General features: G+C 54.8%; 82 protein-coding genes across 82 annotated transcripts in view, besides 2 other annotated features; 43 read left to right on the top strand and 39 right to left on the bottom strand.

Annotated features, from left to right (window-relative positions):
- Positions 1-453, bottom strand: part of Pkd1l3 (Polycystic kidney disease protein 1-like 3) — a gene marked incomplete at both ends in the record, with an annotated part of 1,308 nt that extends 855 nt beyond the window's left edge. Inside the window, one exon of the mRNA XM_037328874.1 lies at positions 1-453. This exon is cut by the window's left edge and continues 855 nt beyond it. Within this exon, the coding sequence (XP_037173256.1) occupies positions 1-453 (453 nt within the window).
- Positions 454-814: 361 nt separating this feature from the next.
- Positions 815-1,297, bottom strand: CGCA056_v013630 (uncharacterized protein; the record flags this gene model as incomplete). Its single annotated transcript, XM_037328873.1, has 1 exon — positions 815-1,297. The coding sequence occupies one exon, from the start codon at positions 1,295-1,297 to the stop codon at positions 815-817; it is 483 nt and encodes a 160-aa protein (XP_037173255.1).
- Positions 1,298-2,487: 1,190 nt separating this feature from the next.
- On the top strand, positions 2,488-5,927 carry DUG2 (putative di- and tripeptidase DUG2; the record flags this gene model as incomplete). Its single annotated transcript, XM_037328872.1, has 3 exons — positions 2,488-2,614; positions 3,210-4,240; positions 4,287-5,927. The coding sequence occupies 3 exons, from the start codon at positions 2,488-2,490 to the stop codon at positions 5,925-5,927; spliced, it is 2,799 nt and encodes a 932-aa protein (XP_037172684.1).
- A 400-nt stretch (positions 5,928-6,327) lies between these two features.
- iaaA (Isoaspartyl peptidase) lies at positions 6,328-7,727 on the top strand (the record flags this gene model as incomplete). Its single annotated transcript, XM_037328871.1, has 2 exons — positions 6,328-6,465; positions 6,522-7,727. The coding sequence occupies 2 exons, from the start codon at positions 6,328-6,330 to the stop codon at positions 7,725-7,727; spliced, it is 1,344 nt and encodes a 447-aa protein (XP_037172685.1).
- A 527-nt stretch (positions 7,728-8,254) lies between these two features.
- CGCA056_v013627 (Mitochondrial import inner membrane translocase subunit tim17) lies at positions 8,255-9,870 on the bottom strand (the record flags this gene model as incomplete). Its single annotated transcript, XM_037328870.1, has 8 exons — positions 8,255-8,302; positions 8,359-8,438; positions 8,495-8,516; positions 8,804-8,864; positions 9,382-9,499; positions 9,555-9,578; positions 9,745-9,771; positions 9,828-9,870. The coding sequence occupies 8 exons, from the start codon at positions 9,868-9,870 to the stop codon at positions 8,255-8,257; spliced, it is 423 nt and encodes a 140-aa protein (XP_037172690.1).
- A 3,505-nt stretch (positions 9,871-13,375) lies between these two features.
- CGCA056_v013626 (uncharacterized protein) lies at positions 13,376-14,778 on the bottom strand (the record flags this gene model as incomplete). Its single annotated transcript, XM_037328869.1, has 3 exons — positions 13,376-13,906; positions 13,987-14,081; positions 14,148-14,778. 3 exons carry the CDS (start codon positions 14,776-14,778, stop codon positions 13,376-13,378), a joined length of 1,257 nt encoding a protein of 418 aa, XP_037172561.1.
- Positions 14,779-17,423: 2,645 nt separating this feature from the next.
- On the top strand, positions 17,424-17,906 carry CGCA056_v013625 (uncharacterized protein; the record flags this gene model as incomplete). The annotated part of the gene is made up of 1 exon (XM_037328868.1): positions 17,424-17,906. The coding sequence occupies one exon, from the start codon at positions 17,424-17,426 to the stop codon at positions 17,904-17,906; it is 483 nt and encodes a 160-aa protein (XP_037172691.1).
- A 122-nt stretch (positions 17,907-18,028) lies between these two features.
- On the bottom strand, positions 18,029-18,682 carry CGCA056_v013624 (uncharacterized protein; the record flags this gene model as incomplete). Its single annotated transcript, XM_037328867.1, has 1 exon — positions 18,029-18,682. One exon carries the CDS (start codon positions 18,680-18,682, stop codon positions 18,029-18,031), a length of 654 nt encoding a protein of 217 aa, XP_037172692.1.
- A 1,533-nt stretch (positions 18,683-20,215) lies between these two features.
- CGCA056_v013623 (uncharacterized protein) lies at positions 20,216-22,086 on the top strand (the record flags this gene model as incomplete). Its single annotated transcript, XM_037328866.1, has 2 exons — positions 20,216-21,141; positions 21,192-22,086. The coding sequence occupies 2 exons, from the start codon at positions 20,216-20,218 to the stop codon at positions 22,084-22,086; spliced, it is 1,821 nt and encodes a 606-aa protein (XP_037172686.1).
- Positions 22,087-22,430: 344 nt separating this feature from the next.
- CGCA056_v013622 (putative transcriptional regulatory protein) lies at positions 22,431-25,045 on the top strand (the record flags this gene model as incomplete). The annotated part of the gene is made up of 4 exons (XM_037328865.1): positions 22,431-22,599; positions 22,652-22,732; positions 22,791-23,404; positions 23,456-25,045. The coding sequence occupies 4 exons, from the start codon at positions 22,431-22,433 to the stop codon at positions 25,043-25,045; spliced, it is 2,454 nt and encodes an 817-aa protein (XP_037172687.1).
- A 48-nt stretch (positions 25,046-25,093) lies between these two features.
- Positions 25,094-26,761, bottom strand: ugl-0 (Unsaturated chondroitin disaccharide hydrolase; the record flags this gene model as incomplete). The annotated part of the gene is made up of 1 exon (XM_037328864.1): positions 25,094-26,761. One exon carries the CDS (start codon positions 26,759-26,761, stop codon positions 25,094-25,096), a length of 1,668 nt encoding a protein of 555 aa, XP_037172688.1.
- A 699-nt stretch (positions 26,762-27,460) lies between these two features.
- Positions 27,461-29,425, top strand: liz1-3 (Pantothenate transporter liz1; the record flags this gene model as incomplete). Its single annotated transcript, XM_037328863.1, has 8 exons — positions 27,461-27,661; positions 27,712-27,748; positions 27,801-27,885; positions 27,935-28,549; positions 28,603-28,859; positions 28,926-29,041; positions 29,094-29,154; positions 29,220-29,425. The coding sequence occupies 8 exons, from the start codon at positions 27,461-27,463 to the stop codon at positions 29,423-29,425; spliced, it is 1,578 nt and encodes a 525-aa protein (XP_037172689.1).
- Positions 29,426-33,453: 4,028 nt separating this feature from the next.
- Positions 33,454-33,471: a sequence feature (Short protein (CGCA056_v013619, KAF5507604.1) was converted to a misc_feature.).
- Positions 33,472-33,535: 64 nt separating this feature from the next.
- Positions 33,536-33,604: a sequence feature (Short protein (CGCA056_v013619, KAF5507604.1) was converted to a misc_feature.).
- Positions 33,605-34,093: 489 nt separating this feature from the next.
- Positions 34,094-34,576, top strand: CGCA056_v013618 (uncharacterized protein; the record flags this gene model as incomplete). Its single annotated transcript, XM_037328862.1, has 1 exon — positions 34,094-34,576. The coding sequence occupies one exon, from the start codon at positions 34,094-34,096 to the stop codon at positions 34,574-34,576; it is 483 nt and encodes a 160-aa protein (XP_037173287.1).
- Positions 34,577-35,827: 1,251 nt separating this feature from the next.
- On the top strand, positions 35,828-37,183 carry yxeQ-1 (Uncharacterized protein; the record flags this gene model as incomplete). Its single annotated transcript, XM_037328861.1, has 1 exon — positions 35,828-37,183. One exon carries the CDS (start codon positions 35,828-35,830, stop codon positions 37,181-37,183), a length of 1,356 nt encoding a protein of 451 aa, XP_037172886.1.
- Positions 37,184-37,698: 515 nt separating this feature from the next.
- CGCA056_v013616 (uncharacterized protein) lies at positions 37,699-38,170 on the top strand (the record flags this gene model as incomplete). The annotated part of the gene is made up of 3 exons (XM_037328860.1): positions 37,699-37,717; positions 37,770-37,998; positions 38,047-38,170. 3 exons carry the CDS (start codon positions 37,699-37,701, stop codon positions 38,168-38,170), a joined length of 372 nt encoding a protein of 123 aa, XP_037173436.1.
- Positions 38,171-39,853: 1,683 nt separating this feature from the next.
- On the top strand, positions 39,854-40,119 carry CGCA056_v013615 (uncharacterized protein; the record flags this gene model as incomplete). Its single annotated transcript, XM_037328859.1, has 2 exons — positions 39,854-39,973; positions 40,054-40,119. 2 exons carry the CDS (start codon positions 39,854-39,856, stop codon positions 40,117-40,119), a joined length of 186 nt encoding a protein of 61 aa, XP_037173442.1.
- A 770-nt stretch (positions 40,120-40,889) lies between these two features.
- fabG-8 (3-oxoacyl-[acyl-carrier-protein] reductase FabG) lies at positions 40,890-41,699 on the bottom strand (the record flags this gene model as incomplete). The annotated part of the gene is made up of 1 exon (XM_037328858.1): positions 40,890-41,699. The coding sequence occupies one exon, from the start codon at positions 41,697-41,699 to the stop codon at positions 40,890-40,892; it is 810 nt and encodes a 269-aa protein (XP_037172887.1).
- A 464-nt stretch (positions 41,700-42,163) lies between these two features.
- On the top strand, positions 42,164-44,120 carry ilvD1 (putative dehydratase IlvD1; the record flags this gene model as incomplete). Its single annotated transcript, XM_037328857.1, has 3 exons — positions 42,164-42,581; positions 42,645-42,856; positions 42,909-44,120. 3 exons carry the CDS (start codon positions 42,164-42,166, stop codon positions 44,118-44,120), a joined length of 1,842 nt encoding a protein of 613 aa, XP_037173435.1.
- Positions 44,121-44,202: 82 nt separating this feature from the next.
- On the bottom strand, positions 44,203-46,609 carry uaY-3 (Positive regulator of purine utilization; the record flags this gene model as incomplete). The annotated part of the gene is made up of 4 exons (XM_037328856.1): positions 44,203-45,198; positions 45,249-46,296; positions 46,347-46,441; positions 46,508-46,609. The coding sequence occupies 4 exons, from the start codon at positions 46,607-46,609 to the stop codon at positions 44,203-44,205; spliced, it is 2,241 nt and encodes a 746-aa protein (XP_037173434.1).
- Positions 46,610-47,055: 446 nt separating this feature from the next.
- Positions 47,056-48,135, top strand: yjmC (putative oxidoreductase YjmC; the record flags this gene model as incomplete). Its single annotated transcript, XM_037328855.1, has 1 exon — positions 47,056-48,135. One exon carries the CDS (start codon positions 47,056-47,058, stop codon positions 48,133-48,135), a length of 1,080 nt encoding a protein of 359 aa, XP_037173283.1.
- Positions 48,136-48,389: 254 nt separating this feature from the next.
- On the bottom strand, positions 48,390-48,980 carry CGCA056_v013610 (uncharacterized protein; the record flags this gene model as incomplete). The annotated part of the gene is made up of 1 exon (XM_037328854.1): positions 48,390-48,980. One exon carries the CDS (start codon positions 48,978-48,980, stop codon positions 48,390-48,392), a length of 591 nt encoding a protein of 196 aa, XP_037172882.1.
- Positions 48,981-49,673: 693 nt separating this feature from the next.
- On the bottom strand, positions 49,674-50,618 carry Mettl7b-0 (Methyltransferase-like protein 7B; the record flags this gene model as incomplete). Its single annotated transcript, XM_037328853.1, has 2 exons — positions 49,674-49,843; positions 49,901-50,618. 2 exons carry the CDS (start codon positions 50,616-50,618, stop codon positions 49,674-49,676), a joined length of 888 nt encoding a protein of 295 aa, XP_037172722.1.
- A 1,551-nt stretch (positions 50,619-52,169) lies between these two features.
- CGCA056_v013608 (uncharacterized protein) lies at positions 52,170-54,536 on the top strand (the record flags this gene model as incomplete). The annotated part of the gene is made up of 1 exon (XM_037328852.1): positions 52,170-54,536. The coding sequence occupies one exon, from the start codon at positions 52,170-52,172 to the stop codon at positions 54,534-54,536; it is 2,367 nt and encodes a 788-aa protein (XP_037172723.1).
- A 2,095-nt stretch (positions 54,537-56,631) lies between these two features.
- SWI2 (Switch 2) lies at positions 56,632-59,712 on the bottom strand (the record flags this gene model as incomplete). The annotated part of the gene is made up of 1 exon (XM_037328851.1): positions 56,632-59,712. The coding sequence occupies one exon, from the start codon at positions 59,710-59,712 to the stop codon at positions 56,632-56,634; it is 3,081 nt and encodes a 1,026-aa protein (XP_037172736.1).
- Positions 59,713-60,217: 505 nt separating this feature from the next.
- CGCA056_v013606 (uncharacterized protein) lies at positions 60,218-61,568 on the bottom strand (the record flags this gene model as incomplete). Its single annotated transcript, XM_037328850.1, has 2 exons — positions 60,218-60,626; positions 60,691-61,568. The coding sequence occupies 2 exons, from the start codon at positions 61,566-61,568 to the stop codon at positions 60,218-60,220; spliced, it is 1,287 nt and encodes a 428-aa protein (XP_037172739.1).
- Positions 61,569-62,385: 817 nt separating this feature from the next.
- On the bottom strand, positions 62,386-63,737 carry CGCA056_v013605 (uncharacterized protein; the record flags this gene model as incomplete). The annotated part of the gene is made up of 5 exons (XM_037328849.1): positions 62,386-63,031; positions 63,084-63,225; positions 63,279-63,453; positions 63,508-63,612; positions 63,675-63,737. 5 exons carry the CDS (start codon positions 63,735-63,737, stop codon positions 62,386-62,388), a joined length of 1,131 nt encoding a protein of 376 aa, XP_037172778.1.
- An 880-nt stretch (positions 63,738-64,617) lies between these two features.
- Positions 64,618-66,609, bottom strand: acdh-11 (Acyl-CoA dehydrogenase family member 11; the record flags this gene model as incomplete). Its single annotated transcript, XM_037328848.1, has 2 exons — positions 64,618-66,464; positions 66,513-66,609. The coding sequence occupies 2 exons, from the start codon at positions 66,607-66,609 to the stop codon at positions 64,618-64,620; spliced, it is 1,944 nt and encodes a 647-aa protein (XP_037172779.1).
- Positions 66,610-68,989: 2,380 nt separating this feature from the next.
- On the top strand, positions 68,990-69,541 carry CGCA056_v013603 (uncharacterized protein; the record flags this gene model as incomplete). The annotated part of the gene is made up of 2 exons (XM_037328847.1): positions 68,990-69,262; positions 69,320-69,541. 2 exons carry the CDS (start codon positions 68,990-68,992, stop codon positions 69,539-69,541), a joined length of 495 nt encoding a protein of 164 aa, XP_037172783.1.
- A 4,371-nt stretch (positions 69,542-73,912) lies between these two features.
- Positions 73,913-75,151, top strand: col27a1b (Collagen alpha-1(XXVII) chain B; the record flags this gene model as incomplete). The annotated part of the gene is made up of 2 exons (XM_037328846.1): positions 73,913-74,907; positions 74,986-75,151. The coding sequence occupies 2 exons, from the start codon at positions 73,913-73,915 to the stop codon at positions 75,149-75,151; spliced, it is 1,161 nt and encodes a 386-aa protein (XP_037172784.1).
- A 6,791-nt stretch (positions 75,152-81,942) lies between these two features.
- Positions 81,943-83,031, top strand: ATG5 (Autophagy-related protein 5; the record flags this gene model as incomplete). Its single annotated transcript, XM_037328845.1, has 2 exons — positions 81,943-82,248; positions 82,510-83,031. The coding sequence occupies 2 exons, from the start codon at positions 81,943-81,945 to the stop codon at positions 83,029-83,031; spliced, it is 828 nt and encodes a 275-aa protein (XP_037172918.1).
- A 1,645-nt stretch (positions 83,032-84,676) lies between these two features.
- On the bottom strand, positions 84,677-88,483 carry CGCA056_v013600 (putative transcriptional regulatory protein; the record flags this gene model as incomplete). The annotated part of the gene is made up of 6 exons (XM_037328844.1): positions 84,677-85,100; positions 85,151-85,789; positions 85,855-85,965; positions 86,019-87,509; positions 87,561-87,670; positions 87,731-88,483. The coding sequence occupies 6 exons, from the start codon at positions 88,481-88,483 to the stop codon at positions 84,677-84,679; spliced, it is 3,528 nt and encodes a 1,175-aa protein (XP_037172920.1).
- A 13,017-nt stretch (positions 88,484-101,500) lies between these two features.
- On the bottom strand, positions 101,501-102,300 carry CGCA056_v013599 (uncharacterized protein; the record flags this gene model as incomplete). The annotated part of the gene is made up of 2 exons (XM_037328843.1): positions 101,501-102,120; positions 102,180-102,300. 2 exons carry the CDS (start codon positions 102,298-102,300, stop codon positions 101,501-101,503), a joined length of 741 nt encoding a protein of 246 aa, XP_037172843.1.
- A 687-nt stretch (positions 102,301-102,987) lies between these two features.
- ckn1 (DNA excision repair protein ckn1) lies at positions 102,988-104,483 on the top strand (the record flags this gene model as incomplete). Its single annotated transcript, XM_037328842.1, has 2 exons — positions 102,988-103,205; positions 103,262-104,483. 2 exons carry the CDS (start codon positions 102,988-102,990, stop codon positions 104,481-104,483), a joined length of 1,440 nt encoding a protein of 479 aa, XP_037172844.1.
- Positions 104,484-108,319: 3,836 nt separating this feature from the next.
- Positions 108,320-111,770, top strand: CGCA056_v013597 (Vegetative incompatibility protein HET-E-1; the record flags this gene model as incomplete). The annotated part of the gene is made up of 7 exons (XM_037328841.1): positions 108,320-108,652; positions 108,705-108,897; positions 108,953-109,222; positions 109,499-109,523; positions 109,584-110,156; positions 110,203-110,910; positions 111,755-111,770. 7 exons carry the CDS (start codon positions 108,320-108,322, stop codon positions 111,768-111,770), a joined length of 2,118 nt encoding a protein of 705 aa, XP_037172855.1.
- A 1,893-nt stretch (positions 111,771-113,663) lies between these two features.
- GOLS1 (Galactinol synthase 1) lies at positions 113,664-114,867 on the bottom strand (the record flags this gene model as incomplete). The annotated part of the gene is made up of 2 exons (XM_037328840.1): positions 113,664-114,688; positions 114,831-114,867. 2 exons carry the CDS (start codon positions 114,865-114,867, stop codon positions 113,664-113,666), a joined length of 1,062 nt encoding a protein of 353 aa, XP_037172856.1.
- A 2,547-nt stretch (positions 114,868-117,414) lies between these two features.
- ATG2 (Autophagy-related protein 2) lies at positions 117,415-123,735 on the bottom strand (the record flags this gene model as incomplete). The annotated part of the gene is made up of 3 exons (XM_037328839.1): positions 117,415-117,432; positions 117,482-123,490; positions 123,562-123,735. 3 exons carry the CDS (start codon positions 123,733-123,735, stop codon positions 117,415-117,417), a joined length of 6,201 nt encoding a protein of 2,066 aa, XP_037172854.1.
- Positions 123,736-125,687: 1,952 nt separating this feature from the next.
- On the bottom strand, positions 125,688-127,456 carry FLD (Protein FLOWERING LOCUS D; the record flags this gene model as incomplete). Its single annotated transcript, XM_037328838.1, has 3 exons — positions 125,688-126,583; positions 126,658-127,243; positions 127,439-127,456. 3 exons carry the CDS (start codon positions 127,454-127,456, stop codon positions 125,688-125,690), a joined length of 1,500 nt encoding a protein of 499 aa, XP_037173485.1.
- Positions 127,457-129,900: 2,444 nt separating this feature from the next.
- On the top strand, positions 129,901-131,148 carry CGCA056_v013593 (uncharacterized protein; the record flags this gene model as incomplete). The annotated part of the gene is made up of 1 exon (XM_037328837.1): positions 129,901-131,148. One exon carries the CDS (start codon positions 129,901-129,903, stop codon positions 131,146-131,148), a length of 1,248 nt encoding a protein of 415 aa, XP_037172852.1.
- Positions 131,149-132,136: 988 nt separating this feature from the next.
- On the top strand, positions 132,137-133,939 carry apdG-1 (Acyl-CoA dehydrogenase apdG; the record flags this gene model as incomplete). The annotated part of the gene is made up of 4 exons (XM_037328836.1): positions 132,137-132,955; positions 133,101-133,356; positions 133,420-133,528; positions 133,603-133,939. 4 exons carry the CDS (start codon positions 132,137-132,139, stop codon positions 133,937-133,939), a joined length of 1,521 nt encoding a protein of 506 aa, XP_037172853.1.
- A 1,347-nt stretch (positions 133,940-135,286) lies between these two features.
- Positions 135,287-136,770, bottom strand: HEXBP-0 (DNA-binding protein HEXBP; the record flags this gene model as incomplete). Its single annotated transcript, XM_037328835.1, has 8 exons — positions 135,287-135,432; positions 135,484-135,631; positions 135,689-135,822; positions 135,879-135,893; positions 135,949-135,962; positions 136,017-136,051; positions 136,109-136,128; positions 136,722-136,770. 8 exons carry the CDS (start codon positions 136,768-136,770, stop codon positions 135,287-135,289), a joined length of 561 nt encoding a protein of 186 aa, XP_037172850.1.
- Positions 136,771-142,142: 5,372 nt separating this feature from the next.
- Positions 142,143-144,307, top strand: CGCA056_v013590 (uncharacterized protein; the record flags this gene model as incomplete). The annotated part of the gene is made up of 2 exons (XM_037328834.1): positions 142,143-142,230; positions 142,287-144,307. The coding sequence occupies 2 exons, from the start codon at positions 142,143-142,145 to the stop codon at positions 144,305-144,307; spliced, it is 2,109 nt and encodes a 702-aa protein (XP_037172851.1).
- A 900-nt stretch (positions 144,308-145,207) lies between these two features.
- ubp3 (putative ubiquitin carboxyl-terminal hydrolase 3) lies at positions 145,208-148,229 on the top strand (the record flags this gene model as incomplete). The annotated part of the gene is made up of 5 exons (XM_037328833.1): positions 145,208-145,861; positions 145,913-146,779; positions 146,826-146,932; positions 146,986-147,148; positions 147,201-148,229. The coding sequence occupies 5 exons, from the start codon at positions 145,208-145,210 to the stop codon at positions 148,227-148,229; spliced, it is 2,820 nt and encodes a 939-aa protein (XP_037173413.1).
- Positions 148,230-148,970: 741 nt separating this feature from the next.
- On the top strand, positions 148,971-149,446 carry CGCA056_v013588 (uncharacterized protein; the record flags this gene model as incomplete). The annotated part of the gene is made up of 2 exons (XM_037328832.1): positions 148,971-149,108; positions 149,207-149,446. The coding sequence occupies 2 exons, from the start codon at positions 148,971-148,973 to the stop codon at positions 149,444-149,446; spliced, it is 378 nt and encodes a 125-aa protein (XP_037173412.1).
- Positions 149,447-153,843: 4,397 nt separating this feature from the next.
- Positions 153,844-155,337, bottom strand: ANP1-0 (Mannan polymerase II complex ANP1 subunit; the record flags this gene model as incomplete). Its single annotated transcript, XM_037328831.1, has 5 exons — positions 153,844-153,992; positions 154,040-154,174; positions 154,224-154,352; positions 154,405-155,033; positions 155,165-155,337. The coding sequence occupies 5 exons, from the start codon at positions 155,335-155,337 to the stop codon at positions 153,844-153,846; spliced, it is 1,215 nt and encodes a 404-aa protein (XP_037173408.1).
- A 4,008-nt stretch (positions 155,338-159,345) lies between these two features.
- MAG1 (DNA-3-methyladenine glycosylase) lies at positions 159,346-160,482 on the top strand (the record flags this gene model as incomplete). Its single annotated transcript, XM_037328830.1, has 1 exon — positions 159,346-160,482. The coding sequence occupies one exon, from the start codon at positions 159,346-159,348 to the stop codon at positions 160,480-160,482; it is 1,137 nt and encodes a 378-aa protein (XP_037173407.1).
- Positions 160,483-163,119: 2,637 nt separating this feature from the next.
- On the top strand, positions 163,120-163,515 carry CGCA056_v013585 (uncharacterized protein; the record flags this gene model as incomplete). The annotated part of the gene is made up of 2 exons (XM_037328829.1): positions 163,120-163,297; positions 163,388-163,515. The coding sequence occupies 2 exons, from the start codon at positions 163,120-163,122 to the stop codon at positions 163,513-163,515; spliced, it is 306 nt and encodes a 101-aa protein (XP_037173533.1).
- A 3,567-nt stretch (positions 163,516-167,082) lies between these two features.
- ecm33 lies at positions 167,083-168,389 on the top strand (the record flags this gene model as incomplete). Its single annotated transcript, XM_037328828.1, has 3 exons — positions 167,083-167,137; positions 167,197-168,052; positions 168,104-168,389. 3 exons carry the CDS (start codon positions 167,083-167,085, stop codon positions 168,387-168,389), a joined length of 1,197 nt encoding a protein of 398 aa, XP_037173409.1.
- Positions 168,390-169,087: 698 nt separating this feature from the next.
- On the bottom strand, positions 169,088-170,858 carry CGCA056_v013583 (DNA-damage-repair/toleration protein DRT111; the record flags this gene model as incomplete). The annotated part of the gene is made up of 5 exons (XM_037328827.1): positions 169,088-169,183; positions 169,250-169,333; positions 169,414-170,087; positions 170,158-170,616; positions 170,675-170,858. 5 exons carry the CDS (start codon positions 170,856-170,858, stop codon positions 169,088-169,090), a joined length of 1,497 nt encoding a protein of 498 aa, XP_037173059.1.
- A 938-nt stretch (positions 170,859-171,796) lies between these two features.
- CGCA056_v013582 (putative peroxisomal-coenzyme A synthetase) lies at positions 171,797-173,521 on the top strand (the record flags this gene model as incomplete). Its single annotated transcript, XM_037328826.1, has 4 exons — positions 171,797-172,339; positions 172,390-172,426; positions 172,480-173,348; positions 173,417-173,521. 4 exons carry the CDS (start codon positions 171,797-171,799, stop codon positions 173,519-173,521), a joined length of 1,554 nt encoding a protein of 517 aa, XP_037173410.1.
- A 395-nt stretch (positions 173,522-173,916) lies between these two features.
- On the bottom strand, positions 173,917-174,405 carry CGCA056_v013581 (uncharacterized protein; the record flags this gene model as incomplete). The annotated part of the gene is made up of 1 exon (XM_037328825.1): positions 173,917-174,405. The coding sequence occupies one exon, from the start codon at positions 174,403-174,405 to the stop codon at positions 173,917-173,919; it is 489 nt and encodes a 162-aa protein (XP_037172568.1).
- A 1,593-nt stretch (positions 174,406-175,998) lies between these two features.
- On the bottom strand, positions 175,999-177,517 carry CGCA056_v013580 (UPF0662 protein; the record flags this gene model as incomplete). Its single annotated transcript, XM_037328824.1, has 5 exons — positions 175,999-176,151; positions 176,198-176,383; positions 176,434-176,814; positions 176,865-177,250; positions 177,304-177,517. The coding sequence occupies 5 exons, from the start codon at positions 177,515-177,517 to the stop codon at positions 175,999-176,001; spliced, it is 1,320 nt and encodes a 439-aa protein (XP_037173411.1).
- An 859-nt stretch (positions 177,518-178,376) lies between these two features.
- On the top strand, positions 178,377-178,943 carry ALTA12 (60S acidic ribosomal protein P1; the record flags this gene model as incomplete). The annotated part of the gene is made up of 4 exons (XM_037328823.1): positions 178,377-178,445; positions 178,548-178,625; positions 178,703-178,838; positions 178,897-178,943. The coding sequence occupies 4 exons, from the start codon at positions 178,377-178,379 to the stop codon at positions 178,941-178,943; spliced, it is 330 nt and encodes a 109-aa protein (XP_037173066.1).
- Positions 178,944-179,356: 413 nt separating this feature from the next.
- On the bottom strand, positions 179,357-180,409 carry ubxn-1 (UBX domain-containing protein 1; the record flags this gene model as incomplete). Its single annotated transcript, XM_037328822.1, has 3 exons — positions 179,357-179,996; positions 180,054-180,270; positions 180,325-180,409. The coding sequence occupies 3 exons, from the start codon at positions 180,407-180,409 to the stop codon at positions 179,357-179,359; spliced, it is 942 nt and encodes a 313-aa protein (XP_037173585.1).
- Positions 180,410-181,505: 1,096 nt separating this feature from the next.
- On the top strand, positions 181,506-182,691 carry CGCA056_v013577 (Uncharacterized protein; the record flags this gene model as incomplete). Its single annotated transcript, XM_037328821.1, has 7 exons — positions 181,506-181,545; positions 181,596-181,666; positions 181,734-181,756; positions 181,813-181,871; positions 181,924-182,039; positions 182,105-182,239; positions 182,296-182,691. The coding sequence occupies 7 exons, from the start codon at positions 181,506-181,508 to the stop codon at positions 182,689-182,691; spliced, it is 840 nt and encodes a 279-aa protein (XP_037173071.1).
- Positions 182,692-183,286: 595 nt separating this feature from the next.
- dsd1 (Sphingolipid delta(4)-desaturase) lies at positions 183,287-184,574 on the bottom strand (the record flags this gene model as incomplete). The annotated part of the gene is made up of 3 exons (XM_037328820.1): positions 183,287-183,955; positions 184,024-184,302; positions 184,389-184,574. 3 exons carry the CDS (start codon positions 184,572-184,574, stop codon positions 183,287-183,289), a joined length of 1,134 nt encoding a protein of 377 aa, XP_037173072.1.
- Positions 184,575-186,386: 1,812 nt separating this feature from the next.
- CGCA056_v013575 (uncharacterized protein) lies at positions 186,387-186,731 on the top strand (the record flags this gene model as incomplete). Its single annotated transcript, XM_037328819.1, has 1 exon — positions 186,387-186,731. One exon carries the CDS (start codon positions 186,387-186,389, stop codon positions 186,729-186,731), a length of 345 nt encoding a protein of 114 aa, XP_037173073.1.
- Positions 186,732-189,368: 2,637 nt separating this feature from the next.
- CGCA056_v013574 (Uncharacterized protein) lies at positions 189,369-190,789 on the top strand (the record flags this gene model as incomplete). The annotated part of the gene is made up of 2 exons (XM_037328818.1): positions 189,369-189,890; positions 190,001-190,789. The coding sequence occupies 2 exons, from the start codon at positions 189,369-189,371 to the stop codon at positions 190,787-190,789; spliced, it is 1,311 nt and encodes a 436-aa protein (XP_037173587.1).
- Positions 190,790-192,497: 1,708 nt separating this feature from the next.
- On the top strand, positions 192,498-193,632 carry CGCA056_v013573 (uncharacterized protein; the record flags this gene model as incomplete). The annotated part of the gene is made up of 2 exons (XM_037328817.1): positions 192,498-193,086; positions 193,151-193,632. 2 exons carry the CDS (start codon positions 192,498-192,500, stop codon positions 193,630-193,632), a joined length of 1,071 nt encoding a protein of 356 aa, XP_037173068.1.
- A 39-nt stretch (positions 193,633-193,671) lies between these two features.
- CGCA056_v013572 (Uncharacterized protein) lies at positions 193,672-194,626 on the bottom strand (the record flags this gene model as incomplete). Its single annotated transcript, XM_037328816.1, has 2 exons — positions 193,672-194,272; positions 194,433-194,626. The coding sequence occupies 2 exons, from the start codon at positions 194,624-194,626 to the stop codon at positions 193,672-193,674; spliced, it is 795 nt and encodes a 264-aa protein (XP_037173503.1).
- A 252-nt stretch (positions 194,627-194,878) lies between these two features.
- On the bottom strand, positions 194,879-196,135 carry fol3 (putative dihydrofolate synthetase; the record flags this gene model as incomplete). Its single annotated transcript, XM_037328815.1, has 1 exon — positions 194,879-196,135. One exon carries the CDS (start codon positions 196,133-196,135, stop codon positions 194,879-194,881), a length of 1,257 nt encoding a protein of 418 aa, XP_037173069.1.
- A 1,043-nt stretch (positions 196,136-197,178) lies between these two features.
- CGCA056_v013570 (uncharacterized protein) lies at positions 197,179-199,024 on the top strand (the record flags this gene model as incomplete). The annotated part of the gene is made up of 3 exons (XM_037328814.1): positions 197,179-197,189; positions 197,517-198,102; positions 198,155-199,024. The coding sequence occupies 3 exons, from the start codon at positions 197,179-197,181 to the stop codon at positions 199,022-199,024; spliced, it is 1,467 nt and encodes a 488-aa protein (XP_037173070.1).
- Positions 199,025-202,103: 3,079 nt separating this feature from the next.
- On the top strand, positions 202,104-206,756 carry sepH (Cytokinesis protein sepH; the record flags this gene model as incomplete). Its single annotated transcript, XM_037328813.1, has 9 exons — positions 202,104-202,328; positions 202,387-202,416; positions 202,471-202,535; positions 202,585-203,026; positions 203,082-203,454; positions 203,515-204,017; positions 204,067-204,561; positions 204,616-204,759; positions 204,813-206,756. 9 exons carry the CDS (start codon positions 202,104-202,106, stop codon positions 206,754-206,756), a joined length of 4,221 nt encoding a protein of 1,406 aa, XP_037172923.1.
- Positions 206,757-211,054: 4,298 nt separating this feature from the next.
- qcr-7 (Cytochrome b-c1 complex subunit 7) lies at positions 211,055-211,596 on the bottom strand (the record flags this gene model as incomplete). The annotated part of the gene is made up of 3 exons (XM_037328812.1): positions 211,055-211,153; positions 211,227-211,389; positions 211,472-211,596. 3 exons carry the CDS (start codon positions 211,594-211,596, stop codon positions 211,055-211,057), a joined length of 387 nt encoding a protein of 128 aa, XP_037172537.1.
- Positions 211,597-213,417: 1,821 nt separating this feature from the next.
- On the top strand, positions 213,418-214,799 carry YIA6 (Mitochondrial nicotinamide adenine dinucleotide transporter 1; the record flags this gene model as incomplete). Its single annotated transcript, XM_037328811.1, has 2 exons — positions 213,418-213,946; positions 214,006-214,799. The coding sequence occupies 2 exons, from the start codon at positions 213,418-213,420 to the stop codon at positions 214,797-214,799; spliced, it is 1,323 nt and encodes a 440-aa protein (XP_037172543.1).
- Positions 214,800-215,543: 744 nt separating this feature from the next.
- CGCA056_v013566 (uncharacterized protein) lies at positions 215,544-215,877 on the bottom strand (the record flags this gene model as incomplete). The annotated part of the gene is made up of 3 exons (XM_037328810.1): positions 215,544-215,630; positions 215,705-215,744; positions 215,858-215,877. 3 exons carry the CDS (start codon positions 215,875-215,877, stop codon positions 215,544-215,546), a joined length of 147 nt encoding a protein of 48 aa, XP_037172542.1.
- A 1,237-nt stretch (positions 215,878-217,114) lies between these two features.
- On the bottom strand, positions 217,115-218,968 carry CGCA056_v013565 (Vegetative incompatibility protein HET-E-1; the record flags this gene model as incomplete). Its single annotated transcript, XM_037328809.1, has 1 exon — positions 217,115-218,968. The coding sequence occupies one exon, from the start codon at positions 218,966-218,968 to the stop codon at positions 217,115-217,117; it is 1,854 nt and encodes a 617-aa protein (XP_037172597.1).
- A 1,383-nt stretch (positions 218,969-220,351) lies between these two features.
- Positions 220,352-221,229, top strand: DOT5 (Peroxiredoxin DOT5; the record flags this gene model as incomplete). Its single annotated transcript, XM_037328808.1, has 2 exons — positions 220,352-220,709; positions 220,796-221,229. 2 exons carry the CDS (start codon positions 220,352-220,354, stop codon positions 221,227-221,229), a joined length of 792 nt encoding a protein of 263 aa, XP_037172541.1.
- Positions 221,230-221,700: 471 nt separating this feature from the next.
- On the top strand, positions 221,701-222,436 carry CGCA056_v013563 (NADH-ubiquinone oxidoreductase 21.3 kDa subunit; the record flags this gene model as incomplete). Its single annotated transcript, XM_037328807.1, has 2 exons — positions 221,701-221,757; positions 221,918-222,436. The coding sequence occupies 2 exons, from the start codon at positions 221,701-221,703 to the stop codon at positions 222,434-222,436; spliced, it is 576 nt and encodes a 191-aa protein (XP_037172540.1).
- Positions 222,437-222,774: 338 nt separating this feature from the next.
- Positions 222,775-223,287, bottom strand: CGCA056_v013562 (putative ORAOV1 family protein; the record flags this gene model as incomplete). The annotated part of the gene is made up of 1 exon (XM_037328806.1): positions 222,775-223,287. One exon carries the CDS (start codon positions 223,285-223,287, stop codon positions 222,775-222,777), a length of 513 nt encoding a protein of 170 aa, XP_037172539.1.
- A 386-nt stretch (positions 223,288-223,673) lies between these two features.
- On the bottom strand, positions 223,674-224,583 carry lxrA-1 (L-xylulose reductase; the record flags this gene model as incomplete). Its single annotated transcript, XM_037328805.1, has 2 exons — positions 223,674-224,473; positions 224,532-224,583. 2 exons carry the CDS (start codon positions 224,581-224,583, stop codon positions 223,674-223,676), a joined length of 852 nt encoding a protein of 283 aa, XP_037172538.1.
- A 1,455-nt stretch (positions 224,584-226,038) lies between these two features.
- On the top strand, positions 226,039-226,787 carry ard1 (N-terminal acetyltransferase A complex catalytic subunit ard1; the record flags this gene model as incomplete). The annotated part of the gene is made up of 2 exons (XM_037328804.1): positions 226,039-226,351; positions 226,420-226,787. 2 exons carry the CDS (start codon positions 226,039-226,041, stop codon positions 226,785-226,787), a joined length of 681 nt encoding a protein of 226 aa, XP_037172925.1.
- Positions 226,788-227,227: 440 nt separating this feature from the next.
- On the bottom strand, positions 227,228-229,738 carry CGCA056_v013559 (uncharacterized protein; the record flags this gene model as incomplete). The annotated part of the gene is made up of 1 exon (XM_037328803.1): positions 227,228-229,738. The coding sequence occupies one exon, from the start codon at positions 229,736-229,738 to the stop codon at positions 227,228-227,230; it is 2,511 nt and encodes an 836-aa protein (XP_037173110.1).
- Positions 229,739-230,972: 1,234 nt separating this feature from the next.
- Positions 230,973-232,443, bottom strand: tif222 (putative translation initiation factor eIF-2B subunit beta; the record flags this gene model as incomplete). Its single annotated transcript, XM_037328802.1, has 3 exons — positions 230,973-231,072; positions 231,127-232,290; positions 232,349-232,443. The coding sequence occupies 3 exons, from the start codon at positions 232,441-232,443 to the stop codon at positions 230,973-230,975; spliced, it is 1,359 nt and encodes a 452-aa protein (XP_037173111.1).
- Positions 232,444-235,397: 2,954 nt separating this feature from the next.
- On the top strand, positions 235,398-237,014 carry nem1 (Nuclear envelope morphology protein 1; the record flags this gene model as incomplete). The annotated part of the gene is made up of 3 exons (XM_037328801.1): positions 235,398-236,525; positions 236,579-236,807; positions 236,863-237,014. 3 exons carry the CDS (start codon positions 235,398-235,400, stop codon positions 237,012-237,014), a joined length of 1,509 nt encoding a protein of 502 aa, XP_037172704.1.
- A 1,612-nt stretch (positions 237,015-238,626) lies between these two features.
- CGCA056_v013556 (UPF0591 membrane protein) lies at positions 238,627-239,362 on the top strand (the record flags this gene model as incomplete). The annotated part of the gene is made up of 4 exons (XM_037328800.1): positions 238,627-238,639; positions 238,785-238,853; positions 238,930-239,165; positions 239,228-239,362. 4 exons carry the CDS (start codon positions 238,627-238,629, stop codon positions 239,360-239,362), a joined length of 453 nt encoding a protein of 150 aa, XP_037173105.1.
- Positions 239,363-240,224: 862 nt separating this feature from the next.
- Positions 240,225-241,012, bottom strand: NHP2 (H/ACA ribonucleoprotein complex subunit NHP2; the record flags this gene model as incomplete). The annotated part of the gene is made up of 2 exons (XM_037328799.1): positions 240,225-240,634; positions 240,718-241,012. The coding sequence occupies 2 exons, from the start codon at positions 241,010-241,012 to the stop codon at positions 240,225-240,227; spliced, it is 705 nt and encodes a 234-aa protein (XP_037172702.1).
- A 677-nt stretch (positions 241,013-241,689) lies between these two features.
- Positions 241,690-242,421, bottom strand: qcr-8 (Cytochrome b-c1 complex subunit 8; the record flags this gene model as incomplete). Its single annotated transcript, XM_037328798.1, has 4 exons — positions 241,690-241,747; positions 241,824-242,001; positions 242,189-242,214; positions 242,363-242,421. 4 exons carry the CDS (start codon positions 242,419-242,421, stop codon positions 241,690-241,692), a joined length of 321 nt encoding a protein of 106 aa, XP_037172703.1.
- A 440-nt stretch (positions 242,422-242,861) lies between these two features.
- On the top strand, positions 242,862-243,746 carry phb1 (Prohibitin-1; the record flags this gene model as incomplete). The annotated part of the gene is made up of 2 exons (XM_037328797.1): positions 242,862-243,182; positions 243,240-243,746. 2 exons carry the CDS (start codon positions 242,862-242,864, stop codon positions 243,744-243,746), a joined length of 828 nt encoding a protein of 275 aa, XP_037172708.1.
- A 4,251-nt stretch (positions 243,747-247,997) lies between these two features.
- rex3-0 (RNA exonuclease 3) lies at positions 247,998-250,229 on the bottom strand (the record flags this gene model as incomplete). Its single annotated transcript, XM_037328796.1, has 1 exon — positions 247,998-250,229. One exon carries the CDS (start codon positions 250,227-250,229, stop codon positions 247,998-248,000), a length of 2,232 nt encoding a protein of 743 aa, XP_037172709.1.
- A 2,925-nt stretch (positions 250,230-253,154) lies between these two features.
- On the top strand, positions 253,155-254,785 carry CGCA056_v013551 (putative lipase; the record flags this gene model as incomplete). Its single annotated transcript, XM_037328795.1, has 3 exons — positions 253,155-253,211; positions 253,413-253,712; positions 253,814-254,785. The coding sequence occupies 3 exons, from the start codon at positions 253,155-253,157 to the stop codon at positions 254,783-254,785; spliced, it is 1,329 nt and encodes a 442-aa protein (XP_037173106.1).
- A 2,231-nt stretch (positions 254,786-257,016) lies between these two features.
- CGCA056_v013550 (Endonuclease III-like protein) lies at positions 257,017-258,333 on the top strand (the record flags this gene model as incomplete). Its single annotated transcript, XM_037328794.1, has 1 exon — positions 257,017-258,333. The coding sequence occupies one exon, from the start codon at positions 257,017-257,019 to the stop codon at positions 258,331-258,333; it is 1,317 nt and encodes a 438-aa protein (XP_037172707.1).
- A 1,496-nt stretch (positions 258,334-259,829) lies between these two features.
- On the bottom strand, positions 259,830-260,146 carry TMC1 (AN1-type zinc finger protein TMC1; the record flags this gene model as incomplete). The annotated part of the gene is made up of 2 exons (XM_037328793.1): positions 259,830-259,904; positions 260,003-260,146. The coding sequence occupies 2 exons, from the start codon at positions 260,144-260,146 to the stop codon at positions 259,830-259,832; spliced, it is 219 nt and encodes a 72-aa protein (XP_037173299.1).
- Between the last annotated feature and the right edge of the window lie 5,455 nt (positions 260,147-265,601).

Here is a 265,601-nt window from a genome sequence, read left to right as displayed (position 1 = left end):
CGCGGGCGCGGTTGGAGGAGCTGATTGCTGTTGTTGTTGCTGGGTCTGGGCGGCTGGGCCGGTGGGTGCCTGGGGAGGAGGCGCGGCGGCGGCCGGGGTGATGGTTGTCGTGGTGGTGGGTGCTGCTGCGGCGGGAGCTGAGGCAGGAGCGGGCGCGGGGGCCTGTTGGCGGGGGGGACGCGGGGCAGGTGCGGGCTTGTTTGTGTTGAATCGCGAGTTTGCCAGGCCGCGGGGCGCGGTCGGCGCTTTGGCGGGAGGCGGAGGAGGCTTCTCGGCTGCGGCGGGTTTCGGGGGAGCAGGTTCGGGTTTGGGTGGCTCGACGGGCGGTGTCGCGACGGCGGCGGGAGGGGGAGGAGCAGCGGCGACTGTCTCTACGGGTTGCGAGTCTGCCACGGGCTCGAAGTCGTCGAAGAAGAGGTCATCGTCGGTGCGGCCGCCAAACTGATCGTCCATGGTGAAAGAATTGGTATGGGTATCGATGCTTTTGTTTTGTTTCGAACGAAAGAAAGTAGGGGGAACAAAATTAAGAATTTGAGCAAACACAAGATTGGCGATGTTGACTCGAAGCTCTTGGGTTGGATTGGAGGATTGCGAACCATGTCGGATTGGGTAAGTGGGGGGGTTCCATGTGCGGCACGGATAGGTTGGCAGTGGCAGCCGGGATCATGTCGGGCCGGCGCTGTTTTGGAGGACCGTGTCGACACAGTATCTCACACCTCGATGTTCAGAATCATTTGTCAAGGTAGGTATCTTAGGTCTGCTGGAGCAAGCTCACCGGTGCTGCATTTGCTAGGAGCTTCTTGCTTGTTTCGTCTTAGTTCTCTAGCCTCCGAACCAACTCATCACGCAGGTCTTCATAGCTCTCCAATAACGGAACACCGAACCTAGCGCACACCACCTGGACATTGCCCCTCTTCTTGTAGCCCTCAGGACAAGCGACGATGGCCTTCCCAGACCGCGCGCACAACCCCAACTCGAGTAAGCTGATGTGGGCTTCTGTCCCAGGCTCAAAGTAGACAATGACGATGCTTGCGCGCTCCTGCATCTCCAGTTCCCACTCGACCTGCTCCTTGAACCTCGTGTCCGACATGTCTTCCCTCCATGTGCTGTCCCAGTCGGGCCGAAAGGGGTTGAAAATGGTGATAGGCAGATGGGCGATAGATTCAATCAGATCTTTGCGCCAATCTCTCTTGCTGGTCGTTCCGGCGAGGAATACAGATTTATCCGCGGGTTCTGGTGCGGAGGGCTTGCTTAGAGGCAAGATGACCCTGCTCTGGCTTGACGAGACGTCTTGCATGATGTCTCTCTGGCCCGTTGCCATTGTAGGTGGAAAGTCTTGAGCGATATGCGAAACGATACAAACAACCTTGCAGACGAAGTCTTGATGCTGTAGATGTCATTTGAATCCTGAAAGCATCTCAAATCCGGAAGGAAGCCCGTTTGACGCCAGTCAGCCTTAATTTAGCTGGCAGTCATCAACGAGCTCTTCCATTGGCCATGGTTTCCTGTGGGTGCGGGAGCCATCGTAGGTGGTCGAAGGTAACGCACTCGTGCAACCAACAGATGATCCACCATGGCTGGATTTTTAGAGACCGGCATCTATCGCTTGCTTCATCTCGAAGTCAGCTGAGCCAATACTGCCAGCAATATCTGGCAACATCTTGCCGGCAATACCAACACTAACATGGAGCAATCCTATCGGCAAGAAAACGGAAGGCCGCTTCAGCTACCGCAACCCACTGCGCGGCTCGGATCCCCTAGTTGAACAGCCTGTCCAGTATTCTGTTTGCATCCCCGGGAGCACGCGTGTTTTCCTCCAATAGGGCAGACGCCGGGGGGATCGCTCGGAAGATCACCATACGCACCCTGGATTGGGGCGCACCGCAGCCTGACCGACCACTGGTCATCTTGCGGTGAGCCGGCCCAGACACGCGGGTCTCTGAGGCCCTTGGTCCTCCAGCCGGAATTCCTTCTTCTCTTGTCGGCGAGCGTCCCGGATCTGTCTCAGCCGGCGTGTGTCACTTGGCCCAGAGCCAGAGGCTAGGACTTCCACTGGCTAAGATGGGCCATGGGGGAGAGGACAGCTTCAGGTCGGCCCCTTGGCGCCCAACGATCCAATGCGGGCGTCCAGATATTTAATACGGGCTGTGAAATCACGCAACCGATCTCGGCCCTCCGGATGTCCATTAAGTGCTCCCCGGCCGTCGTCTTCCTAATCTCGTTTCTAGACAGAATCATACCTTAACGCTGGCCTTTTGTTTCTATTCGAGTCTTATCGTTTGATTGACCTGACTCCCCGAGCGTATGATACCATCCCCTCCAATGTTGCGTCATGAAGCGGTGAGAGAGACAAAGCGTCCAGAGCTGCCGTACAAATAGAGAGCTCCCCACCAAGTTGGACGAGAATAGCCAGAGGAGCCACACATCGATCCAGCTGGCCCGTTGTCGATTAAGCAGAGGACAGAAAGGAGCCGTCACACAGCGCAGATGGCTGTGGTTTTTGAGTCAGGAGGAGGGCACACTCCGGGGGACGACTGCGAGGGGTGCCGCAAGATCCAGGACGAGCTGGTTGAGCTGTCTCCCGAGTCAGAAGAGTCTTCGGAATATGAAGATGGTGAGTTTTGTTCGCGTATGCTCCAATCTCCATGACTACCACCGACGAAGCCCCGTTTGCGACAGAAGACGAGTGTCTTGAGGAGAGAGAAGTAGACTGTCACGAGACGCCTTTCGCATCTCGGCGACCAGTGTCACGCTGGTTCCTAGGAATCCCCTGAAAATACAGCAGTGGACCCCGCGGCAGCGGGAGCTAGAGCCCGAGAACTGCAGCACCGATCCACCCAACCCAGAAGTCTGGAGTCTTTCGCTCCGGGGGATCCACGCTAGGGGTGCACCTGGAAAGGCGAGACCTCGAGAGCGCAGCGCGTCCCAGGGCCCCCCTCTAGCGCATTTCGTCATTCGCCATTTTCGTTGCGATACCGCAGCGGTGGCATTTTAGGGGACCCTCCCAAAAGATATGCGTCACACCATCAGCCGACGCCAGCCCAATTTCACCTCATTGTCTCAATTTCCTCAACGGGCTGCCACACTGGCAAAGAAAAGGCGAAAAACGCACATTCGTCTCGTTCCATTCTTGTCCCAAGTCTGCTTTTGGGTACCTGCCTTCAAGAGACACGCACATTGCTGACGCACGCTTTCCTTCCGCGCCCCAGAAGACACGATGCCCTCCGCAATCGCGGCCTCCGACCTTTCGACGAACCTGAGCGACACGGACGACTGCGGCACGGTCGCCCCCGAACTCTTCCACAACCTCAAGCACGACAGCTCTGTCCTCTGTCTCGCTGTCAGCGCCGAGCAGGAGCGGATATACGCCGGCACACAGGATGGCGAGATTGTCGTGTGGTCGCTGGCCACCTTCCACCAGGAGCGCATCGTGCAGGCGCACAAGCGCAGCGTCCTGAGCCTGTACCTGACACCCGACGGCTCGATGCTGTTCTCGAGCGCCGGCGACCCCCTTATCAACGTGTGGTGCCCGAAGACGATGAAGCGCCTGTACGAGATCTACAGCACCTACGACGTCGGCGACATCTTCTCCGTCGCCTACAGCGCGCAGCACGAGACGGTCTACGTCGGCGCGCAGAACACCTCCATACAATGGGTCAGCTTGTCCGACCCGAACAACGGGGTGCCTCACGACTCGTCACAGCACCCCGACCGAAGGAATCACAGGTTTTTCGACTCGAGGGCTGCAGGAGGATCAACGACGCCGCGTCGTACCGACGAGCGGTGGACCCAGATTCCTAGGTCGGAGAAGGTCGTCGAGATTCACCCGGGAGCGCTGCAGATGTTTGCGCACTACGGCTATGTATACTCGATGTTGATGGCGAAAGGCCCGACGGTCCTGGTGGAGCCTGACGAGGAGGTTCTCATCACCGGAGGTGGCGACGGAACGATCAAGCTGTGGAAGCTCGGCGCCGAGGGAGACAAGCAGGCTGAGGAGAGCGACCGGGAGCCGGGTCTCCAGGAGCTGATGTCGCTTGGGTCTGATGATGCTGAGTCGGTCATGTCTTTGGCCATTGACGGCTCGTTTCTCTATGCAGGAAAACTGCAGGGCATCATTGAGCTGTGGGACCTCGATACCAAGTCCAAGCTGAGGGTGATCAAGAGCCACAAGGGCGACATCATGACCCTACAGATGAACTGGGGATATCTCTTCAGTGCTTCCAGATCAGGATCCGCAAGCGTACGTTCGCACGTTTCTCCCCATGGTTCGCAACTAACTTCTGCAGAAACACTCCACAGTTCACTACGGCAAATACAAAGACACCCAGACCGCGAACATCAGCCAGAAGTACCAGTGCATAGCCCGCTGGAAAGCCCACGAGGGCAAGGTCCTCGCATCCGCAGTAACGACATACAACAACAGGCAATACTACATCACAGGCGCCAATGACAACGACGTAGCCATCTGGAACATCGACTGTTCATCATACGAGCAACAGCAAGATGTGGATGAGGCAGACGATGTCATGGTCAAATCATTGGGAGAATTCGTCTCGTATCGCACCGTCTCTTCGCGACCGGAATTCGCAGAAGACTGCCGAAAAGGAGCGACTTTCCTTGGCTCCCTGTTCAAGCGCCTGGGTGGTCAGGTCGAGATGCTGAGCACGGAAAGCAGTCCCCACAACCCAGTCGTCCTCGCCAAATTCAACGGCAAGCTCGAGCCAGCTGAGAAGCGGAAGAGAATCTTATTCTACGGTCATTACGATGTCGTGCCAGCAGACAACAAGAAGGGCAAGTGGGAAACCGACCCGTTCCAGATGAAAGGCATCAACGGCTATCTCCACGGCAGAGGTGTCAGTGACAACAAGGGACCTATCATGGCCGCCCTGTATGCCGTCACAGACCTTCTCCAAGCAAAGAAGCTCGCCAACGACATTATTTTCCTCATCGAGGGCGAAGAAGAGTCCGCCTCTCGCGGCTTCAGAGAGATTGTCCGCAAGAACAAGGACCTCATCGGCGACGTCGACTATATCCTACTAGCCAACAGCTATTGGCTCGATGACGAGGTTCCCTGCCTCACATACGGCCTACGTGGTGTTCTTCACGCCACAGTCTGCGCCGATTCCCACCTACCTGATCTCCACTCCGGTGTTGACGGCTCATACATGAACAACGAACCCCTCTCCGACCTTACGTCCACACTGTCCAAACTCAAGGGTCCTGGGAACAAGGTTCTCATCCCCGGCTTCTACGAAAGCATCTTACCAGTTACTGCCGAAGAAGAAACCCGCTACGATGAGATCGCGTCGACTCTAATGCGCCAGAACCCTGAAAAGGGTCCTGAGGATAAGCTCAAGACGGCACTGATGGCACGCTGGAGAGAGCCCAACTTGACTATCCACCGATACAAGGTCTCTGGCCCGGACGGCAGTCTAGTCAGTAGCCACGCAAGCGCAAATATCAGCTTGCGCCTGGTGCCTGGTCAAGAAGTCAACGATGTCATTGCCTCCCTGAACACCTATCTAGAGTCTGAATTTGGACTACTCGAGTCCAAGAACTCGCTGTCCATCAAGATCGATAACAAGGCCGAACCCTGGCTCGGCGATCCCAGCAACGAGATCTTTCAGGCACTCGAAGAAGCCATCGTAAAGGCCTGGGGTGATGTTTTCGACACCGGCGATGCCAACAACGGAGAAGAAACATCGCAAGAGAAGAAGAAGGCACAGAGGCCAAAGAAGCCGCTGTACATCCGCGAGGGTGGCTCCATCCCCGCCATCCGCTTCCTCGAGAAGGAGTTCGGCGCCCCGGCTGCTCATCTGCCCTGCGGCCAGTCCAGCGACGGCGGTCACTTGGACAATGAGCGACTAAGGGTGATCAACCTTCTGAAAAGCAGGGAAATCATTGGTTCTGTCTTTGCGCGCTTGTAGCACATACTTATCAAAAAGAGGGCGTTCGAGGGGTGATTAAACATAGGATTCTGGATTGTAAAACATAGAAAGGATACCCAAAAAATCATAGAGCATTCCTAGAAGCACACACGCCGCGCTTTTGAATTGCGAAATGCCTGACTCGCAGCGTTGCTCCAAATGTCGCCTCCAACCTCCCCATTGACGTGATCCGAACTTCGGCCTCCCGGTGCCGATTCCCACCGGAGAGCTTCCTGGATTGGGCTGTCCAGCTTATCTTATCTTATCAACCACACCCGGTCAACTCCCCCGACGTCGTCTCAAACCGGCACCTCTCACACAACCTTTCCCAGTCTCATAAAGCGCTCATCCTGATGTATTGAATGTTTTCTGGATCTCATCGCATCTCACAGACCTGAAAATGGAGTACAAGCGCCAATCCCCGACGGCCGTCAAGGTTAAGCCGCGGCTCATCATCCACGGCGGCGCGGGCAACATCAAACCCGCCAACCTCGCGCCGCCGCAGTACGCCGAGTACCGCGCCGCCCTCTTGACAATCGTACACGCATCCCTCCTCTCTCACCGTCGAAGTCAGAACTAACAGAGTAATCACAGATCAGCAAGACAAACGCCTACATGACAACCCCCACCCCCACCACCGCAACCGCAGCCCTGCCCAGCGCCCTGGAAACAGCCGTCCACGCCGTCACCCTCCTCGAAAACAGCCCGCTCTTCAACTCGGGCCACGGCGCCGTCTTCACGCGCGACGGGATCAACGAGCTCGAGGCCAGCGTGATGGTGACCCGCGGCTTCGCCAAGCGCGGCGTCGGCGTCACGGGCCTGCGGCACGTCAGGAACCCGATCCTGCTCGCCAAGGCGATGCTCGAGCACGGCGAGGCGGACCTCGGCGGCGGCAGCGACTCGCACCCTTCCTCCTCCGACATCGACGCGCCGTCGGCGCAGGGACACACGCTGTTGCACGGCCCGACGGCGGAGCTGCTTGCGGAGAAGTACGGGCTGGAGCTCGTGGAGCCGGGGTACTTCTTCACGCAGCGGCGGTGGGACGAGCATATCCGCGCGCTGGAGCGGGAGCGCACCGGCGAGGAGGGGAATGCGACGTGGAGCAGGAGCGAGTTCCTGCCGCAGGGGACGGTGGGCGCGGTGGCGCTGGACGAGGAGGGGGTGGTGTGCGCGGCGACCTCGACGGGCGGGCTGACGAATAAGTTGATGGGCAGGATTGGGGATACGCCGAGTGTGGGCGCTGGGTTTTGGGCGGAAGAGTGGGTTGAGGAGGGGGATCCGACGGGGGCGTTTGGGAAGGCCGGTCCTGGGGTTGTGTTGTCGGAGAGCTTGAGGGGGTTGATGGCGGATTGTCTCCCTTCTTTGAGCGTTTACACGCCTGTGTTTGGGAAGGCGGTGAAGACTACGAGGGCGATCGCGGCGTCGGGCACGGGGAACGGGGACTCGTTTTGGAGAGTGGCCGCGGGCAGGACGGTCGGGGCTGTGGCGAGGTTTAAGCCTTTGTCGGGCAAGGAGGCCGTGTCGTTTGTTGCTGGGGCCGGAGGGGAGTTGCAGAGGAGTGCTGGAGACCGGTGGCGGGTTACGGGTGAGGGCGAGGGCGGGATCATCGGGATCGAGATTGCGGTCACGAGGGACGAGGAGGGCGGTGTCGTCGGCGTGAGGTCGGAGATTCTGCAGGATTTCAACTGTAATGGGATGTACCGGGCGTGGATCGATGACGAGGGCCTGGCGCATGCGAAGATTTACCATGACGAAGTCGAGGAGGGCATGGATGCTCGGCTGTACGCCGAGAAGTGGTGATCTGACGCGGTGCAGATAGACAGGCCTAGCAGAGCATGAGCAGTGCGAGACGTAGAACGCAAAAGCAGACAGATGGCGAGTTGAATATCAGTGCAATTCCTATTCACACAGATTCCATACTCGTGTCAAAGGGGAGAAGTCCGCCGTATCCCTTCTATCTCGGATCATGACCCAGGCCGTTTCCAAACATCAGATAGCCCGTGTCGATCTGTCCCAAGATTGCCACCCCCCAATTTTCGTCCGGTTCAGGAAATCCACAATGAGATTCTCCCCAGAGTCTCCAGTCCCGGTTGACTGGAGCCGTTTGTCTATACTACATGGAACGCCTTCCCCTGCCGCATAGCGTGATTTTGGTCGATTAAAAAACAGAAGTCGTCGGTCGTGGTAAAGACAGATTTCAACATCCCCCACGGAAAAGGAGGTTGAACTGCAAGAGTAGAGAGTGGTCGATTGCGTCGTCGTTTCGTTGGCGGCGTGGAAGCACCGCTTCGGTTCGTTGACAGATTCAGAGGCATCATGGGGCAGATTTAGACCATGGCGCCGTCTGACGGAGGAGGCTGGGGCATCTTTGAGGCCTGAGGTCAGTACATTCTGGGCGTAACGATGCTGCTTGGCTTGCGCAGAAACTCACCTCCAACTTGGTCGAGCCCGCGAACATCTTCTGGAATCCGATACCGACACCCTCGATGACAGCCAAGAGAACTGCGCATCCTGTGCACCACTTTGTCAGCAAGAAAAGTTTTGGCAGCATTTCTGCTTGTACTGACCGATGGCACCATTCCTGGCAGCCTGTTCTCGTTGTGTTAGATATGTCGTTTCGCGCGGAAGGTTGTCTTAAACGAAACCCATCACCCGCATCCCCGAGCGACCTTGATATTAAGATCTGCCAGTAAGTGGCTACACATCTCCTAGGGCTCAAGGGCTGCGACATACGCAGGGAAGACCAGCAGCCCACCAGAGACAGCACTAGAGAGAGCCATTGTGGCGGAGAATGCCAACAAGCGGTAGGCCTTTACAATGTGGCCTAGGGGTGCGGGCGATGGTCGGTTGATGATGTTCCTTGCGGGGGGACTGACCTTGTATCCGCCTCGAATGGCTAAACTTCCTCCTGTGCAGAATCCGGCGAGGATGGCATTCCTAACATAATATTAGCAATCATGAGGGATGAATTAAACCACACCCATCAAGCCACATCTCACAGGCTGCCACCTGCCAGCTCTCTGGCTCTCTCTGGCACTCTCTGTGGCAATCTGGCACCATCTCAAGCGCTCCAGCAGGATTGTCCTCTGCCTATCCCGGGCCTTTTGGCCGACCCGGGCCCTCTGGCTGAGGTACGCTCTTGCCCTGAACTAGGCCCTCTGCCTACCTTAAGTCCTCTAAAGGGACCAGGCTAGTGAAGTTGCCGGAGAGCGCGCCGGAGAGACGTGAGCCAGAAGCTGGCAGAACTGTTCCCCAGCCTGCGAAATGTGGTTTGTTGAGTGTGGCCTAAAGGCCACACTTGCCAGGGGTCCTCTTTTTGCCTAATTCCTTTGACCGCGCAGTCGAAAGTCCTGGGTCTCAAAATCAGCATCAAAATCGGCATCAAAATTTCGAAATTTTTCGAAATTTAAAAGTTTCGAAAAGTTTCGAAGCATTGGAGAGATTTTTCACGGACGAGAAGAGACCACCCCAGACCCCAAAATTTCCGCCCAAAACAGGAGCGCGCATCTTAATCGCCGAGATGGCACCAATACGACGTTCTCCGTACGGTGAGTTGCGGAAGCCCTTGATACCTGCAGAGACGGGATTAGAACCGCTGCAGAGGTGGAATCAAGCCGGTAGACCTACCATGCCAGAGTGTTCCACCAATCGCTTTCAAATATGTCAGTATGTTTCATCAAATCGTCCCGAGCCCTGATAGAAGTATGCAAGCGAGAGAGCTGAGCGGGCAGCTTTCGGACCCGGCTCGTAAAAGCTGTCGCAGCTGTCGCAAAGCTTCGGAGGGAAAGGCTCGGGCGAGAAGAGGCGGAAAACTAACCTCCCATGGCGAAAGCACCACCAAAATCTGCGTTGGTCGTTAGCATCACGACATTTAGGTCATGGTGTTGAGGAGGGGCGAACCGTTCAGGATAACCCAAGGGCAGGGGTCGCGCGTGTGATCCATGGCGAATATGTTTTAACGTTACGTCGTCGGTCGGGAAGGGTTCGTTCGAAGCTGTTGAATCGTCGGTCGAGGCGAGGGGAGCGGTTCGTTCGGTGATCGTGGAGAATTTGGCGATGCAAAGAGCTTGACGCGGTGCCGAATGCGATGGAATGACGAACACGGACCAAGCTCGGAGTGACAATTTTTTGGGCGCGCGGCAAATCCGCGGTTCAACCTCTTTCCTTATCTTATCGCGGAAATGGACCCGCCTTTTCCAGGGGTCCACCTACTTTTGGGGCCATCTCGTCATCAGACGAAAAAGGCAACCTCACTGGACTGCTTCAGTGACAACCTTTGGAAGCTGTAAGTGAGGCGCTCGAGGTTTTGGGTTTTGCAACAGCTGGGTATCCTGGCAATGCGCCTAGACCTCCACTTGGGGACGAAGGTTATGGTCCTAGCGGGGATTTCACATGCGTAGGGCCTGATAACCGTCTACTGCGTAGTATACATACTTTCGACGACCCTGGTGGAATAAAGTTGTTGGTTTCGAACATCCTTCATACTCCATCCGTGCCTAGAATCCCAAAATCGATTTACACCATCAAACTCACATTGCTGGTCCACGATGGCTCGCATCACAGACTTGCCAACAGAGATCATAGAGTCCATCCTGTGGAATCTTGACAGCGTTCACTCACTGGTCTCAGCTCTGCACAGCTGGAGACGCTTCTATGCATTCGTCCAGCAGAGAGAAGAGATGGCCGTTGCAATCTTTGATCGCAACATCGGACCAGTCATATTGCCCTACGTTGCTGCTTTGGAGCTGTGCGGAGTATGTCGCGACGATGAAAGGATATTTCTGGAACTTTGGGGATACGACAACGAGCCCGACGACTGATCTCTTGGCGACTCTGAAAATTCCCATGGCGAATCCGACTTACCTTCTCTTGATAGTCCCGGGGAATCTCTTGACAACGCCGAAGAATCTTCCGATGCCAACGATTCACTTCCCGACTATGATGCAGTCTCCGACGATGGGATGGAGCCTTTCAGCGACCCTGATAGGCTTGGCAATGCTTCCAACGATATCCGCATGCTGCTCAATGCGCTCTTTGAGCGACCAAGCTTCTTAGTGAAAACCTTTTATCGGTTCATCCACTTGAGTTCAGGCTCCTATGGTCTTCTGTTCTTGGAGTGCAAATATAATGTGATCAATGGGTTCGCCACCGAATTTGCCGAACTTGCTTGGGGCCGTTTGCGTGAGAACGACGGGAGTCTACCCGGGGCGATAACTTTGTCACCGACTGAGTGCGACCGTTTTTCGCCGGGCCTTCTACCGCCTTGAAATTTTCTACGCCCTTTTTAAAGGTCTTGTAGATCCCAACGACATGTGGCATGATTGGTTCTTCTCACGGCATTCGCCTTGGGAGAATGAGCAGATCGTCTGCGCATACCACTTTCTCGAGATGATATTCGCAAAAGGTACGCATTACTCTGATGGTTCTACTGCCAGGCACAGATTCTCACGAAATCAACCCTTTCCCCAGCTTCCTGTGATGTACTCGCACACGACGTCGAGTTCGGTTTTCGTAAGGTAGATTACCTCACACCTTGGGCGGGCAATGATACTAGACAGACTTGGGTAAGTATTTACTCACAAGATATATTCTACTGCGTCAAACCCTAATCAAAATGGCTTTCTGCAGGGGTTGAGTTTATTCATGATTTGGTGACGGAAGATGATTACGATTCTATGAAAAAATTGCTTGAGCGGTACCCAGGTTGTGCAGTCAACTTTCCTAAGGCACTGGAAGACGCGGGTGCTCAGTTCTCGGTAAATGAACATTCGGCACTTGGCTTGATCGAAGTCAGGTGGCCCGGTCATGACGGAGAAATCAACACTACCAAGAAGGGACTCGTTTCACGTGTTCTTCGCAAGGAAGACAGAGATCGTGATCTAGGCCCTCGCGAGTCTTGGTTCGCTGCCAGTTTGACCACGAGTTATACCAGAGGTCTATTGATCGATGGCAATGACTGGTACCGAGATTGTGCTTATTTATTTTGGGACTGGGCCCGAGTCAAGAAGCATCACTTCCTCGGCTTATGGAGAAACCCTCCCGTGGTTTTGCATTCAAATTATCGCCCTAAAGGACTCAAAGAGATGCGTAAGTCATTTGTCCAGCGCTCAAAGATTTGGCGAAAGGGAGGCAGGGGCTATTGGAGCAAAGGCGACACGAGCCGTATCGTGTGGACAGAGAGTGGTGAGGAGAAGGAACAAGTCTGGGATTCAGATATTTGACGCAAAGGTGCCTAAGACACGAATGATACCACACATCTCTGCCCAGAAACAAAAACATTGGCTCTCGTCGTTGTGCGCGGGAGGCCGACAATCGCGAGAGACACGGTAATGGAAAGGTTTACGTACGCCTCTTTACACGGATCAAACTCATGTACAGGACAATGACGGGGTTTCTTCATTAGGTCGGCCAGTTACCGGCCATCATTGGTAATGAACTCCCAACACATGCGACCTGGAAACCTTGCGTCTGAAGTTGAAACCCATTGTCATTGGGTGAACTATCTGCAGGAGGCCGACAACTTGCATTCTTATAGTTTGTCCAAACCTTGCCTGGTACACAACCATATCAAGCTCAATTCCCACATGTCCTCTCACATGATTTCTCCAAGATCCCGGTCTCCAGAATCATCTCAAATACCTAAGCATAACCTTTCAGCTGGAATATCTGAAGTTCTCGTCATTCTTTGATCATGGTCTTTGCCAATTGATTAAAAAAATGCGTTCCTCTGATGACTTCTCTACAACATCCACGATTCTCACACCTCCAACCGAGTGCAATACTACGGCCAGTCTCTGGAGCGACCGAGGTGCGATTCCCTGGCCGTGGAACTACCTATAACATCATTGAGAAGCACACGAATCGAGCGATCACTCTCGACAACGGCCTGATTGTCATAAAAGATATCGAAGACACCGCAAAAATGACCGTTACCCAGTGGCTTTGCGTCGAGAAGAACGGCTACTTTGGTTTCCAACATCCGTCATCGGGGAGGTATATGGGACATGACGGTAACATAAGTCTGCGTGCCAGGGCCACAGAACTCAACAATTGGGAGCTCTTCACGCCCAGAGAGCATCCGAAAGGAGGCTACCAGCTGCTGTCGCCATACTGCATGTGGTCCCAAGCTTTAATGGTGCTTTGCGTGGACGAGGATAGGAAGACGGTGGTGAGGAGGAATCACGGGACAAATCTTTGGGAATTCATCAAAGTCTAGCTAATAACTTAGTCAAAAGGCCATTGGGAGGGTCACAGGCTGCTTATATTATTCCTCTTGGCTGTTCAAGAATGCGCCTTACCTGCCTGAAGTGGATTCAAACAAATGCTTCCTGAACACATAAGAGCACCATTTTCGATCGGCTCAAGTGTCATTAAGTGACGAAGTCTTTGCAATTGACTTTGACGGGCTCTTTTATACCTTTTCTGTCTAGTTATATGACCATTGGCTACTATGATTGCCTCGCTGTAGACTTCTCTGACCACGATGTGCCGCTGGTGTCGCCTTTGCTCCAATATCCAGAGCCCCCCTTTTGCCAAATCTGTGATCTCTCGTGGAAAGACTCGTTCATTTCATCATACTCTTTCTCGTCAGGTGACGGTCTCGCATCCGAAAGCTTCTCAAAAGCCTTGAGCAGGTGATATTTCTCTACCCGATCCCAGTCCCACAGTACGTAAGCACAATCCCGAAGCAACTCATGTTCGTGAAGCATCAGGACAGCATACAATGGTGCACCTTCATGAGCAGCGTACCATGAATTGAAGGGCCCCTGGTCAGGGTCCTCATCGGTCACTCGGCTCACATTTTCGTAGAGTAGCTCTTCTTCGCGCCCTACGAAGGCGTTGGCGCCTTGGTATGCCACCAGCACGTTGGCTAAAGCTCCAGGAAAGTTTGCCACGCCGATGTCTGGGTGCTCCGTGAGCATATCTCTCTTGCCATCGTAGGATTCTTCATTGATCAGTTGATGGATGAATCCAACCCCCTGAGAGAGCTTCATGTTGAGTTGGTTGTTAGCAAAGTACTCCAATAGCCAAGCCGGTCGCGTGTAAGATGTGTACTAACCCACATCTGCCTGTAAATGTTCTCTTCGCCTCCAATTAGATAGTCAACTGAGAACTCGCCGAAATTGACGTCATGGGCATGTACATCAATCGATGCTGTGTTTAATTGTTAGTCATTGTTGATACACATGTGAGAACTCTACCCATCTCCCTGAGTCTCACCTTTCGCAAGTCTTGCTTCGAGGAAATCGTGGATGCAGCCAAGCTGCTCATTTTCCCATAATGGATGTTTCGAAAAGAACCAACTGTTGACGCTTTCTTCAAATATCGTGTTTGGGTTAGACGATCTGCCCGTGAACAGCCCGTAGAATATTTGGATGCGATAGAAAGACCTGCAGAAGCGAAATTGCTCTGTAGTTGATAATGAGACGGTCAGAGGCAAGCTATCATCGGCCTGTCGAAGACGGTTCCATGCATCATTCGCAAAGTCTGTCGTCAAAGCGAGGATCATGTCATGCGTACGGCTCATTCCCATCAACGTAGTCATAGGTAACGATGTCACCCGATTAGCTAGGCTCAATGGTTCTTGATACAGGGCGTCGAGCAAGCCCTGGATTGTGTCGCCATCGCGTGGCCGAGGCAGACTGTGGGCTTCCGAAGCAGCTACTGCGTACGGGAGGAGAGCTGGCGTAACTTTCTGACGTAGGATTGCCGCTGCTATGTTCGGGCTCTGCTTGTATGAGGAGTATATATGGCGACAGCTGAGCAGAACTGGTGTGAGCGACCGCAAATCGTCCAGGTTCCGCTGTATGGAAGCGATCAATTCGCATGGAATGTCGGTAATGAGAGTCATTGTGAGAATGCAGAAGTCTATGGCTTGTTGGAAGAGAGTTACAAGAAGCAATGGAGTAGATAAGGGAGAAACAATTGCGTCGATGACCTGCGGCGAACCAGAAAGGACCCCGCATAATTCTGTCTCCACTTTTGCCGCTGCGCCCATCCCCTAGATGACTGTCACGGCGCTTACAGAAATAGCATGATCATAGTCTATGCTGTTGGTGATGCAGTCTTACCAATACATGCCATTCTGATTGGTTAGAAATCGATATATACCACGAGAAAGGGAACATCGAACCAACAAAACTTGAAGATTGCTGCGACCATCTTGGCCAACGTTGCCGCCGAAGAACAGCGTTTACGACCAACAACATAGACTAAACTTTCCAACAGCTGACAACACCAAACAACCTCGTTCATGAAGAGACCAGCATGAAAAACCTCACCAACATAACCGCTCTCTCCTGGCAATGTTCCTTGGTTACATGCTTCTCGAAGCGCTCGATAATTTTGACACTGCTATGCTGCCCTCAACGCCTCAGTCGAAGCAGTCGCAGCGCTAAACGGCCGAAGCCAGCTTTGAGGCCCAAAGACAGGAATATAGTAATATAGGTTCTTGAAAACTCCGCTAGTATATAATGGTGCATCACATTGTGAAAGGCATCCTCTCATTGAACTCCTCATTCAGTCACTGAACTATCACTTTGTATCCTTATCCGCGCACTCTTTTCATTTGTCCGTACTCGCGCTGCGACGTTGAGCATCCGTCTTTCGGAAGCTTTTATATCTCGTTTTCATCACACAGTGCTGGTCACTTGTTCAAATTATTATTCAGCCATGTTCAAAAGTCGCAAGGCCAATCCCAACAAGGACTTCAAGCCCGATCCCAAACAAGTAGCTGAGCTGCAGAAAAAGTACACTGGCCTTGAAGACGACCTCTCCTATCGCCAAGGCCATACCATCCATCGGCAACAAATACGAAGCATACAAGAAGGCTGGAGGCAAGGCCGCAACATCAACAACGACTTATAAAGCGACAGCCAAACCATTGGAGAAAAAGACAACGCCTTACGACCCGATTGATCCAGCCTTTGGTCCCGTCATGAACAAGTTCTATACCAGGAACAGTCATCAGATTCTGGAACCTTTGGCAGGTGCTGCAGCTACAGACACAGCATTGTAAGCGATTTCGAGCTTTCTCCTGAAGAAATTCATCTAATACCTATGTGTTAGCCATGCAGATCGACGCGAGTCGTTCAACAATCGGTACCAAGACGTCTTGGTAGCCAAAAGTCAGTGGGAGGGCCATGTTACACAAGCCGCGAATGCTCGTGCGAGCGCACAGAAATGGGTGCCAGTTCATGGTCTTCATCACATGTATTCAAATGCCCTATAGGATTCTCAAACTCGTACCATGGGAACGAAGTATTCATGTGAATGGAAATATTGCCGTCAAGTGGCTTGTTCAACCCTTGTTTGACAGACATTGAACTCGTAGTTTTCGATTTGGGATTTTTGCCGTGGATAGTCGTGGTCCCCCAGAAATATTTGATAATGCGGATGCTTTTGACATAATTTGCCAATGGCTGCGCGGCGTCTTGGCCATTCCAGCTACTCAAAGACAGAATTCCATTTGCGTTTGAAAACAATGTCTCTCGATTGTTGTGCCGAAGTGTTTGACATGAAAAGTCCTGAAGTAAGAAAGGGCTGTGACAAAATTCATCTAAATCGTAAGAGGATTCTCAATTCAGGCCAGGATGACTGTCATATCGGAATCCTTCGGGGTTGTGGGTCAAGTCCCCGTCAGCACCGCCGTCATTGTGGCCCCGATTGTGCGGGTCTTCCGGTGCCAACCGGGTAAGAGACCGATCGGATATAGCCGTGCTGACTCGGGACCGGCATCCATGAACCACCTATCTTCCGCGGCTTCACAAGCTGGTGGCGCCAATCGATGTCTCACATCCGGTCTTTCATCCTGGGTCGGAAAGCAGCGCGGGGTTAGGGGTAACCTCAACACAAGTTACCTCTCTGCTCACCTCATGCTTTAGTCATGGTCAAGCTGAACGGGATAGCCCACGACAGGCGCAAAACTCTAGCAAACCGAAGGAAACTCTCCCTCTTGGAACGGTTGAGTTCATCTCACATGCATTCCCCGCGAGCCAACGGCGATGAACACACAGCGCCAGCAGCCTGGTTATTCTCGAACCACCCACCCCGCGGAGAAGAAAAAGCTTAGCCGCGCAGGGCGCTCCTTGGCAAAAGCTTGCCCAATTAGCTTGTAATAAGCAACCTGAACAGACTACCGAAGACCGTTTGACGTCCGTCAGAGACTCGTGGCCGGACTTTTCGTGCGGACGGTCGGCGTGCGAGGACTGCCGAACGGTATATAGCGACCGCTTCGCATTCTCGTATTCCATATCATGAGTTGCGGGGTGGACTTGAGTAAATCGCTCAATTTCTGTGGTGATTGTACGACGTCGTTTCTTACTTTTGAGACTGCATACCGGAAGTGTGCGACCTCGCCTGTTGACGCTGCTCGGGGGCCTTAGAGGTCCGCATGTGTGTTGTTCCTGTGTCATTCATCGCTTTTTTCTCATGACATGTCTATCCTCTTTGTGTACATTGATCTCTACTCTTTCAAGACCATTTCCAACCTCTGCAATGGTAAACATCAGAGAAGCAGCTCGCGCCGCAATCACAGCTTATGGTCTTGCCACGGAAAAGGGCGGAAATACCTCTGTTCCTCTCCAAGAAGTCGCTGCCTCCTTAGCATCTTTCTACCTCACGAACTTTACGAGCTTCAACCTCGGAGAGGTCACCGTCTTGCCGAACGACCCCGTTCCCGGCGTCTTCAAGCAACTTCGACTACTAAACCAGAGCGGGATCGGCACCGATATCAGACCTCGCGGCGGAAGAGTCGAGGCCGTCTCCGCAGAGAGCGCAATCTGCTTCGTCTCATTCGAGATTTATCCCAAGACGCAAAAGATTGACAAGTGGTCATGGACGAACGTATACGGCTTCCGCTTGGAACCGGGGCGGAGCAACGGGCTCGAAGGTGGCTGGGAATTCACGAACGCCGACCAAGAGTACGAATCACTGCTGCAACGGGTCCCGAACTTCTATGCAGGCGAGCAGGTGGGATAGAATGGTAACTGGGTCTTTTTTGTATTATACGATTACAATGTCTATGAACAAGGAACGAGACCTGTACGTCGCGAGAAATCGCAGAGGGCTCATAATACAACCACTTCTTTTAAGCTAGCCATCTACAGCAACGCAGCCGCACCGAGGGCAACGCCGGCCATGAGACCGAACATGTTGGACACGCCGGCGGCAGCGCCGTTGGGGACGCTGGTGGGCGAGCCGGAGGCGCCAGCGCCGGTGCCAGTCGTCCTGCTTCCGGACCTGCCAGTCGTAGCAACGGTGCCATTGCCGGGTGCCGCTGTGGTGGCCGCCATGGAGCTGGTGACCGTCAAGAGGGTGTCGGTCTGGACCTGGACGTCGTCTGACTTGCTGCCGCTCATGGAGCTGCTGTCGGCGGCCGCGGTGACGGAGGCGGAGCCGGAGGCAGAGGCAGTCGAGTCACCCTTGGGGGTCATGGTTGTGACAGTGGCCTGGGTAGACTGGGCGACAACGGCGGACGTGGTCTTGAGGGGCAGGAAAGACGGGGAGTAGGTCTCGGTGCCCTCGTACGAAGGGCAGCCCGGGACGGTCGTCTTGGGAGGGGCGCGGCCGCCGCCGCAGTCGAGGGCGGCGCAGATCTCGCCGGTGCCGGGGACGTAGTAGACGCGGGTTGCGTAGGGGGTACCGCCGCCGGAAGGCGTGACGACCGAGTCGGAGGATGTGCAGCCGGTGAGGTCGGTCTTGGCCAGAGCGGTGGTGGCCAGGATGGCCATGGTGGCGAGGTATCTGAAAGACATCTTGAAGGTTGGTTGGCTTGGGTGTACAGTATTAATGGTATTAACGAAAATAATTATGCTTGATTTGGATGTAAAAGAGTGTAGTGATCCGGTGATGGAGTCTTCAGGTATTAGATGCCAGGCTGTCAAGGATGGATAGAGAGAAGGGGAAAGATGTTCTGCTCGTCGTTCTCGAGTTCCATTTATCAAGAATTTCAACCCAAGACCGACACCTGCCTTACGGCTTAGCTCCAGGCCCAGCGGCGCCCCTAGACGATACTAAGCGGGTCGCGCGACGGGATTCGCGCGCCACCTCATCTCGGAAATCGTCCTAGCGGTGATTTAGAGCATCCTTTCACGGGCACTTCAACGGTTTTCGTGACGATGTGGCTGTGATGATCTGTCTCAGAAGTTTGCCGACGGATCCCATGTATTTTTAGCGCCGATTCATCCGTTTGATGAATAAAGCAATTCTTGTGTGACGGCCCCAGCAAACGGGGCTAGTTTGTAGTCCCGTATTTTGAAGGTATGCTCGAATAACACGGATTTCGTGGATGTCCAAAAGGGGACTGTGCCTCCCCCTGACGGGATTCCGCCGCGAGACTGGTCCAGAACGGGCGAATGAGGCGGGGGACATGTACCCGTACTGGGATCTCGATCCTTGCATGATGGTATTTGCTAGCTTGAGCACTTTGGAATTGCGCTGGTTTTTGTTTGTGTCGGCAAGGCCAATGAATCGAAAGTCACATTGAAAAAGCAAGGAGAAAACCAGGCATTCGGGCTGTGCTGCCTGGTTTTGCCCCTGAATGAAGCGCTCGCTCTTCTCGGTCCCGAGATTCGAGAACGCGATCTGCCGTGTAGCCCAATCAGCTCGAATCTCATGTTTTTGTCAAAGCCAAAGACAACAGGACACGGGTGATGAGGATGAAATATTCCGCGTTCAGGAGTATGGAAACAAAATGAAAGCTTCACGTCCTGTGTGTATCGTTGCTCAGGGCGTCATCATCAATTTCAACGCGCCACCACTCAGTAAGGGGCTGGAACGGCATGAGGGTCAAAGATGCCTGTGGGGACCTTCAGGAAACCGGAGAATTAGAATCGTTGAGTCTCACTTGACTCGAGATGGTCGCGAAGTCATGTGAGATGGATGAAGACGTCGCGACGCAGGTGGGCTATCTCGGCCGGATCAGCCGACCGAACATCGGCGGTGAGTTCGGAGGTTCACGATGAAGATTTCCCCAGATGGTCCGTGATAAGCACCACGAGGAGAATTACAGGGGGTCCGCTGCTGCCAAAAATGCTTCGCTTCAGCGCACCTTCCCACTACGGTCGCTATCGGCCCCACCTATTTCCTCTCCCGCCCCTGTCCCAGACACCGGCATCCCTCCCGGCACCGATAAGCCACCCCGCGACGCCCACAGTTTCTTGTCCCGCCTCCGTGTCTTGTCTTTAACCTCTCCTCCCCCGCATCTGTCATCGTCATTGCCGGATCCAACGTCTTGGTACTCAACCTCATCTCTTGGCTTCCGATCTGTCACGCAATCTCCATCAACCATGGCGACTCATACTTTGCCCGTGCGCCTGAACCCGTCCAGCCATTCTGACGGCGACTGGGTTGATCTCAATGATGGACAACATGCCCCGAGTGTGGCGGCTACGGCCGAGTCGGAGTCAATGACGGAGCGCATCCAGCGGGTCAGCTTTGATGAGAAAAACCTTTTCAAATTTTACAACATCAAGTTCTCACCAACGCGGTACCATCGATTGAAGAAGTACTACTCAGAAGAACTCGACGATTTGTTCAAGGCGCCCTTTGATACTTATAATCAAGAGGATAAGGTGGACTTTTTGCTCCTTCGAAACTATCTCAGGCGCAACCTACGTGTACTGGAATTAGACCGCCAGCGAGATGAGCAGGTTCGCCTGGTCTTGCCCTTCACCCAGACCATCATCGACATGGTCGAGGACCGTCAGCGTCTGGTCCCCGTCGACAGCAAGCAGACCGCCATGATCCTCAACAATACCACCAAAAAAGTCCAGGAAACAACCAAGGCTATCTTATCAAACGACATCAAGGCAAATGAGTCAACCTTTGCCAGGGCGATGAGTACTGTTGACCAGCTTCGCGGCCACGTCGACGAGCTTTATGGCTTTTACTCTCCGTACGACCCACTCTTTCCCTGGTGGAATGAGGCACCAAAGAAGAGCTTCGATGAAGCTCTCACGGGAATAAAGGCGGCATTGGAGGCCAAGTTGAACGAGAAAACTGGGCCCGGGTCTATCCGTGCTGCAGTCGAACCGATTGGGCGCGATGGCCTGCTCAACGAGCTCGAAGCGGAAATGATTCCCTACACGCCCGAGGAGCTTCTCAAACTAGCCAAAGAACAGTACGATTGGTGCGAGAGGGAAATGAAGAAAGCTTCAAGGAGCATCAAACGCGACCAAGTGGGCTCCACTGGGCCGGATGCCACCGTTTCGGCGTAGGTACCACCGATATGATTTCCAGAATAGGAACTGACCTCTTTCACAGTGATCAAGCTGGCAACGCCTCAGCGGGGTTTGGCGACAACTGGAAGGCGGCGCTCGAGTATGTCAAGAACAGTTATGTTGAACCCGGCCAACAACCAGAGCTTGTTCGACAGCTGGCTCGCGAGGGCGAGGATTTCGTTACCAAACATGACCTCGTGACCGTCCCCAGCGTCGCTGCCGAAACATGGCGCATGTTTATGATCTCAGCGGAACGCCAGAAGGAATCTCCATTCTTCCTCGGTGGACCTTCGATTCTCGTCTCTTATCCCACCGCAGAGATGGACCACGACTTGAAGATGATGGTGATGCGCGGGAACAACCCTCACTTCTCTCGAGCGACGGCGTTCCACGAGCTCATCCCGGGCCACCGACTTCAGCTGTTCATGGCGAAGCGCCACCACCCGTACAGGAAACTGTTCGAGACACCGTTCTTTGTGGAGGGCTGGGCCATGTATTGGGAGTTCGTCTTCTGGAACAGAGGCGACTTCTTCGTCTCCCCCGAGGACAAGATCGGTACCCTCTTCTGGCGGATGCATCGATGCGCGCGAATCATCTTCTCACTCAAGTACCACTTGGGCGAGATGACTCCTCAAGATTGTGTCGATTTGCTCGTGGACTGGGTCGGGCATGAGCGCTCCAACGCCGAAGGCGAGGTCACGAGATCATTTGGAGGCGAATACTCGCCACTTTACCAGGCAGGATACATGCTAGGAGCGTTCCAGATGTACGGTCTAAGGGAGGAGGCGTTGATGAAGGGGTTGATGGGCGAGAAGGAGCTCCACGACAAGATCTTGAGAGCAAATACGATGCCGATCGAGCTGCTGCGAGCGCTCGTGCTGAACAAGCCGCTGACCCCAGATTACACGGCTAAATGGAGGTTCTACGACTCAGTGTAAGACTAACTTGAACATATAAACCATGTGGCACCCGCCTCAATCTTGCACGTTACCCGCATCGATATATCTCTTTCAAGAATACATTTCAAGCAGCAATTTCTGGACATTTTGATCCCCCCCCTCCGCTTCCCCGGACTGTCACCCCACAGACCCGGAGACCCATGCCGCTGGAAATGCGGGGAGCGTTGCGGGGCGCCTCGGCCTTTCGGGCCATCTCGAGCGGGAGACGGGCAATCTGACATGGAACCATAACTACACCAGCCTCCGCCCTACATCACGCGGGCCCAGCTACCAGAAACCCGCAATCAGTGGTTCCAGTCAGCAGTGTCGTCCAATGTCTGATCATGGATAACGGCGCAGAGCTCGGCCACCAAGGCGAAGCCACCGACGCGGCCCATGACGACTCCGGCGGGGCCTTGGAGGCCGCGGCGGCTCTGGCTTGCAACTGCTGCCGGCGCCGTAAGCTGCGATGCTCCCGGGAGGTGCCGAATTGTCAGCAGTGCCGCAAAACTGGTGGGTCTCATAGGATGTTGGGCTTCCTATTTGGGGAACTGACTGGTAGTAGGAAGTGAATGCGTGTATGAGTCTAAGAGATCTAAGCCCGGGATGAAGGCTGGTGCTATTGAGAATCTCCATCGCAGACTAGGTTAGTCATGGATTCTCAGCTTTGGTTGCAAGACGCAATGGTTAATGAGGTGTTTCAGATGCCTTGGAGAGAACCGTTCACCAGCAGAGGGCGAATCCCCCGGACCGAGACCGAAGACAGTCTGGGTCGGATAACTCTCCCAACCGAGACAACCCCGGTAGTACTACCGAGCTTGAGAAGAACGCTTACAGCATCATGTCATTCTTTGCTAAAGAGCTGCAGAAGTTCAACGCCCAAGCCTCTGGTCCAATTAGCGGAGCACATCTCCAAAGGGCGGACGACCAACCGCCACGGACAAAGCGCCGTCGCCTGGAGAACCATGATGAAGCATATCCCTCACATGGAAGCAATGTGCCAGCTCTCCCGGAAGAAGAAGTCTTGCAGGTCGTCTTTCAAGCCTACTTCTCACACGTTCATCCATGGATCCCCATCTTACATGAAGCTACATTCCGTCGACGACTTGCTGAGCCTCATGATTTCGAAGCATTGAGGGTGTTGTTACACGCGATGGTCTTAGCCGGTTCCCGGTATATTGCTGATGAGGATACCGCCACGACCGCCTTTGGAAACCCGCAACAGCGAGTGATGGCAAGAGACTGGGTCGTGTCCCAGGCTATGAAACATCTCACTGTCGAAAGTCTACAGGCTCTAATCATCGTCGCCTTCAATGACGTAAGATTTCTCTGCTCACCACTCGCGACTATAGCTGACTAGCCCTTGCAGATCGGAAGCGGCGAGGCGGCTCAAGCCTGGTCTCTCGTAGGCTCACTTACACGGACCGTCGAGTACCTTCAACTCACAATCGAGCATGACGACGCAGAGAGACTTTCCCTATCTCAACCTTTCGTCTCGTTGCCGCCACCAGATAACTGGACCGAAGCCGAGGAGCGAAGACGGGTCTTTTGGAACGTATTCAAGCTCGACCGTCTCATTTCAGTCACCATGGGTTGGAACACCAGCCTCACCTCCGACGACGTCCACTGCCGCCTCCCATGCGACGGCGTCCTCTGGAGAAAAGAAGACCGAGTCGTCACCCCGTACTTCGGCATATGGGACAAAGCCGCCGGGCGCATCGGAAACCCAATCGCCTTCATCCCCTCACACTACGCCCAAACATCCCAAATCACCACCGAAGAAGAGACCCAGACCCCGTCCGAGGCCGGCACCTCTCCCGGGGCCCAGATCCCCAGCGTTGACATGTCCACCGTCGGCGCCTTCGCTTACTGCATCGAAGCGACCGAGTCTCTCAGCAGAGTCACGAGCTACTTCCTCCAGCAGAAGGTCAACATGCGAGACCAGCGGGACATCAGCAGCTGGCTCACCCGCTTCAAGGAGCTCGACCTGCGCCTGGTGCACTGGAAGATGCTGCTCCCGCAGAAGTGGAAGGCGAACATGGCCCGCCAGTCGACGCGCATGGACCCGAACCTAACGCTGGCACACGTCACGCACAACACGTCCATGATCCTGCTCCACCAGCTAATCGCGTTCCCGCCAAGAGATTGGGCTTTCCGGGCTCGGTTGCCGAGTATTTTGAGCATCGACACGTGCCAAGCTGCAGCTGTCGAGATCGCCATCATTGCGGAGAATTACCTAAAGCATGCCCCGCCGACGATGCCGGTGTCTAGTCAGTTCGCGTTCTGCATCTACGTGGCTGCCAGGGTGTTGCTCCTTCGATGGAGGTACGACCTTGGCGGGGAGCTGGTGCCCGAGTTCTGGTCTCTGGTCCAGATCCTCGACGAGATGGCTGGCCGGTGGGCTGGTCCTCATAGTCTAGAGCCGGCTAGAGACAACCTGGCCGGCAAATATTCCCGGAAGCTTACCGAGATGCATTCCCGATGTCGCGAGGATGCGTCGTACAACATCAACGTTTTAGGGTACACAACCGAGATTGACCACACCAGCTCCAAGGATCCGCCAGTATTCCCGCAACCAGCTCGGAATGGTGCCGCAACCCAAACCGTATCCAATCAAAGATCGAACACCGCAAGAGTTGATCCTAACTTGTTACCAGCGGCAGAGCAACGACAGGGCATGGCCCCCAACACCGACAGTATAGTGGTCGCTCAGCAGTTCGCGCCCACAGTCGTAAACCCCAACCCCAACTCTGGCGGGATCGTCGTCCACCCAGCGATGGAGATGACCGGCGTGGAGACAATGACCCAGTCCAATGTCTTTCACAGAAGCAGCGTAGGAAGCGGCGAACTCAGCAGCATATCTCAAATGCTCCTCGACCAGCAATTCGTCGACATGGACCGGATCATCAGCTTCGATGACGGCATCTTCGGCACCGAATACGAAGGCGGCGGGTGGTAAACTTGTAATGATCTCTATTTCTGCCTACTTGTATATCAACAGCAGCGTCTATACCATGCTCATGTTCAAAAGCCTGTTTCCAAACTCCACGAGGTAGTAGTCCCCGTACACAAGACCGTGGTTGGCGTACCTGCGCCTCGCGTTCTCGTTGTTGTTTGCGGTGCCGTGTTTGAGGATGCCATCAAAGTACTGTCCGGCAGCAGAATCCTCTACGATGATGCGGCCATGAACGTCGTCTCTGGCGAACTGGGCTTTCTCGGTGGCGAGTGAGTGGTCGATCGTGTCCATGACAATTTCAATAGCAGCGTCGAAGAATCTGCGGCTAAGGGAGTGCTGTTGAACGCTCCTCAATGCCTGAGAGAGTAGTAGCATGCCATTTGCGGCGATCACGCCAGCCGAAGAGTCTCGAAGGGGTTTCGATGGATCTTGGATAGGAGCGTCGAAATCCCAAAGAGGGACTCTGCGGCCCTTGGTCCGTCTCTCGGTGCCATTAGCTACGATGCCATCATGACTGAAGACGGGAATATCCACGCAAGCTGGTGCTGTGTCGAGTCTGTACAAGAAGTACTCCGCCACTCCACATGCAGCCTCTAGGAATACCCTGTCCTTTGTCCATAGGTATGTTTGAGCATACCCTAGGATTGCCCATGCCTGCCCACGACTCCAGGTCGAATCGGTGGAGTACCCTTGTGCCGTCCATCTCCATTTCAGATCTCCGGTAGCTGGATCGATGTTGGCCACATGGCATGTCGAGTAAAGCTGGCCTTTGTACCCATCCTTGGCCAAGGTCCTGGCAGATTCTGGCCGGAAATGGGTGCGGAGAAGCGTGCGGGCGTGCGTGGTTGCGATGTCTGCTAGAGACGTATCTCCTGTATGTGCAGATACGTAGTAGAGAAGATCCAGGTTGCAGAGACTATCGATGATGGCAAGGAGATTGGTGTTCATGTCGGTGACTGTGATGTCCTTCTTGAGGAGACAGTCCCAACTGCGAATCGCGCCCGCGGAAGGGATGTATCGTGTTGCGAGACTACGAGCAGCCCGAACAATTGACTCAAGACTCCTCTGATTACCTGTGAGCTCCCAGTCCCGCTGCAGAGCAGGCATGATAATGAATCCAATGTCGTGGGTATCCGTCCTGCTAGCCATGCCGTGCAGGGGATCAGCCCAGATGTTGCATAAGTTCTGCAGATGCGCGCGCAGGCTTGCAACGTCAAGCTGCGATCCTGCGTCCCGAAGATGCATCGTCTGTGAGTACTTGATGGTGCGCTCCAATAGGGCGTACAGTGTCCCCGGGAAGAAGCCGCATGTCCAGAAGTCCGGGTCGCGGAACTCGTACAGGCCGGCGTGGGGACCCTCTTGTAGAACGGTCTCGGGGAAGGCTATCGGAGTCGTGCGCACTTCGTTCGAGGTGTATATGAGCTTGTCTTCGAGGGATTTAGTTGCCGTGCGGCAGATCTTGGCCGTGATGTTTTCTTCAAAGAGCTCATGAAGGCGGGCTGCGAGGGTGGAGTGTGTTTGTAGGGCGCCCAGCTGCTCAGGCTCGGCAGCTTCAGACCATGAAGTCTCGCTGGTTTGGTCCATAGAGAGATCCTCTTGCGTGGGTGATGTTGGTGGTTCAGAAGATAGGCTTTTGTGTCGACGAGCCTCCAAGTCTACTGGTATTGTTTGTGGGTTCTCGTGGACGCATGCGTCCCTGACTTCAGTAGGTTCTAACATGATGTCAAGATTCAATTATGTGGCAAAAATGGTGAAGATTCGTCTCGTAGGTCATCTGTACGTGAAGTTGAGGTGTGCAATCACAGAGCCACCGTTGTACTTTAGTACTCTGCCCTTCAACATTGCGCCATTGGTAATCATCGCAGCTTGAGACCAATACGATGTACGGCCCGTCGGAAGCGAGGATTCGAATTCCCTCTCGTCGGATGACGGCCGATCTCTCGGTTCAATACGTTCGCGATGTACGTTTTGTCGGTCGTCCTACTTACTCGGGGTGAACATGTCCCATACCCCCGAGGACATTCCTCCGAAGGATGCATTGCAGACCCTGGTAGTTGCTCGCGACTTGCTTCCCCGGTTCTCCACACCCCGCATCTAGGCCTATCTCTCTTTGAGGGAGGATTTGCGGGGGAATTAGGGGACAGACAACATCTGCATGCAGCACGAGGTGACTTGTCTGTTGGTTCACTAGCCTGAACAAGCCCACGGACTACTCCATTGCGACCCTGTCGATGCAAGGCTGGTGTGATGGCTGGGGATGCTTCAATTGATATAAAGGACGGCGTTGCATCGTCAGAATGTCACTCAACACTAGTTCAACAAGACTCACAAGACTCCTCCCAACCCCGACCTTCCTGGGTCCTGAAGCTGAAGATAACTTGACCGAAACACAACCACGGCCGTCTGACAGATCCCAACATGGGGGATAGAGTCAGTCTCGATAGAACCGCGGGGACTGCCGATCCGGTCCCCATCACGAAACCGCTAGACGACAATGAGCCCGTAGTGAGCTCTTCCACGGCCAAACCGCAGACACGATCTCTCTGGGTGGCTTGGTTGTACATCTTCGATTGGTATCCCAGCCACTACTCCAAAGAAGAGAAGCGGCTGCTCCGCAAGGTACGCTGTCGAAGCCTTTGACAGCTTCGATGTCTCTAACGGTTTAACAGTTGGACAGTGTACTGCTCAGTCTCTGTTGCTTGATGTGTGAGTATCCATGCGCTCATGATATTTATATAGGCAGACTGACGAAGCGAAGTCTTCTTGAAGTGGCTCGACTCCGCCAACATCAATCATGCATATGTTTCCGGCATGAAGGAAGAACTTGGCTTGAAGGGAAACCAGTAGGCTAAAAGGCCAATCTCTTGTGAAGGAAACTGACATGCGCTCCAGATATTCCCTTTTCGGCACCTTCTATAACATCGGCTATCTAGTTTTCGAGATCCCCTCGATGATGATCATCTCCCGCCCGCACATCACACGCTACTATCTCCCAACCATGGAGTGCCTGTGGTCAATCGTCACTTTCGTCCAGTGTCGCCTGCGCAACGAATACGACATTTATGGCATCCGCTTCCTCCTCGGCGTTCTCGAGACACCCGCCGCCACCGGCGCAATATACCTCCTCACCTCCTGGTATCGAGGTGACGAGCTTTTCAAGCGTGCCGGAGTTTGGTACGTGAGCTCGAATGTCGGCGCCATGTTCGGAGGATACCTCCAGGCCGCCGCGTACAACAACCTGAGCGGCGTCCACGGGATGCCTGGCTGGAGATGGCTGTTCATCATCGACGGTGTCATCAGTCTGCCAATCTCCATCGCGGGATACTTCCTCTTCCCCGGTCTGCCTACGAGCCCCAAGGTCTGGTGGCTTACGGAGGCCGAGCAGAAGCTTGCGCAAGCGCGGATGAGGGATGATGGTGTGAAGGAGAGCAAGAAAATCGGAAAGAGGATGCTCAAGCGGGTTTTCACGCACTGGCACTTTTATGTTGCCGTCCTCACTTACATCTTGTGAGTCTCCAGTGCCTCGCGTTGTTGAAGCTGAATTTGCTAACACGCCATAGCTTCCAATGCACCTCCTATGTCTCCGGTCAGATGGCTCTTTGGCTGAAGCACGAAGCGGATCTGAACGGTACTTGGACCGTGGCTCAGATCAACACAATTCCCACTGGTGTACAGGCCATTGCAATCGTTGCGGGAGTTCTTGCAACTTCGCTGTGCATGATCTACCCAATTTGGTGTGTCATGTGCGTCGTGGCTGCAGCCCTCTTCTTTGCCAATCTTTGCTTGTTGATCTGGGACATTCCTCTCGGATTGCACTGTGAGTCTTAATCTCTCATCCATCAGATCATCAAGTTGCGTACTGACTTCAAACCCTCCCTCGAAGTTGCCGTATACTATATGCTTGGACTCACGAGCTGTGTTACACCGATTCTATTCCCATGGGTGAACATGGTTATGAAAGATGATAACGAGGCAAGAGCGTTTACCACAGGTGCTATGGTGAGTATTTCTTCACACGTGCCACAATGAACATACTGACGATTGGGCCTAGATGACCTGCGGATGGATCTTCTTCAGCTTTTACCCCATTACCGTATTCCCTGTCGTCGAAGGTAGGTTTTCAATGAGCACGGCACCGGAAAGCTCACGAAGGCGCTATTGCTAACAGTCCTCGCAGCTCCAAAGTGGCGCAAGGGCTTCATCGTCAATACGACGTTCGTGGCAACGTGGTGGGCGCTGTTCATGCTCGGCCAATACCTCTGGCGCCGTGATATCAAGTTGGGCAAGTACAAGATGACGACCGAGACGAGCAGTGTTCAAGATGTCAAGGGGGATGATATGATGCATGTTGAGGTGTCCAGCGAGAAGGAAACGAAGGTCTAGCGGGATGAGGCTGTTGCCTCCGTGAGCTAATTGGCATAACAATGATGGACTGTCAGTAGGGATTTGATATTTAGCAACACATAAGCGTCACTGGAAATGGAACTCTGACTCAATTACTATTATTTTGAAGTTTGAATCGTCTTCTTGTACTCTACTCAGCATATGTACTAGGTATGTACCAGGTTCTAAGTTTGTAAGTCAATGATTAGTACTTGGTCCGACCTTTAGTATTAGGTAGGTTGAGCTTTTCCATCCGGGCGAGTAGTCATATTCCATAGGATAAGAACAATCGGAATATCGAGGACGACGATAGCAATAACCACAATGAAGATAATACTAATAGTAAGAGCAATAGTATCAGATGAATAACGGAGGAAACTACAACTTAAATAAGTAGGAGTCAGCCCAAGTATCCGCCCAGATAGCAAACTCTTTAGTACCAGTATTGTCTATCAAAGCAGTGGGCAACCACGGTACATAAATGAAGTTCAAATTCGCTCCAGTTGACAAGTCAAGCTTGACACGGAGGCCTCCTCACTAGTCGTTCAGCTGCATATGATCTTTGTCGTTGATACTGCAAAGAACCTCTTTCGACCACGCATGGTAGAAATGCGAGCTGCTGGCCTGTTGCATGTTCGTACCAGCTACTTGATTCCTTCTTGTCGTAGTCATCGTGAATAAATAAGAGTTGTCCTTCATTTGGGTTTCGATTTTGCTCAAGGTTATGATGGCTATTGCAATGGTAAAGATTATATCGCCAGCACTGGCTCATGGGCCTGCCCAGCGCGGCGTCCATACACCAGTACCTGCGTGGTCGGTCAACCGCTCATGCACCGAAATTCGAAAAGTGAACAATGGCAATAATCTTTTTAAGACTACCTATGGAAGATTTCCACACTATAATATTTAAAAGAAGTAGGGCGGGGCATAGTCTGGGTGGGCCATGGCGGAACTCAGACCTTCCGATCAGTACTGCGTTGGCCTGCAGCTTGCTGTACGCGCATCAACATATAAGATACTCAAATCTGTGTCAGTTTGTGTCTTGGCAACCTTTGAGGAACCCTCGCTAAGTCCAAGGTCGCGATTAGGCGGCCATGAAGGGCAACCTTTAGGGATGTCACCAGCTCATAAATGATAACTTCACGAGAACCTTGATAACACCAGGCCAGCCGTATAGAATTATCGTAAAGGTGGAAGCCGCATAGGAGTCATCTCCGATAGAATCTTTTCATAGTAAAAGATGCAGAAAATCCGCTCGAGACTGCCCAAACCTAGTTGCACACATAACTACTTCAACCATCCTTCCTTTTCTTGCACAAGTCAGCTTATACGGCAAACACGATGAAATTACGATCCGAAACTAGGAGCTGGAGGCGGGAAGCCTCTCGGTTAAATCCTATGTCTCCAACGCTTCCACCGGATATCCTACTCATGATCATGGAAGAGCTGGAGAAGCAAGCTTCGCCTACTAGAAAGCGTTTAGTAGGCAACTGGGCTGCCGTATCAAAACATTGGCACAAATTCTTCGAACCCATCCTCTGGCATACTTTGAGTATACGGCCATTTGTTTCCAGGTCAAATTTTGATGGGTTCAGTGAGAACGTCAGCGGTCACCGAAGAAAACTGGTGCACAAGATCTTGCTTCATGTGGACTTGAATATATACCCCCATGGTGACCGCAGTGTGGCGGAAAGCGGATATACCAAGTTCGAAAACAATTCAAAATTTTCCGCAGCTGTCCATGCGCTCTTTCATCATCTTTCTACATGGGTCGTCGAGCCTCCAAGACCTGCAATCACGCTTGAACTGAGTGCCAGCTCACCTCGCGATGAACTATACCACTCACCTCCGAGATATCACGGGCGTCTTCGCAATCTGCAACCGCATGGATACTCGCCTTATGGCGCCAAAATACGCCTCCTTGGTAACCTCCTTAACACAGACTGGTTATCTTTCTGCGATGATCCATATTTCGAACTGCCCAAAGTCAACGTGATCGCCGAGCTTTTCGTCACCCAGAGGCTCTATCGAAGCCTCTCCGAAAAGGCTTTATCAGATGTTCTGAAGGGGCTGCCGCGTCTCAGCCATATCAACTATGAGCCGTGGCTTGCCATTCCTTTAAGGTTCCAGAGCGAGCGAGAGGAGGCAAATACAAGCCTATTCCGGAATCTTGGTGCCAACGTACGCAGGGTGACCTTATGGGAAGCTCAATCCTGGGAGCTACATGGAGTCATATGTTATTCCAAGATGATGTGGCTGTGGCCCCCAACAAACGACAAGCTCGCCAAGCAGGCAGCGCGAGCCAGCTTCACACTGCGGCATTTGGCAATTTCTCACGCAATAGACGCCACAGACTTTTTCAAAGGATTTGTGGAAAAGGCTTTGCAGACTCAGTCGAAACCTCTTCTTCAACATGTGGCTCTGACTTATCGCATACAGTACGGAAATGTCAATTTAACGCAGATATATAATATGCTCAAAGTCGCGGCTCACGCAGCTTCTTACATGGGTATGCTGCAGATTTTGGAGATTTGGAGCCCAGGTAGAGGCCAAGGCTTCTTTTTCAGATGCGAAGTTGCGAAGTTCGCAATTAAGATTACAGTCGCGGCCACGTTTCGAATCTCTGAGATTGAGGAAGTCTTGGAAGCATGGCAACTTGCCTGGCGCTGGTATACACGTCGCAAGATTCAATATGTTCGTAAGACTATTGATCCACGCGTTTTGACTGAGCCAGAAAGTATCTGCAAGTATTTGAAATTGTATAAATCGCTCCGGGAGTGGTGATAGAAAAGCAGTCTCAATAAACGTCACAGACAACGGGCTGGCAACACGACTTAAATTGAAGGACTGATAGGAATGATTAACCCTGGAGTGTTGGTCTAATATACAATCAAAATCAATAAAACCCTTTCTTGGACTCACAGAAGTGCACTTTGCGTCTCTTAAGTACTCGTGCGAAAATTCAGTGCCGCAACCCTCAACATGAAGGAAGACGCATGAGACAACATTGAGGATAGCAGCACTTGGGGCGGCAACAGGAACACCGGAAAGCTTGATGTAAGTAAAAGCTGCTCCAATGATCGCAGGCCCTGGCACGGAAAATCAGACCTTCGCCGTTGTTCCAGGACTGATGTAGCTTAATTGGAGTCCTCCGATTCACCACGCCTTTCTTTAGTCTTCTGACAGTGCTACACAAGGAGGCAAATTGTCAGGTATTTCGAAAGTTTCATTTGGGTCATTATTTCCCTGGGGTTTATGTCCAATATTGGCACCTGCGGCAAGTGAACGGCACGGCCGGCACGACACGACCGAGTCACTGTGATGAACTTAGACGCCTCGACGCCCCACTTCATTGTGAACAGTTCTACGCGTAGTCCATCATCTTGGCAACTCATATGGTCTAATTGGTTTGCTCGAACATGGTCACTCGTCAAAATGAATCCGCGCACAAGGACATGTAAATCGGCCGAGTTGATCTTGATTTCCCCGGCTGGGCTTTCGTTTCATCTACAAGTCAGGCGCTAACATCGCCCTGTTCCAGCATTGGGTTTGTGCTGTTGTGATTGTCGTAGGGCTAAGCGAAAAACTGCATGCTTTGCCTTTCGAGTGTCATCTGAACTTTAATTCTAGCCGATGTTAGGCGTCGCAACATCTAAGTGCAAGAAATTGATTGCTCCCGCCGGCAAACTCAGTCTATTGATAGATTGCCCCCATCGGCAACCCACTCTCCTGATTCATGCGGTAGACTTGATGATGAGGCTGTGCTAAGTTTGTTCCGATATAAAATCAACAAAATCCTCTCTGCTCACTTCATTCAATGTGCTAAATCTCGTCGCATCTAGGATCAGACTTACATTGAACGATAATCAGCCACAAAGCAGCCTAAAATGCGCTTCTTATTCGTCGTCGCTCTTTCTGCCATTTCCATTGGCCAAGCCTCAGCGCAGGCCCCTGCCCAGGAGACGGTTTCCACCTCATGTAAGACCGTGCCTGAATGCGGCCAAAATAACATTGGCGCTGCTTGCACCATGACCTGCCAAGACAACGTATGTGCCATCGATACTTATAGATAACGAGGCGTTCATCTGCTGACTATGACCTCAAATATAGCCTGGAGATGAGCGTGAAGTTACGGGCACATGCAAGGCTGGCACATTTGGAATCAACTGCTTGTCCTGAAGATTGTTGTGTGCGAAGTTTCGGAAACTTCCACAGGCCAGTCGTCTTGGAATGGAGGGACAGTGGGTTTAAGAGTCACACCGACCAACGTTTAGTTCACACGCGTGGCCGTTGATTACTTGGCAATATAAAAGAAATGTTTGCCTCGACCACTATAGCCATAAGCATACGTGATTTTCTTCGAAGCAATTCTCGCTAGTAAGAAAATCTTCTTAACTTTCAGTTGCTTCTGAGTTGCTGCACGCATCCCTTCTCGATCTGTTGCCCTACATGGCCCAAATGGAAGCCAATGAACGTCCCCGTTACCCGGCTGGTGTGCCCGGCAAGTTCAGCTCCGATGGCACCCTTCAACATTGGGCGGGAAACACAATCATTTGTCACATCCCGCCATCCAGTCCTGCATATCACTCGATAGAGTCCGTCATCGAAGAATTGGCGTCATGCAAATCCTTGTCCATCATTGCGCCCCTTCCGGCTACCAGCTTGCATATGACAATATTCGAGGGCGTCAGTGATCAGGTCCGTAGACCGGGTTATTGGCCTTCCAACCTCGCCCTTGATGCCACTCAGGAAACATGCAATGAGCACTTTGAGAAGAAACTTCGAAATTTCAGCCTAGGGCCCGAGGCTGCAGCGCCATACAGAATGGTGTTGAAAGGAATCGATATACTTGATGTTGGGGTTGCGGTGCGACTCGACGGCATTACACCAGCAGAGGTTAAACGCTTGAGGGCTCTGAGAGATCGGCTTGCCGACGAGCTTCAGGTTCGGCATCCAATACACGACGAATATGGTTTCCACATAAGCATGGTGTACTTCCTTCGATATCCAAACGACGAGCAGAAACGAGATATTGAATCCATTCTCAAGCGTCACTTCGAAAAGATGGTAAAAGATATTGAGCTTGGGCCGCCGGAGTTCTGTCTGTCTTTCAACATGCATGAGTTCAATCCGGTCTTCTATCTTGGATAAAGTAGATCTGGCATACTTCAATGCCTTTGAGGGCGATGACTGGAATCTTTCTTATGTATTGAAGGTTTGACACCTAGACAATGAGGATGAGCGCGTATTCCCTCTTTTGTAACCTGAATGATCACATTGGGCTTAACTGGCGATAGCTATGGATACAAGCAAGACGTGATGCCTGCAGTCACACGAATGCGTAAATTGTCTCCGGCGTTTTTCCGACATTGATTCGCAGCCTAGCTGCTGTCTAGAGTGATCTAGCTGGCGATGATATGTTTACTCAACTCCAGCTCCGCCCTTGACGCTTCTTGCCTGATTCCATTATCTACTTGGTCCTCTCGGAAACAGGTGTGAACTCAACCTTGAACGACAGAGGTCGGGGTGCTGGGCTATTATTGCAGGCGAAGATGTCTGATCTTTTGTCGTTTCACTGCATGAATCATAACCGTCAGACGCAAATTCTTGTTCAAACGGGAGAAGAATCGTAGCGACAACCTATGGCGGGGAAAAGCTACCTAATCTGTTACGTAACTGCTCGTCAAAGGATCGCATCCAGAACGACCAAAGCAGCTCCGCCATAGTGAACCATACGCCTTTCTCAGCAAGCGGTTGTCCACTACACACGCGCCTCCCCCCAGCCAGCCGTGCTACAAGAACGTATTGAGGCTACCAAAGATGCCGCATTCGCTTAAAAGGCCGCGGCCGTGTGCTTCATGGTCTACTGGGCGGCCTTTTCATCGCCGAAGGCAGCGGGGGGAACAGCTGCGGTTATAAGGAACATGCGCGACATCACAGCTAGCAGTAGAGGTCAAGATCTTTTATACGATCTTTGGCGAGGTGGATGTGATCGCGGCATCGTCTCTGCCATAATAGAGAAGCACTCTGATTTGGCAAGCAATCTGTACCTTCAATTAAGCATAACATCAAGTTTCACTTGGAATGGGCGACGATCACTGCCTCTAAAGTTTTAGTTAAATCTACCCCGCCATTTCCAGCATTGCCGGAGGAGTTCGTCCTTCGCCACCAATTACCAATCGCTATATTGCTAGGGTCGGGCAGAATCCGAGAGCTATCTGCCGCTTACATGGTCTAAATGCCGTCAAATCCGACCAACCGCTGAACCTCGCATTACCCCCGCTACCACTCGGCGCCGACGTCGGTTAAACGTCAGTGAAGATGGAAGGATCAAGTGATGATAAAAACAAGCGCTCTCACGTCAAGGACAAAGATGGCGCATCGTCTCAAGAGCATCCCAAAATGCCCACTCTCCAGCTCGCAACGTGGGCGACGAACCTGACCTACGCCAACCTCACAACCGGCGTGGTTGATGCCGCTGTTAAGAGTCTTTACAACTGGGCCGGATGCGCAATCGGGGGTTACATCCAAAATGCACCCCAGATTGCGCAGAACACCACCCTCGCTGCCTTCAGCGGCCCTCCGACATCGAGTATCCTTGGTGCCAATGACTCCATCAGCGCAGGGTACGCGGATGCGCAAACAGCAGCCTTGATCAACGGCATCGCTTCACACGTCGACGACTATGACGATACTCATCTTGAGACAATCATCCATCCCGCTGGACCTGTCGCCAGTGCGCTCTTTGCTGTTGCTGAATGGAAAGCTCCAGTCTCCGGCCAGGACTTCATCACTGCATTCGTAGCCGGCGTTGAAGCGGAGTGCAAGCTGGGTCTGTCGGTCTACCCTGAGCACTACAACGTGGGATGGCATATCACGAGTACAACTGGCTCCATAGGTGCCGCAGTGGCAGTCAGCAGACTTCTTGGATCTGACACCACTACTATGCAAAACGCCATTGGAATAGCAGCAACCCAAGTTGTTGGCATGCAAGAGTACTTTGGCTCAGACACGAAGTCATTCCATGTCGGCCGGGCCGCGCAAAGCGGTATGCTTGCTGCCCTACTTGCCAAAAACAACTACACAAGTTCATTGCAAGGCCTCGAAGCCAAGTTTGGCTGGCTTCACGTCGTCAGCACGCGTGAGAACGCAACGGCCTACTTCGATCAACTTGGCAAGATATGGGAGGTTGAAAAGAACACATTCAAGCCTTTCCCTTGTGGCATCGTCATGCACCCATCCATCGACGGCGCAATCCAGCTTCACAACCAGACCTTGCAAGAAGGCAAAGCTATTGCAGACATTGGATCTGTCCAGCTCCGCGTCAACCCGCAAGTTTTGATCCTCACAGGCAAGACGAATCCGCAAACCGGCCTAGAGGGAAAGTTCAGCATCTACCACGCCACAGCTGTGGGTTTGCTCTATGGAGAGGCCACACCTAAGGAATTCATCGATGCAGTGGTCAAGAATCAGACGGTGGCCGATCTGCGGAAGAAGGTCAACGTGACGACGGATTCAAGCGTGGATAACGCGCAAGGATACATCACAGTGAACTTCAACGATGGAACCAAGTTGGACAAGCACATTGTTAACGCGGTTGGTAGCCAGGAGAACCCACTCACAGTTGAGGACTTGAAGAAGAAGTTCATGGACCAAGTCACTATCGCTATTGGCGGGGACAGGGCGGTTAGGGCCTATGAAGCATTCACTAACATCGGGAACTTGACTGATGTCGGCAAGCTGAGGGGAATGTTTTGATTTTTTAATTTTATTCTATTTCATGTCTGACTTATTCACCTAAGGTATTCTTGTATGATCATGAGTGAACGCGAACCGGGAGTTGTGAGCGGGCAAACGCACATACTAACTCGAAAGCCAACTTTCGATGGAAAAACGCATCTACCGGTCTGCAAGTCTTCTCGCTTCCGGTCGATGCATAGTTGTTGGATCTAGTGATCTTCTCGGTCATCTCCCTAAGTTGCCGACATTGAATCGGGAAAATGCCTTGTGTCGCCGAAAGTGACTAGGTGGGGCTTCGGGGGTAAATGGCGGAGACGGACAATTCCCGCTGACGATGCGGATCGTGTCAGTTGGCCGCGGGGTTTGTCCGTCCTCCTTGAGGCTAGGGTGCAATTTTGATCAACGAGAGCTGCTGAAGGCGGCTTTTCTGAAATTTCAATTGTCTTCCATAGAAGTCAATTCGCTCAATCCCTCTGCAGTCGCTTTTCATCCGGAGGACCAAGATTGCTGTTTCCGCACTCAGACCTTTCAACATGACTGTCGTTCATATTGGTGAGGCTTTGATTCAAAGGTACCCTATAGCTGTAATGCTTATCTTCATCAGTTTTATTCAAGTTTCGTCCCGATGTGACAGACGAACACAAAACAACGTTTTCGAAAGAGCTCAAGACTCTCAAGACACTTCCCTGTGTGAAAGCACAACGTCTTGTTGTCGGTGGTCCCTCCATTACGGACCCGATAGAGCGAAGCAAGGGCTACCATTTCGCCCTTCTGAGCTTTCACGAGGACCGCAAGGCACTTGAAGAGTACCAGGCTAGTGCTGAACATCATAGGTAATTGTCCACAGCTGTTCCCCGAATAATTGCTGACCAGCTCCGCAGAGTGACCAGTACCTACCTTTGGCCCTTCAAAGAGGATGTCACAAGATTTGACTTCGAAGTTGAGGAGGAAGATGAACATATGTGGGACTTTGTGGCGAAGGGAATCGTGAATGGCGCTGTGTAGTATCAAAACTAAGATACCCGGACTTGACACTGGCGAATTGCGCTTTGTCAGGTGATGCGAAGAATACAGGGATGCTCGAATTGAAGAATGGCGAGTTCTAGAGAATAAAAAGTGTTGATTGGCTGATCTTCTCGAAGTCGCTTGTGCCACATACATGCAGGATCGATTGATAAGAGCTGTGCGATGGCGGATCAGGCGAGAGCGGGGTCAAGAACTCAAGATCCGAGCCTCTCCCCACGATCATAATTGTCGCCTTGCTCTTTAACTACCTCGGTGCTTAAGTATCCCGACAAATCTACTAAGCTAGACGACGTCGCACCAAGAAAGCTTTGAGATCGATATCGCGATGTCTCGGCCAGATAGTTGGCTATGTTCCATCTGCATGCAGGTCATTCAGACCAGCAGTGGTCGGACCGGTCGTGACGCCACAGGCATGCCGCCAGGCCAGAGTTTGGAACGTTTTCGAAAGGCTGCCGCTGATGATTGCTTTATATGTTCTAAAGTATGGAATCTTTCCGAGCAGCATCGGCGAGCGTGGGATTGTCTGCCCCCGGAAAGTTGGAGTCCATTCTACTATATCATCGATAAAGAAGAGTATCCTAAGAATATGCTGCATCAAATCAGAGTCTGGATCCTCTACAATGACCCGACGCGAGAACAAATAGAGCAGGCCACCGACGTTCGTTTCAGGTTGATACCGTCAATAGGTACGCAAATTACGACTGCGTGCCCACACAGCTCGCTTTCAACGAGCTCATGATTATGCGGTTACTGACAATAACCATAGGAAGTGAATACGAGAACCTATTTGCGTTCTCGGACATCGAAGAAAGCACCGGATCTTCACAAACCCTTGACCTGGCTTATTCCTGGTTTCGCGAGTGCACATCTTGCCATACAAGGAAGTGCAAGGCTCATCCTGGACAGACAGAGGGCTGGCTTCCGTCACGTCTTATAGACATTGGATCTCATGGAGATACGCAATGGAAGCTTTTGATCACAAGCACAGATGCGATATTGTCTGAATCTCTTCTGTATCTGACTCTCAGCTACCACTGGGGGGACGATGTCCAGCACGAGCTCTTGACATCGTCCACAATGAGCCAATTTCGACAAGGAGTAGAGATCTCTAGTCTGCCTAAAACATTCCAAGATACAGTGATTGTAGCACGGCGATTGGGAATTCGATACATATGGATTGACTGCCTATGCATCATTCAAGACTCCCGAGACGATTGGGAGGCGGAAGCTCCTGAGATGCGGCATGTATACGCAAACGCGGCTTGTAATATCGCCGCTTCTGCGTCAGATGACGCCGATGGAGGACTTTTCCGGTCTCGAGATGGGCGAGACATTCGGCCTGGTTTGGTCACCTCGACTCTGGCGTCAGGTCACCCTGAAACATTCTATATCTTTGATAAAAGCTATTGGGATCGCCACCTTCTCGGGGGTTCACTTCATCGCAGGGGATGGGTCTTCCAGGAACGTTTTCTGGGGCCGCGCCAGCTCTACTTTACACAACATCAGGTTCTGTGGGAGTGTCTTGAGGAACATAAGTGTGAGGGCTTTCCTCGAGGGATTCCCCTCCATACATCTTTCAAGGATACCGAACGACTACTTAAGCCATTTGAGGAGAGGAAACAACTGGATAAAACACAGAAACAAGGGGTTGACGACCACGTCATGGCTTTCGACGCGCTGGAACTATGGCGCGATCTTGTAACGGCCTATTCTCAATGCCGCTTCACGAGGCCAGAGGACAAGCTCTACGCCTTTTCGGGCATCGCCAAGCTCTTCCAGGAGGTGACCGGTGACAGATATCTCGCGGGTCTATGGCGGTCACGAGTCTTACATTTGCTGAATTGGACCGTCTTCACTCCAAGGCCAAGGCTGCCATCCCAATATCGGGCGCCTTCCTGGTCTTGGGCATCGGTAGATGGGCCTTTTAAGATGCATATGACCGCGGCTGATTACCACTTTCAGGTTTCAGTCCTAGATGTGGATGTTACAAGAAGCGGGAAACAAGATGTTGTCGACGTTACCGGAGGGTACATTAAGTTGAGGGGTCCCTTGATTGCTGGAATCTATAGCCAAGAGTCGATTGACGGACAGATATTGATTCAGTTGGAAGACAAAAACGCCCATCTGATCTCTGTGTTGCCCTTTCCAGACACTGCAGAAATCCAATTTAAGGGGCGTGGTACAATCAATTTCCTAGTTCTCAACGCCCATGAGCAAAAGTGCTCGAGGAGTGGGGATTCAACGTATACCGAGGAAACCGACCTCATTTGCATTATCTTAGCTCCTGTAAGTGAGTTGGACCGCATTTACAAGAGAATAGGATGGTTTTCGGACAGACATCGCAAAAGGTTCTCTGAAATAGAACTCCTTGCAGCCTACCAGCAACACGTGGAGGACATAATTATTATTTAGGCACGTAGAGAAACTGCAGTGAAGACATGAGTGGCAAGGCTTTTATCAGAGGTGTATAAAATTCGCGCCGACACCCTTACTGTCCCTTTCAGCTACATATACATCACGTTTTGCACCAGGGCTTATACGATACGGTTAGCGACAGAAACATTCCCCGGTGCGCTAAGCATAATGTTTGTAGTCCCACTCGTCTCTTATGAAATACGCATCTGAAATCTGGCAAAAGGTGACATGTGCAGGGTTCGAGCAGGACAAAAAGCACCGCCACCTGGTAACAATCTTCAATTCATGCCCGTCCTGTAGAAGAAGTAATCCCTCCATCAACCACAATCTTCTGCCCTGTGATATACCTCGCCTCATCAGAGACCAAGAACGCCGCCGCATTCGCAACATCCCACGCATCCCCCATCCGCCCCATCGGCACCTGCTCATCCCTCATCTTCTTGAACGCCTCATACCCGCCCTCCATCGGAAACCTCGATGCCAAACTCTTAGTATACGGCGTCTCCATCAACCCCGGAACAACGGTATTCAGCCGCACCTTTTTGGGGGCATAGATGACGGCTGTCGCCTTGACGAACTGCATGATCGCCGCCTTGGTCGTGTTGTAGGCGACCTGCGGCTTCCCGATGTATCTCAACCCCGCAATACTCGATATGCACACAACGCTCCCGCCCGTCTCCTGCTTCTCCATCACAGGCAAGACGTGGTGACATGCGAGGTAGACGGTCTTGAGATTGATCTCGATCTGAGAGTCCCACGTCTCCTCGGACATGGTTGCAGGACATCCGGGCTGGGATTGCCCGACGTTTGCCAGGAGGATATCGATGCGGCCATGCTTTGCCAGACACGTGTCCGCGAGCGCTTTTACAGACTCGGAAGAGGTGGCATCGGTAGCGACAACATCGCAGACGCCTCCGATTTCTTCAATGGCCTTCTTTGTCTTGGCTGTTGACTCTATAGTTCGGTTCCCGCCAAAGATCACGGCGCCCTGCTTTGCAAAAGTGACGGCGCAGGCGGCTCCGATTGCCCAGCCCTCTGAGCCGGTTTGGCCAAGGCCGATGACGAGGGCGACTTTTCCTCTGAGGTCGAGCATGGGGGTGGTATAAGTGGTGTCGGAAAAGGGTCGGAAAAGATGGGGCTTCAGCGTTGACAATTGGAATGTTGAAGTTGGGTCAAGACGATCAAAATTGCTTCACTCGATTCAGCAGCTTTACTTATACTCGAAATTAACCACACACAAAATACGCATAGTAATGCTCCCCGAGTGCCACGGCCATCAAGCAAACTTCTAGGTGAGAGTTTGCTGTAAGTCGCATACGAACGGAGAAAGTCCGCCAACCACGGACAAAACTCCGAGTCCCTCGGCCGTCCTATTACCGTTGGGATCACGACATGCGGAGTCCCCGCACCTCAACCGGGCCCGCGGATAAGGTCATCTAGCCAACCATAAAAGCAGGAATACTAATACTCCTCATGACGTGACCGTCCCTTATAATCGGAAGCCAACTAACACCCAAAGCCATCATCAAACCCCAAAGTTGAGAAAAAAAGACAAAAATGGCAGAACAAAAGAAGCCTGTAACAGGCGACTACGACCTCTCAACCCCAATCAACCCCAACTCGACCGGCCTCCGCCAGGGCCTGACCTCCTACGGCGACGCGCACTTCTCCCTTTTCCTGCGCAAGGTCTTCATCAAGGCCCTCGGCTACAGCGAGGATGCGCTCTCGCGCCCCATCATCGGCATCGTCAACACGTACTCGAGCTTCAACCCGTGCCACGCCAATGTGCCGCAGCTGATCGAGGCCGTGAAGCGCGGGGTGCAGCTCAACGGCGGGCTGGCGATCGACTTTCCCACGATCAGCATCGCGGAGAGCTTCGCGTCGCCGACGAGCATGTATCTGAGGAATCTGATGAGTATGGACACCGAGGAGATGATCAAGGCGCAGCCATGTGATGCCGTTGTGTTAATTGGAGGTGAGAATTGTCTCTTGTTTGAACTATGGGCGGATGGTGCTTGTGCTGACGGGTGATAATTAGGATGTGATAAGACGACACCAGCACAGTTAATGGGTGGTATCTCTGCGAATAAACCCATTTTGCATCTGGTAACAGGGCCAATGATGCCGGGCAGCCACAAGGGTGTAAGAATCGGCGCATGCACGGATTGCCGCAACAACTGGGCAGCATACAGAGCTGGGAAGATTGACATCGAAGATATCTCCGCCATCAATGATGAGCTTGCACCAACGGTGAGGTCAAACCACGCCCCTCAACTCATATCGCTTTACTAACTCAACACAGGGAGGAACATGCGGCGTCATGGGCACCGCCTCAACCATGGCCTGCATCCTCGTCGGCCTCGGCATGATGCCCTTCGCCGGCGCCACCGCGCCCGCCGTCTCCTCCGCCCGCCTCCGCATCGCCGAGCAAACAGGCGGCCTCGCCGTCGCCCTGCACACCAAGCGCCTCAAACCCCAGGACCTCCTCACGCGCGAGTCCTTCCTCAACGCCATCACCGTCCTCCAGGCCATCGGCGGCTCCACCAACGCCGTCGTCCACCTCATGGCCATCATCGGCCGCCACCCGACCGTCGCCGGCACCATCACCCTCGACACCTTCGACGAGATCGGCCGCAAGACGCCCCTGATCGTCGACCTCAAGCCCAGCGGCGACAACTACATGACCGACTTCCACAACAGCGGCGGCATGCTCGCGCTGCTGCACGAGATCAAGGACCTGCTGTATCTGGACGCGATGACGGTCACGGGCAGGACGCTCGGCGAGGAGCTCGCGAACACGCCATTCATCCCCGTTCCACGGGACAGCTTGGTCAACTGCTTGCAGCCGTTCAACGAGCCGCTGTACCCCGCGTCTGCGCTCGCTGTGCTCCGAGGGAACATCGCGCCAGGCGGCGCGGTGATCAAGCAGAGCGCGTCAAAGTACCGGCATCTGTTGAAGCACTCCGGCCCTGCGGTCGTGTTTGCAGGTTCCGCGGACATGGCGCTTCGGATTGACGATCCAGACTTGGACGTCACGTCGGATAGTGTGCTTGTGTTGCAGAATATCGGTCCGGTTGGAAACCCGGGCATGCCGGAAGCAGGCCTGATACCGATTCCTAGGAAACTCGCCGCGCAGGGCGTGCAGGATATGTTGCGTTTGTCGGACGGAAGGATGAGCGGTACCGCTGGCGGGACCATCGTACTGCACATCTCTCCGGAGGCAGCTGATCCCGAGTCGGTGTTGGGGATTGTCAGGGACGGCGACATCATCACTTTTGACGCGGAGCAGCGTGTAATCAGGGTCGAAATCTCAGATGAAGAGATCAAGAAGAGAATAGCCGAGAAACTCCAAGTCCTTGAACAAGAGGAGGCAAATGGTGGGAGTAACGCGCCTTGGATCGCGAAAAAGCGGATCAGGGGTTACCGCGGCTTGTACTTGCGTGAGGTTAATCAGGCTGAGGGCGGCGGAGACTTTGACTTCCTAACGGCTCGCGGTCCATCACGAGGGTTATGACTTGGGAATCATTAGACGTTTATAATGTGCCATATGAAAAACACTATTCTGTACAAGATTATTGTAAATTGCCGCAATCAGCTCAAGAGAAGCTAGGGTATGTCGGTATGAAGTCGTCAAAAAGACCACGCATGATGCTATCCAAGTTCGATCCCTCTCCCATCTGCAGTTGGTCTCCGAAAGCTGTGTTAGACAAGAACGACTCGAACGGGTCTTGGGGCAGAAATGCCTCTGGGCCGTTTGAGGTCATTGATGCCATCGTAATCGGGTGAGACAGGCTCTCAGAGAAGCCGATTCTGCCTGCTGAAGCACCATTGAGATTGGGATCGTACGGGTTGAGCGGTGGTGCCTGTGTAGATTCCAGACGCGAGGACCTGCGATGTTGCGGCACATCCAACGTGGCAGGTTGGCTCAACATGTCCTTGATCCAACGAACAGTGGCGCGAATCATGTCGTCGAGGATGTCACGGCACCGCTTCGCTCCAGACCAATGCTCTCCGGTGGCAGCCAGGACCCCCAGTCCGGCACTGAAGTCGGACATGAGTGAGTCCAACGCTGTTTGACGAGCAATCTCGGGCACCATTTTGATGCAATACAGCATGGTGATGATACTCAAAACGATTGAATGAGGCGTGTTCCAAGCGTGCATCAGCATGTTTTGCTTGTATAGCTGATCCAGGAGACGGACGCCCTGGCACGCGGCGTCGAAGCACTTGCGTAAGGAGTCCGATGAAGGGTTGGGTATCGCAGGACTGGGACGTAGGAGTAGCATCCGGAGCCCGTGGTACCTAATCTGGCAGACAATCTGGACGTACTCCATTCCAGGGTGTTGAGGGATGGTGCTGTGCCATTCATCCAACTGCTGAAGCATGCCATTTTGCCATTCGTTGATGTCGATGACTGCAGGGTAGGCGTATCGAGGGGTATCGCGGACAATGCTATTGGCGACGTATTTGAACTCTGAGTTGAGCTTGGCTAGTCTGAACAGGTGGATGGAGAAAGCCATGCGGCCTATTGGTGCAGATCCAGCTGGTTGGGCGAAAGTGTGCAGTGCGAAGTCATCGATGTTTTGGGGCAGCTATCCGAAAGTGAGCAATGTCTTTGTCATAGATCAAATGGACTACCCACTCGAAGATCGCAGGCTTCATCTCGTAGCCCAATAGGTCGGCCCATCATCGTGGCGATCATTCTGTCGAGGGTGAGAACGACCCAGAATATTCTCGTCCTCATCTCTTGCTCAAGCAGAGAAATTCCGGCATTGGTGTTGATATCTCGCTGAAGACCCAAGTCAAGAACGGCAGCTATGCACTGATAGTTGAGATACCAAACATCCAGACGCATACACGCGCTGTGCATCGTGAATATCGTGAGCAACAGCAGACACTGCAGCCCACGAATGGAGTTCTCAACGTTGATGCGATCGAAATACTGCAGGGCTGACAAGCAGTATGACTCCCCAGACAGCCTGGCCCTCGTCCGACGAGAGAGAACCGTGGCTCCGAGCGCCAGCACCATGAAGACTTGGAAGGCACCCGTCGGGCCATGCTCCGCCTCCAAGCCATTCTCATAAACCTGATCCAGCAGCATCATGAAGGTCGGCTGGTGGAGGATGGGGTACTGCACGTTGATGACGTCGAAGTACATCTCGGCGAGCTGGCGGGCTTGTTCCTTGCCCGGCAACGGAAGCGGGCCTTGCATCGCCTCGACGAGTGCCGTCGGGAACGGGCTGTTTTGCGCCGGCGTCCTAGAGGGCCACGCTGCCTGATCTTCTTGGCGCGTGGAATTCAGCATCAGACGGGCCAGGAAGTACCCACTGGAAGGTCCGATGTACTTGGGGTCCTGATTGCTGCCCAGAGATACCATGCCGATCTCGTGTGATAGGGCATTACTTGCTGATGGATCAATCACGCGAGCGTCTGGACGAGTTTGCGGGATGGGCGCAGTTTCGGGAGCCACAGGTGGGTGAAGCCCAGCCCCATTGGAATCAGGTGCGCTCATGTGGTCTTCTGGTTGCACACTGCCATCGTCAACCGTTGTCTCGGCGACAAAGGTGTCGTCACCATCAGCATCCATGTCTAGATCACTGGATGGGCCTTGAGCCAAGTCCACATCAGGACATCGGTCTCGGACTATGCTTTCAAGCCATCTGATACGGTCTTTGAGATTGGATATTTGCCTTTGCTTTCGTCAGATTCAGATTCCCGAGAGTGTAGCAAACGCACTCACGCCCTCGGCTGGTCCTTCAGACGCACACTCTCTCCGTCGATGCAGGCAACCGAAGCCTTCTTGCAATTGTTACAAGCCGGAAGCTGGCCGTCGCACTGCGCCCAAATCAGCAAACTCCACTCCGCAACGCCGGCCGAGAACCGCGATCCACCCTCACTTACACGGATCTTCCGCCTCTGGCAGCGGGCGCATGCCAGACGCAGCCGGGCCGTCCTCCGCGGTTGGCGGCTTGACGGCGGCCGGGAGGTGTTCGAATCGGGCATGTTCCGGAGACTGCAGGTGATGATGTTCACAGTCCGAAAATGCGGATTTCGGGAACGGTCGAGATGGATTGTCAAGCAAGAGGTTGAAGATGTTCGGGAAATGTCCGATGTGGGCACGCAGAGGTGAGGTTGAAAAAAGACGGAGGTGAGACTGGCGCGGGGAAACCCCGCAGCAAGACTTTGTTGGGTCGGGCTAATCCCGCACAGTTGGCGGCCACTCAACCCAACTGTACGTTCAGACGTCTTAGATCACGAGACTCATGACAAGTTCTTGTGAGGTAAATCACGATCTGGGGTTCTCATAATACTCATTACTTCTCATTAAATTTCACCGTAAAAATACCCATTTACTAGCATTCTCCTTTACACACCCTGGTTTTTCAAAGGCCAGCATCGGCTCGACCTCATCACACAGTATCTACCAAAACAAAGAAAACACCACCAAAATGGCAGACGCAACAGAACCCAAAATCCACATCTCAGCACCCGAAGCACGCCGCCTCGTCGAGGACATCCTCAAAGGCAACGGCGTCCCGGCTCCCAACGCCGCCACCGTCGCCCGCTGCCTCGTCGCCGCCGACCTCCGCGGCGTCGACACCCACGGCATGAACCGCATCCCCTCCTACATGGAGCGCGTGCGCCAGGGCGTCCTCAACGCCGCCGCCGAGCCCGAGCTCACCCAGATCACCCCCGCCGTCGCCCAGGTCGACGGCCGCAACGGATTCGGCTTCGTCGCCGCGAGCATGGGCATGGCCGCCGCCATCGAGTCCGCAAAGGTCTTCGGCATCGGCATGGCCAGCGTCAAGCACTCGAACCACTTCGGCATGAGCGCCTGGGTCGTGCAGCAGGCCATCGACGCCGACATGATGAGCCTCGTCTTCACGAATTCCAGCCCCGCGCTGCCGGTGTGGGGCGGCAAGAGCAAGCTGATGGGCGTCTCGCCCATCGCGTGCGGCGCGCCGGGCAAGGACAAGCCATTTATTCTCGACATGGCGCCGTCGGTGGCGGCGAGGGGCAAGATTTACAAGGCCAAGAGGCGGGGCGAGAAAATTCCTCTAGACTGGGCCTTGGATGCGGAAGGGCGCCCGACGGATGATCCGGAGGCTGCGTTGGGGGGTGTCATGCTTCCCATGGGCGGGCCGAAGGGCTCGGCGCTGTCCATCATGATGGACGTGTTTTCGGGGGTGCTTTCAGGGTCTGCTTTCGCAGGACATGTAACAAATCCGTATGACCCCTCGAAGCCGGCAGACGTGGGCCACTTCTTGGTCGCCATCAAGCCGGACCTGTTCATGAGCTTGGATGACTTTAGGGAGAGGATGGATTACCTGTACCAGCGTGTCGTTGGCTCAGACAAGGCAGCTGGTGTGGAACGCATCTATTTCCCAGGTGAGATTGAGCAACTCAATCAGCAGGAGAGAGAGAAGACTGGCATCCCGCTGGTACAGGCTGAGGTGGATGCTCTTAACGAGGAATCGAAGAGAGTTGGTGCTCAACCCTTGACCCCCATGACGATGGCACAGTCATGATGGAGATTGATAGGTAGCAACGTGTGACTTAATAATGAACTTAATTCTTGAAATCGAACGCAAAGTTACAGTCCTCGGACGTCAAGTAGGGAATCAGGTTCAATAAAGAATGTTTTGTATTCATGCGTGTATGGATACTCTCTGATCATGTCTTCATCCGCCCCCACGAGCACCACCGTCTCCCTAACCCCCTCGCGTCTTGCATTCCCTTCATGTTGTTTTTTGTATACCAGGATTTCGGAATCATGTTAGAATTACTTGGGGCAAGTATCAGGCGTTTTCGGTTTCAGTGCGAGGCGAATTCCATGACAGCCATCAGTGGGGAACATGTTAATGTTGACGAGGCTAAAGAGTGACTTCTTCGCATCAATTGGGCAGATACCGAAAGAATCAACTCCATCAAGAGTGAGGATGACGACTTCGCTCCCATCAGACAGCTTTGTCTTGGTGGTGCCGAATCTCGGTGATCCCATGCCAAAGCAGCTGAAAATCCCCTCGTGTCTAGGGTTGAAGTCGCAGAACTTGTCTATGGCGTCCTGTATCCCATCGGTTCCCTCAAAGGTTGGGTCGCCATGAAAACAAAAGTGTCCCTGTGGATATGAGTTGATATCGAATCCGACAAAAATTTGGCCGGTTTTGGATTCCTTGACGTAGCCCCAATCCTGTACTTTTCCGTTGCCCAAATCTTGCTTGACCGTGAGAGCGAAGCAGCATTTTTTGTCTGAAATCGCGGCATCGCAGCTATTGGAGATATCTGTAGTCGCATGGGCTGCATTGGGTGGAGCTGCACTGGCGAGTGTGGCCGCGAAGCCGACGACCAGCAAGGTGGCACCCGTGAAGAGCATGGTGCTGTGGATGAGAAGTAGAAGGTGGAAACGCGACGCTAAGCTAAACAACAATAAGTCTGAGCGATACCAACAAGGCTGAGTATGCTGAGCAAGTAATGATGCGCCGTCAGTGGTAGCGGAGAATGGGGAGACCTGGGAGCGGATGTTATTATGATGGGAGGAGAAAATTGGCAAAGAGCAGACGTTGAGAAGCAAAGATTATATAGTGCATCTGTCGACAATCAACATGCAGGTACCCTCAGGGAGTTCCTTCTTTAGTTGTGCGACGGTAGTTTGCAAATGGAAGGCTCGGCCTGACTTCGGTGCGGAAGGGCCAGGGAGCAGTTTCCTTCTCGTGAGGAACGTGACGATCCAAGCACGAGCTTTCTTGTCCTCAAGGGAACGGCCACGAGGAAAGAGGGCCGTCTTCGGGCCTACTGTATGATTCTCGCCAGGCTGGGTGCTGCAGGGGACACTGGATTGTGGCAACGGCAAGAGCAAACACTCGGACAACAGAGACTCTGTTTCTATCATACTTTGTACATGGATGACACTGTGCTTGCAGATTCCTCCCGTCCTCGACCACTCGGCGGCAGTGGACCTGGAGGCTCGCCGCCCCTCTAGTCTAGTCAGTGATTTTTCGGGCAACCAGCAGTTGAAGAAGGACCCATCCCGTCTTCCGCTTTCAAAATTGTCACTGGGGAACGTCTTTTACTTGGTAAAAGTTCCAAAGATGTGTGGCACAAGTTGGTACCATGGCTCGATCGGCGGTCGCGCAACATCAATCTTCTCCCAGGGTCCTACAGACTCCAGCGTCTTGCGGGTGTTTCGGCACAGCTCGCAGCCATTCAAGGCGCGAGGCCACACGAGGTTGATAAATCCTGCATGCAAACGCGATTAGTGTCCCGTTTTCATGCGGATGTTTGGGTCCGACTTACGTTGGTAAAGCCGAAGCGGCTCGTTGACCGACACCTCGACGTGTTCATACAAGTACCACCTCCCGCCCTTCTTGAGGTACGAGTACAGCTCGGAAATGTTCTTCTCCGGCTCGGGGATACCACACAAGCAGAGGATAGACACGATGCAATCGACGCTGCCCTTCTCGATCTTGCCTCCCCACACGGTCGGGTCGTTCAACGACTCAATACCCGTGGGGACAATCTCGTATGTACCCTCTAGACCGGCTTCCTTCACACTTCTCCTCAGGGCTGGATGCAGCTCGGTATTGGGCTCAACGCCGTACACCTTCTTCACGCCATCGGCGACTCTGCGTCTCACACCACCGGCAGCCATGGTGGCAGGCTTGTCCTTGGCGAAGAGGCTCACCCACAGCCCGGAGCCAGGGCCGATTTCCAAGACGACGCCATTCACAGGAGGGTGAACCGGGTCTTTGACTACATCGGCGCCGGTCACACGGCCTTCGAGGAGAGCAACCATGCGGTCACTATTGCCGGCACGGATGTTTGGCCCAGCCCAGCCCCAGAAGGCATAAAACCAGGCATCTCGAAGACGAGACAACGACAGCAGTCGGCCAAAATCACCGGCGCGAATCAGACGGATGATGGTGCCAGGGAGGTAGTAGAAAGAGTAAGAAAGGAAAATCCAGGGACCTATGAGGCCCCTGGCGAGCTGGGCAAGTTCAACCAGAGAAGGCATGGCGGGCGCTCAAGGGGCTAATGAGGGGTGAGAATGGGTGGACAATGATGGCAATCGTGTGGTCGAAGCGAAGAGAATCGGGGAATTTCTGGTCGCCGCGAGTATTCTCCCAAAGTCCCAAAGCGAGTTCAGGCGTAAATATAAGAGGAAGACGACGCGGCATCAGGGGGCGGTCGTTTATAAGTCGGAAAAGACGGATGACCTTCCGCAGTGAGAAGGGAAGCATTTCGCGGGGCATCTATGCCTGTAGCGGGTGTCTCAGCAGCCCTAATGCCATTATCGTACACAAGCTATCGCGGTAGGCCCCACTCCCCGGCCTCTAATCTATTCCCCACCAAACCAACTGCCAATCGTACAACACGGGCTTCCTTCCACATCCATGGATACCCGTTTTCTCCCTCCTGCATGCCGTCATTGCTGGTGATAATTCACAGTCCTTTTCCCATTCGCCTATCACATCCGCCAATTCATCAACGCCCCGGGTCGTTTTGCATGACCAACAACTAACAAATCGCACACGCTTCGTGTCTGATGGAAAACCCCACCACACACCACCCACTGGTTCGCCATGGCAGGGTCGCATTTGATCCTACACGCGATCAGGCGCCAGGCGCCCCTCGCGCTGGCCGACCACTTCAAGTCGACCGGCCTGCTTGGCTCCACTGTGCGTTCCAGGCAGCGAGGCTTTGCCGAGTTTGGCTGTGCCGGGAGGTCGAGATGTGGTGGTTTGAGGGCGCGGTGGCCGCGATACGGAGCAGCTCTTCTGATAGCTGCGGGGGAGCTGTGAGATAAGACCCCAGCATCGGCGCTGAGGGCCTGCTCCAGGCTCTGTGGATCTCCGTCAGCACGCGTGCGTACCAGCCATACCCGCGAAGCACTATTACTCACTGGCCACTTGATGTGGTGCTCGGAGAGGAAGCGGATCTTTGAGACATGTTCAAGATGGTGGGTTAGGGCTTTAATGATCCCAATGGCTGACTGCTTCCAGGGCAAGCTTTTTCACTGGTTTTCCCTGGATAAACCCGGAATGACGAAGTTGACGATGCTATTCAGCGCTCCTGTACAAGTTTGTCCTGAGGACTCAGCTGCTGATATATGTGCGAACCAGATGATATGCCCCATCCTTGGCTCCTCGCGTTGTCTGCCGTCTTCTGTTGAGGTTTGCTCAATTGAGAAGTCAAAGGGCACGCGCGCGCCCTTAGAAGCCATCGTCATCCTCTCTCGCAGCCTCTTCGAAGCGTCAGGGCTGGCGACGCAACCTTTTGCGCGATGTCGCATAAATCTGCGGAAGGCGTTCTCCATGTCGCGGAGAGAGATGCTGATGGTGGGCTCTGCTGCCACCAGTGGCTAGATCGTCATTCCGCCCTGTCAGGCAGATGACCTTAGCAAGAGCAGCCCCCCTGCGCAAGCGGCGCAGCCTGCAGGAAGAGAAGAGCGCAGCTGCGCCCTTGAGCATAACAGAAGCAAGGCGCGCCTTCTTTTCATCGTATTTCTGCCATTTCTCGCGCTGCGCAAGTGCGAGATTCTCAGTCACCTAGGCTTTCTTCCATCATGGGCTTGCAAGACATCGAAGCGCGGACTACCAGGGCTGTCGGCGTGGTTGATGATGACGCTCAAGGAGATCGAAAGCCATCACACGACGCTTTTGCACGTACAGGCGAAGAGGCATCCTTCGACCTGGCAGCGAAGTTCCTCCGGATGGACCGCGCAACCCGCCGTGCAATCGCTTTGCAATACCAGCCGGACGAGTCTTTCATGGATACGTCCCCAGACGACCTTTCGCCCGTCACGATCGATGAAGGCAGGCGTACATGTTCGACCAAGCTTGAGGTTCATCCAACCCTACCATTCCGCGGCAAGGAGTCGGACTCCAGTCTAAGATCAAGGAAATACTGCCGGAGTATTCCCTCCATCGACAGCCTCGAAAGCCGTCCCGAATCGACCAAGGAGACTGCTCGCGAACGCATCTCGGGCGACTCTGGCTACGGCTCAGATTACCGTCGAAGGCGTATCCAGTCTGAGTACCTCCGTAGTGCCGATGGAAGCATCCAGAGACGAGAGGCGGCGGCCGGGGCTGACTCTACGGGGACCACGGCCAATCCACAGTCACGGCAAGGTCGACAGCATCGTATCCCTACCCGTGTTGAGTACGATGATTCCGATATCGAGGAATCGTTTCCTGAGTCTCGCCATTCCACTGCCTCGTTCCGTAGAAATGCCTTGTCTGCCAACCCTGTCGGCGGGAAGAGTGCTGATGCCTACGGGCAAGCTACTCGGAGACGCCCAAAGCCAGACGAGCAATCACGTCAAGCAAAGGGCCTTCGAAGAGTCAGGGGCAGCACAGCCCTGAGGCCAGAAAACCCAACCAATTCACCAACCAATTCGTCACCAACCAATTCGTCACCAACCAATTCGTCACCAACTCAAAGGTCCAACAATCAGATTCCTGACCGCCCTTCTCTCGAAACACTGGACGATGCCAGTTTATCAGAAAAGGGTGATCAGCCCAAGCTTGAGACAGACACCACAGGCATCCAGAATACCCTCCTGTCGATGTCAAGGATGAAGCCTCGACCAAGATCCGAAGTTACATCTCTGTCTATCCCTTGGTCGGTAGCTTCATCGCGCCCACGCTCCGAAATGTTCCTTTGCATCGCAGAATGCTCGGAATCGACTGGTGATAGCGACGGAAACTCCCCTATCGAGTCCAGCATCTTCTCTATTCCGGAGTCGCCCATCGAGGAGCATCACATCCACCCGGACGACCCCTTTCAGCACCGTCTGGATGACGCGATCACTGCCGTCACTCGGCATTACCGTGCGTGGCAAGTTCAGCAAAGGGGTGGCTCAACCGGCGAGAAGGGCACCAAGCGAGCAAATGTTTCAACCCCGGACTCTTCTCATCACGCAAGAAAACGTCCCCACACTGGGAAGCAAGATCGACCACGTTTGGAAGAGGATGATGATGCTGGACCAGGGTATAAACGTGCTAGGTTCCCAACTTCATCCTCTGCTTCAGGGAGACAGCTTGCCTGCCCTTTTTGGAAGAAAGATCCCGAGAATCATCGCCAATGCCACAAGAAGGTTCTCAGCAAAATCAAATATGTCAAGCAACACCTCTATCAATTCCATGAGGCGCCCATAACGTCAGCCTGCTGCGGTGCCGTATTCGAGACCGAAGGCGCGCACGACCAACATGTCCGCGCGCGGCAATGCCAGATTATTCCGGGAGGTGTACAAAGGCAGGGGCTGACCCGCGCTCAAATTCAGGAGATTCATCGTCGTGCGGATCCAAGAAAGACCGAGGGGGAAAAGTGGTTTGCCATATGGGACATTTGCTTCCCTGGCCACCCTCATCCGACATCAGCATACATCGACAACGATCTCTCTGAAGACCTTCGCAGCTTCCGTGAGTACTTCACGAGCCAAAGCGCCAGTATCACATCGGACTTTCTTCACGGCAGTCCATCCGACAGACGCATCGAAAACGAACATGTTGTGCTTTCTTCGGCGTTGGAAAGGATATATGACGACTGGGCTGCGGCAAGGGGGCTGCGAGCCATTCCGAGTTTACCGACTCCGCCAAGGACGGAGCCTTCCAATCCCACAGACTCGGACGGTGGAAGTCATGACTCTTTACCAGTAAGAGCGGCGATGCATGAAGTCTTGCACCGTGAAAGTCTTGCAGATGAACGTCCACAAGGGTATGGGCAGACTGCATACATGGTTGATCCAGTTCTATCCGTTCCGGCGAGCAGCTTACAGCTTCAGGATCTTGGGTTTGATGGCCCGGGATTTCTACAGCAAGACCCCCTTTATAACGACCTTGCAGGTCTCGAAGGGGTTGACAACATGTACGCAGATGCTCGAGACTGGGACCAACGGTTACATGGGCATGGACCGCCATATACGAGGTAAGTGGTGTGTGGATTGAGCTATGGGTGAGAACATGGAGTAAACAGACCAAATCTCAAAACACATTCTTCAATAACATCGTCCCAGCTTGTATTCTTTTCCTCCCCCGTCTCCCACAGCTAAGACCAAGGTTCCTTTCACTTCCCTTTCCCAGCGCCGAGCACCGCAGTCATGCTTAGTGAACTTAGCAAGGGGTGAGGGCGCAAGTGCCGTCTTGAGGGCACTGCTTCGGGCACGACCATCTGCTGCTGGAGTCGACGCAGTCCGTACCGTCGCAGTAGCCAGCCTGAGCGGTAATGTCAGTATTATTTTGAGCGAATAGTATGGTGATCGGCTTACGATGGCAACGGCGGGGAGGAGCATGGCAGCAGCCGCGACGAAGAGGTTGGCGAAACGCATGGTGACTTGTATGTGGATAGACGAGAGTCTTGGTTGCTTTTGAAAGATGGTGAGATGAAGTGAGCTGTGAGTGATTCAATCAGTCTAGGTCTTAACGACGACGAATCTCACCGTCTTTAAGTAATGAAGACACCGCCCACATCTGTAGACTGTGGAGTTCGAGTCCCGGAGAGATGCTCAAAGTCCGATTGTACTCCGCTAGAATCACAACCGAGTCAGGGGGAGAACTCAAAATATATTAAATCCCCTAGGCTGTAGCGATTAGTATACGAACTCCATAGGGACCTTCTACACCACAACTCTATTGTACGGAGACTTATTGGCCTTATTGTGGCAGTACAGCTATGCAATTCCCGCCTGGCATACACTTCTTAGTGGTTCCTGATCGCCAGCCAACGCGTGTGGCACTACGAGCCTTGTTGCCACGACAACCATTGGGTTTCTTTCAAGTTCGTTTGAGAGTCCATTTCCTTTGGTTCAATTTCAACTTGATATCTCCCCCTCTGGTCGTTATTTTTGAACGTCGTGAAGTGAGCCAGTATCCGGAGCGCCTTCCGTCGCCGATTCCGCCACCGCTCCTCCCGAACCCGAAAGCCAAAGACCGGGCCCTCCGGCACCCAGCCCCCGTGGGGCGGGCCCTGGCTCTCTTCGGAATTGGCCTGCACTGCCGGACCGCATGATATCTCCCCGTTTTCTCCGGGGGATTGCTCGTCCGCGCGCCCTGGTAGATCTGGGAACTTGTGTACAGACCTCTTCCTGTCCCCTCTCTCAAGGGGTATCATCCCCACTTCGAGATTGACTCGCGTTATGTAGGCAACGGTACGTCTTGCCGGTCCGTCTTCTAGTAATTGCTCAGATTGAAAGACGTCGCACAACTCACAAGTCAAGCTACGCTTGGGTGTGTCTGGACTTCAAGCATAGTATTAGTGGTGATGTTGTAATCGACTCGTGGATGTTGTAATCGGTAGCCCACACCCCTGTCAACTCAGCTCATCCCCTCGTCAACATCTCTACCTGATGAGGTGACGACTTACGCACCAGGCATGGACAATTGTGCAAATGCCCCAAACTATGTGAGCGAGAACCGTATGGTTGAGATATACAGAACCTCAGATGGCATGGGCTTTGGTCAAAGCTCGGTCAAGTGAACCAGGGGAGATACCTGCGTGCGCAAATCTCCGCCGGCGCAAGCGAACCGGCGGTGAATCTCAATTGCATGATACACAGGGACGGCTGGCGGTACGGACTCGTGTTACTTCTCCGCATCAGATATCTTACCCCGGGGATTTAGGCTGAGCAACTAAGAGTTTCCCGCGCAGTGTTCATACTATGATGTCCCTTACTCGGGATGTCCTTTGTTTATTTCTCTAGTGCATGCATGAGGCACTGCAGAGATGCGGAGCCATCCATACTTTGTCCCTCGCTAGATTGATTGATGATGTGAGTGGTTTCGTCGGAAACTCCGCCCTACTCGCCCGCGCCCGTCGACGACACGGACTTCGGACAGCACAGTGTTGGCCGAGGTTGTCCGTGCCGGCTTCCAGAGAGCAGAAAACTACGGAAGTCGGCCGAGGTTCGGGCTCAAGTTGCCATTCTCACACAATCAAGGCCCGAAGAGAAGGAACAGCAATCCAAATTTCAACGTCGTACCGTCTATTCATCTAAAAAAAAAGGGGGTATCTTATCCGTCCCAAAACGCCTAAAGTTCATCATCATCCGAGTCGTATATCCAAATGGGTGTTTTCGAAGGAACAATGCCGACGTCCCCCTTGACAGGCTCGGTCTTGGCCCCTTCCTTCTTCACCGCCTCCTCCGCGTGGTCACTCTCATAATCGGTCTCGGCATCCAAATCGGCGTCATATCTGTCTGTCTCAGCCTTAACCTCGACCTTGACCTCCTCCTCCGCCTTGACAGTCTCCTCGGCCAACAACTTCCCCTCGCGGATGCGGTAAAACGCCTCCAGGCAGTTGCGCCTCTGCGTCTGCGTCCAGCTACCCACGACGAGCGCAAACTCCGTCGCGCTGCCGAACCCGAACCCCTTGGCCATCGAGCAGAACTGCCGCCGCATCACGTCCTCGGGCGGGTTGTACACATACGAGAAGCCCTTGAGCTTCTGCGCGTGCGCGTCAAACACCTGGCTGTCGGCGAAGAGAGCGCCGTCGCCCTCCGGGTCCACGTCGGAGCTCGCGGCCATCTCGGCCTTGCGCGAGAGCTGCTCCTCGACCTTGGAGGTGCCGATGACCTCCGAGTTCTCGTGGGTGTACTCGACGCCGGCGGCGGACAGGATGGCTTGCACGGCGTCGGACTTGGGCTGTTGGGATTTGACGGTGTCGAGGTAGTCTTTCTGGTTTTTGGCGGCGAGGACGGCGGCGAGCTGGGACATGCCGGCGTCTTCTGCGTCTGCGGGTTCCTGTTTGACGGCGCCGCCGAGGTCTTCCTCCTTGACGAGATTCTCCATGTCGACGGTGGTCATTGCGATGTCGTTTCCGACTCTGGCTTCTGCGATGTTGGTCTTGTTGACGATATCACGGATGACGAGCTGGTTTTCGCGGTAGGTGAAGAGATTTTCGAGGCCAAAGATTTCGCCCTTACGGTCGGTATCTTGCTGCACGCCCTTGAAGTAACGGCGCTCGGAGGAGGCCGTGTAGCCAATGTTTGCCTGCTGCTGTTTGTAGATTTGTCTGGCATAGACGATCTCCTCAATGGTGCCAGAGGAGACAAGACGGAAGACGTCAACATCACGGACTTGGCCAATACGGTATGCTCTGTCTTGAGCCTGGAGGTCGTAGGATGGGTTCCAGTGCGGGTCGACGATGACAACCTTGTTTGCCGAGGTGATGTTGAGGCCAACGCCGCCAGCTTTGGTCGAGATGAGGAAGACGAACTGAGTCGTATCGGAGTTGAAATTGTCCACGGCCTTCTGTCGGTCTTCATAGCTTATGCCGCCATCGAGGTAAGTGACGCTGTAGCTGGTGTTGTGGAAGAGATGTTGGAGGATTCTCAGCAGGCGTACGCTGTGAGAGAACACGAGGACTTTGTCGCCGGCCTCATGCCAGAACCTGAGAAGTTTCTTGAGGACCTTCCACTTGCCACAGAACTCAGGGTTCGCTAGGTACATGATCGCGTCTCGGTTTTCGTAAAGAGATTTCCAAGTGTCTGGGCAGCAGTGTCGTAGAGTGCGCATCTCACGCTTGTGCTTATCGTCGGTTTCTGTGCCTTGAGGTACCAGCAGAGTGAGATGGTTCACCAGCTTCTGAGAAGTGACGACACACGGAAAGATGATAGACTGCCACGGCGTCCCATCCTCGGTCGTCTTTTTGCAACACCAACCCTGGCCCTTGCCTGATCCGCACGCGCACGGATTTGAAAGCGTACGAAGAAGCTCAACATCAGGCCTACTGAGGAAGTTCTTGTACGCTTCCTGCTGGGATTCAGTGAGCGGGCAAAAGACAACTCGGTCCGTCTTCTTGGGAAGTTGGTGGGCGATGAGTGTCTTCATCCTTCGGAGGAAGAAGCCCGGCAACAGATTATTGACCAGCTTGCGCGCGGTAAGGCGGGCATTCTTCAACTGGATGAGCGTCGCATCGTGCGACTGGCCTGTCTTCAAAGGTTTGGTGATGGTGTTGTTCCACTCTGATAGGGTACCAAAGTGACCAGGATTCGTCCAGTTCAAGAGTGTCCACAGCTCCTCGTACTTGTTTTGAATTGCTGTACCCGTCAAGCCAATACGGCAAAGGGCGTTGACATCGTTCATGGCCTTGGTGATCTCCGAGCTCCTTTCTTTGATTTGATGGCACTCGTCAGCTACCACGGCATCCCACTTGACAGTGTTGACATAGCTCTCGTGGTTCTTGTAGGTTGTGTACGTGGTGATCATGATCTCGATCCGGCCAGACCGGGCTGAAGCCAAGACATCGTCCTTTCCGGGGCCATGAAAGACGCCAACCTTCCACCAGCCCCAACGGTTCAGCTCGATCTTCCAGTTCTCGACGATGGAGCCCGGGCAGATGATCAACACTCTGGGATACCACCGCCCCATTTCATCACGCATCTTGCGCAGTCGTTTCCAATCACGCTCGTCGGCCGTCTTGCCGAACGCTGCCGTGAGGAAACTGGCAACCTGAACCGTCTTGCCGAGGCCCATGTCATCTCCAAGGATGCCACCTCTTTGGTACACAAACAGGCGATGCAGGAACTTGACGCCGACAATCTGGTAGTCACGGAGGTATTGCGCGATGGATGCTGGGATGACGCCCGCCGAGTACTCCAGCTCGATATCTTTATGTGGTCGACATGGCTTGATCTTGGAGCTCTCGTCAAACTTCGGTCGCCGCTCCAAAGGCAGTCCTCGTTCGTCCTCGGAGAATTTGAAGTCGTGGTATTCTGGCGGCAGAAGAAGCCCGGCGTCTCGTAACTTCTCGCGCTTGTCGTCGAACTTCTTCCTCCGTTCTTTGATGTAAGCGGGTACCTGTGCGATGTCGAGTTCGTCTTCGTCCGTGCCGTCGGGCTGCTTGCCACTCGCGGTGGCTTTCTTCCCTCCCTTCGCCTTGGTTTTGGCCTTGCCCTTCCCCTTCCGGCCTGATGCGAGCTGCGCCTTGCGCTTCTTGAGTTTCGGCAGCTCCTCGTCGGAATCGTCATCCCACACCTCCTTCACCTCGAAGTCCACGAGGTCACTTTTGCGCTTGCCAAGGGCTTTCTCGTTCGGTCGCCTCGGCTCGCTGACGTCGCTTGCGGTTTCTTCATCGGATATGACTATCGCATTTTCCTTCTGGGCGGCCATCGTGGAGGAAGTCGCATGGTTCGCTGCTTGGTCTGGTAGATGACGCAGTGAAGTGGATGATGGCGGGGTGGGAAGACGCGACGACGCGACTTTAGCGCAGCGGGAGCACTAAATTGTGCTGAAGAACCCTGGCGGGCTGCCGAGGCGGGTGCCTAATCCGGGGCAATTCTGAACCTGCCTGGGCTTACCTTAGGTAACGTCTGTGAACACCCCGACTTGATTGTTACAACTCAATCAATTCACCTCTCTGAGCCAGCAAAAACAGGCTATGGGCATTTGATTGAAATGACGGTATTCCGATGGTGCCATAGAATGAATCGAATGCAATGGGGCTTTCGAACAGGAGAAAGAGGCACGGCCGACGAAAGACGGTACATCCGTCTCTGCTTCTTCATTTCCATCTCCACGGTGGGATTTTTCTGCGCCATCTCAACCAAGAAGCTACCTTACATCCCGATTAACTCCAGATTTTTCTCTAACCCTCCTACCTAATCGACCAGGGCGTTCAGTTAGGTGCCTGCACGCCTTGGTCCATCGTGTTGACGGCGAGCGTGTAGAGGGGCAACATGGTACCCCATTCCGCTCCGAACGACTTGAGAATCGCCTGCATGTCAGATCCGCTGGGCTGCTTACCGGCGCCGACCCTCTGTCGAACCTTCTCCTGAATCTCCTTGATTTGCTGGATCTTCGTCTTCTCGTCTTCCGTCGCCGGACGGGGAGATTTCGCAGGCGCGCCTTCATCCAGCCACTTGTTCATCGCATAGCTCGGAGAGCCGCGAGGCGGGTTCAGGAGGATTTCCATTCTGCTGTCCTGGTGCTCCTTTCCCATGCCCGCTCGCCAGTGTGGCCCGTAGAACAGCTCCATGTTCTCAGGCGTGTCCTTTCCTGCGAGGATGAGGCGGCGCACTGGTTTGCTGCATGGCGTTAGCTACTGGTTTTCCTCATGACTTTCCTGTTGCGTGTATGACGGGAGCTTACGCTATGCCCTCGGGAGGAGCCCCGGAGCCTGGAACTGCAAGACCAAGCTCCCTCATCAGACCCTGCGCTTCAGGCTTGGCGCGCGCAGTCTTGTTGTAATACTTGTACGCCTCCTCGCCGGCATCATCATCACTCATGTTCATGGAGGGGCTCGTGAACGACCCGCCCATGGCCTCCATAGGCGAGCTGGTCGTGCCGTTTCTTGGGGCCTTGCTCGGGCGGTTGGCAAGACAGGTAGGCTTGTGCTGTTTCCAGTGCGTCTTCTGGCAGTCTTGTGAGTGGTACCAAGCCTGGCTGCACGCCGAGCACTTCTTCAGCGGCTGCGAGAAGCTGGCGCTGTCCGCTCCGCAGCCGTGGCACTTTGAGCGGTCGCCCGGGCTGACTGCCGACTGCGCAGGCACGTTTCCGCCCAGGAACTGCATCATTCTATCCACGACACGAAGCCACGAGTCTTTCAAAATCTCCTGTTCTTCGGCGGTGCTGGCGCCAAGCTTGCAAAGCTCCTCCGTGACTCCGTGCTTCTTGAGGCCGGCCTCGATGGCAGCGGACAGTTGGGGTTCATCGATGGACCAGGTCCAGGGGGCGAAGGGCATGGGGTCGTCTGGTTGTCTGCCACCGGGAGATTCGCTGCCCTTGATGAACGTGCTGAGAAGGAGTGGGATAGCGGCTTCGGCTTTCTCGGCGACGGTGGACAGAGACTTTATTTGACCCGGTCCAGATTGCAGAACAAATCTGCTTTGTGGATGAACGGCGAAGACGACATCGCCAGGTGGTTGGAGCGGCACGTGGTTCACGGTGAAGACCCAGTGGTTGGGAAGGCCGGTGGGAGTGGTGCGCGGCCGATGAAGGGCGTTGAACGAGCGCACGAGATCCTCCATTGTGACGGTGACTGTTGTGTTATTCTCACTCGGGAGTCAAGTCGTGAGCTAGGTGAGAGTGAGAGTGAAGTTGAACAGCTTCTCATTGAAGCTAGCCATGAGCTTGGGTCGGCGGGGTTATCGCTCGTGGGGTCGCGGGGTCCAATCCAGGTCGAATTGGCCAATCACGAGCTTCGTTGAGACACAGTGCCCCTCTGAAGCTTTCTTTTTCCTCGTGGAAATGACTAACCTCAAACTCAACATCGTCACAGTACAGCAGCAAGAAGAGGTGTACCGCAGGCTCGGGTGCCGACAGGATGAACAAACGCTGTGGACGAATCCATGCAGTGTATTTGGCGCTCTGATCAGCAACAAGCCAATCGCTCAGCTTGCTCCTCCTTGGTTGAGTCATGTACAGCACCCTTCTCGCTTTAGTTTGGATGAAATTCGAGAGCGAATAGACTCATCCCAACAATGTCCAATACGTGCTTTCGGTTTGCGTGCTTGCCGACTGCACGGGGTGCCAGACCAATGCCGGTCTTGCGAAAAGTCCGTTGACAGTCCAGACATGTGGCAGTAAGAGGTACGCCTATCACTGTCATGGTTCACGCCTCGCCCATTGGAATGGCGAAGCAGGCTGGTCATTAGAAGCTAAACACGATTGATATACCGTCGACTGTTTCCAATTTCTTCGATTCTTCTTCTTAAGGCCGTTTATGCGTAGGATATCATAAATTACATTACCGTGTATCAAAGACGTGAGGGTATGCTGTCCTGTTGTTCCGCTGCCAAAATGCTCATAGTACCCCTCCCCATATTTTGTGTATCAGTCAGTATATCATGCCGGTTCGATGCCCGTGATGCTTTTCGCGCTCGTCCCGCCGCTCGTCGTCTCCAATTCGTAAATCTCGTTGCTGCTTTTCCTAGCCGACCCCGCCCTCTGCGCATATTCTTGGTACCCGGCATCTTCCAACGCCTTCGCCGAATCAGGCTCCCGAAAGACTGCCCCTTCCTCCTCGTCAATGTACCGCAGTACCATCGTGCCCAGCCAGTTGCCGAACCTTGCGTTGTTGATTGGCGATCTCGGGTTTCGCAGTCGGTCGTAGTAGTCGCGGATGTACGGCCCCCGTCGCCAGAAGGGCCGCGTGAAGATGGGGCTCAGCACGGGCAGCGTCACGGTGACGAGCCCGACGCCGAGTTCGCGGAAGCCCCATCGGTTGATGTTGATCACGGACGGCGCCCCGGTGAGTGTGGACACCGCCCGGATGATGGCTGTCGATATGACGAAGACGCCTGATGATAGGAGGATGGCGACTCCAACCTTGCGGCGCAGGGTAACTCGTAGGTGCCACAGGATCGGTATTGGGATCGAAAGGAGGGCGGCATCGGTTAGAATGTTCAGCCACAGGAGCATCCAGAAATTCTGCGGTCGGAATGTGCACTCGGGGCCTGGTAGTGGTCGGATTCGCCAGTTGTCGGAATATCTAGCACCTTATGTCAACATCACTCTCATTTGATGTCTTTTGCAAAACGTACGGTTGACAACTTAGCGTTACGGTCAGGCACAGAGCGATATATGATAGCCCGCACAACCAAAACAGCGTGATGAGTGTCTTTCGTCGAAGGATTCCCAGCGTCAGGCGCTTATAGAAGAACAGTACGGTAAACTTCAATACCCCTATTCGATGTGATTAGAGCGCACCCCGCGCCTATACTATGCGCCAAACTTACAGATACAGCCTGGGTATGAATACCAAGAGACGAACTCCAACTTCGACCCAAGCTCAAGAATACGAACGTCGTCTTCCGAAAGTGATTTGACTGCGTCCGCGGTGACGTCGATGTTCCCGCCCGTGTGATACGTAATCTGGACGATGTAAACGTTCAACGAGTATAAGGCGAGGTACTAGGGCCTGTTAGACATGAATATTCCCAGTGCGAGAGCCATTGGATAACACACAGGCAGAGCTAGCCAGTCATCGCCCCGAAACCCGCGAAAACCGACAGTTCGAAATCGCACCGCGTATCGCAACAGTATCACGAACACTCCAATAGCATACCACGTCTGAACCGATTGTCAATATCAATCACCCAAGTCGAAGCGGCAAGCAGGGACGCGCGACTCACCCAGACCTCAGGCAGATAAGTGTCGTCCTGTTCCAAGTGCACATTCGAACTTGGCCCCCGCATGATTCCTTCTCGACGAGGTCGGGCATCCGCGCATCGTCGATGGCACAGATATCATCAGCGAAGTAAGCTGAAGTCGGCGAGATATCATTCGGTGGGGGGTGGGGGCAGATTGACGGCCCATTCCCATGGGGCGAGTGATTCGTGCCGACGGGAGAAGCTTGTATTTTCACACAAGATACTGGACGGCGACGGGACAGGAAACCCCCGGTGGGAGCTTCCTTGAATCGCGTCCTGAGGTTTTCTGCATTCTTCTGCTCTTTTTTGCAGTCGAGAGGAGAGACAACGGGCGGTGCGGGGGGAACAATCAGCTGCAAACAAAGAAACGCATCCTGGCGAGCATCATCCCGGTCAAAGGAGCAAGCGACACGTCTAACACGCCGCCCGGACTGAAACTTTATTTAGTCCCAAAGTAACCCAATTGCTACTGATCAAACAGATTTTCCTTTCGCAATTGGAGCTAGGGCCGCCCTCGGACCTCCTTGAGGTGTCACTCGCGAATCGGGGGCTCGAAATCGACCAAGGGTACGGGTGGTGGGGGATCGTCGCGACAGGAATCCCAGATTGGCCACTGCACCCGCGCACGTACATAGCTGCGCTGTCTTAATCGGCAGGGCTTTCTGTGCTTTGGGTACCGTCGTCTGGAATTGCAAAACCACCGATCTTGAGCATGCGCCCTTTGTTAATTGGTCCCGTGTCGATCGTGGAGGGAGCTCTGCTATGCGTACGCATGTTGTCAGACTTCACGGGAGCATCGGGACGCCACGTGGGAGATCAGAGAAACTGGAATTTCCATGAGAGAACACCGTTCCTGCCTCGCATGCCTCGAAGCATACACACCCTGAAATTACACACGCGCTCGGGAACCTGTCACCATCATCAATCACAACTTTGACAGCGCCGGCGACGCATCTGGCCCTCCAGCCCGTCCGTACACAATGGCATGATTCCTCGCGAGTCTCTCCTTGCTGCTCTGCGGCTCGTCCGAAGCCTTAGCCGCTCTGCCGACAGAGGTCTCACCTCTGGTGCGGATTCTGTAGCGCGAGAGTATATCGAACGCCGGCTCGCTGCCATCCCTGCTCGCGTCCGCGTGCAGCAGCACCCCCGTGAGAGCCTCAGCTACCGTCCACAGGACAGACCGCGCATCTCCAACGAGGTCCTCTTGCGAGCCCCGTGTTATCTCCGTCTTGACTGATTGCCATGAGTCGGACGGCGTCCATGCGGAGGAACTCGCCTCGGCAACCTGGGGCCAGTTGTTCGAGTTGCCGAGGAGGGTGTCCAGGGCATCGATGGATTCCTGGCCGCCTTTTGGATGTTTCAGCGCCCGCAGGAAATCTGTTGCCAGAACATCTGTCGTTCCTTCCCAGATTGAGAGGACGCAGCAATCGCGGTAGATGCGGGAGATATTGAGGTACTCTGTTTCCTCGTTCGCTAAGTAGCCGACACCACCTAGAGCTTCCATGCAGCTGTACAGCAGCGGGATCGACTTCCTGCAGACGTACGCCTTGCAGAGCGGCGTGAGAACTCGCAGCAGGGGTGCGATGTGCTTTTGGTCTGGGGTTATAGAGGTAAGGGCCGGGGGCAGCCCTGACTTGTTCGTCTGAGGGTGCTCGTCTAAGCCCAAGAGATAGGATGTGAAGAATGTGAGCAACATGAGACCGTGATACTCTGCGGTCATATCTGCCAGTGTCTGCATGTGTAAGGGGCTTTCTGCGAGCAGCATCCTCTTGCCTCGTCCCGCGCCAACTTGCCTGACCTTGGCATATGCCCTCGCAATGGCTAACCCGCGGCCAACGTAGCTCACAGCACCAACGGCAGAGTGTATCCGCGTGAGCGTGAGAATCGTGCTGATCTCGTTAATGCCGCGGCCCTCCTTTCCAAGTAACCAGCCTCTCATGCCCTCCAGCTCTAGTTCAGCCGTGGGCAGAGACTGGGTACCGAATTTATTCTTGAGTCGTTGGATCCGAACCCCGTTCAACTCCATTCCGCCAGTTCCTTTGGACTTTCCAATCATGGTCTTTGCTGAAGGATCGTGCCGCCTCATTGGCGCGTAAAAAGCGCTGATGCCGTTTTGGGTTCTTGCCAGAAGGACGCTCATCGCCGAGTCCGTAGCACTCGAGAACCACTTGAAGCCGGATATAGACCACGGGCCGAGAGGGACGTTCTCCTCGGCGTTCGCCAGGCCTGGTTGCGTTGACGGTTCGTACGTCGCGACCGTCTCCGTAAGCGACACATCGCTCCCGCCGATGCGTTCAGTCATCCACTGTCCACTGGTCCACGCCTTTGCGGGGTGTCTGGACAGGAGGTGCTGCAAGGCGTTGTCGAGAACTTTGCGTTGAGTGGGATCCAGGTCACCGTTAGCCAGGTGCAACTGCAGCAGTCGCGCAGCGCCATCTTGCATGGCCGACGGACAGGTCACGTTCGATGCGGAGGGGCTCCACAGATGTATCCTCAGGAACTGGATAACGCGAGCAGACGACCCGAGAGAAGTGTCGTATCCGGTGGCGACGATGCCCTTTGCGATGCCAAAGTTCTGCAAGCCGCGCCATCCCTCGCCGACAACGAGTTCGGTTTTTGGCCTCCCAAAAGAATCGCGGCCGTTGCCCTTCAGATACGGCTTGTTGTGTTCAGATTCTGTGACCCATTCGAAGACCTGGTCAGACAGGACGTCCTCGCCGAGTTGGGCGATTTCGACCTCAACACGGCTGACGACATCTTTTGGGACGAATACTATCTACAGTCAGCAGTAGAACACATCATCGGGACACTATTTCTCACGTCTCAATGCTCTCTGAAAGCTGGCATCATCAAAAAATTGGTTCGGCAGGACCGGGAGTTCTTGGAAGAAGCCCGTATTGGAGCTAGAAGGCTTCATGTCGAAGGTCTCAGATTATTCGAGATACTGCACGTGACACTTCAATCCAATGTCTCAAACCGAAATTCAAGCTCTAAAGCCCTCGAAAACTTTCTTATATCTGTCAGATTCATGCTGGAAGGATGAATCCAGACTCCCGGGACGATGTGAGACACGCGGGGTCGGCAATTTGTGGGGCTCTACCGAGAAGTCTGGGGTAAAAGCCGAAGAACAGACCCACAAAGTGCCGGTAACCTTCCAGACCGAGATCAAGGATTCCGCGATGTCTCCACAAATGCGGGCTTGTTCCGCGCAGCGCATCTTGTCGCATCCTTCCTCCAACCTTGAATCGACGCCAAGTTCCTCATTGTCGGATGAACAGTATTTCCCTCTGCGAACCAGACCAACGATAAGCAAGACGGCACGGCGGCTTCCATTTGAAGTCTTGGACAACATCATCCTCCCAAATCGAACGCGTGGCCGTGGCCCACTCACCGACAGGATCGAAACCCCATCTCGAAATCGACCGCCCAGAGCCTAGGAGACCAGTCCGGTGCGAAAACGAAATGAAGCGGACACGGCGCTTGGCCCTACGTAACGATTTGAGGGCATCAGCCCGGCGGCGCACCAGCGCTCAAGTACCGACATGAAGGGGGGCTCTCTAGTCTCGCGATGCACTGCGCTGCAGCCTTGTAGAGAAGGCGCTACGACAACACGATGCAACCAAAGCGGACGCCGTTTGATGAGCCCGGGAGGTCCAGCCACTTCATTCTTCGGTCATCAAACGTGCATGAGAAATTGGTCTCATTTGCTGCCACAACAAGCCCCCGGGGGGCTTGGGAATCGTGTGGCTGAAGCTGGTTGGACTGATGGCCCTGCCGCAACAACACCACACCCCCCAAGGGAAATGAAGAAATGACGTCACTTTCACCTTTTTCTTCCCGCCTCCGACGCGCGCGCAGCCCTGATTTCTGCGCGTCTTGGGCGACGACATGCCCGAAAAGGAACTTTTCCTGAGTCACCAGGCAGGGCACTAGCCACACAGATCACCCCATCCGGGTCCTGTGATGCGCCATCGCTGCCCGTTTCGCCGATCGGGAGCATTCTGGGCTCGTCGAAAGCCACAGCGATCGCCACAGGTTTCGCAACGTCGGGGCCTCGTTCTTGGTGATGAGTCGCGGCGTGAAATGTTCCTGCCGGGCTTCCGTGTTTGTATTACTCAGTTCAGGGTCTGGTTTTCAGGCTCGTAGAGGCAGGATTACGACGCTGTACGTCTCAGACGACAAATATCGTGATGAGGTCATACCACAGCAAGCCCGTCTTGCCCAAACTCCAAAGTCATGATGGCCTAGATGCTTTTTTTCTTCTTGGCTTCAGTGTCTCGGCTCTTTGGCGCTGAACTTACTTCTGCCGCCCAGACGACCGCGCGCATTGGCTGACAACATGCAAACGCCAACTTTTATAATGACTTCAATCTAAGCAGGCTAGCAATCTACAAACAGAGCCAGGAAAAAGAGATAGGCCGTCAGCCTGCAGGGTCGCAACATCCCATCGCGACCCCCGCGAAGGCTTGTTTCAAACCTCACGACCCGGGCTGCCTCCACGCGCCGCCCTATCAGAGCCCAATCCCAGCCCTAGGCCACCCGTCCTTCCCGTCTGCCCATTTCCTCCCCTAGCCATATGACCTCATTTGAATGGCACATATGCAGGGTACCAAGCGCCGCCGTCCATTTCTCGCTGGTTCTGGGCCTGGCCTAGCAGCGCTCACAGACTCTCGAGAGCGTGCCACGAAGCCGCTGCGCGATGCCAGTCCCAGTGACGTTAGCCAACATCCCCTTGTTCCCTCCCTTTTTCTGAGATGCCGGCAATACGCGACCGATCTTGGCAGGGTCTAGCATGTTTTCACCCCCCGTCCTGCAGGAGGAAAGAAGGTCTCGGGACTTGGTTGTTACACTACTCCTACTCACTCGTTTGCTCTGGCGCCGCGTTCTATCCATGTAGTGGCACACACATACAAGCTAGCAAGCCGAGCCGTGAAGAAAAGGCCCTGTTGGCTCATCTCGGCGCGGTGACGAGATGACGGTGTAAGTTTGTCAAGGGAGGTGGCCGCCCATTTCCCATTCCTCCTCCAAACCTGCTTCTGGCCGTGGGCGTCATCCTGATGTGACTCCTGTAGGTCCGATTCAGGCCTTTCTCACACCTCGTGAGTCTTGTCTTGTCTTGGCTCATCCCGGACGTTCATAAATAGACTATCCATCTCAGTCCCCTCCCATCCCTTCCTGTTCTTCAGACCAGACAAACCACCAGCAGATCAACAAACACTTCCCTGTGCAACGGCCACAACATCCCGACCAACCAACTTTACCTCTTTTCTTAAGCAAGAAAGAAACGAACCACCAAAATGGCGATCGACCGCATTGTGCAAATGATCTTTCGCGCCGCGGAGCTGGCCTTCGCCGCCATCGTGACCGGTATCACCGGCGCGTACCTCCACGCCCACGACAACGCCTCCTCGTGGGACAACGGCCGCTTCATCTACACCATCGTGGTGTCCAGCATCTCGATGGTGCTCGCGCTCGTCTGGCTGCTGCCCTTCTCGGGCAGCTTTGTCCACTGGCCCATGGACATCTTCATCAGCATCCTCTGGTTTGTCTCCTTTGGTCTGCTCGTCAACGTAAGTCATCCCCCATACACGAACTACCACATGCAAATACTGACAGAAGCCTTTCAGCTCATTGGTGATGGCTGCGGCCCCGTCTTCGACTGGAGCAACGTCAGCCCCCGCGGCGACGACTGCGGACGCCACAAGGCCAACATCGCCTTCACCTTCCTCTCCGCCATCGTCTGGCTCGCGTCCGCCCTCATCGGCCTCTTCTGGGTCCGCCGTCGCACTGCTGTTGCTGACAACCGCCCTGCTGTCCACCGCCGCCGCTGGTACAACTCCCGCGTCTAAGCAGCAGCTGGGCAAATTTGTATGGGTATGCCGCGAGGTTGCAATCCCTCAAGGCATTGGATATCGTCTCATCATTCTCGTATAATACGCACTGTCCTTGATGGGCTGTGATGCGGGAGAGATATATTTGGATGCTATTTTCCCATGTTAATGAAGTGTATGAGAAGGAAGATTGAAGGCTTCGATTTGGAACACTTGATACCCCCATAATACCCCACGACCTTGTACTTTTACCTACTCTAGTGTAATACCATACTACAATACCACAACGTACTTGAATCAATGTTCACAGTGACTTTTAATCACGTCGGACTAGCTTACACCCGTATGTACGTGTGGTGTCTATCCACATCCGTCAGTTAGAGTGTGGTTCGTGCCCATTTCCTCGCCGTTCATGTCACCAACCCCCAGCTGCTATTCCAAGTTCTAAAGCAGCTTTGCGCCTATGGGCTTGATAAGATAAGCCTGGGAATGTCACTGCCAGACGCGTCGGCTTAGTGCGGGTGAGCCGATGCCGGCAAACAGGCGACCCACCCGCGGGAACGGGTAGGGCGTTGCGGCGGCTGACGTCTTGGCGATCCGGGGAAACGGTCCCACTTCCGGGGGCTTGGCTTCAACGGCCCCGCCATAGCGGCGCTCTCTGGGGCCGCTTCATCGAGACATCCACGACCATTATCTATACCTGTCTACTTCAGCGGACTAAGATATGCTACTTTGAGCATTAAGAGGCACACGGTGACTTGGCAGAGTCGGCTGCGTCTTGACGGGATCGCCACTACTGCAAAACATATCCATCTAAGAGGTTGCGTCAAGTAGCTGCCCATCGTCTCCCATCATCTCCCGTTGGTGATGAGATGAAAAGAAGAGTCGTAGGTAGTATGTTTCTCTTATCAAGGCTAGAAACTCCTTCAGCCGGTCTTAGTGATCCTCCAATTCAAACCAATTTGTATGTCTTGGCGCCTTTTTCGGGCGGCTGAACCAACGCATTAACTGGCATCACCTCATTCACCAGCATATAATGGTGTTACATTTTAGACCCGTCATGAAGAAACTGACGCAAAACATCAGGTCATTCGGAAGTGTCGATCTTGCGTTGTCTAGATCTTGAGCAGTTCGGATCGAGACCGTCTTCACGCCAATGGGTAATTCGGCACCCGACGTGCTCAGTATTGCGCCGCAACAGTGAAACATCGAACCCGCAATACCGTACCTGAGCAGTCGCCACTACTCGCCAGAATAGAAATGACGTATGCGTTAACATTCACCAATCTCCCGCCCCGTCGAAGCTTCTTTTTGAAGGCGAAAACAGAAATCCCGACATCTCTCGGAGCGGCAGCAAGCGACATGAAGAGGATCGATCTCCCGTACAACCGCGCAAATTAGCCAGCTCGACCGCCTACTCAAACACACTGCCTGCCAAGAACTGTACCTGCACGAGCAATCGCCTCAAGCGGAGAGTGAGCAACAACAATGCCTCGGTTGCATGGTTTCCCTCGCTGACCGCCTCATATCGGCAGCCGCCACGCCGTTCCGAAAACAGCCCCCGTCTCCGCGACCGAAACGAAAATTAAAAAAAAAAAAAAAAAAAAACCCTCCAAGCTCAGATCTCCGATCAGCATCGCTCTCGTGACTGGCTTTCGGCCACGGCTGCAATATTTCGACCGATCCAGAACGTAGGCCCCGAGAAATGCCTCGGACGCTTGTCTCGCTGTCAAACAGGTTTCCCCATATTGTTACCTGTGGCCCCCTCCGAGACGACTAGCCCGCTTCGAGGAGATTAAGCGGTCAAGCGGGGGGCTGCGCTCACTGGCCTTAGCCGTTCTCAGCGTTGTGCCATTTGCAGTCGAAATTACGTATCCCATCCCGCGAAAACCCACAAGCAGGCCTCAGAAACCGAGAAGGCCCCTCTTGTGTGTACACGGCCTCTCTGTGGAGTTGAGATCTGTACAGAATTCTACGATCCGCGGTCCATGGGTCTGTAGAAGCGCCGGTCCTGCGGCTGCTAGAGGGCCCCAAGGTACCAGACCGCTTCGAGCTTACCGTCCTTCCCTAGCTCTTCCCTGAGCTCGGACTAGGTGCCAGGAGCAAGAAAAGCCAGGTTTTGTGGTGAGACCGCTTCCTGTGAAAACGTGCGACGACATGCGGAAAACGGCGGCTGGCTTGCATTATTTTAGCTTGGCGGCAAAGAGGGCCCGGCTCTACAAACAGGTCACGCAGCAACGCCTTTTTTTGGGAGGGAGAAAGAAGGCGGGGTAGGAATTTGCAGGAGGGAAACGAGAGGGGTACTGAGACATGAGTTGATGTAAGGCACGGCGGGCTGTGTGAAGCAAAGTAACAGCGAGCTAGGGATGGGAATTGCGCAAAATTCTGTTCACAATGACCCAATTCTGGGCGATCGTGTGTGGCTATTTCCGGGAATCAGAGGAGGGATGAACATAAGGGTTCGCCTTCAGCGTTCCGGGATGTTCAGGCAAACTGGAGTTCAGTCCGGAGCCACAGAACGTGAAAGATGAACAGAGTGACAGAGAGGGAGGTATCTTGGCTGACGAGATGGGTGGGAGGATACCTTGGCGGCGGAAACAGGATGGGATGGGAAGGGACGGACTGTGTTGTCTGATGAGAGCCGCATGGCGTAATGCCCCGCAATACCGCGTTGCTGAGGGGAGCTGGCGCCACGATATGCACAGCTGAGAGGTCGATGACCGCATCGTGTGGGGTAGGTGACGCCACAGTCGAGCCCTGAGAGGTTGAAGGAGACACGCACTAGCCACATCACAATCTCCCGTCATTGGCGCTGATGCGTCACCAGCCACTCAAGCCCCGCCTCACTGGCAGACTAGCGCGACAAGGGGGGAGCTTACGCCACAGGAGGGGCGGATCAGCCATGCGTCCGCGCTGCGTCATTGGCGGGGATGACCTTGGGAGCTCTGTCCAGTGTCTTTCAAGTTTCCGCTGCCTTGGTTCTCACCTTCTCGGGAACGTCAAACCTCAGCCCCAGCACCAGAGCACTTCTTTTCTGTGCCTGCTCGTACAACCGCGCCCCGTGAATTGCGTTTGATCCGCATTTACCCAGCGACCCCGATGTCTTGCAGCTCGTACCCTTTTAGCCCGTGCTAGACCGGTGAGACACGACGCGCGGCGACGGTACGCTATTTGTTCGGTTTTCTGGAGGGCAGCTCTGGAGCTTGGTTTTTGAGACTTTGTACCGTTCGAACATGCCATCAGCGGGTAGTCTGTCAACCAACTCAAGCACTTGAACGAGGAAACGTACCGAAGCTGAAGGACCTAAGGTAGTGTGGCTCAGAGCTTCCCTTTCCCCTCCCCTCCACGTGTGGGTAGCGTACCTGATCGGAGGCAAGGTGTCCAGGTCTAGCAACGCTGCATGGATATGGAGTATGGACTTTGCCATCCGCATTCAGTTTTCACTCCTTCCACAGCCCCAAACGTCACTAGCCACAGATCTTCGCTCCTCTTCAACCACCGTGACCCCGCCGTTGCTCCCGCTCATGACGAAAATCCCTTGGTTTCTTACGTGTTTGTAGGGTCTCTGAGCCAGATCGAGAACTCTGAATGCCACGCCTGTTCGCCCCCAAGCCCTTGCAAGCCCCGACAAGGCAATGGGCCGCCCCATCACATCGACGAGGCTTGACGGAAACAAGCGCCAGTGTCACGCAAGCAAGCCAACTCCCCAAGGTGCTTCCCCCCCGGTCGTCATCCAGCCGTGGCAGGCTGGGCCTGGGCCATCGCCGCCCCCCAATTGGCCAGGGGCCCCGGTCTCTGCCGGAGGAGACGCACCGGCGTATCAGCTCCCTGTCCCGAGTGGTTGACAGATGAAGCTTGTATCCCGATGAGACAGCTGCGCCCAAGACCTATGACGATGTATGAAGTAAGAGCGCAGGCGTGTCTTCTGTCTCCAACAAGCATTCGGGCGCCTGTCGGTATTGGTTGGCGCTGGTGCTGGCAATGGCGTTGGCGTTTGGTACAGCAAGCACGCAGGCACGGTAGTGCAGCTTCCTTGGTTGTTGCAAGTCACAGCGTGAGGTAAGGTGGGCAGCAACTCCCTCCTGCCCTCCGTTGACTGCGGCAGCCACCTCATACGGCAAGCCTGGATCGCGATCGACCCTTCCTGTCCTGATCTCCCACGGGAGAGGCAGGAGGCAGGAGGCAGATGGCGCCTTCTCTCGACATAGCCTCCAGTTCTATATAACCTCCTCAACCTCCCACCCTCACCCGGTTTTCTCTTCTCTCATCATCACAAACCAAGATACCCAAACCACAACCACCTTCACAACAAACAACCACAAGAACCCTTTTCCTATTCAAACAACTTAGAAGTCTTTTCTTGATACCCCAATCGCGAAACCATCCACCATGTCTTCCATCGTCAACAAGGTCAAGGAGGCTCTCCACTCCGAGAAGTCCCACGAGCAGCCTGAGGGCACCTCCGGACCCCACAGCTCCAAGGCTGCCAACGCCACCGACCCCAGAGTCGACTCCGACCGTGACCACCGCGCCAACCCTGCCGGCTACACCGGCGGCGCCAACAACGCCCACACTGCCGGTACCACCGGCGGCCTGACTGGCACCCACGGCACCACTGGCACTCACACCGGCACCACCGGCACCTCTGGCCTGACTGGCTCCCACAACACCACCGGCACCCACACCGGCACCTCCGGTTTGACCGGCACTCACAACACCACTACCGGCTACGATGACCCTTCCGGCACCCACGGCCCTCATGGCAGCCGTATTGGCAACCAGGTCGACCCCCGCGTTGACTCCGACCGTGACCACCGCGGCACCACTGGCTCCGGTCTGACTGGCACTCACGGCACCACTGGTACCCACGGCACTTCGGGTCTGACCGGTACTCACGGCACCACTGGTACCCACGGCACCACTGGTACCCACGGCACCTCGGGTCTGACCGGTACCCACGGTACCACCGGTACCTCTGGCCTCACTGGCACTCACAACACCACCACCGGCTACGACGACCCTTCCGGCACTCACGGCCCTCATGGCAGCCGTGTTGGCAACCAGGCCGACCCCCGCGTTGACTCTGACCGCGATCACCGTGGTGCTCCCGGCTCCGGCTTGACCGGTACCCACGGTACTACTGGCACCACCGGCACTCACGGCTCCTCCGGTCTTACCGGCAGCCATAACACCCACGGCACCTCCACCACCCACTCCGCTGTCGGCCACACCGGCGCCGCTGTTGGTGGAGTTCATGGCACCGGCCCCGCACCCAACACCGCCGGACCCCACAAGTCTGATGCTTTGAACAAGGCCGACCCCCGCGTCGACTCTGACCTCGACGGCAGCAAGACCGTCGGCGGCAACAAGACCTACGCCCAGTCGTAAGCGATACCCGTCCGAAAGCGATCAAACGCCAGCATGCGCGACGACCGAAACAGAAGACTAACTTGCTACACCAGAAACACTACTGGTGCTGCAAAGGACCCTACGGATGCCGCTCAGGTCCCTCCCTCTGTTTTGGCGAAGCACATTGGCGAGCCTCAGATCGCACACGACGATCACGGCCACAACCGCGCAAGACGCAACAGCAAGGTGTCCGCTCAGGACCTGCACCGTGGCCTGTGAATTCGGAATTCTTCTTAATGCGCATGGATGATGGATTTGATACCAGCAAGACTTGTACTCTAGCCTAAATGACCTAATGACTATTAGCATTACCACACTTTGATCTTTCATTATGACTTACATGAATGTGACATGTGAAGACAGACAGAACTGAATGTCAACACCAATGGACAATGCCCACCACCCATACAATGGAAAGATGACAATACCTTAATCGAAGGGTGAGGTGTGGTATCACTAACATGCGTGAATGGTCATTGAAAGTGTCATCTTGTCTGTTAGTCGAGTTGAATTAAGTTGCCCATGGCTTTTTTACAATTGTGTGTGCACACCGTCCAGTTCTGGGGGTTATCCTCCGTTCAACATGACCAGCAACAACTCACGAAGTGGAACACAGTAGGCACACCACAACGAACACAACCCCCCCCTATAGATCGTGCCTCCGAGCTGGATATACAACTTAATCCCCAGCCAGATCCCGCTCATAAATCGAGTGGCAAAAATCACTTTCATATTAACCACATACCACACTCGCAGCCCGTTCCAATGCAAGTCATCAGGGGCGGTGGCGGCCGGAAAGCAGGAATCAACGGTTTACAGGGCTCAACTCACCTGCAACACGGTAAACTACCACCACCACACCTACAAACGACAAAATACCCCCGCCTTGCCAAGTTTGACAAAACCCCAGGGCCATGAGTCGAACGATGTTTCCAGCTTGCGTACTTGTCAAAAACGTCAAAAGACACAAACAGGCTAAGTTCAATGGAAAGGTAACGGGAACAGGGGTGGTGCACTCATTTGCGTTTGCCGTTGCCGAAACCTCTGCAAGTAGGCCCTCACACGCCCTTTTTCTCATATAGCTTTTAGGGGGTAAAACGCGTTTTTGCTTACTTCTAATACGAATAACGTAGTACGTGAGGTATACGCCTAGATAAAAAAGATACTATAAAAACTAATAGAATTAGGGTTATTAATTAGTATACTTTTTATTTAAGTATATTAATTTTTTATTTTTTATTCTTTTTATTAAAATAATTAAGTTAAAATATCTTACTTTTATAAAGTTTATAAAATTAGACGATTTTTAGCTATATTTAGCTAAATAATTACTTTAAAAAAGACTAAACATGAAAAGTTAATAAACGTAAATAGAAAAAAATGCTATTTAATTACTTTAAATCTATTAATATTAGTAGTATCTTTTTTTATTTAAGCGTATACTTTATATACTACGAAAATTGCGAAAAAAGGCACTAATTAAGGTTAAAAAAGGCGAGTGAGAAGACCTGAAAATACTGTATTTTGCAGGGGTTTCGGCAAGGGCAAACGCAAATAAGTGTGGTGGTGGTGTCAGGCCGTTTTTATTTATTTTTGACGTTGCCGAGTCCGCACGGCACCAACCTCTAGAAAATGTGATCGATGGTGGGAGAGGACTTGGCGGGATGGGAATCGCGCCGTCCGCGATCCCGCAATCCCGCTCGGCGGGCCGGGGTGGCATGGCATAGCACGCTTGCCATCCCTCCTCCTCCTCCTCCTTTACCGCTCCTCGCCTGCGGGAAGCCTTGCCTTGCCTTGGTCGACTGACTTTGTGCTCGGCCAGTGCTCAACAGTTCCCTACTTGTTGGATGTTAAGCTCTCCAGTGGCATGAAGCACTTGTCTACCTTGGGCTGCAAACGCCCTCCACACCCACAGGGCAAGAGGCTCGCCATCACTGAGCTTGTCCGCGACCCTGTATATGCCGCTTGGGAGCCGCGTGGTATGCCGTGGGTGACGGCCAGGGGCGGGTAGCACTTGGCTGTTTGTTAAGTGAACATGCCGACGTCGCCGGCGCTGCTATGATTTCAGCGAGTAATTAGCTATCTACCTAGCTTACTTCCGTATCCCGTGTGGCCAGAAGAAGCGTGATGGCGACGTTGGTAGTTGTAGCCAGGCAGCAAAGCTGGCGGGACTGGAATATTCTGGGTTGGATTGGCTGAGACATGCCGAACTAACTGACTAACTAATATGGTAACTCACCTTGGCCTGACTCTGCTCGCAAGCAACGCAACGGCAGGCAAGGAAAGCATCCAGACACGTGCGGGCGGGTAGGCAGAGCTGGGTTACTAGAAGCGCTCAGCGGCAGCTTCATACTGTGCGGTAAGCAAGGCACAGATAGCCAAGCTAGCCCAGCATGCGGCGCTAGTATACGGATGTGCGGCCCCCTATGCGTCGGCCCTTTTTAGGTCCCGCGTGGGCGATGCGAGTGTTTCTTCCAGCTGGGAAAGGAAACCTTCGTCTGGGCAACAACAAGATTGTTAAAGCAGTAGCGGAAGGCAGGGCGTTGTGGCGTTCTGAAATTAAAATCCACCAGCCAGGACGGAAGAGGAAGATCCTTTTTGTTCTGGGCCCTGGGCGCGCAAGAGCTGGCGGCGACCCGGTGCCATGGGATCGTCTTGAGCCCGTCTCGCTCTCCCTTAGGTCCCCTCTCCCGCGACCCCTACGGCCGGGATTTGTGTGGACGGGTAGGCGGTAGCGGATAGCGATGGCGTTTGCGTCGGGAAGGGTTTTAGTGGGTGGCTTGCCTGTCTGCCAGGCCTGGTGACCTGCTTACGGCTAGGTAGGTAGATAGGCAGGCAGGTTGGCACACACATAGACACACACACATAGAAACCCCGGGAGGAGGCCCTGGCGTCTTGATGATATAGGGGACCCTTCCTCTGTAAAGTGTGATTCTGACCGGGATCGGTGACGGGGACAGGGACGGTATGGGGGTTGAAGTGCTGGGGGAGAAGCTTCAGGGACGCAGGGCGCGGGAAGGACGGTGTCATGGCTGTTGGTGTGCTGTGCTGGAAAAGCCTAGACCAGATTGAGGACCGAAGGGGGGGGGGAGGGGGGGATCAGCCCCTGGAGACGAAGGTGTGCGTGTGCCTGGCGGTCAATGGTTTGGATTCAGGGCCCAGATGGGGGAATTTGACAGGTTTTCGCGATTTTCAGGTTTCCGGCCTTTTGCGGCCATCGTGGGACGGCATACTGGGAGTGACGGATTGTGATGGGAAAGTGATCAAAAGCGTGTGAAATGGCAAGGGGGGGTTTTCGCCATCACCATCACGAGGGCGTGTGTGCAGGACGGGAGCTTCATTGGCAGGGGCATGTTCTTCTTCTTAAGAGACCGATAAAAAAAAATTTAACAGCAGCATTTTATTATTTGTTTTTCTCATCCAGTGAATCGGCCCTGGGCACCATGCATGCATGCAATGGCCGCCGCCCCCAGACGGACGGGGACGGGGGGCTTGCGAACCAGAACAAGAGTTGGGGGGGGGCTCGTTGCGCAGCAAAGTCGCACAAAGTTGCGGACAAGTCACTCGACTTGAGAGGTACTTTGGGGGATGGCACGGCAAAGCAAGGAGAGGACGGAACGCAGGCAGGGCAGGGAAACACGGCACCAAAGAAAGGGTGAGTTGAGTGAGAGCGTTGCAGCGCGTGCTGCGGTGCTGCTGTAGGTGCTTGCGCAGGCCATCTCGTTTGAGTGATTCTGTCGAGTGTGAGAAGTGATCAGAGGATGGATGGGGAGGGGTGTGAGGATGAGCACGACAGGACAGGACAGACAGACGGCACGCAGGCGCTGCAGAGACTGGGGGAGGCGTGATGATGATGACTGATGATGATGAGGAGGCGGAGGACCTGACATGCCAGATATATCCACCATCAGCAGCAGCAGCGCCCAGACGATACCATTCGCTGTACAGGAAAAAGCAAACAAGTTCTTACACGTCGCGACGAGTCCCCATCTTTCGGGCCTCGAGCGAAGCGTCGTGCCCGTCGTGCGTTACATGGTACACTAGGTAGGTACTCCGTGAGGGCGGGCGGCAGGGGTTCAATCTGAGGAAAATCTGATAGCGCGTCCCCGATTGCCGATTACTCAACCGCGCTAAGACGGTCGAGAGGCATCGATATGGCATTCTCATCGCGGGACGCAAATGTGAGATGAGAGATGTCTGTTTTTTCTGTTATTTTTCATCGCATTTTTGAGCCTCCCCCCCATCCCCCATCCCCCATCCCCCTTTCGGTTGCTGCGTGGGCTTGTTGCAGGTTCAGGCGACCGCAGAAAAAAAAGGGAATTTGATGCCCACTCCTCAGACCACAGCCAGGCGAGGCCGGGCGCGGCATGGCCAGACGTCGCTTGACCGCCGAGATGGTAAGATGGGATGTGAGATACTGCAGTCGAGTCTCTTTTTGCTCTTCCTGGCTGTCCGGCCGCCGCCTGTCTCTCTTGCGCCTGCGCAGAGGGCTTGCATCCTTGGCCGAATCTGTACAGTACATCAACACCCATACGGCACACACCCCAAAGGCGGCCTCGTGCGTGAGCTCTTTGCGTGGTTGGATCGGTTCGGCAGAGAGTGGAGAGACGGAGAAGCAGACAGCTCGTCCAAGGCGTCCATCCCGCCCCCGTACTGATGGACAGTAATGTATCGACGGGAACGGCGCATATGGGGGACGAGGGCGGGATGGGGACGACCTTGAGAACCTCCGAGTCCAAGACTGGGGAAAGCAAAAAGGCGGGATTGAAAAAAGAAAGCAAGTAAAAACGCATGCGCGCAAAGGAAAAAGCAAACATAGCACAGCTGTTCGTGTCTCAGCAACCTCCGACAAAAAGACGAAGCGGAGCTTTTTTGCCTACCTACCTCACAATCTCACCAAAGCAATGGCGGAGATTGTTCGTGCTTGAGAGGTGTTGGTTGGCTGAGTCGGAGAGGGTGTGTATCTGGCGTTTCTCGTGTAACCAACTACAGAGGGTTGTCTCGGAGGAGCCCACGGCGTGGGTGCGCACGCGGTCTGTCTTCTTGCTTTTTCCTTCTCCATATCCCTCCTGCTTTTGCTTCCATGTCTCTCGCGCAAAAAAGCTGCGGTGTACCCTCTTGGCCCTCCTCTCTCGCGTTGCATCGGCAGAGGGGATTATTGAGTGTGTGTGTGTGTGTGTGTGTGTGTGTGTGTGTGTGTGTTTGTGCTGTATGCGCTGTGCGACGTGAGAGGCGGGTGTGCGTGCGTGCGGCGTGGGTGTGTGCAATAAGTCAGCGTGTGTTAGTGTATGATGTTTGCCCGGGATATTTGTGGGCAAGCACGATGGCCACCGGTGCTCACTCCCGCAGAGCAATGATTACGGACAAATAAGAAATGCCAGAAGTCTCTCTCCCACCGTGACGACGAACGGGGGCCGCATGTCAGCCTGGTTGGATGATTTGAACGGTTCTTTTCTACGTATGGTGGTTGGCAGGCGAAGCGAGGGGGGGGGAAGTAAGTGATCGGCCGGGTCATGTGCGTCTCCATGGCCACGACATCTATCTTCGCTCGCACTTTGGCATGCGTGATGCGGGAAGCGTTTTCCCAGCACCCCTTGATACGGGGAACAAGGAAGGGGGAAAAAACGATGGCACACCGCGAGAAGCGATTTGCGGTCCTCGCCCGCCTCATCTTCATCCTGCCTGATCTCCTTTCTCCCCGAGAGGGGGCCGATCCGCGGGCCGCCGATTAGGGGAGGGGAGGGGGTGGTGGTCGTTGAAGGGGCCGCCGGCGGCATTGTTGAAGATGGAACCATTATCTGCCTTCGTTTTCCTTTCTTACCCATATTCGATGCGATGCGGAATGCAATGTGCGGGTGTGTACGATGAGAGGGACGGAGATACCGTTTCGGAGAGTGTATCTAATAAATCTCGGGCGGCTGGCGAGGCAGAGACGTCTGTGATGCAGCTGACCGGGGCGGGGGGGCGTGGCCTCGAACATGGCGCCGTGATTACGCCGTGATGATTATGTTGATGATGATGATGATGGTGATGCTTATATGTGGCCGTGGAAGTTCAGATACCGACGACCTAGGTAATGAGATAGCGAGACAGAGAATCATGGATGAAGGTGTCTCATTCCGTGTCTGACCAGTCCAGCCAAGCAGAGCAGTTAGCAGGCGAAGTGAAAGCCAACGTCGCAAAGCTAGACTTCAGCTCTGTTCAATAAACCCATGGATCAGATATGATTCCAGGGCCAGAGGTGTGATGGAAGAATCCTCCCACTCCTCAAATCACCAAAGAGCGCTCAGGCCCTTTTATCAGGTTCTCTTAGCGTGTGCAAACCGCTGCCAGGAAGACAACCTCAGAGCGCCGGCCGCCGCTTGGAGTTGGAGTGAGAGCTGAGGGCCGACGGGAAGCGAAAGCTGAAGCTGAAGCTCAGGCAAGCTCCAGGGAGCTCTAGGCAGCTGGAGCTCCAAGCTGGGGGGTGAGATGGTGTGTGCCGTGCCCATGGTATCCGTACCTACAGACTGCCTGGATGCACACCCCTTAGGCGGCAATGTAGGGGAGGGGGAGGGATAGCCCGGGTAACTGCAAAAGGAAAGACGGCCAGCTGGGGCTTACATAAGGTGTCATCCATCGCTGTCCACTGCAGTGTGAGCGGTGCACTGTGACCTGTTCGGATGGCGGGGCTTGTTTCGGCCGCAAAAGAGACCGCCCCACCTCCGCGTCCGCACCGAGACCTCAGCCTTACCCCGGCGCAACCGTACTCCGCAACCACACGTCCGACGTCGACGTCGTAGAGCCTCACCTCTCCTCCGGTCTTGCTCGCCGTCTCCGCCGACTCCCAGACCGGTCCGTGGCGCGAGAACCCTGTCTCGCCTCTCGTCAACCCTCGACGACGACGCCGACAACCACGATGACTTCATGACCGCTCGCTCTCTCACATCAAGTCCATCTCTCATCTCAACCTCACCTCATCCACATCATCAAACCAACACATCCGAACGATCAACCTCACGCAACCCACCATGGACTCGATCCCCCAGACCCTCTGGAACGCCAAAGTCCCCCTCCACATCACCCACCCCTCGCACCCAAACACCCCGCTGATAACCTCCCTCCCGCGGTTCTCCTACCTCGCCCTCCTCGTCCCCCGCTGCTCCGCCTTCTTCCGTGCCCAGGTCTCCGCCTTCCACCACGAAGAGCTCCTCCTCCGCAACCTGCCCCTCGGCCTGCTCGTCGACCTCTACCAGCCATCCCTCCCATGGCGCCTCACCGTCAGCGACGGCGATAGCTGGGACATTGGCGACACCTTCCTGAATTGCGTCAAAGAAGTGAGTTAGCCACCCGGCACATCACGTCACACGTGCCCCCCCTCCACCTCTTCCACCGTCTGTCTCTCTTCCCCAACCTCGCTTACTTTCCTCGCCACCTCTTGTCTCTCTCTCTCTCTCTCCTCCTCCCTTCCCAAACACCCAAATCCAGAAACTCATGTCTCAAACCAAAATGTCTTAACCCCCCCCCCGCACGCCCCCAAGCCCAGACCAGACCACCAAGCCTCGGCCCAACCAACTAACACACACAACCCCCGCAAGGCCGACTTCGTCCGCTACGGCAACGCAAAACGCATAATGTCCCTCTCAAAAGCAGACACCTCAACCCTCTGGAACGCAGTCCAAGACAACGACTACGCCTCCTTCCAAAAGATCAACGCAATCCTCCTCAACGCCCCAACGCCCCTCCGCCACATCCCCCTGCGCGTCTACATCCCCTCCTCCCCACCCGGGGGGCCGACCTCCTCCTCCTCCTCCGGCGGCGCCTCACCTCAACCAGCAGTAGCACAGCAAGCAGAACCAGCAGCAGCGGGCGTCTTCAAGGTCCTCCAGACCCTCGTCTCCCCCACAGTCCCCGGCGGCGTCCGCGGCAACACCCGCCAGACCCTCGGCCAGGCCCTCCGCGCCCACCTTCCGACGCTGTTCCCATCCAGCCGCGACCCCGTGCTCGCTAACGTCGTGCTGCACGGCAGCCCTGTGCCCTTCTCCGCGCCGCTTGAGGACCTTATGAGGGAGGCGGCGTACCCGGATGGATGGCTCTGTGTCACGGTCGTGTTGTGGTAAGGGCAGGGGAGAGACAGGAGGACCATCATTATCACGGCGTTAGGTATTCTGACTTTTCCGTTTGCATGGCGTATGGAAGGGGGATGGAAAGGGGCTATTCATCAGCTTGATCGCGTGTATTCACAAGCGTAGGCACAAAGTTCATTCTAGAATTCTAGACACGGAAGAAACAACTCACAGTAGACGTAAATCATCCTACACAACACAAGGCTTTTCAAAGAACTTCTTTTATATGTGTGTATATGTATATATATACCGCACTCAAAACATCTCACATACAACAGGCAGCAGCCCAGAGCCGCAAACTAAATCCAACTATTCCCGCCCGCGCGCAACGCTGACGACATATTCCACCCGAACCCACGTTAAACCGCCGTCGTCTGTCTGGTCTCAGACCTCAACACACAGCTCATTCCCTCTGCCTTCTCTGCCCCCCATACACACTCTCGTCTTGGCCCCGCCACATTTACATCCACCACCGGCCCCTTTCAACTGCAAGATAAACAACAGCAACAAACAGCAACTGGCAACGACTACTAAAAAGAAAGATGACGAAAATAAAAAGAGGAAAAAAGGAGGCTCTGCCGCCTCATTGGTATCTCCTCCGCTACACCCCAGAATATGAGATATGAGTTTGATGGTATGATGATGATAAATGATATGATGAGTTTCCCCCGCCCGGATGAAGCCAAACAATAAACCTAGCAACAGGTGTCATCAAAGTCGATCCAACGCGGATCGACATGTGATTTGAGAGAGCGCGAGAGAAACAGAGAAACATGAAGACAGATAAACACGCGCGTAGCCCAGTTTCTCCCGAGATGCAGTGCATGATGCGGCTAGTTACCAGAAAAAAAGTGCAAAATTTTCGAAACAGATGGTTGCCCGTTGTTTCCTGTGTCGAAAAGAGGAGACTCGAGGATTTGCTGGTCTTGACGACAAACGGGGGAAGGGCAAAAACGGCAAAACAGTTTGCGAAAATGAAAGATAAATCCAGAATAGAAAAAGGAGGGGCGCGAACCCGACTCGTGAGCCGTCTTTATGCATCCTTCGTCCTCCGGTCCCGTCCGTCCCCCTTTTCCTTTTCCAAACCGGGAGCCCGCAGATCTCCAAGCGTGTGGTGCCGTCTAGTAACGACGATGCAGAGCTTTTGCCGTCCCTCAAAACCCCCCAGTTCCCCTCCCCAATGCTATCCAGTCCCCCTGTTTGTCCGTTGGCCCCTCCCCTTTTTCTTTTTTGTTACTGGTGTGATATCCTGAGATGTGGTCACTGTTGTATGTATCCCATGGTGGGCTGGGCGACGATTTTCGCATGACCGTGTACGGGCGAAGGTCGGACCCTCGAGTTCGCCGCCTTCGAGGCAGGAGGCTCCAGCAGGGCTCTGCTTCGTCGTCTCGTAACGATCCCGGGCGGTAAAGTAGGTTCGAGAAATGAATCGAATTCGCAAAACGCCGGTTCCATGGATGATGATGATGATGGGTATAAGTAGTGGGTTGATCGGAAGCGACTTCAGCCCGTTTCATCAGTTTTTATCTGGCACCTCCCAGTTCAAGTCCCCTATTCATTTTCCACAGTCTCGCAAGGCCACGCGCTGGGGAACGAGATCCATATGGACCCCACTCATGTCGTCTTCGTGTCTATCGGATTACATTGGCGCCGATTGTGGCTGGTAGCCGTGGTTCGATGCGCGACTGTCCAGAACACGGTATGCCTGATTGGGGGAGTTATGCACGCTGCGGCTGGGTCCCACGGCATATGCCATGGACATTGGGCCCTGGTGGTTCGTCTCCGGGTGGCTTGTTGGTGGCGGGACGGACGGGCCCGTCATGCTGGCCGCGCTTGAGAAGCTGGTGGTCATTCTCGGGTCCTCCACGTCGTGGCGGAAGAGGTCCCTCTCAATGCTCTCAAGGATGTTCTTGTCCGTCAACAACGTGCTGTTCACGTGAGCATGCATACCCAACATCTTCGTCGTTCGCTTGAACAAAGCTTGCAGGTGCCCGCGGTTGATGTATTTGCCAAGAATAGGATCCCGGTAGGCCGCAGCCAGGACCAAGAGGTTTCCCCATTGTCTGTGAGATTGGTTAGTTCCGTTCAACTAGCAGCTAGTAGCTCAACTTACGCATGGGCGGTGCCAAAGATATTGGTTACGTGAAGCCGGTCATGATCCACGTTGTGGAAAGCTTCGGTACTCTTGATGAGAGCATTGATGCCTTGCTCGGCAAAGTTGATGACATCGTCGTTGACGTCCTTGTAGTTGTCGATGCCGCCTTGTCCGATGTACGCAGCGGCGTCGCCCTGAGTGAAAACGCCCAAGCCGCTGGTAGTATCAGAGTTTGGTGTTGCTCCGTCAGTTCGCTGCTGCATCTTCCACGAGAGATCAAGCACCAGCTTGATGAATGGCTGGAAGATGACGACCTGAGCTCCCCAGTACTTGGCGTGTAGTCTGGCCTCCATCAGTGTACCTGCCGGGGGTTGGTCTTCGGTAAACCTGAGGCCCTCCTGGATCCATCCCATGGCTCGCAGCTCGCTCAATATTTCCAATGCAGAGTGCATCTTGTCCATGGCCGTGTCGATTCCCTCAAAGAGTAGTTTGTGCAGCGCGTTGAGTCGCTTTCGTAGGTACAATTGTGCCATGTAGTTCGACAAAACCGCTTCCGGGAACTCGATGTCACTGAACTGATGCATCAAGGGCCAGGGCACAGCGTATTCGAAGCGAGTTAGATTTGACGGGTAGACCGGCATTTCGGCAATGATATCACTGGCAAACACAGTCAGTCCCATGAGATGCAAACTGGCAGACTGCGCCGTCTTTTCTTGACATACCTTTGCAGCTGGAGACAAGTCCAAAAGTTAATGACAATCATGTTTTCACGCCTGGTCAATGGCGGGTGTCCAAGGGGGTTTTCCGCGGCCAGCCTCAAGCGCTCCTGATCACTAAACCATTCGTTAGTTGAGGAATCCTCGTTTACAGTCTGTCTACTACATACCGACGCATGATGGTGTGCAGAGCAACGTCGGCATCAATATAGAACCGGTAACTCTCCAATGTCCTTCCGAGTTGTCCGTAGTAGAGACCAGCCAATAGGAAAGTCTGGCAGTGCTTCAGTGTGTAGCCGGAGCGGTGCTGACCCAGAATATCGCTTGCAACAGCAAAATACTCGAGACCCGGAATAACATCGTAATTTCGCTTGAAAGACTGGTTCATAGGCTTTGCGCCATTGCCTTGCACGGACGGCCGCCGGCTCGGGAGCCCGTTGTTTTGCTCCTTTGGCGACGGCAAGCCCGAAGACTGGGAGTGAATAGAATGCGCCGGAGGCGAGCCATGACCGCCAGGTCCAGGGGAAGACGGATGACCATTCCTGTTCATCGGGGAGTTGTGTGAATTACTAGCCGGATCTGGGATGGGATCCGGGATCTTGTCAGTCCACTGAGCGACCTTTCCGAGTGCCAGGACGACCAAGACCATAGCAGCGTCGATAGTCCTGTGAGGCCTGCCCAGCTTCCGAGGTTGCTGAACTGGTTCAGGCTCTTCGCCACTGGGGGAGCGTTTTCGCTTGTTGGTCGGTTCATGTGTCACCGCGAACTTTGCGGTTCCCGGGTGTGGTGGCTTCCCTCTCTTTTCGCCCTGGGCCACATTCTCCAAGAATCGTCTGACGATGGGCCTAAGGTCGCTTGGCATGATGACCGGGTGCATGGATAGGATCTTCTCCTCAAAGGATTTTACATAACCCCAAACCTTGGCCTCAGTGTAGTCAGGGTGACCCTCTGGTGTGAGCGTGCTGCTAGTGTACGTCAAGTTTGGCGGGCTGAGACTGCCGACCTGACCCCAAGCCTCGCCTGGAGAAGGCGCGGCAACTGCTTCTCCCAAGTAATCGTCGGCAGTGTCGGTGTACGCATCGTGCTCGGATCTGGGGTTTGCGCTGCTCGATCCAAAAATGTTACCGTTGCCCTCGCCGCGCCCGAAAAGGCGGAGTAAACCGCGCTTCTCTTCCCGAACCCAAGGATATTCCTCAATGAACTTGACGCCATTTTCTTTCAGAGCCTTGCGGGTCATTTCCTTAATCATGGGCCACTGTAGCAAATGTCCTTTCGTTGTGGTATGGTTCATGGGAATCGACGGTGCTTCAGGTGCCACAGCCGGGCCCGGAGGCAACTCGTCCTCAGGCTCGTCGGCTTCCATGCGGTCTTCTTGCTCGTGGTACGCGATGTCCGTATCTCCCACAGCCATGGGCATGGCTTCGTCATGGTTAAGCTCCTGTCCCGATTGCTGGTGGCTTCGGGGCGATAGGTGTTTTCTCGGGGGAGACGGTGTTGTCGCCGAGGCATCGGCTTCAAGCTTGACCTGCTTGTACTGGGGCGCATGCTCCAGGCGTGCAATTCTTTGCTCGAACGAATCAAACAGCGTTTCGATCTTTTTCTCGAGAGAGCCCTTCATATCTACGATTGCCTCCAGAATGTCGGTCTGCGACTTGTCGATCCTGCGGTGATGATTAGCAACGAACAGTAACATGCGCACACCAGATACTAACGCTTTTGGCACGGGATCACGGTATTTGCATTCAACTCCCTTTTCTCTACAACTCTTGCAGGGCTTGGTTTCGTCGCATTTCGCCTTCAACTGCCTACAGCTGTCGCAAGCCTGGGTTGGTTGTTAGCGCAAACTGACCTGACAGAAAAGAGGCCTGTGGCATCGTCGTACCTGAGACGCGCGTGTGGCCTTCCGCTTCTGTGTGGAGGCATATGATGAAATATAGAGGCTCTCGGGAGCGGGCTGTTGAGGAGGATACTGAGGCTGCTCGTAATGCTGAGGAGGCTGTGGAGGAATCGGAGGAGGGTAGCTGCTCCTGTAGCTCCCCGGCGTGGGGGGCTGCATCTGCGGCGGCGCGTTATCGTAGCTCATGTGCGGTGGTCGTCGTGGATCGTCGTTGTATGGAGGAACCGGGGGCGGGGCAGAGTGAGGCGGCGGATGAGGGCCCGGCGGCGGCAGGCCTTCGGACGGTGCGCCTCCTGTCGAATGTGGCCGTCGAGGGTGGGAGAGGTTCTCGTCGTGGGGTTCTCTCTTCACGCCACCTGGGTCTCGCGGAGGGAAAGGATTGTAGGACGGATGCGCAGGTGAGGGCGAGGCCGGGTGTCGATAGTGTTCCTGCATCGGCGTGTACGGAGGCTCTTGCTCATGGTGTCGTCGCTCGTCGGGATGTTGCTGGGCCGGGTGAGGAGGGTGATGAGGCTCGGCTGAGCGAGGAGGATATGGCGGTGGCTGCTGCTGTTGATGGTATGGCGGGACAGGAGGCGGCGGTGCCGAGTGATGAGGCGGGTGAGTCTGGTGAGGCGTCGGAGGTAGCGAAGGCGGATGCAGAGGAGGTAGATGATTGTGCGGTGCGCCAGTCGGTGACCACGGGTGGTTGGCGGTCGAGAGACGGGGGCGCTTGTTGTCAGGCTGCCCCGGATCCATGCTTGATATATATGTACATACGTACAATGCTTTATGAAAAAACAAGAGACGAAGCGAAAAAAGGGTCAAGCCAGGTCCAAGGAGGAGAAGGTGGCGGCCATGGAAAAGCTTTGGGCAACGAAGGGTAAGGTGCGAGGCCGGACACGACTGGTAAGGACTATGGAATCCGTACAGTCAACAGTCCACAGTTCGAATGCTATGCTATGCTTGGTTGTGGGTGACGGCGCTACGCAACGCGACGGGAGCAGCGGCCGGGGATGGAGAGGAGAAGGAGGAGGAGTGAAGGGACAAGCAAGCGAAGAGAGACCAAGCAAGCAAGCAAGCAATCAATCAAGCAGGCAGCCTGTGAGAAGCCGGAGGACGGGGAGCGGAGGTCTGGGAACAGCAATTGGACCTTCAGTGTTTAGATGAAAGCATGGGGCGGTGGTCCCTATGGCGTGGCTGCAACGTATGTATCGGTAGGTAGGTACGGGATACGTCGAAGAAGGGCAAGTCGGTGTGAATGTCGGACAGGACGGTGTGTCGGGATGTGTGTCGTTGGGTTGGGCAGAGGTAGAGAGGTAGAGGAGGTATCCGTGTCTGTATCCAGTATCCGGTATCCGTACAGACAAGTATGCGTATGTGCGCGTGTGCGTGTGCGTGTGCGTACCGCAGTATGCTATGCGTAGGTATATTGGCGTAGAGGTGACGGGACTCGAAGGAGGCAAAGACGGAACGGCCAGGCGGAGTCGAGGCGACAGACGGCGACGGCGGCGCGCGCGATGGGCGAGCTTGCTTTCGAGGCTGGTGCTGCTGGTTTGAGAGGTGTTCCCGGCTATGTGGTTCTTGAAACTTGCGAGATGGGATTTTCCACTCTGCGAATGCGCCCGGATGCCCAAAGGGTTTGGCACGGCGGAAGGGGGTAGGATCAGCGCGTTGGGCAGAGATGGAGCTTCCCTATTTTTTGCTCTCTGGTGTCTCTCTTGGTCTTTTGGTGTTGACCTTGACTTTTTTGACGTGACGGGGGTGAGGTGGGAGCAAGGTGGGGAGGCCTTGGAATTGGAGGAAAAGGTCGAGAAACGTCAAGACCAAACGGCAGAGGGTGGTGATGTCCAGGTCGCCATATACCTTGCCGCACAGAGCAAGAGCGAGCGGTACAACGTCCCTGATGGAGGTGTCGGGATAAGGTACTAAGGCAAGAACTAAGGCAAGGTGGGATAGGTATGGGTACAGGTCTGGGAGAACTGGGTATGATGTGGGAAGCGCATGGGTGTGGTGGTCAGGGTATGGATATGGTACGCAGCATGTACAGTACGCCGCAGAGTACGTGCAGATGGTGGTGGCAGAACGGGCACTTGAAGGCGGTCTGACTCTTGGTTTGAACCTCTCTCGAAGGAGCCTCGAATGTCTACCAGGGATCCCAAAGTAGAGTACTCTTGAACGGTACCTGGGACCTACGCAGTATGTCTGTCCACGGGCGAGACAGCAGACAGCCAGGTTCAAGAGACAGAGCTGCTGGGGAGACTCAGAGGAATCGACGACCCAAGCGAACGGAGAGAGGCGGCGCCGCAGAATCAGACGCAGACACACTGACAGAGCAGAAGCGCGCCCCAGAGACTCGACAGAAAGAAGAGACAGAGGTGTTTCTACCCTAGGAATCCAATCGACCCTGCCAAGTCAAAAAGTCTCAGAAAGCTAGCAGGGCCAGGGGTCTCATGGAAACAGACAAGGATACGGCTGCTCTGCTCTGCGCGGCGCGGCGTGGTGGTAATGGTGGTGGGAATAGACGAGGAAGAAGAAAAAAAAAAAATGCACAGGCGATAATTGGGATTGTGACTAGGACGAGGATCTTCGTGGCCGAACGAGGGGGGGGGAGGGAGTGGTCGTCGAGTTTTGCGCTGAAAAAAAGGGGGGGCGTGTTGCTAAAACAAGTAGTACGTAGCGTCGCCTCCCCGTTTCTCTCACCACGCGCCGTCCTGGCTGGACACGCACAAAAATGGCCAGCAGCAAGTGAAGTGGCTTGCGAGGTTGGACCGTGTGTCTGTCTTGTCTTGCGTGTGTTGCTGCCGCCGCCGCCTCTCTGTCTGCTTGCCGTACCGTGGCCCGGCAAGCAGAGACTCCACCCCATGTACAAGCGCATGTAGAGAGCAAGGCACGGTACCTTGAGAGTCTGTGTACGTACAAGGGACGAGACCGCCAGTACGGTACGGCTCGGCTTCTCTGATATCGAGTGCCGTATTCCAGATAGAAGATGATGAGAGATGAGCATCTCCAGCATCCATGTGTTGAGCGACGGATGCCCACTCAACTCACGACCGCCGCAGGCAACACCGCGCAGCGCCGACGTATCCAACAGATTGACGCAAGTCAAGGATGGGCGGTGACGGGCAAACATACCGACTCAGGCATCCCCCCTCTCGCAACACCGCTCTCGCGGCTGATGGCTGATCTCTGATTAATGCGCTTCTGCCACCACTGCCGGTGCCAGCACCAGCTCTCGTCGGCTTCTCGAGGCGGTGCCTGCTGCTGCTTCTGCTGCCAGCAGGACGGGACGCGCCGCCCGGAGCAGCAGTCGGAGAGGGGGAGAACCATGGATGGGCGAACCTGATGGGCGGGAGTCTGGGTCATGCTCCGTGCCAGACAACTGGGGATGGCGGTCACGGGATTCGAGAAGGAAATTTGCTTTCAAGCAAGCCCGAGCAAAGGAATGGACGAGGTTCCGCTTTTCTGGGGCTCTTTTCCCCTCTCTTGTCTTGCCTTCAGTAATTACGTCGTGTCTGTGGCCTTTGCTCTTCCTTAGCACGAGTGCTGTACGGTACTCGTACTGCCAAGCCCAGTGGGAAAGAACATTGCTTGCCCGTTGCGGTGAGGAGCGCGATACGTAGGAACCCGGCTAGGTTGGGAAACAGTCTGAAGTAGGTTTCTCTCGTTTGGACACCCGCGCGGTGCGATGCGATGCGATGCAGTGGGCGGAAAGCAAACGAGCGGAGCATACTTGAACAAGTATGCACCCTTGTACGGTTTGCGTCCTCGACTCAGTGCCCGGCTGACCGCCGCTGCGGCCAGAGAATCTCCGTCCGCCGAACACTTAACATACGGGTTGCGGCGCTTCGGTGGTGCCTGGCCTGCAACCGCGCCGTGAGGAGCGGACGGCACGAGAGACAAGCCCAGGCGTTATCTCTCCTCAACCTTTCGGTCGTGGTTGGCTATACACGCCGCGTAGAGGGACTCCATCCTCATGAGCCCAATGGCGCGAGGAGCAGGAAACTGCACAGTGACTAATGCTAGGGTTGAGCTAGTTTGATGATTAAAGCTCGACAGCCATGATAAACATGGAAAACACCTAGAATGCTTGGACGAAAAGGCCCGTTCGGAATGATTGCGTGACGGAACGCGCCGGGATAAGTGTCATGGACCGGAGCTGTACTCCGTTGCTTTGGGGTTGCGTGCATTATGGCTATCGACTCAGGCGGGCGCAGACTCGGTCACTGTGCTGTCGGATGGAGGTCTGCGACTCGGCAAGGCAGAGGCAAAGCCAAGACAAGCTCTGCATGGAAAACGGAAACTCGGTAAAGGGCTGGAATGCTGTTGTTGGCCTTCCGTATCCATACTTGAGCAGCAGCGATTCAGCAGGTGATGGGCAAACTGAAGGAAGCAGATGCGCGCCGCTCCAATGGACCGGTACCTGGGAAGTATTGCTGGAAGGACTCGGCGCTTCGAGGACTTCGCTGAATGACTGGGGTCCCTCAGACGGTCTGAGGGATTGACTGCGGTCTGGGAGACGGCGATGTGGGATGAGATGGGATGGGAGGGGTAGGGGAGGGGTGCGAGCTGCACGAGGGGCAAAAGGGGCGTGCGACCAGAAAGATGACAGCAGCCTCGTTTGAAGAGATGGTGCTGGATGGTGGCTTGAGTTGGAGGGTAGCCACGGGTTTGCTGAAGTTGATGGAGGTGAGCGAACGAGAGCTGCCTGCTAACGCCGCGTGCAAGAAGCAAGGGAGCAAGGAGGTTTTGCTGTCCGTCAATCGTGGTTAGTTGCCGAAGTGGTGGTGAGGGGCACCGCATCCGAGACGGAAGATAGAGAGCAAAGTTGGGGCAAGAGGAAGGTGGTGGTGACAGCAAAGTGCCCACCCGTATCTCGAGTCTCAATTGTCGAGTTAACGGGAAGTGAGTGCCAAACGGAGGCTGGCCCAACCCAAGAGACGTCAAGGTTGGGGAAGAAATGTCCAAGCGGGCGGCTTATTCTGGTCTTTGGTGTATCAAAATGAGGCTTTTACTTTCCCAAGCTTCTCTGTCACTCCAACATGGGTGATCTCCTTCTAGGGCGGCTTGTTTACCCATGGTCTGCTGACCCGGCTGTTTGAGTCTGAGTCTGAGTCTTGCTCGTTATGGTCTCGTCGGCAGCTCCAAGCCTCTTCTAGTAACGACTTGTGAGGCGGGGGAGCTTTTGGAGCTCTGCCATTCCGGGTCGCAGCGGAGAGACCGCCTCTGTTGGTCGGTCGGTCAGTCACCTGGACTGCTGCCGTCCCTCAATCTGACTGGACGTGTGGGTGCGCGTCAGAAGTACTCAATGTAGCGTGGCCGGCGGCAGCGCAGCAGATGAGGCGGGAGAAATACGCGAGGTACTCGGCGAGTACCGCCAACGCCAGCCCCTCTCATTTTGATGTGCGCAAAGATAGTCGACGTTGATCCCGCGTATCCAGTACTTGCCGACAGACGTTAGCGCTGCGCTACTCGTACGCCTTTGGCAAGCTTCTGTGTCGTACATGATACCTTGACCGCCAACTGAACATCTCTTCTGGCCGGAAAACATGCTCTCTCGAGTCTGGCACCGGACGTCTTCCTGCCTCTCTCCAACCGACCCAGGCCAGGAAATCTTGGGATGGCCGCCGTCAGTCACTCGGCGCAAAGGATTTCATCACGGTGGGCCCTCGCGAGTGGATTTTGCCCAGGACGGTTTGAAAATTTCCTTTCTTTCCCCCGTCACCCTCCTCACACCTTTGCGATTGGTCGCCATCAGCTTTCAGAAAGTAGGAGGGTTGTCTCGGAGTCTCGAGCGGTGGCCGCAAGTCAATACTGTCCTAGACCAAAGCATGCCACTGCTGTGCTCCCCGTGGCATCGAGTCCTTCACCGTCGATCCGAAAGATGCAAGATCCAGGGAATTGGTGCGCCGCAACGCGCAGCCGTCATTCAGCCCTCAGCCCGGATAGCAGATCCAACTGCATACCTAGAAGCCAGCCATACCCGTCCCCGATTCGGAGTTGGGAGCGCCGGCGTCCTCACGGCACGTGGGATTGAAATTGATACGGCCGTTTGCTGCAGCAGTACCTTGCTGTAGCACCGCCTGTACTGCACATATGAACGAATAGTCGTGCTACTGAAAGTCTGTTCGTCTCTGAAAATCGCGTCTGATTTGGTGTCATTGAAAACAAGGTTTCGTGGGGCGACGTTGGCTGAGCGTTGTGGTGCTGCCATGTCGCCCATCTCAGGTACCACGCCTCATCTCCGGTCACTGCGTAACACGTGCGACAGCGAATTGAACCCTCGTCAGTGCTTGAATAGTGCGTCACTTCGACATATCCTGCCCCAAGCTCAAACGCGCCGTGACAAACATACTACCAGCGCAAGTCGTCCCAGCTGTACGCAAGTCATACCAGAGCCCAGAGGTTGGGAGAATTGATAGCTCATCGGACCCTTTTCTGCAAGAGAAGGATAACGCGAGATACCTGTGCGCGACAGATGCGAGTGCCGATGGGTGATACGGCAGACGGCCCGCAATGGTCATCCAATCGATGCTGGCTCGTGTGCAACCCGGCCAGTTCTCAATGTACCGACACGTATCACCTGTTAGTCAGAAGCTCGTCACTTGAGCAGGGGAGGTGAGGAGAAACCCAAGGTCTCAAACCCTTCGGCGCTGCCCTGAACTACGAAAACGGGTCAAAGGCTGCCGAGTCCGCCCGAGCGCAACTAGGAGGGGTTGTGCCGACGGAGATCCTTGCTCTTGCCCAGTCGTTGGAGTTTGTAGAGGTCAACGTGACCGCGCAATACCGCCTCCGAGCACGCACCTGCAGCTGTGATGGCTTGCTGACAAGGCTGTAGGTTGAGGTTTGTGCTGACCGATCGCATCACGGGATGGAATGGCATGCAAGCAGAGCGTCTATCCGGCAAACTCGGACAACATGCTGAACGTCATATTGGCCATACAATGACACGCCTTGATGTTCATCGGCGTCAACCTTTTCGTTGGTCAAAGCACCATTTATCGTCATTTCCATGCCAGTCATACGCCTCAGATTCGGGCCACAACGTCCTTCGCAAGCTGCTTCCCTGAAGAAACAATCCGCATCTCCAGGGGCATGTTGGAGGTCGTGTAGACAAGCGTGGCAATCAAGCAATCATGGTGAATGTCTGACCGCGGCTTCTAAGCAATTGCGACTCTTTTCCGGGATTGGTGCTCATAAGGACAATGGGCGGTAGTTGGATACTCGGTGAGTAGACTGCGAAGAAGTGTGCGAGGAAGCCTGCGATTGGAGGCCTTTTGGCCTTCGCGTGGCAACGGTCACCCTGTAGCCGGTAATAGCACTTTGTTGCCCGAAATAGACTTCAGGTCATTCCTGTGTCCGCAGTGGGAATGATTTCCGCAGGCTTGTTAATCTCTTGCAGGATCAACTGGTGATGCTTCGTGTGCAGTTCAGCTGCGGCATTTGAATGCTCGTCAGTGATGTTGTGCGTCGCATCTGAAAAGAGACCCCGCGGTTGAGCGGGTAAAACGCCGGAGCTCGTTCCGCCTGCGAGGCCCAGAATGTCTGAGGGTCCATGGAGCTGTCCGAAACTCGGCTCAGGCCAAGCATCGCAACAGTAACTGGGCAGAATCCCAGAATTCCCTTAGTTTTCCACTCAGGAAGGACTTCGCGTGACATCTGTGCGCATTCCGCGCGCCGACAAACAGGACGGTTTGGCCTATGTGGTGTATGTTTGCGAGCCAGTATCGGGAGTCGTACACCGACTTCAGAATTCACGACTCTTGCAAGTTTTTGCGTCATGAGGGGCCGAATGGCGTCCCACCCCGCTCCTCTCAATCGTCCATCACGACGTGTGCTAGTCGGCGCACTTCGCTTTGCTATTGGCCTTGAGTCAATAGTCACCGCCTTTTGCTGTTCGTTACGGTGAAGTAAATTTCGTCGAATTCCGCGGGAAGAGGGTTCATCAGTGAGGTTGCTTTGTTGCAGGCCGGACTTCAACAACCTGTGTCTCAACCTTGATGTTAATCGTCAAATGACACCCGCTGGACATGCTTCCCCGCCTTGTCAACAGTACTGGACTCGTGTCCGCCTTCCAAGTGAACCGCGGCCTCCGAGGTGACACAAACCAGAGGGAACTCACCCTCGAGAAAACCCTCCCGGTGTTGATCGCCGGCTAGAGTTCTGGGGCGCAGCGTAGCCAACTCTACGTCGGCCAACATACCTATCGGCAATCCTGAACTCAGCTTTGGAATATCCGTCTCAATCACGGTGGCCTTCGTATCCTTCAGCCTTAACCGCCCCAGGCAGGCGCTGTAGAACGCCCTGCTGTGATATTCCCAAGTGATGAAGAAGTCTGTCAGTGCCGCAATGGCGTGACTTTGACTTGAAGGCTGCATGTACTGGGCTATTCCCTGCAACAGGAGCCCGTCAAATATTCCCAGCCCGTGTATTCAGCTGCAGGGCGACGTGTAGCCTAGCGAAGCATCAACTTGATAAGCCGCTGATCAGGTATGAGATTTGTGCCAAAGGCCCATAGGGTTGAAGGCATAGGCATCCGAGCGCTCAACGACAGCAACGTCACGGGACCGAAAATCGATGCCCTCCACCCTTAGTGGACATGGCATGCTCGGGCCAGCGCCGTGACAAGTGCAACCTCTGGCACCCGTCGACGGTGGCATAGACTTCCGCGACGGTGCCCTTGTCGGGGCAGCATGTCGGCGTGCTCGGGAAGGTTAGAATTCGCTCCTCTTGTTCGTCTCGTGTCGAGCGCAGGGAAACTGCATTCCAAAGTGTCACGCCAGCTTCCGGGCGGGACTATAGTCCATATCCGCGACGAAATTAAGTGCCTTCCGTCGAACGCGGAGTGCGGGGAACAAATCTAGTCCTGAGATCGACAGGGTTCGGCTTCAATAGTTGCATTGACGACCGAAGTTTGTCCATCGCAGTGACTGGCGGCGTGCCTGTTGTCCCGAAACAAGCCTGCCTCGTGCGCAACCATCTCTGCCACCTCACGCAGGCAAATGAGCCCGCGGGATTGTTGCAGTGAGGTGAGAGATGCCGGAAATCTACCCTCAGGCCTTGGTCACTGGTGGACAGTGCTGAAGATTCCGATCAGGACCCAAAGATGCGACCTCTGAATACTGAGGGCGCCTGGCTCAGCTCCCCTGCTTGTGATTGATCATTTTTGCTCCAGAAGAAGCAACCCGAGGAGGAGATGGAGATCCGGAAATTGGCGCAGCACTGACTGGGGACGAAGGTTTACCAGGGCCGCCGGGGTCTCTGGGAGGACTGGGCAGCGATACTGTCAAGTACAGAGTTCAACGCTGGCCTGACGCCGCAGATAAGCCCAATCCTAGCCGATCACTAGGTGGTGTTTGTCGTCAACCGCGGTTTTGTGAGAGAAGACGGATTATTGTTCCATGGGATGCGACCGTTACGCCCCTGGCAAATCGAAATGACATCTGAACAATGGCGATGGATTGACAACCGTGCCGATTACGGCTTAGGTTGCAATGGCCGGAGTGACTAGCAGAGGCTTGTTAAGTGCCGTTAAGTCGCAATGCTATCATAAAAGTCCCAGTAAGTTTCGTCAGTTCCTGCAACTTCATTTTGAGGCCCGCAGCATGGCCGTCGATCTATCGCAGGACCTCGCAGGACCTCGTAAGGATCTTCTCGCCCGATTTGAGCCGCAAGAACCTGAGTTATTTGTGCTGGGTTCTGCGCATCACTTGAAGATCCGGCACCAGAGTACCCAAGATGTGTTTCTGACAGGCTACATGGCCCTTCTGGGGATGTTCAGAGTCGCGTCCAATGACAAGTAAAGGCTGGTTCCGATGCCACGGTGCCAGACCGTCCAGAGTAAAGTGCAGGCCCGCATATCATACCACGCCGCTGTCAGTTCTCAGAATCTATGAGTTGAGTGCAGAGGTTCTGTTCTGGAACCTTGAGACAGCGGCCTTTGAAGAACTCCACAAACTCTGGATCCTCTGGTCAGTCAAGAATGTTCAGGGCTGTCCCGGCTTGCCTTGGAAGAATCGGGGGCTCGGTTGGCGGTGTGTGAGCTCGGTCATCATCCAAGCTTGATTCCTCTGCTGGGTCTCCGCATTTTGATCAGGCCATTACCGTCACACCGAGCCCTAAAGATTCACCTAGCTCGTCATGACCGGTCAAGACGGCAAATGATTTCCTAGATTGCCAGTAGCGTCTGGCGTACGCATCCAGGATGTGGTCGGGATTGCCAATGTACTTGTGCGGTACTGAGGCTTCGTCGTTGGAACTGGCTTTGCAACGTTGGTATTTTGGCAGCTGGCCTTGCGTCGATCATCCCGAGGTGCATTTGGGGTTTGCATGGCGTCTAAATCTCGGAGAGAGACCGCCACTCGCGGAAAGGTCACCACCGCAGCGGGAGCGGAGCGTCTCGTACCTGAGAATAGCACCTCGATATTTGGCTGGTCCTTGACGGTGTCCGCAATCAAATGAAAAAAAGCCTTCAGTCAGGAACCGTACGGTCCGTACCAAGCCGCGCAGCCACGTGGAGCTTGCACATCCCTTCGAAAAGTTTTTGCTCCGAGGCTAGAAAGCCGGCATCCGGACACCTCCGCAAGGAATTCCATGTTTCCATCACATTTCAGCTTCCGCTCATGCGGGCATCGGAGCGTCCAATGGAATGATTCGTTGAGCCTACGCAGTAGGTAGACGCGGAGAAAGGATGCTCGGATTCGGTGCCGAATTCTGTAGAAGGTTGGAACGCCGTTCGATCCCCAGAGGACTAGGGCCAAGTCGTCGCTAAGTAAAAAGATGAAACTGGCGGTCGTCATAATGAGATGGCTTCTAGAAGCCAGCCACTTTTAGTCTCCGTGGTGGGAAGTGGCTGCTCACAAGGATTGGCGAACTACCATCCAGTCGGTGTACCTGGGGCTGAATAATAATAAATTCCTGCGCTGGAAAATCGCCTGTTGTGCTGCTTCCATAGGCGTTTGGCTGCTACCATTCCACCCTCCAGCATCGCCGCGAGACCGACAGTGCGCCGCGATCTCATCCCTCTGTTGGCGATTTCATGGCACTTGGTGGTTATGATGAATGTAATGGCTCGTATTTGCGACCAGAGCCATGCAATTCGAGAGCACTTGGCTGTCACGATTCGTGATGCTTTTCTGACGGTAATTGCACACGACTGAAACCCGCTCGTCGCCCTAGGCGAAAGGTACCTGAAGTTGTCTTGGCATATCGCAGAATTTCCCGTTGAGCAGAAGAAATGGCTGGACTCGTAACGCGAGATGGCTTGAAGATTCGGCGACTCGCCGATAATCAGCTCGCTAGTTCGGCGACGAGCCATGACTCTGGGAAGCTACCGGCCTCCTCGCCAGGGAAGAAAGCCCCTTTCTCAGCAATTGCCGTGCTTCCAAATCTAGCCATGACTCCGCGAGGCGCAAGGCGCCGATATCGTGGGCAACAGTGAATGTACCGTTGCATTGTTAGTCACGTGATGAAAACGACACCGAAACTGTGTAACCGGCCCATGCAAATCGCGTGGCCCCCAAGGATGAATCAAACCTGAGAGCAGGCCTGATGCCTGAAATATCGCGAACGAGGGTGGACTATGCCCTCAACGGCCAAGGGGTTTTGTGAGCGCGAGGACTGTCGAGCGGTCAATGCGAGTTGCACATGGTTAGACAAACTTTCGTCGCAAGGTCGTCGAATGTTGATCTCGATGCCCAACTACGACGGCGTCCCCGACTTCTGTGTCGGGCGACGGCACAATGCCTTGTTCTGATAGTGAGCCCCTAGATTTTCTCCGCCATTGTTAGTGTCGCCGCCAAACACAAATTTTTGTCTTTTGGCGCACACCACCGGGCGCCGTATCGAGCAAAAGGGGCTTCGTTGCACCATCTGGCCGTACACTATGGCGCAAGCTCTGTTGAGAAGTGTAGTGCACGACGTCAAATATTGCAAGAGTGAGTTGCTCTTGTTCCCCCCCCCCCTGGCGCAGAACTTGGGGTCTGATGCATCGCCCAGCCCTTCTGAAGATTGAGCCAGGGGCTTTTCCGATAGAGCCAGATCTTGAGTCCTACGCTGAGTCGGCATGCCGTAGAATCTTTGTTCCGAATTGGAATCAACATTGCCATCATCACACAACTGTCGCGGTCAAATCCGGCATTGAATGGCGCTTGCAGGCGACAACGTCTGAATTTTTTTTTTGCCGGCTGCGAATGATTGTGAAGTACTCACAGGATCAGAGGCTTTCCTTCAGAAAGAACACTGTGACAAGGCGACTGGCTGGTTATACCGGCAGTGATAGAAACGAACGGGCCGTGTGCCGAATGAAACCCCTACCACGGCCGCCGGACTCCTATATCCACCTCCCGGGCCGGATAGCTGTAACCAAACAACTACCGGACGAAGAAAGAAACGCCCAGGCATAGCACTGCCAGGTCTCTAACGTTTGCCCTCACGATATCAACAGTTGGTCAACTTTGGTGCGACTATCGGCAGGCCATGTTTTGGAAACTGTGCAAAGCTAGGAGTCGACGAATGCGACAAACAGCGGGCTCGAGTGGCTGCGACTTGCATGGAGGCTCCAACTATACCACTTTCGACTTAAAGACGGCCAAGCCTCCATGGACCGTACTGGCAAGAGGCTTCACGAATGGATTGACGAGAAATCAGCGTCTCCGCTTATGTCGGAGGCGGACTTCGTCGCCGAAATGACATCTTCAGAAACGGAAGCGAACGTGCGATATGCAAACGAATTTGCCTGTCCAATGGTCTTGATAGTGAAAACCTGCTCGTCGGAAATAAGGTGCCACAGCTATGGTCGAATAGCTGATCCCTCGTGGTTCGGTTGGATTGCCTAATATAGATGTCAGCAGGTTGGTCACCATTGAAACCTGCCGGACTCGGGAAAGAACAGGTTCTCGAACTCTCCCGAAGTTCATAAGTGTGCACTAAGAAGCGCTCCAAAAAGCTGATAATGAATGTAATCGATGTTTATTTTTGTGCCAGCGCGTATATCCGATGTCACCTATCTCGACACATTACTTCTCGACGACACGATGTCATCTTTATCTGAGTGATATGTTCAACGCAAGAGAGTTGTCTCTATCCGTCCTTTTTCGCCTACTTACTCTGATGACTGGATGGAATTATTTGGGAACGGCTAGCGGCAGATCAATCCCTCCTTGGCTAATAGGTAGACGAGGTGGGGATGAGATGGTTGGAGTCGACTGCAAACAAGACCCCCGATCCGACTCGAGTCTCATGTCATTCGTGCGACAGGAACCTCTCAAGATGGTCTGCAGGGGATCTGAGGGGGCCTGGTTCCATCTGTTCATCATGCCGTTGTCTTTTTCAAATGCGGCGGTGAGGTGCTGATAAGCAACTTCACAAGGTTGACAAAAGAACGCAGGATCTTCCATCTCCATACAGGAAACCATTGCTCACGCCAGCGAGGGGCCTTGATCTGCTCGTGTTTGAATGAGACTGGTCAGGCACTCATAAGAACCTTGTATGTCGAGCTCCATTGGCTGGTATGGGTTGTTTGCTTTTCGCATTAGCCAACAGCAAACATGGCCCTGGTTTGTGGGCATGGTGTTGCAGAACAAATGAGTACGTGATGACGGGACATCTGTAACCGAGCCTTGCTCTTTGTCCGTCCATTACTTGGCTCATGCTTTTCCCGGGTAATTGGCATCTGTTTAGCAGGTGTTCAAGACCTGCCATAATGAACGAATGCATGGGTGAGTGGCGTGATATGTTGGAGCCAACAGTTCGGTCAAGCCGAGATGCGGCGGAACCTCAGGCGTCTTCGAGATCGGTCATTTTGCGCCTCTTCTGGGGTCTTTTCCAGGACCCAAGGTCGATGAATCCAACCGACACGGGTGGACGAACGGAGCTGTCGCTCACAGAATGGACCAGGCCATTGACAGCCACAGGGCGTGCTCCTGGTGCTGGCTCGGCGTCTGAGGAAATGTCAAGGCCTTCAGTGAACACCATGTCTCCCTGAGTTCCCAAAATCTCTCTGCCGGCCTCCTCAAGCAGTATGCCAAAAGCGAGCAAGGCAGATTCATCCATGCTTCGCTCATCAATGTTCCGTGTTCCAACTTGGAAGTCTGCGCTGCGCTTCTGGTCGAAATAGAAATGGCTGGCATAGGAGTGCACGGCTTTGACAAGATCAGTATCCGGCAAGGACTCGCGGCCACCATCGGGAAGATTTCGCTCATGCGCCATGTAGACGTCAAACTCAGCAAATCGCTCGGGTGCACATTTGCGGCGGAACAGGACCTCTTCCGGGGCTAGGGTGGTGGAGCGGACGGAATGTCTGTTGGATCTGCTGGGCCTGGCCGGCCTGGGTGCCATTGTTGATGCCTTCTCAATGCTGACAGCGGAGCTCAAGTTTGTGTCATAGCTGATTCTTCCTGGAAAGTCGTTAATACCCTTTGGGGGGGAAATGCCAAAGACAGTGCCGAATGCTCACCTGCAACTGCATCGTAGACGTTAGCGTGACGCTTGGTCTCGTTTGCTTGAGGATTCGTTGGTTCTGGTTTGCTTGAACTGTGCCTGACCGGAATGGCCTGGTCGTTTTTCAGCCGCTCCATCTCGATTCTGGGGATGGGACAGGACAAGGTAGGAACGGTCTTGGTAGATCAGACGCCGCTCGGAGGCGGTCGCCAGAGGATGTGTGGAGGTTGCAACGATGCTTGGCAGCAGCTTGAAGGCGGCCGGATACTTGGGCTACCACGTTATGACGAATGACGGCATCTGGCAGATGTCTGGCAGATGGCGAGTCGGCCCCAAGGCATCCGCTCTTGTTAGAGTTGAAGTCGAGGTTGCTGGACTGGCCCGGTCTGACATGGATGCCTAAGGTGGTCTCCAAGAAGAATCCAGGGTGAAAAGTGCGGTCGATGCCCGTTCCTTCCTGCCATGTCTCTGGAAAGAACGGACTGGCGGTGCAGCCGGAAAAACTTTGGCAGGTGGGGCCATATGAGTCTGAGCCAATGATATCCACGGACACGTCTGCTATCGGCAGCTCCCTGCTGTACGATAGCATCTTTACAGGGAGCTAATGAGCTGAGAACCAGTGGAACTGATATTGGATCCAATGGACGGGAAGGTGCGCGCAGTCGCAGCTGACATCATCCTGGTTCTCCAACCTCAAGGCATCCATCCGCATAACCTCGGACGATGCGGCGGCATACCGTCGCTTCTCATCAACACCTTCGTCGAACACCCATTTCGCCCGACCGCTCAACCACATCTCCCTGCTCTTCAATGACCCCTGATGAATGCAGGCCCGTCTGTTTGCTCGCTCCACCGGCGAGCTCAGCCCTGAGGCCTTCGCCCAGGCGACCACTGCAGGCCTCGTCCGAACCTTTGCAGCTGCTCCCCAACACCGATTCGATGGCGGAGGTGCTGAGCCCGAAGTTGAAGGCAGACAATCTGCCTTGTGGGCACATCGCATAGGCGTCAATGCTCTGGCCCTTGACAAGTTCGATGGTCGGCTGTGAGATACATGAAAGACACCTTATCTTACTCCTCGAGCACTAACGCACGCCATAGACTGATCTCTGGAGGCGCTGATGGCTCAGTGAAGCTTTGGGATCTGGAACATGCTCCTAATCCAAACTCTTCCTACACCTTTGAGCCCATTGCCAATGCTTCTCGCTCCGTCGGCGACAATGGCATTGCTCACAAGAATGGCGTTACCCACCTCGACTTCTTCCCCTTCGACTCGGACGCCTTCCTTTCAAGCTCTTTTGATCGCACACTGAAGCTATGGTCTACCGAAAGGATGGTAGTTTCTGCCAACTTCGATCTGAACGCCGACATCTACACTCATGCGACCAGTCCTATTGCCGATCATCTCCTCGTCGCCTGTGCCACGCAGCATTCATCCGTTCGCCTTGTCGACCTCAAGTCCGGGTCCTCGGTCCAGTCCCTAGTCTCCCAGGGCGGCGCTGTGCTATCTGTAGCCTGGAGTCCTCGCCATGAACATGTCGTTGCCACCGGCCATTTCGATGGAAAGGTCCGCCTGTGGGACATCAGGCGCGCTTCCGGCCTCATTGGCCAGCTCGACCAGGAGGATCACCTGGGTGTCGTCCACCGTTTCAACCACGCCAAGGCCTGCGGCATGGATTGGAATCAGATGCCGCACTTTCGCAGCGCGGCCCAGGCTCACAACGAAGGTGTCAACGCACTTACATGGTCTGACGACGGCAAGTACATCATCTCTGCTGGCCTTGACCGTCGCATACGCGTCTGGGATGCTGCCACGGGGGCGAACACGTTGGCGGCCTTCGGCTCTATGATCCAGAATCGACAACCAAAGACGGTCAGTATGTTTGTCACTCCGGCCAGACTCACACCTATTCGTCGAGATCTTCTCCTCTGGCCGAACGAGAACGAGATCCTGGTCATGGATCTGCATGAGGGCAATCTGGTATCTCGCCTACGCGTTCCAGGGCCATCCACAGCAGCAGGCGCTCAGGGCATTGGAGGTATCAACGTCCAAAACCGCACCATGGATATTGTATGGCGCGGACACGCGGGATACAGACTACAAAAGGGGCCAATCATGGGCGGAGGAAGCTCATGCGGTGCAGTGTACACCGCCCACCTAGACGGCCAGATTCGAGCTTGGATGCCGCGGCTGTCAGGGCCAGACAGAGACGACGATACCTTGGATCCTATCGACAAGGATGAAGAGGAGAAAGGCCGTAAACGAAAGGCTCTCGACGATGCTTTTAGGAGCTTGATGGGGAAGCAAATCACGTTCAGATGACGCGTTGATTTGCCCACCCAGATCTCATACAGATTTTATTGATACTGGAAATATCTCAGGGCGCTTGGCGTGCCATATCCATAATTAGCTGTATTGACTTGGTGCCAATCCGTGCCTGTGATGTGACTGCACTTCTCGACATTCATGCCAAGTTCAGCTACGTAACGTTGCAAAGATCGGATGCCTCACGAAACTCACAAGCTTGCCCCTGCATGTCAACATTTCCTCCGCTTCATCGACATAGTAGCATTGAGCGCCATGACTTACAGAGATCTCCAACATGGACATCCGAGCAAAAGACATCCCCCGCGGGAAAGCATAGCGCGCGCATCCCAAAGGTAGCATTCTGAATCTAGCAACGCAGCTCAGCTCTGGCATATCAAAACCACTGGACCTGTCCCTGAGGCAAAATTCGTCGCGGCCACGTCCAAGAACACCACTACCAAGACCAGTAATCGCCGACCTTCAACATGCCGAACTCACCAGCAATGCCACCCCTCGCGGCGCCCGTCGGCCTCATTAGCAGCAATAACCCATCAATCCCGCCCCGATCATCACCGCTCAGACACTCGCACATCGAACATTGATAACCCACCTGTGCTTCTCCATGTCGGCGCCGTTACATCGGCCCTCTGCCGAATCCCCTCGAGGGCAGGGCTAGAACGGGGTCTCTGAATCCCATCTCTGCTCGGCCCAATGTGCTGCTCGACGTCCGCCCGGCTGCTGTAAGTCCCGGGGTTGGCAGGGTTTGTGTCCGCGTCCCCGCCCCTGTTGCCGTCCTCCACCCCCACCCACCGGGCGCACCGGAACCGCTTCCCCGCCGACGTTTTCTGACCTCCTGCATTAGCTCCCGCGCCGTCCCAGCATCATGGTCCTTGTTACTGACAGAGGCGCGCCACTTCACGAAGGAGGGTGCAACGCACGCCCGCACGCCTCACCCCAAATCAGCCCTGTAACCAAGTTCCCTCTTTCATCGACTGTCGCGCCACTTGTGCATCGAGATGGGCAAATTAGCCATGAAAGCACAGGGGGGGGATCGGACGCGGAACCGGCGGTAGATCCAGAGCACACCACCTCGCTCGGATCGGACCTGGGGTTGGAAAGTACAGGGTTGCCATCGACCAAGATCAGACGTCACAAAATAGGAAACCCGATGAAATCGCCCAACGAAAGAAGAAGCCCGGGTGTCTCTCCAACGCACGGCTGAGGGGGGGGAATGGATTGCCAAACGACGTCGAGATGACAACAGACACTAGCTAGTTCGCACCGCGAACTGTCTGAATCCGCGAGACCACATTAGCGGCAGCGTAGCGTGGATATCCTGCCATGAACGCTCAGACGTCTTCACACCGGTCGTCGAAAATGGGATGGAAAACCAGGGCTGACGCGCGCTGCGCGTTCCCCCATCTATCCGACCGGTCGCAAAGCTTAGCACATAGTCTGCCCCCTTCGTTTTCGTTCCGGCGTCCTCAACGAACATGTAGGTGAGACTAGCCGTCGAAGGCCTCGTCGAATAAAACCATCCCCCCGGCGTTGGTTCCCCGACGTTCCTGGCCGGACTTACATGCGACTCACACGTTTTCCGTCCTGATTCCTCAGCGGCACGGACCTAAGACATGCCGGGGGGGCTAAAAGTAATGATGGACATCTTCAGCCCACACACACACCTCATGGCCCCCCAATATCGCCAGCCCTGCGCTGCAAGCCTCTCCCACCTCCCATACGCGTGGCAACATCGTGCCGTACGCAGCCTCTCGCGCGCCACCACGGAACCGCGGCTAACCGGTTCGTCCGGGCGACGGACGGTGATGCAGGGGTAGCCCAAAGCAGACGAGGGGCGGGCGCATGAGCTATTCGTCACGGGGGCACGAGAAGGCTGAACGCGCGATGTTCCCACGCCAAAAGAGGATGATCGTCGACGGCGCCGAACATCATTTTCCTTCGGACGGCGCCACGCCCACTTCCCTTGCCAATGACACGCCAGGCACCTTACAGGTTTAGGGCGTGTTGGAGAGTGAGGCAATAGATCTGCCATCTGGTTCTAGACTCCGAGCACCTGTCGTTATTTCTCCTTTGGATCTGCTCTATGGCTCGTCAGGGGTTGAAGAGGGTGAGGCGCGCGTCGTCGTCGTGGGTCGGAAGTGTGCCGTGGTTGCATCCATCCAGAGACGGGAAGAAGTTTATGTGCCCCAAGTGGAGGCTGAAGTGTTGGATATTCCGTCTCGCGGACTGCAGGTCAGCAAAAGCGGAAAACGCTCGAAACATCGCGATTTGGCTTGGCTTGCGAGATTGCGCGCGCGGGCTGGGAGACTATTGTCGACGATGCCTTCAGCGTTAATGCACTGATATGGAGGTTAGGGGGTGGCGAGGCGGGCAGAACATGTTGGGTTTTTGGAATTAATGGGCAGCCGCGGTTGCCGTTGTTGGGTAGCCATCGATCGATCTGGGGCTAGAGGCTTCCGGAAGACGGAGGTTGACGGGGCTCGGCGCCGGGTCGCAGGGGCCGATAAATCCACTTCTCACCGGGTTTCGGCGCCGAAGTTGATGTTCTGCCGTTCCCGTCTCCGGCGTTAAGACCGGAAGTGACATGTGTCGCTGTTATCTTCAAGGGAAAAGTCGCAACAGCCTGATAGAACGCCCATGTGCCGTTTCGGTTTGGAATGTCGTATTACATTACAGACTAGGTAAGGGTGTGTGCCTCTAAGAGGTGCGAACTGGTCTCGAGCGATATCGCCAGATAGACGTGGGCTGTTGCTTGGCGGGAACCAGCCGGCTGATTCAGGTGTGGGATAATATACTACGATTGCTTGTCACTTATGCAGATACAGGGCCAACTCATACGAAGCACAAGCTGCTAAAGGGGTCATCGGGTTCCAAGTCGTGAGACAGATGGCCGGTCTTGCAGCCGTAGGAATTTGCCAGTTCACGATCTGCTTCTGCACTGAATATCACCATTCCAGCTATTTTACGTAACTAACCCTTCCTCAAGTTTTCAGTGATTTCTGCCTTTCTGATGGTAAGACATTTCAATCGTAGCGTTGTGATGAAGCCTAGAGAGTGCTCACGCCACGTCCGGAACACCTTACAATGGCAAGAAGTTTCATTGCCGTGTTTGGGAGAGCCTATACTTGCAACCAACAACTTCATTAAAGATTTGATATTCAATTCACCCGTTCGTCTTGAGAGATAGGAACACCTAGGCAAAGATCTTACCACATACGTTTTGCAGAATGTTGGCTCTTAGACTCATCGTTGTGAATTCCGGGTTTGATTGGAGCGATCAGTGGCATTGAAATCCCTTGGAATGGGTGCGATGAGGGGCCCACGGTGACGAAAAACGGATTATAGGAATATGATGATGATGATGATGGACGCCCTGAAAAGAGAAGGCTAGGTTGGCGCATGGTATTGGCTTCAGCACTAATTCTCTTGGCCAGGCTCTACTTTATTCCAATCATCTACGGCATGGCATCATGAAGACCAATGAAGCTCAGTTCTCGCAACTTTCAGACTCGAATTCTGTCATTTGATGTCATGGAATACGTTCTCGTGTTCGTTGCTGTGTGAGTGAACTGTATGAGTGAACTGCAGTGCAAGAGATCGGCGAAAACCTCTGGTTTATCTTCCAAATCGAGTCGCCAACAAGACTCGCTATTCGTTAAAACAAGGGCCAAAAAAACCCAAGGGTGGTCAAAATCAGGCTGTGCTCTTTCTATCATATCTAGGCTAGGCGAGCATGCATCTGGCCAATTACCCCGCTCTGACAAGCATCATAAGCCTCCTCTACCCTCCAACCTCCAACGTGAACTTGCGCATATCGAAGGCCAGCAACTACCATGGAACTAGCTACAAAGTTTTCTTCCGCAACATCGCAGGTCACACCTACAAAGGGCCTACAAGATGCAGTCAGCGAGTTCCGGAAGACTTTAAACGATGATCAGCTTTCAGACCTCGACAAACTCAAAGGTATCCCTGATGCTGACGCTGCGCTCGTTTTCACAGCCCAGCTAGACTGGTCCACCACTCAGCGAAACTCTCCCAACAAGGGCACCCGACTTATATCAGTCCTGCAATATGTCCGCGATTCTTCTGTTATCATAGACACCTTTATCTCCTCGCACCCGGAGATTGCTGCGCTAGTCTGGGGGAGCGTGAAGCTGACGATGCAGGTACAGCAAGATCTTTACTACTACATACTAGAGACAATTTAACTTTGGTTAGGTGGTTCTAAACTTCACTTCGTACTATGAACGAGTCTCAGACCTCTTCATGCAATTTTCCAGAGATTGCCCCCGATTTGCTCAGTACCAAGCCTTGTTTCCGAACTCGCCTGGGTTGCAGAAGGCTGTCTGCGATTTCAACGCATCAATTATCTATTGCTGCAAGCATGTGATCCAAGCAATACAACGACCTTGTAAGTAAACCCATAGTTTCTAGTACGTTAACTAAACATCGCTAACCCGATGCAGGGCAAACACATCTGCGAAACGCGTTCTTGAAGTCATTTCAGCAGGAGTTCAACCCTGACCTAGAAATGATTCGAAGGTGCGGCCTTGAGGCAAAGCAAGAAATCAAACTTGCAAAAGCGAGGGCCGACCACCAGGACCAAAGACTCCAGGAAATGGAGAGGAAAGCGGCATCTAAAGAGAGGCATAAGGTCAGGCAGTTATTCTCACGAGTAGGAAGCGACCTCGACACAATCAAGAATGACCAGATTCAGCAAGATATCCGTCGAGCGGGTAAGTCGCTCTTCATAGCTGCAAATAATGCTGAAAAATAGGCTGACAGACTTGTAGCGCAAAGCCGTCGTCAGCTTCTCAACTCATTATCGTCTTACGACTACCTTACACATTTCAAGAAAGCCTGCAAACTAAGGCACCCTAAAACTGTAGAATGGATTTTCCAATCAAATGCTTTTACTCAATGGGAGGAAGGACTTTCTTCGCCATGGCTGTGGTGTTCAGGCAAAAGTACGTCAAATGAAGAATAACTTCAACTTTACTAATTCAAAATAGTTGGATCTGGCAAGACAGTCCTCACGTAAGTTAAATCTTAATTGGAAAACCCTTTAACTATGGCAGCTATTGACCCTACTTCAAGTGCAAGTGCCGTCGAACATATTTATGCGCACGAGCGTAGGGCCAGAGAAAATGTCACATTCTTCTTCCCTCATTTCGCAGATCAGACATCGCTATCTGCAGAGGCTACACTTCGGTCGATTATCCGACAGTCACTCGACCCAGTGAGACTGTCTAGCGATTGGGAAGCACGCCTAACAGAGCTGGATCGGAAACCCTCCTCAGAGCTGGGCGAATTAACATCGCTTCTTCGACAGGCAATCGACCAGTCTGACACATTCTATATCTTTATCGACGCACTAGATGAGTTTGAGCCGGCAGAACGACGGGCGCTCCTCGATTCTCTGGTCTCAGTTGCCTGCGGGTCGCGCTTAAGAGTCTTCGTTTCTGGCCGTGAAAGCATGTCGGGCGAACTTAGAGACCAAATTCCAACCATTGAGATAGTTTCGATGGCATCTCCGGAGGCCAAGATCGACATTGCTACTTTTGTTCAAGAGACACTCCAAAGAAGACAGCAGAACGGAGATCTTATGGTTCAAGACCAATCTATTGTTGATGATATCAGGCAGGCTCTTATTAATCGTGCGGACGGAATGTAAGTTGATAATGACTGTACTCTATGCTACTTACTGACGGATGAGGTTTCTCTGGGTTACTTTCCTATTAGATGAAATCTGTGCCCAAACCTGCGACGACGATATAAAAGACGCCGTGGAACGTCTTCCAAAGACCTTGACTGAGACGCTGAGCAAAGCCCTCCATCGCATCATGAAGCAGGGCAAATCTGCAATCGCAAACAAAGCCTTTCAATGGATTGCTATAGCGAAACGCCCCTTGACACTGGATGAGCTCCGTGAAGCCATCTCTATGAAAGTCCGCCAACCATCCTCCAATCCGGGACAGCTAGTCAATGGTATAGACCGTCTGCCGATGTGGTGCGAAAATCTCGTCCGTGTTGATGAAGAATCGAGAACTGCAGAGTTTGCCCACAAGGCAGTTCACAAGTTCATCGTCGAGGGATCATCGGGACCCGACTACGCGGAGTTTCATTTCAAGCCAGAGGATGCCGATCATCATGCTGGTGAAATTTGCGTTACCTACCTGAACTTCAGCGACTTTGTGACAACAATCACGCGACGGTCGCAACCAGTCAAAATCCACCCAACCAGTATGGCTCATTCGGCATTGAAGAACTCATGGAACCTGCCCAAGTCAATCAGTAGCGCCGTTATCACAATGCGCAAGAGTGTCCAAGCTGAGACTGACCCGGCTGGAATACTGGCTACATACAACAGGTCGGACGATGCAAAAGCTATAAACACGCTACAAGTCCATTATCCTTTTATCAAGTACGCTTCAGTACACTGGATTTCCCACACCACTCGATTCAGGCATCGTACGTCCTCGACATGGGGTATATGGCAGCATATTATCACTCAAAATCATGGTCTGGCAGAGTTACCCTGGTTGAACCAAGAAGAGCCAGGAGATTTAAACTCCAACATCTTGCCTTGGAGTTTCGCAAACCGTCATTTTGCTCTCATCCGATACCTTGGACGTCTTGGCAAGATAGATGATGCAAACATACAGGGGGTCTTAAAAAGCTGTGCAACTGATGGTGATGTGGAATTGGCGAGCGCTTTACTCGAGAGTACTCATGCGGCTAGGATCGACTTGAAAGATCTACTACTAGCAGCTTCAGGTGTTGGTCACGTCAATATCGTGGAGTTATTACTTTCCGCGGGAGCCAACATTAGCGCAAGCGCTTCTAACTCTCTACGGACTGCATTAGAAGCAGCATCAGAACGTGGTCATATCAATGTCGTGGAGTTATTGCTTTTCGCGGGAGCTGACGTCAATAACGTAAACGCTTCTAACTATAGACGGACTGCTCTACAAGCAGCATCAGGATGTGGTCATATTAATGTTGTGAAGCTGTTGCTTTCCGCAGGAGCCAACATTAATGCCCATCCTGCTCATGAGAGTGGGCGGACAGCTCTACAAGCAGCTTCAGAAGGTGGCCACATCGAAGTTGTGGAGCGGTTACTTTCTGCGGGGGCCAACGTAAACGCCGACCCTTCTAAACATGGACGGACTGCTTTACAAGCCGCTTCAGCGCATGGTGTTGATATTGTAGAGCGGTTACTTTCTGCGGGGGCTGACATTAATGCTAACCCTTCTGAATTTGGGCAGACTGCTCTACGAGTAGCATCAGAGGCGGGCCACATCGAGGTTGTGGAGCGACTGAGAGCTGCAGGAGCCCGATAATTGTTCTTATTTGTCCACGGACGGGATCTCGTTCGTCCTCAGAGTTGCAAAGGTTGGCAGTGTGTTCAAATTAGCCATGATGACCGTAGATATAATGGCTATTGGAAGTCAGAACGCTGGGTTCAAGTGTTCGACAGAATTGAGTCTCTGCTGGTTACCACCGAATCCCTCGTTGATCATCACAAGAGTTCTCAGTTCAGTCTCGCAGATTGAAGCGGGAATCGTGGTAGACAACCGGCAATAAAGCAACCCGTTGATACTGAGAACAGATGTCAGGTCTAGCAATCTGTTGCTCGTCTGTAGCGAATCTTTCTTCCCTTCTAACTTTTCTTCTTCGCAGCTTGCCGCCTGGGGGCCGTCCTGAAGCCGAAGAAAACTGGCCAGCTGGTAGTGATGAGTAGAGAGAGGCGAGAAGCTGAGACTTACGCTGAGACTCATACTGCTAATATCTAGAGATACGGTGCCGTCGGCGCTTGAAGATGATCACTCAAAACCCGCCAACCCATGCAGAGTTTGTTCATGAAATGGGTGCGCAGACCATCCAAATTGTGGACCTTGTAGAACTGAGAGACTGAACCCTTATTACCTTGAATATTCCCATTGCATTTTGGGTTATTTGGTAATGGCACATACGTTTCTGAGTAAGTTCTGGTCTGGCGAGACTGTTTGAAAGAATCCTTGCGTGACGTTTACCACCGGATGAGAGAGGCCTTTGCAACTTCAGAGTGGTTGGCACTTAGGCTGATAGGCATGGCTTCAGACTGCCAAGTTGGAATTCTGTCGTGAAGCATAAATAGAACAATCACTGGGTTGGTATTCTCCCAGCAATAAGTATCGCAGGGGTCACACGTCTAGTCTGAGTATAGCCGTTTCTAAGGATCTGACAACACCACAAATATCAAAAGACAGACGTACGAAACATGACACAGTTGAGTTGGGTCTAAATACATCCTGTTATATTCACCGAGCAGAGGTGAAGGACGACATTGGTACTGGTTTAACGATTGCTTGGTAGGTAGTCTTGCCATCTCCTAAACGAAAGGCTCTGCTAAACTCCCTAAAGATTGTTCTGATATCCCAGTTGATCTCGGCGCCGAGTGGCAGATTCAATCAAGGAGCCGATGCCACAGAGCTATTGATTGTTGGAGTCATTGGACACGGACTGGATGAGCCCAAACTTATAGACTCGAAGGGGATATGAAGCCTTGCTATGCCTTGCCTTGAATGTGGCTCCCTGACAGACACAAACGACTATATAGTCGTTGTTGGAACTATGGCTTTTACTCTACAAACAAATGTATGTGAGCGCTCTCGCCGCCGGGTACCTGTCATAGACTTGGCTTTTGGTTCACACGTGTTGCGTGCGGGCGTGTCTTCACAACTATGACCAGAATGCTACCAGCCAACACGTGAGTATTCCCCAGTAATACACAGTGGATAGAACGGGTGGACAGGAACGTCTCACATGTCACAATGAAGCGCATGGTATGCGCCCTGTTGGCTATATTCTCAGCGCCCACACACTGTCTAGACGCAGTGTCTGTTGCATGGCTGATGTCAGTGACCATGATTCTGCTGCCGGAAATCATCACAACATGTAGATACGGAGAATTTATACCACACCTTCCAGTCCAATAACGCAAAAACATCTTTTTTCTTGCAGCATGATTAATACCTGGGTATTATCTCAAATAGTCCACGAGGACATCGTCTCAACATCCCTTATCCCGTCTAAATCGTCTTTCCAATGTGTTCCTTTCCCCATTATCTTCTCTTCCACATCCCATCAAAAGAAGCCCATCATTACTAACAACAAAGGACCATGTCCAAAGCCTCAAAACCCGTCATGAACCCCAATAGCCCTCTCCGACGCCTTGCGATCATTGTTAAAATCGACCCACCACCGATGACTCTCCTCCTTGCCAGTCCAGTTGCCCTCCGCATCCACCTCGTCCCACGGCTTCGGCGCCAGGATATAATGCACATTCTTCACCTCCGCGTCCCTCCAGATCTCGTCGTGTACCCCCTCCCACCGCAGCGTCTTGAGCGCGTTGTACACGTACGGCAGCGGCACCCACCGCCCGCGGTACAGCTCCGACAGCAGGCTCTGGTCCGCAAAGTCCATGTCCATCGCCCCCTGCTCCATGTGCTGCACGATCTGCCGGAAGAGCCGCTTCGACGGGTTGACCACCTGCAGCCCGCCGTTCATGAAGCCCAGCGGGCTCGCCGTCACGGGGTCCGGGCCGACGCGCTGCGCCTCCTCGGGGGTGCCGTGCTGCGTCGTGAAGGCGCAGTTCTCCGGCGTCCAGTCCTTGGGGTAGTGCGGCTTCTTGAGCGGGTTGCAGACGCACGCGTGGCCGGCCGCGAAGACACGCACGCTGGGGTTGCGCTTGCCGGCGGCGGCGGAGAGCTCGCTGCCGTTGCCGTCCTCGCCGGAGCCGTAGCCGCTCTCGGCGTCGACGCGCTTCGAGGCGCCGATGAGCTCGGCGGGGGTGTGTTCGGCGGCGAAGTCGCCGTCGTCGAGCTCGAGCTCCATGAGCTCGTCCATGTTGCGCAGCACGAGCATGTCGCTGTCGAGCTGGACGACGCGGGCGTACTGGTCGAGGCTGAAGGGGGTGAGCTTGCTCCAGCAGTCGTAGAAGCGCGGGTCGTTGGAGTAGTCGCGCCCGGCGGTCGGGAGGAGGTACTCGATGCGCTGGGCGGGGATGCCGCGGCGCTCGAGGGCGGCGAGGCCCTCGGCCGGGAAGGTGTCTGTGTAGAGCGCGACGAGGGGGTACGCGGAGCCGGACTTGAGGAGGGAGTGGTGGAGGGTGAGGAGGCCGGAGAGGTAGTCTAGGTTGGTGATGAGGGTCGTCCAGACTGGGTATGCTTGTTAGCTTTTGAGGGGATCAATAGTGAGAGAGTATGCTCTGTGTTGTTGCGGATAGCCTCTTTTGAGGATGAGGGTTGTTCGTTATGAATCTGGTTGTGTGAGGGATGAGAGTGAGAGTGAGAGACGAACCCTTGTCCGAGTCAACGGCGCGCTTTCCGTCCGACATGTTTGCGGTCGTGGTGATGGTAGGAGGATCACGTCTTGAAGATGCGATCTTGGCCTCGGAGCTTGAGCTTCAGCTTCAGAGCTCGGTTTGCGACAGCTTGCGACTTTGCGATGCGCGCGCGCGACACGGCGGGGCAGGTTCCGATGGTGGAGGCGGGGTGACCAAAAGAGCAGGTAATGACGAGATTGATAACAACGGGACCGTCTGCGCACGCCGGGAGACAGTAACACGCACACACACACACACACACACAAGAACACGTTCCTTCTCACGAGATGCGGCCTGATGAACAAGAATGTGTAAAGATGCAAGAAGGAAGTCAAGGCCAAGGGGTGGGAGGGACGATGACAGGTAGGTAAGGCAAGGTAAGGTAAGAAACGACCAGATCCGGAAAACTTTAAGGCCGGGGAATGGGGAAATCAGCATTCGACGAAAATGGGGAATTATACAGCAAGTAGCACACGAGAAAGATGAGAAATGCGACACGAGTCGTAGCGTCAACTAAACCCCATCCGATCCCAAAAGTAACTTAGGTCCTGTCCCCTCCCTCCCTCCCACTCTGTGAAGAGACCCTCAAAGGGCGCGCGGTACGGTTACGGGAATTTTTGCTCCCTCCAGCTACTAGGTAAGGGTCCGCGCGGGTTGCGCGTAGCTTTGGGGCTGTCCCGTCTTCAGGTGAAAGAAACCAAAAAAAAAGGCTGATAACCAGCGAGAGATTCCGATCGGCCGGAACGCCGATGACGCCATCATATTTGCTACATCGGACTTTTTGGGAGGGGAGCACCAGGAGCTGTGGCCAGCCGGCGGCGCTGCAAATGGAGAAAATGCGAAAGCAGCAAAGGCGCATTTGCGACAGCGGGCCGGCGGGGAGGGACAGCGGACAGGAACGGGGACGATGGGTAGGGGGGCTGGGGCTTGCACTTAGGTATCCCTACAAGTAACCAAGTCAGTGTATCTATCTCCCCGCCGACAGGATATCTCTCTCTTTCTTCGTATCGGAACGGATAAGGACTCAAGACACTTGGGAATGAGAGATTGCCAGAGTTGCCATTTGTCAAAGCCCGCCCGCCTACGCCCCGTTAACCTCCTTCTCTACACGGCATGGAGAGCGTTCACCAAAATGGGACCACCACCAGGGCAGAGAGTCATAGGAACGAAACCCCGAGCTGACACCGTGACGGTCGCGACGGTCGTGATAGGCGGAGACGAGGCGGACGACTATATCAGAGTTCCTCTGATACGCCGAGAATGGCAACGGTTGTCGCCGGCTCTAGGTACCCTGGATAACTCTCACGACTCAGGAAACGAACGAGCCCTTCTTCCCGTCCGCCCATCAAGTAACCATCCGGATGTCATGGTCCGCAACACGTAAGATTGTTCAAGTGACCCCGGACATCTCAGCTGCAGCCCTAGAAATCTCGCCCTGCCTGCTCGCGTCTTTCGTGCTGGGCCTTAGAACAGTCACAGAATACAGCACATAAAAAATAAAATAAAATAAAAGCCTCTTTTGTTTTGCGAAATCATCCGGCGGGGTGCTCCCCTGCAACATCTTAGATCGGACGACGGGGGCCCTGCCAGCTAAGACAGCTGCAGGCTGCACACTGCACAGCAGCTCGAGCCAACCACAGCCAGCGGCAGAGCTGCACAACGTGCAGCTTGTCATTGACGTGATCAACAACCCGGCATCCATGGGAAATCGCGCGAGCGCGCGCGTGTGAAGCCCCGAGGTAACTACATGCAGCAACGCACAGCCGAGAAAGGGAACCAAGTACGGACAACATATAATAATGACCAAGAGGTGAGCGATATTATTCTTACCAGCAACGGACACGAGACTTCTTCATGGAAGAAACAACTGTAGGGGGGAGTCCAAGTAGACCAGGGCGAAGAAGCGACAGCGAAGGGCCAAGAGTGGATGTGGGGCACCCACTCATCGGTTTCCGAGATCCCGGCGCCTAGAAACACCCGAGTCCGCTTTGCCAATCAAAGCATCATCACTCCGTCCTTACCAACCAACTTTGCTTGATAAGCCGTTTTTTGTTCGCAAACTGGAAGCTGCAGATTCTGATTTGTGCGATCGTTTCTGTTTGAAATAAACTGTGGTTTGAAACGCCTAAACTGCCTTTTTCGAGGCAAACAAAGTCCGACGACTCCGCCCTTTGTACTATCTGCGAGCAACATTGAAAAATAAAGAGGAAAAGAAGGAACCTAGTGCCTTTCCTGCTGGTATCCATCCATCCGTCCACCATCCCCCACCTTCGTCAAGGCCAACGTTTTGGTTTGTGAACATGTCCATTCGAAGAGAAGTGTTGTTGTGTATAATTCATGATTACGCTTCTTTTCTGTGACCTGCGTTGCTTTGCATTCTGTGACATCCATAGCCCATTGTAAAAGTCGAGAAAATAGATCGAGAAACCTCCTTCGCCAGTCTATGATGCAGTCTCATGCAGTCGTATTGGGTGGGTGAAACCTGAGCTCCTTGAACAAAGTAAAACCACCGTATTGGTATCTGGTGTATCGTGTGCGTGTGCTTGTAAGCTGTGGAATCTAGTGCCGCTTGTATTTCTGGACAAATGTTAGCAATGATTTTGAAATAGGCTCCCGGAGTACTCACCTCCTCCGCCCTCCGTCTGTTCTGCGGATCCAAGCTGTTCGTCGCGCCCATCAGAGTCTGGCCAATAGCCTTCGTGGCCCCAATGGCAGGCCGGAAAATGATGGTTGGAGCTCGCTTCAAGACTGCCTTTGCGAGACCCTGCGCGCTGGAGCTGTCCATAACCTCGCCTGGCACCGCAATGATGGCATCGCGTGCCATATTCAAGTCCCTCGTAAGACTCGAGTATCCGCCGCGGAGACCTTGAATCACGCCAGTAGGCTGGTCTGCGTACAGGGAGATCTGCTTCTTCTCCTCTGGATCAAGATCGGCGTCCTCCCACGTGTTATCGGTCTGCGGCTTGTTGAGCAAGCCCTCGGCACCCTGGAGGGCGTACTGCGTTCCGATAGCCAGCTTGGCACCGAACTTGATCACTTCAGTTCCCGTCGTGCGCGCAAAGGCCACGGCGCCCTTGCCGATGCTACGGACAATGCGCCCGTCCTTCTTGTACTCCTTGATCGGGACCTCAATCAGCTCCTTGAACCCGCTGCCGATGTTAACGATGCCTCTGACGGGTGCAAGACCGGCGAGAACACCAGCGAGTTGAGTACCCTTGACGTCCGGCATCCAGATATCGTTGAGAATCTTGCCCATCCTGTCGAAGCCAGAGACGCCGTAGATGATGGTGTGACGCAAAGTCAAGCGAGCTTCGTCCAGAATGATAAAGTTCATAAACTCGGTGGTTCGACCCGACTTGAGTCCGGCATAGTCGACGCGCTTGGGCTTGAAATCCAACTTGACCGGAATGTCGCGCACCTCGACACGTTGGAGGAATGGAATATCGCTGGGTGAGCTGTGCACGGGAGCGTTATCGTCCTTGAATTCGAAGAATCTGGTGATGAAGTCCAGGGCGTCTTGATCAACGTGAAGCCTCAGGGGCAGAAGCGTCACTCGCAATACCATCTCAGACGCCGCGAGATCCGGCTGGGGCTTGACGGTCAGAAGCTCCAAGTGAGCCATGCTGGTACCCATCTCCCGTTCGCCAGCATCCTGATCGTATGTCATGAACTTCTTCCACGTCGAGGTCGGGACGTGGTCAAAGACGTCCAGGTTTTGCACGCGCACATCGATGGAGCTCTGGGTCTCCCCCGAGTCGGGGGAGAAAGCAATCAGGTCGACGTTGACGCCCTGAAGCTCGAATGTGATCTTGTGGTGCTTGCTCCTGTTGAGTCTCAACCGCTTCTTTGGTCTCTGTGCACCGCCAGCCCGACCTGTTGCTGTTGTGAAGGCCGTCGTAGCAAGAGACTCTGTTTCGGTCGCATTGTCGTTCAACTCCTGGTTGACCATCTGCGCCAGCTCCCGGGGGTCTTGCTTCGTCGAGATACCGATGTAAATCGAATTGAAAAGGAAGTCACCGATTACTGTCTCGTCTTCTTCCGCGTCTTCCTCGAACGCAATGCGTTCCGAGCGTCGGCGACGTTCAAAAGCCTTCTCTTCAACATCTTGCACGGCCTTGCTAATAACACTGCGAGTGCGTTCCCAATCGTATCCGTCAAAGAGGTTCCAAATAACGTGGACATCACGAATCGAAACTCGAAGAGGAGCCTTCCTGATGAGGTCCTTCGGGGCTCGGTCGTAGGTGTTCTTTGACGAGTTCCAGATTTGGGCTCTACCGTCGATATCCGGTCCCTTGTCGAAGAAGTTGTCCTCGATAACGAGATCACTACCGTCGTCTGACACGTGCGTGGATGCGCTGGCATTGAAGCTGGTAAGTAGCACTCCGTCGTGGGTATCTTGAGTTGTGGTTCCGATTGATGTGACCGAGCCATCTGCGTCAAAGAGGGTATCCGAAGGACCGGCGTCCCCGTAATATTGCGAATCGATATGCAATGCGCTTTCATCACTCGCGACGTCAAATCCCTCGTCGCCACCGAGCTCCTGGGCGAGCCCAAAGTCCTTGTCAAAATCATAATCGCCCTCGGCTTTTCCGAACGCCTCTGCAGATATCGAGGCCAAGAGGTCCTGAACTGGAACGACCTTGGTTCTGTACTTGTTCTCCTTGCTAGGTGGCGTCGGTGGCTTCAGTGCGTTTGCGAGAGTGATGAGGGTCTGAGTGGAATCGGCACACGTCTCCAGAACGAGGAGGTCGTCACGTAGGTCGACATCGACATGCTTTTCACCATCCTCCTCACTTTCTGTAACCTTAACAGTGACCTTTGCCGAAGAAATGTAGCAAATGCTGACGAAGCCTTGAGCAGCCAGTCGCGAGACTTGTTGCGACGACATATCCGCCGATTGGCGACGGTTCACAGTGGAAGCGGTCGCGCCTATGTTAGCCACATCGTCAATGAGCAGAATTGAAGCCTTGCTGAGATCCAACGTCGCCGTCGTATCCACGTCCTTCGGCAGAACCACTTGAAGTCGGGCATCTGTCAACGCAATGAGGAGCTTGGAGGGGAGTCCCAAGGGGTTTAGACCAATCAAACAATCGCGGAAAACCAAGTCGACCGTCATAGGCTTACTATTGGGTCGAGCAGGGTCTGCAGGTCGAGCAGGTTGAGGCTTCTTGCCGGCCAGGGCTGTATGAGCTTGTTCACCGAGGTTGGCCACTGAGGCCGCGAGGCTGGCTTCAAAATCTTGAGGAGTGGCATCCTCGCCGAGTCCGAGAACATCCATGATGGTTGGCACCCGGTAGTCCACTATAACATCGCGCATCTTGATTTTGATCACTGGCTCCATCTCGTCCCCAATCATGCGAACCATGAGAACCGGGCCTTGGGTGAGTGTGCCTGGAGGAAGCGTTGTTGATGAACTCACGAGGTCCTCTCGATGGTTGCGATTCACGGAAATGGCGTGTACGCCGAATGCCACCAGCGAGGGTACCGTAATCTGTGCGACCTCAAATCCCTTGAGGTTGGCGTTAATGGTGCCGATCTTGCCACCGATGTCGACGGTCGCACTGAGATCCTTGATTTCTGCTAATAGAAGCACACCAGGGCGGTCGTCCTCTGGGAGGTACTTTGCCACCGTCGCCAGTCGTGCGACTTCTTCACCCAGGGCGGGGAGGCAGTTAAGCTGATGCATGCGCTCGACTCTGACGTTGAACTGGTCAAACGTAACGCGAAGGACAGCGCCCTTGCGCCTTTGCCTGAGAAGGGTGTCCACCATAATCTCGTCGTCCGCCTGGTCGAACTTGACCTTGGAAGGGATAATAAGCTCCAGAAGGCGCTCGAGGTCCTTGTCCTTTGGCGTCGCGAGGTACTCGAACCTGACACCACTGATCTCGGCCGAGATGGGTGGCTCTCCTCTGGACCTTCGGATGTACGGGCCCGCCAGGCGCACCTTGCTGATAGCGAATCCGATACCAAGCTCTCGACTCACCATCTTGACAGCACTTGTTTCAAGGCCGACGCTGCACTCCTTGCCCTTCAACTCCAGGTTGAAACCGCCGATTCTCATATCGATCTTGTTCTCGGAAGCGGCCGACTTGTCGTCCGGGTTAATGGGAGCATCAAATCGAACACCCCGGGGTTTAGGCGCTGGTTGGACCGGCGTTTTGACGGAGGGGGACGCGCTCGACGTCATTGAGGAACTCATGTTAAGAAAACTGCTCAATCCGCCAAACCAGCTGAACGTCTCGTCTAACCTCTGCAGATCGAGCTGTATCAAGAGTGGCAATGTTGTAATTTCCGTCCGAGTCGAGTTGGGCGATTTAATCACCTTCACCGATATATCGGAGCCGGCTGAGGGAAACTTGTCCATCACAGACGCTCGCATCTGCAAACTTTGATCAAAGCAGATGATGTCGTCCTTTGCATAGCCAAAACGAAACTTTTCCAGGTCAATTGTTGTTTCGAGGGAGTTCTTGACAGCACTGAGAGATAGGCTGAGATTTTCAAGCTCTGTACGGAGAAGGATCTCCGGCTGCATATGCAATCCACCAGAGCCAAAGATTCTTTCGGCGGTGTCAGCAACACCACCAAGTTGGTGGAGGAAATGCAGTGAAATCTTTTCAAACACCACTTTGATGTCAGGCATCGATGACTCCTGCGATGACTTCGCCGTAGTAGTGGTTGTCTTCGGGGCAGGAGTAGCGACGGTGCCCTTCAGGGCATCCATCAGCTTCCCAACGACGACTGCGAGTAAGTATGCCAATGAAGCGTCGAAGCGGACTTCCAATGGCGACAGGTGAACCTCAACGTCGCCATCGCTTTGTGGCTCCGTGAAGACTAGACCGGGCGACCGGGGCGCGGCACTCGATCTCATGCCCGGCGACGTGGAGTACACGGAAAAAGCCCCTGGAACCTGAGGTGCCACAGATCTCGCCAAGCCTGGCGATCCTGGAGCTTGGCTCAAGACGGATGCTTGTGCGTCCGTAGGGACATGCACGTGCTGGTGTAACGATGGGATGTATAATGATATGGTGTTCAGAGACAGGATTTCCTTCACAAGTCTCGTCGGGCCTCTCGGCGTTGCCACATCATCGGCCGGGGCACGGGCGTCTGCAACACCTTCGTCCTCAGAATTCCTTCTCGACGAGCGTTGGGCTTCATGTCTAGTGAATCCCGATTCAACATCGCCGACCGCGGGGTAAGCCGTGGGATGGGGCGGTGCGGGTGCGTCTGTGAATTCAGGGCTGGGTGGCTCCTTTACACCTTCATCTCTGACTGGTGGCGGCGATGGCTGGCGCAAGACTGGGCTTGCCTTCTTGAACACGGGGGAAGTCTCAGGGCTGGGATCGTCCCATCCTCCCGGCATACGGGACCCAGCACTTTGGGCCTCGGTCTGAGAGAACGCGCTCATGTACATGCTTTCGGCCTCTTCGTGGGTGAAAACATGCGACTGCGCGAGATCCTCTTCCTCGGCGGGACCAGAGCTGCGACTGGTGGTGCTCGAATGCTGCGATGACTCCAAGTTTCCTGGCTCGGCAAATGCGATGGGAGGCATACCCTCAGTCGATTGCGACGGTTCTGACCTCGCCTCTCGCTGGAAACTGGCCCACGGGGCAGCCCGATCATCATCGCCCAGGATTGTAGATTGGGAAACAGGCACGTGCCCGCGCGGTGAGAAGTCTTGATATATCGACGCGCGCGGCGTGTTCGTCTCTTCCTCCTCCGCCGGCTCTTCGGGTTGACTCGAGAAGTCGTAGGGGATGTTGAAGGCCTCCTCGCTATCTTGCAACAAAGCGTCGTCAACCTCAGAGAGCTCGTCCGAGGTGGAAGAGAGAAAGCTGTCTTGCATGCTGGGTCGGAAGGTACCATGCCTCGACGCGGCACCCCGCTCGCTGAATGATGGCGACTGGGAAACAGCAGGCGACGAAATCGATGGCGAGCGGGCAAATTGCGAAAAGACGTTCGCTTCTGATATCAAGTACGCCCGAACCCTAGACAAGGCGACTTGACGTTTTCCTTCCTTGGGCGCAATAACCGGGGCACCCTCCTCGTTCTGTGTCTCGGCGGTGACACCCTCCACATCGATGCGGTCCAGGGCCAGCTCGAAAGTGACCAGCTCCGGCGCAGTCGCGTTCGGCTCGACCGGGACCTCGACGTCCATTTGAAACGTGACGCCTCTAATACGTACCTGGATGCGATCAACAATTCCCTGGAGGAAGCCGGCCAGAAAGCCCGGCAAGGACAGCGGCTGGCCCGTTCCAAACTGACTCCCGTCGTCGCTCATGGAACTTTCGCTCATGGCCATGGAGCCGCCAAGGTCCTGCGTCTCGGCGGCGAGGGCATCCTCCAGCCTCCGCTTCTCGTCGGCCAGCGAGGCATCTTTCAGGGCCACATCCTCGTTGAGGAAGGACTCGGCGAGGTTCACGGTGTTCGGCAGTCTGGAGTCGTCGGTCGAGGGCGTGGCGGCCTTTGCCTTGGTATCGTCGCCACTGGTAGAAACCTTCAACCGGACGTCGACGCCGTCGATCTCGATAATGATGGGGCTCGTATAAAAGTCGACGGGAATCGTGACGCTGAGCTTCAGGACTTTTGCTTTTTGGATCTGGAACGAGGCGGGTAGTTGCAACAGGTGCTCGAGTTTCTGGCGGTTGAGCACTTCATGTTAGCCTACTGGTATCGCTCCTAACCCGCACGGGTGGCGTATCAACGTACCTTGAGGCGCACTCCGACATCTTTGAACTCTGCTGTCGTTGTCCTGCCCAGCGCGAACTGGAGGTTTTCCATGTCCAGGGTCTCCTCGTCGAGCAGCTCGAGACGCCGCAGGGCGTATATCAGCAAGCGCTTCGACAGAGTCGAGCTCCGGAAGCTCTGGAATATGGTAGCCATATTGGACTGGTCGTGGTCGTTCCGCGACCGCGGGCCGGACGCTCTCGATGGGAGAATTGGGTTCGGGTTCGAGATGAGCGTACAGTCCGGGGAGGTTTTGGAGGACGATGAGTATTTCGAGGGGTGTACGGCGGCTGTTGCCGTACAGTAGACAGCCTACTGGCGGTTTGAAAGGCGAGATTGGCCTCGGAAGGCAGGTGCGATGCTGCAGCTGGGGGCTACGGCAACCAGGGCAGTCGGGTATCGTGGGGCGGTTCACCGGGTTGGGGGGCTGGAGGCTGCAGTCGCCGTGTTATCAGAAGACACCCGGCCCAAGGCGGGGACACAGTTCATGGTGCGTTCGTCATTCAAAGATAGTGTTTCGCTACGGGGGGCCTTGAGAGAGAAGTATCGAGAAATCGTTGGGCGTCGTCAGAGGGCGAGAGAGGGCGATGCCGGATAAGATGGGCTTGATAGTAGGTGAGTAACACAGAACCAGGCACAGGTCAGACTGTATGATGCACCTCAGGATGTGTAGTTTCTACATCAAGCTGGGAGGCAGCAACGGCGGCAAAGAAAGGCAAAACAGGGTACCTTGCAGGAAGTGCACGGCAAAGGTCGGGACGATAGGCATAAGCCAGAAAAAAAGCCAGCCTAAGGCAGATGGAGTGGCTTGGACCGTAGGAAGTGCAGTGTTTGGTGATGAGTGACAGACGGGTGGCAGAATGGGGACGACTGCCTTACAGGACTTGGGGTTTTGGGGGAGGGGGGCAAAGGCGGTCATGGACGGAATGGGAGACACAAGCATGGAGCAAGCCAAGCAGGTGCACTAAAGATTGTCTCTTCCCCCCACACCTCAGGCTCTAACAGCGCGTGACTCTCTGGCCGCCTTCACGTCACCGACAGGGTGTGCAGGGGTCTTCGTCAGTTGACTCTCTGTCTGGGGTGTGCCTGTCTTTCCGGGGGGCTTGCCGCTTGAGTTGCTTATCGATAAGCACTCATTCCCTGCTGGCAACTGTTGCTTGGCCTCTGATTTGGGGGCAGCCAGGCTTGTGACTGTACCTCCTGGGCACCTGGGGCGGCGAAAGGTCACTGTGGAATGGCGATCCAGGCGCTATCCTGGCTGGTACACTGCACCGTGCACCCGTTCCACCTGAGCGATGCAGCACGATAGAGCCCTCCACTCCACGCCACGCCTTTCCGCGGTACGTACCCTCCCTCCTCTCCGTCCAGATTCCTCCGACACATCCACTCATGCTGTGTCTTTCGCTCTCTCTGGCTGCCAGCTGTCTCAAGTCGTCATTCCGGCGTAAAGTGTCGGAAGCATTGCATGCTAGGTAGCCCTGTTGCTGGCCGTACACCTGGCAACAATCTATCTGCCTCCCCCTGACTGGGTTTTTGATTTGACGAAACCTGAGCATGATAAACATGCGTTGTTGATGTTTGGCTCAATCTCACAAGCACCAGACACACGCCAGGTTGGTTGCTCTGCTTGTCCGTATATACTGCTTTGTTGCACTACATCAGTCCTCCCCTCTCAGCCAATGAGGTGCTCGGAATGACGCATGCAGAGACATCCAATCGTCGTCTATCGATCAGATAACCTCTTTGTCCAACGCACAACTGACATGAACCTCTGCGCCTGTCAGCCAACAGTTAGCCACCATAAAACAAGATTTCTTCAAGCCCGTTTGACGCCGCATGGGATGGAGGCTCTATATTTCAGTTTCCGTGCTTACATACATGGTTGAGCTTTGCGGAATGAAGTATATCTTTCAGTAGACGCGGCCAACAGTCCATACCCACCGTCCCATGAAGAAATTCAAGTCTAATAACCGTAAAAAGGGAACGTAGAAGTAAAAGGTCACATGAAGACGTTCAACCTCCGAGGACGGCTCCGCCCATCTCTTTCTATCAAGGCTCTCTCTCTCTCTCTCTCTCTCTCTCTCTCTTCCGAGTCCTTCTAGCGTCTCCTACTCTTGATCCGCGCTGCTACTAGCCCTCCCGTAGGCTTCAGCCACCCTCCGACCGACACTCTCACCGCTCCAATACGCACCCGTCGCCGTGCCCAATGCGACGAACGGCGCCGTGTGCTCGCCGGCCAGCCACAGTCCGCCCTCCGGCACGCCCTCGCGCATCGCCTCGACGTCCTTATCGCCCTCCTCCAGTCCCACCTGGAAGTTACTGTAGCTGCCGTTGCCTGCGAGATCGTCGCGCAGCCAGTCCGTCGCCAAGCATCCCGTGGGCCTGCAGTCGGGCGACCTCTCGTCGTAACCCGGCATCCGGGAGTAGTACGGCCTGAAGAAGTCGTAAAGGAAATAGTTTCTCTCGGGTATCGTCTTCAGCTTCGCCACTTCCTCCGTAATGTACTTGGACTCGTCCCCAAAAATGTAGAATAGCAGTGTCGGGTGCGAGTCCGGGCCCAGCGACGCGAGCTCGACAATCTCCTGGTTCCACCGCTTCGGGTTCAATTTGGCAGAGTAGGTAGGGGCCAGCCACTGGCAAAAGCCCTGTACCCTTGGGCCGTCGGCGTCGTCGGAAGCGAGCCAGAACGCCTTGGGGAAAGTAATGTAAACCTTTTCGAGACATCCGTACCCGATGGCCTTGATACCGCGCTCAACCCGCTCAGGTAGGGGCGGGTCGAATGCCTGCAGGTTCTTCTTCAGCCACCCAAGAGGGGCAGTCATGACAACTTCGTCAAACTCGAGTACGTGGCCGGTATCGGTGTGAACCCTTGGTTTCAGGCGGTCCGGCGTCTTGAGCTCTACTTTGGTGACGCGGGCATCGTACATGATGTCCGCGTTGTGTCTTACCGGCTCCGCGACCCGCTCGAGGATCTTCTCGTAGGTGCCGGCGCAAAAGAGGTTTTCTCGAATAAAGTCAACCCTGGCTCTGAGGATACTATCCACCCTTGCGGGACTTCTGCCAGGGAAAGTCACTTACCGCCGTCTATGCACTCTTCCAACCAAAAGAACTTGAGACTTTGGGTCTGAACCGGAGTCCCAATGAACGCGCCCCAAGATTCAGCAACTTGAAGAACAATGGAGCGTTTCTTGGCGTAATCCTCTGCCGTTTCGGGTATCTTCTCAACCAGCCTTTCCTGGAAAAAGTCCCAGAGGCTCTCGTCGGGATGAATGCTGGCAGTGTTCTTGTTTGAGTGTTGAAAAGCGTCCTGGATAATGCCCCACATGATGCTGGAGTAGTGTTCGCTATCCGCAGGGTCAAGCAAGATTCCATCCTCGTCGACCATGTAAGTCCGGTGATCCCAGCTGCCGACGGCGGTATCTGTCTCTTTGGCCAGGTCAAGTATGGGGTTGTCGTCGGTGCCGTGTATCCAGTTCGGGCCCAGGTCAACGGTGTATCCATTGGGAAGTTTATCCTGGACCACGCGTCCGCCGAGGCGCGTCCGGCCTTCGATGATGGTTACCAGCAGGCCATATTGGATGAGAATATCGGCACAGCGCAAACCAGCGAGGCCGGCGCCGACAATCGCAATGTGTGGTCTGGGGCCTGACTCGGATTGTTTGCGCTGTAATTTGTCATGAGCAGGGTGCGTTGGCAAGAAACAAGCAAGCAAGCGGCCATCGTATTGTACGCCGATGTGTGACAGGTACGGACAGGGGAGTCAAGACGGCTTTGCCCATCAAGGAAGACATTGGGCGGTCCCGGCCCGAAGCGTCCCACTAGCGACGTTAGGCACGTGGTTGACGAGAAGCAGACTTACCCGCGCAAATGAATCCATGGTCAATGATCTGGGTAGAAGCTTTTCTTGGCCGATTCCAAGGAGGCTTTGGAGTCGACAGGATTCAAGGTCCTGGTAAATGCGGGATCTGCTGCGGTTTGAAGGGCTGTGATACGAAACTGAGTAAGCGTCCATTGTTGCAGATGCGAGAGAAGCGATTGGTGAGTGAAGAAGGTATATGGTGAAGCAAGTCCGGAGGATCTGGAGAGTTGGAGGGACGCCAAACTAAGCCAGATGCTGCCACCGGGGCACTAGTCCGTGAGAGGGCCAAATAAAGTCACAAGAGATCGGTTAGATCCAGGCGAAAGCAAGAACAGATGAGACAAAAGAAGGAGCGTAAGGGGAGTTTGGGGTTGGGGAGAGGTCAGGCTGGATGTGGGGATGACGAGCAACGTGGTGGAATGTCTTGCTCCCAGCGGCTAGCATTTGGCAGAGGGGGAGAGGGGATCATGGGTCTTTGACTGATATGTACAATGAGCCCGGCTGTTTGGGTCGCGGACATGCGCCGCCATGAGGGATAAGCGCAAGAAGTCCAGATAAGGTAAAGGTCGAGGGCGGCAACAGAAGCCGTGGTAAAAAGCAGGCGTAGTAGCTTATGATAGCTCACAAGCCTCCTAAACCATGGAAGCTATGCCGGCAACCATGAGCAGAGGCGAGCACATCCAGACAAGCCCATTTATGCGCCATCGAAATGCCGTTCAAAGTGTCTTACCTAACCGAAACGTTGATAAGAGGCGAGAGAGGGAGAGATCAGTGGAACAGGACTGTCCAGTAGGTAGAAGGCAGAGGGGTTGAAGTCGGTCCGGGCTGAGTAGCGTGATAGAGTCTCTTACTCTGTCACTGCAGCGACAACCAACCAACCAACCAACCCCTCCCTCAGTCTCTCCGCCTGTCGAGTTGTCGCATAAAGGCGGTTGATCCAGCCAGCCAGCCAATGATTCGCAAGAGAACGGAGTGTGCTCCTCCTAAATGCGAGTACACCTGGCCCTTGGCTCGTTCAAGAGACGGCAGCCGAGTTATCATTGAGTGCGGCATCGCCTTTTTCGGGCTTTGCGGGCGCCGGTGGACGTGATGGACGGGCATTGGAAAGGGAGCGTTGGTGGAATGGGGTTGGAATTGGACCAGGGAAGCGATCAAGGAGAAAACAACGGCAGAGACGGGAGTAGAAACAGAGAGACGGACTTACTATCTTATTAGGAGCGATCGGGCGGGGGAATTTGTGAGCGCGCTAAGCCTCGATATCATCCGGGATACCGTCAGGAAGGCCTCGACGAACGAAGGACAGGATGCCGATGGCCAGGAAGGGGGAGAAAGAGGGACAAAAAGCCCGGGTGAAGGAGGATGAGGACGACGGAGGAGCAGACGGCCGGTGTGTGTTGTTTGCTGGGAATTCGGGAAACGAGCCCGCGAGTCAAACGATGGACGGAACAGTAAGGTGACGGCGGCGGCAGCAGCAGCAGCAGCAGCAGATGAGGAACGACCGTCCTCGCGGCCAGAGGAGGCAATGAAAGTTGTGCTGCGGTCTTGCGGTGCTGTGCGGTGGACCTGACCTGACGACAAGAAACCACAAACCCAACAGGACGGTGGAGGGGCAATCCAATGGATGAAGGAAATGGTGCAGTGGAGGGCAACAACACCACACACGCACACGCACACAGCAAAGCAACGCCTGCCCGCTCCTACCTACAACAGACCTCACCTCAGGAAGGCAATAGCGGGTGGAGGGGTCCCCGAATCGCTGCTTCGCTGCAACGGTGGAGGGGCTCTGGTGACACTTCACTGCTATTGCTCCACCGCAGCGTCATCCCTCCACTAAAATCTCCATTCCCGCCTGTCCGCTCTTTCTCCTTCATGCGCTTTCCCTGAGTCTCCTGGCTTGGTCTTCCCTTCCTGCTTCCCTTGCCTCCCCGTCCCATTCCTTCTCTCCCTCTCACTTTTTCTCTGGCTAGTCTTCTCCTCTCTCTCCTCTCTGATGCGTCAAGTTTCGCCGACCATCTACCTTGCCCCTCGACGGACGGGAACAACAAAAAGACCTGACACCATCGCCGTCATGTGTTGCCCCAGACACCCTGTCACCGACATCCAATGACTCGATGGCCGCTCAGCAATGACGAACAACAAAATGCACATATGAGGAGGAGCCGACGATACCCTCAGACCTCGCTCTTTCCCTTTGCTCTCACCTCACTCGCCAAAAGCGACAACCCTCGTCTGCTCGCCCACCGCAATCGCTGCAGCCATTCTCAATTGAGCGACGCTCGTCCATGTCGATCACCAATGGACCCGATAAACCCCATTGGACCCTGCCGACTTGACCAGGGATTCCATCCTGCGCCAACATGTAGTCCGACCCTCTGATATTGCATCCCCGCCGACGCGGCCGTCTTGTCTTTCCGCATTTCCGGACACCAGAAACCTACCAGAGCCTCATCCGCGGGGTCACGATGCTCACCAAAGCGCCTTCTCCACTAGCTGTTGCCCTCATTCTCTTGCTATTCGTCGTGTCCGGGACTTCCCAACGGGACCATGACGATGATCAGGGTCAGGCTGTCCAACCTACGCCACCCGCGGACACGTCTGACGCCCAGCTCTCGTGGCAATCCGCTTTTTGGGCCCTCGTGGCTGTCGCTCTGAACACTGTAACCCAGCCCTCGGGCCGCATCGTCGGGTTTCCATCGTCATGGGGTCCCGCGCTGAAGTGTTCGCCTGTGTTTTGCATCGTCAACGCTATCGAGGCCCTCAACTGCATCCGTGTTCGCCGTGCCTTCGAATGGACCCTCGTTGTCTCGCCGCACAAGTACGATGTCGATGAAAAATCCGCACACAGTGACGTGGTTAACTCACAGCGCAACACGCTGATTCGTGTCGTCGCTTTCGTCCTCGGCCCTGTGCTGCAAGCGACGAAGCTCTATGCCTGCCGAGGCATCTTCTGGACACAAGTCTTGGCCACCATATATCTTGGAAGTTTCTTTTGCGACGAGGTCATGTTGTGTCTCTTGTGGCTGACTGGGTCGACTGCCAGCCGGGAGGGCGTCACGGGACTCGTCGAAGCGATACTCAGCCCTGCGTCACCTCCTACGTCGCCAAAAACCGCAACATTTGACGATGACGTTCAAGAGAGAAGTGAAGCCACGATGCCACAGGGCTTGGCTATAATCCTTTCTTTCTTGTTCCTACTGTGGTTTGCAGGCACTGCTGCGACTGGAATTTGCGTCAAACACCCCAATCTGGCGGCGTGGATCAAAGTCGTGAATGTCCTCTTGGGCGGACCAGCATCCGCTACTACCTTCGGCGTTCTTTCTTACAGGAAGAGCAGTGGAGTCTTGCGAATTCTCAAGGATGGCGCCCTTGGTTTTGCTGTGCCTGTCTGGCTATCTGGTTTCCTCACCAACATCATATGGAATTGCACACCCATGGTGGAGGTTTTGGAAAACGGGGTCGTCGCTTTCCACGCGAATGCTCGCCCCAAGGACTGGACATGGAAAGTCACGGGCGTGTTCTCGACATTCGGGCTTGGCCTATTGGCACGACACTTTCTCGCAAATGTCGATCGCCACGGAATACCCAAACCGGTCAGGGTCACCTTGACATTGTGGGCAGGTGCCCACCTGGCAACCGCGCTGGCAATGTACAGCTTGGCTCACGATCCTAGTCTTACCTTTAAACCATCGTGGACGGACGTCTTGGGCTGAAGGCAGTGAGGCAGGCTTTGACGGGGTTGCATTTGACAACCTGGATGGTTATGGAGTAGGCGAAGCCATCTTACTGCGCAGAGCCCGGGAAATTTGATTGAATCATGAATACTCACTATCCGATGTCGTGCTTCGGCCGATATGAGACCATCTGATCAATATCCCACCATCCCTGACGGCCCCAACGTCTATTGAAGAGGCTCTGCACCAAGACAGGAAAGATGCTAGACTGAAAGAGGATCTCCAGCCTCGGAATAGGGTAGAGCTCATAGTGGGATGATGCGCCCCTCTGCGGGGTAAATGTTCCTCTGTGGGGGAAGCATCAACAGGGGGCCCCGTCTTGTGTCCGATGCTCAGCGCATCGCAAAGTGTACCAAACATCAGCTTTCCATGGAACTCAGCTTTGCACTTAACTTTGCTCACATCTCGTCGCCAACAACCCAGCATTTCTCCATCTTAGTCGATTTCTCATCAGATAACACTCGGAGCATGAGTAATCATCAAAGACCCCAGTCGCGTCAAAGCTTCGGCAACCCCCGGTTTGGTTTGGTCTTCAGACGCATCGCCGGACGCCATCTCATTCCCCCAGCCTCCCTCGAGCCAATCACAACTCTCCCGAAATCAGCACCGTCCGCCAGGCGCCCTCCACACTCCACACAAGCCGAGGCTCACTGCCAACCTTCCAGACATGGCTGTCTGCGGCCGCCCGTCTCCCGACCGACGTCAACCGATGTACCGCCCCCTAAAGGCACATGTCATCTGGTCCGACTCAGGTTGCTGGCACTCCTGACACCTTGTTCTGTGTCTCCAACGATACAACGCACGACTTGGCCTCCCTCTTACACGCCGACGATATCTATCCTCCCTTTGACGACGACGACGGGCACCTACCTAAGCCATTGAAGCTTCAGTCTCCCATTAGTCGAATCTCCCAAACTCCCTGGTGGTACCGAAGAACAAAGAAAGCTCCAATCCCACACACATCACGATGGCCGCAAAGACGTACTCCCGCGACGAGGTCGCAAAGAACAACCACGACGAGTCCCTCTGGTGCATCATCGACGCCAAGGTCTACGACCTGACAGACTTCCTCGACGCCCACCCGGGCGGCGAGTCCGTCCTCCGCCAGGTCGCCGGCCGCGACGCCACCACCGAGTTCTACAACCTCCACCGCCAGGAGGTCCTCACAAAGTACGACAAGACCCTCGTCATCGGCACCGTCGCCGGCGAGAAGCCCTCCGTCGTCGTCCAGCAGCCCGGCGAGCTCTCCGTCGTCCCCTACGGCGAGCCCCTCTGGCTCACGCCGCAGTTCAAGTCCCCCTACTTCTCCCCCTCCCACCGCGCCCTCCAGCGCGCCATCCGCGAGTTCACCGACACCTACGTCACCCCCGAGGCGCTGCAGGCCGAGGAGAGCGGCGACTACATCTCCCAGGAGCTCATCGAGCGCATGTCCAAGGCCGGCGTGCTGCACATGCGCCTGGGCCCCGGGAAGCACCTCCACGGCGTCGAGCTGCTCGGCGGCGTCGTCAAGGGCGAGGAGTTTGACTACTTCCACGACATGATTGTCAGCCAGGAGCTCGCGCGGACAAACTGCCGCGGGTTCCAGGACGGCAACATGGCCGGCATGACCATCGGCCTGACTGTCGTGCTCAACTTTGCCAACTCCGAGGCCCTCAAGAAGAAGGTGTCGGAGGAGGTGTTCAGCGGCAAGAAGAAGCTCTGCTTGGCCATCACGGAGGCCTTTGCCGGCAGTGACGTCGCAGGGCTGAGGACGACGGCGGAGAAGACGCCTGACGGAAAGCACTACGTGAGTACACACACCGTTATCACAGCGTCTAGTTGTCATTGCACGCGTATACTAACAGCTGCTTCGAACAGATTGTCAACGGAACCAAAAAGGCAAGTGATACACGACGGCTGAAGCTATACGAATACTAACCTTCCTATTCCAGTGGATCACCAACGGCGTGTTCTGCGATTACTTCGTCACCGGCGTCAAGACCGACAAGGGCCTCAGCGTCCTCCTCATCGAGCGCGGCGAGGGTGTCAACACTAAGCCCATCAAGACCTCCTACTCCCCCGCCGCCGGCACGACGTACATCACCTTCGACAACGTCAAGGTGCCCGTCGAGAACCTGCTGGGCCAGGAGAACAAGGGCATCCACGTCATCCTGAGCAACTTCAACCACGAGCGCTGGACCATGGCTTGTAAGCGTCGTCTCTACCCCTGACAGAAACCAAAACACCGTAGCTAACACGTTCATCCCCTAGGCGCCACGATCCGCCAATGCAGAACCGTCGTCGAAGAGTCCCTCAAATGGTCCCACCAACGCCTCGTCTTCGGCAAGCGCCTCATCGACCAGCCCGTCATCCGCCAAAAGTCCGTTTCCCCCCTCTCCCTCTTCCCTCACGTTTCCTGAGTCTCAAACAACTAACAAACTCCGGTACACACAGACTCGCAAAGATGATCGCCCTCACCGAGGCAAACCAGTCCTGGCTCGAGACAATCACCTACCAGATGTGCAACATGCCCTACAAGGAACAGGCCAAGCACCTCGGCGGGCCCATCGGCCTGCTCAAGATGTCCGCCACCCGCGCCGCCCACGAGATCGCCGACGAGTCCGTCCAGATCTGGGGCGGCCGCGGCCTCACCCGTACCGGCATGGGCCGCGTCATCGAGATGTTCAACCGCACCTACAAGTTCGACGCCATCCTCGGCGGCGCGGAGGAGGTCCTCGGCGACCTGGGCGTCCGGCAGGCCATGAAGTTCATGCCCAAGTCAAGGTTATAAGGAGGAAGACAAGTTGGAAATGTGTAAGAAGCTTGTAATAAACTCTGCGATGCTAGAAAAGACGAAAGCGCTAAAACCAAACATAAAAACATCAAATCAAGAACATCACCCTTGTGTACATCCTTTAACCATCAACCCTCCCGTTCAGGAAAAATTCCGAAAATATCTCCACGACTCAGGGCCGTCTCCTTTTCGGAGTAAACCCCGTTCGTCCCCCCCTCCTCCGCCAAGCAAACCCCGGGCGCGACCACTACCTTACGCACTGCGACCCCCCGTATGCCAAAGTTCGGATATACATACTTTAGCAAGAATACAACTACAACAGCATTTGCTCAGCGGGGAGCGGGCAGGGGCAGTGACAGGGGCAGGGTTCACTACCTAAACGGGGCATCGTAGGTTTTGGCGTGCTTGTTTCAAACTCCCTCTTTCGGGCGCGGTTGGGTCTCGTTCTTCCTTCGGGTGACAAAAAGGCAGCCGAACCCGTGTTCAACGCTCTTTTGAAAACCCAAAAATACGAAGAAAGAGTTTGCCTCATCAGCAAAGCAGACGGGGAGATGTCCTGCCTTGGGATGACGCGGATGTGTCCGGGTTTCAGGGCATTGGACCACATTTAGGTTTCTGCAAGGACCGTGATGCTGTGTTGTTAGCATCAGCGAGCTCTTTTCCGTTGTTGGATACGGCAGCTCCCGTTGACATGTGCTTACACAGCGACACTGCAACATACAATCGCGAGGCCAGACATCAAGGAATTCACAGCACGCACGTGTAGACAGCCAGCATACGCGTAACATTTCCATTTTCCTGCCCTGAGACGGCCAATGCTGCCATAGGGCCGCAGCTTTTTGAGCACCCCCAAGAGCCGACCACAAAATCTATCATCAAGAGGTCGGAAAACTATTTTCCACCCACGAGCCGTCTCCACCCTACTCTGCTCTCCCCTCATCATCATACCCGTGGAGAGGAGAGGCAAGCTTTGTCTTTAGACTGCAATCGTCATCCAACCGATGTGACCAAGCCCGCACGATGCCGAAGCTTTCGACGTTCATATGCGAAAAGGTGTATCATGGTGCGTAAGAGAAAAAGCCGTGATTTCATATGCCGTTCCGTGTAAAACTTTTCCGCAGGCCGAGTGTCCCAGTGTTTGCCGTGAGCAAGGAAGAAAAAAGAGAAAACGAGAAAAAAGAGAGCCAATTCCAATGTACATAGCAAGCCGCAATGCCAGGTTCGTAAGAGTGAGCCGTATTTCGCCCCGAGGCCGTCTGAATCGTCGTAATAAAACCGCGGTTCTGGCTGCGAGGCAAGCCAATGCGTCGTCACCAATGGTCCGTTGCAATAGCCAGCTCGCGCTTAGTTGGGGCACTGGGACTGAACGTGACCAGGCTGCTGGCACTTGTAGCAGATCTTCTCGCCGCCGGATGACTCCTTGGGGCAGTCGCGAGAGAAGTGTCCGTTCTCGCCGCAGTTGTAGCACTTGGAGCCGTTGGTGCAGTCGCCTTACAAATGTCAGCCAAAGTCCAGTTGCTTTGGGTCAGAGGAGTACTCACGAGACATGTGGCCGTAGCCACCGCAAGAGTAGCAGGTCTTCTGGCTGGCACCGCCGTAGCCGCCGGAGTTGTAGCCGCCGCCGAAGCCGCCGCCGTAGCCGCCACCAGACTTGGGGCAGTTGCGGGCAATGTGGCCGACCTCACCGCACTGGGCTTCGAATTAGCTTCTCCGCTGCGCTGGGAAATCGAACGACGGGCGTCAAACCTTGTAGCACTCGGAGCTGGAGGCACCACCGCCGCCGACATTGCCTCCCTGGGGGCAGTCGCGGCTGATGTGGCCAGCCTGGCCGCAGCGGTAGCAGGACTTGGTGTCCTTGGGGCCCTCGGGGCAGTCACGGCCTGGGGAAATGTTAGCGAACAGTACACAGGGTCAAGAGATTGGCATTTGGACTAACTCATGTGGCCCTCGTCTGGAGCAGAGATTGTCAGTTATCTCATAGGCACAAGGCGAAAACAATCACTTACTGCCGCAGTTGTAGCTACACAAAAAAGTCAGTATCAACCGTTTTGAGCATCATAGCAGGAGAACATACCACTTGGCGGCGCCACGGTTGGGGCACTCGCGGGCCTACATTTGGTCAGCAGCTCGAACGACGGATATCATCACCCTCTTCTCGAGGCATACCTGGTGGCCGGCAGCACCGCCTAAATATCTCTGGTCAGACTCTTCGCTTCATTTCAACAAGTGGGATGTAAAGTAAGGAATGGGATAGGTGTCACCGGCACACCAGCTCGAAGTCAGTAGGACGTCGCAATAGTCTCCAGGCGGGCCTCTTGACGAATCTGTCCATGTAGACCTGGGATATCTGGAACGCGATTTTGCCAGAGGCATCCTCGATTCAAACTGCCAGACTGACTTTGCACGACGGCAGTATCAGGGCCATGAGGCAAGCCAGACTCCCATGCTTCTGCGGCATGAATACCGCAAGCGAGACTATGACGGAGACAAGCAGACAGTCCAATGAAGCAGTCGCGCGCGCAGCGAACACATGCCCCAAAGGAAAGCTGCATAGACTGCCACCAATAGCAGGCTGAAAAGAGAGGCGTTTCAAGCGGTGAGAGTTCGGTGAGCCAATGGCAACGAGACCTCGAGATCAGGATACCAGACGATCCCGAATTGCCAAAAAGCCACCCGCACAGAAAGGCAAATGCGGGAAAACGTAGAAATTGCCGGGTGTGGCGGTTGGCGGGAAGAGCTGAAAAGGAGACCACGAAAAAGTGAAGTCAGGGTAACTCACAGGTGAAGCAGGTGCGGGCAGGAGGAGCGGCGGATCCCTGGAAGTCCATTTTGGGCTTTGGTGGCGGGTGAAGATGTCGAGTAGATGTACTGATTGATCTGTGGGAGCGGTGCGTTAGAATGCAAGTTGCCCGTTGACTGCGAAGCAAGATGTCGTAGAAGGAATTCATGAGCCAAGCTTTGGTGAGAGATTGAGATCTTGCAGACGAAAGGTTTGTTGCGATGGGATGTGGTTGAGGTGGGGGGGAGTGGCAAGTGGCATGTGTGTGCGCGCGATGTGGGGAAAAGTTGGAGATGGATAAGTGTAAATCTGCTTTTTTTCTGGGCTCGGCTTTTTTTTTCCCTTTTGTCGTCCAGGTATGGCAGCAGGGCCAGCGGCGATGATGTCGAATCCAGGGTGACGCCAGCGATGGCCTTTGACGACGCGAATGCGACCAGGAACAGGAGAGAAAACTGTACTCACAGCGTCTGAAGAGCAAACAGAGTCGGAAATCTCTGTTGAGCGAGGGGTTGCGGAAAAGTGTTGCAAGGTTTGTGTTTGCGATGGAGGAGGTTGTGGGAAGAAGGGGGGAGGAAATGGTGGTGGGATTGGTCTTTTCAGTGTTTTTTTCCAAAGTCCACCGCTTTGCTGCGGTGTGGAGCCGGTGCGAAAATGGCCTGTATTCGTAGCGTCCAATCAAAGGGGCAAGAGGCTTTCTGAGGAAGAGCCTGTCGCGGGAAGGTAGGTAAGGTGAGGAGGTACTTTACACACCCGACCTCACTTAGCCTGGTAGCAGCAGGAGCAGGAGCAGCAGTGGCACTTTGTAGTTGCCGTAGGTTATTAGGCAGATGGAGGGTTTGACGTGGGTGGTTACCTTCCTACCTACCACTTACCTTTAGGAGATGAGAGCCCGGTCACGGTGAATTAAAGCGTGAGACCTGGAGCTGGCAAGTAAGGAAAGTACCTTCCTATCTACCTACTGCCTAGCTCTACAAGAACTAAGGCAGGCGGCGGCGGGTGAACGTCTAGCCATTTCCATTCTCTGCTCTGCCATACCATCATATCGCCTGCGTCTCCTCTCCTTGCCTTGTCTTGCCTTGTGCTTGGGTTGGAAAAGACAGAAGAAGCAAGCAGGTCACCATGATTCACATCCGCTGCAGCATGACTTGCCGTGCCCACCTTGCGGTACAAGTACGTGCAGCTTTTGACACCGGCCATCATCACATCAGACACTCCTGCCCACCACCAGCTTCCCCAGCTTGAGATGGCCTGCCTTGCTTGTCCTACCTTGGCTTGGTCCGACCCGATGCTAGGTTGGCCGGTTCACCGCACACAGTTGGCTGGGCCGGGCTGGACTAGACTGATGTGACTGCTACTAATGTACGACTTGGAGCTGAGGGCGGCCCCCGTTACCCGAGATATGCCTCCAAGTCAAAAGCCGGAGCCGATGATGAGACTACACTACCTTGCCTCTGTAGGTACGCGCCGCTACCATCTCACCTCAGGGGGATGGATGGGATGTTCGGGCCCAGGTCTCCAGACCTATCTCACACGGACTGAAGCGTAGGAAAAAGGCAGGAACAGCCCTCGCCTTCGTTGCTTCGGCCCAATAGCCTGCGCTGCGCCGGAAGCAACCTTGGATCTTAGCTAGGGGTCGCGTTCATAAGAACTTAGGCCTTAAGGTAGACAGACGGCGGAAGGGGGGCAATTGACTGGCGACTGCATCGGTACCCAAGTCAGAAGAAGGTTCTCCAGAGTTGAGATGACCTGGGACGAAGCTTGTGCCCGACCTCCCAGACTCGAACCTTCCGATAAGGCGGTTTTGACGTGGACAAGACCACCCCTCGGGAAATGAATGCTGAGCTGGTTTGTGCGACGGGGAAGCAGTAAACTCCAGGGACGAGAACTCAAAGGCAGCTGACTTTTGAAAGCAAAATGTGCAGATGCCTCTGCTCTCTGCTTTTCCATCGCGGGTCCACGGATATGCCTCCTACCGCTATTACGCAGCCAGGCTTGCTCTTGAAATACCGCATGGGTAGGCGCCTAAGCATGATAATGGAAAGAAGAAGAAAAAGAAAAAAAGTACATGACGCGGCACTGTACTCGGTGTTTTCGCTGGTTGCACTTTCCCTTTATTTTTATTTTTATTTTTTTTCTTCTTGTGGCCCCTCAGTTTTTTACCCCCCTCCCGTCCCGAATTTTTGTTCAATTTTTTTTCTTCCATGAAAAAAATTGGCGGGAGAGAGGATTCAGCATGTCGGACGGGCTGGGGTCCCCCTGCGCCAGATACTAATTTAAATCGCCGAGAGGCAGGCAGGTGGCTCCGTGGCAGGCCAAACACTGTGAATTGCGATGCCCCAGCCTCGCTAAACCCTTTTCCATCCCTACGAGGGGCCAGTGAGGGGCCTGCGAGGGGCCCGTCCCTTGCATCCCTCCCTGTCTGAAAGCCCCTCATCACAGGCTGAGAGTCTGCAAGCTCTGATTCTTGTCTCACAAGCCTTCATCAGCCCCTCACTTGCCCTGGTGGGCTGGTGGCCTGGCTGACAGAATGCCGGGCCATACGTATCTTGGATTCTGTCCATATTGTCCATGTGCATTGATTGAGCGGTGTTGAACGAAAACACTTCTCGGAGCACTCACCACAAGCGGTCTCTCAACATGTCGTAGCAGGGTCATGAGACACCGCTTGGTGTAAGTGAAGAAAAGAGGGCCGCCAAACAGAGAGCTGATCTCATCTGCGGTTTGCCCCTCCATCATGCAGGATTCTCATTTTTCTTGTCCATCACTTTTTTGGCTCACACTGTGCGTGTCGGGTTTGTCTGTCTCCATGTCTCATTCACAACCTCAGGTTTCCCATCCAATATACCGCCTTGCCGCGTATTCCAAGTCGAAGTGGTCTCGGCTGTAGGTATGCCCTCTGCACGCGGTCCCGGTCCGATTGCTGGTGGTGGTGGTGCTACTGCATCGGTGGGATGGCACATGCCTCTCTGTGGTCCTGCCTCAACCATACTGGGGAGTTGCAGCGTTGGAGAAGCTCAGCATTCCGAGCCAGATCAAGGACGAAATGATCGAGTGTCCAGGGATGCAAAAAAGTTTCCCGCGTCAGAATTCCTCGTACAGAGACGTCTGCATTATTCAAGCCAAGTCACTGCTGGGCTGGCAGGCACGCAGGCAGGCGACAAACCCCGGATCGCCTCACGGACTCGTTTCTTGATAAAGGTTTGGGCCGAGGCTTGGACGGCCCCTCCAGATCGACACCCTCCCCTCGCCAAAACCCAACCCCCATGTACACACTTTTGACGTCGGCTCCGTAATTTTCAACCTCCTTCCTGCCTGGAACTCAATCTGCGATATCTCACTGGAGGAATTAACGCACAAATCCCAAGAGTTTCATTCCATTGAACTTGGGTTTCGCATCCCTCAGCGAAGCCACGGCCTCAGGCGAGCCCTGCTCGAGGATTGGTTCGTTCCATCGAGATGCACTTTCCGACCCAGCCAGATCTGCCGTGCTCAATCTCGGCCACTCTTCCATTTCAGGTTGGTGGTAAGCTTAGCAGTCGACCACACCGGATGAACCCGGCCATACCCTCAAACGGCCATCTCTCCGTACAGTACAGTATGTACGCTGCGCAGCGCATGCATAAGCATCTGGAAACAAGTCCTGGCCCGGGGGAGGTTGGTCTGTTTCCTTTCAATTGTTTCGTAGCCAGTAAATTGCGGTAATCGTTGGTCGACAGCCATCTTCGATCGAATGTTCCTTGGTCTCGCTTGCCAGGAATTACGCAACGACCATGCAGGGGCAAGGCGCATTGCGCCTCATATCCGCAAAGTAAACAGGCGAAGACATCGTCAACCACTGATTTGCTTCTGCTCAATCTTCCCGTGGATTCATTTTATGCGTGCACGAGTCGTCCCCGATAAAATTGGAGTTGCCGACCTGCCCTGAATGGTTTGCGAGAGCGATGCTGGAGATATCCGATGATATCGCACTCACAGACGAACAAGATGTGTGGTCTGGATTCTCTGATGATGGAGAACATGCCGGGCAAGTGGCCACTTTCTGGCCGCAGGTGCAGCAGCCCAAGGCGCACTAGAACGGCATGTAACCACATACCGCCGCAATCATTGTGCATGAGAGGCCGCAGGCCGCGGGCTTTTGAGAAATGCAAGAAACAACAAGTCAGAGCGACTGCGCGCATTGGCATTGGTTCGCTAGGAATGCAACCCTGACTTCTTCCAGGCGAACATGTTGCAGACACGCATCGCGTCGACTATCTGGTATTGATGGGAAAAACAAGTCCAAATCCCACAACGATGTCATCGCAGAGGTGAAGCTCTTGGATGCCAATCGGCTTGGTCGGGAAAACTTGCCCGCCACGTGTGTGGAATTCTTCTGGAAGCTTGGCTTGGCGACGAATGATGATTGAATGTAGGATCCTTCGAGGAAGGAATCGAAGGAGGGTCCTCCGCGAAGGCGGCACGAATTGCCCGGCTAAAACGAACCGGGAGGCAGAAACAGACCCTTGTCTAGCCTCTGGCGGGCATTCCTCCCAAATAGGATCTGTCCACATCTCGTGAGGATGTTCGGGGCCGTCGCCGTGTTTGATTGTCCGAACTGCCGCACCTGACGCAGCAGTGATCTAGTCATTGACGAGCTGATTGCTGAACGAAGCAGTTCCAGAATCGAGGCCATCACAGTTTCGTCTCTCTTGGTGCCAGGGGCCGACTGTGCCAGCTACCGAGAGAGCGCATTTACTTTCATAGCATGCGATACTGGTCAGGCGTGCCTGGCCTTACTAGCAATGTCGTACCATGACGATCATTCACCGGGGGGATTCAACGTTGACCAGCTGCCGGGCCGGAAGACCGTGGCCCGTGGGGAAAGGTGTTCCCGTCGGGGGGCTTGGCCCACCAAGGAGCTTGTCCTCGATGTCGGCCCTGGCGCCGACCTTCGCGTTATCTTTCGGAGTGGCCGCCTTCTGTAGGCCCACTGGAGGTGACGAGCAAGGCCAACCGTACCAATTGATGTCGCAGGCCTGCTCAATCAATAAACACGCCCCGCCCAGCTCTCCTCACTGCGGAAGTGGCTCCGATGCTGTCAGAGGCATGTGAGAGGCGACGGGGACGTCGTGTACAGATTCTTGGAAACGGATCTTGTGAAGAGCCACCGTTGTAATCGAGAGCTGGCGTGCAGAGAATGACGATGTTTCTCAGTGGCAGAATACTTGGTACTGAGGCTGCTGCAGTTTCCTGAAAGCCCTAGGTGCTCTTTCTTGTCCAGAATCCCTGGATCATGACTAAGCACGTGACTGGGCGCCACCTTGACGCGCCTTCCCTGCACATCGCGTGAACGAGACGCGAAGCCCCATTGAGCATCATCAGCCCCCCCAGCCGTCAATACAACAACCTGTATGCTTAAACGACGGAGGTCATCTGGAAATTATGGATAGCTTCTCACCGGAGAGTCGAGCTGCGGTGCAAGAGGCATTCAATGCATTGCGCGGGTCGATTGGCAAGGCACTTGACACTGGTATGTCAACAATCCTGACGTAATGGCTGGCAACGACCGCTGACCACGCACGGCAGAGCTTGAAAAGAGGAAACACAAAGACTTGGAGCGGAACGAGTCGTTGCGGGAAGAGCTGGAAATTTTGAGGTCTCGCGCTGAATACATCGATCGGGTGGAACAGGAAAACTCGTCGCTCAGAAACAAATTGCTGCGATTCCACCATCAGAACCGCGACACCGAATCGCCAAGAGACACACCTCGCCCCAGCGTTTCTGTACAGGACAAAGCTATAAACACAGATCCTACACCAGTTAAATCATCCGATAAGGAAAATGACGTGGAGCGGGTTCTACACGAGAGCCACAAAGTCCTCAGGAGGTACAACGCTTTAAACAAGAACTTCAAGCTGTTGAAGGCAGAGTACCAAAAGCAGAAGGACCTGATCAAGCAATGGGGCGAGTACGCAACATCCTTGGAGGCGAAGATCAAAAGAATCGAGGACAGGCATGGACAGTCAATCGACCCTACACCTGCATTTGAATCCGCATCGGAGCCTAGCAGGCCTCGTGCGGCTGCAACCCCAAGCTTCACCGCAGATACTGGTGCTGAACCTGATCAAGCAAATGGAGTCGCGGAACCTCAGCTAGCTGCACAGCCTGATCCTCCAGCACATCTACCTCGAGACGAAGGAAATCTGCCCTCAGGACACACGAGCGATAGAGACACGACAGAGAGCGGTAAAGACGCCGATGAGCAGACTCTTCCTCCCTTGAGGCAAAACGTCAATGTCACGACAGAGGTTCTCGTCAAGTCCGAGCCCTCTTCCGATGGCCCTATTTTTGTCTCGGAGCGCTCAGTTGGGAAGAGAAAGCGTGCGGACGACCAGGTCACTGATCAAACCACGCGGACCAGAATCAAAATCGAAAGTTCCGGGCTTTCTAACAGCTTGCCTTCCACCCAGATCCAGGAAAGTATGGATTTGGACGAACTTGGACCAAGGGTCACAACGCCGAGGAGGAAGAGATATGCGGATCTCGAACGAGATAAGAGCTTCAACTCGGTCACCGTCAGGCCGGATAACGTCAGCACGCCGGCTGCAAAACCTCTTCAGAACTCTGCGGTCTTAACGCCAGTCAACCCTAATGTGATGCCCGTGCATCCGCAAGAGAAGAAGGCTGTCGAGAATCCCACCAGGAAAGGACTCGCTCAAGGCATAAGAAGCCTTGCCGAGGACGGCCTTACTTACAAGAAGACTGGTCGCGAAGAACCAGTAGGTGGGGATTTTCGCACACCACAGCCCGCCGGTCGTTTGAGTACCCTCTTAAATACGGCGCCATCAGGAGAGACGCCAACCATAACGCGGTCGGCGCCTCGACTTCGTGGCAATGATCCAGAGGATGACGATGGCCTTCGTTTTCCTGGCCGGAGGCAGTTGCCTTTCAACAAAGAGCGACGAGACAAGCCAAAAGGAAGCGCTTTCAGTCGGAAGAGCACCGAAGACGCCGCAGAACCAAGTCCAACGCGTGGTTCGTCTAAGAACCGAGCCACAGTTGAGACTCCGCTGACGTCGTCGAAGACAGGTCTTCGGTCCAAACCCGTAGCTGCTCTGCGCATGGGCGACTTCAAAGTCAATCCAAAATTCAACGGCGGCGCTGATTACGCATACTCGGAGGTGGTCAGGGGCAATGACAGGTCTTGCTTGCCAGGCTGCACCGACATGAATTGCTGCGGGCCGCACTTTCGGGCAATGGCTCTCGCCCAGAAGAACAGCGCCGATCGCACCGTAGCATCAGACAACAAACTGTTCGAAGACTTTCTGGGAGATAGGATCAGTACCGTCTGGGGAATGTCGAAGCCGGAGAAGGAAAATCTCTGGGTGGAAGCCAAGACATGGCAGCTAGCCAATGAGTTGGGCAAGCATCGTCATCGGTATGCTCGGCGGGCGTCTCCTGAAGGATTTTGGAACGTGGACTTTCCCAACACTCAGGAGGTACAGGCCGAGAAGGCAGAATTTGAAAAGCGAGAAAAGCAAATGATTCAAGAAAGATATCGGGAAGCGATGAGAGGAGGTGGACGGTGGGTTTTCAGGGATGAATGAGACCCCAGCGCTGTTTTATCATTGTCGCCTCCGGTGTTTGGATTATTGATAGACCTACCGCGATACAGCAAGTATAGGATAGACAGTAACGTCAAGACGAATCAACAAAAAATCGTAAAACGGTCAGTAGTGTCACCAGGCCACCTTCACATAGATACGGACTAGCTTGACCAAGCTCATCTCTAAGCTCCCCCTCTGGACCCTACCTTAGCTCCCAGCTCACCGGCTGAACCCTCCAAAGTGGGGCCGGTTTCGGGCAAATTACGGAAGATGAGGCTTGAGGTCAAGGTGCGGGGATCATTCTGTGATCAGTGCACGAGGCTTTCGGCTCAGGCAATAATCGCATTGCGCTAACAAAGCCCGGAGCCCGCAGGCCGCTAGCTCCAGGTCAACCTTCCTCTCCTGCGCGCGGCGTAATTTTTTGTCATCACCAAACTGGAAGCGACTGCGTAGCTGCATTGAAGCTGCGCTGCTCAGGTCGTTGCTGATTCACTGCGACCGCCTTCCTGCGCGGCTTCCTCCTCCGCAGCGCATTCCGTGCTTGCTCAAGCGACATCTCGGTCCTGATCCACTTTTGAGTCAGGGCACCTGTGTACTTTTCCGGCTTCGAGAACGTCAAACCGAAAAGAGGAGGCGACACACGACACTCCAGAGTTTGCCGGTTCTCTCCCACCGTCATCGCGCACCCGACGTGAAGAAACCGCGCCTTCCATCGAAGCACAACGAACGTCGAACTCCGCCGAAGCTGTCGACGCCTCTACTGCGACCGCGCCGACAACCGCTTCCAAGAAAGCCGCAGATCCAACGGGCAGTGATAGTTCCAGCCGTGGACGATCACTGCAAACACACGACTCCCAAGCCGGCAGGATGAACAATCGTCATCTGCCGGCTGGGCAAGCCATGCCGGGGGGTGGTGGGCCGGGAGCTGGCGGCGGTATCGACATGGGCGGCGGGCCTGGAGGGGGCAGAGGACGGAGGATGCAACAACAGCCATCGTATGCGCAATACCAGCAGTATCAGCACATGCCGATGCATCATACCAACTACATGAACCCTTACGCCGCCGCACCATACTACCACCAGCTGCCGTACCAGTACCAGAATGGCGGCATGCCTTCTGGCTATATGCATTACCAACAACCGCAGCAATATGTCCAGTCACCACGGGCAATGCCGCAGCAGTATGTCCCCATGGCCGGCGTCAGCGTTCCCCAGCCGTACTCTCAACCGTCTCAGCCGTCACCTGCTCTTTCGAATCCCTACCAGCCGCCTCCCATTTCTGCTGCCATGCCTGTTCAATCGCCTCCGCCCCCTCAGCCTCACTCTATTCACCAGACTCCAGAGCCTCCAGTGTTGACACCAGTTGCTGAGCCTTTCCAACCCGCGGCCGAACCATTCAAGCCTATTGCTGAGCCCTTCAAGCCCGTGGCCGAGCCCTTCAAGCCAGTGGCTGAGTCCTTTCAACCCGCGGCGCCTGCTCCCCAGACTCCTCTGACTCCTCAGACCCCCCAGAGCCCGGAGCTTCCCAAACCGGCCGAACATTTCCGTGCACCTGTAAGTATTCTCGGAGCAATCGCCTTGTACGTCTTTGCTGACGAGCCATAGTTGCCCTGGACGCCTTCCTCTCAAGGACCCTTCCCCAAGAGAGCTCCGAAATCAAGACGACGAAGAAGGTTGATGAGCTCAAGCGCGAAAAACGTCACGCTTCAGCCCATGGCACAGAGCAGCGTGGATCAAGCGGAACTGAATCAAGCTACGAAGGAAGATGCCACGGACGCGGCCACCGATGTTGATGTCACGAGTTCGACACCTAAGAAGGCGCCCCTTGATAACTCCACGGACGCCGAGACCGAAAGTATTACCCTAAGGGCAGAGTCAGCGGCATATGAAGCTCCTAAGGAGAGCGACAGGTCCGCAACCGCAGTCTCAATCGACGGCAGCCCCAAGACCATCTCAAAGGAGAACGCGAGGCCCACGACCAGCAGCTCCAACACCTCCCGGCCTGCTGTCCCAGTTGTTCCTGTCGTGCCAGTCATTCCAAAGAATAGCCCTAAGGAGGCGAAGCTCGCGAGCACTGCCAAGCCGGAGGAGGCTAAGTCTGCTGCCCAGGAGAAGCCTGCGGAGGAGTCGGCAGCGGTAGTGGCCGCTGACTCCGAGCAACGGGCTGAAGCCCAACCCGCGGCACCTGCCAAGGCGGCCCCTAAGACTTGGAGCGGTCTTTTCTCTGCTGCTGCGGCAGCTGCCCCTAAAGCACAACCCAATGCCAACGGTCCAACCACCTCAGCACCGGCTAATGGAGCGAGCACCAACGGAGGTGAAACCGTCAACGGTGCCGCGTCCACCTTTTCGGCTGGAAGTGCAAACTCACTGGCTGCTGCTATCCAGGACTTCCGCGTGGGCAGTCTTTCCAAGGTCCAGTTCATCGAGCCGAGAGGCCTGATCAACACTGGAAATATGTGCTACATGAATTCAGTGGGTACTTACATCGTCGACATGGTCTCGTTGCTGACAGTCATAGGTTTTGCAAGTTCTTCTTTTCTGCGTACCATTCTATGACTTCCTCGATCAAGTCAGCAAAAGGGCTGTTCACAAATTCAAAAGTGACACGCCCGTAATCGACGCCATGTGAGTCTTGGTCTTAATCGCTTGTCAAACTTTGTTAGCTGACATGCTGCCAGGATCATGTTTATGAGGGAGTTCCGCGTCATCGATTCGACAGATTCTGTCGAAAAGCTTCGCAAGAAGCTCAAAAATGAGCAGTTGGAGCAATACGGCGACTCGTTCATTCCGGAGTTCGTTTACAAGGCCATTCAACCCCTTCCAGCTTTTGCCAGCATGAGAGTATGTGTTAGCCCTACAGCCTGTTGCCTCTTCACGTCTAATTCTCGAGCAGCGAGGACATCAGCAGGATGCCCAGGAATTCCTCGGTCTGATTTTGAACGCAATCGACGAGGAGTGTGCGCAGGTGATGTCGAGCGGAACAGCGAACAGTGCCCCTGAAGTACGTCCTACGTCTTCAGCAGCGAGCGTCGCTGAGTCTCAAGATGGCGTGGACGGTTGGTTCGAGGTCGGTTCTAGACAGCGGGCCGTTGAGACGCGCTCTTCCGGAGGCAGCCAGACCACGCCTATCACTCGGCTGTTCAGCGGACAGTATCGATCAGAGCTCCGTCGTCCTGGCGTCAAGGATTCGGTAACCACGGAGCCGTTCCAGTCTTTGCAGCTGGACATTGGCGCGCCGTACATCAACAACGTTGTGGATGCAATCAAGGGCTTGACACTCCCTGAAAGGCTCCAAGGCGACGCCGCGCCCATGACAAAGCAAACCTTGATCGAGACCCTACCACCAATTCTCATTCTCCACCTCAAGCGCTTCAAGTTCGACACGGAGGGAACTACCAAGATCGGCAAGAAGGTCGGCTACCCGCTCGACTTGCAGCTTCCCACAGAAGTTCTGTCGAAGAGACGCCGCAATGCGCTCGTCGCCGAGGGAGCGGGCATGCCGAAGTACAGACTTACTGGTGTTGTCTACCACCATGGCAAGCAGGCCAACGGTGGTCACTACACGGTCGATGTCAGACGGCAAGACGAAAATGAATGGATTCGACTAGACGATACTGTCATCCGTCGCGTCCGTAGCGAGGACGTAGCTGAAGCTGGTGCGGAGGAAGAGGCCAAGGATAGCTCTCGTCCAGGAGCGTCTTCACGGGATGCATCCACGAACCGATTCGGTGCCATGGCAGACGAAGATGAGGGCGATGGTTGGAAGGAGGTTACCGCCTCCGCGAAGGGCGGAGATAAGGGCGACAAGAAGTGGAGCGCTGTCGCGAATGGCAACGGCTCGATCGTGCCCAAGGGGAAGCCGGCCAAGGACAACATCAAGGACAACAAGGTTGCCTACCTCTTGTTCTACCAACGCGTTTGAAAAAGCTACAGAAAAGCGCGGACCTGAAATCTAAGCAGAAGCTATCACGGCATTGAGGTAGAAGGGTGGCGCGTAGGGATGGGTTTGAAAAACGAGGCGGCGCTTCAACACAACAGACAACACAGGCGCAAGAGATTGCAAGTCTTATGGACACAGCGAAAGAGAGATAATGGGGGAGGCCGCCTCAACAACAGTACCGCGATATTCTCGATCTAATTTGACTACATCCTGCGGTCTGGTTGACAGAGCTCACCATCCCTCGGAGACTTAGGAGAAGAAGTAAAAAAAGTCGAAGAGTTATCTAACTGCTTGTGGGGAGGTTTTTTATGAACTATCGGCGGTTATGGCGGAAGGTTCAGTAGTCTCAAGGGGCCTTCATGGTGGCCATCGGCGCGGGGTTGAAACGGGGAGTGATGGGGAGGAATCAATGATAGGACATGGACCAAAAAACGTCCCTGTAAGAATCCAAAAAAGCGTTGATGAAATGCTTCCTTGCCTGTACTGTGATATGTGTGATCTCACCAGTTAACTGGGGATGCTCGCATAGAAGGCGCCATGCGCAACTCATGTCTGAGAAAGTGGGGTTGCGGATGAGGTGAGAGGCGGGCACGCAAACCTCTCACAATCACGCATCTCAACTCCCACCGGCATTCACCACTCGACGCCATTTCCTACCGCTCCCCCTCGTCAAAGGTTACATCTGCCCTTTTCTCCTCTGGCACACCGTAAACCAACGCGAAAATGCCCGCCCCGTCCACTCTTCCAAAGTACCTCTACAAAATCGTCCCCGAGGCGCCGCCGTCCCCGCTCCCGGAGGAGTACCCCCTCTCCGACCTCGACCGCAACGACGGCTTCATCCATCTGAGCACCGCCGAACAGGTACTATCTCTTCCCCTTGCCCATTCCAACCCACATTCTGGCATCTTACACATAGAGGGCGATGATAAGCAAAGAGTTGAACACTGACACGAAAAAAGGTCCTCGGAACAGCGGACCGCTTCTTCTCGTCGGCCACGACGCTCTACCTGCTCAAGCTGCCCTACGCGTCCCTAGAGAAGGGTATCCAGTGGTACGATCTGCCGTCGGGCGGCGGGTGCTTCCCGCACCTCTACGGGCGCAACTTTGGCGCGGCGGATGTGGAGGAGGCGCGGGGGTTCACGAGGGCGGAGGGGCAGGTTTGGAGCGAGGTTTTGAAGGGGGATGCGTGGCTTGCGTAAAGTCTTTTGGAGGGATTTTGGAAGGTATAAATAGAGAGATTTACTCTCTAGAGGGTTTTGATTGATTATCGCACATGTTCCAGAAAGAGTGGACTTTGACCCGTTTGTGTGATGACATCTAGGGTTGTCTACAAATCGCCATGTATCAAATGTCGACGATCTCTTTTCTAATAGTATTCAATCTACATGTGGGACACTGCCTTCGAGTTATCCCAATAAAATAGTCAAAGAAAGTCAGGTACCGAAGATGTTCATGGACGAAACTGTTCGTAAGCAGCTTCAACCTGGGACTTGCCTCTGTATCTCAACTTTGAGGGATAAGGGTCTCAGGGCGCTCTGTAGGATACCTATGGACCACGAAGATTACTTTGGAGATATTCTGCCTTGTTGTGGGCATTCCCAGTACGGTGAAGAAGTTCTTCTTATGTACGAGTCGGGTACTTTCTTCATAGTCATTCTCTGCAAGTTAGCATCGCAAACATGCAGAAGCCTAGAATGTTTATAGGCACGGACGCCGACTTAACACATCTAGTTTGGTCTCTGTCGTCCGCGGTCGTCGTTCAGTTCACTGATTGCGATGGGATAAGCAGGAGACGGATCTAAACACCATCCGTGAGCTTGAACCTATGGGAAGGCGGCCTGCACTGTGGATAGCTAACAAAATCATCGAAAGGTTCGTTTCCGCGCAGAACATGGGGTGTTTTTTGACCACACACACACACATTTGTGGGTGGTTTTGAATCTCACATCATAAACTCTTGAGTGAGATATATACGTATTGCGCCTGAAAACCATCGACTGGGGTAGGGTGAGCTCAAACGAAGGGTCAATTGCGGTTTCCAAACACCGAAAGAGAAAGTGGCATGAAGCCAAGTTTGGAAGCACGAACTGAGGCTCTTTGCTAAAGGTTGCCTGCGAGTAGATTCAAGGCGGCTACAGGTTCGTCTCCCGAAGGATACCGTGCACAGCAAGGACATCCACAATACAGCTTCTTGGACATGCCATCAGTGACCCGGAAGAAGCTGTTCTATATATCACGATATCCAGTATATTCACTTCAGTTGGCATCATCGCCTCACATGACACATACCAACGGATGATATATATAATAGCAAACTTCTAAGATAACGAAAAGCTTCCAAACCTAAATTGATGCTGATTTGTTCTTCGAACGCAGCTTCTTTGGTAGCATTGCGTGACTCCATGTATTGAAGAGCTTCTCGTGACAGTCACGGGCAGAGCTCCACGCCGTAGTTGTGCCACCAGGCAGCGCACATTGGAGTCCCTATCCATCACCTTCCATCGTCTTTAGCTTATAACATTGTGTTGTATCTACAAATATATAGCTAAAGATTGGTATGAGATTACTTGTGTTGGTTCGACAGTTATTTGAAAGAACAGTAATGATTCAGCTGATTGGAAATATAGTGGTCTGCGTTGTTGCTGTTTTCAAGTATGACCACAAGCATCTAGGTGTCACGTCCTTGAGTAATGCGCCTTTACCGGTTTATTTGCGAGCCGAACAGTTTGAATCTACGACCCTCGAAATTGCCCAGTTGTGTGCTAGCAGTTTACATCATATTACTCTACAAATGTATATATACATCGAGAAAGCCCCTGTACTCTTACTTTCTATCGAACAAGCCAAATTGGCTTGAAGCCAGCGAGACTTGCTGATAGCAATACATAATCTAGCACAAAGAGTGCCATCTTGCTTCTTCCACCGGTTCTTTTACACATTAAACCTTGCTCTATATGTCCTGGTCCGCAGCTCTTGCGTTTTATTCTTGCCGCAAAGAGGGACAGTGTAAGACGTCTCCTTATGGGGCGGAGCTACAACGAATATCTTCCCATACGTCCACAGGAACTGGTGGGTTGAGGGGGTCCGCCACCGACACTCTGTACCAGCAAGCACCATGGCCATTCGTCGGTGAGTTGCTCCTAGAGGGGCTCCCTGACAATAATCGTCCCGCCACGAGATCATTTATAGTCAAGGGGGATGGTGCAGGACAACGCCCTTCTCCTCGTTTTTCACATATTATAAGTAGCAGATGTCATACAATATCCTTCATCCACAATCGTTGCAAGTGAAGAGTAGCGATCCAAATATCGAGGTGGTTGGCTCTCGACTGCAACTCCAGTTCAGAAACGACAGCTTACTTTGGGCCGCGCTCTTTTCCGCACATCATCCTTTCTGTCGCCTCGGTCTCACTCAGAACGTCTCTTTCTCATCATCCCCCATGATCCTCGTCTTTGAAGTATTCAACCACGATGAGTAATTATCGTGAATGACTTGTCTGTAGGCTCGAGAGGTCTCTGTAGTAATTTTCATGTTGCACTATCATCAAGGGGGAGACATACCACTAGATAGATCACTCGATAGCGAGTGGGTTCGTCATTCCCTGTTTATTTCCAGCCCGGATCAGATCATTGCTTCTCGTGCGTGCCTTTTTAAAGAAAAGGCTCTTGAATATTCATGCCTCTGGCACTATACGTGCCAGTTAGGATTCGCATATATGCGAACGCCATCCTCACCTATTTAAAACTCGTGTTTTCGTGTGGACCGAAGCCAGCAATGCTGGTTTCGTTGTTTTCCCGCTTCTTCAACTGCCTCAACCAAGGGAGTGCCAGGTCCTCCTCAAATTCCATAATTTCATGTCAATCGACAGACGTAACCCCCGAGCCTTCCCCCTCTCCCTCATCGCCAGCCGTGTATTTACTTTGATACAAGAGAAGGCGTGTCTAGGTCTTTTAGACTTCGTCATCGATTTCCTGAATGAACTACGTACGTTCTCGACAAGCAACACCGCCAGCAATACTTCGAGATCATCACATAGATGTTGGCTATGACAATATGAGAACCGCAATGCATTGTGTGTTGTTTTTAGAACGGTACCTACACTTCTCCAATGTATTTAAACAAGTACATCAAGTCCACAACCATCGGTACACCCGCCGGCAGCTTGTTTCCCGCTTCAAGTCGACACTCAGGACGAGTCTTACCTCTACAGATCATTCATCAACCTGCTCTGTTATTGCTGCTTGATACCTCTCAACCAAGCCTCCATAGTGTTGAAAGACCTCGGCTCTGCACCGCCAATTTCACGGTCTTGAAGATGTCTGTCGGAAAAAAACTCCCGAGCAGCATATCCATCTCTTCGCCCCACGCCATCTGTCAAAAACTGGTATGTACCTTCACAGAGTCTGCAGAAACCCAAAACTCCCTCGTTCTCTGTCGCCGTCTCTGCCCATATATTCAGAAGCCCGAATACACAATCGCATCTTTTGCCACAAAATAAACAAGATAGAATGCTAGCCTACGCAATAAAGTCTATAGGTCAACACCTCTCGTAAATACGTGGCAACTCTGAACGCATATCAAAGAGGGCAGAGTTGATTTGACAGAAGGAAAATCAAAAACCGAAATATCACGTCTATATATACACACCTTGACATTTCCAAATTTGCGAGAGGGGAAGTTGTGGTACTCTGGTCAGCGGACTAACCCTCTACGTGATGTATCTAGGTACGCCTCCACGAGCAAGATCGTTTGTAGTTCTGAGTGGGCTCTCACCACTCCATCGGCCACACGCAACGACGGACATAACTAGATAGAGACCCAGTCAATAAACGACAACTACGCATGCTTCACTGCCACTTCCCGCCAAATTGATCAAGAAACGCGTTGGAGACAAAACAAAATGTATCAATTACGCCTCTTTGAACTCCCGAGTTTCCTCATACCCTAGATATCACACTTCATTCATAGAGAAAACTGTCACCAAGCGGGCCCCCCTCCCTCCCATTTGCGACGCCACTTTCATCACCCGGGTCCAATATTCAGAGGCCGTATAATGGACTCTTTCCCTTCCTGTAATGGGAACGCACAACCATGATCTTCCCCTCCCTGCCCTATGCTAGCAGGTGATATAACCAAGTCTATTATTACAGCGAAACAACCTCCCTTTCGATGCGGTATGTATCGCCTGTTTTTCTCCGACCAAAAGTGCACCAAGCCGCTTCATCGATTCCTTCGAATTTCTTTTCGTATTTCCTGGCCGTGTCAAGGAATCCATGCCGAGCCAAAGAGAGAGAGAGAGAGAGAGAATGGGGTGTTTTTGGTAGTTGGATATATGGGCAGCGGAAAGTCGAACATGTGAGGATTCAGAGCATCTGACCAAGACCTGTGCCTCCCACCAGCCGTCCAAAGCCTGAACGAGCTTCTGGGCTGGCGTCGGAAAATGCTTCTTTCCGTGGAAAGCTCCTGAGTACCGTGTGTGTGTATCGTTACGTGGTCATACAGCGCCGTGTTCCGTCACCCGCATTCCGCGGATTAGTCGGAGAAAAAAGTCGTACATGCGAAGAGAAGAACGTTGAAAATGCAGATCACGCTAGAATCATGCGTTTCCAGGCTTCTCCTCAGTATCGATATGCCAGACGACGTAATTCGGCAGACCGACAACTCGGTAACCGGCACGCTTGGCCATCTTGGCAAATCCTTCCGTCTCGGCCTGGTTCTCGAAGGCGTAGCATGGGAAGTTGATTCCTGGGCTGGTTAGCGATTGCCATTGTCAAAGACGCGTAAAGACCAACCTGATCTGTGGACATCTCCCTTCACGAGAATGTTCACGCCGCCAATGCCATCGAGGTCGAGCTCTTCATCCTTATTGTTGCGCCAGTCGCCCTCCTTGGCCATATATCTGCGGCCAGTATCATACTCCTTGTAACCTATGTAATTGTAAGCTTGGTGCTAACTTTAGAGATTCAAGATTCTTACCCTCAGCGAGGACGACATCCTTGTCAAGGGAAGCCGATAGTCTGCGACCCTTGTCAGACTCAACCCAAGAGTTGTAGTCAAAACGCCCCTCAATGTCACGGCCATCGCGGTATCGGTGGAACCAAATGTCTATCGCAGAGTTAGCTGCATGCATTCCTCAGCAACATTAGGGCATACTGACTGGGAACAAGGATATCGGTGTCGTGGGCAATGAAGTCCTCAAGAATCTTCTTGGGGCTGTCTACGATGTCGACGTCGCGCCAGTAGATCCAGGAGTGCTCTGGCTTCATGGCAGCGGACAGGAGGTAGTTGCGGGCGCGACCCATGGCCTTCCTTCGGGGACCCTGAGCCTTGAAAGAGTGGCGCTCCTCAACGCTCTGGCTAAGCTCGAAGCCAAAGTCCTTCTCGACAACCATAGCGCTGTTGAAGGGGATCTTGTCAGGGCGGCGCTGGATGCGATCCAGTTCAGAGGCCAGGACTGCGAGAGTATCATCCTTGGAATCGCCGACCAGGAAAGCGAGGTCGATCAGGTGGTGGGGGTAGGTAAGCTCAGCAATCAGCTCGAAGTATTTGGACAGGTAAGGGGCGGCGTCCTTGAGAGGGGTAAGGATCAGGACGCGCTCCTCGTTGTTGACGGCCTTGCGGGTGGACTTGATGGGGTTGAGGTCGACGTGTTGGATGGAGGTGTGGTTGATCTCCAGGGGCTCGTGGTGGTTGAAGATGACGGGGGTCTGTAGGTGGCCAGCCCACGAAGCTTGCTCATTGAGCGACATCTCCATGGGGGGTTTCGCGGGGCCCCAGCAGTAGAAGCTATTTGCGGGCATCATATGTTAGCAGGCTTTCGTCGGGTACAATTCCGGCGCAGCGCATCGCGGAAGCAGGCGATTTTTTTTTTCGCACAACCCAACGAAGCGCTGACTGCCAAGGCGCGAAAGACATACCTCTGCATCTCAGAAGCTGACGTGCGAATGCCGCGCCATAGCAGCAGAATCATGCCCGTGAGGGCGAGCAGGAGAAGGAAGCGCGTCTTGGTGACGATGGCCCATATCGCTCTCGTGGGAGGTAGTCTGGCCTGGGCTGACTTCCAGTTGATACCGCCTTTGGGGAGAAGCATGGCTCCTATAGAAATGGGGGGTGGCCCTGGAACACCACCCTAAAAACCTATGTTTACAAAGAAAAAAAGGTCGTGTATCTGTTTGGCACGGCAGGCGTCCCAAATGGCAGCTTCGTCGAGGTTTGACGAGGTGCGAAGAGTTACTGGTGTCGTCGAAGTCGTCGTTGTGGTCGCAGACGGCCTTGGTATTGGCGAAGTATATCGCGGATGGTAGCGGCGGCTTCGGCGGTGATGTAGGTTCGCGCGGAGCAGAAGGGTGACACGAGCCTCCCCAAAAACGAGGTCCGAGTCGATCAAGTTCGAGTCGGGCAAGGGAGGTGGTTGATTGGGCGGTTTCGTGTCGTCCGATAGATAGCAGTCGTGGCAGCACAGCAGGCTCACAGAAGGGGGTGGGCCAAGGCTGGTGGTGGTGCTGGGCGAAAGTCGAATCTCGATTGGAATTGATAAGAGATGGGTATTCCGCGGTTTGTCGGTGTTTGGACGTGTGGTTGTCGTCGCGCGTTGTTGGTGAGAAGAGAGTTTGGGGAGTCTGCTCTTTCAACCGGGGATCCTCTTGTCTTCGCCTGGCTTTCTTTGAAGAAGCACTATGGTTTCGGCCAGAGTTTTTGTCGAGAACAAGAACGAGGGACGTTCGGGTAAGCCCAGCGGGAAGGGGAGGGAATTGGGAAAGGAGCCACGCCAAAGGAGCCCCCCCGAAAAAAAAAAAAGGGTCGACCGGGAGGACAGACCTTGGTGTGGCAGGCTTGGATGGGATAGGCTAAGGCGAGAGGCAAGGTCGAGGCAGGCTTGGGATGGTGAGGGTGAAGGAGACAGGCCAGTCAGAGGGGGAGGAGGTACATGCAAGTACGGATGCGCAGAAGCTAGGCAGGCACAGAGCACAGATTACAGGTGTCACAGGCATAGGACAGATGCCCTCCGTCACTGAAGGACCTCTTCTGCCAAGTACGGGAGCCTTAGTAAGGAAGCTGCTAAGGTAAGCTGGCAGCGAGCCCAGCCCAGGGTAGGTACCTCAGTTACCTCTGAACGGATGCACAGAAGCTGCAGCCCGCGGTTCGCAGAGCGGGAGAATACGAAGACGCAGCCAATGGTGATGCTCCGAAAAGTTTATTCAGGCTTGACAAGTATCGCAAAGTATCGATTCAGAGCTCGAGGTAGCGGTTGGCGAGATTGCCTCAGTTGCCAAGCGCTTCTGGACTCGGAAAGAGGAGAGACTGCGCCGGAACCTCGCGGTACCTCCCTCCGCGCGCCCAGCGACAGAGGGGGACCTCGGGAGGTGCTTTGGTGCTCTGCTGCTTCCAGGCGTGCAGCTCGCCATTGGGGATAATTTGCAGGACATATTTGATCCCGTCCTGCCAACAGCGCGAAAAAGCCAGGATCAACGACGTTGGAACTTGGGGCTGGACTGCTGCGCCTGTTGGATCTCCCCCCGTTCCAAGCTTCCTTGCTCCATGCCCGTATCTCATCCCAGCCCATCCTCATCCCCTTTTCCAGCATCAACCACCCAGCGCTCAGCGTTGCTCGAAGCCATAAGCGACATCGACAGCAGTTCCATCAGTCTGTCAGCCTGAAGGAATCGCCAGGATCGTTGTGTGATCCCGTCGTCGTCCTCGTCGCCAATGGCGAATGGTCGAGAATCAGCTGAAGACACCTCAGCGCCCGCCAAGGAATGGTTATCTGACGGGAGAGGATAAAGACTTGCAGGCCTACCCCAGTGTTCTCCAGGGGGGGCCGCGGGAGAAGGAGACAGAAAGAATGGCCCGGCCGAGGGGAGTCCGCGCCCCCTCCCCTCAGCACCACAGATCACAGACGCCCATGGAATCGTCCATCGTGGTCAGACCAGCTCAAAGGATCTGGATCGTCGCAGCATCGAAAGAAGGACGAAGCTCGAAAAGCGCACGCCATCTACCAGCCCGTTCGCCCTCCATCTTCAGGGTCCAAGGGGACACTCAAATCAAACTCGGGTTGCTACGCAATATTAAAAATCGGCATGAAGAATAAATACAGCGGCACAGAATTCTCCTCCGTCTTCCCTGGCATAGCTTTCCCAAATGGCGCCGTGGCATTCGATACCTGGGCCTGGGCGCAGAGCATCAGCTCCACCCTTGCTTCTTCCAATATCCGATGTTACGGCACCACATACCATCGCAGGAAGCGCTTCCCCGATGCCTGGCCTTGCTGTTCTTTTTAACATTACCTTGGCCACTCGCTTGTCGCTTGTGGCACGGCACATTTCACCGTTCAAGCTCTTCGTGCATGCCGCACTACTGTATCTACGATGCGAGTAAAGGGAGGTCAAGACATTTATCTCTTTCTGCGTGTGCTAATGACCTAATGAGAACCCCTCAAAGCTGCAGCCCAGATTTCATTTCTAGGCAGTCTCAGAGAGAGAAAACATGACGATCAAAAAAGGGGAACACATTGGCACTGGGCGCAGCCAGCCAAGCAAGCAGTCGAAAGCCACACGAAGCGAGAGGGGGAGGAAGAACACACTGACCAGCCAGTCAAGGATCATGATTAAAATCTCCAATCCCACACTCTTTCCCACGCGCGACACGCACGCGATCGCCACAATGCCACCCATATCACTCGCGTCACCACCAAAAAAGAAGAAAACTGGAGAAACATCTGTCATCTCCTGCCGTGGCCTGACGACTCCCCCCTTCTACCAAACAATTGCTTGCGGCTGGACTCTAGGACACAGACAGCGGGAGGAACAATGCTTCTCCATCGCTCTCCAGTAGTTCCCGGGCCTCCAGAGCCCCCGTTGAAAGATGGAGCAGATATCCGTACGCTGAAGCGAATGCAAAAAGTCGTCGTCATCCGCCATCATCAGAGAGCATGACGACGACCGGGGCTTCCTCCTCCCCCACATTTCCGTTCGTCGACAATCATGCTGCTGCTGCACACCAGGTTACAACGACAGCCGTGAGGGGAAAGAAACCAGACGAGAGGCAAAACTCGATATCATTTGATCACCCAACCGGATCATATCAGACAGTGTGGTCGCATTGCAATGCATTGCAGGACTTGAACACGAGCGGAGTGGCTACCCTTTCCCCCACGCAAGTTCGTAATTCCTTGGTATCGACACCCAAAGGACCTGCAGCCAGCGGCGGACCCGGCTGCGGACACGGATACCGCTCCCCGCAAGTAGTCCCCAACAGCCGGCGCGGCCGATTGACGTCGATCCATCGTCCTTAATAAATATAGCAACATGCCACATACATCGACAGGTCCGCGATGGTGGAAAATGTGGAAAAAGGTCTCCTCTATTGGTACCAAAATTCATCATGTAGGTTCCTCCCCGGGAAAGGCAATTTCTTCTACTTGGTAGACGGACGATGGAAATCGGAACTCCCGATACGGATAAAGTGCGAGCCGATATGCGTGTTTCCTGATCACATCACCACCCATATCGGAGACTCTGAACAAAAGGCACGTCAAGATCCAAGCTGAGAAAACGACCGTGAACAACCTTCTGCTCTGTACCTATTCTAGCGTGACATCCATCGGACGGGATTAGGTAAGCCATGCGTCTGCCTGTCAGCAAATGAGGCAGACAGGTTTACCTTCCCAAGGCAAGTGCTGTCGTCGGTAACCTACCTCACTTGGCTCTTACCCCAAAACCTCTGATGACAAAGCAAGGGCGTAGCGGCTGAATCTGTTCGCCATCTCCATTGCTGTGAATGACAACGACATGACCGCAGACCAAATTGTCTTTTCCGCACCATCGCACGTTTTCCCTCGCCGTCTGATGTTGACCTGTGGAAAGAGTATCGTGCTCACGCTCTCACAATCTCCTGAGCTGAAGCCAATGGCCCTCGAATGAAGCTGTGCCTGCCCCGTTGCTCACCGAACTCTGGCCAACTTGCACCGGCAACCGGTCTTTTGATATCTTCACCTCGCAACTCGGCCCTTACCTCTGGCCGTCTACAACTTACCGCAAGAAATCCCAACTCCTTACAAAATCACTCCGGGTTATACTTGTGGTCAAAGACATCACGAACCATGGCGACTCGACGCTCGGCGCGGCTCAGCGCTCAGCCAGATGTAAAGCTCTCGCCACCTGCAGTCAAGCCCTCGCCCAATCAGAGCCGCAAGAGGAAGACACCCGTAGCAGCATTTACGGATGCAGTAGCTCCGTCCTCGGATCCGGTCACCCCTCCGCGAAAGCGGGCCTCGAAGACCGCCGCGGCTCCGGTCACCCCCGTGCTGCCGCCCCCGATAACGCCCACGCCGAGCGTGGTGGGTATCATTGCCGAGAGGATGAACGGCACCGCGAAGCCCAGGTCGAGGGCGGTCAACAGGCTGGCGGACCCGAAGACGACCAATGCGCCGGTCATATCGCCCGAGACCTCGCGGGTGCTCGCCTCTGATCCCATCGAAGCACCGTCACCAACCAAGGCAGCTAACGCTCCGGCCACTGGGAAGCGGACGACGACGGCCAACATCCTGGAGGAGGCGTGCCGTCATCTCATCGAGGTCGATCCCCGCATGAAGCCGCTGATTGAGAAGAACTACTGCCGCGTCTTCTCGCCGGAAGGACTGGCTGAGAAGATTGACCCCTTTGAAAGCCTCTGCAGCGGTATCATCTCGCAGCAAGTGTCAGGCGCCGCTGCTAGATCCATCAAGAACAAATTCATCGCGCTTTTCTCCGACGAAGACACCGGGGAGGCGGAGAAGCCCAAGAAGAAGTTCCCCCAGCCCTCAGAAGTAGCCCCTACCTCCATCGAGCGTCTGCGCACCGCCGGGCTGTCGCAGCGCAAGGCAGAGTACGTAAAGGGGCTGGCCGAGAAGTTCGCGAGCGGCGAGCTGACGGCCACGATGCTGGCGGAAGCACCCTACGAGGAGGTCCGGGACAAGCTCATTGCGGTTCGCGGGTTGGGGCTGTGGTCCGTCGAGATGTTCGCCTGCTTCGGGCTCAAGAGGATGGACGTCTTCTCGCTGGGCGATCTCGGCGTGCAGAGGGGCATGGCGGCGTTCGTCGGCCGCGACGTGGCTAAGCTGAAGGCCAAGGGCGGCAAGTGGAAGTACATGAGCGAGAGGGAGATGGCCGAGATGGCGACCCCGTTCGCGCCGTACCGGAGCGTCTTTATGTGGTACATGTGGCGGGTGGAGGAGACCGATATAAGCACGCTGGAGTAAGGTAGCTAGCTCTGCCCGTCAAGCTTTCTCTTTCCCCGTCAATATTAACCCCAAGCTCGGGTCGTCTCGCTGTGTTCATCTCCAGTTGCGGATGCCATAATTTGACTTGTGTGGAGTTGTTCAGCAATACGAAGTCCCGTTAATACAAGAATTTCTGGCTCTGATCTTCCTGTCCTGGACCCAAAAACGGGAGGCGGAAATCGTCGAAGTGATCTTCCAAGGCTGAGGGACCCGAGTCATCTTAGCTTTTTGGGATTGAGTTGAGCGGACTGACGGACAACTCTGTTCGTATAGGTGTCAACCCATGTTAATCTTTGGCGAAGTTGGGTTCCCGATGTAAACAAGCTTTTGGACATCACCTAGCCTCCTCGCGTGACAGTCAGAATTAGCCTTGCAGCCCAGGGTCTTTTTTCCCGAGTCAGCAGGCCACACCTCTCAACGACTCTCAACCCCAGACTGCAATCGGCGCAGTTGTGTGTGAAGTTTGCGAGGCGGGTTGCGGCTTGAACGGCGCACTGCACGAGCGCCGCAAACAAATAGCATCGCACGTGCGGAAGGGCAACGGCATATAGCTGCCGCGGCCCGGATAAAGGCACGAAAATGGCGGCTCGTGGCAGGAATTGGAGAAGTGCATCCCCACGCGGGCTAGCCGCGAATAACATCATTTACTGCGTACAAGAGAGCTGAGCCCGGTGAGCGTCAGCCAAGGATGTCTATGTTTGAAGTCTTGTCGCAGGATGAACTCGTCGTTCGTTGGCTTGGGCATAATAGCTGCTGCGGTTCGAACATGTCTACCAAAATATCCGACAATTGCGTCAGAGGCCGCAGGGTAAGGCCTGTCCATTGTTTGGTGTTTCCAGGCCTGGACGAGGCTACCAATAGAGAGAGCGACTTATGACTGTGAGATCACTGAGATGAGGGCCCCGAGACGATCTGCCGCACCGTCGTCTGAGAACGAGACTCAGTACCAGATTTCGCCGGTAGGAATAGCCAGTCGCGATATAGATCAGCCGCGAAGGAAGATCAACTGTGCAGGTCTTTGGTTTTGGTTTTATTACCCAGTTTTTTAGTGTTCTAAAAAGAGATTTTTTTTATTTTTTTTACTAATAAGCTTTAAGGCATTAACAGATGTACTACTATTTAGCCTTATCTCTTAAGGTTATAGATAACTTAAAAAACAACGATTAATATAGCTATAAAACTAACAGCTAGCTATAGGGACGTTAACCTCTCTATAATAATATCTTTATTAATCTCTTCTAAGATAGCTTAACTTAACCCTACTAATATTCATAATATAGAGATAGTTATAGCTAGCTATAGGGACGTTAACCTCTCTATAATAATATCTTTATTAATCTCTTCTAAGATAGCTTAACTTAACCCTACTAATATTCATAATATAGAGATAGTTATAGCTAGCTATCTATATAATCCTAATTTCTAATAGTATCCTCGTTTCTATATATATATTATTAAGAGGGATATTAGCTTTAAAAGAATAGATAAACTAATCTTAATAAATAATAAAATAAACTATTATTAAAGAGTTTAGCTTAGCTTATTAAGCTATATATAGTTTCTAAGAAACTTAATAATAAACTAGCTATATATTATTTATATATAGCAAGTTTTTAAAACTATACTCATAGTAATTAATAATAGTATTTTATATTAAGCTTTAGATATTATATTAATAGAGATACTAATAACGTTAGTATAGTAAATAGCCCTATTAGCTAAGATATAGTAGTATGAAGCGTAGGAGGATTTATAGTAGTATAGCTACTATAAGTACCCTATTAATTAGTCTCAGAAAGTCTCTTTTTTGAACCACGCAGCTTATATAACGCAGTTACCTGGGGCTGAGGCCCGCAGGATCAACTATGCAGGTCTCTTGTACGGAAATCTCCAGGGCATCTATTTGGCCAGAGCCGTTCGTGCCGTTGACGGTTGCCAGGAACGGCAGCCACGGCAGAGCCACCAAAAAGCCTGGAAGCTGTGGCAGACACCCCTGCAGCGCCTGCGAGATTGGGGGAGCCAGGATGAACGCGGATAAGCCGGGGGGCCTGGGGGGGAAAGAGAAGGCGTGGCGCTAGTGACAGCCACGGCATCAGCAATCTTTGAAGATGCTGCGAGGCCAAGGCAAGAAGATATCGAAAAGGAAGACTGGCATGTGGTATTATAATGGGTTGCAGCGGCGCAATCTCGTCCATGTTTATTTTCCGCTGGATCTGCTGCTTCTGCCAATCCGACATCCTGTATTCGGATGGCAATATCGGATGCTGGCTTGCAATGGCGCAGAGGCTAAGAGGCGAATTTCGACAAGCAAGACATACTAGACAGACGGGTGACTGGCGGGCACTTGGCGCCGGGGCGGAATGGCAGCAGAACGAAGAGAATGCCATGGACGAGTCAATGGAGTTCTGAACCACGGTCTCGGCACGGCGTTGTGGAGGAACACGGCCGGGAGGTAGCCGTTGGTCCAGCCATTCAGAGACAGGAGCGCTGTCGTGAGCTGCTGAAAAGTCAGGGCAAACTTCCATGGTACGTGGGCCGACCCTCATCAGCTAGACATGGACGGGCAAGTGGGAGGCGATATTGTCGTCAGCGCTCAGCCGCCTCTTCGCAAGAGATATGCCGGGCTCGCTGCTGAGAATCGAGATGCGCGCTGGCGCGTTCTTGGACAGTTTTAGCGTCGCCGAAAGAAGCGTGTTGAAGTGGCTAGTGACGCGAAAATCAGCGACAAAATGCGATGTGTGGTGCTGGCAGCGGTGGTTTTGGGGTCTCGTATCGCTTCTGTGGTTGGTGCCGGGTATGTACGCCGTCTCATCCAGCGCCTCACTGCTGCACAGTCGATGCACAGTCGCTGCACCGCAGATGGGATAGACTGACAACACTGCAGCAGCGCAGACGATGGGATACATGATGGCATTGGTTCCAGGGAGGGCGTTCAAGTGCAGAATGCCAGCTGCAGCGGACGGACCCCGGCCCGCCCACACTGACTTCCCGCAGTGGCAGCGCTGCATCTGAACGAATGACAACCTGCAGCGCAAAGTGTTCCGGGTCTCCAAGTTCCTGTCGGACGCGTCGCGCTATCAGCACAGCCTTCGAACCAACTTTTTTCTTCTGCTGTTGTTGGTGGTGTCCCGGGGGCCGGTTTTATGAGCAGGGCCGGGGAGGTCGCAATCCATGATTTGATAATGTGCGAACGGTTGCTTGTGCTGGTTTGGAGCCGACCGTATGTAGATTGAGCCGATATTTGAATTCCGTTACAGAACTTGCTTCTTTGCGAACCCTCGTCTTCCAGCTGCAGTTCCAGGCCACGGCTTCTGCCCATCGCCATTCGGATGGCCGAGCAACTGCGTCATCGAGTGCCGCGGGTGAATGTGGTGCTGGCAGCCCTGAAATGATGGTCTAATCAATCAAAACGGCAGACTGGCGACAAGATGAAACATTTTGTGGATGAATTGTTGAAGGTTGTTGTGTTAGCGAACGGGCGGTTTTTATTCAGCTTGCCCGGTCCTATCCGCGGCGGCCGGTAGTTGCTGGCAGTTGCACTGTACTTGGCGCAGGTTTGACACCATTTTTCGAAATTCGACGGCCTCTAACCAGGATGGAGGCCGACGGGATCAACGATGGATCATGGGGATGGACGGTTCGCTGGGCTTTTGTTCGATGATTCGAGCGACAGGTTTCGGGGCTGCTTGCTGTTGTGGTCGATTGGCCCATCGAGCGGCGGCGCGCAGAACGGCGGTAGGCGGGCAGGGGTGTAGACTCGAGGAAAGGTCGAACCGCAGATTGATTGCCAGAAGAGGCCTGGCTCGGCAGCCTCGGTCTTGATTGGTACTGGAATGGGAAGAAGGGTGGATTGGGGGGAGTCCTTGGTTCAAGCTGTTTGTGACACTTTTGAAGCTGGAGAGGAAGTCCCGGCGCAGGCAATGTGCGTCTGATGGGGCCTCAGGCGCAGCCGACCCCCTCTGGCAGCAGTGCCAGAGTCTCAGAGTGGCCAGCAGTGGGCACCCGGCCAGTCCAGCTTGTCCATCGCGTCTGACCTTGGCAAGGTTTGTGTTTGAGAGCCGCCAGTCGCTGTCCAAGAAAACTGCGGATAACTGGAGCGGCGAAGAGTCCGTCGGTCCTTAGCTTTCCTCCATTCTTCTGATATGGATGCTGGTCCCTACTGATACAGGGAACGATGTTGCAATTCATGTAAGGTACAGACAGCGATCGGTGGAGGCGACCAGCGTCTTGATTGCTGTTATTTGTTTTTCTGGTCGCTGTCGGTGTGTTGTGGTCGAAGATGGGCGAATAGCCTGCACAAGAAATCAATAAGTTCAAGGTTTGGTTCCGGGCCCGTCGGTCGATTGTGCATTGACTAGATTTTTCGTCGTAAGTTGCTGCGTCGTACAGGAGCAATGTAGTTTTATGACGATGGCCCGCGTGTTGAAATTCCTGCACGGAAAAGTCTCGACTCCTCTTTTCACCTCGTCACTGCAGTTCGTCCTATGTAGGATACCTTACGGTTGTCAAGTCAGTCAACTGCAGCGAGAAAAAAAAAAAAAAAAAAAAAGAGTTTTGGCTGACTGTTGCCCTGCCCATTGACTTTGAGGCCTAGCATTGACACCACAGCGACCTTTGTTCAGCAGGTTTGTGTCTGTCTGGACTTCTGTTGTGCTTGTGCCTGTGCCTGTTCCTATTCATCTTTGCGACAGCCACACCCTCTTTTCTGCTAGCGCGGCACCCCACCCTCCACTCTTCATCTCAACCCCTTGCCCCTGGACGCACCAAAGTGGCTCCCGATAGACGGAGCTAGGCCAGAAACCAAGACGTTCAAATCTCGCCAGAACGGTGGGAAGCAGGACAATTATTGGCATTGCCCAATGGGTCCTGGTTTCTCTTCGGCCGTGACCACTGCCATCCACCATCCCATCGCGATTCCATCATTGCTCGAGATTTTCTATCATGTTGGCCGCAGGGTTTGCTTTCTCTATCAGGAAGCGACAGAACGGTCCAGAGTCGGCAGTTAAAAAAAACAATGCCTGGAGTCGAGAAAGGGGTAGCGAAGCAAGGCGAGCAGGGAGGCAGGCTCTCAGACGGGGATCAGATGCAGATGGACCGAAGTCAATTCAACCCACTGACAGCCGCCAATTCGTATTGCTGGCCGTCATGACCGTCATCGTCATTGATTGACAGACTTTTGCTTGCTGCCACCGTCTGCCAGTCTCTGTCTGCTGCCATGGCTGGCGGCGGCGAGTCCGTGGTAGAAGCACAGAATCTACACCTGACTATTGTGGCAAGTGTACGTATTTAATCGAATACGCGGTCTCTGATAGTGTGTATCCATCATCGTCTACCTGACGGTTGAGCAATGAGCAAGCAGCCAGCACAGCACAGCACAGCACATGGAAGACAACACCCAACGGCAGCCCTCTCGCAGTCCGACAGTTGTGTCAGTCCAAGCCAATCCGTCTTGGCTCCTGGCCATCTCCCATTTCTCGACGCCGTCCTGACTTGACGGTCTTGAGTCTTGATTGACCACCACACCCACGCCGGCGTCTCCTGGACCTGATCCCTGCCATGGTTACTTTGTATCCGCAGTCTGCACCACGAATAGCAGCGTGATAATTGCCCTGACCCCCCTCCTTTCGGGCCATCCCCTGTCTCTCTCTCTGCAAGCCCACACTTCAGTCCCCCCCTTCGCCTGCAGTGTTTCCCCTTCAAGCCACGCCCTCCCTTCTTCCCCCGACCCCCAAGCCTGAGGACCTAAGACCAAGACCAAGACTAAGACCTTGGACTGACCTTGGCCTCTCTCTTCTCCTTCGAAAGCACCACACAAAGACCATTCGTATCCCTTCCTTCCCCCAGACCTTTTCTCCCTCTTCCCTTTTCCGTGACAGCTTCATTCTGTTCGTTTTGACCTTTCAATTCCCGTCTCTCGTTCACCTTACTACCCTAAAAGGCTGTCGTTTCCTGCCTAATCTTCCTTTTCTTTAACCTCGGAAAAAGAAGAACAAACACACACGTGGATAAAGGTACGTAACCGCTGCCGACGTGACTCCGTGCAACGACGCAGAAACAGCAGCAGGAGGAGAGGGAACCCGAACCCGATCAAGGAAGGAGACGCAGGAAGGAAGGACCGGACGCACCTGCTCTCTGCCAATGCTCGGCAGGAAAAACTTCCAACGGGAATCACCTCTCCTCCTGCCCACTGCTCTGTTGTCGCCTCTCCCTTCGCCCACACACTTCACTTGCCACCACCAAAATACAAGCCATCGTCGACGCCTGCAGAAAAAGGAGGCAGCGGCTCTCCCCTCAGAAACACAACAGAAACACACCCCAAGCCCCAGCTCCATCCAGTCCACTTCCAACCTGGATTGGCACGCCTGATTCACTCTCTTCCTCCCTTCTCAACTTCTCTTCAACAACCGTCGCGCTTTTTGGACCGCAGCTTCAGAGTTATCGACTTGGAGCAGACCGCGTCGACCGCCCCCCAAACAAATCAACGCTTTCATTATCATTCCGCTTCAACTATCACCGCGAGCCGTTGCTCTCGAATAATCTGCTGACCCCGACTCCCTCAGCGCTCAGAAGTCAATCACAATGCAATCCAAGCTCATCCCCGCCCTCGCGGCCCTGGGTGCTGGCCTCGCCTCCGGTAAGTTGAACACAACTGCGCTTTCGCCGCGAACACCATGGACTAACTCGCGATCACAGCCCAGAGCAGCAACATCTGCTCCTCAGCGACGGTCACCGTCACCGATGCTGCCATGGCCACCAACATCCCCTGCACCACGATCCAGGGCTCCGTCAAGATCTCCGAGGATATCTCTGGTAACATTGATATCAACGGTCCCAAGACCATCAAGGGCGACCTGATCGTTACGAACGCTACCAACCTTGTCGGCCTTTCCTCCTCCTCGCTCGCCACCATCGAGGGCAGCTTCACCATGCAGGGCCTGACCCTCCTGTCCGACCTCCGCTTCACCCAGCTTGCTACCGTCGGCTCCATCAGCTGGATCACCCTGCCCGCTCTCGGCTCCCTCGTCTTCGGAACCGCTGGTGTCACCAAGGTTAACAACATCGTCATTAGCGACACCTTCCTCAAGTCTCTGGACGGCCTGAACGTTGCCTCCGTCGATGAGCTCCACATCAACAACAACAAGAACCTGGTCTCCTACAGCAACCAGCTGGCCAACGCTACCAAGACCATCGAGATCAACTCCAACGGTGCCGACTTGGGAATTACTCTCCCCAACCTTATCTGGGCCAACGAGATTATTATTGCCGATGCCGCCAAGGTTGAGATGCCCTCTCTCGAGGTTGTCAACTCCTCCATCAAGTTCGACAAGAACACCTTCACCGAGTTCATCGCCCCCAACTTGACCCAGTGCAGCGATGGTGATGTCTCCTTCATCAACAACGTCGAGCTCGCCAACCTCTCCCTGCCCCTCCTCACCAAGACCGGCGGTGGTCTCACCATCCAGAACAACACCCTCCTCCAGAAGATCGACGGTCTCCCCAAGCTCGAGCAGATTGGCGGTGCTGTCCTTCTCCGCGGTAACTTTTCTGAGTAGGTCTTGTCTGCGCCATTAAGCTTTTATCATTACTAACAGTCTCTCAGGGTCTCTATCCCCGCTCTCGACGACGTCAAGGGTGCCTTCGACCTCCAGTCCACTGGTGATATCGACACCTCTTGCGACGTCTTCAACAAGATGGAGGGCAAGCAGATCCAGGGCGAGTACACCTGCCGCAGCAACAACACCAACGCCAACTCCGACTCCGGCACTGGCGGCAGCGCCGGCGGCACCACGTCCGGCGGCTCTGAGGGTGCTGCTGGCATCGTCTCTGTCAACACCGCTGTCCTTTCCCTGGCCATTGTTGGCGGTCTGGCTCAGCTCCTGTTGTAAACGACTGTCACTGGGATAGGGTTCGGATAATGGTGGCGTTCTCCATACATCTTTCAATGTTTGTGCAATTTCTTTGAGTCCAATTCTGTTTTAACAGCTTGCGACACCCCACGCATTCCCTAGACTGGGAACCTCCTACGTATAGGAAAACCTCTAGACTTAATACCGGACGGCGGGTACGGAATACCCTCGTCGATTTTTCACTCCCTTTGCGTGACGAACCAAAAGCACAGGGCATTCCGTTACGTCCTCTCCACCATAGCGCTCGGCCTCGACCATGGTGCGCTCATCATCCCGTCCGGACTTTCTTGGGAATAGTACGGCTTGGTCGGGTGGCATACCGAGTGCTTGGATGACAGTGGCCGGATACGGGAGGCGGAATGGAAGATTCGTGGTGGACGGAGGCGTGAGATTGATGCGATACGGAGGTGGTTAGGCAACGAAGATAGAGAGGGTTGTAGTGTATTGAGGATCCATGATGTGTATACCTTTACTTTGTCTACTTGTTCCATTCTTGTGACACAACCTTCCGGTGACATTCGTCTTGAATTAAGCATAAGCTTCCAGTGAAAATCATATGGTGGCACGCGGTGGCGCCCAACACGTGTGTGAGATTATTCGAGGCCCTTGACTAACTACAATAGTTCCTGCGCCGGATTATATACAGTAAACTGTCATGGCCAGAGCTACGCCGCAAACTATCGATATATGCCCTGCTCAAACTTGGCCGTGTCGTAGAACTTGGGTATCACGGTATTGCCGTTGAAAATGCGCCCGTCAAGTTCGTTTACAGCCTGCGGTGAGTGTGTCAGCGCCTGTCTACTCATACAAGCCCAGACCAGGTAGGGCTTTGGACTTACACGAAGCGCAGATACTTGATCGGTGAATCGAATGAAGACCTGCCGGTTCTCGACGTCGATGTACAATCGCTCCACACGGCCGTACTGCGGGTTGGTGTTAGTAAGTCAACACAAACTTGCCAGCTAACCTGCAAAAGGGCGTGTGGGTGCTGCTCTTCTCTCACCTTTTCGCCGCACTCCTCGCCAATCTCCTGTCCCAGCCCGTTGGCAATCTCGCCCTGCAGGTCCTCCATGTTATCCAGCATGTGCTGGAGGACGATGACCTCGCTCATGGGCCCGCCGAACTTGCCGCCGCCGTCGCCCTCGGCGTCCTTGCGCCTGCCACCGAGGATCTTGGCGCGGTTGGCGGGGTCGGCCCAGCCGCCGCCCTCGGCGTCGGACTTCTTCTTGCGCTTCTCGACCTGCACGCGCAGCGGGTTGACGATGCCGCCCTCGTCGGCGCCGAGGCCGGAGCCCTTTGTCCAGCCGTACTTGGACATGAGGCGCTGGGCGAAGCCGGCTTGGCCTGGACGGTTGGAGCGCGGGGCGTCGGCGTCTTCGTCTGGGGCTGCTGCTGTGGAGGAGGCGCCGAGGCCGAGAGTCGGCGGCGGGGAGGCGGAGGCGGATCTGGAGGGTTCCTGGCGGGTGTAGCGGACGGGTGCGCGGGAGATTGTTGCTTCGTCTGCCGGCGGCGGGGGCGGAGGGGGGTTCGAGGAGGACAGTGCGAGGCGGCGGGCGTAGGCGTCGTCGCCTGTTGCGTCGTCCGGGGGCGGAGCTGCTGCTGAGGCTGCTGGTGGTGGTGGTGGTGAGGCTGGGGGAGGGGGCACGAAGGAGTATTCTGCGGGCGGGGCGAATTGGTCTTGAACGGTTCACAGATGTTAGCCTTTTCCGCACGCATACGCTTCTTTTTGAAGCCGCGAGGAACTCACTCGTCGCTGGCCGGGCGTCCTCCTCGTCGCTGTCGTCGCTGACGCTCCTCCCGCGGCGGTGACGGTACAGAAGCCGCTTCCACTCCTGGACCTCGCGGATGCGCTCGTCGCTGCGGAGGTACTCCTCGACGTTTGTGGGCTTGGAGGGATCGTAGATGTCGTCCCAGTTCGTCTCGACGTGCTGGTCGTGGTTCTTCTTCTTCTTCTTGCGGCGGCCGCCGCGCTGGTGGGAGCGGTCTTGGGGCCCGGCGTAGCGGAAGTCGTCGTCTTCCGTCGTCGCGGTCCAGTCTGCGAGGGTCGTCTTCGGCGGCGGGGCGGGAGCCGCTGTCGCTGTTGCTGCTCCTGTCGATGTCGCTGTTGTTGAGGACGGGGCCGCGCCTGGGATTTGTTTTGGGAACGTCGGTTTCGCTGGCTTTGAGGATTTGACTTGCGGGCGGCGGATGGGTTGGAAGCGCAGGGCTAGGCGGGTTTGTAAGTTGAGAGGCAGAAGGGGGTGATGGTAAGTGGTGAGAATTACATGGGTCTATAAGCTTCTTCGCCGCTGCTTCATCTTTGGCGTCGCCTGAGGAGACATCTTGGTTGTAGCGGACTGGCGCGCTGGATATCGTCGCGGAGGAGGAATCGGCGGCCGGGTCGAGGAGGTTTGCGTAGAGAGACAGTCCGCCTCGCGCGGTGGGAGGCGGAGGAGGCGGTGCTGCCATTGAGCGCGCGATTGAGGGTTTGGAAGCTGTAGGAGAGGTTGACGAGCTAGATGGATGTCTTTCAAAAGTGATGTGGCGCGTGCGGTCGTCGTTCGTGCAGGTTGACTGGAGCTATCTCAATCGTCGCAAAGAAGATGCAAAGTCGCCCTCAGCCTGGTTCGCGAGGCGGAGTTGAAGCTGACGGGAGCTGCTGCAAAGACCCACCCGAGTCAAGGTCCCGGAGCGCAGGTGCAGCAGGCACTTCAAGGTTCTGTCATGACTGCGGGCCCGTCCGCCTGGGTGGTTTCAGCGCCTTAGGCCTCTCGCTGAACCGCTGGGGCCACTGGGCCACTGGGAACCCACCCCCTGCGGGATGCGGCACGGCGCCCAGCTTTGCCGCGCAATTCACGGTCTCCCCTGGGGCCCTCTTTTGCTGGACAAACCTGGAGGCGGGTATCTTTCAGTGGGCGGTCCATATGGAACACGGCAAAATGGGACCGGGGCAATCCGGCTTGTCCTAGGCTGGGCTGGCGTCCTGAGCACATCATCGTCCTAGCCAGGTTTCCTCTTTCCTATCAGACGAGGATTTATCGTTCATTGCGTGTCGTGTGGTGGTGGTTTTTTCTTGGAACATGTTCAAACATTGACTTGTACTTAACTCGATCTGCATCCTCACCGTTGAACGGCACTCATTTTTCCCTGTCCGAATCCCTCCACTGGTAGTCGCTACATCTAATTCCTATTCGCGCACTCTGCCATCTACTTAGGCAGACCTCGCTCGTCCCGTCTCTGTCAAGCCCCCCGAACCTTCTCCGAATTCGCTTGTGGTGGTGGTTGCAATCCGAACTGCCGGCGCGCATCGCATCGCATATTCATCACACCCTGAAATCCTCCTCCAATAAGGTACCTCGGGACTGTTGTATACAAGTGACCAAAGAGGTTGCACGGCTTAGCTCAACATGGCATTGACTCTCCAAACCGCAATCAACGGCCCGGCCAACTCGCCCGCCGTCATCATCCCGTCCAAGCCAACCGCCCTGACGGCAACCTACGGCGACCTCGTCCGCGAGACCGCAAACTTTCAGGGCAAGCTCGCCGCCATCGGCATCACCACCGCCTCACCCGTCTCCATCGCCACCGTCAACTCGTATGAGTTCATCGTCTCGTTCCTGGCCGCCTCATGGCAGCGCGGCATCGCCGCCCCCCTGAACCCGGCCTACAAGCAGGACGAGTTCGAGTTCTACATCGAGGATGTCAAGTCTGCCATCGTCCTCGTGCCCAAGGGCGCGTACGCTGCCGGCGCACCTGCCGTGAAGGCCGCCCAGAAGTTCAACGCCGCCGTCGCGGAGACGTACTGGGATGCGGCGAAGAAGGAGGTTGCGCTTGACGTGAAGGAGTTGGGACAGCTCAAGGGCAAGGGACCTACACAGGTGCTGAAGGCGCAGCCGGACGATGTCGCGCTGGTGCTTCACACCAGCGGAACCACCTCCCGTCCCAAAGTTGTGAGTTTTTGTGAGCTTTCGATGCATAGGTTGATATTGACAGTGAGCAGGTCCCTCTCACCCACCGCAACCTGACCAGAACGATGAGTGAGTTCTCAGTCTCATATCGTCTTCACCTCGTCACCCGCTAACATCAACAGAAAACATCGAAAACACATATCAGCTCACCTCCGCGGACCGCACGATGCTCGTCATGCCCCTCTTCCACGTCCACGGCCTCCTCTGCGGCCTCCTCGCCCCCCTGGCCACCGGCGGCTCCATGGTCGTTCCCTCCAAGTTCTCCGCCACCGAATTCTGGCAGGACTTCATCGCCCACAAGGCCAACTGGTACACCGCCGTGCCCACCATCCACCAGATCCTCCTCAAGAACCCGACGCCCAACCCGCTCCCGCAGATCCGCTTCATCCGCTCCTGCTCCTCCCCGCTCTCCCCCACCGTCTTCGCCCAGCTCGAGGAGACGTACAAGGCCCCCGTCCTCGAGGCCTACGCCATGACCGAGGCCGCGCACCAGATGACCTCGAACCCGCTCCCGCCCGCCAAGCGCAAGCCCGGCACCGTCGGCCTCGGCCAGGGCGTCGACGTGCGCATCCTCGACGACGAGGGCAACGAGCTCGAGCAAGGCAAGGAGGGCGAGATCTGCATCCGCGGCGAGAACGTCACCAAGGGGTACCTCAACAACGAGGCGGCCAACGCCTCGTCCTACACCAAGGGCGGCTTCTTCCGTACCGGCGACCAGGGCAAGAAGGACGAGGACGGCTACGTCGTCATCACCGGCCGCATCAAGGAGCTCATCAACAAGGGCGGCGAGAAGATCAGCCCCATCGAGCTCGACAACGTCCTCACGCGCCACCCGGCCGTGTCCGAGGCCGTCAGCTTCGCGATCCCGGACGAGATGTACGGCCAGGACATTGGCGTCGCCATCGTCCTGAAGCAGGGACAGCAGCTGAAGCAGGACGAGCTGAGAGGCTGGGTTGCGGAGAAGCTTGCCAAGTTCAAGGTTCCCAAGAAGGTGAGTTTGCAGCAGAAAGGCGCGATCGCGTGTTTACACATAAGCAATCGACTAACGAGATACCGCAGATTTACTTCACCGAGACGATGCCCAAGACGGCCACCGGCAAGATCCAGCGCCGCATCGTTGCCGAGAAGATGCTGTTGCAGGAGCAGCCCAAGGCCAAGTTGTAGACATGCCCTGGCCGCAGTAGACTGTAAGAGCTTTTTCTGTGCTAGAATCATAGAATCCTAGAAGACCGTGTAAGAAAAGGGTGTAGACCACAGACTCAGTAGAGAGGGGTATTCGCTAGAGCAAGATGTGTCAGAAGAGAGATTTCTCATTTAGATACCTAGATGGACAGGTTTTCCACATCTATAATCGCCCATCCGTATTAATGTTACAACGTGGCAGCCTCGTGAGTTCTCTGTCCCACGAAGCAGAGGCCGCTTCCAATATCACGCCAGGAGTCCAGTTCAGGACCACCATCATGTCCCAAGAGGGCTCTCGCCATCCAATTGCCTAACCTGCCCCGATTCAGAGCCCCGGACGCCATAAAAACCCAAAAACACCAGCAAAAGCTCAGCACTCAGTCGTAGTGGCCCCCCTCATCAGCATCATCATCGTCCAAGTCAGGATCCTCGCCCTCCTCCGCATCATAGAGCTTCTTCACCGGCTCCCCGGCGGGCTCCACCTTCCTCGGCACAATCTTCTTGGGCGTGACGCCGTGCACCTCGACCCAGATGCTCGCGCCGTCAGCGCCCTCCCACCGCGCCGGCTCAGCAATCGCGCTGTTGGTCTCGTTCTCGTCGAGCTTGGCGCCCTGCTCCTCCGCGAGCCGGCGCACCTCGTCATTGGCGTCAGCGAGCGCGGCGAAGACGCCCAGGACGGTGGTCGCGGAGCCCGTCTCGTCGCCGTCTCTGTAGAGGACGAGGTTGACGGCGTGGGGGAAGTCGCGGCGCAGGGGCACCGGGGCTGGGGCGGCGGCGGGTCGTTTTGAGGGCGGCGAGGCGCCGGCTGTGATTGCGGATGTTGAGGAGGCGGTACGCTTGTGCGCTGTTGTGTCTTGGTCCGACATCTTGATTGTCATTGAGTCCCTGCGTGGGTTTCTTGTTTTTGGGTGGTGGTTTGTTGTTCCCTTTCTTGAGTAATTCAAGATGTATAGGTGAGGGAGATGTGTAAATGTAGATGGAGGTGTAGATTCAAGATGAGTAAGGTGATCTGGTAGAAGAAGGTTCAAGTGAGATTAGAGATCGGTATGGGTATGTCTCAACCGATGAATTGGATTGTTAAAATCGCGAGTTTTGATGAATGCAAGGGAGCCTCTCTTCCTCGGTCTGCCTTTTATATCTATATACAGATATACGAGAACCGCCCAGAATCCGGTTATGAGTGATTATATGACTGATTATCACGGACGGATGGAGTACCTCGGAGAGGTCACTTCTAAGGAAACCCGGCGCCGCGGCGGCGGTGGGTATTTTCCTGGCCTGACATGGATCGATTCCCACCTGTCTGTGGACGTCACAAGGACAGGCAGGCTTTCGGGCGGTCCGATGACCGGCGGCGGGCGGAGTGATGCTGCAATGCGCTGCACTGCGCTGCGGCGCTGCAATTGAGTGCTGACTGGACCCCCGGAATACAGGGCAAAAAAAAAAAAAAATTTAAAATTTCTGGGGGCGTCACTGCGGCTGGAATTGGAGCTTCGGGGTTGAGATGCCAGAGCGCGAGTGCGCGAGGTGCGACGGCAGCCGACTGTAGCCAGCTCGCTGCACTGCGGGCCCCGCTGGTTCCCCAGTGTTGGGGCTGGAATGTCTGTGTGTGCTGGGGGCAGGGATGTATGGTCGATGGAGCTCTGGTCTTGCTTCTGTGGGAGTTTCCTATGTCCGATGGTATCATTCGGGGACTTGACTTTGCTCACATGAAGCAGTTGCCAAGGTAAGAGTCATCAGAGGAGGGCGGGACGATGGACTGAGCTTGAGCTTTGCTCGCTGCTCATCACACATCTCGGCCTGGCTTTGACCTTCCTCGCTGTCACCGTCGGGGAGACATGCCCCCCGCCTGTTTGCCCAACTTCTTCTCTGCTGTCTTTCTGTTTCTTTTCCGAATGTTGGCATTAACTAGATCTGGATCGGAATGGTAGCCTCCAAAGGGTGCGGAAGCTCATCCGGGTCCACGCAGGTCGCAGAATCGGCCCGGTCCCGCACGAAGTCCTTGAATTGTTGGGTCGTGGTCTTGAGCTTACGGCCACGTTCCCCATGTGTCACTGTTAGTAGTTACTCAGCTATGAGGCGTTCATGAATGAACCACAACCTCCTCGAGACCTGGATGGCTCTCTCCAATATGATGTCACAGGGGCGGTTTGAACCCCTCACGACAAATCACTGCTGGACTCTGTCATCACGACGCGCACTGTCACGGGCGGCTGAGATGCCATCTGAACTCTGCAGAAGCTCGAGCTCCCGCTCGTGGTCGAACTCTCCCAAACGCATGTCATTGGTTCATAACTGAGTGCACTTGAGTTTGCCTCGTCCCGTTTATCTTCCCATTACTTCAGACTGCCATCCTGATTCCTGGCAGTCCGACGCGGCCAGTAAATGAATACAAGGACCAACCCAAACGATTCAAATCCTTCTCCGTACGCCAAAATTCGCAACGTAACAACTCATCTCTACGCCTCGGCCTGTTCCTCAGCCGCAACCCTTAGCTCGTAGTTGAGCTCGAAGCACTCCGCAAGAAGCTCGGTGACACTACCCTGGCCTTCCGGAATGTCGTTGTTGATCATGAACTTGCCGTCTTGGCGCATATTGTCGATAGAATGGAGCTGCATTTGGTTAGTCAGAGATTCAATATGACGACGAAACACATACCTTCATGCTGTAGGGGTATAATTCCCGGACCGACTGAACGCCACCGTTGTTCTTCACCTCAATCAGACATCTCTTGAGCGTTTGCAACTGGTTGTAGATGGGCAGCAGAGCCTCAGATACGGGCTCTGAGGATATCATCAGGGAATAGACGTATGCGTAACTTCTTCGGATCAGGTACAGAAGGGTCTGCCAAGAGCGTCAGTTCCGATGCAGCCAAGCCTCTCGTAAGCACTTACACGCTGAACATAAAGTTCTGCTGGCTTGCCTTGATCATCAAGCCAGTTTCCGTCGACTCGACTCTCGTCAATCTTGTCCAGCTGTCTTTGGAAATCAAACAAATCGGCTTCTCGAAGAGACCATGCTTGTGTGATTGAAAGTTTTTCCAGCTCGTTTCGGATCCGCACAAGGATGTCGTAGGTTGCCTTGAACGGCTCGGGTATCACGCCTTGCCTCTCGAGGACGATCTCCGACCATTTGAGGCATTTCTCCAAGAGATCGGCAACCTCGTCACTTCCGGCTGGCACCTTGCCGTCGTCGCTCACGAACTTGCCATCCTTTCTCTTCTCGCCGATTTCGCGCAGTTGGACTTGAAGCTTCTGGACCTCGGACGGGGAAAACTGCGGCCATGTCAGGAATATTGTTCGATATCGCTAGGCCACACACGTACCTTCGTTCGAGTGTTGGCCAATGACATCGATCTCAGGATCGAAATTAGCTTCTCGTACGTCTTGGGGAGGGGATCCTCAAGGCGGTCCAGTCGCTTCTGGAGTTGCTCCAATGACTTCTCGCACAGCTCCAGTCTCTTAGACAGCAGAGTAATCAGGTATGGCGAGTAGTCGCTCTCGGTGGATTTGACATTGTGTGCAAGCTTCTTGACGGTGTGAGAGATGCTCTCGAGGTCCTTGGACGAGAATAAGTCGACTTCGGTAAGGTGATCGAGGAGTCTCCTGATGGTAGACGTCAGGGCATAGGCGGCAGGAGCTTCGTTGTTTCGGCCGATAGTCATGAAGAAGAGCGACAGGAGTTGGAAGCAGCTCTCCAACACTCTGTCCACTGTAGCGCGAGGTTAGCCGTTGACCCCGCACATGGGTGCGATAGCGCATTACCTCTGTTCTCCTCCCTTCGGTCAGCAGACCGGAACTCGTTGAGCTCGCGAACCTGCTCAATAGTCTCGTCGTACAGCGGGATGACATCTTGGCTGCGAATGTAGTTGGTGCGGTCTTGCTTCAACAGCTGTAGCCGGTCGCGGATCGAGACGAGCTTCTCGAGGATCTCCTTTTCGCGAGCGTCCCGCGGGGGAGGGCAGGTAGGGGTGTCCATCGCGTGTGACGTAGTTTACGACGGGCGCTGGTTGCTGGGAGGGTTGTAGATCTGAAATATGGGAGAAGGACGGCTGTTCGCGATCATGGACGGCCAAAGCATGCAGCTCGCGCGTTGAATGTCGATACCCTTGCAGGTCTGCCAATGACCAGACATTCAAGGAAGCACAGTAGCGGGGCTCTCTAGGTAAGGTTGACGGCAGCTAAAGTCCGAATGACGATATCGTCTGTGGATGGGGATGGCGTGAAGTATTCAGTAAACTGGGGAAGACCCGAGTTGTATTGATAAGATATCTGTGACAAAGAGCTCTGCCGTGGCATCCGCGCAGAGGTATGTAAGTAAATGCGGATGATGCTCGTCACAGGTTCACCCAGCTGGCCCGGAATCCAATGGAAGCACGTCAACGCTTGTGATAGAGGTGGGGGGGCATTGGTACGGCCACGGCTGGGAAAGTCAAATCGAGGCACCGAGGTGGGGCCAGACCCAAGTGACACCGACGCAGCGGAGGCAGGCATGCCCAGGCCGTCGATCGGCGCTGCCATTGGCTCGCTAGTATGACCAATCACATCTACTGAAGAACTCCCAAAACGCTCTAGCGTGTCTTGCTGGTTGCACCCAATCCGAGACCTCAGATTCGCCCAAGCGAGAGAGATCCATCAAATATTGCAGTAGCCCATACTGCCCGCCTCGGCGCGCTGGTTAACAGCATAGGCGGTACGTACCGGCAGGGCTTGACCAAAGCGACCTCAGGGCTTGCCCACACTTCACTTTTCCCGACTTCGTATATCGAGCCAACTCCAAATTTTCTATCAACATCCGCGAAGTCACCTTCAGTCGCAAACCCCCCAAACCAGTCACAATGTCGACCGCCGAGCTCGCTTCTTCCTACGCGGCCCTCATCCTCGCCGATGATGGTGTCGAGATCACTGTGCGTCGCCGCCCACCACCCAGTAACCCCGCCGCGAAGAAAATGCGAAATTCGAAAATTCGAGATGGAACCAAATGTAACTAACAACAATTGCTTCAATAGGCCGACAAGCTCCAGACCCTGATCAAGGCTGCCAAGATCGAGGAGGTTGAGCCCATCTGGACCTCTCTGTTCGCCAAGGTACGACGCGCCGACCGATGACATTCCAGAAAAGCGACCCGAAGAAAGAATGGCATAGACTGATTTGAGGATCACAGGCTCTTGAGGGCAAGGACGTCAAGGACCTGCTCTCCAACGTCGGCTCTGGCGGTGGTGCTGCCCCTGCCGCTGCCGGCGCCGCTGCTGGCGGTGCTGCCACCGAGGCTGCCGCCGAGGAGGCCCCCAAGGAGGAGGGTACGTTTCGAACATCCGATCGCGTGTCACTTGTCGCATCTGCTAATGCCTGCCACAGAGAAGGAGGAGTCCGACGACGACATGGGCTTCGGTCTCTTCGACTAAGCGGTTTCCTACGACGATTTCCCTTTTGTACTTCAAATGCATGGTTCCGGGGGTTCTACGAATCGCGCGATCGTAAAGGATTGGGTGGAGGCACGATATCCTGCTGCCTGGACAGAGTAGCTCTCATACAATAATGTGAAGCTCTCTACGCGGAGTTCACTGGACATCCTACAAAAATGAAAGTGGAATTTGGCGTGCTTTGAACACACACCGGGCCACAGTGCCTCAATGGAGTCTTGGACGCCGACATGATACACCAGCTTAGCTTGAGTGGGAATGGCTTATGATCCTGATCTTGGTTCAATTGCGTGTGACGCTTGTGACAAGTCATCAACCTTGCTTCTGTTTGCTACCTCCCCAACGCCGGTCCATGCATAACCCCCCTCCCCGAATTGAAAGTCTAGAAAACGAATCTATTTGACAATGAGAACGGCGCTTGGCGTTAGGCCGGCCTCCGTCAGCGTCTTGCTGAAGTCTGTCGCGCCCTGGAAGGTCTTCTTGGGGAACGTAGTCGAGAAGCTGGTGACCTCGAGGCTGTTCTCCGTCTGCAGCATCTGAGCAACTTCGAAGAGGGTCGTCTCAGCGGGAAGAGTCTTCATGACGTTGCCGCCAGAGGTCTGCAGTCTCAGACGAGCTTCGTTGTGGTTCGCGGTAGTCTTGGGGACGGATGGCGCTGCGACAGGGCCGGGCTGAGGAGCTCTTCCCTCTCTCGCCGCCTTGGCCTCCTCCGCCTTGCGACGACGCTCCTCCTTGTCGGCCTCGATCTTTGCCTTGATGCGGCGCTTCGCCTCAGCGTCGTCGAGCTTCTCCTGGCGCTTCTTCGCGGCCTCCTTGATCTGCTCCTTGCGCTGGAGCTCCTCCTTCATCTCCTGACTCTCCTTGGTCGCCTTCATACGGATCTGCTCGTTCCGCTTGGCATCCTCCTTGTCCACGAGGGCCTGCTTAGCCTTCTTCTCCTTAAGCTGCTCGCGAAGCTCGGCCAGCTTAGCAGCCTTCTGATCGTCGGTCAAAGGTGCAATCTCCTCCGTAGACTCGGAGAAGTCGGTGTGGTCACTGAGAGTGTGTCAAGAGTGAAGCGAGGGTAAGAATCTTGCCGAAGGAGGAGCTTACGTCTTGGTGGCATGGTATGAGGCGGTGTCCTGGGACTTGAAGCGCTTGCCGCATTCGTTGCAGACCAGCGACTTGGCAACTCCAGTCTCAAGGGCCTCAATGTTGGCCTGAACCTCATTCTCGTCATCTTCATCGGCCTTGGCAGCGTCGGCAGCAGCAGTGAGCTCATCGAGGGGCTTGTCCTGGTTCTTCTCAAGCCACTCAAGAGCGCCGTTCACTGTAAATGATGAGCGTGAATCCAAACAAAATCAGGTCTTTGTGAAGTGCTCACAGTTTCCAGTCTTCTTCACTGCAAGCTCAGCGCGGGCCTTCTCAAAGCCCATGTCGAGCAGCTGGTCGAGGTCGGATTGGGTCATGTTGACTGCTGGTGGTGGAATGGCGGGGTAGGTTGTTGAGGTTGAAAAAGTGAGGTTAGGTGTAGCTGGACAGGTTGCAATCCAAAAGTACCTTTGCTAACTTAGGTACTGATTCACAGAAGGTAGCAAAGTGAGTAATTCAGCCTGGATTCTGAAGGAGGAAACAATGGATTCGGCACTGCAAACGAATTGGTTTCGGTTTCGCGACAGATGGCATGCAGCTGTATGTGAAAGCACTGGCGTTCCTTAGAAATATGACCTGAGTCGTTGCTTCCGCGAAACGGACGTCATCCGCAGGTGCCTTCGGAGCTGGGGATAGAGGATAGAGGGGCTGAGGCACCTTGGGTAGAGTGGCTGAGGAGACGCTGGAGGCAGCTCGACAAGGGTAGGCGCCACCTTCCACTTTCGCCTTTGCCTGAGGTTAGGTAAGCTGAGGCACCTGGCTACGGAGTACCCGTACCCTGCTGCACCTTACCGACATTGGCGCAGTGGTGCAATCACGTCCCTTCATTTTGAGTGGACGAACTCCCGGATTATCCCCCCTGTCGATGGGCCCGGGCAGCTCGTAGCTCCCAGTGGAGGCCCCAGCGAGCAACTCCGATTTGACCGCCCGCTACCTCAGTCTAGGGGCTACCTTAATGAAACCTGGCCTGGAGGACTGAGGACGGGACCGACTGCAGCACCTGTTCCCAATCCCAATCGAGTCCAGCCCAGCCCGTTGTTGGTTACGCTGGTGTGTATTACGTCGTGGGCTCCTGCAGTGCGAAACACCTGCTTTTTGCACTTGCCGTTCTTACCTGAACCTGTATCCATACCTTACCTTCGCCTGCCTACCTGCCTACCTTACCTGACCCTTCCTTCCAGTTCCTGCCATTCAACACCAGAAACCTTGCCCTTGCCTTACTTACTGCCAGCGCTTTTTTAATATCGCCCCGCGCGCAACATTCTTTCACCTCTCTATACCTACATCACGCCGTACCTCACCTCTCGCAAATTTCTTCTTCTTGCCGAGGCCCGTATTGAATGCGCCGAAACTCACCGCGTCTCCTTTTCCGATCCTAATCTTCAACTTTGCACCACCGCAACCACCACCACCATGTCTGTCGATATCGAGCCTACCGAGCTGAGCTTCAAGCGTACGCCCCATCTAGCGACCTTCGATCGGCCTGATACTCACAAGTCCCAGGGCCCTTCACCGTTGAGGTCTCTCAGATCCTGCGCATCAAGAACCCGAACCAGTCTCCCGTCGCCTTCAAGGTATGTCACTGTGCATTCCCCTGCCGTCCCGTCACGTCACCCCATTGCTCACAAGACACGCCGACAGGTCAAAACCACCGCTCCTAAGCAGTACGGCTCCTTGCGCCTCGTGCATCCCTCGATTGCCGACTGACGATACCCCTTAGGTACTGCGTTCGCCCCAACTCGGGTCGTATTGAGCCTGGCCAGGATGTGGAGGTCACCGGTACGCTTCCCGGACAATTGCCAGGTGGTCACATGCAACTGACCAGAACCAGTCCTCCTCCAGGCCATGAAGGCGGAACCCCCCATGGATGCCAAGTGCCGCGACAAGTTCCTGGTCCAATCCGTCCCCATTACCGCCGACAAGGAATTCGCTAGCATCGCCAACATTGTGAGAACAGACCCCAACGCCGGTCCGAAGTTGTGGCGCACATGCTAATTATTCTCGTTCACCAGCTCGACCAGACAGACAAGGCTACCCTTCAGGAGAAGAAGATTCGCGTCATCTGGCTCGCCGCTGAGGACTCATCGAACGGACCCAGCGCGTCTGCCGTCGCTTCCACTCCCAGCCGTCACTCCGTCGTCAATGGCGTGAGTTCCCCCTTGGGTCCAATGTTTTCTAGGTTGCGATAGCTGACAAATGCCAGGACCATACCCCCGATGTCTCCCGCGTCTACTCGTCTCCCAGCCAAGGGATGGATAGTGCTAGTCCCCAGCCCGCCGCGCCCGCGAGCCCCGATGTGAAGGATGACACCGTTTCCGAGAAGGCGGTCTCGACAGTGAGCGCCGCGAGCAATGTTGTTGCCAACACTGCTCAGGTCACGTATGATGAGCTCAAGCAGAAGCTTCAGCAGGCCGAGGCCAAGATCGCCGGTCTGCAAGATACTAGTGGCCTGCGCCAACGTGTGAAGACCGAGAGCGAAAAGCTGCCCAGCCCGCAACAGGCTGCTGCGGCAGTAAGGCAGGGAGCGGAAGGCGTCCCCGTTCAGATGGTCGCCATCCTCTGCCTCGTCAGCTTCCTCCTCGCATACTTCTTCTTCTAATGCTTCGGCGTCTTCTGATATTCCCCTTTTTCTACGGTCTTTTTTGTTGGAGGATTTACGAACACACCCCAAATGGCAGAGACGTGCGGTCGACTGTTGCCAGCATACTCAAGAGCCATGGGGAAACGGCACAGCGAGTGGAGGAGGGTCTGTAGGTGACGATAGTGAGTACGGAAGAGGATCCATTGATGGCCTCTGACACGGAACGGAGTCGCAAATCACACTTGTGACTATATGGCAGTTCTTTTTGTCGTAACGGCCCGGCGTCCCGGACGCAAAGTTTTCAATTCTGAAGCTTTTCATATGTCAATTGGGCCCATTGATGCACGTTCAATTACATGTGCGGATGGTCCAGCTCTGGCACCGCTGTGAATGAAGTCTGGGGTTTATGACGATCTTCCCGACGGAACGGAAAGGATTCTCTATATCTCGCGTCCCCAGTTATTATTACCAAAAAAAGCCCCTTTTCAATGTCTTTTTCATATCGACAGGGATATATCTTCAACCATGATGTACTGCAATACACTACTACTCGAGCAGTAACTTTTTACTCTATTTACTCTCTCAACGCCCCCAAACCTAGGCTCTATTTCTCTCAAGCCTCAATCTCCTCCTTGGTCCAATTGGCATTGCCGCCAACCATGCGGCCGCCCTGCTTCCTCTTGACGCGGCAGGTGATGCCGACGTTTTCGTCCCAGATGAAGCGCCAGATGGCGTAGGTCCAGCTACGGTGGTAGGGCAGGTCCTCGTAGAACTCGCTGGCGATCTCGCGAAGGGCGGGGAGCCTGGTCCAGGGGACGGCGGGGAAGTCGTGGTGCTCGTTGTGGAGGCCGACGTTGTAGGTGAGGAAGTTGAGGGGCCCGTAGTAGGAGAAGGTCTCTGGGACGGGGACGCCGTTGGCGGGGTCCTTCTGCTGGGGGGAGACGGTCTCGTAGACGTAGTGCTCTGCGATGAAGTGGCCGGCGAGGGGGTGGAGGGAGCCGGCGAGGAAGGAGGAGACGAGGAAGTAGAGGACGGCGTTGGGGCCCCAGAGGGAGTAGAGGGCGTAGTCGAAGGCGAGCTGGACGGCGATGTTGAGGTAGTGCAGGGGCGTCAGGGGCACGGAGTAGACGAGGGTCGGGCGGACAGCGTAGAAGAAGATCTGGAAGGTGCAGAAGAAGGCCTTGCCGAGGATAGAGTCGAAGAAGACGGCCTCAAGGGCGGTGGGAAGGTCGGTGTCGAGGCCGTCGACGCCGAGGGACTTGTGGTGGGTGAGGTGGTAGGGCTGGTAAAGATGGTATGTCAGTATGTTGTGTCTCGATATCCTGGGGGAAAGAGAGAGGACTGGCTCACCCTGAAGGAGGCGCTGTACGGCACGCCGATGGGCAGGTTCGCGAAGATTGCGAAGAGGCGGTTGGCCTGCGGGGAGCGGAAGGCGAGGTTATGGGAGATTTCGTGGATGGCGAGGAAGAGGTTCTGGTTCGCGGTGGCGCCGAAGACGTAGCCTACGGCCCAGAACTTCCAGGACCAGAAGGAGGTCTCGCTGAGGTACCAGGCCCAGAAGACCTGCATCGCGACGACGCCGGCGACGACATACTTTGTCAGGGGCTCGGGACCGCAGAGCTTGGTGACCTGAATCGAAGAAAAAACGGAACTTGTCAGTCTTGCATATTGCAGAATGATACGGGAGCCGTTGGGGTTCCCGGGAGAGGCCTTACCTCTGGGTGAGCCTTGATGATGGCCAGACGGCGGGTGCGGTGAGGCTCCTCGGTGTAGGTCCAGAAGAAGTCGCGCTCCTTGGAGGCCGGGGCGGGTTGCGCCTCGGTGGTGAGCTTGCCGGCCGCGGCGGCAGCGGTCTTGCGCTTGGACGGCTTCGTCACTGTCTCAGCGGCGGACGAGGCCATTGTTGCTGTGGTTCTTTTGCAGGAAAGGGTGCTTTGCTTGCTTTGCTTGTGGCGTGACAAGTCAAAAAGGCGTCTCGTCCCAAGAAAGTTGGCCCCCCGATATCTGGGTTGTTGTCGGTGGTGGACGGCAGTAAATTATTGGCGGTGGAAAATCTGTCCTAAACCGGGGAAAAGGGGACGACGGGACAGAGAGGGTGGAGGACGAGGGGCGAAGGGGGAAAGTGGGAAGAGGGAAACGAGAATCCGATCACCGTGGTGTGGTCGGGGTGGGTTGGTCCTCAGACGGTCATTGATATATATATATACGTAAAGAAGGGAACAGTGCTTCTCAAACGGGAAAAGGACAAGAAGAAAAGAGAGAGAGAGAGTCCCTTGATGAACCACGCGTAGTTAAATTTTGACGTCCCTCCTCTGGCGCAAATATCGAGCGGTGGTGGGAGAAGAATCATGCCTCGACAATGGCAAATCTCCTGATGCGGGCTGTAGGGGATCCGGAGCGGTGTACAATGCGCCGCTGGGGGGACTTGGGGACTTTGCCTTCTGGACCAGTGTGCTGTGGCGCAGCGGGTATCAGTGGGGGAAGGGGACATCCCTGCCCCGCTGTGGCCAATCGTTCGGGGCATGTGTTTTGCCTTTCTGCTTTGCTTCGAAGTGGTGGTCGCACCAACGAATTTTCGTGAGGAGCTCTTTTGGGGGGAGAGACAGGGGATGCTGTGGCGTGGCAGAGAGAGAAAAAGACATCGTTATTTTGTTTCTGGTGCTGTTGAAGGCTGGAGAAGGACGATCTTGGCCTTGCCCCCCTTGTTGTTTCCCCTGAACCACCAACACCAACACCACCACACCCACCCCAAAGAAACGGTTGAGGGAGGGGAATTGGGGAAATTCTAGAACCCCCCACTGCACCCCTTCTCCAGTTGCCTCGCTTCCCCTGCAGGTCTCTGTGCGACGCATCTGGGGGAGAAGGATAGGCGCAGCAATGTTATCGTGCATGTGCGAGATGGAGCACCACACCTTCCACCTCCTCCGTCCGTCTGCATCTATCTCTCTCACTCTTTCCCAATGGCTTTCGTTGAAGTCTCACGAGCGGTGCTGGGATCTGTTTTCGTCGCTTGTGCAGAGCCAATGGGCATCTCGGCGCAGGTCATCATCTGACGGGGTCTGTACGCCGTCCTGTTGCATTGGAAGCTTGAGTGGAGGATGATCCCTGCCGCCTGTTGGAGTTGTAGGGTTCGTTCTTCTCTTTTTAAGCTTCATGTATGCGGCCTGTTGTGGCTGCTGTCTGATCAGGTACCGGATGAAGATTACGTCGTATATCAAGTGATTCCCCCAAAGATACGTTACGCATTGCTCGTGCTGTGCGAGGGGAGAGGCAACGCAAGGACGATCAACACCGCGTGGTGTGTTCAGATTCGGGCCCGGGGATGGAGGCCCGTGAGTGGATGGAGGAAAGGACGCCGATCCCCCGTGTTTTCACTCTCCTCCCGCGCCGTCCTAGGTTCGGCACTGTGAGCCGCGGGACGGTCAGAGACATATTGGGATGTCATATCGGAGTGGTTACATTGGCGCGAGTGATTGGGCTGTTGAGCATGCCGCCCCTGCCGCGTTGTTTATCCGCCATGGTAATCCAGAGTTGCTTTTGCAGAGTGAGATTAAACACAGATTGCTCTCGGAGGGAGCTGGGCCGCGGAGAGGGGGAGGAGGTCAAGAGAGTCTAGACATAAAGTTGGGCCAAGGTTTGACACGACGTTGCGACGAACGCTCCCCTCTGCCCAGCATTCGAGTGCACACATCACGACAACGCGAAACTTCACCATGCGCCTCGTCCTACTCTCGACGCTCCTGGCGTCCGTCACCGGCGTGGCTGTCGCAAAACCCGAGAAGATCAGGGGCGTCAGCGACCCCGTCTACCACTTGTACCTCCAAGCATACCCGAAGGACAAGACGGTGCCCGTCCTGGGGCCCGAGGCCTCAGCCGAGTCTTTCAATATCGCGGGCTCCATCCAGAGCGCCAACTCGAGCTCGTACCTGAACATCGGAAGCGATACCACGTCGTACAAGAGCCTCAAGTTTAGCAACGCCTCGGAGACGACGGCGTGGGGGCTCGAGGGCGACACCATCATTACGACACAGGGGAGCACCTGGGGCCGCCGTGAGTGAACCGTGTCCTTGTTATCGTTTGCTGCATCATTGAGGAAGTCATTGTGCTGACCACGCGAGAGAGAAACAGAGCTGAATTTCTTGGTTTGCGAGCTTGAGCAGGGGTACTGGCAGGTGTACCTGCAGACTGGGAGTGACACGCCGAGCGGCAAGACCTGCAGCAATTATCAGACGATCCATCTTCCGTGCTTGTGTTAGGCAGATGCAACTTTGGCCTGGGGGTGGTTGGTGGTGGGTTTGGCTAGTTAGGTGGAGGATGAGCTGTGTGGACGTTACATTTAGGTAGCAGCCAGATGATCGCCCTGTCAAGAAGCAGCCCGGGGTTGCTGAAGAAACATCCCGTATGTGTTGGTATGTGCGCCTGCGTGCCTGCTTGTCTCTGTGCGACTCAAGAAAACATGGTTTTTGTGATGCTTTGCATAGATGAACAGGGAAACCGTTGGCTGTCAGAGCAAGCGGCCCTCGGCGATCGGCCGGCGCGAGTTTATTAAAATCCCGATGGGAGGCTTGGGTTTAGAGGTTGTGCCACTCAATTTTGAGTTACTTGTCAGGTGATATGGGCGGGAGTTCAGGTGGCTGAGTAAGTTGTTGTTGGAGTAGGTGCTGTTAGATCAGCGAACAAGGATGAAGAGGGTTTGTTGCACAATGCAATGTTACCATTTGCAGAGATACAAGAGGGTTGACTGTGAATACTCGATAGGCTGGATGTAGGAAGCGGATGTAGGAAGCGCAGGAGAAGCAGAGGCAACAGATAGCGTTAGGCTCAGGTTGTATATCGGAGACTTGGCGGCGACTTCCGTGCACCAGCATGATGCGTATGCTGTGTTCTGTTCGCATCTATGTCGAGAATAGGAAAATGCTCATCAGGGTAAGTCTCACTTGTGCTGTTGAGAGTCAAGTTGCGGTCCCGGAAAGGAAGCAGTGGCACGCGAGGCCCTTGATTAATGAGCAGTCGGGGTGGTACTCGACCCTGTCGCGGAAACTCTGCACCAGGAATAATGTTGGAAGAAACGAGAGAGACCGGGAGACAAACTCTCACAATATTGGGCGGTGTCCGCGTGAGGCGACAGTTCCTCAGAACATGGGTCGTATGCCAGATTGTCAATCTGATAAACATGGCGTCCACTGCCAGCATCAAGAGCAGGCGCTTAAGGCGACAGGCCCATGAATGTAGACCGAAGATGCAAGGCGATGGCTGCGAAGACAGCATTTCTGGATTCCGAGATTCCCGTCAAATAGTCTTAACCTTCAGCTTGATGGGTAGATGGAGACGTCAAAATGTCCATGTGACTCGCAGGAGGTGCAGCGACTCGAAGCCTAAGAAGGGTTAGGTAATGTTGAGAATGAGACAGACGAAGGAGGGGCCCCACGATTGGCTGTCACATGCAGAGTTCACGACGAGCAGCCAACAGTCGTTGGCCTAGGGCAGGGATGATATCAGAAGGGAGCGGAATGGCACAAGCAGAGTGGAGGCGCTCTCCATTTGCCAGGAACCTTTGGCTGCAGGGCGCTCTGCAACGCTGCAATAACCGCTGCAATATCTACCTAATTTCCAACAGGGCGAGGGGCCATTGATTCTGGACCGGCTGGGTTTTGGAGGATCCAGACCGGACCTGCGTCTGGTAATCGCAGAGGGCGGGCGATAGGGGCACGCGACCTGAACGATGTCCTTTCTTACGCACCAACTTAAATATGCACCTCTCCAAGCAAAAGGTACAATACAGGGTACTTTGTGTTGTAGTAAGCAAGCTTGGCGCCCTCTGGCTTGAGCCTACGTAGAATGGGATTGTTGCTGTTTGTCAAGGCAGAAGAGACAATGAAACCGTTGCTATTATACATCTTTTCTTTGAGAGTGAGATGCCACAGAAAGAAACAGTGAATCAAAGACACCTGAGAAGTTGCAGCTTCACCGCCAGCAACCAACCACCAGTCTTGTTGTGCGACAGGTACTTCCCAAGCCAACCAGAGGCTGGTTCTTGTGGTTCTGTGTCTGTCCCAGTGTCATTAACGCCATGTGAAGATAAGCTAACCTAGCTACCTCACCTTCACAAGTGCCAGAAGTACCTACTTAGGCGAATGGGACCACCAGTAGGACCGGCCTTAGCCTTAACGATAAGCCCAAGCTCCAAACTCTGGGTCCCAAGAGCCCAGGCAGGTCTGCATCCGCTTGCGCTTCCTGCCACCTCGCCCAAAAATCTCCCGTCCCGGTTGAATTTAATCACCCAGGCTTCCAGACAGCGGCCCACCTTTGCGCTCCTTCTCCTCCGAGCGAACGCGAAAGCCCACGTTCCACAATCACGGCCTCTCCTACAGCTTTCAGTCGCTGTAGAACCACCACAACTCCGAATCTGCATCGCTGCTCCCTTGGCTGACGAATCGAGAGAGAGAGAGAGAGAGAGACGACCGCTTCCCTGCTTCGACTCCCATCTCGGCCTCGGTCCTCTCAACGTCTCGGTCTCTGCACCGCACCACCGGATTACCTCGAACGACCCCGAAAAGCACCACCAGGCGCTTCCTCCCTCGCTCTCCCTCCGAACGAGCCCCCTTCCATATCGGTTCGCCAGCCAAAGTGGCCGGCCATCGCCAGAAACAACCTCCTCTCTCGGCGCGGCTCCAGCAAGCCAGCTTGTCGCGCCGATGTGGTGGTTTTTCCGCATCATCGCTAGTGCCATCTTCTTGCTGAGCATAGTCCTGTCAATACCCGTCGCCTTCGATGTAGGAGGCAGAGACAGCGGCTTGGCCTACAGCCTTGCCCTATGCGGCTTCTACTTCGTCTACTCCGCCATCGCCGTCGTCACCCCCGCCGAGTCGCGCGTCCGCTGGGCCATCAATGTCATACTCCGTTTGTCGCAATGGATTGTCATCCCGGGCCTCCTGATCTGGGCTCTCGGCCGCTTCGCTGTAGACGCCGGTGCGACCAACTGGGTGGAGAGGACGCTGCAGGGTATCACGAGCTCCAAGACAACGTCATGGGGCGAGTGGGTGTTTGGCGAGGGCGGCGTGATCGAGACCATTACCCTGGGCGGCTGGGATAAGACTCTGATATACTCGAGCCCCGTCTTCCAGCTGTTGGAGGGCTTCTGCACTTTGCTTGTCATCCAGGCAGCGGGTCAGATTACAAAGTGGTTGGTCAACAGAGGAAGAAGCGATACTTGGGTTGTAAGTGGAAGCTCCGTTGGTCGAGTCAAGATGTCTAGATTGTCCCTGCGGGGACATGATATCGACGCTCAGAACCCCGTTCTCTTGTACGCTTGCTAACGTCGTGCCAGATTATTCTGCTCGCTATCTCCGGCAGTGTTCTCGCCAGTGCCGTCTACTTCCTGTGGCGCGTCGCCCACTTCTCTTATATTGACAACTTTGATGCGATCAGCATCGGCGTCACCATGACCACGGCCTTCTTCCTGTGTGCCTATGGCATCGGCAGCGGGCGCGGAAACCCCATCGAGTCTTCGCTCCTCTTCGCATACGTCGTCCTCTGCGTCTACCAGATCTTCACCGACTACCTTCCCTCCGAAAACACAGAGGCAGAGCACAACCAGTCGTCGCAACCCGAATTCCCGCCGCTCCCTCCAATCATCATGGCGTCTTATTCTACTCTCTTGCACATGCTCGGCTCACTTCCCCACGCCGTTCACTCGTCGCTCAGTCTTCTTTACGCCGCTTTCCAAACCATCACCCCCTCCGTTATCATCTCTCTCGCTTTCCGTCTCCTTGTCTTCTACTGCGCCACCCGCATCATCCCCGCAGTCCGCGAATCCGGAGCCAGAGCTCTCATGGAGGAGCCTTCTCTTGAAGATACGGACGCGGCCAACTGGCTCATCGGCATCATCACTTACTTTTCCCCATCAATCCTCATCGCCATGTACACGAGTTTGCTGTTGCAACACTTCTCGACTAACGACGGGCCAGATGGATGGACGCTCAGAGGCGGGGACCCCGGCGGCAACGTGTGGCGCTGGACAAACGTGATCGCAACCATGAGTCTGTACGCCATTGAGCTTTACCTCGGCGAGGGAGACCACGACGGCGGTCTGACGAACCACTGGAAGCTGGACTGAGCGACGCACCGCTCCCTACCATCTTTCTGAAAGTCGTCCTGGGACATGGGCGAATCACCCTGAGCTCTCGGGGTCTAATGAGCGCAACCTGCTCGAGTATGTGGGGGCAGGACACCAAAAAAACCGATTGATCAACGTACATAGGGTCGTTATGACACAAGGGCTTTGGGCACGGAAAGGGGACAGGGACAGGCACAATACGGCGTTACTGGAGGAAGTCTGCATGCTCCAACGGCGACTTTTTTGTTAACTATGGATTCTGCGGGGAGGGCTTTGACGGGACTTTTGACTTTGGCAGCCCAGGGGCATATTACTATTACTGCCTCGAGCTTTTCTATCTTGCAGTAGGAAACTCATTTACTAAATTCACCGCATTGGAAATATTGTTACGGTCTGGCATCGTGAGCGACGTTTGACGTGAGCTAATGTGTGGACGGAATGGCACAGATGCTCTGGTTTCGTTGAGCCCCTTAGCTGAGAGCACAATATTAACATGCCCATATTTGTCCGAGGATACGAATGCGCGTGAGGCAGTCTTTCAGTTTCCAACTTCGATAGTCGGTCGTGGCTAATCCGCCGCGAAGAGCGCAAAGCGATGGAACGGCCTTAATAGCCGATGATCTCTCTAGTCACCTTCTCGCCCTGTCTTTCTCTGGCAGAATGATCTGGATCACGTGCCGGGTGGGAAAGATATTGCCTGGAGCTATAGCTGTCCGTTGATGAGAGACCCAGCCCGTTCCTTCCCAAACACGGGCAGTTGCTCCTTCCCTCGCAATCACAGCCCCACCCCCCTCTGCTTCCGCCTCACCAACAAAACAGCCAAGTCCAAGGTTAAGATACTTAGCCAACTTTCGTCTGGTCTTCTTTCAACAGTTCGGCAGGGAAACCACCCAAGTGGCCCAGTCGGTAAAAGCGAAGCTTAACAAGTTCCTCTCTAGAGATGCAATCTGAGTCTGAGGGGGGCGCTCGTTCGAAACGCGCGAGGGCCTCGAATTAAAACGGTGATTCGTTTTTTTTTTGTTCTTTTTTCCTGTATCATATCTATCCTTTTGTTCCTCATCGCCTTTTCAAAGGGCTTCCGCTAAATTATATCACTCTCTCTAAAAGAGCCCGTCTACACTATCTGCGCATTATGGAAAGTAGAATTTCAGCGCGTTTTTTTTTATGACTGCTGTTCTCACAAGCAACATAATTTTATTCCAAGTTATATCTGCAAAAGAACAAAGCCTCATGCCTTTAGCGTCGTTTGTTACGTTTAGATGTGATATCAAACGTGAGGAGGATATCTCTATGGTTACTCGCCTCACTTAGACTCTCAAATGGTGACCAACATGTCTATCCCGGGGTTTGAACCAGCCCTCAGCACATGATAGAGATCAAACTCGAAGAGAGGACTGAATTAGACTTGTTCGCATCCTCAGAAACGTGATGCTGTCGGAGTTTTACATGGGGACGGTTCCTAGGTCGCGGCGGCGCCCGCACGGGAATAATGGGTCCCAGCTCCGCCGTCTCAACCCCGACCTCGGCAACTGCATGCTCCTCCACCCCACCTACAACTTCACTTACACCTCGCAACCTCAACCCGCTCTCAATCATTACAAATCCATATCATTAACTTCTCACTGCATCTTCACCTCTCAAATAGATAACCTCCATTCGCAGTATTACATCAACGTAAAACCCTTCAAACAAAGAATCAGAAGAGAAAATGCCGGAGCAAAACCCCATGCAACCCACCGCGGGGTCGTCCTCCCCCACGGTCTCGAAGTCCACAATCCTCATGTCGGGCCTCCTCGTCGACGTCTACGGCCTCGAGGAGCTCGCACCGCTCCGCCCAACCGCCGTCTCCGTCCTCTGGCTCTACCACGGCCGCGGTCGCGCCAAGGAGGACATGGGCGCCTTCGCCTCGCGCATCGTCTCACAGCACAACGCCGCCGCCACCTCTTCTCCGGCAACGAAGCGCGGCCTCATCGCTGTGGCGTTCGACCAGCGCAACCACGGCTCGCGCCTCGTCTCGGACAAGGCCAACGAGTCCTGGCGCGGCGGCAACGAGAGGCACGCCGTGGACATGTACGCCATGGTCGCGGGCATGGTCAGCGACACGAGCGGGCTGATGGACGTCGTCGAGGGGTACCTCAAGAGCGAGCTCGGCAGCGGGGCCGGGGCCGGGGAGTGGAGGGTCGATCAGCACGTCGCGCTCGGGGTGAGTCTGGGCGGGCACAGCACGTGGCAGGCGCTGTTTGGGGAGGAGAGGATGGTGGGCGGGGTTGTGATTATCGGGTGTCCTGATTACATGGGTGAGTCTTCTTCCTTTTCCTTAGTCTGAGGTACGTGAGTGCTGACGATGGTGGGTGTGAAAAGCGTTGATGTCGGACCGCGCGCAGAGGTCCAAGCTGGCGACCTTCTCCGCTGAGGACGCCGGGGCTTCGTTCCTGGGCAGCAAGGACTTCCCGCCGGACCTGGTCGCGGCGTGTCTGCGGCACGACCCGAAGGGCATCCTCTTCGGGACCGGGCCCGTGCCGACCTCCGCTGTCTCTGAAGCCGCCGAGCAGCAGCACCTGCGGGGCCTGCTGGACGCCCGTGTAAGGGGGAAGAAGTTCCTCGTCTGCTCGGGCGGGGATGACAAGCTGGTGCCGTACTCCAAGGCGAAGCCGTTTGTGGATTTCTTCGAGGAGGCGACGAGGACGTGGTACGCGGACGGAGGCGTCGTGTTTGAGAACATTGTATACGAGGGCGTGGGGCACGCGTTCAGCGAGGGCATGATTGAGGACTCGTGTCGGTTTTTGCTTGATGTTGTCAATGGGGCAGCCGAGAAGGGAGCAGAGAGCAAGTCAAAGATTTGAAAGGTATTATTGGGCTTCGGTATGGGGATGTGTATATATTTATGCCCATGGCCTCTTGGCGTCCTCGGCGAGGGCTTCGTGGTCGCCTATTATCCTAGTCACGACACCGCTTCTGCTCCTCTCCTCCTCACTCGCGAAGAGCCTGTCACGTAGATTCCACGGGTTGCGGGCGCGGCGTTTGCGCGACAGGCTGGGCCCGACGCCGTGCGGGTCTTTTGTCCACTCGTCCACGGCATGCTGTACGCCTGCGACGGCCCCTTGCTTTTGGATAACACCACCATCACCCGAGGAGGTGGTGGCGAGCGCGGCTTGCATGCCCGGGGGGTCGATGCCCAGATACGCCACGCGGTCGAGGGGGAACCCGATGGCGGCGCAGTGGCCGTCGACGATGCGGGGCTTCTTGAAGGCGTGGCTGACGACGGTAAGCTTGGCGGGCCAGGGGGCAGCGGGATAGGTGCGCCGGAAGAGGAGGAGGGAGTGGAGGATGTTGTGGTAGGAGTCGAGGGCCTGGGTATCGTTGTGGATGCGGGATGTGAAGTTGTCGTTGTCTGCGGGGAAGATGCCAAAGTAGGCGTTTGCGGAGGCGAGGTTGGCGTAGCTTTGGGATTCTGCGAGGGGCGTCTCTTTGCGCGTTGGGCCTCTGGTTTGGGTGTTAGTCTTCCATATTCAATGATTTCTTAAGTGGTATGCGGCGACCAGGGGCAAGAGAATGTGCACGAGACCAATGAGACGCTTTGCTATACAAACGACTTTGGTGCGGTTTCCTTTGCCAAGACGGAATGGGAGCCGGGGTAGCTTACCCGGAGAATATGAGCGCCGCGGCGGGATCGTCCCGGAGCGCGGTGAGACCGGCCTTGATGTGCTCGATGAAGGTCGGCGTCTCGCCGGCTTGGAAATCGGCAATGAGCCACTCCGATTCGTCTCGGCCGTTGGTGGGGCCGCCGGTCCAGATGCCGTGGCAGCAGACGACGATGAGATGAGTTGGGGGGCTCATGGTTGATTTCGGGGATGAGCAAGGCGGGTTTGTTTGATGAGAATGAGTTGGCTTGTATTGATCGTACTGTGGGCGCGCTGGTGGATCATGTGATCGTGTGGCGGTGAGAGGCATGTTTCGCCCTCAGTGTCATGGGATGCGTGGTAGACCTGGGGTGATGCTCGCGCAAAATACGCCCGGCTCATATATTTCAAAGCAGGATACAAGTGGAATTGGATATTTCAGAGATTTGTTTTAGATTGTGTTGATGCCTCAAGCTATCTCATCATAAGCTCCGTACGCATCTCCAACGAGATATAAACTGCCAGTGACTACAATAGGACCATTGTCCGCATTGTCGACAGCCCACTTCATCGCAGCGTCGAGGCTCTCGTCGCCTTGGTACAACTTCTCTGCACCAGCCTCGGATGCCATATCACGCAGGGTAGCTGGAGGCAGAGACTCAACCCAGGGCATTGTCTCCCGATGGGAAAATGGCACACAAGCAACACTGTCACCGGGCCTCAGCATGGTTCGGAGCATACCACCAGCGTCCTTTCCGTCCTGCTTAGATACCGACACTATCCAAGTCACGGGCTTATCCGCAACTCGCCGACGCCGCTCGACATATGTGGAGAGCGTTTCCGCAGACTGCGGGTTGTGTGCACCATCGATAAGAACAGGCTTGCCCTTGCGTGCGGGGTGCTTCTTGCTCACATCCAGCCACGATAATCGGCCCAGATGACTGACGTCCTTCAAGATCGGCAGGGCTTGCTCGGCCGAGAGTTTCAAGTCGGGGTACGCAAGCTGGAAAGCCGTAATGGCGCAAGCCATGTTCTGGGCTTGGTGCGGCATTAGCTCGGACCGGTAGAGCGTTTCCAGCAGACCGGTCTGGTTTGTGGTGAGGTGCAACGGCGCGGCCACGCTTTCGGCATGCCTCCGGAAAACCTCGAGGACTTCGGGTGGGTTGCTGCCGTCAACGACGCAGGGCACGCCGGACATCATGATGCCAGCCTTCTCCTTTGCGATCTCTGGCAACGTGTTGCCGAGAAAGGCCTGGTGGTCGAGGCCGATCTTTGTGATGACGGTGACCTTTTTGCGCTTGAGGACGTTGGTCGAGTCGAGTCGTCCGCCGAGGCCGACCTCGACGATACCCATTTGCACATCGGCGTGCGTGAAAACGCCAAAGGCGATGAGAGTCGTCACTTCAAAAATGGAAAGATGCTCTTGAGAAGAATCCTGAGCCAGCCGCGCTTGCTCGTCGTCCAGAATCTTGTGTCTCACGTCGTTGTAGACATCCTGCTGTACGGGCGTACCATTGATCTTGATGGCGTCGCGGGGCTCAACCAGGTAGGGCGAGGTAAAGAGGCCATTTGTAATACCGAAAGATTTGCACAGAGCCGACAGATAGGTGCAAGTTGAGCCCTTTCCATTGGTACCGGCGACGTGGATGGCATCCCACTTCTGGGGTACGCCCTCGAGAGCTCGCGAGATGCGGTGGAGGCCGAGGCTGATGCCCTTCATGGCCATGTTGCAGTTCGCTGCTAGGTCAGGTCCTGGGGTTTGGGGAGCTTGGCGGGGATTTCGGTACTTTGAAACCGAAGCTTTAGGCGCGGGCCATGAGGGTACGAATAAATCGCCGATAGTATCTCGGCTCTGGAGCCGAACGGACGGAAGCCAGCAGACAGGGGCGGTAGGTAGCCCGGCAACGGATCCAAATTCCTCAGAGTGGCTCCTCTGCCTGGGAGTGAGTCACTGGAGCTCACTGGTGATGGACGGGTCTTGGATTTTCAGGGTCCTGGAGTCGCATCCGGCGACCACCTACCCGGATGGATGCTGTGGACGATACCGTCCAGTCAGACCGACCCGAACTTTCCGCCATTGGGTCGAACCTACACGTGAATGCGGTGCGGGAAGCCCACGCGTGGAAAGCACGACGGGAACAGGCCGTCCAGCCCAGCGCAGCAACACGCGCATGAGCGCTGGGCCAGGTGCCGGACTGGCAGGTGTCTGTCGGTGCCGCTTACCTTATCTTGCAGCAAATTGCCGTAGCAGCCACAGAAAGAGCGATCGGTTGCGAGGCGCACGCGGCAGCTGCAGCCATTCAACGGGGCGACAAAACCCCCCAGCCACACCTGATCCAAGCTTTCTGCTCTCCACTATTCGCCGAGGGGTGGCCGTGATTGGGCAAAGATGACCTGCTTTCAAGAGTGGGCGCCACAGGGGCTGCTGCAGAACGGTGGCCAGCCACTCACAGAAAAGAAAGTAAAGCGGCTATTCCCCAAAGACGCTGGCCTTTCGTCTTTTTTCCACCTTCCCCTTCCCTTTCGCCTCTCCAGTCCAGTCTCCTCTCACTCAAACCCGTCCCCGTCCCTGTCTCCATCCCCCATTCCGCCCGCCCGCCCCACGAAAACGAAGCCTTTTAGCACCGCTTCGCGCATCGCGAAACCTTCGCGACCACGGCTCCATTTCCATCAACGACGACAGTCGCTCCATCCAATCCTGCGACTCGCCACCTACCATCCATTTCTGCCGCTCTTGGTCGTTGATATTGTTGCGCACCGTTGCTCAAGATGGGACTCCCGTAAGTCTTCCCACCCCTGCGCTGCCCGGTTGCGCTGCGTTGCCGTTGCGCCGCGCCTGGTCGGACGTTGGCTCAATTTCAGCCCGCCCATCAGTCGCGCCCACCGCATCAATCCAATCCAATGCCTTCGTTCAATCCCGTCTCGTCTCTTGTCATCAAATCACCAATACCGTCCGCGTTTACTTGATCTCGAATTCCCGGCCGCATGATGGACGACTCGATTTCGTCGATGCCGAGACACTCTGCAATTCCCATCGCTGTACCCGGGGGTCTCATCCCACTCTGCCTTCGCATCCCCCGCTAACCTTGCAACTTCCCCATCTGCAGACTCTTCGTTGCCCCTGTCGAGTCCGACCTGCCATCCAAGCTTGGTGATAAGTCGGCCTCTGCGCGCCAGCCTCGCTCTGTCATTCGCCGAAGCCGACGCAACGTCGATGCTCGCCCCTTCCGTCGCCGCGCCGCCTTGCTTCGCGACAACTTCCCCACTCCTGGCCCCGAGCCGGTTCCACGGCACCGGTACCCATGGATTGAGTCGGGTCATCCCCCTCCCCCCGAGGCCTACGCCGCACCACCCCCGCGGACCACCCCGCCCAGCGACGCGGATCGTTCGGCGCCGTCCGCGGAAAGTACCGAGTTACGCGAGGCTTTGCGCGAGGTGCGCAGTCGCGGCGACTCCAGAGAGGCCCAACTGATGTCGCTCTTTGGCGAGCGCTGGGCTCTGGAAAACGTGCCTCAGCCGCCTCGGAGAATTCCCAGCCCTCCTTCGGCCGAAGAAGGTCGTTCCATATGGGAGGAGATTTCTCGCCAGTATAATAGCGCATTTGGCGAGCATGAGAGGCCATCGATGGATATCATCACAGATCCCGTCGAGAGGCGGAGACACCGCGCTCAGGTTGTCGCTCGCATGTCTATGGTCGGTCTGCTTGTCGAACACATGACTGAATCGTTGTGCTGACATGCTGCAGCCTGCCCCTCCTGTCGCTGCTCGATTTGATAGAAGTCCGGAACACTCAACCTCAGCCAGAGCACCTGGCCGTTCTTTGCGTGAAGAGTCGCGCAGTGAATCGCAACCCTTCCGCTATGTCCGTCGTCGCTTCGGTCATTTGGGCGAAAACCCCACCGCAGACGGTCTCGGGGACCGAAACAGGAGCCTCAGCCCAGACGAAGATGGTGTGTGGGACACGCTTCTCACCACCTTAACCCCAGATCCTCAGCCTCCCAGTGCCGGATCGTCATTTGCTTCCGCATCGGCATCGGCATCTGCGTCCCAGTCACAGAGCGCCGGCGCATCATCTCGCACTTCTCTCACCGGACCTGAAATGGCCGAAGAGTCTCTGGAGCAACCCTGCGAGTCCGGAGTTGACGGCTCTGATAGCGAGGGACAGGAAGATCTTCACATGGGAAGGGGCTGGCCTGACCACTGGACGATGAACTACCCGTCGAGGCATCGGCGGTTTGTGGCCGATTTAGATGCCAATGACCCGAGCAGGATTTCATTCGTTCGGGCGGACCGGCCGTTCACTGACCGGGATGCAATCGAGATGCGGCATCGTCGACGCCTTGAACTTGCTCGACACTATCGCAATACGACACGTGATCTGACCCCACCGACGGGTGCTCTGGATCGCATTGCGAGGGATTCGAGCGAGGAGTCTCGAGGAGCTGCCGCGGACGCCGATGGCGATTCGGCTCCAACGAGTCACAGTCACACGCCGAACGATAACGCTCTTCATGGAATGCAAATGATCATGCGGAACCTAGCCCGAAGGGAAGACATTCCTGATGAGTGGTGGGCGGGCGCTGGTCTCAGCAGGACTTTGCCCGAAGAATCTTAGAAAAGGGGGGCTATATTTGATCTTCATAATCAGTTTTCACGTCAAAAAAAACAAAAGCGACAGGCGGGTCCAGCGGCTCTTGCGACGGGCTCTTTTTTATTTTCAGAATTGGTTGGAGTCTAAAGGGATATGGGCGCGAATGCGGAAATGATGGGGTCTCCGGCGCGATGCAACGGCATGGGCGGGCTGTATACTATGTGTATTTGTTCGGCGCGAAGAGGCGTCTTTGTCCTGTGGGGGTTCTCGCGATGGCGTACGGGTTCAAGAGAGCCTAGGTTATGATGAGAGAATGAAGTGGTGAGGCAGCCGGAGGCTGTTCTCTAATTCAAAGTTGACCTACTCAATGTTGTGATTTTCGTGATAGGCATATCGAGATCAAGCTGATTAATGGTGAACGAATCAGCTGAGTTTAGGAGAACGGTCAGAAATGAGTCTGAGGTGACATTTGTCGAGGTCCTGGTCAGCAACGATACGCAGTACTTCGTCTGACGGTCGATCCATACGATGATGTGGGCCACGTCCCATTTAATCAGGGCAGTGCAGAGGAATGTATTTTGAACCATTTTCTTTTGCATTTCTGGGTATCTGTCAATAAGCTGTCCATCCCATCGATCGAGGCAGCTGGTACAATATCACATCAGGCATATGCAACCCGTGCTGGCTGCTGTTTAGCCTGTACTGTGAGAAGTGCCTTGGTTCCTGAGCTTTCACGAGACGTTCACGTCGTTGGTTTAGGCTGATGCAGGTCGCCAGGCTGGCCACTCACATGTCACAATCTGGGGGTTAGCCTCCGTGTTTTTTTTTTCCTGCCGTGCTAAATGCTGATCACTTCTCTTGGGCGGCGCCCCTAGTGTCTACTACCCCTTGTTCGAAATCCTCGGTGGCCTTGGGGAAGCACAAGGGCGACTCGAAGAGACGTAATGAGAGGGTCAATCGGTGGCCCGGCTTTGGACATGGGGATTGGATGGAGGACAGGGACTCGGGGAGGGGTGGGAAAGCTTGAGAGGAGAGGTAGGGGTAGGTAAACCGCTGTATTCGGCTGTTGGCAGGCAGGCAGGGGAGGGTTTGTTGACCTTTTTAGACGAGACACATTGTCACCACGCAACCTGAGCAACGGGCGGCCGATATAACCGCGCAGGGCCCTGTTGACTGTTGACTTTTTTTGATGTGATGTGTGATGCGATGTGATGAACCCACTCCAAGCTTCTGAGCCAGGCTTCTCATGTGTCAATGGATGAGCAAGTCGATGGAATGTGCAGGACGGGCGCTCGGCCGAGTGTGACGTTTTTGGTGCGTCCGAGCTGGGGATGGTCTTCTTTAGAGAATGGAAGAAAGTCTGGGGAAGCCTCAGGCAGTCTGGAATGCGTGCGCATCTAAGGCAGGGTACATTGACAGATGTATTCACTTTACGAAGTGCTCACGGCCAAAGGCGAGGTGAGAAGTTCCGCAATGACAAAGTTGACGATGGACCGGAAGGAGTCTGTTCTTTTGTTTCCAGTTCAGGTCGGATGGCTCTAGCGGGTGCGTCTAGAGCTTCTAGCGCGTGGTGGCCCTGGTGCTTAGCGCGTCTGCCCAGCGTTCGTTCGCTAAAAGTAGGCACACCTCGAATGCCTGGCCACCACATGGTGCTGGGCTGGCCTCTCGACCGGGTGGCCCTGGAAGGATTTGTAGAGATGGAATGGAAATGGAAGTCACCCCGCTCGCCCCTCACGGCGGGCAGCGCAGGGCAGCTGAGCCCGTTCCCAAGGCCCCCAAGAAGGAAGCCCCAAGGCTGTCCACTTGGCGTGTTGGTGTGTTGGTAGGCCGGGGGCCCCTGTAGGCACAGTGGGTAGTGGGTGTGATAGCGACGGCGGCGGGTGCGAGAGGTGGCACAAGCGCCGCGAAGAGTGGTTCCCTCTCAGCAGCGCAGGGCACCTACGCATCATTGTCATTGCTGCTGCCCTTGCGACCTGACAGCGAAGGGCCTTGGTCCTTTGATCTTTTTGGAGCACCCCAATGCCGGTTCAGCCCAGTCAAATCTCTCTCGCTCGCTCTGTCTCTCAGGCGTCCCGTCCTCAGCCAGCAAAGTGTCTTTGATTTTTTTGTGTCCCCTTCCCTCGTCTCAGTCAGTCGAGTGGAAAGATTTCGTCTGTTCTCTGTTCTCGTCCTGGTCCCGGCACGGAACGTCTTCTAGATTTTATTTTCCTTTTCCTTTCATCGCAACCTTATTTTCCCCCTTTCGTCTGACAGACGACCCCCCACCCATTCCGCTCGTTTACCGTTGGACGCTGGGGTGTGTTGTTGACCGATCGAGAGAACCCCTCCACCGCCGCACCGCCCACCGAACCGAACGACCGTCAACGACCACATAACGTGAAACGAGAAGAAACGACCAGAGAGATTGCCGAGCTTCTCCTTGCACCCTTGCCTGCAGAACCGAGAGAAGCCTTGAGGTTGGCTGGCTAACTACGACTTGGGGATTTCTGCCTGTGTGCGCCTGTTGTGTCGATATTTGGAGATTCCACGCCTGCTGCGCACTGCTTTCGCCTCGATATTCGACCCGACCCGACCCGGCTTCTTTTTCGCCCTCCCCGCCGAACGCCCGTTGAAATCCTTTATGGACTGTACGAAGCTGCTGTGACGAGACCGACCGAACGAGAAACAATACAGAGGGAGCCGAATTGTCTTGGGGTACACTGATTGGGATGCCGTCCTGCTGCTGGGCAATGTGTCGCGCGCCCTCACAACCACGCCGTAACCGCTACAGCTGAGAGATCACGACACAGCCTCCCCCCGCCGATTTTCGAGCCGGAAGTCCCACAACTTTCCGCGGAACTTCCTCCGCCCACCCCGGGCATCACAGCGAGCCTTTGATCTCGACCCCGCGACATAGCCCTGGTCGTAGGCCAGGTCGCCTCGACGTCAGCCATGCCGAACCCCTCGCCACCCTCGTCGGGGTCTTCCTCCGTTGAACGGCAGTACCATGTGAACGGCAGGGCAGCCGTGGTGGCATCGCGCGAGAGGGGCCCAGGAACCCCGCGGAAGGAAAGATCTGGACCGAAAGAGAGCTTAGCGTTGCAGGACCCAGGATTGAAGGACTATGTGCGTACATCAGCCTGACGAGGCTCCAAGTGGGCTTGCAGAGGAGCTTACACCGTGGGGCAATGCGGCTAACGAGAACCGACTGCAGCGTTTGGGAGAGTGTCTTGGAAAGGGAGCTTTCGGGTCCGTCTACAAGGCCTTCAATTGGGGGACGGGCGAGGCCGTCGCGGTCAAGCAGATCAAGCTTGCTGACCTGCCAAAGAGCGAGCTGCGCATGATTGAGGTATGGACAGCCACAGACTCTGTGTCTAAAAGTGATCTATGGACACTAACCTTGCCAGTCCGAAATCGATCTTTTGAAGAACTTGCACGTAGGTGTTTCTAACAGCTTCGTTGTGGGGCGTTTAGACTGACTTCCGACTCAGCATGACAACATTGTCAAGTACATCGGCTTCGTCAAGTCGGCGGACTGTCTCAACATCATCCTTGAGTGAGTTTGACCCTCATCCTGCCCCGAACATGGCTGATATGGGATGCAGGTACTGCGAAAACGGCTCACTCCATTCGATCTGCAAGTCTTACGGCAAGTTCCCCGAGAATCTGGTCGGCGTCTACACGACACAAGTCTTGCAAGGACTACAGTACCTGCACGATCAGGGAGTCATCCATCGCGATATCAAAGGCGCCAACATTCTCACCACCAAGGACGGAAAGGTCAAGCTTGCAGACTTTGGAGTGTCGACGAGCACGCTTGCTGGTGGGCAAGACAAAGAGGCACAAGTCGTGGGAACGCCGTACTGGATGGCGCCAGAAATCATTCAGCTCTCTGGCGCCAGTCCTGCATCTGATATCTGGAGTGTGGGATGCACCGTCATCGAACTGCTGCAAGGCAGACCACCGTACCACAACCTGGCTGCCATGCCAGCACTGTTTGCAATCGTCAACGATGACCACCCACCATTACCTGAGGGCATCTCTCCGGTTGGTGCCCCCTTTTCGAACAAAAGGGTTTGCCGTTGTAGCTGACATTTGGCAGGCCTCACGAGACTTTTTGATGCAATGCTTCCAGAAAGACCCAAACCTCAGAGTGACGGCCAAGAAGCTTCTGCGACACGCATGGATCATCGGGTGCCGAAGGAGCGACGCGCCCGTCTCCAAGGCGCCAGCTAATTTCAGCCAAGCCGTGGAGGAAGTCAAGCAGTGGAACAAGGCTCTCAAGTCGTCCGAGACCTCACTTAGGGCTTCCACCGGTTCCGACAGCGGGGTTCCCGGGCTGCAAGGACATCCCGGGTCGAGATTCAGCGCCAACGAACCGCTCCGGCCGAACCTGATCACACAGCCCAAAGGACCGTTGGCCCTTGCGAAACCGAGACGAACCCCCGAGGCATTCAGGTCTCCTGAGCTTGCAGGTGAGCATCACCGGCTGTTGGGGGCTGCCAATGAGGGGAAGCATGTTGACCTGCGACTAGACGATGACAACTGGGACAACGACTTCGCGACAGCCATCTCGCCAAGCGCGCTACACTTACCCCACCTGAAGCCGCAGGATAACTTTGGCGGGCTGCTGTCTGCTGATAAGCTCAAGGCGTTTGCTTCCATCACGGATCCACGGAACGATTCCGAGAGTTACGATGACGACTTCGAGGGCGAGCTTCTGACCATCAAGGGGCCGAGGTTCAACGACATTGACTACCAGGAGCAGACGATTCGCCCTACGCCCCGCAAAAAGAGCGACAAATATGCAGACCCGATGAAGCTTCAGTCTCCCCCCAAGTCTAGCCCTCGGAAGCATTCAAGAAATTCGTCTCGGCCCAAGTCTCCCAGCAAACAGCAGCTCGGCCCCAGCAAGTTTGAGATCCCCGCGCCGCCTGACCTGGCGTATCGTGAGCAAAATGTGGATGACTACTCTGATCTTTTCTTTGATAACGATACGGTTTTCAACGACAACAAGTTGAATCCATTTGTCAAAAAGGTATGTTGTATTTGGAACTGTTGATACGAGCCGAGTTAACGCGCAACAGCAAGTTGATTCGCCTCAACTGTTTCACCCGTCAGACCTCACAAGTCTGCCTCGCTCGACACAATCGCCACTGCCAGGGAGCTCAAGACGGCCAACTGGCCAGAAGCTGCGTCCGTCCGTGCTACCAGATCGGCCCATGCGAAGAACCCGTTCTTCAATTGAGATTCAAAAGTTCGCCGAGGACGAGGGCGACGAAGACTTTTCTGACATTTTCGGTCCCGAGGATGCGGTCACCGAGCGGGAAGAAAGCGATAGAGGTTCAGAAGACGGTGGCCTCATGTTGTTGTCGAAGCTATCGAACAACTCGTGGTTGGGAGATGAGGAGGACGAAGACGACCCGTTTGCCTCCATGGACCCCGGTTGGGATGAAATGGACCTTGAAGCAAATATTGCGAGGGACAGGCACGCGAGACTCGCCGAGAAGGTGGAGGAGCTTGTACGATCACTCAAGACGTCTGAGGGCGAGGAGCGGCTGAGCGATCTCTCCGAAGACCTGGTATGGCTGGCTCATTATTGTTCACTGGAGGCTAAGTGCTAATCCTGGCTGCAGTTCGCATTATTATGGGAGAACGGGGACGTTAAGGACCTGATTCTTAGTGCACATGGCTTGCTGCCAATCCTTGAGATTCTCGAGCCTTGCACAGTCAAGAGCAGACAACAAATGATTCTGGCGCTCTTGAAAGTCGTCAATACTGTGAGCTGGCATTGAAAAGACGTGATGTCTAAAGGTTTCTAACATGAGTTCAGATCATTTTGGACGACGTTGAGATTCAGGAGAATCTATGCTTCGTTGGTGGCATCCCCATCATCACCAAATTCTCGGCGAGACAGTACTCCAACGAGATCAGACTGGAGGCAGCTGCGTTTGTTCGCCAAATGTACCAGACATCAACCCTTACCCTACAGATGTTCGTCAGTGCCGGAGGTCTCAACGTTCTCGTTGAGTTCCTGGACGAAGACTTCGATGATGCACGGGATCTGGTGCTGATCGGTGTGAACGGCATCTGGAACGTCTTCGAGCTCCAGGGGCCAACACCAAAGAACGACTTTTGCAGAATCTTTTCCAGAAGCAAGATTCTTTACCCCCTTGCCCTGGTGCTCCACAGGGTGCTCGATGAGGAGGGAGAAGATGAGCTCTCTGAACTCATCGAGGGCCGCATCGTCAATATTTTCTACCTTTTCTCCCAGGCCGAGAACTACGTCAAGGAGGTCGTAGCTGATCGCCAGGTGCTGAAGAGCGTACTGAAAGACTTGCGACGAATGACGCCCAACCACCAAATCACGATGCTCAAGTTCATCAAGAACCTGTCGATGCTTTCCACGACGATAGAAACGCTACATACAGCGGATGCCATCGACTTCCTGATTGACGTTCTCAGCTATAGCATGAAGAAGGGGCATAGTCACTTCCGAGAGATCTGCAATCAGGTCTTGAATACTCTCTTTAACCTATGTCGCCTTAGCAAGGAACGACAAGAAGATGCCGCCGTTGGCGGTATCATTCCCCTGCTGATGAAGATCATGCAGACCGACCGTCCGCCAAAGGAGTTTGCCCTTCCTATTCTCTGCGATATGGCTCATTCGGGAATCAAGGGTCGCAGGTACTTGTGGCAAAACAAGGGCTTGGACTTTTACGTGTCGCTCTTGGCAGACCAATACTGGCAGGTAACAGCTTTGGACGCCATCTTCATCTGGCTCCAGGAGGAGACTGCCAAGGTTGAAAACCACCTTCTCGACGGCAAGTTCACAGACGCAATCGTCGCCTGCTTCCACACGAATAAGCTCAACTCGTTTGATGCCAACCTATTGGAACCCCTTTTGAAGCTTCTGCGGTTGAGCCCGTCAATTGCCGGCTCTCTCGCAAAGCCAGAAATGTTTGCTGGTATCGGTCAGAGATTAGGGCACAAGAAGGCGGTTGTCCGACTCAACCTGCTCCGTCTCGTCCGCAATGTAATGGACGCATGCGACTCAGAAATGCTCGGCATGGGCAACGGCAGCAGCTCTCTGAACATCAAGCAGGTACGATCTCTGTTCGATGCCATCCAGACTCTGGCAGAGAAGGATTCTGCTGTGCTAGTGCGCAACCTTGCGTCAGAGTTGGTCAAGTCGCACAACGACAGCGAACTGTACGATATGCCATCCGAAAGAAAGGGCTCATCAGGCTCTGTGGCTTCTCGGCGCTCCGGATCCGGGCCCAGGAGGAAGTCTTCGTATACACCCCCAGGACTGCACTCAGCTATGTCGATGCCCGCGACGCCCACGCAGTCTCATTCACGCCACCCCCGACTATCACAAATGCCTTCTGGGGGACCGTTCATTGAAGTGGCGGCCAGCCCACGGCGGACCGCGGTCCAGGAGCGGGAAGCTATTCTCTACCGACCGCGGAGCAGAGACGGCATCACGGGCATCCCTAGGAGGGTCAGCGGCGATGTATCGGCGGGCATGCCCATACCTAACGGATCATCCGGGGGGAAGAGCAGGTTACCGCGCCACTCATTCGCACGGCCGACCAGTTCAAGCTCGTCGGGGCAGCCCCCACTGATACGATCAGAGAGCTCGATGTCGAACAAGGAGAACTTTAGCAGGAATCCGTCAGCGGTGTCCGCGCCGGCTGCGTCGCCTGCTCCATCAGCGAGCGCGAGCGGGAAGCGACGGAGTAGGGCTCCCAGTTCCGACGTCAAGTGGCCATAGACCACCACCACCCATGTACACATAAACACACACACAAAAGCCTGTTAGGCTCGCGATTTTTCTGTTTGTATTTTTTTGTTCTGCATTTGCGAGGGTCCAGAAGCGTAACCCCCTCGCAAGGTTGGGAAACATTGTTTCGAGAGCAAAACTCCATTGGCATAGAGCATTCATTCCCCTCTTATATCATCATTGATTTTTTGTTGGTGGGGGAAGGAAAGTAGGGGTTGGGCAAACGAAATGACGGGCTCGTGGGTAAATTCCTGAGGATGAAGACAGGAATATTGTCTTTTCATGTTAAACGCTTTTTTGACGTGACGAGGACCCATTGTTTGCCATGATTATGCCGTTGCTTGGAGGGTCCATATAAAGAAGCTTGCCTGGGAGAGGGGTGCAATAACAGTCAGCACCGGTCTTGTCATGCTTTTTTCCCGAGGGGCGCGTAGACGCAAGTTGTATAGCAAGCAATTGCATGTTTGGGCGGCTTTTCTAAGTTGCTCTGGTTCTGCGCCTCTATATGTTTCTCGGATTGGTGCTGAGTGTTGTTGTTCTTGACTGGCGAGGTATATGGAAGGAAAACACTGGGGGTTTGTGTGCCGATGTCGTGGAGGTGAATGGAGCATGTTTGTCTATGTATGGTGTCCTGTGTATTACTCGCCCATGTGCTTGAGTCTCGATCCCGAATTATATGAATCCAGACGACGATGAGGGAACCAATTGTTGCTGTCTGTTTCTCTAGAGACTGGTGATTCTCGCCAAGTTTACATCCCTTTTGAGAATTTCAGCCTGCGTACCGATTCGCTTATGCAAGTTGAATGGTGCAAGTCTGTGATTGTATACTGTCCTGGAGCATGGATGTCAGCCGAGCTGATGCCCTCTGCTGGTATTTGCCGGTATTTGCCGGTATCTAGAGTATCCTCCGGTATTCTGCGAACTTTTAGCCGTACTGATGGGGTTTAATACAGGACGAAATCCGGTAAGATCGTGCGAAATATCTGTAGGATGCCTGGCTGTTGTCTTCCAGACCGAGCCTGAGCCAGAGTGAGACACTCTGGTATGGGTCGTCTTTTACTTCCATCGCAACGCTCTTGTTCGACATAGGCTGTGGTGTGGGGGTATATGTGCCGAACGACGACGACGACTGGCCTCGGGACAATAAGCAAGGCGCTTTAGTTTCTGATATTGACGAAGGTATTGGTGTCCAGGTGGGAAAAGGGCCAGATGTAAGCTGAGGGGGTTCTCCCAGCTTTCTATGAAGGCGACTTCGGCCATCGCCAAGAACCACAGGGTCGTCCGTCACTTCTATTGGATGGTTCAGCACTCATTGAAGATTATACTCATGTGATATCACTCCAGCAGAATGGTTTTATGCAAATTGTATCCCAAGACCTGGTGGGGCTCATGGTTTTCGAGACAGAGCACTTCTCAGAAAGATCCTATCCCGATGAAACACCGCTACTGTTGGATTAATGCTGTGACAAGAGTCTTTTACAACGTCCATCAAGGGTTTTGCAGAGGCTTTTGTCATAACACTGCACAGATAGATAAAGACCACCTAGGTGCTATGACTTGCAATTGATGCTGTCCTCCAGGATGGGCCGCGGATGAGGATGTGAGCGTCAATCTGTAAGCCCGCCCATGTATAAAAGGAGCTGACCAAGACCAGTTAGAGAACTTTTCTTTTCAGAACAATAGACGGGTACCAGACTGACTGACTTACTTAACGAAGTTGAACAGCTAATGTCTGAAAGGCTTTGGGTGGGAGAGAGCATAGCTGGCGTGTATGTCTGACACGGTGACTATGTAGATGCTGCATATTGCTTTACGTATACTCGTACGATAATACTGAAGGACAAATTTTAATAACAATTTCCGATACGGGCGTAGAAATCCAATTGCTCTTCATAAATGTGGCTGTGTTTGTGGTTGTGAGTGTCTAATACCCCTACGCCAACTGGACTCTGCCTATTTACGCGCGCACACCTGCCCCCGTATTGTGTTGTTACTTCTCTCACGGTTGGTCTGGGATACTTGTAAGTTTCTATATACTTAATATTCGCATATTCTTCTCCGCTTCATGGATGGCTCAAGGATGTCTTGACTACGCGGCAGTGAAGAGATCCGATCGGCACTGAAAAGGTCACTAAGAACCATATGTCGTGCATACCAACGTCAACGATTAGCTGTGCTGTGGCTTCGTGGACCAATGCTTATATATTCCAGTCAAGCATGGAGGGAGAAGTTTGTTCTCCCAATGATCGCAGTGCGAGAACCGGGATCTTGAACACGCGAGAAAGTATCTTATTGTGGTCTTGTTTTCTCTCACATCAGCCGAATGCATGGCTACCAGCGGACGAGCTACCTAGAGGTTGTGGAATCAGCATGTTACATAGACGCTGTGCTGATAATCAGGGGATGAAGGCGACAAGGGATGAAGGCGATGGTACCAGAGCGTAACGTAGCATTCCATGACGGCAACAATCGGCTTCTCGTTGCGGCTAGGATATCACTTATACACGAGACGAGTACGATTTTGGTTGGCAGCCTACCTTACCTGCGCTCCATTCCGCTCTATGGAATCACGGAAGGCAACTTTAGGCTATACTCTTAGGTTTAAATAGGGAGTGATGTCCGTCACAGTTTCCGGCAGCCACAATAGGGGTGGGCTATCGTTCGTAGGTGGTTGGGCTTAATAGCAGCCGTCATTTTGAGCCTCGAGCCCAGGCTGGTGCTTGGGCTGGTGTGAGGGGTTTATTTCGAATACCGTCGTTCATCTTTATCGTCTTCTTGGGAGCAACCGCAGATAATAATCAACGATAGGTTTCGCTTTTCTGTTTACGATGCACGGTCGCCTTAGGAACAGAGTAGAGGCTCAGATTCATGAAGATCCTGGAATATCCTTGGGGCAACTAGTTGAGCGTTCCTCCACGCTGAGGTCATCATCTGGTTTGGCTTACAGAATCAGTGCCAGGTTTTGAGCGAGGCCATCTTTACGTAGTCTTGCATGGACTTGGCTTTTGGAGTTGTGTCAGCGCCTAGAAAGATGTCCTCATGGGGGGCGGTAAGCTCTCACACTTTGTCAAGATGTTTATAAACACCTCAGCTTTCCGTCATCGTCTTCCACAACTACAAAAGCCACACTTGGAGCAAGAATTCCAGCTTAAAACCCACAGATTTCGATGCGCTTGGATTTCAGTAAATAATTCGGTTCCCAGGACTAGAAGAAATGTCAAATAGAGTATAAGCTCCCACAGTTCATGGTCTGCAATTAACTCGTAGAACCGCCATCGTCGTATCATTCAAGCAGAATAACTCAGAGACAAGAGGGGATGGTGAAATCCGTTCACGAAGCATCGTTTCCTTCGGTAGCTTTCAAAGAAAGAAAGAAAAGATGCTAGAGCGATGCAAGGTGCTTGCTGCTAGAGTAACGGACACGTTCCATGACTATTTTGCTGTGACAAGAGCTCTGAGCCCGAAAATTTCGCTGAAGCTTTTATGTTCGGGTTGTTAAGGGATAGTTCCGAATAGCAGTTCCATACAGGGGTATCGGTGGTGAGAATCGAATGGACTTCGTCGTGACTCGAAGGGATTGAGGCATTGGGGAGAAAAAAATTTGTGGTTGATTTCAAGGAGACCGCTGAGTGTGTAATGAAATAGAAGCCTGGTGCCATGAACACGGTCGATTAATTACATTGCAGGCATCACATACTGCTTCATGATAAGTGGTACTTGGTACTTTGAAAGCATTGGGCCTTTTAAACGATGAATTAATGACTACGCTTCCGTGAAAGAGGCATCAAACGCCGCGTCTTACATAATTCCAGAGTTCGTTCGTTGAACCATCATGGCCCAGTGGGTAGAAGTCGTCATATCGGTGTATCGTGAAACTTGCAACGGTCGTTGCCATTCATGTCCATAGGTAGTCTTGGTGTTGTTGCGTGGGTCGGGCAGCACTGACCAATCAGAGTGCGCATTTTGTCAGCTAGTCCGCCAGCCCGAGCCGGGGGGCGAGGGTCCTTGAGATATCCCAGTGTCCAAGCAGTCATCAATTGGTACTATGGGCGCGGCAAAACCTTGAACTGTAGCAGGGTGTTCCAATTGACAGACGAAAAATAAAACCCCGAGGTCTATACATAAGGTACACGAACCGCCCGGCCTGTCTCTATATCCTCCTCGGGTCTAAAAATCGCCGCATATTTTTTTTTCGGCCCATCGCGCACTCGGCCGGGCGGTTCCCTCCCTAATACTACACATCAGGCGTGCGCGCTCTCCATTTCCGTTTCCTCTCTCCGGCAGCCGGTTTAGTGGTGCTTCTTCTGGACCTCCATGGTCTCGAAGGCCAGCTTCTCAGCCTCCTCGGCCTGGATCTGCTGGATGAGGGGGGACAGGTAGGGAACGTCCTGTAGTGATCCATGTGTTAGTCCTTCCAAGGTCCGTAATCGTTCAATTCGGGTCGAGAGGGCGCCGGTTTACCTCGGTGGGCTTGGTCCACTCGTTCTTGGGCAGGAGCTTGTGCTGGTAGGAGAGCTGGACGGCGCGGCGGAGACGGAAGACGCGGTCGTAGGACTCCTTGGGGGAGAGGCGCTTGAGGGCCTTCTGGACGATATCGGTCTCCTCCTCGATGAGGTCGTCGAACCTGCAAGTCGTCTGATCAGCCGTCGGTCCGGGGTGCGGTGTCGCAGGGTCGCAATTGGGTCGCGGGGGTTGGATGCGCTTACCTCAAGCCGAGCTTGCGGTGGCCGGCGGCGTTGGCGTACCAGTTGGCGAAGGGGATGGCGAGGGACTTGAGGAAGGGGCGGGCGAGGATGCCCTCGGCCAGCTGCTTGGAAATGAGCGAAGTCATTGTGGCGGGCTGGGTTGGGTGGTGGAGAGGAGATCGGGGGGTTGTCGATATGAATTGCCTCGGAGAGCGGTTTTGCGGATCGCCTGAGGTTGGTACACACACTACACTGGGAAAATCGTGGAGCATCCCGGAGAGGCGCAAAGATTCGGGACGGCGGGTCATGTGACCATCCTTGAGATTCCGTCCAGTCAACGACTCATCAGCCACAGCTGACCAGACCAGATGTTCTGTGGCGGTGCGTTATGTGGCTGGGGAAGATGCCTAGAGATCTCGCCGCACGGACCATATTCCAGCAAACGGGTAGAGAGAAAGCAGCGGCGGTGATTGGGCCCTGGGCGCCTATGAGGTAATGGGCGCTACCAACGGGATGCCCTGGCCGTGATAGCACCGCAGACCCTGCTGCTGGACGAGATTTTTGTGGTGCACCTAAAAGCCGCAAAGAACCGGCGGAGGTGGAGCTCATTTTGTGGTCTGGAAGCTTGAAACTTTTTTCGCTGGGCTTTCGCGACTTTGCGATTCAGAGTTTTGTAGGGACTGAGTCGAGAAAGGGCTCGGGTTCGGCTTCCGACTTGCAACGATCCCAGACAGACGCTGAACAGCTCTGTCATTTCCGAGTATCTGCAAGATAGTGCCGAGCCGATATTCGACTGGCTCACGTGCGAACAATTCATTGCGACGAAACAGTTGCGCCCTGTAATCCTGCGTCATAATATGCGTTGATCATTAAGAATGCTGCAAACAAGCTGGAAGCTGTCGGCAGCTCCCGGGTCTGAAGCCAACACTCGGGAAAGGAACACCACACCGTTCGGCGACTTAAAGTCTCAGAACCTCCCGTCAGCAACAAGTCGGGAATGAAGCACCAACCCCCGCAGCGTCATTGCACAGGACCCTTCAGCAGGTGCCGGAACCTGTAGAGTGCATCGGCGTCTGTCGTCCAGTCTCCAGCGTCAAACGGTACGGCTTGCGCCCTCCAACTCCACCCGAACAGCAGCGGTGCAGGTCAACATCCTGGGCCACTCACTGACGGACCACCTCACTCACTGCTGCGAATGCGCTGCACCGCACCTGCACCGCACCACTGCAACCCGATCCTGGCGCCTCCTGCCAAAAGAGACAGCCGACAGCTCGCATCATTTTGCTCTCGTGCTCCGTCCCGCTCCACCTCGGCGCTTTTTCGCAATATCTCAGTCTCCAACTGCCCCCGACTGCGCTCCTCCTCCCGTGCCGACGCTACCTTGCCTTACCAACCAGACCAAGACTAAACTACACTACTCCTGCAACCACCACTGCTACCACCACCGTTCTCACCAACTCCTCTCTCCGTCTCCCTCTCTCTCTCCTCCCCGCGCCTCCGCCCTCACCCCTCACTTCCCAATCCCGTGTATATGGGAGCGCTCGTCCTACCCGATCCGTTTTCCACTGCTCGCACTAGGTCTCGAATCCCCCGCAAGGCCAATGGGCTGCGATAACCGCTAGTCGCTCAGTGTCACGGCGGCGTGGGAGCGTTCCCCGCATACCGGGACACCTGGGAAGGTCCAGCAACGATCCATACCTGACCGACAGGTACAAACGATATACACCACAATTACCACCGAAAGAGTCACTGATCACGAACGACTTACTGCGGCATCTTGACCACCAACGCCCGCACATGCTTGTGCGGTATCCAGATATCTGATCCCATCTGCCTTGTACACAGCTTTTTCGAGAGCGAACCAAACCCCGGAGCACCGCGCCGATTTCTTTTGATCTCTACCCAGCACAGAACTTCGCCTACACCCCGCAATCCTGACCGCCGACCGAGCTCAACAGTGAGAGGGGATGTCTCACGACGAACACCACGATCCTCAACGAGGCGCACCGCACCCGCCAGAAGAAGAATATGGGCCGTATCCCACATCGACATATCCCAACTACAGCAGCTCGCGAGCCTACCCAGCCCCGGTCCGCGCTGCGGCCGTAGCCACCGTGGAGCAAGCCGCCGCTGCCATGCCCGACACCACCATCACCCTCTTCGAAAGATGGGCTGCCGGCGCCTCCGACTCTCAGTTCAACGCACTCGCCGGCGCCGTCGGAGGCTTCACCTCGGGCGTCGTCACCTGCCCGCTTGATGTCATTAAGACCAAGCTGCAGGCCCAGGGCGGCTTCAACCCTATCGCAAAAGGCAGACACGTCGGACACCCGAAGCTGTACAATGGCCTGCTTGGCACCGCCGGCGTCATTTGGAGGGAAGAGGGCATCCGCGGCATGTACAGGGGGCTCGGCCCGATAGTGTTGGGCTATCTGCCCACCTGGGCTGTTTGGTTTACCGTCTACAACAAGAGCAAGGATTGGATGAAGCAGCGCCATGGTAAGGAAGCGGGAGTGGGGGTGGTTTCAAGGAGAGCGCTCCGCTGACAACAGCCACAGACAACGCGGTGTTTATCAACTTTTGGTCATCCATCATAGCCGGTGCCAGCAGTACCATTGTTACGAATCCGATATGGGTTATCAAGACCCGCCTGATGTCGCAGAGCGTCGCACACGACCCTGGCAAGCACTACTCGCAGTTTCCGAAGTCGTCTAATACACCAACTTCGAGACCGACATTGCACAGCAACTGGCATTACTCGTCGACGGTGGACGCTGCGCGCAAGATGTACACGTCGGAAGGCATCCTCTCCTTCTACTCCGGTCTGACGCCGGCCCTGCTGGGACTTACTCACGTAGCTGTCCAGTTCCCCGCGTACGAGTACCTGAAGACCAAGTTCACCGGTCAGGGAATGGGAGAGCCTGCGCACGGCGATGCGCAGGAGTCGCAGTGGGTGGGCATTCTCTGTGCTTCGATATTGTCGAAGATCATGGCGAGCAGTGCGACGTACCCGCACGAAGTCATCCGGACGAGGTTGCAGACGCAAAGGAGGCCAGTAGCCGGAGCGGAATACCTCCTGGGTCTTGGCATCAAGGTGCCAGAGTCGATGCTGGGCGACGAAGCCAAGAAGCAACAGCCGATATCACCAAAGTATCGCGGCGTGGCTAGCACCTTCCGGACCATCCTCAAAGAGGAGGGATGGAGGGCCTTTTACGCTGGCATGGGCACTAACATGATGCGAGCGGTGCCGGCCGCGACGGTGACGATGTTGACGTACGAGTTTGTCATGAAACAGCTGAACCAAGCGAGGGACGAAGGCAAGAGGAAGAAGGGGAGGGAACTCGAACCATGAGCTCAGCCGCCATTTCGGCCGATTTTTCAAACACACACACGCACAGTCGAGAGCGGCGTTGAATTTGCTCAGTTAAAGAAGGAGGATGGCAAGAGACTACGTATCAAGATCAACCATTTGCGGTACATCAATGCAGGAGAGAAGGAAAGAAGCTGTTGAGATTAGGAAAACGGGAATGGGACTTTTCCAGATACCCTTAACTTTGGTCGTCAGGTTATAGACAAACTCGATTCAGGTCACGCGAAATAGCGCACCCTCAAACAAACTCCACAGGAGAGGCAGCAATATCTGTCCCTCCCACCTCTCTCTCTCCTTTCATTTTTTTTCTAGCATCCTGAACCCGTTCTCTCACCACAGAGCGTTCACTTACCCATGGAGCATGACAAAAAAGGATCGAATGTTATTATTTGGGGCGGCACAAATCTTTTGTAGCATAAACATGAGTCTCGGGCGCGGAGTATCTACGGGGGACAATGATCGGTAGCGCAAACATAATGCGAAAGCCTTTTTTAGTATCTCACTTGGTATCTCGTGCTGCGCTTATAGACGTAACGTCAATGGCGCGTGGGGGGTATATGGTACATGAAAGTTGAGCGATACAATAGAAAACCGGCGTATCTCAGCGCGGCCCTGCTTGCCCGGTTCTCCTGCTCTCGTCCGCCGCTGAGGATGGTAGTGAAGAACAGAGGCAAACACCCGCGATACTGAGGCGTCTGCGATAATGGATTCTTCTCTGTCCCCGCATCAGGACTTGGGCTCAGACGGCACGGCAGGTCTGCTGCTGCCGCTGGCGATGTGGCCCTGGTTCTGGCCGTGACCTTGGCCGTATCTCTTGAAGGGGGTGTTAGTGAGGCTGCAGATGAGAAACAATCGCATGAGATTGGAGAGATGTTGGGGCGACAAACGGCTTGGTCTCGCGCTGAGCGGATCGAGGAGCGGGTGTATCTGGTCTAGGTCAGCGGGGACTCTTTTCCTTCTGAGGTCTAGGATGGTTCCATCTTGGCGAGGCGAGGTGAGGCGAGGGAGGAGTGCCAGAGGTTTGAGAGATTGTAACTTACGCGAATAGGAGGCAGGCCATGGTGAAGGCCGCCAAGGGGGCGGTTATGGTCTGTTGATGAGGCCGTTAGGAGACGGACGGTTCATGGGGAGTGGAGTTGGAGATGGGGGAAAGGGATATGTGATGTGATGTGGTGTGGTTTTGATTTCTTTACCTTTGGCGTCAGGTTTCCTTTGCGCATCTTGGATGAAGGCATCTCACTTCATTCTCCCACTACTGGTGTTTTGGGGGTGGTTGTTGGAGGTTTCGACCGGTGTAAGTGAGTTTTGAGGGTTTGAATGTGGTCTCATTTGGTGAGGGTGGTGAGCTGATTGGGTGTTTGGAACGTTTATGGTTGCGGTGGGGTTATGCGGGTAGTGGGGCGGGAGGGGAGGGGAGGTTTTTGGTAGGTGCATATTTTGGAGCGAAGGTAAGATAGAGATGGACGAGACAAGGTGAGTGACCTTATTTAGAGAAGACGGGCTTCGGATACTCTTGAGTACTGATTTGGGTATTCGACACTGAATCTTGGGTTTCTCAAAAGGGGGCTATGCCGGTGATGGTGAATCTCTGGCTAAGCGTCTTAGACGTTGAGCACTTACACAGGCAGATGGCTGCAGAAGCAATAGGTGCTTGTATGAAGAGTCTTTTCCTTTTCTTGCGTAGATACCATAGGAAATTCGATCTATATTTTCCCCACCATGTAATCTCCCATTTTGTTCTCGAAAACTATCATGAGCTACTTCGGCCATGTCACTCAGTATTGAGGTTCCAATATCGAAAGACGACACCCACTTCCTTCACCATCGCTGCAGAGATTCAGTCGTCACTCATGCACAACTGTACAATCCAGAAAATTGCAGAACAATTCTTTTCCTTCCCATTGCAAGACTAGATGTCCGTCAAGCAACATGTCAAGCTCATGCCTTCGGCGCATAGAAATGGCAGGCGCAAAAGCTCGGACCCACCTTTCCAAGCAGGAACGTTGCGCCTGTCGCGAGTCGCCCGAAAATGGCCGCACATCATCAAAATTTCACTCAATGCTCGCTCAACACCACAACGTCAAATAATCCACCAAAACACCAAAAATGAGATCGCGAGAAGCCCATGAGAGCAAAATTAAAGTGACAAGAGTGGGATTCGAACCCACGCCAATTACTTGACTAGCACCTGAAGCTAGCGCCTTAGACCGCTCGGCCATCTTGCCGTGTTTTATTGTTGAAGAACCTTCCGGGAGTGGATACCATGAAGGGTTAAGCTGGGCTAGGCGACGCAAAGGTTACAATACCAACGAGGCGTCCGGCGTACCATGCGGCTCACCAGCAGAGTCGACATCAAACCCAGTGTCCAATGAAGAGTCGACATCGTTTACAGAAATCTGGATAGTCCAGGCGTACCTTCCCGCGTCACTGGGGATAACGCTCAAGGTTGTGAGGACCCGCCGATGTTCAGACAGCTGAAGTATCCGAGAGGCTGGACAGTTTGGCGATGCGACGCCCTCCGCGGGTTCCCGCTGGATGGCCAATTGAACGGCAGGGTGTGACAAGCGTTGACCCGGCCAATATTCCCGACGTTCCATCACAGGCCGAACGAGAAAGTAGATGCGACCGCCAAACAAAGACGCGGTATCCCAGTTGCCGAGATTCCTCAGAAGTGGAACACCTATGGGATCCTCATAGTTGCTAAGCAATATTGCCCATCGTTCCGAGGGCACACGGTTTGACATGACAGACACGAGAAACAGCTTCCCGACCTGTAGCTTGTTGTCTCCCAGCAGCGAGATTTGCAGCAATTGGGGGGTTAGGGAGATTTGGTCGAATCTCTCATGGTGAAGGAACACGCTGTCCATGCCGTCCCAAAGGGCATCAGGAGTAGCCTTGGAAATCTCGGTGTGGTGTAGCCATTCGAGTGTGCTCTGGTCCTGATTCAATCGAATGAAGACAGCAGGGCGGAATCTCTCGTCTTGATGCCCGATGTGATCCTCAAAACTGATGTGTCTCAGCAATTTTAGCAGTCGAGGCTTGCTATCGAACAGCACGGCCTCGTTGAAGAAAGGCATGGTGAGCATCCAGGGCTTGTGGCGGATGAATCCTGACGGGGTCTTGGATACGTAGATGCCAATCGGTCTTCGAACTGCCGGTATTCCTTGTGTATCGCTGCACTGCAGTAACAACACATACTCTCTCCCTTTTGAGGCTTCAGCCCCATCCTCAACCAACTCTTGCATGTGCAGAGTAGTGGAGACCATCAAGTTGGCCCTCGTCACAACAACATCGACATCGTCGATGAGCGGCGGCGTGTTTACTATCGTCCGATACAAGCAGGCAGCGAATTGGGCTGGTGATTCGGCGAATACGCCATCGTATGACCGCTGCCGTCCAGGATCCGTTGTCTCTGACGTCCAGGCCAGCAGAGACAGGTCGTTGGTCTCTTGCAGAATTTCCGACTGTAGGCGTGCGAAAGCCTTTTGTCCTTCCCCGTAGAGCAGGGGCATGTTGATGTCGAACAGCCCGAGCAGGCAGTATGCTGCATCCTCGATTCGAGTAGTTTGCCGTCTAGAAGCCCACGACATGCGAGTGGCGACTGGTATTTTCTTCGGTGACACCTTATTGAACAATATGTTGCTGTCAATGCCCGTGATGGAGGTGAGTATTATAGCCAGTGTTTCTTTATACCCAAGTTGCTCCCAGACATCATTGTAGAAAATGATGTTCTTTGGCGCTACTAGCTCCTGCAAAGTCCATCCTCGCGTGAACCATCGGGAAGCTGCGAAGCGCTCGGGAAACGTACTCGAGTTTGCATCGTGGTGTACATCAGCCAGGTATGCAAAGCATACTTTTGACGACTGATACCACCGGAACATGGAGTTGATGGCCTCGGAGAGTTCAGCACTCGACGACTTGTCGATGCAGCAAGTGTCAACCCAGGCATAAGGAAGGCCCCGCGACTTGGCGAGGCGGCATGTTGCGGCAATCTTTGGAAATCCAGCTTTCCCCCTCACGGCGTCGGTGAGGTTCCTGAAGTCCTGGAAGGAAACTTCCTCCGTGCCCCAGGTGTGTGAGAGAATAGCGTAAGGGACGGTGGGATTCAGGTGCTCTTCCAATTGAAGATTGTCGACGTTGATGAGCCACATGGTAGGAGTTAAGCAGGAAGCAGGCTACCAAGCAAGCAACGAACCCCGGGCTGAACTGGGTAAAGAAGGACGTCGCGTGGTAGGTTCTGCGGGGCCAGATATGACGCTGCAGGCTTTCGAGCGACGAAAGTTGTGGTGTGGAGGGGAGGACGACATTTTCTCGACTACGAGATGGAGAATTGCAGGTACAGAGGCTGACGAATGGTGTTGGTGAAAGAAGCTCATCTGCAGACAACAGACTACTTGGAAATACAGGAGAGAACTGGAGGACTGAAGTGGCATTGAATGCGCGCAAAGCAGGTGGCTTCCTCTTCCCGATACCTAGGCATCGTGGCTGCTGGCAAGCCACATTCTCATCGCTCCGAACAAATGCGGATGGAATCTCGATGGCAGGGACAGAAGTAGAAGTAGGGCGTCGAGACACGAGAAAGGGCCCAACGCCTGTCAATGACGGACACGACGCGGGTGAAACTGCAGCGCATGTGGCCCTAGGCCCAGCCATCTGGTGTTCCCCCACACGAGCCCGGCAGCGCCAGAACGTGCGTTTGCACAGAGGCTAAGACCAAGACGGGGACGAGGGTCGAGGAACGCACGGCCACTGGACGAAAGTTTAGGCCGGGGTGGTGGGAAAGAAGCACCGAACCAGGAACGCAGAGAGCGTTGAGAGGTGGACGGCAGGGAAACAGCCGAAGGCACGAAATCTCCTTCAGAGCCGGAGAGAGAGAGAGAGAGGCGTGTTCCCCGTCTGCCACTGCCGTTCCTGCCCCAACGAAGTCGCAGCTGCAGTTGCAGGGCACTTGGGTTCGGGGACCCAGACACGCAGATTCCGACCTGAGTCCTCTTGTGCTCTTGCTACACCACTCCTCCGGCAACCGCAGCTCCTCCCTCCTCCTCCTCCCCCGAGCTGCGCGCAGCGTATTTTCCAGACTGCCCCGAGCTTAATAATTGACACCACAGTCCGAGCATGGGTGTAGTGTAATGAAGGCAGGGTACATCTTCATCGTACCTTGCCTTACCGTCAGGTAGGTAGCATCTGGGTGCCCGCACCGCACCGCACCGCTCCGCGCGCAAAATGCAGCACGCAGCATCTGCATCGCATCAGCCCCCTGGTCCCGGCTGAAGCTCTACCCATCGCCGCCTGTGATTGGCTTCTCCCGAGGCCGACCTCTTGAACCTCCTGTTTACCTCTCAACTTCCCTCGACTCCCGTAAACCCCTCCCGTCTTGCTGCAATTTCTCCAGACCTGTCCATCGCATCCAGATCGCATCATCAGCGCATCACCCAAGTCCAAGTCGCACATCACAAGCGACCCCCCTTGTAAAATCGCCGGCATCTACACCTGAATCACTACCACTAGCTCCCCCAACCCATCCTCCAGACGCAATGCCCGTCGAGCTCCGCAAGCGCAAAGCCCCCGAGCCCGCCCCGGCTCCTGCTCCCAAGAAGGCCTCCTCCAAGGTCGCAAAGGCCACAGAGAAGGTCAAGAGCGCCGTCAAGGCAAAGCCCGCCAAGGCCGCTCCCGAGAAGCCCGTTGAGGAGCCCGTTGAGAAGGAGAAGCCCGTCGCTGCCAATGGCTCCGACAAGAAGGTCAAGGCTGCCAAGGGCGAGACCATCAACCTCGACGGCTTCGGCGGCGAGGTCGAGACTAACGACGGCGACAAGACCACTCTGACGGAGCTTGTCGACAAGAGCAAGGCTGGCGTCGTCCTCTTCACCTACCCCAAGGCCTCGACTCCTGGCTGTGAGTACTCCCCAATATACCGCGACATCCGCTCGGCGATATCACGTCTGGATGCACAGCGTGCTGATAATCGTCTTGATACCCAGGCACTACGCAAGTCTGTCTCTTCCGAGACTCCTACGAGCCGCTTACCAAGACGGGCTTGGCCATCTACGGCTTGTCCGCGGACTCGCCCAAGGCCAACACCACCTTCAAGACGAAGCAGAAGCTGCCTTACCCGCTGCTCTGCGATCCCAAGGCCACCCTAATCGGTGCCATTGGGTTCAAGAAGCACCCCAAGGGCACCCAGCGTGGTGTCTTCGTCGTCGACAAGTCCGGTAAGGTCCTTGCCGCCGAGCCCGGCGGTCCTGCTGCCACCGTCGAGGTTGTCAAGGCGCTCGTCGAGGAGAGCGGTGACGCCGAGGCTGCTGCCGAGACTGCTGCCGATGCCAAGGAGGAGCCGGCCAATGGTGACGCCGAGGACGAGAAGGAGGATGGCGCCGACGAGGCCGAGAAGAAGGATGAGAAGGAAGGCGAGTAATTATAGTGCTGCGATGTAAGTATAATCTAGTGGTGAGAGTGCGTTCTTGTAAGAAAATGCTCTCTAGGAGGGATATGGGACGGTTTTTCATGTATCCGCAAGGTAGTTGGGAATTGATTCAATGGCGTTGGTCTTGCTTCAATTGCACATCATCCCCTCTGCCTCGGCGGCAGAGCATCGCCAAACCTTGATGGCGATGCACGCAGGCCAATTTCCCGTGAATAAACCCCGGAAATTCCAGCGTTGCAGGGCAGATTTGCGTGAGAGAGGTGAAAGTGGGTACTTTGTGTTAAAGTCGGGTTGCAAATTGAAGCACGGCTATTGCTTCGACCGGCTAAACCCCGGCTACCCGCTCCCGCCAGAAACTGGAGCACGCTCTCGACTCGGGTGCCGGATCACCACCAACATTCAAGCTCGCCCATCACCGACCGACCGAATACCCCTCTCCGCTCAACCCACGACGTCGCCAAGATGGCCTCCAAGGCAGTTGCGAAAGCTGCTGCTGGCGGCATTGTGGAGATCTCCAAGGTACGACCGCCTGCGAGGCCTCAATTAGCCTCTCCCCGACGAAACCACCACCCACCACCACCACCTGCCATCATCACCAAACCCTCCCCGACAAACGACCCAACTGCCCATGCCTCAAGTCCACGAATCCGATAGCTAACACACAACCCCCAAACCACAGAAACACACCCTCCAGTCCACCGGCGTCTGGGAACGCATCCGCCGCTCCCTCGCCATCGACCCGAACCGCTCCTCCGGCGTGCCCTTGAACCCGACCTTCCGCAACCCGGCACCCGGTTCCCTGGATCCCCTCCAGTACGACGACCCCGTCACCGTGCCCGCGGGCGACATCGCCGACAACCCGTACTGGAAGCGCGACTCCCGCCGCAACTACCCGGCCCTCAGCGTCGTCAACCAGGCCGATGTCGTCGGCCTGCTGTCCGTCGGCTCCGCGGCCAACCCGCGCGTCGAGCTCATCGGCGAGGCCGGCGAGAAGGCGCTCGTCGCCGCCCAGGAGGAGGCCCAGACCACCGGCATCGCGGCGTATCTCGAGAAGAACGGCACCGCCGTCGAGGCGGGCAAGGAGCAGCTCTTCACCAACGGCCTGCCGCCTACGCCCAGCGGCCACGACCTCAAGAGCGGAAAGTGGGACGTGCATAAGTACAAGGTCAACGAGGACCAGTCCTACGGCGAAGCGTGAGTTTCTTCTCTAACCTGGCCGGTATTGATCGTGGGTTTGCTAACGTGGGTTGCTGTTTAGTTACCCCTGCAGGACGTTCACATAGGCGAGTGGATTTGAGGGTTTCTGTATGAGGGGAGTGGCAAAGCTGTAAATATGACGGACACTAGATTCCATTAAACGTTTTTCTCAAGTTTTCTGAAAAACAATGTCCCAAAATAGTCCCACGCCTGCCCTTATGCTGTCGTCCTCCATCTTGGGGTATCTCGACTCCCGCCGCTCATGCTCTATCTAGCTGTGGGAAGACATGCATTCAACCAACACCGCCCATGCCAAAATAACCCGAAACAAAACAAAACTCAAGCCTCCTTTGCCTCCGCAACCTTGGGGGCCTCAGCACCCTCCTTGGCCGCAGCCCCCTCCCCCGTCATCCGCTCAATGATCTTGACTTTACCCTGGGCCCTCTTGAACCGGTCGTCAAAGTCGTTGACGGCGTCGTCGTTGTTCTCCTTGGACAGGGTCTCGGGCTCGACGAGCGCGAACGCCGCGGTGACGTTCTTCTCGAGCCGGGCGTTTGGCGCCAGCGGCGGCAGAGAGCACGTCTTTGAATCCGTGGGCTGCTTCTGCTGTTTCTCAGAGGATGACGCCCTGGGAACAGCAGCCGTCTTTTGCGGGAGCGACAGCCTGTTGGCCCAGACGACGGAGCGGCCGTGTATCCTGCCGCTCTCGAGGAACTTTTCGTAGCCCTTTGCGAGGCCGACGGAGCGGCCCTCGATCTTGCCGGCGAGGATGCCGTCCGCGGTGCCCTGGCGGAAGCCCTCGGCGAAGAACTGCTCCTCGAGGTTGAGGACGTCGTCAAAAGGGTCGTCCATGTTATTTTGCATTGGGGGGAGTGAGTTTTTAGAGTATTTGCGAATCAAGACGGGCGAATATTATGATTTTTATTCCGGACGGTTGTTGCGTTGAGGCCAAACGCTGAGGTTGAAGTTGATGGAGGGGCGATTTCTAATGGCGGGGCAAAATTAGCTTTGACTCAGCGACTTTTTGGCCCGCGTCTCCGACTCTCACATCAAGCATTCAACGCTCAAACTGATGAAAACAAATAGGCTAATTTCACAGAATTTTCACAGTTACATTTTGGGGAGGTGAAGAAAACAGTAGGTCAAAGTGGTTTGGGAATCAATTCTAAAAATTCTAAGTCTATTTAACAAAACAAAACGGAGCGCCATTCACATGAATCATCACTCATAAGAACCCTCTACTGCATACCAAACAGCATGCCGCCGTTGGCGCAGACAACCTGACCAGTACACCAAGCAGACTCCGCGGACACAAGCATACCGACAACGCCGGCAATCTCGCCCACGTACGCGGGGCGGCCGCCGGCCTCCTCGGCCTCGGCGACGAGCTCGTCCGAGTCGATGCCCTTGCGGGCGCGCATGAGGGGCGTGTGCTCGATGAAGCCCTTGATGAAGCGCTTGAACTCGGGGGTGTTACCGGCGTACATCTCGGTGAGGACGGGGCCCGGGTTGACGGCGTTGACGGTGGCGTTCTCGGAGAGCTCGCGGGCCCAGGTGCGGGTCATGGCCTCGAGGGCGGCCTTGGTGCCGCCGTAGACGCTCTGCTCGGGGAAGCCGGTGGACGAAGAGACGGAGGACATGTTGACGATGCGGCCGCTGCGGTCGCGCGGCAGGTAGGGCTGCAGGGCCTGGACGAGGAGGAGGGGCCCGAGGACGTTGACGCGGTAGGAGAGGTCGAACTGCTCGACTGTGATGTCCGGGAGGAGGTTGTTGTGGGCGACGCCGGCGTTGTTGATGAGGATGTCGACCTGGAACTTGCCGTCCTTTTGGAGGAAGTGGGCTTTGGCCGTCTCGACGAGGGAGCGGGGGCCGGTTGGGGTTCCCATGTCGGCCTGGACGGGGAGGACGGTGATGTTGTGTTTTGTCTGGAGGTCGGCGGCGAGCTGGTCGGCGGGGGCTTTGGAGGAGGCGGAGGTGTAGCCTAGGATCAAGTTGCAGCCTTTGGAGGCGAGGTTCTCCGCGATGGCGAAGCCAATGCCTGGTGTTTTGTTAGCTGTTTTCTCGAGTGAGCAAGTAAGCAGAGGACGGTATCGCACCTCGAGAGCCGCCGGTGACGATTCCGAGCTTTCCTTCGAGGGAACGAGACATTGCTGATGCTGTCTTTGGTATTCGGATTATACTGAAATGTGACAATAGGAAACAGAGGCTACCGGGTCACGGAATGGTTGCAAAGTGAGAGAAGAGGAGAATGGAGAGAGGTAGATTAGCAGGTTACAGCAAGACCGGGGAGGACGGGGACCACAAGGTCGCTCTTATAACACGGCAGCTTAGGGTACCCAACGTAAGAACTGGGACCCTTAGTAGAGCAAAAAAGCACAATCTCCTAAATCGGCAATGCTAGCAGTTCTCGTGACCGGACAGAGGCGCGCAGCTTGGAGGTGACTGGATTAACGACCCAATGGAACGCGTCCTCGTGGCAGGAAAGACCCTGGTGCGGCGTGTCCCTCGAGACGAAGCTCTCGGCGGGATATGCAAGCTACCCCGCTGTCGCAGAGCTGTCCGGGGGGTAAAGTGCTGGCTGGAGCTTGCCCCGCGGTGGTGGGACGGACGGCGCTGAGATGGGCGACCCCCACGTCATTCTCCCGCGCCAATCCTGTGCCAGGGTTCGAGCCGCTGGAAGGGTCTTTCTAGACCATCGTGAAGGTCGCATTAGGGTTCGGAGAGGGCCCTGGTGCAGGGGACTCCCAAGTTGAGACATTGCTGTGGCATTTTGTTGGGTACGAATTGCTACAAGGTGAATTACATGGCTGGAGGGGACGAATCACGAGCAATTAACAAGGGCGAAAAATAGAGACGACCACGAAGATCCCGCACATTGGGGAGATCTTAAGAAAGCATCGTATACTGTTACTGCAGACCCTGTAAGACCAGAGACTCTGTATGCTTTAATCTTGGACCTCGTTCTTTAGAATAAATTGGGGAAATGGGCCATTGAGCCAATCCACGAGTCAAGTTGCGTCGTCTTTGCGTCGTGATGTCTCGGTGTCGGTGGGAAGTGTTACCGCTAAAGCTGGAGAAGCAGCGCTAAGACTTTCCGGAATAGTTTACACCGAGTATAATATGCGGGAGGATAACGGTATATGCTGGAACTGAGTAGCTGGAAACGTAACAAGCCGCATTGAAAAATAGAAGCACGAACGGAAGCGCCTTTGGTGGCTGACTTCGAGTCTAGTGGTCAATTGAATGTGCAGCTTGGACAAGCTCATCCTCTGCATTGGAACGGTAAAAAGCACAGCTGTAAGCTCCCCAATCGCAATTGGCGGGGCAGTTTCGAGCGACCCTCGGAGCCTCGTGCGGCGCTGAGTGTGGTGGGGTCGGCAGCAGCGACCACCAACGACATGGGTAACCACCTAAAAGTCTCTCCTTCACCACCATTCATCAACCCACACCACCACGCACCCCTCCCACCTCAGCCTCGCGCGACAGCTGCCTCCCACCCCGGACTACGACCAGTCCAGCTCGAACAGTAGCCTCGCTTCCTCCCTCTGCGTCACTGTACCGAACTTCCCGTCCCGAGACGAAAAGAAGAGAAACTCGCCCACCATGGATATCCGCCTCCTCAAGTCCTCCGACCTCCCCCTCATACAACACGCCAACCTCGAGAACCTGCCCGAGAACTACTTCCTCAAGTACTACCTCTACCATGCCCTCTCGTGGCCCCAGCTCAGCTATGTCGCCGTCGACGTCTCCCGCCCCAAGCGCACACCCTACGACTACCCCAAGATCGTCGGTTACGTGCTCGCCAAGATGGAGGAGGAGCCCACCGACGGCGTGCCTCATGGCCACATCACCAGTCTCAGCGTCATGCGCACCCACCGCCGCCTGGGTATCGCCGAGAAGCTGATGCGTCAAAGTCGTACGTGTGCCCCCGTCGTCAAGGCCGTTGCCATTATGGACGTCCTGAGCTGACATTGACCCCAACAGAACTGGCTATGGTCGAGACCTTTGGCGCCCAGTACGTCTCCCTCCACGTCCGTGTCTCCAACAAGGCCGCCATCCACCTGTACCGCGACACCCTCGGCTTCAAGACCGAAAAGACGGAGAAGTCGTACTACGCCGACGGCGAGGACGCCTACTGCATGAAGCTCGACCTCGGCTACATCCGCGAGCAGATTCAGGACGAGCGCGATCGCGAGGCGGAGGAAGGCGGTGCCGCCGAGGCCGCTGACGAGGGCGATGCCGTTGGCGACGTCGGCCGCGACCCCAACGCCGACAAGAAGCGCAAGGTCAAGGTCGGCCGCGGCCTCGGTGTCGGAGAGCTGGTGGAGAAGAACGAGTCCGCCAAGAACTAGGAGTCTGGCCGTGAGTCTAAGTTCGTCCCCTATTGTCTGTCCCCTATTGAGGCCTCCAAGGAGTTTTTGATGAATGGGTCGAAGCCAGTGGCGATCTGACTGGTGAATGATGAACCGTGAGGACGGGAGGCGCGATCTGCATGCGGACTTGTGAATCCCCGTATTGGGCACCATCCGCGGGAGACTTTGGGATGTTCATCTGCCTGATGGCGTCCGAAGCTGTTCAAGAGAGGTGGCTCAAAAAAAGAGGCGTGTACACAGGGACAAGCATTCTAATGAATGCAAGTTTAAAACGATTACGACAGGATATGGCGCATCATAGCACAGTGACCCAAAAATAGACGAGGCATGGTAAATTACCAATGGAAGCAAAGAAACAAAAGTTCCCTCCCATATGTTGTGCATATATTACATACTCAACCAGTCTGTATGTCTCGCTTTCACCATCCGGCGGCTTTTCTTTCTTCCTCCGCGACTAGCTCCCGCGCGTACTCGGCATCCGCCTCGACGCGGAGCTTCTCAACGTTCCTGGATATCTCATCAATCTCTTCAATCAACCGCTGCGCCGTCTGCTCCCCCGTCGAGCTTCCTCCGCCCCGTCCCCAACGACCGAACCCGCGGCCCCGCCCCCCGCCGCAGCGTCCTCTGCCCCTCCCCAGGGAAGCATTGTCCAGCTCCTCGGTTCTCTGGTCCAGGCGGAACTTGTCCAGCTCCTCCACCTTCTGCGCCAGGTCCTTCTCCATGTCCTTCACGGCGTCGAAGAGGGACTGCGACGACGGTGGCTGCGGCGTGCTCGGTGATGCTGGCTCGACGCCGCCCACTCGCTCTGTTGCCGCGGGCCACGCCCCGGGGAACCCACCATTGAAAGCGTCTCCGCGTCCGCGGCCGCGGCCGTCCCACCCTCGCCCGAAGCCGCCCGCCCAGGGATGGAATCCCCCGCCGTACTGATGGGGCCCGTTCGGGACGCCCCACATGTTCGGAGCCGGCGGCGTATGCGTCATCGGCGGTTGGGGGTTGATGGGCGGCACGGGTGGCACTGGCGGGATCGGCGCCGCGTGTATTACCGGCGGCGGGACGTGGACATGGAATCCCGGAGGCGGGAACGGCGGCGGCGCGCCCCAGGTTGGGGACTGGTGTTGGTGTTGATGTGCGTGGTGGTGGTGTTGTTGGTGGTGTTGTCCCCTACCGCCGCCGCCGCTGCGTCTGCCTTCCCTCCGGCTCCGTCGTTCCTCGCGCCTCTGCTCCCTGCGCTCCCTCTTTTCCTCACGCCTCTTCGCCCGCCGCTCCCGGCGCTTCTCCCTGCGGACGCCGCGCTGCTGGCGCTTGAGCTTGCGCCATTCCTGCGTCAGGGCCTTGATCTCCGCCTTCAGCGCCCTCTCGTCGACAACGGCGGGTGTCTCTGTAGCAGACGATGCCTGTTCCCGCGCCGAGGACCTGGCGGAGCGGATCTCGGAGCGCAGCTGCGAGACCTCGGCCCGCGTCACGGGCTGATCAGGGTGCGCGAGCCAGTCGGCCACGCGCTGCTTGTAGATGGGCAGCTGCGCGGGGTAGAGGTCGTCGTAGTCGGGCAGGGAGCCGACGGAGGAGGCCGAGTCGGAGGAGGAGGTTGACGCGGCGGAGGACGAGGAGTCGGAGGAGGGGGAGCGGTGCTGGTTGGCGGGGTATCGTCCGGGAGGACGGCCGCGGCCGCGGGTGTGGGCTCCGCCCCGGTGCGCTTGGAAGAGCGGATGGTCGGGAGGCGGGCCTGGGGGAGGAGCGTGAGGGCCTTGGGGGAACGGGCCGGGAGGGAAGATTGGTGGTTGTGCCGCGGCGGGATGCCATTGCTGTCCGACGTATGGCTGCCCGCGGGGGGTAGCGGTGTTGGGGTTGTTCCCGAACCTGATTCCTCTCTCATCTGCAATAAAACTCCCCAGCCTGATGCCGTTGCTATCCGCTATGAACCTGTCTCCAATAGAGATGCCGTCTTCGCTCAGCCTGATACCGGCAAAGTTCCAGCTCCGGGACCCAGAGGGTGCAGGCTGCTGCGGGACCGATCCCTGGTGAGCGTGTGCTGAGAAGGGCACGGGGCCCCCGGGTCCAGCCGACGCGGGACTATCGACGTTGCGGTCGAAAGACTGATCCCACGCCCCGGGCATCCGCAGCTCCTCCACTTCCGGGCTCAATCTAACCAGCATGCCCCTCGGACCGAAGAAGCCCTCGTTCCATTGCGCGACGACGCCCTCCGCGTCTTGCCTCCTCAGCCCCACCCCCACGGCCGCGGCGCCGGGGTCCGTCTCTGGGTCGGAGCGGATCTGCTCCAATTGCGCGGAGGCATGGTGGCTGCTGTTGCTGCCGGTGCTCTGCCCGTTCACACTGTCCCCACTAGAATTTGCCGCAGCAGCAGCGGCGGCGAGGGCCTCCTCTTCGGCCTGCAGCTTGCGGTTGATGACGGCCTCATTGCGGGCGGCGGCGTGGTGGGGGATCAGGACGTTGATGAACGTGGCCCAATCCTGCTGCGTGACATCCCGGGCGGCCCAGGTGGGCGCGTACGGGACGTCGTCCGGGGTCGTTGTGAGGGTGATGGCGATTGTGTGGACGAGCTGCTCGCGCGGGGAGCGGGACGGCGGCGGCGGGCGGGAGTCGAAATATGCTGCCGAAAAGTCCGAGTACGCCGTCGTTGACGATGCGGGGTGGTTTGCAATGCTGGCGTTGGCGCTGGAGAGGGAGGAGTCGTGGCGCGAGTGCGGCTGGGTGGTGTTTGTGCGCGGGGTCAGCGGCGGGGTGTAGATGACTTCGCTGTGGGAGGAGGTGTGGGACGAGACGCGCGAGGCGGCATCGTCGGACGGGATGCGCGGTGAAGCTGAAGCGTTGGTGTTGTTGGTATTTGAGCTGCGCCCGGCGGTAGAGTAGATGTCCGTCTCTGAATATGGCGGGGGCGGGATGTCGTCGATGTCGGGGTCTGGCTGTCGCATGGCTATTCGCGGTGATTTTGTTGGTCGGTGTAATTGACGGTGATGGAGATCGGTGAAGCTATGACTTCTTCGCAGAGGTGGGATGAGACGAAGATTTCGGTCGACGTTGACGACGTTAATTGTCAGTGCATAGATAATTCTCACCTAACAACGAGAAGAAAAAGATTGGAGGAGGGAGACGTCAAGGACAAGAAAAGGTCAAGAAATCATCGGCAAGCCGGCACAACCGCGAGCGGTGGGATCATCTGGCGTTTTTGACGAGCTGGGCTGGGCCTAAAGGTGCTAAACTCCGTTGACTCAATCCTCCAATGTCATCCATCTCAAGACCCCCATGCCCCTTCCCGCTAAGCCTTGGCCAACTTAAACCTCAACAGCTGCCTATCCAGGCTCACCCGAACGTTCGCGTAGCCTTACGACCCTTCGTACTCTCGGACTGCGTTACTTGTCGAACCACAGTTCGTCACTCGATAGAGGGGGACCCCGCCTCCCGAGAGCCCAGGCGGCGCGGCCGAGCACACGCCATGTGAAGATAAGCATCAAGCTTAGGTAGTTTGAGGGAGACCCCTGCCCTGCAAAGGCGCAGCAGTACCTTACTTCCAGTACGCGTTGCGCAAAACAGCCCGAAAAGATGTCACCGCCCAACTGTGTTTCTCTTACTTCCGAGAAGCCTCAAGTTAGAGAAGCCTCACTGCACGTTGCTGACGCGGCCCCCCCTGCGGACGGGAGAGGCAGCAGCGCACATCTTTCCAAGACCAATCATGACGAGACCCATCACCCAAGAGCTAGGTATGACTCTGAACCGCCAAGCGCATCGCTGCCTTCCACACACACACACTCACTCACACAACGAACCAAGCGCCCAAAGCCCCAGCCAAAGCCCCTCACTCCCCAGTGGGTCTCCCACGCCGTTGGAACGCCGACCCTTGAAAGTGTACCCGTCGGCGGTAAACCCCTCCGACTCCAACGCCGTGCTGCCGAACCAACCGGCCCTAGCCCTAGAACAGCCAGAGGGCTACATACGTACAGTGATGCGACCAAATCGACAACTAGCGTACTGTACAGAACCAGGCTATGCATGCCGCGCCTGATGATGCCGATGACTGGTCAGGCCCCAAGAACTTTCTTCGGTCTCGTCTTCAGGGCCACGAATCACTGCCAGGGCCGCGGACGCCGCTTTCGCGTCCTGGCAGGGTTGAATGCAAGTTGTTCCTTGCGACACTGGGCATGTCCCAGATCACCGGTCAGCCTCGGTGCTCCAAAGATGGAAGTCCACGTCCTCTGGCTTGTAATGATCGGCGATAATGGTTGACAGATGGTTGCGAGAATGGGCGCCGCTGTACACGCTGTTAGTTATTGGGTTAATCAAGTGGTACGCGGCAATCACTTACAGGTTTGTGATGTAGGTGTCGAGCAGCTCCGGAGGCACAAACTCGCTAACGGCGCTCCGAATGTCGACACCATTGACCATGGCCCCGTCTGCGAAGCTCACATGGTTCATGGAGCTGCCCCATTCTACCAAGCTCTCCTCGTCAAAGTAGCTCTCTGGGCAAAGCTTGTACACACCACTGAGGATAATAACAGGGTTGCCCTGCTCCTTGGCTGCGCGGGCGATGACGCCGGCTCCTGCGTCCGTGAGGATACCTCCGTTAGCCAGAACAGCTCTCGCGCCGAGGATGACCTTGTTGATCCGTGGCATGTAGGCCATCATGCCGCCGTTCTGGATGCTGATCGAGTCAATGCCGGCAGCGCTCAGCTTCTTTCTAAATGATGCGTAGGGGCCCTCATTGGAGCCACGAGCTGGCTCCGACGCAATGAATACGGTAAATCTTCGCCGCGTGGCCGCGCGCAAAATGAACTTTTGAACAGTGGCTGAAGGCTGGTGGACGAGCACGTAGTCGCCTGGGTGAATCTGGACATCAGCAGCCGCGGCAATTTGGTCATCTACTTGGCTGATCTCGTCCTTGAGCTCCTCAATACCCTCGATGACCTCTGACCTGAGAGCGTGAACCTTAGTCGACTGCCCGCGGAGAGGGGTCGAAGCACCCGAGTCCTTGCCGAAGGGCGATCCAGCCATAATTGCGCTGACATCTGCTGGGGGAGAGGCCTCGAGAAGAGAGAAGAGTGACTTGGAGACGTGGAAGGAGCTCGTTGAGGTAAGAGCGCCGGGACGGACCGGTCTCGGGCCGCTTGAGATGTAGTCTGCGCCAGCATCCTGCTTGGTATATGTCGAAGGGGGCCACTGGTGCTCCAGCTTGGAAGGGTCGGGCACTGCTGTTGTAGGGGTGGTCCCGACCTCTGTAGCCGTCTCGCTGGCATCTTCGTTACGGTCCTCGGCAGCCTCGTCTCGAATCAGACTGAGCACGCGCCTGACAATGTTGCCCACAACAAGCTCCTTGGGCTGGGCGGCGATGAGGCGCAGACCAATCTGCTGGATCTTTTCCAAGAGTTGATCGACATCGGACCATTTGGACTTGGCGACGACTTGGAGGAGGATGTGGGCGGTCGCGACGGCGCAGAGCTCGGAGCCCTGGATCTGTCTTCGCTTCAGCAGCCTGCGACGCAAGGGTTAGCAGAGGAGGACGGTTTGACGCGACAGGAAGAGGTACGTACGAAATAAGACCGTCAATTGAAGCTTCTAACGGCTTTCCCTTGAGGGATTTGAGGTACCGCTCCAGGTCCCCCACGCTGGGTTTCACTGTAGCCATTTTGGGAGTGTGCAGGTCGTTGGTGGGAAGGGCCGAGAACGGGAGGAGTCGCGGGTTTATCGCGAGACGGCTAGGATGTGTCGCGGGGTTGCCGAAGGGGCAGAAGGTTAATCTGAAGGGCAGTAGACGTCTTCAAATCTGTCAGCACGCGTAATACACAATTCAATGGTTGTCTGTCGGACTTGGCTGGGCGTTGGTGGTGAATTGGAAATTGTGCGCAGAGAGCTGTGACTCAACGTTGAAGCTTCGGGGAAAGCACAATGGAGACCATCCCTGTCACACCAAAAAATTCGAGGGGCATTGGGTGACCTGCTCCAGCTTCTGGGGCAAGTGTCAGCGGGTGGCTCTGAGTGGTCGCGCAAAGCTCGGCCCGAAGCAACCCGTACAGGGCCCTGAAAAGGTCCCCAATCACTCTGGAAAGAATCGCTCCACTGGGGACTGCCCCTCCATCACTGCAAAATGACGTTGGGGTTTGAAGCATTCTGCTGGTGATTCTGCCAGTGATGCGCTAGGGCGTTGCGCTGTCCAGTGAGCTTGTCGACAGCTTTTTTCCTTTCCCTGGGGCATAACTAGGTGCACACGAGGGCAAGACAGGGAGGCAACTTGAAATCCCGCAGTGGGTGAGCAAACTTGGATTGGGCGTCAGGTCTTTCATTTGGCATCATTGACAGCTTTGGGTTAAGTTGAGGCTACTAGCTGTCCTATTAATCCATGGTCCTAGAGGCACTTGACTTACATAGGTATTCGTCAAGACGAGAAAAAGGCCAAAGGTTGTTTCCTAGAGCAGAGAGAAATATGTCTTGCCCCGATATTTCAAAGGCACCGATGGAGTTACATGAGGGTCGTATGTGATTGAGCAGTATTTGTTCATCCGAACTCTATGTCATCATTTACATCCGTTTTTGTTCTGATAGGAGTTTGTCACTAGCAAACTACCACCCGGCCTTTTTGACAAGGAGTTGACGGTATGGAATTTAAAGTTCCCATGTTGAAGCGACAAGCGGCCTTGGTGTTGTAACGGTTAATGCCTCCTAGCCCCAGTAATAAGCCTCACAGAAAGCGATACCGACAGCAATTGGGAGAGGCAATGCTCAATCACCCGCATAAGAAAAACGCTCATTCAAGGATCTGCGCATGGCCTTTCTGCCTCACTAACGAATGCAAGAGTTGCGGGTTGAGAACAGGTAGTTGGGGCTGTCGACGAATGGTTGGACGGCAATGGAACACGGATACGAGGCGTGGATCGGAGAACTGTGACGCTGCTCTTGTGATGGGCTCGATTCTTCAGTTCCCGATTCATGCCCTGCCTCTGCTCAATCAGATTCCCCAACGACAATATCAAAAGTGGAGTTGAGTTCTTCACATGAAAGAGCACATGTCTGGAAGAGCTTGTCGGGAATCGGCTGATGGATGCTTGCAATCAGTTCAGAAGTCATCGCCGAAAACCCATGGACATTCGTCGAGGGTTAAGCTGGAAGTAGAAGCCCTTTCCGAAGACCGCACCACAAAAAAGGGCGAGGGAGAAGGGGAGAAGTCCAGAGCTCCGGATGCCGCTGCTCAATGCTCAATGCTGTTGGGTAACGACAGCTTAGATTGTGGGCTGAGGTCCACGGGGACGAAGAGAATACTATGTACATGGATTACGTAGCCGCTTGGCGGCAGCTGGCCACCCCTGCTGCTGCTCACTCCCCCAAAAGTTGCGGCCATGTTCCACTGAAGCACCATAACAGCAAATGGCAGAGGTCCAAAAAGGACACTGAATTCTTTGCAGACACTGGAATCGACACGTGAACATCCAGTAGGCTGTCTTCATTCCATCCCCCACAAGGGAAAGAGCCAGGGTAACCAAGCAGTGTAACCCCCAGCAGTCCGGATAGCACCCACTGATGCTGCTGCTGGCCTGCTGCTGCTGCTGCTGCAAGAGAGAGTGAGCGAGATAGAGAGAGAGCACAAAGTACCGTCCCAGCATATGTCTGCGTGACGGTACCACTGTCCACCACAGGCGGCCCAGCCCGACCCAGCAGACTCGCAGTCTGTTGAGAGCTGCTCCATCGCTCATCCCTCCACTCCCCTCGCACCCTCGCGCACCTCACACTCCTTGTCACTTGCACCTGGAATCCGCTTCCCTCCCGCGGCTTCCAGTCCACAGTCCACAATCCACAGTGAACAGTCCACAGAACCTCTGTCGAAACAGATCGGTTGTCGTTGACGCCTCCAATCAGAAAAAAGTTCCCGGCCATCTCAACCATTAACCACCCCCCTGCCCGTCTCGACTGGACTCTGCGAACTCCCGACAGCCCGACACCTTATACCGTACCTACACTCCCTTTTCACTTACTCTACCTACCTGCTTCTCCAACTTCTCCAGTATCTTCCCCCTCCTACGGCCATTTGGTCCAAAGGCAGTCCAAGTCCAGCCAGCACAACACATCAGCAATCAAGTCGACAGCTTTGCGCTGACGGCCACATCGCGCTTTAGCGTTTGTTAGCACCAGACGGACGAACCTTTTTTCGCCCGCGCCACCACTTTCGCGCTTCTTTTTCTCCCGCGTCGACTATCCATGGCGAGCTGATTTGCTGTTACTCCTTGGATTTTGGGGGGAACACCACCTGGCCAGCCCGAGGCTTGGAACTATTCAACACGACCGACGATACACTCGATCCTCGAGACCCGCAGCATCACTTCGAACAAAACCACTTCGACGCATATAATTAGACAAACACGCACTCGTTCACTCGTTACCTCGATCGCCGCGCACTTTGCCTTGCTGCAAATCCGCCACCTGCTCTGACGCGACAGCTCGCCCATCGCATCTCCCGTCGCGCGGAACGTCTGGAACATTCCTGACCACCAGTACCCCTATCTCCTGATCCTCGAACCCGCTCGCCCTTTCCGATCTCCCATCGCACCCGCCGTCGACCCCATGCCTCATGGATTGCATATCTTCTCAAAGATGAACTCCCTGAACATAATCACCTCGCGCGTGTCTCCGCCGCCGAGTCCGGTCGCTTCGCGATCCAACTCCCTGGGTTCGCTGGGTCTGACGGTTCAGTCCGACGACAACCAGCATGACGGCGAGAGCGCAGAGAACCAGGGTGACAGCCACGAAGGGGAAACCTTTCCGCTAGAGAAGACCGCATTTGAGAAGAACAACGATGGTCATGGCATGGATCTGGCCAGCGAAGCCACGCCGCTAATAGGGGAATCGAAAGATTCTAGCCTAAGGTCGACTTCATGGCACTCCTTGCCTCGGCGCATGGCTGTCAGCTTCATCAATTCCATCCGCTGGGTCTTGTCAACCCTTGCCGCCCCTGGAGTATATCTCATCGCCTGCCTCTACGACGACACGGGCGCATTCTCGCCCTTTTATCAGCTAAAGAAGCTGTTCGGTTTCGGCGGTAGCAGCAAGGAGTTTGGGAACGATTTCACCGAATCGAGCGCCATGAACGAAAAATCGGGAAGGCAAGGGAGCGCCGGGTACGGAGGTGTTGCGTATTCCAGGCCAGTCGGGTCGTCAGGTTCATCATCTTCAGGTCTATCATCAGAATCCGATTCAGACGCAGATCGCAGACGGCGTGGATCCACCAGTCGACACTCTCGGTCCAAGTCTTCAGCAGAGGAAATCGCGCCGGCAAGAAGGTCCATTCGCATTAAGTTGCACAGCGACGATGCACTGCCGACGCGCAAGCATAGGAAGACGCAGTCTGCTGCTGCGCGTCCTAAGGAATCCGGCGGCTCCGACATTTCTGCCCAGCTCAAGTCTCCAACATCTCCCGCCGGCGCACTGACGAGATATCCCAAGACGCCGGCTCCTCCCCGACCCTTGATTCCCCGCCGTCAGCCGTCATATCTGAACATCGAACCGACCGATCCCAAATACCAAAAGACCCTTATCTTGGACCTCGACGAAACTTTGATTCACAGCATGTCTAAGGGAGGCCGCATGAGTACTGGACACATGGTTGAGGTCAGACTCAATCAGACGTATGTGGGCGCCGGAGGTCAGACGTCCATTGGACCGCAGCATCCAATCCTGTACTGGGTTAACAAGCGTCCGCACTGCGATGATTTCCTCAGAAGGGTAAGTCGATTGAAGCTGTTGAGGTCAGGGAGTAAGCGTTGACAGCTGTCTAGGTCTGCAAATGGTACAATCTCGTGGTGTTCACGGCTAGCGTCCAAGAATACGCAGACCCCGTTATCGACTGGTTAGAGGCAGAGCGAAAGTTCTTCTCGGCGCGTTACTACAGACAACACTGCACCTTTAGACAGGGCGCATTCATCAAAGATCTCAGCTCAGTCGAGCCTGATCTCAGCAAGGTCATGATTCTGGACAACAGCCCGTTGAGTTATATGTTTCATCAAGGTATGCGACCAGAAAACGGGGACCCTTCCGCGATCTCATCTAACTAGTACACCAGACAATGCGATCCCAATTCAAGGATGGATCAACGATCCGACAGACAACGATTTGCTCCACCTGGTGCCACTACTAGAAGGGTTGCAGTACGTGTCGGATGTGCGGGCGTTGCTTGCCTTAAGAGGAGGGGAAGACGGTCAGCACATGGCGTAAGGGTTTGGGAATTGTAGAGGGTTATCGGTGTACAGGCATGGGAATAGCGAAGCGGCCACCGGCGGATTCAACTACGCGGTGTAACGCTGTTTTAATAAAGAAATTCGATACACAGACGGAGTATGGAGTTTGGGCGATGCGCTCTGTGACTATTTCGAATTGCTGCAGGTATGTCAGACCACTGAAGAATCGCCAAGTATGTGAGCAACGCGGTAGAGAACCAGAAGAAAGTGGCATTTTCGTGGCTTTTGACAATTCCAACTTCTCAATGCAGGGGCTATCAACGCGCTCAAAGGCGCATAATCCTGTCCCGTTCCTGGGCTAGAGTCGGCCGGGTACTGCCGTCAGTTACCTCGGGTCTTGAATAGGCAGGCAGCGGCATGAATGATACAATAAATACGTAGTTTTACGGAAGGAATCGCAGTACTCTCCACGCAGAATAGTCTACTCTAGAGCTTCCCTGCAGGGGTTCGCAAAGCTCGTGGGTCCCGTTCATCGGAAACAGCATCATGGCTCGATTTGCGACTTAGACTTGCACCGCCTTGGTTCAGGACAAGGGGCGTTTTCAAGCCACTGAACAACCCCCAATCTCGATCAGATTACGGGATATCCGTACTCCAGCTGCTCCTTCCCCGCAGTCTCTCCCGACAGTGGCCTGTTTGACAGGCGCTGAATTGCAGGGCCAGGCAAGGCAAATAGCGGAGGGCAAAGGAGGACAAGCTCCGAAAGAGAGGATTGCCATTGAGAGGTGATGTGCTCCCAGGTGACATGGAGGTTAGATGCGGGTAGTTAGCCGGGGGTATGCGGGTTCATTGGCAGGTCTCGGCCAATGGAGGGAGCACGGAGTGGGTCGGGTGTGGGTTTGGCGGGGGAGCCAGGGTGGTGACATCATGGCACAGGTGACGACACCACGGCCTCAGGTGCTTCGCTGGGCCAACAGTTCCCAATTGCGGCTGGCTGGGGGCGGAAAGCTGCTGTGGAAGGGGAAAATGGCAGGGTGGGAAAAGAGATTTGGCCTGGTCTGGACTGGTAGTCGGGACACAATCATGCAGCAGCAGGGCAGGAAAAACAAGCAGGCAGGCAGGCAGGCGGTAGGAGAAGCTACGGCACGTCTCTCGTCACGTCTTATTCCATTTGGACGAGAAGCGCCCCCCACCCCCTGCTTGTACCTTTCGCCCAGCTATGCTTTTAGTGCGCGTAGCTCCTGTTAGCCCTTGGCTGAGGTAGTCTTACACTTCGTCGATGAGGGAACGAGACTTCGATCTCCTCGACGGGGCCCGCGTCGCCTAGGCGGTTCTTGTACCTTGGTCACCCATTACCTCAATAGCTAGCTCTGTTTCGCCCTCCAGGGGGCGGGATTGTGGTTGAGCTTGGCCTTGGCTTTGAGGTTTCTGGTACTTTCCCACTTGCGTGCAGGAGCTGAGGTCACAGCTAGCTCACACTAACGTTGCGGTGCCTTGCACCACCTGCCTTCCACACACCACCCCTTTGGCACATAAAAGCCAGTCCTGTCCCGCCTCTCTGGCCACAAGTCTCTATTTACATCTCTCTCCCAGCCCAATCGAACTTGAGTTTTCCAGTTTCATCAAAAGATACCCAAAACACCGCCATCATGTCTTTGCACTGTAAGTGTTGCCTCCCTAGATTGGAAGAAAAGGTCAAGCTTGTGCCTCAATGTCGAAAGAACGCCGATATGTCGTCATCGTGGATCAAGGCAGCTTGACAGAAACGAATAGATTCAACAGGTTGCTAATATCAACTGCTCAACAGACCTTCCCCCCGTCAAGCCTTCGGCCATCGCCCTCGGCACCATCTTCAACCACACCACTGAGCTCGCTGGTACGTGATACCTTTCTCCTGGCCTCCAAATCACACCATTCGATCACATCAGCTGACCAGAGCTCGCTCGCAACAGTCTTGACCCCCCTCTTCGGCCAGACCTACCAGCGCGCCAAGGCCGCCAACAGCAAGGAGGAGTTCCTCCGCTCCAAGGAGGCCAGCTCCGCCGCCGTCGCCTGGGGCACCTCCCTCGTCGGCTCCGCCCTCCAGTCCTACGGAGTCGGCGCCCTTATCAACGCCACCGGCACGCTCTCCTACAAGGGCGCCGCCTACCTCGGCAGTCTGATCTTCTTCGCTACCTCTGCTCCCGGCGTAAGTTCCTCTTCCTAGCATTTTGCCTTTGTTGTGTCGATGACTGACACGCTTGCGCACAGTACATCTCCCAGGTCTTCGCCGAGAAGCGTCCTCTTGACACCGTCGGTGTCAGCGCCCTCGCTAAGGTCATTGAGACCATCGGTCTGTCTGTCTTCCTCACCTGGTGGGGAACCCGCACCAACCCCTTCGACTAAAGGGTTTCGTCTCCTCTAATGTAATGAAATGAAATGGAGAGTCTGGAGCAGACTCTCGTGTGCTATTAGCTTGTTGGGTTGGATGGGTTGCGGTCATGGAGTTTGAAGAGAAGTCGGTAGCCTCGACCGGGAACCACTTTGCCATGTACACTTGCTGCTCAAGCCATGATTCCCCTAATTAAAAAAGGTTCAAAATACTTGTCGCTGTCAACTTGAAATGGGTTGCAATATCCGTGAACATCGTGACATTGCAACAACTGAGCGGGAGAGCTATGTCAAGAAAATTCACCTAGGAGGGGAGATGTTGATGGACGTATAGCATTTCCACATGTCACGACGCTTGCTCTGGACGGTGACATTGGCTGGGCTTAAGCTTCGCTCCAAAGTCAAGCAGCTTGGGCCGAGCACCATTCGCGAGAACATGACGCCTTCACAGCATCACGAAAGACAGTGCCCTCACTCTGAGAAGCACTGCAAGGGTTTCCTCCACACCTTCGCACCCTGACGGTTCCAACGAAGGCTTTGATGATTTGAAAATCGTTTATTGGTGAGTAGTCAACCATACTCATGCAGATAATCCGTTAGAACGCCGGGCATCTTTTGCTTTTGTGCCATCCAGGAGAAAATTCAAGTTCCCATATGTCCGCGCCGCAAGGTTCAGGTGATGGTGGTACAACCCGCATAAAGCCGTTTTGTAATCGTGGACCCCGAACGCACACCCACACTCTCGAAGGGACGTCTCTCGTACCTAATTTTTATAACACAACCTCACTCGCCCATGCAGGGTATCATGCGCATCACGCCAACACACACAGACTGCATGTCCCCTCAAAATCCGACCACAAGCCCTGGTATCAGTAGCTTAGGACCAGAAAGACTGCTTGGCCGTCTCCTTCTGCACGAGCTTGACCAGGGCGGAGTAGACCTCGGAGTAGTCCTCGCCGTCATCCTCCTCGGCATCGTCGCCGGCGGACTTCTTCTCGGCCTTCTTGGCGTCGGCGGCGGAGCGCTTCTCGGTGACCATGACGACGGAAGTCGGGCGCTTCGTCTTGGCGGCGGCGCCGAGCTCGGCGCGCGAGGTGACGAAGATGTAGGGCACGTTGTGGTCCTCGCAGAGCACGGGGATGTGGGAGATGACGTCCATGGGGGAGATGTCGCCGGCGATGATGACGACGCCCGGGAAGGCGGTGTTGCTGGGCCCGGAGGCGGGAGACTTGCGGAGGGTCTTGACGACCTCCTTGACGCCGCGCTTGAGGGTGTTGTTCTTGGCGGCTGGAATGGGATAGTTAGTATGCCGGAACGTTTGTGTGGCCCAATTGACCTCGAAGCGCGACGCGGTGTGGGGGAAAACGTACCCTTGCGGATGGACTTCATGACCTTCTTCATGTTCTTCTCGTCGGCCAATGGCACGGCGAAGGGCACCAGGGCGCCGACGACGGGGAGGCCGTCGGCGGTCTTGGAGGAGACATCGCCGGAGGCGACGGCGGTGGCGGCGACGTCGGCCTGGAGGTGCTCGTCGAGGGCGCGCTCGAGCTTCTCCTTCTTGTCCTTCTTATCCTTCTTATCCTTCTTGTCCTTCTTGACGCCTCCGTCGGACACGGATCGCTTCTTGTCCTTCTTCTCCTTCTTCTCGGGCTTCTCGGCGGCCATTGTGACGGTTTGTGGTGGAGGATTGAAGGGTTGGAAGGGGGAGAGAGAGGTTGTGGGTTGGCGACGTGTTGGGTGAAGCTTCGCTGGAACCGACGAGACTCGACTTTTTTTTTCTTTGCAACTCAATGGGTTGCTGAACTTTTTTTCAGTGGGGCACTACGAATTGGCGGCGCATAGTAACTCCGTGCCGAGGCCTTACCTTGCGGCAGGCTTCGGTGAGATGTTCAATGCACGTGACCTGCAGTGGCCAATCAGCGGCTGTGCATTCCGCAAATGTCAGCGCGAAAGTGACTGAAGAACAGTTGAAGGTACTTCTTTGGTATCATCGGGTACGATTGCGCGTGGAGATTTGTATACCAATTTTCAGTGCTATGAATAATCGCAGCTACAGCGATATTGGCAGATTCATCGGTGTTCCTTTGGGGATTGTACTTATCGGACCTTGTCCAAAATATTCAATGACACATGCATTCCTTCGCCACATGCGCATATGAAGATCAAACCAGCAATAAACGCCATAGTCAGTGTCAGCAAGAGATGAATTGAATGTAAGTCGTCAAAAATTGGGGTTCTATTCCATTTCTCCCCCTCTACGTAGTTGATATACACGTGTTTGACACAGGGAATCGTTGGTCCACCTCTAGCTTTCGTCGTCCGCCGTCATCGAGTAAACTTGTTTACTCCTCAGAGTCACCGAACTCGGCGCGGCCCTGCTTGGAGTTCAGGTAGTGGTTGCTGTGGCGAGTGTTAGTCGAAAGGCGCTCCTTCAATGTCTACGGAGCCTCATCGGGGAGGCTGCAGGGTGACCTACCGGTGGGTGGCCCAGTCCATGATGTACCAGCCGGCAACAAGGGGAGGCAGGAAGTAGAGGACCTGGGCGCTGAAGCGGCGCCAGGTGTTGAAGACGGCATCGTGGGCGGCACCGGCGAAGGGGTTCTGGCGGTTAGGGGCAAGACCGTAGGTGATGATGCCTCTCTGCTTCTCGCCACCTGCACACTGTCAATTACGTGTTCCTGCCAGATTATCGTTTGCGTCGCGCATCGTTTGGTCGGCAATCTTCATCGTTGTCCACTTCCCCATCATCTTCCACTTCGACTCCCATGTCCCATCATTCATGCATCGCTCGACCATGTCGCTGTCGTCCTTCGCCATCGCAGAATTCGGGAACAAACGTACCAATGTGACCCCACCAGCCGAGGTGGCTAAGAGCTAAGTTAGCGAGCTGCATCAACAATGTAATTGAGGACGTTGCGCGTCGGGGCGGACAGAGGGAAGCATCTCGCTTCCACATCGGAAAAGCCCGCAAGGCGCTGTCGACTCAATTGACTTGGGATTCAGGCGTCTACTTACTGGCTGTACTTTCCGTGGGGGATGCTGGGTCCCGAGGCAAGAGCTTGGGTAGGTCTCATCTTGGCGGATGGTTGTGGTGGACGGTGATGTGCAACCGGGTGTTGAGGGTCGTTCAGTCAAGCTGGAAATCGCAGAGTCAAATCAGACGAGGTTCAAATCTTGTCCCCTTCCTGCCGAACCCGAACGCTGAGGCGCACACCCGAAAGAGGCTTAGCGCCTTTTGCGACTTTCTTTCCGTCACCAGTTGGTAGAGCAATTGCACCTACCCACCCAGATGACCCCGGTCGGCTTTAACAGCCGCCCGCCCAAAATTCAATGACGGACCTTACCGCGGCGGCCTGAGGAGCTTTCGACAGCTTCAATCCCACCTGCTCTTGCACCGCAGCCACCAACAACCACCCCTCAACGCCAACCGGATAGCCCGCGAATTTCGCAAGAGCAATCTCGCGACCCTCGATACCCCGTCTCTTCAGCATCCGAACCACCAGAGAAATTCACCATGGCTCAGGCTCTGGGTTTTGCGTACCGCATGGCGGTCCCCGCGGCGATCGGCGTCGCTGTGCTGCAATCTTCAATCTACGACGTCAGGGGTGGAAACAGAGCCGTTATCTTCGACAGATTAGCGGGTGTCAAGGAGGGAGTCATCAGCGAGGGCACGCATTTTCTTGTGCCGTGGCTGCAGAGGAGCATCATCTTCGACGTGAGGACGAAGCCCAGGAACATCGCCACGACAACGGGCAGCAAGGATCTCCAGATGGTCAGCTTGACCCTGCGTGTTCTGCACCGCCCTGAGGTCCAGAACCTCCCCAAGATCTACCAGGTAGGTTCTCGTTTTCTGCAGCGTCTAGAATGAACCAACATCTGACCACTCGCGCAGAACCTCGGCCAAGACTACGACGAGAGGGTTCTCCCCTCCATCGGCAACGAAGTCCTCAAGTCCATCGTCGCCCAGTTCGACGCCGCAGAGCTCATCACTCAGCGTGAGGCCGTCTCCAACCGCATCCGCTCCGACCTGACCAAGCGCGCCGCTGAGTTCAACATCGCCCTCGAGGATGTCTCCATCACCCACATGACCTTCGGCAAGGAGTTCACCAAGGCCGTCGAGCAGAAGCAGATTGCCCAGCAGGACGCCGAGCGTGCGCGCTTCATCGTCGAGAAGGCCGAGCAGGAGCGCCAGGCCAACGTCATCCGCGCCGAGGGTGAGGCCGAGAGTGCCGACACCATCTCCAAAGCCATCTCCAAGTCAGGCGACGGTCTCATCCAGATCAGAAAGATTGAGGCCAGCAGAGAGATTGCCTCTACTTTGTCCGGTAACCCCAACGTTGCGTACTTGCCCAGCAGCGGAAAGGGTAGCCAGATGCTGTTGAACGTTGGACGTCCGTAAAGGTTTATGAGATGAGGATGAAAAGGAAAATGGCGATGCTGTACTATAGACTTTGAAGGCAAGTCACCGCTTCAATAAGTGTAATCATAGGGCATGAAACTTGCCTCCTGTTCAACTATGCAACTCAACCAAGGATACTGGCGTGCATGTGAGGAGGACAAGCAATGAAGCCTTATGTGACAAGAGTGATCAATGGCCGAAAGGAGTTTTCCAAGTGGCCGTGAGGTTACGTTCGTTATCTACGTGGGCTTGTTTCTCTGGGCAGCACCACGACTGCCGGAAACCACCTAAGACGAGCTCGAACAGCGCTCCGGGTCGTGCCTCCACAGGGTGATAGGCTCCTGCAGGTCCGTCGCATATGCTCTCTTCCGCGCGAAGCCATGATTTGGCCACAACGTAGGTTTTGCTGAATTAGCATCCAGCCTTGATTACTCTCAGCAACATACACATATTCGCGGGCTAATGGGCACCGCGTGTGTTCATCAACTTTGGTGAGCCAACGTCGGCTATGCCACCTTGGGTTAGCTGAGAGCATGACGAAATTCGTCGGCCTACATAGCTGGGGCTCCACACAGAAACCTAAGCAGAGAGTAGGCGAGCACAATTAGACTCGAATTGCCGGTTGTGCGAGGTCCACTGCGAGCTGCGAAGAAAGCTTCAGCGTTTCTTATCCCTGGGGCGCAGTAGATATCTTTTTCACTTGTAGCATTCCTTCCCATGTTTGGGATGACAAAGATCTGTCCATCGCCTCTATCTAGTTGTTATCCTATATGCGTACATACGCCAACGGGTACCACATTGAGAGTATCGAGGCGCTCTGTTACCAATTTATGACAGCAGATGGGCCAACTGACATTACGTAAGAAATCATCCATCGGTAGGATTCGATTGAGCATTCGCGCTTCTCAAATTATTATTCAAAACCTGCAGTTACACATAAGAAGCAAATGGGCTTTTGGCCGCTCTTGGTATGTGAAAACTGCTATCGGCCTTCCACTTACATTTCAGCAAGATGTGCTGGCATCGAAAATATGCCGAAAGATGCATTTCTCATGAGACATTGGTACAACTCCCTGGCCTAAGGCGAGAAACACAATCACGAATCCTACCTTCTATACGTCAATCTCTTTGTTCCTTGGCGTCCTTGACTCCTGATAGTCAGCATAACCTCTTGCGTATTCAGTGGTCTGTTGATCGCCCAACAACGCAGCTGCCAAGAGAGCAGGATGAATCGATGAACTGACGGATCGACTACTTACTTCCCGGTAGGCTAACACGCGACTGGAGCCACGAACATTGGTCTTGGAGTCCTTCCTCCATTTACGTTTTGGTAGAGTTTGTAAGTACTGTGACCGAGTTCATCCTTAACAGTGGTATTCACCATGAGTAAGTCCACGCAACCCCCACTGTACCTGCTGAGTCCCCTTCACCTTCCCGAGAAGGTACTCAAAGATAATTGAACCAGGAATGACGTGGCTAGGTGTATGGCTAGAAAGTATATAAGAGTCTCTCTGCCCCCTAGAGATACAGCTGGAGGAGCCAACAACGCAATAAGACAGGAAAAGAGAACTGGTTCTGCAAAGCCAAAGGACTCAACATTGGGCGGGAGAATTCACATCCAGTACCATGTCCGAAGAAGTTATGGTTTCACCCGCACTTTCGGGTGCTCATTATCCGTCTCTGTCTCATTTCGTCAGTGTACGTGTATTCTGCGCGCAGTATACTGATCGTTGCATCGTCAGCTGGATAGAAAGCCAGCCATCGCATTTCCCACTCAGCATCTCTGAAGCATCAGTTGTTCAACCTCACCAAGGCAAATTTCTGTCGACAGCTTCGATTCTGCTGAATATTCAAGCCCTTTCGCTAGTCTTGACCACCTCTATATAGACCAATTTCCAGCAAGATCCACAGCCACACTCTCGTCAAACGAACAGAACAGTAAGAGATCATCACATAGAACAATTCCATTCACAGTTCTCAGGCGTATAGATGGTTACCAAAGTTAATATGGGTGTCTGCCGAGACCCGCGACGATCTTGTCATTGAGCCGGACGGCAAAGTCCAAAGATGTCCTCTATAAATGTACTTTCAAACGCGGTGAAAGTCTCTTACAACAGAACAAATGAACGGATTGCCTGTAAATAGTCTCAGGACCAATGAGAAAAGTCTCTGTCCTAAAAATCATCGAGGCTTTTGAGCCCCCGGCAGTGTAGATAGAAAACCGTCCTGCTGGGGGTGACTGGATGAGAATAGCCACCCTTGCATGGCGAATCACCTGATCCTAGTCAAGGACGACATTGTTGTTATCTAAGAAATGCTCGACTTGATCCATGGAAGGATAGGTATTCTCGCTGAGTGGTGGTTGGCCTTGACATGCGGCTGCTTGCAACCGTACACTGCCCGATAGAGCGAATATATTATGTTTTGCCTGATGTTAAAGAAATCGGGTCTATTAGCTGTATTTATAGCAAAAGCTTCCTTGTCAAGCTATATGCATCCACCAAGGAATTACATGGCCGTATGCTCCAATGACATTTCTTCAGTGGAAGAAGCCTGATGCCCACGGCGAAATAGCGGGGGGCAGTATAAATTGTCTTCTGGCGGGTGGAACTAATGAAATCAGCAATGTGACTCCAGCTTCGTTGTGGCGTTTCCTGGGCCATCAAATTCAAATATTCAAAGGCCTGTTTGAGTTGCGCGACAAGGACAAGAGACACGCGCATCCTTCCATGCGCCACAGGCTATGGTCTTGAGGAATACTCTGACGAGAATGGAGAACAGCGATGAATTGGAATCTTTCCAGACGAGACGGAGTTATTCAGGGAGGATCTGATGAGACGGAGGCGTGACTGAGAAGTGAGAGGGCACCAGCATACAAAAGAACAAGCTTTATTCGCGTGGCCGGTTCTGTGAGGAGCATTTAACATGCTATACGCAGGATGTAATAATGTACCGGTCACAACTGTTTCTACGCCGTACTCAGTATGACATCAATGGAGACGAATGCTAGGGGAATAGGCATCGACCGTTTCTTCATTACTAGGAGTTGAGTGAGTATATAACAAACTGAGATATATGATATTGCTTCCTCTCCATACCCAATAACACAGCCACAACTTGCTTTGAGGCTTGTGACAATGGTGAAAGATATTCCCTTCTCCCAGAATGATCGCATCCAAGAGATGTTGTAGAAACCTGATTTCAGACAGTCTACGCCAAGCCTTGAGCGTCTTCCCTCGTCTCCTCTATTGTATTTAATACCACAGCTACATACTCAGGCAGAATAGCAGAAAAACACCGATGGCCAGGGGGAAGAAGATGACACATCAGAAACAATAGACATCTATCTGCTAGACAACTTTCCAGACTCATCAACCCGCCATGGGTCATAGTAATCGTCTAGGAGATGAACCAACAGCACGTCTCGACATTAGTGCTTGAATGTGTGCGCGCAAGAGGCCATTTACAACACAGAAGCAGCACAATTTATAACAAAGCGCAGAGACTCACCAAGCACAAAAGAAAAACCGGACCAGGAAGAAGTAGGTGTTGCTGCTCCTGCTTCTTTGTATTAATGAGTCTTGGCCTCGGAAGTGACGTTTCTCATCGGAGAAGCACAATATAAATACACAATCCAAAGTTCCCAGACGGGGAGGTCTTCTCCAGGCAATTCTCTCGCGTCCTTCGTCACGCTCAGGCAAAAGAGCGTTCTGCACTGCTGGGGCGCATGTCGGAGCAATCTCAAGAACACTGCTAGACATAGTTGGTGGGCCGGCCAATTCAAATGAGGTACGCTCCACGAGTTCTGCCCTGAGTCGGTGGTGGAGTATTGCAGAAACAACTGCACGGAAACGATGAGGGGCAGAATCCATGTAGGCGTTGTGCGTCGCCAAATAACAGATTCAGGATTTGAGGGTGATGGGCGGATGCGAGCGGGAGGCTTTGAAATCAACAACAAATGGCAGAATACTGGGAAAGTCTCAATTTTCCTTGTTCAGGAAGTCTTACATCGAGCTGAGCGAAGTGAAAATACATACAGCAAGATTTATTCAAGAGTCAAGTGAAGGTCACAATTGGAACAGTAGTTGAACTCATAAAGTGCGAATTATTATTAGAATGCCCTCTTTACGGGTAGGTATCACTAAGCAAATCCACGCCCTCCCAATGCATACGGGATTCCCTTCCCTTCCGAAACTCCAAATAAAAACCAAAGCCCAGTTAGTCGTCATAATACAGGTTGCCCGCCCCTTCCTAGAGAGCGGCCTCCAAGAATTCTGCCGTGAGCTGGCCGCGGTAGTCGTCCCTACTAGCCTTTCCGCCGGGCGCGACGAACTCGTTATTCACGAGCTTCCAGCCCTTGATCTTCATGCTCTTCCACTCTTCTGACAGCTTGAGGCGGACCAGGTCGCCAGCAGCGCGGGCATCTTCTGCACTGTCGTGGCCCTGGACCTTGCCGGCTGTCTCTACTTGGATCTTGCGGTTCAGGAGGTTCTCCATGAGCATCTTTAGACCCTGGCGGTAGGGGAGGCCGTACTTGTGGGGGAAGAGAAGGACGGTGTCGATGAGAGTGGGGTGAACGATTCTGACGGCATTCAGATCGTTCTCCAGGCCGTGGCCGATGAGAGGTGTGTCGGGGCTGATGAGGGAGAAGAGGAGGTCGCGGGCGACCAAGGGGGAGGAGGCAATCTTCATCGTCTTCTTGGGCTTCTTGTTGTTGTTGTTGTTGTTGTTGTTGTTGTTGTTGGCCATTTTCTTGGCCTGGGCGGGAGTGGGGTCCTCTTCCTTGGCGGACCAGGGTGCTGCATTAGCCATGTCCTCAGGCCAAACCCCGGAATAGCGCGAGTTGAGATCCAGGATCTCACCGACAGGTTGCACGAGCACATCCAAAAGTTCTTCACCGGTAGGCCAGGCAGTGGCGGTGAGACGCACCAACTCCAGGCCATAGACAGTGTAGCACATCTCGCAGTCGAAGGCGACGGCTCTGTCAGAGGGAACATTGGGGTTGGCGGGCGTCTCGGCGAAGTTGAGGACGGTGGCAAGGCGCTTGGGGTCTGAGGCCTTGAAGACGTGGTGAGGGACGGTGTAGCAGCCGGCCGAGTCTCCAACAGCCTGACCGCAGCAGCGGTACCGCTTGGGAGTCTTGGATCTGTCGCCGAGTTGGCGCTCGGGGAAGTACGTCTTGCCCCAGTGGTAGGTGCACTTGCCGCCCGAGGCGAGCGCGCCGTCTTCCTCGCGTCTGCCGGGGAACATCTGGAAACGTTTCTCACAGCGATCGCATTTTTCCCAGCCCTTGGCGGCTTCGAGACCCTGGCGGGCCTTCTCGACGTCTGCTTCACTGGGGATGGAGGAGACGTAACCGTGGTTGGCGAGGCCGTCAATGGGGGTGATGAGATGACGGACGAGCTGGACTTCCTGGGCCGGCGTCAAACCCGTGACCACCTTCTTGGGCGAGGCGAGAAGTTTCTTGTGGGGGCCCTTTGGGCTTTGCTGGCGACGCTGGACGACTCTCTCCTCCTTCCACTGCAGCAGCGTCATCTTCTTGTACTGCATGATTTTGTTTTTGAGAACGTTTCCGTAGATGGCGTTCTTCTCGATGGCGGTGTTCTCCTCTTCGTCGAGGGTTCTCCAGATAAGGTCTTGGTCCGTGAGGACGAGCTGCTTCTCGTCGTCGTCTTTTGCGGTTTTCTTAAGTTCGTTGTTGAGGCGAGTATACTCTTGGTGTAGCAACTGCGCTAGCCTGAAGCGAGTCTTGAACTCCGCTGGAGCTTTGATGCCTTTGAGCAAGCGAGGGTTGAGAGCTTCAGGTTTTCTGAGCTTGGGTGGCGGCTCCTTGGATGGGGTTGAAGGAGTGTGAGGTGAGGTAGAAGTAGTAGTGGTGTCGTGTGAGACTGAAGTTGCTTTTGACTTTGGGGTGGAGGCAGACGTGCCAGTAGTAGTAGTTGGGGTGTTGCCAGTAAGTGAGTCAAGCTTCCGCTTAGGTGGGTGATTACTCGAAGATAAAGGAGAGGACTTTGAGTGATTCAATGAGTTGTTGGGATGAGACGAAGGAGTTGAAGCGAGAGAAGGGACAGCAGGGTGAAGATGAGTGCCCTTCTTCACAGCTGAGACAGGCCTGGAGGAAGAGGCGGTCTGGCGATTTAAAGGTGGAGGAGAGATGGGGCGAGCGACAGCTGACAGAGTGTCATCTGGTCTCGGTGCCGTTGTGTCTTGTTTTGAGGCGGTTTTGACAGGAGTAGGAGTTCTTGCAGAGACGGCGGGGCCGCTGACGTCTTGGGCAACTTTCGGACGTTTTCGAGGGCCATCCTGGGTTGCATTCGTCGAGGCATCAGTCGACGTCTGGGCCGACGTTCCTGACTTTTTGAGTGCCGGTGCTGATGTGGCAGCCATCTTATCCCTGTCTTCTTTATGCTGGAAGAGGCACTGGAATGCAGTACACTTGTCTCCGGCGGGACAGGGGATGTGTTTGAGGTCGACAAAGGACATTGTGACAGGAATCTTTTCTTTCAACGGGAATAGAAGTACAAGAGGCTAGCGCGAAGAGACCGTGACGTGGCGGTCAAGAGCAGGAGCAGCTTGGCGGCTCTTGCTGTTGCAGCTGACGTACTGAGGACGACGAACACAACAAACAGAAGGTATCGTGGACTTGTGTGGAAGGACCTTGCCTCCCTAGTGTCGACATCTACTTGAGGCAAGAGCTCCAAGTGAGGTGCGGTGAGGTGTGGTGCGGTGAGAGGAACGGAAACGGCGTGAGCTTTGGGCCTAGACTGGCGGGAGGTACCAAGTTCCAGAGCAATGCAATGCAGAGGCGGTTGTAAGGGAGATGGAGCCAAAATGAGTGAGATTGTATTCGTATGTGCGTGAGCCGATTAAGGCCTCGAAGATCCGGGGGAGCGGACCGACGATCTCATAGCCAAAACCGCAGCCGGACCAGTCTCTGCAGTGGCAGCGTCGCAGTCGGAGAATTCGGGGAGCCACGGGCTAGTGTCTAGAGATGGCCAGGGCGAGGCTGACACAGGAATGAAGCGAGATTGGCAAGATTGGGTGACCATCAACCGTTCAGCGTTTTTTCAAAAGGGGGGCGGCCACACCAGGACATCGGAAACGTTCATGGCATAAAGGTGGAAGGGTTTGGGACAGTGTCACAGATGGTTGATGTGTCTCAAATGCGGTCGGAGTTGGGATGAAGAGAGGCTCCGAGCGTCTTCTAAGCTTATGTAAGACTCTAACTTTGGCTCCGTATTACATGGGTGGTGGCTGTGCGAACCGTACAGGGAAGTGGCTGGCGGCGGTCCAGAAGCCACCACCTTGCAGCTTCGAACATTCCAACGTCCGGCGGAATGAGTCCCAATAGCGTCAACTGCGTGCTTCCGAGAGGGTAGACATTGTGTTCTTTTGGAAAGACTGCAGAGTCAGGAGGCCAGTCGTCCTTCTTCGTCATTTGCCTTCTTCTTTAGCTCATTACCGTGGAGATGGACCGTCGGGCTGAGTCATGATCTGCCGGTCATCTCTTGATCTCTCAGTTTTCTTGCTTCTTCCATTTTCCGTCAACGGCCATCGTCAGAAATGGAAAGCAGCTTCGCACTTCCACATCACCTCGTGCTGCGTCAAATGCGTGTTAATTGATGTGGTGCACACGAACGTCGTCCTTCCCTCATTCTCCGCAATATTGATGTGATTCAAGGGGTGGTAGGTCGATATCCCCTTGAAAGTCTTATCGCGGGAGATCCAGGCACGCGAACTCTATTTCGTCTACCGTCTCATGTCCAGTCTGGAAGGGAAGCACACAGACATGGCAGATGAGGGCCGACATGGACGCCATCGGACGTATCTAGCGCCATGGCCAATCTCTTTCCCTTCTCGACTCCGGTCTGCTCAATCTTGGCTTCCTGCTCCGGCCGCTCGACATCCAAGACACCTGTGCCACCGCACTCTTCTTATCTTGACGGCGCCCAAGCAAGCACAATGACAATCTTGTGCGACGCGCAGGTTGGCATGTGACCGAAGCCCCCTGCCTGTGCTCCATTGCTTCTTCTCCCTTCTTGCGGGCCATTCATATTCTCACTGAGCTGGGTGCCGCAACACTGATTCGAACGAAGCAAGTGCGAAGCCCATCATCTACCCGTCGTTGATAACGGCTGTCCGGTATCTCAGCCCCGGCGGGTGCTAGTGGCACCAAGCCGTCGAGCACAAGCTGGGCAGCCCTGGTCTCGAGGATGGACTTTCCTATCGCGGCGCAACGGTTGGGTAGAAACCCATGGCGGTGAACGGGGGTTTACTGAGAGTGACGAACAGCTTCCATCATCTATCGAGAAATCGTTATCTACGATGTAGATCGGACCTACGCCCGCGCAGAGGGGTATCTGGGCTTCTGCGAGTTTCCATCTCGAATGGGGGGCCCCTATAAATAAAGCACTCGCACCCTGCCATTGAACAGATTGGAGAGTTATTGAGAGAGGAATAGAAACCTCGATATTTCGGTGATTTTGGCACAAACTTGACTATTCCGATGTCAAGACAGACATCAACCTTCTGCTGCTTGAATGCGATTGAACACAGGGGATCCCAGCAGCACGACTCCATCGTTGACCAGCTGTAGCTGCTCCAGCCCTATCGACTAACACCGTCAGCACTCAGTATTGCTAGCTCTTCGAGTCCGTCAGACCGACTCCCCGGACTGAGGTTCGCCTCAAGAACCCGACCTGATCTTGCAGGCGACCTGCAAAGAGAAAGTCACCCAACCCAAGGAGATCGATCCCACGCCATTCCGTCACATTTCAGTGTTGCCTTACAGGCCGGAGCCGAGCATCCACAGTCATCCGCAGCCGCGGTCCCGCGCTGGAGCCTAGGTACGGACACCTACAAACGGACGACCAATTGTCGCGTGCGCGCATTCCAATTGCGTTTCGACTATCCACCATCCAATTGGCACCACCCGACGGGAGATAGCGGACGCGGACCAACTTCCACCCCTAGAGCCACGCGGCGCACGGCACCAGCCTCACCAATAGCGCGCTGGAGCACACCACCCAACGGCCCATCCATCGCCTTATCTCCCCTTAAGTCCACCTGCTACGCAGTACCTTAGCAGCCTGCAGCGCCCGGTGTTAGTGTCATCGAATCTCCCCCATCCCCGGGAGTCGCTGCGCTGCACTGCAGGGCGAGGTGAGGCGAGAGACAGTCACTGGACCAAGAAAAAAAACACCGTCTGAAAGTCCAACAGTCCACCATCCGAGGTGTGCGGACTTTCCGTTGGAGGGACTCTTTTGTGGCTCGCCCCGAGAATATTAACTCGGCCCGCGTCCCTCCAAAAGAGCGTCCCTTCGACCCCCAACATCCCACTTACAAGAAGCGTTGTTGCCATTCTCCCTTCGCTCTATTGACCGGTCCCTGATCTCATCAAGCTACATAATGGATTACACCGGCGGCACCGTGGAGGCCGATCATCTCTGCGTACTGGTCCACGGGGTTCGTTCCTCCATCCTTTTTTTCCCGTCTGCTCTATCTTGCCAGCACACCATTCCCAGCGGTTGAGTGTTTACACCGGGCGGCTCCTGGCTCCTGGCTCCTGGCTCCTGGCTCCTGCAAACCCGTTGGCTGGTGGTGGCGACGTCATGATCTGCTGCAGCGTGTGGTGCACCTTGATGCTAACGTGCAACCTGTATGTAGCTTTGGGGTAACCCCAACCACATGGCCCAGATCGCCAAAAGCCTGCGCGCAAAACACTCCGCCGACAAGCTCTACCTGCTCCTCGCGAAGCACAACAGCGGCTCCTTCACCTACGATGGCATCGAGCGCGGCGGCGAGCGCGTCTGCGCCGAGATTGAGGAGGAGCTGCGCGCCATCCAGGAAAGGGGCGGCAAGATCACCAAGCTGAGCATCGTGGGCTACTCGCTCGGCGGCCTGGTCTCGCGCTACGCCGTCGGGCTGCTTCACTCAAAGGGCATCCTCGACACCGTCGAGTGCATGGTGAGTTTCTCATGTCACACTCACTCCCTCACCCACGACAACACCACTCACCCACACCCACACTCTCACTCTCACCGCAAAATCACTGACTCCCGCTCCAGAACTTCGTCACCTTCGCCACACCGCATCTCGGCGTCCGCACCCCCCTGCGCGGCTGGCACAACCACCTCTGGAACGTCCTCGGCGCCCGCACCCTCTCCATGTCGGGCCGCCAGCTCTTCACCATCGACAACTTCCGCGATACGGGTCGGCCCCTGCTCGCCGTCCTCGCGGACCCGGACTCCATCTTCCTCGCCGGCCTCAAGCGCTTCAAGCGCCGCACCCTCTACACCAACATCGTCAACGACAGGAGCGCCGTCCACTACACCACCGGCATCACCAAGACGGACCCCTACACGAACCTCGACGGCATCAAGGTCAACTACGTCCCGGGCTACGAGGACGTCATCCTCGACCCGAAGCACCCCATCGCCCCGCGCCCCAAGCTCTCCGGCGGCTCCCGGCCGACGCTGTCCTCCGTCGCCTCGTGGGCCCAGCGCATCCCCTTCGTCCTCGCCATCTCCGTCTTCGTGCCCATCGGCATCGTCGCCTTCCTCTTCAACTCGGCGATCCAGACGGTGCGCTCCTCGAAGCGCATCCAGCTGCACGAGAAGGGGCTCGCGGGCGTCGCCATCGAGGAGTACCGCGGTCCGCTGTGGATGAAGGAGATCCGCGAGGAGGTCGAGCACGTGTACGAGACGCTCAACAGCTCGCAGGACCAGGAGTACCTCGGCAGCGAGACGGACGACGACGACGAGGACGACGCGGGCGCGCGCGAGATGGACCGCAGCACGACGCAGCTGCTCGCGCGCGAGAGGCGCATGTCGGTGCCCTCGCAGCCGACGCTCGCGCTCGCGCCGTACCAGTTCCAGATGGTCCAGAACCTGGACGCCGTCGGGTGGAACAAGTACCCCGTGTGGATCCACAACGACAGGCACAGTCACGCGGCCATCATCGTGAGGTGGGAGAAGAAGACGTTTGACGAGGGGCGGGTGGTGTTGAAGCACTGGCTGAATGAGGAGTTTACGATCTGACGACGGGTTCGGTGGTGTTCTGTCACACTAGGAGTTGGGGGCGTTGATTTATGGTACATATCTACTCCCCAGGGAGGCGAAGACCTTTTTGTATAAGAATACTTCGTGTAATATATCTACATTTACGAAAACACTGTCCGGTCACGGCAACAACTATATAAGCGTGAAGTGGACTACCTTCTCTTAATAACGCAAGGGCAATAATAGCCACCGGTAGTGCTGGGCATCATCTTTGGCGCTGGCAGCAGAGTCTCAGTCCCGAAAAAAGACCAGTCAATGCCCCCGATCCATTACTTCGACATAGTGTATTATGTCATTCTGAGATGATTCATCTAGAATAGTGAGAAACTAGGGAGAGACGCCAGGCATGATTCCGAACCTTTCTCAACAATTTGACCCGTCTGTGACATCCTTCAGACAGCCATCACATTCGCCGTGCTGCTGTTCGTATTCCCACTCCAACACAAGAAGTCAGGCTCCTGATTGCCCTGCGACTTGGTAATCGATGCTTCAGTTTGCTTTTATAGAGCCCATTGACATCCGAGTCAAATCATTTCTAGCGAAAAGCTGATACTCTGGCCGCAACAACAAGCAGTCAGTCAATAGTCACCGAACCCACAGAGACTTAGGACCTAACATCAAATTGCTACCTTAACTCCGTGTAGCATTAATCTGAATTTGTATTTAAGCAGGTAGATGAGTTGTGAATACCGACGCAGGGCAATGTCGTAAAGTGTAGCAGCCATGCGCATCATAAGGCATCGTAACTACAGCCATTGTTCGAGCGGCCAAGTGTTCAATCTACTTTTCTCATCCTGAGTTGCTTCATTCATAATAGTAAGAAACCAGAGAGAGACGCCGGGCGATGATGCTCAGTTTTCCAGCCACTAGCACCGTCCAGATCCTCTTTAGATAGCCTCTTTATCTCACGGTCATGCTTCTGTCCGAGTAGCTTCACACCAAGCCACACATTCTTGCCCTCTGAAATCAACAACGGGGAAATGATCCCTCGCTTTTATACATATCGCCCACATCGAAGCACGATACCGTTCCCATGAGCCCGAAATGTCTATCTAGTCTACCTCTCGAACACAGGAAAAGGTCACAGAACGAAGCGACTTGCGGACAGTCGTCAAATCTCTACCTTAACATATGCATTTGCCTTTATTTTTATCTTGTACCGTCCCCCATTTCTATCGCAAGTGTATTCATGACGTATAAGCCCAGCTCAATCACAAGAAGGTCGATATGCAACTCTCAATGCAGGAACGATAACGTCCCCTCCTCACCTGGATGAGGAAATCATCAATTCATTCGAGGTCAAGAATCCAATAACCAGAAGTAATCCGAGCCGAGCAATTGCTCCGTGTCTTCCAAATATCTCATCATCGCGATTTAAACACCCGTGGCCTGACGAGCGTGGATGCGAAGCAACAAGACTAAAATCAAGCCAGCAAACTTGATTCTCAGCCGCACTTTGGCATTCCATCTTTTAGTACCGTCTTTGATTTGCAACTGGGAGAAAACCAACCACTATCGTCTGTTCTACTCACGTCGAGCTCGTTCTTCAGAGGCGCCAACTTACACCAACAAACCTGCACCCATCATCCCCTTCACTTGCAACTTACAATGGATACCTATTCCATCAGCCTTGAACTCTAGACGCAACGATAAAATCACATCATAGCAACCATAAACATCATCCAAAAGATCCATCACCACACACCCACTGCGCCCCAACTCACCTCTGAACTCAACCACGGAACCTACCTACCTCCCACGCCCCCATCAACCGCCTCGCTTACCGGCATCGCAATGGAGAAGCACAGACCACCACCAAAAAAACCAAACCCAATCCCCCGGCCCGCGCTATCCCCAACGCAGCTCCCCCTTCCCACCCCCGGGCATCAGTGTTCCCATTCAAGGGTCCTCCCAGCCGCGGTGACCCACCTTTATCAACCAACCCTGGAGTCCCCTTTTGCGATTACGTAGTGCAGAAGAGGCAGGGTGCGTGCACGGCTGGCAATGTAATTAGGTAGTCTTTGCTTTCAGCTTCTATGGAGGGCAGGACAAGAAAAAAAGTCAATTGCGTAGTCAGTTCGTCTTCCGCGTTTGCCTTGTAGCGACGTTTCGATAGATTATTATAGCACCCGGCTGCATTTCTTTAATCGACATCACAGAAATCTCTAGGTCAGAGTCACAACAGATTGGACAAGAACCATTCAGCAAAGATGAGGACGTCGCGCCTCTCCAAGGAGACCTCGGCCATCTTCAAAGCCAGCACCTCGCCACCACCTCCGCGCCGCACGACGCGCTCCTCCCTCGCCCGGTTCGCCTACACGACCGGCTCCGCAGCGCCTGACACCTCGCTCCAGGACATCGTTCTCGGCAACGACATTGAGGATGCCGTTACGAGCCCGCCTCGCAGGAAACGGAGGAGGGTGGCGGCGGCGGACGACGCACCGAGCGCCACCACCAAGATCGAGACCGAAGAAGCCGATGTCATATCTACGAAACCTACAAAGCCCAAGAGGGAGAGGAAGCCGGCGCGTGTGATCAAAGGCGAGGACATCCGCGTGGAGCCCCCGTCTGACTGGGAGGAGATGTACAACCAGGTCAAGGAGATGCGTCTCCACGGCGCGGCGAAGGACGCGGCCGTGGACACGATGGGCTGTGAGAGACTTTTCCATCCCGACGCTTCCGAGCGGGATAGGCGGTTTCACATCCTCATTGCGCTGATGCTTTCGAGCCAGACCAAGGACACGGTGAATGCCGTAGCGATGAAGAGGTTGATGACGGAGCTGCCTCCGCATAGAGAGGGTGCGGAGGGTGGTTTGTGTCTGGAAAATATCTTGGCCGTGGAACCTGACAAGTTGAACGAGCTGATCTGGGCGGTTGGCTTTCACAATAACAAGACCAAGTCAGTAATCATGAGTGATGCTTCTCTAAGCAATGTTGACGGGATTAGGTATATCAAAGCCGCGGCCGAGATCCTTCGCGATAAGTTCGACGGCGACGTCCCCGACACGATAGAAGGGTTGACCTCTCTACCGGGCGTAGGTCCGAAGATGGGATATCTGTGTCTCTCGGCTGCGTGGGACAAGACGGAGGGTATTGGCGTGGACGTCCACGTGCACCGCATTACCAACCTCTGGGGCTGGCACAAGACAACGCAGCCTGAAGGGACGAGAATGGCGTTACAGAGTTGGCTCCCGAAGGACAAATGGCGTGAAATTAACTGGCTGCTTGTCGGCCTCGGACAGACTGTTTGCTTGCCCGTCGGGAGAAAGTGCGGAGATTGCCAGCTCGGATTGAAGGGCTTGTGTAAGGCGGCGGAGAGGAAGAAGGTAACCGAGGGTCGCAAAGCGAGGGAGGTCAAGATCGAAGTCGGAGACGATACAGTCATCAAGACGGAGGAGATTGTCGAGGAAGTCGTGAAGAAGGAGATCGTAGAACCGACAGGCGTGCCGGTGCCGGAGGTAGCGCCGGAAGCGACTGAGCTGGTCGGAGCGGGAGCGCCGAAAAGGAGGCGCGGAAAAGTAGTTTGAAGGCGTGTGAACATGATCCGATAACGAGGGATCGCCTGTGAATCAAGTCAGCGAGCTCAGCGTGTTTCCGTAATCATCATCTTGCTACACTTGCGCGCGTCAGCCCAGGGGATGCAGCAGGTCCAATGAATGACTCTTGGGACGACGGCAGTCATATCCGACCGAGGTGCCCGGGGCTTGCCTGCCTCGCTTCGGGCATCGGTGGAGAGCGGGCCCGAAAAGTTCGGAGGAATTCCGATTTCGAGGGTGCAGCGGAAGTGCAATGCATGCCTGGGGGCGGTGTCATTGAAAAAAGGTAGCCAAGGTGCGCTGTGCAGCGGACGGAGAAGGCGGTGGAAGAGGGGGCGAAATGAATAGCGAAGCAGCAGATACGATATCGGAGATACGCCGGCATTCGCCCGCCAGCAGCGCCCCGTGTCCCGTGGAGTATGCCGTCATCGTCAGGCTTCCGGGGGCCATCTTCACAGTGTGACGTGGACGCGGCGTAGGCGGGCAGAGGCGGAGGCGAAGACGAGGGCGGTTTGGGCGGGTACTGACTCGCATGGTCAGAGGACGACGAAAACGGGCAGGTGAAGCATGGCGTGCCACGGCTGATCCTCCCAGCAATGAGACGACATGAGAACGGCAAAGGGGAAAAAAGCTGGTGGTTGGAACAAGGAGACGACAGAGCCAGTCCAAATGAAGACGTTTTGCTGCCGCAGTAGCACCGAACTGACTTGTGCTGAAGGTTTCGAGGGGCATGGTCCGTTTGACGTGGAATGTTCGTCCGTGTCTCATTCGGCTGAAATGGCGGTAACTCTCCGATGCGCAACGCTGAACCATACTCCATGAATCCCAGCTCAGCCACGGCATCTCCGCTGCCCGGACCTCAACTAAACGCAGCCTCCAAGGCACCTGTTCGGGCAAAACTGAATCAGAGTCATCATAATTTCATCAATGTAGAAAGGGAAAATTGCAAGTGAAGTTTCAAATGAAATGTAATTTGAATAGATCCAAAGTTGACGGCCAATCCTCTCCATGGCGGCCGTAAAAAATGACCATGCGCCGATACGCCGTGCGGGAGAAAGTGGAAGCCGAACTATCCTAAGCTAGATAATGGTACACTTCGTCGTGTAAAAAAAAAAGAGTCGAGGCGAACAAAAGACGCCTCGGATCGAGATGCGCGAGTGCCGACAAACAACGCCGCCGTCGCTACTACTGCTTTCTGCATTATGATGGCAAACATCATATCGAGATTCGCCGGAACTGTATCGAAAAGAATCCATCATATCGCGCAGAGGTCCCAAAGTGTGAAGGGGGACGTGCATTTGGAAGGTGTTGGTGCTGTAGTCCGCCTCGCACGCCGGGCCCTTCAGCTTGCGGTAGAATCCGAGCTGTATGTTCCCGGCTGTTTGGGTGGTGGATCGGTAAGCCGCATCTCGACGGGATGTGAGGTCGCGCGGACGGCCGTTTCGGCGTGGAGATGGGAAGACAGGATGTGGCGTGGTAGAGTTTCCTCATACACCGCGGATGACCTGGGTGCGCTCGGCCTCGAGCTGTGCAGCATTGCGCTCGTGAGACTGCTTCTTGCACTGCGTTTCAAGGCAAGTTAGCTCAACAGATCTTGATCTCGTAGGACGGTGCCGAGGCCGAGGAGCCAGGAACACTCGGGATCATAGGTGTAACTTACGTCTTCCAAGCCATCGCACTTGTGGTCCTCGAGGAGACGGTGCTTTCCGCAGAAGTGACCGTTGCAGAAGCCGCAGTCTCCGACGATGCGCTGGGCAGCGTCCTTGCACTCCTTGAAGGTGCAGCGGATCTTCTTCTGAGGCATGTTGGGTGGTTGTGGTGTTGGTGACGTGGGTTGTATTGTCAGGCGGTCTGTTGTCAGACGAGCAATGCGACGCTGTCTGGAGGAGGCAAGAAGAGTCTTGTGTGCGTCCAAGGGAAGGCTGAATGAGGTTGTCGACGGCCGAGCTCGCTGGAAGACGAGGACGAGTGGACTCCGAGGCGGGACAGATGGGAGTATCGAAGGATGTAATGTGAGGTGAGGAGAGAAGAAGATAGGAAGAGAGAATGAAGTGGAAGCGGTGGTGAGTAATAAAGGCAGAGGCAGAAGTTGGCTGGAGGTGAATTGTGTCAGTCGGTCAGTGGTGATCTAATAAGCAAAGCCGGGTCCAGGTCCAGGCAAGCCAGGCCCAGGTCGAAGGCGGGAGAAGCGCTCACAATGACAAGACAACAAGACAAGGAACAGCGGCGTGGAGCAGGGGACAAGGTGGCTGGTGGAGCTTGAGACGGGGGGTAGGAGGGAAGGAGGGGGGCGTGTGGTGCCTTCTGTTTGGAAGTCGCACGCCCCTACCTTCCATTGAGTATTTACGCAGAACAGCACTATCCGTACATAGTGTGCTGCGTGCACTAGTAGGTTCCCGTCTGTAGCGGACGGTGGATGTGGTGGATGTGGTGGTGGTGGTGGGCGGGATGCACCAGATGATGGATTTGCGGGTGTGTTGGGTTCCATGTTACCTACTACTGCAGAGGAGCCACATCCATTGGCAGCTTCTCACACAGTTGGTACACTCAGCATCCGACGACCCTCTTCAAACGGGTATGGCCAACACTCATGCAGGGCACTTCAGGCCCATCGGCGGCGCCAATGCAGGATTGATTAAACACACAACTCGGACGGGAGGCGTGACCACAGAGCCCACCTTCATTCAAGTGAACCTGCCCAGTGCGGTGCGGTGCGGTGCGGTGCTTGCTAAGAGCCTCTCCTCTCCAATGAGGGCGGTAAAGGTGAAGGCTCCGATGCAAGCTGTACCCGACTGCGTGTGCTGCGCAGCAATCTGCAATCTGCAATGCACGGCCAGACCATTAGCCATTCTCTACACTACCTACGGACCGCCGTGTCCACGGTGTCTACGCAGTAGTAGCATCCATTCCTACCTGCCACGCTGTGCTAAGGAGGCCGTTTCCTTTTCCGCCGCTTGCAGAACCCCGTGGAACAAATGAGCGATGAGGCAACGGAGAGATTTGGGCAGAGAGACAGAGAGGCCAGACCTTCAGTGTCAAGTACGGGAATGGAAACGGACATGCAGGTTGGTACCGATGTACCGTACCGTATGTGCTGGTTGAGGTCAACAAATGGAGAACGATAATCAAGGCTTTGGGTAATAAACAGGGCCCGTATGAGGTGAGGTGTCAGAAGAGGCGGCCCTTTGTGCAGCCGGAACAGTGGGCTTGTTTCCCTGTCATGATGGGAAAAAGGCAGCAACACGACTGCGTGAGTTAGCCGTGCCAACCGCGGTGCCTTACGTATTGACTGAGGTGTAGTACCGCTGAAGCAAGTCACTGGGTGATCGGATGGGGCGAGGCAACGCTGATGGAACCCTGGCGGCGTGTGAGGACGGGGTCGTCGGGGGTCGGGGTCCAGGGCGAGACGAGACACTGGGCGCTCTGCAATCCCGAGGTTCAAAGCCACCGGTGCTGCGTAGTGTCTCCGTACTTTGTACAAGACGGGATGTAGCTGCTGCTGCTGGCAAGTGAAGTATGGGCGCTGGCCTGTGCCTGCGCCAAATGGGCGCCTAGGCAATGCCGATGACACCGTGTTGCGAGGCTCCGAAAACGGTCAAATGTCGTCGGGATGGACTGAGCTGGACTGGACTGGCCCTGCGCCGCTTCATCACACGGGTAGACCAGAGTCAAAGGGACCGCGTCCAAGGCAAAGGGTCCCGTCGTGCCGTTCTGAACCGAAGGGCTATCTCCGTGTTTCTTGGTCTGTTTCCGACCCGGATCGATGGGTCGCTGCCGCCGGATCTGCAACAGAGCAGCGTGTCTTTGCGTGTGATCGCTGGCAGGCCAATCGTCAAAGCTGTAATGGCTCACTGCTGGCTGGCTGGCTGATGATGCTGATGATGCTGATGAACATTAGCCAAAGAAGGGGCGGGGTGTGGTGAGACTGAACATCCACACACCGTGCCAGGCGAAGTAAGGTATCCGGCATGCGAGGTGATACGTCAGCGGTGGTTTGGAATTTGGCGAGATGAGGTGACTTTTAAGTGCCAATGGTATCCGTTGCCGTATGTAGACTCAGCAGCAGCGAGCGACTGTTCCATTGCTGGCCGGGGCGTGTGCAGCGTGCTTGGGGATTGAAATCCCGGTGCGAGTCAGGAATAAGCAATAAGCAACAGCGAGAGTGACGGCGGAGAGTTGGACGACGCAGACGCAGAGTGCTGGATGCAGATCATCGACTGCCCACTGCGACTTCACTTCCAATTGTGTAAGCGGGCTCACGCTGGTTGCTTGCAAGAAGGAACCACGATGCGGATGGGCAGTTGCCGAACACAGGACGGCAGGAGGCAAGACACGTGGAAGTGCCTTCCTTCCAGTCAGGCACGGTAGGAGCAGGACTGGCAACACGGAAGGAGACGTCTGCCTCCAAAGGAAGGAACGAGGAGGAAGGCAGACAGATCCAACCTGTAACTGCCTTACCTCGGATCACCTTCGTACTTATCCTGCCTGCTCGTCTTTGCCTCTATTGCCAACGCCTGCGTCGACGAAAAGACAGCCCGGCTTCGTTCATCAAGATGCATCCCGTAGCGTCCCGTTACAACTCCCGGACGCCGGCTATTCTACGATGCACCATTCACCAACCAACTCACGTTTGACTAGCTGCCTTGGACTATGTGTGGACGATGCGGAAGACATGCGCCACCCAGCGCAGCCAAAATAGACTTACACCAGCCGGGCAAGGACGCATTACCCATCATTACCACCATCACCACCAATACCTTACTTGGTGTCTGTCTACCTGGGTGCCTGGTACCAACGAACACCATCTCCGCCGTATCAGCTAGAGAGTCCGCATCGCCCTGCCCTCTACAGACTACATGCAATGACAAGGCAAGGCACCGCATGGCGCTGCACTGGCAAGACTGTCGCATGGCCCCATGGATCATGGCTCCTGCACGACCGCGGCCTGCAGCAATCATCCCAGCCCGCCGTGCCCCGACCTGCTCTTCGTTCGTAACCCGCTACGAAAATGGTTGGCGATGGATGGACGACTGACTTGCGTGTCAGCGCTTGGGGTCTCGTTGGAATCGCCAGTCGCCAGTAGCACCTCGTCGCTACCGCCCTCTCCTTTCATCTTGCGCATCCACGCCCAACGTCCTCCCCCACATGCTATTCCGCCAGCAGCCTAGTATTCGCCATCATCGCAGCCTCCACAAGCTATGGAGTGCATCGCGCTCCAAACACTGCGATGAACCGTCCCTCCCTCAGCAGCCACCACTTCCCGGGTACGCCTCACTTGTCTCGTCTGCTCTTTTACACTTCTTGACGGGCTGCAGTGACGTGCAAACAAAGGCTAGCATCAAGTCAAGCATAAGACAAAGTTGCTTTTAATGGAAGGATTAAGCCTCCTGCGACCCCTTACCGGCCCGAAGTCATTGCTTGGGCGATGTCTGCAAGGAATAACCTCGCCCTCATCACCCAACTCCTGTGCAGTCCGAATCCCCTCGGGGCCTCCGCATTTGCCATGACCCGGGCACCTTTATTCCCGATCCTAAAAAGATTCCAGCGTTGACAATCCCATTGGGTCAATCCGCGACGACCGTCCCGTACTCGCGGTGTGAGTCTGCGACGACCGTCACCGAGAAGCTGGCCTCGCTGATGAGAGAGAGGGCCACCGCTGGACCGAGTTGTGCAGCCGCAGGGCTTTGGCATGACCAGTGTGCCACTCAGGCCTGCTGGTCGTGTCCTAAACAAAATCCAGGCTCGGCTCCGGATGGTAAACGGCTTTCTAGACTTGCGCCTCCTTCTGCCGAACCGGTGCACCCACTGGCCTGATCCCAAACTAAAAGTTGAGTTCTGAGAGATGGGGGAAACGAAAACTGGCAGGTGCGGTATCAAACCAAACCAGCTGCAACTTCGCGAGAAGCGGTGCCGCCCAGACTAGCGCCGTGCGACCCGACCTCCTACCATATTGGATCTGACCTGCTGCAGCCACTGCATCCAGTTTCTTGGGAGCAGTATCACTGGCCGTCAACTAGGGCGTTGTGAGAGCCTCGACGATGTCCCCAGCCGGACAAGATACGGCGGATACAGCCCGCAAGTCAAGGACACTTACACGGCCGGGGTAGAACTGCGACTGAACATGCCGCCCGGCATTGTCTGTCTTCTTTCACTCCTTCAACGTCGTATCTTGTTCACGTACAGGGTGTCTGTGGCCACATCTCGTATGTCCTGGGCAAGCAACGGGATGAACAACTGAATACGAATAGCTGTTCCGGACTCGCGATCCTGGTACCGCTATCGACACTACCGCTACTAGTGCTGTCGTCGAACGTGGCAGGGCCCGCTCGTCTTATCTTATCATCCTTGAGGGGTAGACGTACATGGGTATTTTGAAGACGTTCACGAGACCAACAACTGGCAAGCTTGCGACGCCGAGTAATATTCGCCGACTCGCCCGGCGGTCGGAAGCCCAAGGCCGCTTTGCATTCTCCCTTTCCGCCTATTCGAATACGCCCAGCAGAAGCCGTCCAATACTTCTTAATCTACCCGCTGATCGGCATCTCGAACCGCCGACGAACAGAAATGTCCGGGGTCGACAGCAGGCACATGTGTTGGCATGTGGCTTGACCTTTCTGGCCTTTCTGTCTTCCTGGATCCCTCGCAACAATGGCGACTGAAACACCGAAGGCCATTCTAGTCTTCTTCCCGACAGATCCTTCCGCTCCATATCCCATCTCTCGACACAATCAAGCAATCCTCGGTCTCTAAATATGGAGTTGTTGACATGTTTATTTACAGCACATGCCATGTTCAATGTCCAGCGTGGGGTATCAGCTTATGTATCTGATCCAATTCCCCTCCGCCCCAACAAATGATCGATACAACGCTTTGGAGATTGCGAGTCTAGCGTTGATTGCCCATCAAAATTAGCTATTCAATGCGTGACCGTCTCTCAATCCTGATTTCCGACGGTGGGGGAATCCCTATACCTTCGCACCGCCTCCCCAGTCGCAACATCAACCCGGCTATCTCTCTCCCTCCCACCCAAAATTAAGTCGAGGCGCCGTATCCGTTTGCTGCCATGCGGACGATTGGACGTCGGACGGTGAAAATTGACCGAGCCGAGACGCGGAAGCGAATGTGTGTGGTTTATTTCCCCACGGTTCATTCCATTTTCGCCAGCCCCAACAAGCCACAACGAGAAAACCCCTGAACCACATCGTCCGATTCCCCCAGCTTTTCTTGTCAAGGCCCCCTGCCAGCGAGCCAACGGAGAA

Source organism: Colletotrichum aenigma (assembly GCF_013390185.1).
Source record: "Colletotrichum aenigma strain Cg56 chromosome Unknown KSG_Cg56_contig09, whole genome shotgun sequence".
NCBI classification, from domain to species: Eukaryota; Fungi; Ascomycota; class Sordariomycetes; order Glomerellales; family Glomerellaceae; genus Colletotrichum; species Colletotrichum aenigma.
The sequence above is the reverse complement of the archived record's forward strand: the minus strand, read 5'-3'. Positions and strand labels throughout refer to the sequence as shown.